This window comes from Oenanthe melanoleuca, chromosome 2 (genome assembly GCF_029582105.1).
Source record: "Oenanthe melanoleuca isolate GR-GAL-2019-014 chromosome 2, OMel1.0, whole genome shotgun sequence".
NCBI classification, from domain to species: domain Eukaryota; kingdom Metazoa; phylum Chordata; class Aves; order Passeriformes; family Muscicapidae; genus Oenanthe; species Oenanthe melanoleuca.
The window spans coordinates 55,051,439-55,296,602 of NC_079335.1; the positions used below are offsets into that span (position 1 = coordinate 55,051,439).

Genomic DNA, 245,164 nt, shown 5'->3' on the forward strand with positions numbered 1-245,164 from the left:
GCTCTTTCTGAATGATAAACAGACCAATCTTTTTAAAAAATTGCATTAGTTCTATCTCTGTTTGAGAATACATATAATTTTTCTCAGATTCTACAAGTCCATTTTTGTGTAGCTGAGAGGTGGTGAGGAGGGCACAGGGACTGCATGTGAAACCAATTCTACAAACTTACAAATCATTCAGGGTTAATCTGTAAGGAAAATGTATTTTTGTCAGTTAATTGAATAGGATTATGTACTTTTCTGGTTGGCAATTGAAAGGAAATATTCCTCTCCTCTTTGATCCTTCAAGAGCTTTCTGTACTTTAAACAATCACTAGTCTCATCTTGAACAAAGCTTTTGTTTAATATGTGGTAAGGTGTCTTGAAAGAGTTATCTTTTCTCCCTAAAATCACTGAATATTCTGATTTAATATATCTTTAAAATAGAAATTAAGGAGGAAGTAATATTCTGCCCAAAAGCAGGAGTTCAGACTCATCCTTTTGACATTTCACTAGAAATATCAAGGAAGCCACAATTATATATAGGCTAAATATTTTTCTCTATTCCTTAGATGACCATATCTTTTATTAAAAAATGCATAATTATATAGAAGTTTTTGTTTGTATAAAAAGAATGTAGAATCTCTCTTCCTAGCAGTTATTCCAAAATTTGTATAACTGGGAACTGAGTTGCTAGAAAATAAGTGGATAGGTAAACTTCCATGTGCTTCACTAATTGCCATGCAATTAAGGAAAAAAGATTGGAAACAAATAATAAGGGCTATTCTTGGGAAAGGGAATTCTCTTGGCATAGTCTTGTCATTTTCACACTCATTAGACTTGAATGCAAAGCTAAAAGCAGTCAATGAAGATGCAAGATCATAATGCTAGGATTCTATTTTGTTTTGCCCTACCTAGTTGATAGTGGACTAACAAAAATAATTTTATACCCAGCAGTACCCTTTAGGTACTGGAAGATTACTACAAGGTCATCCTGAAGCCTTCTTTTCTCCAGGCTGAACAGCCCCAGCTCTCTCAGCCTTTTCTCATAGGAGATATTTCCCATCCCTCTGAGCATGTTCATGGTCCTCTTCTGGACCCTCTCCAACAGCTCCATATCTAGTCTATGCTAAGGGCTCCAGAGCTGGATGCACTGCTCCAGGGAGTTTCATAAAGTTAAAGTTTTTCCTTATAATTCCATCACCCAAGCACTGTAATAATTTATCTAGATTGCATCTTTCCTATTTGCTGCAAGGCTAATCTCTAATGTTGTCTATTGATTTTGAAAATAAGAAAGAAATCTAACAAACTTTCAACTATAGAATTATGTTCCATCACCCCAGCCTAAAGTACACGGCATACAGCAAATTCTTAGTTCAGAAAACTTCAGGGCAGTGGTGCAGTAGAATGTAGATGTCTTGCAAAAGAGCACACGAAGATTTTGTTAAGCTTATCATACCAATCAAACTTTGCCCACTGAAAGCGTTTATTGAGTACAACTTTATGTAACAGTAGTCATACACTATCTTGTCAATCCCATGTATCTGTAGCTTTTCTTTCTCAAGCAGCTTAGGTGCATTCTTGTCCATCCCTATTTTACACGTAACTAAATCAAACACAATTTTTTCGGGTTTTTTCTCCCCCTTCCTAATGTCTCCTAAACATTACTTTTCTTCAGAAGTCATTCTTCAGCTAGGCTCACCTCAGTGAGCAGTCATTAAACACATGGTCAACACTGTGGACAACACAAAAAGTCTGTGTGTGACAGCTCATTTTTCAACTTCAGATGGTCTTGTGCTTTTTTTTTTTTTTTTTTTTCCCTTCACTTCTGTAGCTTAGACATTTGTTTCATTAAGTTTGCTGTACTGACACAACAGCTCCGCGTTTGCTGCTAGGTGTCTAGGCGGCTTCCCGAACGCACGAGGCGAAAGATGCGCTCCCGGGCCGTGCTTCCGAAGGGATCCGCCACCGGAGCCATCCGCCAGCCTGGAGAAAAGCGGGCAAAGCCGGGGCGGCCGAGGAGAGCACCAGCCCTGCGCTCCGCGCGGTGCCCGGGCTCGGCCGGGCCGAGGCGCCCCTGGCCCCCTCCCCGGGCCCCGGCGGCGCTGGGGGCGGCGGGCAGGGCCAGTGTTGGGGCGGCGGGCAGGGCTAGCAGTGTTGGGGCGGCGGGCAGTGCCGGTATTGGGGCGGCGGGCAGTGCGAGCAGTGCCGGTATTGGGGCGGCGGGCAGCGCCGGTGCTGGGGCGGCGGGCAGTGCCGGTATTGGGGCGGCGGGCAGTGCGGGTATTGGGGCGGCAGGCAGTGCGGGCAGTGCCGGTTTTGGGGCGGCGGGCAGTGCGGGCAGTGCCGGTGCTGGGGCGGCGGGCAGTGCGGGCAGTGCCGGTATTGGGGCGGCGGGCAGTGCGAGCAATGCCGGTGCTGGGGACGGCGGGCAGGGCTGGCAGTGCCGGTTTTGGGGCGGCGGGCAGGGCCAGCAGTGCCAGCAGTGCCGGCGCTGGGGGCGGCGGGCAGGGCCGGCGCTGGGGGCGGGCTCCGCGGCCGCGGCGCCGGGGGCGGTGTCCCCGCTCCGCCCCGCCCCGCCCGCTCCCCGCCCGCTCCCGCCGGAGGCGCGGGCAGCCGCGAAGGCAGCGCCGGGCGGAGCGGGGCCGGGCGTGGGGCGGCGGCGGAGCGGGGCAGCGAGGGGCCGGCGGAGGAGCGGAGCGGAGCGGGGCGGAGCGGAGCGGAGCGGAGCGGGAGGAGCGGGGCGCGGGCGGAGCGGAGCGGCTGCCGCCGCTGCCTGGATGCCAGAAGCGCCTCTGGAGCCAGCGGCCGGCGGCACCCGGGAGGGCCCGGGAGAGGAGGAGGAGAAGGCGACGGCGGCGGCGGAGTAGGACTCCGGGCGCGGAGGGGAGGAAGCAGGCAGCGCTTGCCATGGCCTCCAACTTTAACGATATAGTCAAGCAGGGCTACGTAAAAATCCGCAGCAGGAAGCTGGGGGTGAGTTCTTTCTCCCTTCGCCGGCCCTGCCCGGGGTGGGGGCGAGGCGCTGGGTGTCGCCTCGTCGGCCTGGGGGGCGGTGGTGCCCCGGGCCGGGGCCGCCAGCGTGGGGCGCGGCGACCTGCTGCTGCTGCTGCCGCCGCTGGGGCTGGGGCTGATGCTGCTTCTGCTGGAGCTCCTGCTGCTGCTGCTGGGGCTCCTGCTGCTGCTGCCGCTGCTGCTGGGGCTGCCGCCGGTGCTGCTACCGCTGGTGCCGCTGCCGGGGCTTGATTGCAGCTCCGGAGGGTCGGTGGGGATGCGCTGCCATTGCGCCTCGGGCAGAGCCGGCTGCTCCCCTCCCCGGCAAGGCGACGCTCCCCCGTCTGCCTCAGCCATCGCCCGCCAGGGTCACTGTCCGCGGAAAGCTGCCCCGTGCCCCTCCGCCTCGAGTCCCCAGGCCGGGGCTGGCACTCCCCTTCGGCCGTCCCTGGCTCCCCTGTCCCTTCCTTGCTGCCGCCGGCAAGGGCTCGGGTGGGGAGAGGAAGGCGCGGGCAGGAGCTGTAAACTTTGTGTACAGATTCTCCCTCTCCATCCCGTTTCGGAGAGGGATGTTTTCAGTCGGGGCAGGGTCAGAAAACGCTGCTGGTACCGGAGTGACAGAGTAGCGGAGTGAAGCGGCGTGGAGGTGTGGCGGGTGATGGTGTGATGGTGCTCTGCCCTAGGGAACCAGGGAACCGGGGACTGGGAGCCTGCGGCACGCCGGGGATGGGCAGGGAGGCGGCGGGGTGCCAGCCTCCTGAGCCTAAAGGCAGGTGCAGAGGCTGGCAGTGAGAAAAACTGTGAGGGCGGCTGTTGGAAGTGCCCACCGGGATGCTCAGCGACACCGCGTGTGCTGTCAGGTTGACCATGGGCACTTTCCCTGAAGGGGTGCAGCAAATCTTGAAAAGGCAGTGAACTTGGAGCAGAGTGTGTGCAGAGGTCAGGATTTTCTAAACTTCAGTCGGTCCCGGGAATCATCGGTTTGGGTGTCTCCTATCCTTTGTGAGAGAACAGGAATGCTTGCTTGCACAGCTGCTGATGTTGCCAATACTCCCGAAAGGTCCAAGTCTCTGTTGGCCAGGGGCTGGGAGAAGGTCTGAGGTTCTTTGTTTTCACGCTTTCAGTTTTTCTTCAGGTGTGCAGAAAAGTGCAGGGTCTCTACCAGCTCTCCCTTCCAGGGAGGTGGTCCCTCTTCCCCTGAAACCTGACAGCAGGGACCATGTGAAATCTGCCCTCCTCCAAGTTGTGCTCCCTGAGCTTATCACAGTGCTAATATTTATCTCCTCCTCCCCTCTCTCCCTTCCCCCCAGATCTTGTGCATTGCTTGCAGACAGTTTGCAGAATGGTGGGACACTAATCATAAATTGACCTTTGGAGCACTTCGGTGACTTGACAGGGCTGTTAATTCCAAAAGAGCACAGGAAAGTTTGGTCCAAACCCTTTATAGCCTCAACTACAAATGTGTGAGAGATGGTGTAAATCCAAAGAGAATGGATGCACTTATTAATGATTTTGCAACCCTAAAGTCACTCTGTGCATCAGTCAAGCATTAATCTCATCTGAAGAAGCAATTTCTAAGCTTTAGTTTGTTTCTGGCAGTCCTCTGCTTAACCTTTGCTCATCAGATTTTCCCCTGCTCATCAGTGTTGCTGTATGGGCCCAACACAAAGCAGAGAGATGATGGTATCCTGTCACCTTGATGTTAGCAGTTGGAAGCAGAGTTAATCTATTTGGTTTGCAAATCTGGTTTTGAAGCCATCTCAAGTGTCCTTTAAGTGTGAAATTATGTATATGCATGTCTCTATGTATGCATATACTTTTATATACCTATGCCTGTGGCGTATGTGCAACAAATCTAGAGTTCATATCACAATTATCTTGGATGACTTGCTGACCTGCGTGAAAAAATTGTGAAGAGAGTGATATTTCATTGCAGAATGTCCTATGTAGCTTGAATATTTTCTTTTGAAGATGTTAATCTGATTTTTTTAAGGGAGACACATAAAACTGTTTTTTTGCATGGATATTTTCCATGGTCGTAATGATTATCATACCTCTACACTAAGCATAAGGGAAATAGTTCATACAGTGTCTGTGGAGGATTTTCTCCTACTGGAGTGTGAGGGTGACAATTCAGACTATACAGCCTCAGGCAGGTGGTAGTATAAGCTTAAATATGACATATGGAAATGCACATCTGAATAAATCTATTAAATAGAATTTAAAAGGGATTATATTTTATAGAAAATAGCATCAAAATTCAAATGAGTTTGATGGTTGAAAGCTATGAATATGTGTGTATATATCCATAGCTAATTGGATTCTTTTGACTGAATATCTAAATTAATGCAATTTTTATTCACCAAGTGAAACATTAAAGATTTGTCTTTTTTTCTTTATGTCTGTCTCCAAGTTCTAATCTTAATAACTTGCACTGGAGCCATCATAATGTAGGTGAATACATAAGTTTTCAGGGATGTAAATGTCTGCTAGCAAATGAATATTTTTAATCTTCAAAATGCTGAAAAGAGGGAAGAAAGCTATGGGTTTTGGAAACTAAGGCTAAGATAATTTTTAAATATGGCAATAGAATTTTATCTCTTGCTAGGTATGTTTCATTGTTGCACACTGGAAGTTACTGGCATAGATTTTTTTGGTCGTAATAGTCTACATTATTTGAATATTTCAAAGTCTCCTGAAAAGCAGATTGATTAAAACTTGGAGAGCTGAGGTGTCTAATACCAATTTTAGTGCTTGACTTGGGCTATAAAACTAATTCTAACCTTTAGGCTGGTATCCAATCCGTTATGGAAATTCTTCCAATTCAGCTATTATTTTGTTTTATTTTGTGACTGAGAGAGCCCTGGCTAGGAATCAAATGGAAGATACTTCAATAGTATATTTTCATTTTATTGAACCCACAACAATAAGCTTTCGTTTGGGGAGAACATTCTGGTAGAATTTACTTTTTTTTATGATTTTTTTTTTTTTTTGGCAAGGTAAAATGTTTACTTCTGACGTTTTACACGTATACCTTGCTTTAAGTACTTGTTACCCCATCTGCCTACTCCCCACATACCTTCAAATTCTATTAATAGCATTCATGAAGTCAGGACTCGAGCTGTTTTACCAGCATAATTGATTCTGTTCTGAAAAGTGATTTTAAGACAAAAGCGATGCCTAAGTCTTGATGGAAATACATGGCCGGATGAACTGCGAGAATTTGACCTTACTTTTTTGTTTAGTGATGCTTGATCATTAACTTTTATTTTCCCTGTTTTTCACTGTAATCCTTAAGTGCTTGTTTACAGAAATTCATTAATAAATAAATAAATAAAATGGTATATTCCGCTTGACAGTCTGGTATTTTCAACTAGACCTCATTTGTTCTGGTACCTTTACCATGTTGAAGTTGCTTTTGTTGTAAAGTTGGATAGTCAGCTGAGGAGGTTTGCCAGCCTCTCTCTTGTTTTCTGACTGGGAATATCATGGTTTCTACCATGGAGATACCAGGCCACAAAGAATCCACCCAGTCTGACCACTTAGCTTGTCTCCTTATTTTGGTTAGGCATGAACTGTACATGGAACTTCTCTCTGGTGCCTTGAAATGTCAAGTATATGTTAAAGGCTATGTAGTAGGCAAACTCATGTGTATACGTCACATCATCAAGGTATCACAGTGTTTTTGAAACTTAGAAACTGTAGTGGTTGAGGATGACTGTAATTAAAACATCTTTATAAAATCTGTTTCACTGCAGCCTAAATATGCCTTTCTTTTCAGTGCCCTGGCGTTCCTGCATTGTTTGATATTTTGCTTTTCTCTAATACTACATAAAGAAAATACTCATTCTTGCAGCCATTACATTTGACCTGTGTGACCCTTCTTTGAAATAAATTTGATTGTAATGTGGTGTGCTGTTCAGATCAGAATAGGCCATTTGTGTAGTGTGGAACAGGACTGTGCTGCCTTTGTTCTTTTGGAATCTTTCATACTTGTGTCACATTAAAATTCATATGACACAATTTTATACTGCACTGGCTGTGCTTATAGGCTGAAACTTTCTTGTAGCAGATTGGAATCCCTTTGTTCCTCCTAATAAACTAAACTGTGAGGATTTCATGCCTTGCTGAAGTGCTGTTTCTTCGAAGAAAAACAATTTGATGTCACATTAGGAAGCCTAATTAAAAATGAACATTGTGTCACTTTGATAGTCTTGTTTTGACCCATGTCAGCCTTCGAAGTTATAATCTTATTGTTTGTTTGTTTTTGTCTTTTTGTTTGCCATGTCTTGGCCATAGAATGAAAGAATCCTATCTCTTGGAAATTTCCACTGCGTTTGTTAATAATTACGAATTTTTCAGTGTTTCCACATACTAAATGGAATTATTTTCTGAGTGCTTCAGTTTATACTCCAATACAACGATCCAAAGAGAAAATTGTACTTGCCAGTCAGTCTTGATTGAGAAGTAAGTAGTAGGTTGCTCTTAGTCACCAAATTAGAAGTTTTACCATATAACCTCCCCCTATTTTTAACCACGCTTTTAGATCATTACCTTTTCTGTAAATGAACACAGTGTTTCTCCTTCTGCAGTTAACCCCGTCCTCAATCAATCAGGACTAACAGTGCTATGAATACTGAACCACTGATTGCAGCTTGGTTCCTCTGGAAATAATGCAGCATGTGTCTTACGAAATTGTAACATTCAGTTGATATCGTGTATATTTTGGGTGAAGAAAGCAAAGGGACCTGCAAAATTTCTTGGGTTTGAGATGACATTGATCATACTGGCTCTGCAAGTGGGTCATGATGGATACAGAGGGTAAAGTAAAGGTTCTCCTGTGTCTTTGAGTTGCCACAGCATATACTAAGAAACAAGAAAACACTTGAAAAGGTACAGACAAGTAGTGCACCTGGAGTGGATATTCCTTCCATGGATTATTTTATATTATTATCTATGGGAAAGATGCTCAGCTTGATTGTAAGCACCAAGATTGCCTTTTATGTAACTGCATCCTCACCAGTGATATAAACTGTGAGTTACATCTTGAAGTATGAAGATAATTCAAATAAAACTATAAAACCTCAATTCCTATTTATAATATATTCATTTTGCTTTTTATAAAGCTCCAGATGGACAGGATTTAGAGTGCAGATTCCTTCTTTGTAAAGGAGTTTCTTTTTCATGATAGTTCAAGGCAACCTGAGATATGGAATTGAAAGGATTTCACTGTAATCTATTAAAGAAGCTAGTCACATTCACTACTTAATGCTGAAAGTGTCATTTAAAATACCAATAATTACTCCTTTCAGTCTTCTTGTTACTGTAATGTGAATGGATTTGAAGAATTAAAAGGAAAATACATGGATTTCCAATTCAGTCATTATGGAAAGAACAAACATCTTAAGCTTCTGACCAGTTTTTATTGATTAAGCATATTGTACAGGAAATTGAAAGAAATGTCTTGCAGCCACAGTAAACAAGGGCAAAAAGTCCCACAACTTTTTATGCAAATGCTTGTGTTAAAGCAACTTGTGAGTCAGGCTTGTGGTAAGCACTTTGAGGCTGCTGTGCTTCCCAGTTATTTTCATGATGTGCTTTTCCACCTCTTAATTCCCAAGAGGTGTGATAGCTGAAGGTCTAGTAATATTGTAATGGATGGCACTTACTTAAAGTCAAATAGTTCTTTTGTAGATAGCATATCACATCTATGTTATCAGTGGATTATAGATGCTGCTATTTTTACTCGTGTGTAATAGCATTTGCCTCAGTGAGATTGCACCTCAGCTGTATGAAGATTACACAAAGAAGTGTTTGTACAGACTCTCTCTCTTTTACTTGCATATTGTGAGATGGTAAAATTTTATTGAGAATTTGTTGTATCTTATGTAAGGCCTTTTGTTTTTTATTTAGAAGTCTGTCATTTTTGTCCTATAATGGACATTAAAATCTGATGAAAAGATCCAGTGAAAAGACCCTGAACTCAATTTAAGGAACCCATTAACTTTGGTGGCTTTGGTTCAATGTCCATGTGGGAAAATTAGCCACATGCATAGAACATGAATTTCCTTGTTGTAAAATGCCTTTCAAATCCTACTCAAAGGAATTGTCCTTTCTGAAATTGGTAATTATGGAAGGAACATGCTCTATGAGTCCTTGAAATTTACAAGGAATTATTCATGTAATTCCAGTAGTGAGTTTTCTTCCTAGTTTTTTAGAAATAATCTCTCTTCGAATCATTCATTCAGATTTTTGCAAGCAGTGCAAAATGCTTTATAGCTGTTGCCTGGCAACAACATATTCAGGCAACAGCATATGTGAGTCAGTTGTTATATGTTTATATATGTGGCTGTGTATAGAGCATATATTTTAGGTAGATACTAAGGAGACATTTTTTAAAAAGCATGCTATGAAATGCTCTTTAAAAAAAAATAAAATTCAAATAAAGGTTTTGGGGTCTACATTACTCTGGAAAGTTTGTCTTTTGTTTCAGGTTATGTGAAAGATCAGCTAGCTGAACAGCTTTTCACAAATGTCATGATGTAGTTAATACACTTCCATTCAGTCTGAGCGAGCAGTGTAAAATACTCTCTTTGTTGAAGACAAGCAATATTTTATATGTATGGTTGTTAAATTATATTCCTCACTGTTCTTTAATAATGTGTTATTGAACCAAAATTTGGGTGTTTTACTGTGTACTGTAGCCTTTCATATATATTTGAAATAATAATTGTAAATTTTACACTGCAATTTTTGTTTTTAATCTTTGCAACTTGCAGTGCAACTCTTAAGATTCAGAATGACTGTGGTGTATTTATTGTAATGACTCATAGTTTGGTTGAAATTTTTTTCCAGAAAAAATACAGACTTCAACTCTAAATACTAGGAAATTTCTTGAAGAAAATCAGTAAAGAAAAATAGGGGAACCTTTTGCTACTGTGGGAAAAGTTTTTATGTAGTAGGACAAAATTACAAACTTATAAAAGATTTTAGTGAGAGTAGAGTGTGCAGTATCTTGACACTTGTGCAGATAAATGCTTACTTCCAGTTAATGTTTTTTTTTAGTATTCAGAAAACATGTTCACACATCATGTCTAAGGAAAAAAAATCTGTGATTGATAAATACAGCTCATGAACCACTATATATGAAAACTTTGTACACAAGAGTTCCAAACAGTGAGATTTGCAGCTGGCATCAGAATTGAACCTGCTGTCTTCAGGAGTACTCTTACTGACTAGGATAGGGTAGGGTATCTTTCTTGGAAAGAGTTTTGAAGGTGAATGCTAATTTTGAAGTCTACTTAGAAATTAAGGGGCGGGGGGGAAGCATCTGTGAGCTGGTAGTGAAATATGTTTCTTTTAAAAAATGATCTCTGCTGTAAAATAAGTCTTCCAGATTCTGATGGTTTTTAAGAATTGAAACGTGTGAAACATTGCATTGCTGTCATACTGAGAGGTTACAAGCCCATGCAAATGGAGCCTCACAGGAATTACTGTTCACTTAAGATGCACATAAATTAGGAAGATAATTAAGGGAAGTGTGTAAATCTTTTAAAAGATTGATCTTCTTTCTCTCTGTTGTTCAGTTGCCAAAATGTCCCTCATCATCTCTGACTTATCTGGGCTGAACTTTGGAAAGGTTGTATTCATTAACATGTCAGTGAGGAATTAGAAGCACACAGCATTGAGGAGAACCTGGAGAAAAAAGTTGCACTGTGTCTGCTGGAGGAAGGGCTCTTTGGCACATTTCCCCTGCCTGTTCATTGCAAAAAGAATTAATAGCAAAGTTTAATATCGAAGGGCTGTCACCACTGTAGAACCAAATTACAACCATATTTGAGAAGGAAGCCCTTGATACTTCCAATGCTCTTTGTTTGTCCCTGGATTTTGTCTTTATTTGAGACAGTCTTGCTCCAAGTGGATTGTGTATTCTCATTCCTCATGCAAACACTATTTTTCCTGTAAAGAGAAAAGAGTGCATGAAGTCTTACAAAATAATAATACAAGAGTTTTCTGAATGAATGGTCATAATTATTGGTTTTGTACAGTGCCTAAAAAGAAGAGGAAGCTTCATTTTAACTGGAGTTAACATGTTCAATTATTAATCGGTAGATTAGTATGATAATAATGTGTATGATATATAGAATACATCTAAAATAGTCTGACAATAAGCACCCTAACAGCAAAGGGTGGAGGTTAATTTTTCATGACTCTAGCAAGGTAATGAAAATAAAATATATTTTCCTGAGTTTTATTTTCTGTAGTTCTAGTATCTTAAGCTACAGAATGAATTCTGGAGTTTTTTTGCACTGTGGATGAAATAACCTCTTTTGAGAGACAAAAATCTTTGTACTGACATGTTGGACTCAATATTAGAAAAGTTAAATTTTAATCTTTTGCAGAAATGTAATTTGTAATCTTGAGCACTTTGATCCATTCCAGCTTTACTCTCAATTATTCAAAGCCCACTCTACACTATATAAATTAAATCTAAAGCTGTGTTAAGACCCCTTATACCAGCATTGTGTAAGTGGGAAACAGGCTTTCTGATCTTAACTTTTCTGTTTGTAAAATTAGTATAATCTCTTTTTAGCTGTGATTGCTTTATTTTGTCTGTCTCAACTATAAACTCATGTTCAGTTTTCCTTTAAAATGGGTAGGTTGGCTAATGCTGACTGTGGTCAAAATATTATTAGGTGCTACAACACTATAGAAAACATTGTAATAATTAATATTCTATTTTTAGTAATTTGAACTTCATAACTATGGAATGGCTGAGGTTGAAAAGGACCTCTGGAGGTCACCTGATCCAGCCTCTCTCTCAGGAAGGGTTGCTGTCTATTTTAATGTTGTATGAAGACTTTTGATTGAAAAGAAACTTTTGGTTGTGTTTCATTGAATTCTGCCATGGATTTTTTTTTATTTTTTTTTTTTTACAGTAAGGATTTGTGCTGTAATTTATTTTATATTTTTGTATATAAAGAAGGAAAATATTGCGTGTTTTCCACCCAGATCTTACTGATAGATATGTTTGCTCATCAGTTTTCAGTTTTCTTATTAGAAACAAGTGTCAGGAATAGGAATGCCAGAAGTCTGAAGATGATAACTTTGATAATCATTATGTCTCTTTTTCCCTGAGACAGAAGTATAGCACAGAATCTAAAGTGTTAGAGAATTTCACTTTTAAAAGTAGGTATTGAAATGTTTAAGGTAGAATTGTTCACATCTTACTGGACACAACAATCCTGAAAGCTGAATACAGTGCATGAGACAATTTCATAACTGCTTGAATTGCTGGTCTGCAGTTGTGGGTGTAAATTTCTGACCTCAGCCATGCAGAAAAGCTTAATTTGTCAAATATATGGCACATAAAGTAATAACCTTATTTTAAAGGAGGGGGAAGTGTTAAAGACTTTACTGCAACATCTTTTTCCTTTCCTAGTGCAGTGTGTCACTGATCAGATTTGGAGAAGACATCAGTTGTCTCATCTCCAAATTTTATAAAAGGCATATTCTTCCACCAAAAAAATTGGAAGCCCCTTACTCTGTAGGCTTATGTGAAGCATTCTGCTAAGCAATGCTAGTACTTAGCCTTAAGTTGTCTGTTTTACCCATAATATCTTGGAGCCCAGCATGGGGAACATGTATTTGCATGATCCTATAGAGGAAGCTCTGTGAGAATTTGTGAAGGTTGTAGGGTGAATCAGTCATTATAATAATACTAGTGTGAACACTTCCAGAAGATTTGTAGCAATCAATATTGTCAGGGTACTGGTTTGCCTGTAACAAGGAAAAAAGGGTGCTTGCTTTGTTTTTTTCTGCAAAAAAGGAATAATTTTGAGATATCTGAATCATTGGTATCTTCTTCATTGTGTCATAGCTCAAAGAAAAAGGTTGAAGATGTACTGGGTAGCCTTTGCTAATAAGAATATTGGCTGAATCTTTTTCATTATTAACACACTTAGGTGGTAATGTATTTAATGAAGTTGAGTTCCCTCATCATGTTGCGTTTTTCCAATTATTGAATAATCTGGATGTCTGGGGTTTTTTTGATAATGAGAATTCTAATGTAGAAACATCCAAAAGAAAAATAGGAGAAAGGAAACTACTTTTGGCTTTAAGTTTGAACATGTAGATAAATTAGATCATCTGTTTCAGGTGTAGGAAATAGTTACCTTGATTAGATCTCACTGCTTAGTGTAGGCACATCTTTAATTTCTTCTGACGAGTTGTAAGATCAAACGTTTGTACAGAGAAAGCTGTGAAACAGACAAAAAGTTTCTCAGCATTAAATCTGCATTTGTACATAAACTTTGACTGGTGAGAATTCATTAAAATTACATGTGCAAAATGCAGTGAAAAATTCTGAGACTGTCTTCTGCCATGGAGCAGAATTTCTGACAGCTGTTATTCCCAATAATGTCATGTGATGTAGAAAATAGATAAATATTAAAAAATGTAGCAGAAGGAATAAGGAGTGAAAGAAAGGCAGCAGTCTGCTGTAGTGTGATGTTGTTGCAGAAAACAAGAATGGAATTATTTTTATGGTCCCAGAGGACTTAATAAGGAAGAGCAGTGCAGTTTTTTAAAGGTAAAGTAGATACACTAATGCAAAGGCTCTATTTCTAGAATATAAGCTATTACACATTATAAGACTTGTCCAATACCCAAGGGCCAGATGGAATATTTCAGAGTCACGGCCATTTCAGAAGGTTCAGGTTATTTTGAAGAATTAGGTCTGAATGCCTGTAGTGTATCATTAGAGATGACTCTTTTCAGACACTTCCTGATCATTTGGGATGAAGATAATGCTTACAAATCGTGAAAGGGAGCTGTAACTAATGGTAACAGCTTAGCAGCTGGCAGAGAACATTGGCTAAACTATTGGAAATAGGAATCTGAGGTACATTGAGAATGGAAACCTCACAGTGAGATGTAGGAAGGAATCTCTAGAGCAGCCATGGAATAGATTTACATGAGATTTATGGGCAATGAGAGGAAAATTTATGCTGGTGGACCTCATACGGTATTTATTTGAGGATAAACGTTGCTCTAGCAGCTTTTATACAATAATATACCTATAGTGTTTAGATGTATTGCTTTGGGATTTTTTGAACTGAAGGAGAAACTAGAAAAGTAAATGCTACTTGTAAATATTTTTGACATGATTTTGACATGATTATAACATAATGCAGTGTATGTCCCAAGAGAACCCAGAGGTTAAATACATTTCAAAATGGTTTTGGAGGTGTATTTTTCAGAATTATTGATGTCAGAAAATAATTTTTGCCTGGATTTTTTTTTCTCTCTTCTCTGAAATGGAAAATCAGTGATTTCTGCTATGTTTCTGTATAATGTTATTTTACGGCTTACAGTCATTTCACTTAAAAAAAAGAATATTCAAGGTGAATTTATCCTATGCTGCTATCTAAACAGAATGGAATTTAAAACTATTGAGGTGGTGCCTCTTGTTCAATTCTTCAGAATCTTTTCTTTTTTCCACCCCTGATTTACCTGAAACATTTCCTAGACCATCATAACTAGTTGATCTTCTGATAGCAAAACTAAGTTTCCTCACGGTAATTTGGAAGTAACTTGAAAGAATATATGCCCATTCTCATTTAAACAAGGAATACTTGATTTAGTTGTACTGATGAAAAGGGACTGAGCTAATGGGCCAAATATCTGCTTGTGGGTAGAAAAGCATATGAAGGATTACAGACTCCTTCTGCACATGCCAGGCTTTTAAGTTTAGGGAAATGCAAGATGTAAATTATATTGATGTTGTTGACCTGAGCAAGCCTGCAGTGGTGGCACAGTGGCACTGTTGCTGGTGCTCAGGGCTGAGCTCAACACACAATAGATGAAATGAGTTAGACAGGAGATCTGAAGTGGGTAATGCTGCTAGCCACCCTTTGAAGTCAACTTTAGAGAGCTATAAACAAAGCATAGCTGACTGCATGGCCATTAAGATGATCGTGACTGAAATAGTGAAAATGGAAGCTCAACTAGCAATGCATAACTACCAAGAGATGCTTGATTTTTGTCACTACTGTTTAAGTTAGGCTCGCAGTGAGTAAATGAACAAAAACAGAGGAAAGACCTCTGGTAAGAGGGCCAAATCTGCCCTTGGTTGTGCTAGTGTCTCTGAAAGTGTTTGCAGGTATCACACACCAGCCACAGGGCTCACCCGAGTACAGCTCACCCTGCTTTGACCAAGTTTCATTTGTCAGTCCTTTTTGTTACAGCAATTTCATAAAATTATATCAATCCCAGCAAATGCTATTAAAACCTAAGCCAGGCAGAGCAGTTCCTCATCTTCAAAATTATTTTTCTAGGTAGGAAGGTAGTTTCAGGATTGCATCCCATGTAAATGGGATTTGTTCAGATTTCATGCCTCAGTTTTTCTTCAGTCAGAAGGGTTAAAAAACTTAATTTCTGAACCCAAAAATTGAAATGCTTGTGTAATATTTTGTCCTTAGGACCAGATGCCTTGGGTATAGGCCTTTAATCCCTGTGCCCTAGTTACAGCAATTAAGGTTCATGAAATATAAATTTTGTTACATATGCATCTTGGTTTCTTCTTTTTTCTTCAGTTTCAAAATCAGTCTGAAATATTAATGATTATATTCAATGGACTCCATTATGTGAATTACTGTTAATATTGCATTCTAGTTATCCTAACAGATGCAGTGAATGACATTTTCTAACATTTAGACTTAAATGCATGTTCTCTTGCTGACGAAAATCTTGACTTTAATAAACCATGTTCTCGTAGGTGTGCCTCTTTATCTGCATTTAAGTAAAAAAGTTGCTGAAGGTAAGCTGCACATTGGAAAACCACAGCTTATAATTGTTCATGATTTCTAGTGCTGCAGTGCAAATTAATCATTGTTGAAATGTTCTGGAGAGAATAGAAATGCCTAACAGCATTGTGGTCCTTGCCTGAAAGAACTTACACTCCAACATCTGAGATGGTAAACCTGTCCTTCAAAGACTCAGGGTGTTATTTTTTTTTACTGAAGGATTTCTCTCAACCCAAATCTATCATCCATTTCTGCCATTCTGTCTATGCAAATGGATTTTTGAAGCTTGGTTATAACAGTTCCTTTCTCCTCCCACACTGATGGAGAAATGGTCTCTCATGTGAATGAAGTCCCCATCAGTGAAGGGTTTTTTGGGATCAAGGAATGCACTGATAAGGAAGGAGGGTACAGAGATGGAAAAACAATTTCATTTAGATGGTTCAATAAAAGAAGTGCTGTCTGCATAGCAACAGGTATAGTCATGCTAGATTATATTTCACTTATAGAGATATGAGTCCCTTCGGTATGGGTATGAGAGCTCTCAAATGAAAAATTCACAGCCTTCTGGGGGGTTTGTTTTTGTTTTTGAAGGCAGAGGCGTATGTCACTGTAAAACAGCTATATGTACTTTAATGTGGCCAGAAAAGAGGCACTTAGCTGTTCCACTGCAAAAAGAATGAGTTAATAAACGTGGCACACAATCTGTCTCTGCTGTAGCTCTTGGCACACAGCAGCTCTAATTGGTGGAAGCTATTGAGGCTTTAATTGCTGATTTTGCAGTACTGCCATGTTTACTGATAAGGTTTAATGCAAGCTAAAATTTGTTAACTAGAGAGAAACAGTCACACTTGTGTGAAGAGTGTGAGGACAAACAGCAGGCTTCTCTGAAGCACCAAGTGACAGAGGTATTTCAGCACGTGGCACCATTAGATTTCTCCTTTGAGACTATTGAAAGGCCTTTCTTTGAGCAGAAGAGCAAGAAAAACTTTTCTGTGTTATGCATCTACTGCTGAAATAAGCCTGTAGTTGAAGTGATAGTGTTCACTTCCCTGGTTTTCGTGATGTTGCCCTGCTGAATGGATGGAGGACCATTGTATTTAAATATTAAGGCCTTTAGTTCTTGAACTGAGATATCCTCACATTTTATTTTTAACATTATTATTGCACTATAATACAATAGCCTTTTGAGCTACTAACCTGCTGTTTCATTTCTAACTATTAAGTTAAAAATCATTGTTACTTGTTTAGTTTATAAAGTAGTAATAAAAATACCAAGTAATGATGTTGTATGGCTATTCATATCCAAAAAGCTAAAAAGGAAAATAAATGGACATGTGTTTTGTACTTAACACTCTGGAAGTGCCATTATTTTGTGTCTTAGCATGTTTTTTGTATACTGCATGCATAGGTTAGAGGAGAGGAAAATGTAAGATGCTAGCTGAGTGAAAAACAGATGCTGCTGTGAGCTCATAATGAGTTTTTTTCTTCATGTCTGAAAAATGTAACAGTATTCAGTGATTTTGTGCTTGCATATGATTAAAATCTATTTAATATTGTTACTGGACATAGTGTATCTGAAGTATATTCTCCAAGCATCTCACATAGTTCATAAAATGTGCATCTGCATGTGTATAAAAGAGCAGGTACTTGAAGTACCTTAACACAGTGCTTTAATCCAATATTTATTAATGTTCAGGAGATGAGAAATGTCATTTCATCAAGTGTACTGAGAAAACTAATAGTAATTAGCATTCTACTATTTTTTCTGCTGCTGAAATGGAAATTATGTCAGACATACATTAATTATGATTGTAAATTTTCTCTGCTCCCTAGACCAATTTTGTTCCAAACCGTATTCAGTTAAGTAAGTTGTAACTCTGTGTGGATCTATGACAGTATAAAATATTAAAACTTGTGTTACATATTGCTTTAGATACATAACAGGACAGCTTTACAGACAAGTGGTTGGTTTTGAGTTTCCTCTGGGCTTTGCACTTCTGTAGCAGTCCTTGCTGTTCAGTAGTTTCAGCCTTGAAAGGCTGGTAGAGAAAACACACCTATCATCAGTCCAAGCCAACAAGGGCTGTATTTTTCTGCTTTTAAAAATCTTGGGGGTTAGCAAGTCTGGCTCGCAAGAATGACCTTCTTGCCAGGCTGTTTGGCAGACTTGTGTGGATATCCATGGAATGGGTAGCACTTTGTTCTTTAAGCAATCTGATTCAGAGTCTGCTGATGTCCACTGATGTTCTGTTACCCACAAATGCAGTAAAATGTACCTAAAATCCTGTTCATTTTACTAAAGTTTGAATGTATTTCCAAGAAAAGTTATGGAAAATGCAGAATAATTTGCAGGACCACAGATCCATGGTCTCTTTAACTCCAAAGCTGTATGCTTCCTTGTGGGGTTTAAAAAAAAAAAAAAAAAAAAAAAAAAAAAAAAAAAAAAAAAAAAAAAGAGAGTGAAAAACCAAACAAAAAACCAAAGTGAAAGGAAAAAAGATGTCAGTTACTTTCCTTCCTGTTGCCAAGAAACAGTTACCAAAATATATCTACCTACTCCCTTGACATAGGAAAGGATCTTTTGCCAGATAGCAGTGGCAGCAAATCATGAGCTTTCTTCTGCCTTTTCCTTTCACTTCACTGAAGTGTGAAACAAAAAAAAATATGAGATAGTAAGTTTTTAATAAGATGAAGTGGGAAGTAAACTAATACATTCCTGAATTAGGTAACTTTTTCAGAAAGTATTTAGAAAGTTTAGAAAGTTTTAGAAATATTAACTCTTGCATCTAATCTGGATGTGAGTGTTCACAATATTATGTTATAATTTTATTTTAAATTTTCTAACATCAATCTTGAAATCAAATTTCCTGCATGAACTTTATGAAGCAAATCACACTTGTGCTAACTCCTGTGTAGTGCTTAATTGTTAATGGTCTTGTAAGTTTTTGTCTTGTCTTCTATTCCAATTCTTTTCCTGGATACCTTCTTCCCCTTATAAATTGTGATGCAGAATTAAAGTGTGGAGGACAAAGTTTTAGAAGGACAAAATGAGGCTTGTTTTTATCTTTCTATTGTATATATTAGCACAAACATGATGATGTTTTTTCTACCTGCTGCTATGCTGACAGAAATGGTAATTCTAATATTCTCTGTAAATAGCAAATCAAAGTTATGAAACATAAAGTTTGTAGTTTAATTCACATTGAAATTGTGTGTTAATGCACATTATTATTTGCTTTATATTCTACAATAATAATTCCACAATTTGGTCTGTTATTGAGCTTTACTGTCCAGAATTTTATTTGCTTTACCAGAAGTAAACAAATTTCAAATAGAAAATTGCCTTTGTCAGTAATTATATGATACTTATATATTTACCTAATCTGAAATCAATGGTGAAATAAACAGTTTGTTATTATTCCTTTCCTCCCTGTAATCAATAGAGGGCTTTACCAAGCCAGCCAGATTTTGGTCATGGTGATTGCATTTCATTGAGGGCATTTGAGTGATTTGAGTAAATAGTTAAAATGTTTGCATATGAAGGAGGTTCTTGATAGTTTTTCAGTGGGTTTTTTTGTGGTTGGTTTTTTTTTTTTTTTTTTTTTTTTTTCCCTGGAGAGGGGGTGTTTGTTTTTTGTTTTGTATTTTGGTTTTTAAAAAATTAATTTCCATACAAACTAAGAAGAAAGATCATGGATAACACATACAATATAGATATTTCAGGTGTTAATTGCACTTAAATGTTGCACTCCTGTGGTTGACAAAGTCATATCTTGGGGCATCTTGTACTCATTTACTTTGAATATGTTTCAGCAAAATCCCTTGAACTAAGGAGAATTTCCTACTTTAAAAAAACAGTAGACTAAATATTTAATTTGAATAATATAATAATAACAACAACAGCAACAACAATAATAATAATAATAATAATAATAATAGATTTGGGAATAATGAAATAATTTATATTTTCATGCCTGTAATCCAGTCGGATTCCTCAATTCCTTTAAAAAATGTTCCTGTGAGTTCTTGTCCACTGTATTCTATTTGCTATTGTCATTTGTATAAGGCAAATGGGATCAATAATAACTTATATTCTTTTCTATCATGTCTGGTTTTAGGGCAGACATCTTATCTGATTTAAGTAAAAATTTCTCCAAAGAGAATCTCTCCAAACTTTCTGTGGATAAAGGCATGCAGTCCAGGAAGAAAACAAAAATTAAAAAAGAGACAGAAAAAAGGCTGAAATGCAGAATCAGTTTGTTTCCATAGTTGCATTTTCCCCTTACAACTCTTGGATGCATCATAAATGTAGCAAGCAGGGCTATTAACTTGATTCACTCCCTTTCAGTATACAACATCACTGCTCTGGAGAGAGATTTCAGACTGTGCTGGACAAGCAGAAAATAGATGTGGTGAAACAGAAGTAAGCTGTTGGAATGAGAAAATGAAGGAAACTTCAAAAACAGTCAATATAATGTATGAAAAAACATTTTCTAAATGAGGAATAAAGGAATATAAGCTAAAATTGCAGCTTATAGTTTCTAGCATTGCTACACTTGTTATAATGGGGCTTTTAGCCTGCAGTACTTGGTAGTCTTGTGTAGGAGGGATTTTGCTGCAGGAGACAAGGTCCTACCTGATTCCTTACCGTGGGGCTGGTTTAACTGCACATTAATATAATGGCATGTACTAACATGATAATATATAAGATGCATACATGTTGCAATACAGTCATAAAATTTTAAATGTTTGGCTAGATTTGCCTTTTGAATTTACTTTCTTGCAACTGCAGTAGTTAATAATGTATTATTGATGTAACTGGAAAAAAACCCTTTAGGCACTTGGCTGGTCACATTTGAAAACAGAGGTAAATACATAATGTCAGATATTGTTTTCAAAGAGGATAAAGCAAGCCTGGGATCATCCAGTTCAGTGATGCTAATCATATATGGTGGGGATACACATAAAAGGGAAAGATTAGGGAAGATAGGTTCATGTTTTAGTTCCAGGCTTCACTTGGCCCTTTACCTACATTAAGGCAATTCAACAGTCATCTGCAATGAATAATAGAGAATGAGCAGCTACAATTTGTTTTTTACTCTCTCAAACTCTATGAACCTTTTTCTTTTATGCATCTGCTGCCAGTGCTGTTGAGTCAGCAGCTTATTTCAATTCCAGTAATCAAAACTCTGAAAAATTTCTTCCCTGCTTTTGTTTGCCCCACAAAAGCAGCTTCTGTCAAGATCATCTCCTTTCATTTTATAGAATCATAGAATCATTAAGATTGGAAAAGACATACAAGATCATCAAGTCCAGCCTTTTACTAAACACCAAAATGTGAACTAACCCGTAGCAACAAGTGCCACTTCCAGTTGGTTCTTTAACACTCACAGGAATGGTGGCTCTACTTCCCTGCACAGCCCATTCCAGTGCTTGACAATGCTTTCTATGGAGAAATTCTCCCTTACGTCCCACCTGAATCTTTCCTGGCACAGCTTGAGTCACACAGCTTTGTCAGTGTTGTAAATTCCCTTTTTGTATTAGAAGTAGTAGGTGAGGTGATGCACAAATCACAACCAGTGTTGCTTAGGACACCTTTTTTTCATCAAGGCAGCGTGGCTGTGTAGTGTCCACCCAAAAACAGGGGACTGTGCAGGTGTGCCTGGAGGTGCTTCTAGATAGGTACTGTGGAAGAGCTGCTCATTACCAGGTCTGCAAATGATGCCACAGCCTCTGTCTGTACCAAAGCTGCTCTCTGTACAGCATCTTGTTTGTGTGTGCCCATGCCTTGTCCTTCTAGCAAGCCCCATCACGTCACGAGTGCAGCAGCTCTTGCAGTCTCAGTGGGACAGTGGGTCTCCAGAGCTTATCAGTCCTTGGGAGACTTTCACATGCTGCTTTCTCAGCAGTGTTAGAGTTCAAACGTGTTTCCTATCTTTGGACAGTTTTTGCTAGTTTCTCCAATCAGGCATTTAAGAGCCTTGATGGCACTAGGAAGTCTCATGGTTTGATTTGCTGCTATGTGATTTTTGTCTCATCACTGATGACAGTAATCTTTTTCAAGCTCTGTGTTCATATTTCACACTCCCTTTTCTGCCTGTTGTCTTGGTAATAATCATCAGTATTAGATTAAATCTGAATAAGAAGCTTCCAGCATGTGGAACTGATGCAAAACTAAGTGCTGAGTGAGAAGACAACCCATACAGAGTGAAAGAATGCCAAGGTCTTTATTTGTAAAGGGCAGAAACATGTGATAAGAGTAACAGTCTTATTTATGGAATGGAGAATCAGTGTCCTCTCATGTAGCTAATGTGGCTGCTCAGCAAAATTCACTCTCCTTTTTTTTTATTTTTGTTTGATTGTGTGTTTATGCAATGATGCTACAGTGATGGAAGAGCAAGCAGGAGGTTGATTGAACACAGCATTAAAAACTCAGCTTGTTTTGAGAAAGTTTGTAAGTGCAGACATCCTCAAAACATACACTATTTTTTACAAGAGTTCAAACACACTAAATCTGTTTATCTTTGTAGTCCTCCCTCTTAAGTTGCTAGACAGATTTCATGATACCTTAATTCAGGGTAAATTAGCTGAGTATTTCTCTTTATTGGTAACGTTGTTGGAAAGGTTGTTGCATAAATGAACATGCATTTACACTAGTGAACATGAAAGTAATTTTATCCTTTTACCTTGTAGTCTGTGGGCTTTCATACCTGAATGAAATGCTGATTTATTAAATTAATACTTCTTTTGATTGTTTTATGTAATTTCTAACAAAAGCATAAATAATTGTAGTAATTAAAGAGCGGTGTTTGACATTTACAACTCCTTGTTGCAGTTGAGTTAAACAAAAATAGTAATTTCTTGTTGCAAAAATAAACAAAAGAGAAATTACCTGTGTGAATAATACTTTCATTACAAAGAGTTGTTACCTGACATTACTGTCTGAACTCTAAAGTTGCTTACTATAATAGCTGTGCATCTAGATCATGAAAGAGATGACAAAGAGCAGGAATCAAGTAAAGGAATATATTTAATTTCGCCAAAATTACTTTAGACAAATTGTTGAATGCCATTTAATTGATTTGAAAAATTCTCTGAGGTGTGCAACTCTGCTTAGAAGGCCATGCATAAGCCACATAGTGAGAAATTCACTTATCTGAAGCATTTCTGAATTGTCAGTCAGCAAATAGCAAGGTATAGTACTGATTTGAAGTTATTATAATATGTATTATGACAGAAGCTTCTTTCCCCATGCGTTTTTCTGTAGTGTTTCTCTGGAATTCTATTGAAGGACCTCTGGAATGACAGGAATGACAGTATTGGTAACTTAGAGTCAGATCCCAATACAAAAGAAAAATCTTGATTTCAGTCTGTGGGATTTTAAGCTATTTTTATCTTACATAAGATAGGATTTTCCTTCCTAGTGTTATGCTGCCTTTAATCTTCCCATCAAAAGTGGGAACATGTGTGGTTATCTTCTTATGGAAACATGAATCTAAGAACTTATGAAATAACACTGTGAGAAATTGAATTATGTGGTTTAAGACTGTCTGAAGTGTGTTAATATGTGCTGTACACTTGTAGGTCTGGATTCAATATTTTCCTGCATTTACTTGAGGAGTATTGAGACCTCAGGCATTTCCTGGCCTTTAGATAAACCAGCTTCCCAATTTTATGTCTGAAAGGCCTTTGATCAATTTCTATGCAGTATTGGCCTGCAACTCTCTTGTATTATCAATGTTTTAAACTCTTAGAAGGCAAGTGCTCCTGAAATCTGTCTCCTATATGCAGTTGTTTTGGGGATATTTTCATTGAAGCTTATGAAATAATGCCGTACAATCTTATGTCAGGCTCTGTACACTATTGCTGGTTCTGTGTACTATTTCACTATTCTTTTCTTATAAATACATCAGTCTAACATACTGAAATTAAAGGAGAGCTGAGCTGACTTCAGTATGTATCCAAGCACATAGGTAGCAAAGCACTGAGAGGACAAAGGTATGCTGTGTTTTACATATGATGTAAAATGGTTGGATCTCAGTGTAGAATTCTAAGCCACTGTTAGTGGTCCTGCAGAAACTGTGCAGGAAGGGATAGAGGTTGTTATTCCTGTACAATGGATTTGGTGACCATGAGGCTGCAAGAAGGATTTTGAATTTTTTTTTAAAGTTTTCCTGCTTTGAGAGAGCTTGACCATCCCTTCTTTTCCAGCTCTGATAGACATTTAAAGATCTATGCAGTGGCATTCAAAGACTACTTGCACAAGCTGTTATGCTGGAAAATGTTTTACATTTTGGTTATATGTGTTGTGTGCAATACAGTGTGGCTCAGTGACAAGTCTTGCAGTAAATAACCTCCTTGTGTGTCTGTATGTTGGGAGCTTTGCCTTAGCACCAAGCAGGTCATCCTGCAAGGAGAATGGCAGTCAGATGGGGACAGCCCATTTTTGGGAGGAGTTCTTGTCTGTGTGTTTGTTGTTGCACCATCACTGCCATAAAGCTCTGGGTGCGTCGTTTCACATTCCCACATCCCTGAGAGTGCAGGGAGTGACCCCCATTCTCCTCATGGCATCAGGCTGTGAATTGGGCAGGGAAGTCTGTGCTGAGGGTACCCATGGATGCTGGATGTAATGATGTGCTTGTCTGCCAGACAAATTTCCAAGCCTGTGTATTTCATGTTTCAAATGACTGGCAATCCTCTGCACTGCTTTCAACAAGGGTGACTGAGCCTAGACATACAAAGTTATTGAGACTTCATGTTCTTTTGGGTTAAATCTCACTTTTTCTTTGGGTTTTTCAAGAGGATCTAACCCAAATCCTGAGATCTATAGGATATGTTTGCTCAGAATCTTTTTAAACGTGTTTTTATGTAAAAAGCACAGCTGTATGAAACAAGTCTTCGAGTGTTGCAACTCTTTTCCTTCCTTCACACCCATAATGAAATGCCCTGTCATTTCCTGAGATCTTTTAGAGCAGAGAAACCAATTTGTATAATATAAATTGGTTTCATTTTGTGATGGCTTGTTGCTATTCAATAACAAGATTAAAATAATTTAGCACCTATTTTTAGCTTGGTTAGCATTCATAGGGCTGTTTTAATCAACCTGACTTCAGAAAGATTCCATTATGTTAAGCTTATCCCTGGCTGCAGATGAAATAATTCTGGATTAATGTCATCAAGGTGTGCTTTGAAGGTGGGAGAGTAGGCCTTGCCTTGATAGCAACTGTATTAATAACTGAACATATAATTTTTCTTGCAAAAATGGGAGAAATTTTTCTTTGGTTATGCATTCACATGAGACTGAATCTTTTTTTAGGATGGATAAGGTGCCCTGAGAAGAGTAACGATGCTGACAGAAGAACAGGAATCAAACTATCACACACTAGAGATTGGATTTAATATATTACTATTTTGTATGAAATTAGTTGCCTCAATACTAATAAAAGAGTGTTACTTTAAGGGTGACTTTTTATGAGAGTGGTGTAAAACTTTCCTAGCAAGTCTGACTGATTTCCTCACTCTTTTCTTCATTTTATCCTGACTTCTCAGTGATGCTTTAACTATTTCATACCTCCTTTTTGTCTCTGTTTTCCTGTGTAATTACTCCAGAAGTTATCCAGAAGTCCATGTGGTCCACTTTATGCCTTGCTCACAATGTTTAAAATCACCAGAGTTCACTTTTCCATTTTACTTTTTCATCAGTAAAATGGAGATGATGTCAGCTAATCAAGACATAACATGCCTTTTGTCTTTAACAAAATTAGGACCTGTACTTACAGTATGAACCTTCTGTCAAAAATCTTGAGTGCCTGCCTCCCTTAAACCCTCTGCAGATCTTTAAGCAGAAATGTAGATTTTTGTGTCTAAACGTAAGCACATAAAATTCAGTGAATAAATGTACTATAATAGGGCAAACTCAATCCCTTTTAATGAACAGGTGCATATGCTAATCTGTAATACAATATGTTGGATTTTTTAAATTGTGAAATGAAATTCTTTCTTCCATGACTTCCAAAGAGTCTGGCTCACTAGTCACATTTGAGAATGGACATCTTCTGCCAGTCTCTTGTGTTTTTGTAACTACAAACTGTTTTCCATAACTTTTTTGTACTGACAAAAAAATGCAATTAAAATTTATCCTCCTAGGGAGAAAAATCTTCTTAGGGGATTATGCCACTTGTGTCATGGTTAGACAAAGTATTTTAGCCCTGTTTAATGATTTATTCTAGTCATTATTAGGACAGTACAATTTCAGGTGTGTTAAGTACTAAGTATTTATACATTTTCACATTATAAATGTATCTTCCCCTTTAGAGAATACAATCTAGGTTCTTTACAAAGCTTAGGTTTACATTCTGCTTTTCTGTAGAATGATGAAATCCAGCTATGCATAGAGTGATAAAAGTGTAGAATTATAGCATTATGACTCCAATTATTTTATGTCAGTTATTTTATGATCTAATTATTTCATGGTGTAATATCTTATATATAAGCCCAAAGCAGAATTCCAGTTTTAAACTCCTGGAGTTTAGGAATTGCTCATCATTTGTAATTTGTTCTGGACAATAAATATGTTACTCAACAAAACAAACTTTTCCATGTTATTTGCTTCATTGTTGGAGGGCAACTGAGAAATAGTAGCAGAAATATGTTTGCAGAAGGCAGAGATTACAAAAAGACAATACCTGATACTAAAAAAAATTATTTAATGATAGTATTGATGAAAGGCTTTAAATACAAGTCTATGATAGGCTACAAAGTTCACAGTTGAAATATTAGACCTATCTTGTGGATTTTTCTCCCTAGTTTTTAGAAGCTAGAGTGAATAAACTACGAGGAAGGCACTGAATGTATATGGAAAAGGAAAATGCTGTTTACCTAAGGAGGGAGAATGCTGCCATTAATTTTGTAATAAAAAGTTACCCAAAAAATTAAAAAAAAAAAGAAAATTCTGACGTTGTGCTTGGAAACAGTTTGTGCTTTTCTGCTGAATTCTATGCAGTTAGATTATAAAATTACTTTTGTGGCAATGTTTTTGTTGTTCCACATCTCTTTTAAGATAGCATAAAAATAACAAGCTTCTGGTGTAGGGAAAAAAACAAACACAAAAATAAGATTTCTAGGATAAAATAAGATTAAAAGTAAATTATTTTAACAGAAATCTCTAATATTGGTTTGATTAACTGCAACACATCAGAGAAAGTAAAAATTAAAGCTAGGAATAAAAGCATCTGTCTAACATCTAGGCACAAACTTCAGACAAATCCATCATTTTAAACAGCATACAAATATAATTACCTTATTTATGATAATTTGTATTGGTGGAAGGAGCTTCAGTCAGATTTTTTTTTTCTGCTTTTAACTGGACACCCATCTTACACTGTGTCTCAAAAAAGTTTGCAATTAATTACAAAGTAAAAAAACTAAAAAAAACAAACTAACAAACATTAGTTTAACACCTATTCAACCTTGATAACAACTGGTTTCTGTGATATTGTGACTATATTCTACCTCAAATTAATGTTTCCAAATAAAGTTCTGTGGTCAGAAAACCAAGACCCTTGATTTGAATGCAAATGACAATTAAACACAGTCCTAAAATTCTTATTGTTCTGAATTAGAGTGAAAATAAAATAATTTGTTTTAAAGTGTGTGGTTAGCTTTCATGTTTATCAGATGGATGTCTGTAAAAGTAGAAACCTGAAAGATTTCATTTTGAGAGAAAAATATGTTGGAATTGGAGAATTTAAACAATGCAGACAAACATTTGAATAATTGCAAGATTTGATTCAGTAAGTTCACTTGCATGTGCCAGGGAAACATGTTATTCAACAAATACTCTTTTTACTCAGACTGCTTTTTAGATAACTGCCTTAAATTCACAAAATAAGGAAGAACAGTTATGAAATATTAAGATGTCATCGTGACAGTTGAAATGCAGTGCTACAGGGCTCGCTGCATAAAAATTATATCATTCTCTGCCTTTGAAATGTTTTATGAGGATTCTTGAGGGCCTCGCAACATTAATTTTAAATCAAAAAATTATTCCAAAAATAAGTGGAATAGCATGTCTTTGCAAGTGGCAAAATGAGCTGTTAGAAAAGGGATGGAGCCATAAAAATCCAAATCCTTTCAATTCTCTGGTGTAGTCAATAATGCTTATCAATATACTACTATCAGAGTGTAAGGTTCTTCTTCATTTTAAACCAGGGTTTCCTTTACAGAAGAAATTATGAATGCCATTGCAGCTCAATATTAATAAGTATTTCCCATTCTTAATGATCAATGAAAAGTACTTAGACAGAAGTCTTTCAAGATCAAATGCTGTCACGTTTCCCAATTCCTTTTCTCTCTGCCATTTATTTTCTTCAAAAGCATCTCTCCTGAAACAAATTGCTGGGGAAAAGATGTGGCACAGTAACAATGGGTGTCTGAGAGTGCTTTTAAAAAGCACAGAATTGATGGGCTTGTTATGAATCAGGGGATGACTGTAAGATAAACTAATTTTTTCTTTTTTTTTTCTGAAGCATAGCTTGCCTTTTCATTATGATTCATAGATACAAGGATAATGTCTTCTTTCAGTTGATGGAGGATTTGAATGATACTTCCTGTATAGGGGACTGGTCTTAATGTGACCATCATGTTCTTGAGAAAGATAGCACCAGCATTGCTTCTCTTTTAGCACCACCGTGTCAGGGATGAATCGTAGCATTCCTTATCCTTCCTTTGCACAGGTAAGTACAGTGATCATTCATTTCTGATCTTCACTTAACTCAGGACTGTAAAGCTGGGCAGAGAGAAAGCAAGCTGTCATCATTAGGAAAACAGCAGGTTCTTGAGTAAAAACAATTCTTTCTGATTTGGAAGCGAGGGAGAATTGTTGTCTCTTAGGCGAGGTTAAGGAGATTTCTTGCCCCTTGGATGAAGGTTGCACACTCAATTTCATACTGAAAAAGATTGATCCTAGCTCCTCAGAAATCAATGATTTTTAAAATTTTTCCTGCCTTAATGGACATTTTCTTGTGTCATAACTTTACGTCTTGAAAAATTTGATCAATATTTTTAGGCACTTTCAGTAAGTCTATAATCCTTCCTTCCTCATTTACCATAATACATCAGGCAGATTTGAGACAGGGGATATATCTTGGTTTCAATCATAAAATAACTTCTTATTTTGCTTCATAGAAGCCTTATTCTGATATCTGTGTGGAGTAGATCCCACAACTGCTTACTTCATGGGTAGTGACTGTGCAACCACTTGTGTGGGATTCTGTGTAATGTCACAGGGTTGTCCTAAATCCCACTCTGCTGACACTGTTTGTTGGGGCTGCAGCCACCACTTATTTCACAATTCACTTATTTACCATGCAGCAAATGGCAAATGTAAAGAGTTCACACAGAAGGAGTGCAGGACTTCGAGTTTGGGTGCTGTGCTATCGTACACAGCATTTTTCTGCTGCTGACGTTTTGTATGAGATTTGGATATATAATTGTGAGAATGCTTAGGTGAGAATTTAGAGTCTGTACTGCTCAAGAACATTTTTATAAAACTAGTGCCTGCTTTAATACTTGCTACTTATGCCAAAGATATTTTTTAAAGTGTTTATTTAGTGTATTAGCTTAAATGATGGAAAGTCTTTCCTCCTCACAGCCTTGTTCAGTCTTGTTTTTTATTCAAACACTCCATGAATTGTCATGCCTCTGTTTCAATATATTTGTTGAACGTTTTATGCTGGGTATTAAGTGATTAATCCCCAAAGATTATGAAGACCTCAAATCTGTGTATAATTCAACAAATCCAGATTAAAAAGCTTTTAGGCATTGAAAATCATGGATCTCCTGGGGACCTGAACAATTTCATTTTTTTTGCCAAGGAAACCAAGCCATTAAAATCCTGTGCTGTAAGTGCTCTGACCCAGAGAGTTGAGTGACACTATTGCCTATTGTTCATTTGCTTCATCATTTATTTCTTTCCAGCAGGCTCCTTAGAAGCTGATTTTGAAGAGCTCTTCCCACACCAAACATACTCATTCATACAAGAAGTATTCAGCCAGTTTGCACAGATACCTAAACTTTGTGAACAACAGAATAATTTATCTTTTGTTTGATTGCAACCCTTCCCTTCTCATATTTTTTAAAAAACATCTGTTAGAATTAAAAATGTAGTTTACAACTTTAGCCAATTATTTGGAGCTTAGCAACTGAAAAATGAGTTGTAAAAATTATGTTTGGCCTAATGCAGAGATGACAATTTTCTGTTTTGAAATATGAATTCTGAATTATGGTAATTCTGATTAGGAAGGCCTCCGAACTATGGGAAGTTTCTAAAATTCAACTCACACTTATTTATCTAATTTGGTATATGAGTTTTGTGCAAGTTAGATTCTTGTTACCCAGTTACTGACTGGTCCAAATTTTTTTTTTAATCATTCCAGTTCTATCTGAGTTTGCAAATTGATTATTTCTCTCAATTAATCTGTCTCTGTTTTAGAGGAGGCTTTTTGGGTTGGTGTTTTGTTTTGTCTTTTTTCATTTTGAAAGGGGTATCTTCAAAATGGCTTACAGTAAGAATTGTGTTTAATATCAATTGACCTGGACCATGATTTAGTAATGGCTTGGAATGATAAGCTGCTGTCTTTTGCAGGCCACTTAAAAGCCTTCCAAAGGAAGGGAAGGGACATTTTGATTATAAATCAGTGGTTTATCACAGGTGGTATGTCATATGTATATATGGTCACTGAAAATATTTGGAATTCTACTAACATACTAAAGTGTTGGGGTTTTTTTCTGGTGGTTTTTTTTTTGTTTTGTTTTGTTTTTGTTTGTTTTTTTAAGGCAGACACATTTGTGTTGGCTGTTTGTTGCCATAAGAGTTTCTTGCAAAATGCAAAATTGCAAGTTCTATTCCTGGAGACATAGAATGATATATGGTTGGCCAGGTTTAGGCTGAACAGCTCTGAATATTCAGTCCTTTGTTCTTCTCCCTGAGCTACTTGCATATATTTGAGGTGGGTTAATCACCTGTCAGGAAATTGAGTAAATTTGGAAATCTGCAATCAAGAGCTAGAGTTCTACTAAAGCAGGACATCCCAGATCCCATAGAGATGAGAGTGACAGTTCTGAGATGCTCCTCTGCAGGTATTGCATAGGGAATCCCAGGCAGAAGTCAAAGATGTAGGTGATACTGAGTGATCATGAAATCCTAGATGAAGTATTGTTAATAAGACTGTAAGACAGAAAGTAAACATAGTAGAGAAAGAAAAAGTATTATTTAAAGCTTCTGCTTTTTAGAACTTGTGCTTCTCTAACACATAAGAATGTGATACTTCCTTACTTCTCTTCTGAATGTTTCTTGTTACAGTAATAATTAAAGGTTGTTCATTCCCCACATTATCAGGAATTCTAATGGTTGTACCAAGGAGAAAATTTACCAAGAACAATACCCTTTGAATCACTTAAAAGTAATTAGCCTTTTTCCCCCATTCTCTTCTTATGACTTTTTTTTTTTTTTTTTTTTTTTTAACAATGTACCCACTTAAAGGAATAAAGGATTTTTGGCATTAAAGGACTAAAGGACTTTTTAGGATAAATTCAACAGAGGACTAAGATAGTATTTCTTGTGAAATTTTGTACTTATTTAAGTATATAGCACAGTATATGTCCTTCTGTCTGCAGGATTTCAAACTAAAAATAAATATAATAATAATAGTAATAGTAATAGTAATAGTAATAGTAATAGTAATAGTAATAGTAATAGTAATAGTAATAGTAATAATAATAATAATGCTGCAAAGTTTATAATTTTTCCACTCAGATATGATGCCTGACCATAAGGACATCACTGTTTACTTCTTCATCACAAATGTATTTCAGCAGCAGGAGGCAGCAGAAATGGCAGAAATATTAATTACTCGCTTAGAAGACAGAAAACATATTGAAAATTTTTTCAAACCATTGTGGACATTTTTTTGGACCACATATACTGACTATATTTTCGATATTATCATTTCATCTATTCTTTCATCTTGTCCCAGTTGATTTGTTCTTACATTTCTCCAAGACTCCTGAAGATTTATTGCATGGAATTGAAATATGCTTTTAAAAAAAGCTAAAATCCTCCTGAGATTTTAGGTTTATACTAGCTCTACTTTTTGTGTGGTAATTGTATAAAGAATTTAGAGGCTGACTGAGTCCAGGGTTGCTGCTTTGCTTACACATGTTCTCTGCTGGAACGCTCATGAGGATGGCAGCACAGGCATGTGAGCAGGTTTAAGTCAGTAGGTTAAGTACTAACAGAGGGATGTTCTCATTACAAGTATTAACCAATTCCAGGAAGGAATGTAGTAATTTATATCATAGAAACAAAGCAGCAAATAAAAATACTCATTTTTCTTGCACAATTAAATTGAATTCAATTAAATTGAATTCATAATGAAGGTCATTGTTGATGGCTGAGTGAAAGGCCACTCCAATCACAATGCAATGTCAGGATAAGAGGAAACTTAATTCAGGAAGATTTAATGTCTCTTCTTTCTCTAGTATTTCTCTTGGAAAGGAGCTATGGAAGTTTCTTAGTCTGTATTAGATGGCAACCAAAGTACAACAATAGTGGCAAGATTGTGGCAAAAGATGGCAATCAAGATGTTGTCAATTTTCTGATGTCTGCAGTGTATTCTGCTTTTGCTCATTTTAGTTACTATGCTCTGTGATTTCTGTACTCTTAAGACAACCACATAATATGAAAAGGTTAAAAATTTAAGTTAAACATGTTAAAAGCCATTCCTGGAAGTTTATTCATCATTCTTTACCTATTCCAAAGTGTGTTCTGACTCATGGGCAGCCTGGAAAACTCTCTCTCTTGGTCCAGCAGAACATGCAGCTGCTTTTTGGGTTTGAAAGGGAAACTTTGATGAGACTACCTACCACACTTTTTTCCTGAGTTGACTTCTGCCTGCTTGAAAAGGACGTGGTTGTACTTTCTGCAAATTCTAGCAGAAAATTCTTTACTTATTCTACGAGTGTGTTGAATTAGTGAATGAAGGGAGAAGAAAACTCAGTGATTGGCTCAGTCATTCCTGACCACGTGTCAGACTGATTCCTGAGGATGAAGTTCAGTGCTGTGGGGTTTTGAGGTGTAGAATGCTGCAGAAAACTGCAGCTTCTCTTGCTGTGTGTCTGGCTACTCTCCTTGTGAATTTCCTTTATCTGAGGCCATTCCCATCCCCAGGTATTTCATGCATATTCTTTCTTTGGTGGCTTAGCTGGTTTGGCATTGCTATTTGCAGTTTATCTGTTCGTGGGTGACTAGAAATCTGTAGGAATTTTGTGCAAGAATGCTGATTTGACTTTCTGTTTATGTGACTGATCTGTTAATAGCAAGTCTACTGACTTCAAACACACAAATAGAGAACTAGTCACTAAAATTTGACCATATAAAGTTTTCTAGATAGTTAATTTTATTTCTTTAAGGAAAGTGGGATGCCTTTGTTAAGTACTTTAAATACATCTAGCCTTTTCTTTAAAGGGCCTGCATTCTCACAAGGGAGCCACTCAGTGCTGTGATTGGATTAATGCAAATTGAATGGGAAGATTGGGCTGGGGTAGGAGCAATTGAATTTGGAAAGTTTATGAGAGCTGCTAGTTCAGGGTGAATAATAAAATAAAGACAGCAGTTTTGCAATTTTGAAAAGCTCTGTGCTATGTAATAGTCTATAATTTAATTCTGAGAGACTTTTTTATTAGATTTTTTCCCAAGTAAAATCACAATTCCTATTGTTCCTTATCATATGTCTCATTACTGCTGCAAGTATTATCCTCTTTATATGATTAGAGTGATTCATACTTAGCTCTCTTTGTTGTTCTGTACTCAATTGCAGGTAAATAATGGAAGGGATTTGATGCTTCTGAATAGACCAAAAGGTACTTTGGGGTTTTTTCTAAACAGGGATGTGTATTTTAGCAAAGGAGTGATGATAAACCGTACATCAAGATCATCCACAGATGCATACCTCATAAAATGCCTCAGCATTGGTCAGAGTAATAGGCCTGTGCCAAGCAGTGGTTCTGAGGTTCACAATAAACATGTATGAAGTTTGTCATCATTTACACCCATTATCCTTTGTAGATACTTCTGGAAAATATATTATTATCATTATCACATATCATTTATCATATTATCATATATGATTTATCATATTATCATATATCATTTATCATATTATCATATATCATTAAAATATGTTATTATCACGTAAAACTGTCATAACAATGTACCTAACAAACAAAATAATCACTCTTTGAGGGAAGCTGGCTCTGTGAGAAAAGGAACACTTTTCATGTTCTGGTGAGTACTTCCAAAACCAGACAAAGCCAAAGAGAATTGGAACAGTGAGGTTTCAGTCCACTACAGTGTGAAATGGAAGGGGCTTCATTGGTTGGGCAGAAAAAACACTCAGTTCCAGTTCCTGGAGAAGCAATGGCTTAAGAAATCTAAAACCAGGGCAGGGATGACTTAAGAAAAAAAATGTGTTATTGGTGAAACTGTATGATGAATTGAGACTTCATTCTTACTCCTGCTCAGAGTTGTGTGCAGCTATAAATTCAGCAGGGTGGTGGCAGTGTCTGAAGTCATCTTAGTGTTGATTGCCTAGTTTTTTTGTACTTCGAAAATTTTAATTAATGCTTACCTGGGGTAAGAGAACTTACATTTTGGCTACTGGATTTTACTTGTGGATCAGAGCACAAGTTTAAATTCTGCTCAAAAAATATAGTTAAACTTTCAGAAAATGCATCAAAGGATATTGGGTATTACTCTTTTGCCTGCCTTAGGGCATCTCGGGAAATTTGGTTTCCTTACTGCATACCCACATTAATTATTGTGTGGTAGTGCAAGAACATTTTTTATTTATTAGCTTTTCTACCTCTTGAATTTTCAATTTTGAACTGATGATTAAAACTTTACTAGAGCTACTGACTCATATTTTTACATTTCCCTCCCTATTCGCCTACTCCTTTTCCCCTGTGGATTCAGATATTAATTAACATAGTAGATGTCAGTCAAACTAAAAGGAAAATCAGTTAAAAGTATAATACTGAGAAATGTTCTAGACTCAGTTATAAACAGTATAATTAAAGTATTGACAAATAAATGAGAAACTGAGTTTTAAAATAAAAAAACAAATCCTACGTCTATTTTTTTTTGTGAAAATACTCATTTTAGTTTTTGGGGAATGTAAACAATATTAAATGATTCATTGGTCTAAATATCTTGAGAAACCAGTATTAAATTTGTTTTGTAGAAGTCAGTGTCCCCTGCTTCATCGTGAAGTGATCCAAATGACTGAATCTGCCAGACAGGTTTTCACTGTTAGATCTATTCACTAGGTCCTGAAATAGGCCCACCAATTCAGCATCAGTAATTTGTTGAAGTGATGAGCTCTGTTAAAGAGCTGATCCTCCTTCACCTTGGATTGTTAATATTTTTTTTTACTGTTATTAGACATGTAGTCAATCAACAACATGTACAAATGCACAAGCAGATATATATATATCTCCTACTTTTTCTGAAAAGTTTAGATACTATTTGTAAATTTAAAATATTAACTACTTTCCAAGATAGAGATAGAACAAGGTAAATTTTTTTCATGCTTTGTGAAGCATGAGACTCAGACGCTGTTGCTGTTTGTGACAGTTTTTCTCCGTATCTGCAAATATATGTTATAAAATTCAAAACACAAACTACGGTGAAATAAAAGTAGACTGAAACAAAGGGAAGATGATAATTACAGTGAGAGGAGCAAGAGTTTAAGAATCTATACATATGTGTGTAGGTTCAAGGTTCTCTTCATTGGACTGCAAATAATGTATGAAAAATGCATTACTCTCTAACTATCGTTTTTAATTTATTGTATTATGTTAATTTGACTTCATTTCTTATGAAGAGCCTTCATCTTCTTATGAAGGGACATTTTTCAGAATATATTATCATAATTTTTAGATTTTATTATTGCTTTATATTTAAAAAATATTAATTATTTTATTAACCTGAGAAATAAATGGTAATAGCAATAATAGGCTCTAATAATGGAAATAATACCTGTCAGAAACTTAGGGATCACCCTTTAACATTTGTGTAGTGTCAGTTAAATGAATGTGAAAACCGTGGGTTGCTAAGAATGGAGTGACACTTCTCCAAGTGGAAGTAATTTTTAAGAGCTTGTCCAAAAATTGTTACAGATGTTTTAAGTGGCATTTAATTATTTTAGCAGGTTTTATTGATGTTTCTTTAGGTTTTATTAGCATTTCCACTTCTGGACTGTGGCTTTTATTCAAACCCAAGATGTCATGATTTCAAGATGTTATGAGACTGCCACATGTTGCTGTGGAGATCATTAGAAAGTCATAAATAGAAGGCCTACTTCTGTATGAGGCTTTGCTCTCTTTGCTTTTCCTTATTTATAAATTGATTTACCTATACAGCTACTATGAATATTCAGTATTATTCAGGCTACAGTTATGGAAGTATCAGTGCCAAATGTGGAAGATCAGATGTTTTAAGGAAAGACTGAAATAATCAGTAGGAATTGGGTATCCCTTTTCTACATGAATCCTGATGTTAAAAACAGTTGGGTTAATATATTAATTCCAAATGTCTTTGGGTTTGTAGTAGTTATATTACTTTTGCTTGTAAGTGCTTTTCATCTGGCGGTTTCTAAGCTTTCTTTCCCCAAAACGTTAATTAAATTAAAATTAATGTTCTGATGTGCAGTAGGTTAATACAATTTTAGTTTTACAGATGAAGAAGCTATATCTAAAAAGGTCACATCTCATGTCAGTGACAGATAGAGGTACACAGTACGCTTCTGCATTCGCCACTGAGAAAAAAGAAATCTTTCCTCAATCTGCATTTGCAACTATTACCAAAACCAAATATAATTGCACAGAAATTGAACTTTTCACTCCAAGACCACATATTTCCATCAGATGAAGAAGGGCAGGAGGTAATGAAAGCTTTAGGAGGTAGCCAAAGCAGAGAATAATCCATCATTCAGGTGGATCAGTCACTAGACTTTGGATAAAAATGTGTACATAACATTTGTGTTTCTGTGAATAGATGTGAGTGTATGTGTTTATGAATTTACATATACTTAATGTATTTTTAAGCTAATTTTCAAAGAGCTGTGGAAAATATTTCAGGAGATTTGCAGTCTGATTTTATCTTGAAGGATATATCAGAAAGGATCATACTTTCCAAAATTGTCTATTTCCCCTGAGTTTGAAAGAAGCGATGCTCAGTGCTCCAAACCAGAAGCTAATAGGAAGAAAAAAAAAATCTGTAGTGAAAGGAGTAGCTGCCATTTTCTGAAGAATTGTAGGTAATCATAGGAAACCTGAGATTTTCAACAACAGCTTTAGAGGCATTAATATATATATTTAATATTTGTGTGTCCTTTTATAGCTGGAGTTTAATTTGTAGAGTGGTGAACTCCTGGAACAGTTGCTTTTCCCCCAAAAGTATTTCATTCATAAAATTAATGGTATTTTTTGGTGAACTTGCTTGATGAAACTTTATTGGTATAAAAGCAGTGATCTGTAATACTCTATTGGCTAAACTGAGCTACATTTCAAGACAAGTAGTTCAAGCTCCTTTTGGAAAACTATATTGAAATCTACAATGCCTCCCCCGCCTTCCCCTCAAAGTGACTTTTGTATTTTATTAATTAAAAAAAAATGCAGAAAAGTAACAGTAGAGAGATTTTTAGTGTTAGATAAACAGTTGTTAATGAGAGATATATAAGGGGACATGTGCCTCAGACATGTCCATTATTGAGAGCTTTGTTTTGGTTTAGATATTAATGTTTACTGATTTTCTAGAGTTAGAACTATATCATGCCTCACTGGTTTTTGTGATGTTTCTTCTCTTTGGAGATTAGGAATTCATTTTTCATTTTCTTTTGAATTTCTCTTAACCAATTTCTATTGATGTTCTTATTAATGTGTATTTCATTTTATGTTGTCTTCTTGTATTGCAGTTTTCTTCAGGAGCATTTTGTTTGTCAGGGTAAAATGTAACCTGTTGTACTAGGTTCACCCTTGCAGAGCTGTAAAGTCTTGCCTGTTTCCAAATGATGCAGGCATTCCAAATATATGGTAACGAAACCTTTGTGTCTTATGATACTGAAATTTTGTCTGTTTTCTCTGAATTCATGTACAAGAGTAATTATAGTGTCAGATGAGATGGTAGGGTAGAAAAAATCCCACACAACAAACAAACACAAAAGAACATCTGATAATCATCTGGCTACTGCAAACTTCAATTTTGTGACACTTACTGAACAGCTAATGCCATTCACTGATGTGTTTTTAAAAGATGTGGTGTTTATCTTGTCCATATAATGTGCTACTGAGAGAAAGAACTGATATGCTTTAATGATATCATTGAGGGAAGGAGAGGTGACAGAGTTCTTGAGAAATGATTTTGCAGTCAAGTTACTAATATCCTTGGATATGAAAAGCGCAGTGTTGTTGGTGCATGGAAATTTGTGTTGTACAATTGTTATGTGATTTTCATCTCTGTTCTGCAAAGTATGGCAAGAGCTATGTAATACAGTAGAGCATGCCACTGTGGGCTGTGTGGAGTTGCATAAGGTTCTCTTAAAAAAAGTTCTGATATTTTACATTAAGTATATAAATCCTTTTTAATTGAAAGCTACATTTACATAGCCTTGTGTATTGAGCTGGCCCTAACCAGCAGCCACTCACTCAGTCTCCCCATCCAGCAGGTTGGGGAAAGAATAAGAAAAATGAAACTGAAAAATACATTCCTTGGATAAAGACAAATTAACAGATGAAGGAAAGAAGGAGGAAACCAATTCAAAGCAATCACCTCCTACAATCAGGCTGTTGTCCAGCTGTTGACCAAGCAGCAGCCACATTTGGAGGCAATCTCTCACATCCTTCTTTCTCTATCTCAGTTCTTATTGCTGAACATAATGTTACATGGTATGGCTAATTTGGGTCAGCTGTTCCAGGCTGTTTTCCCTCCCAGCTTCTTGCCATCCCATGCTGGGGGCAGAGTCAAAGTAGTAAGAAGAGAAAACCTTGATTCTGTTCAAAGAATTGCCAAAACATTGCAGTGTTACTAATGCATTTGGCTACAAATCCAGAACACAGCACCATGCAGGCTGCAGTGAGGAAAATTAACTTCATCCCAGATAGACAAAGCACACCTTGCTAGAAGAACTAATAAATGGAATATCATGTACCATTTTTAGAATCATATCTGAAATGATTTACAGCAGTAGGATGTTTGGATGGTGTGAACAGAGATGTACATTAGGTAGAAGTGATAGTGGTTAGAGGTATATGAAAAAGTTGCAGCCCTGCTTTATTTTTTTTATTTTTTATTTTCTTTGCTCATTCTGCACTGTTTTCCATTATTTCTGTTTGAAGTATTTGCTATCATTTGTTCATGGCAGCTTACAATGAATGGTTTCATTTGTTTCTTAGTACAGTCAGGCATTAGATCTTGCTGACCTTCAACAATGCAGTGTTAGTCAGCACAGTCATGTTTTTAAGTCTGGGTTGAGTAAGGCCAAAAGTAACTGGCTTATATGTTCTTTTTTTTTTTTTTTCCTAATTCATGCCTAATCTCTTTGAAAATGTATAATTCACTGTGTTAGATCTGTTCATTCTTTAGCTTACAAAGGCAGATAAAAATGCAAAGATAAAGGAAAGGAAAAATGAAATACATAGTGAATATGAGAGAATTGTGCAACAGAGAGGGAAAAAATTAATTTTATTGTAAAGATTTGAGCTCTGTATTTTATTTTATTTCCATCTGCATTGTTATAATAATTTTTCTCTTTTGCCCAGCACATTGCTGGAGCAGTATTTAAGCAGTAATTATTTTGTACATAAGCATACTTGAGATTTGAAGAAGTCCATTGTATTCCTGATATAACAAGTTTTATAAGTCATTAAAAATTGAACTTTTTATAAATCACCTCCCAAAAACTTCAAGAGCACAAGAAATGAGATCTAACACCTAAATTTCAACATTTACCACAATTAAAAAGAGAACTGCCAATAAATGTTCATGTCTAAGAACATGAAGTAACTGAGGACATACATTGTGTATTTTCAGTATGACTGGTAAATTGGAAGGAGATTAAGGTAAACTAAATCCTGAGGAACTGGCAAGGCATACTGCAGCTCTGGGTGGATCTTCCTGTATGTTTGCAAAAATTAGCTTCACTGAAGTATTTGCTTGGTGATATCTTCAGTTACAGATACTTTGTTAATCCTTAAAATGTAGCCTGAAAAATTCCAGTCCTCCTTTTGGATTTTTATTTTACCTTCCTGTTGGATATTTTCTCTAAATGCAATCCTTTTTTTTTTTTCTACCAAAAGTCTTACATAAATACACATTTTTAAGAAGATATTCAAATGTCCATCTGTTCCCTGAAACTAATTCTATAAAAAACTGGCAGTAGACACGTTTTTAAACAATTTTCAGATTCAATTCAGAATTTATATTTAAAACTGATTTAATGGGAAGGTTAAAGAAGTCCACTTGAGATTTCATAATATTATCCATACTATATTCTAAAAAGTTTTTCTTAAAATAAAAGTTTATGTTTATCTGTTAATAAGAGAAATGTGTTTTCTGATACCTTTGGCTTCTAGGGTGGATTCAGCTCTGTGAAAAATAACTGGTTTACTAGTGGACAAAAGAGAAGGGAGTTACCAACTTGTAATGTAAAAACTGAGTAAAAATTTATTTACTTCCTTGTGAGACATCTGCTGGACTTAACCCAATTACTTGACTCGTATGTGTAGTTAATTATTTATAATAACATATATAGAGAGAGTCTGAATCAGAACTAAATTCTAACTTCACAGTGAGGCTTAGCTTTATTTCAGTTATTAGATTTTTTTCTGGTAATATATGCAAATATGTTAAATTATACTGTTGCTGTGTTAGAAAGGTACACTGTGTTGCTGTTGATGCATTCTTAGCATGTAATAACACATACTATCAAGTTCAGTACTAGAAAAATTGAAAAAAATGTAGTTGTTTGAGTAGCACAGTAAAGAAAGTGTTGTTTTCTAAGTAACCAATCTTGTTCAAAACTACTATCTGTTCTTCAAAATGTCTTGGACATATGGACTAAATAGTTGATAGCAATGAAAGAATCTTTGTGTATGAGTGTGTAGGAGTTTAGGAGAAGGAAGGAGAAGTAGGTGTTAAACATGACAGTAAGGTGGGAACAAGTGACAATGGGGGAATGAGAAATTTAATGCAGAAATGTATCTTGTGCAAGTAATCATTGGCACTTACATAATTTTGTGTATGGCTGATTCAATACCTCTGTGTTCTTACTCTGCTGTGTGAGGCAGGTTATTCCTATTTATTTGATTTTTATACATAATTTTTAATGCATATTCTTTCAAAGAAAATAATCTTGGTTACTGTCTTATGTGTTTTACCAGGATGCTGGTAGCCATTGGAATACATTGCTTTTTGTGCAAGGCACATAAGACTCTTCAGTTGTGGTTTGGAGGTCCTTGAGTAATTGTAATGAAAATTTGATGTCATAAAGTGTATCTTTACTTGACAGAATTCACAGATACTGAAAAGGTGACAGACTTTTTAGTTGTAAGGAAAAAAATATATTTATCATGTACCTGATACTTTATCTTTTCAGATTACATTCCAATCAGATGTTCATACAGTAATTGAAAAGAGTAATTTTTTCTATATTGAAATAAAATAAATTTATTTATAATGTATATAGAATGTAGAATATAAGAAAGAAATTGTTTACTCTGCTTAGGTTTTGGGGAAAGTTTTCTAACCTTTAACTGCTAATTAATTTAGTTGCTGAGTGATTAAAAGAGCAGTGGATTATATTAAGAAGTTAACAACTCTCAGTAATGACCTGTTCCCCATTGGTATGCCTCTAACTTTATTACCTCTTGTGATAATTAAATAAAAACAGACCTGTGTAAGCTCCCAGGAAACACAACAAAAGCTAAATTATCATATATCGTCCTTGTGTCATGCTGATTTTTGTTGCATATTTTATGGTTTTGTTTTCCCTCTGATTGATCACAACAGGTTTTCTTCATTACAAGTGTCTGTTCTAGCATGTGGTATGGGTTTGCATATGGAAGAACTAAAGATGAAAGATTAGAAAGACTGTGTCAGAAGCTCATTGTTGTAAAATAAGCTTGACAGGGGATTAAGTTTAGTTTTATCAATAACATAAGATTTTAAAAAATAACTTGTGGCTTATTGACAGTTTGGATTGTTCAGATCAATGTTTTCTCTCCATCGTATTAACGAAAAAGGGCAACTAAAATGATCAAGCTCAAACTTGTGTATAGATAAGAAAGGATATTTTCAGTGTTTCATAGGAAATGCAGGTTGTCTTAATCTAAAAACATGTCTCTTCTTTAAAACTCTTATTTCTTCAGGCCAGTCTTTAAAATGTGACATTTTCAGTTGCCCTGGCACATTCCTTGTGTTGATAACCATATACAGGAACAGCAGTAGTGAGGGACTCCACCATCTGACTCATAAAGAGTAACCTCATAAAGTGAGCTCACAAACCTGAAAGAGCTGGGGGAACCTGTCACCAAGAGCACCAAAGCATCCTGTGGAGGTTCCTAGATCCTTTTATTCAGGGTGTATGCATCCTCCCATAGTTCATTCAATTATCTGACAACCACACAAAAATAATTTAGACTTTTTAATGTATTAATGTTTTTTCAGTTGTTTTTAGAAGTTCTTCCAGAAGAAGCATGGATAAAGAATTACAGTGTTTAGAAGAGAAAATGGTGACAAGTTCATTCCTTTTTGTATCCCACAGTTATTTCCAGGCTTGTATCAAACATGTTCTGATTAAGCTCTTCTTTCAGTAAGTTGTAAGTAAGAACAGTAAGTTCAGTAACTACATAGAATATCCATTATGTGTGAGAGATAAAACTTGACCTTGGTCCTTTGTCCCACTGCTTTATATATTTCCTTGGTGTCCAAGACCTAAGCATTTGAGAACTTGTAGATGAGAAAAAAGACTTTGTGTCCTGTAAGCAGGCAGTGTAGGGATGTGGTGTATTTTCAGTTCCTTGTAGTTCTGAGTATGCTCCTTGCTCTCTTGTGAAACTGTTCTATATTCCTGAGGGTTGGTGGCTTCATGCCCAGGTGTGTTGCTTTTCTGGAGCTAGGAGGCAGGAAAATTTACATTATTCTCTCAGTCTGTAATCTGCCAGGATAAAAGTCTCTGTCTCAGCCAGCTATAGATACTAGAACACTTTTTTTACATAAACTATCATCATTCAATATCTTAAATTCAGGAGCAGTTCTACATTCTAGTCTGTGTCAAACACTTTATACACATAAGTTTTTAAACAAAGGAGATAACATTGTAGATAAAATTATAAATATATTTTCCTTAGCCAAATACAAGCATATAAACTTTTTCCCAAGTTATTATCAGCCAAATATTATTCATCCAGCCAAAATATTTAACTGTGGTGGAGGTTGTTTTGGGTCAATTTGTTTATGCAAAGAGGTTCTGCAATCAGGATATGCATAACTTGAATATGTAAATCAGTGCTTTCTCACCTGAAACACAAGAGAGAGGTAGGACCTATTGAGCTCTTAGTTTAAGCACCAGAGTGCTCACCACACCTATGTCTTTGTTCACCAGTCAGGGAGCATTTTGGAGAGGAATGGTTGGTACCTGCAAATCTCTGGAAAGCATCTTTATGGCTCCTATGTGTCTCTATACTTCAGCACTGATGTGGATGGCACAAAGTATAAAACCCTCCTGTGCTGGCATTTACTTCCTTAAGCCCTTGACCTACTAATAATTAATAACCCTACTTCAGTCTGTAATTGCAGCTAAATTTAGTCAGCTATTTTGTGTTTGCATCCCTGGTACACAACCAGGGGTTTGGAGTGAGGGTTGGCTAGGGTGAGGGAGAACTGGAGCTGGGACTGGAGAAAGAAAAGGTGACAAGTTATGGATTGTGGTTAGTTATCCTTTGTGTATATTTTTTGTACATCATGCAAGTGTAATTTTTCAGACCTTACAGCTCCCTTCACACCTTCCTCTGTATGTGAAGTAAAATAAGGGTGATTGCTTTAGGAAGTTGAAGAAATTTTAGCCTAGGTGATGATCCCTAGCAGAAAATTTCTGGCTTTTTGCTCAGAGCATTTATATACATTGAGTAAATTGCTCTGCCACCGTCACCAGTTGGAGTAAGAGTCACAGAGCAGCACAGGACAATTAAAATTAATGGATTCCCACCAACCAGTGACAGCAAAGGACCACTAAAAGTCATCCAGTTCTGCAGACTGCCCTGAACCTGCATTATGCCCATCTAAAACTGTGAGCAGGCCTGAAGAACAGAAAGCCATCTGCATCCCGGGCTGCATCAGCAGCAGCGTGATCAGCAGGGGGACAGAGGGGGTTCTGCCCTCTGCTCTGGTGAGACCCACCTGGAGAGCTGCATCCAGCTCTGCACCCCAAACACAGGGACACTGAACAGCTGGAGCACGTCCAGAGAGCCAGAAAGACAGCTGAGGGGATTGTAGACCTGTCCTGTAAAAAACAACCTGACAGAGCTGGAGTTCTTCAGTCTGAAGAGGAAAAGCTTCAGGAAGACATCATAGCAGCCTTTTCATACTTAAAAGGAGATTGCAGTAGGAATTCATGCAACATAACGTGTTTATTTTACATCACGTGTCTCTATGTGTGTTAATTCTTCACTAAGGACTAATAGAGAGGCAAAGAATAGTTAGTCTGTGTTTCCTAGGACTCAGCTGACCAGAAAAATAATTACTGTTGAGAAAATGGTTTAATGTTTAGGGTGAAGTTCATCTATTTTTGTTTTATGGAATCTGACCCTAGATATTTAGGGAAGAATTTGAAAGTCTGTGAAGAATTCCAGTGTGCCTCCAGCAATAAATATGAAATAGCAATATCTCAATAGTAAATCTGAAAATATATATTTTTATATGTCTAAAAAAAATATAGTAGATTTTAGAGGCAATGAAAAGATAACATAAAATGTATAGTGGCCTTTGGGGATATTGTTTCCTCTGTTGTAAGCATATTAAAATAAACTGGTATCTGCTATTCATCTTTTCTGGCTTCAGCAGAAAAGGCAAAACTATCATGTTTCTACAATTCTAATGTCTTCTCATTGTTTTAAACTTTTATTTCTCAATTATTATTTACATTGTAAGTTTTCTAGTTTATTATTCATACAAAAATGAACTTTCAGTAATAACCTGGTCTTTTCTACTATTACAGTCAATATACTGATTTATGTTACCAATGGCAATGAAGTGGTGTTGCAGCAAACTAGGCTTGAGTTCAGTTAGAAAGTGTGATTTTAGCTAAGTCCATATCCCAAACTCAAGTGAAAAGATAAAAGTGCTCTCATGTGGATGGATAGGTTATTTTGCTTCCCAGAAGAAATGTATCATCTACTCATTAAGAGCTACTTTAGCCTTTAAGGAGTGTATTAGAATATTGTTTTACCTCAGGTACTGCTACAGAAGCACAAATAAACAATATGTGTTATTCAGCTTGAGTTTAATACAAGTCTCTGCTCCTTCATAAAAGGAAAATATAGTATCATTCTCTGGAAGTTCTGCAGTTTGTGGTCTATGGAAGGTCAAATGAAATGAGATCCTTCTCAAAATCTAAACATTTAGAAAAGTAGTTTCAAGGACAATGCCTAAGACATTGAACAGAGTTTCTGCTTTTGCATGGTTATGTTTATACAGTAAGATAATATTTTTTACTTCAAAAGGATCAGTTCCTTTCAAACCTTTTTTTCTTTTTTTTTTTTTGTTAGAATTTCACTACCTATAAATAGAAGCTCTTGACATTTTGTATCATTCTCTACCCTTGCTCTTTATATAGAACTCTCATTGATTTCAACTCTGTATATTGAATTAGACTAGGGTGGATAGCTTTTCATTTGTAAAAGGTGGGGACAATATTAACCTCTGTGCTCACGGAAAGTCTGTTAAATCTCCTTTAATTACGAAATGCTTTAAATAACACCTCAGGATTAAATTTTACAATTTCTAGGCCATCACAAATTGGGATGCTGTGAATTTATGAAGGGGAGTACAATGAGTTCTGAAGATCTTCATTTAAAATTCACTGTTCCAAAAGTTGTGTTAAATTCTGGTTGTTTCTGCAATGGGCATTTGGAGTCATGGTGTCATCCATTGTCTGTGTAAGAGTATTTCAAATTACTAAAGTATTGTAACAATCACCTTCTATAGGCTCACAAGGACATGTTTGCATTGACTTCCCTCAGAAGTTTTCCCACAGTATTATCTCAGAGAGGAAAAAAATTGTCCATGCAGTTTTGTCTGTCACAGAAAGGGTCAATGAATTTTTGTCAAAACAAAATTTCTGCTGCTGATCTCTTTTCTAGACTGATTTAAAGATGAGTTGAACTCTGAAGTCTTCCTAGGCATTGATGTTCCCTGAGATCTGTCTTAAGAGGAAGGTGACAGTGAAGGAAAAAAAAGATATGGAAATATTTAATATTTTTAACTGTAATATTGTTCCTTTTTTGTTTACTTCTCTTTAAACAGCTTTTTCATAGTCTAAGTAAAACTGTTCATGATACTGTTAGATTGCTGCAAACATGATCCTTGAATATCTGAAAGTTCAAGAGGATGGCATTTTTGACTTGAGAAATGAAGGATAAGTGTGGAGTGAGAAAAACCCTATGAAATTCCAATGAAATTAGTTAATTGTTGAGAAATGAAAGGGTTTAATTTCTCCAATACCCATTACTTCTCCGTAAACTAAATCTCAGAAGATATCAAGGCAATATGTTTTATGGCCAAGCTATTTGATATATCCAAGTTGAAAAGATAATTTAATTCCCCTAACATAAGAAAGCTAAGTCCTTACGATGCCTCAGTGGACAAATACCATGTTTATAAATACAGAGACACTACAGAGGGTGGTTTTTATTACATATAGAACTTCTGGTAAAAAAAGGTATTAAATTGCTCTTGTGTTGTTTGAGTGGATGCTGGATGTGCCACACGGACTCTACAAACAGTAAAGAGGGTATGTGAGTCAAAATAACTTATACACAGACCACAAAAATTGGCATTTCCATTATGTTTGACTCTCCAAGTTCTGCAAAAGGCAAAGTGGCTTAAATACAACCCTTCTCCAGTATGGAAAAAAATACCCAGCTTTAAAACAAAGCATAACATCATTTTTACTATTTTGCTGTTGATTTTCCTGTTTTATATTTGGCAAGAGGAAAGATATAGCTAGCATCTCTGAAAGCATTGTCTTGAAAGGAGTGCTTGTGGTTTTAAATGAAGCATTCTCTAGTAAAAAAAGAAGCTGTTGTGAATGTGTTTGAGGGAAAATGCACGGTACTCCTGAATATTTATTTAGTGTCCCAAGCCTTGATTTTAAAGCTCTAAGTAGCTACAAAATGCTGAAGACCTCTTCTGCTTTAAAACCTATTCTTTAGGAACAGCTCAGTTTTTAGAAACTCTGTTCTTTAGCTACAAACAAAAATGTGTTTTCCCTACAGGAGTAATTCAGAATTTTAAAGGGCAAAAGTAAAAAATATTGCAAACCAGATACTCAGAAAATGAGGGCCTATATTTGATGTATATGTGTTCCTTTTTGAAAGGCTGATTTATTCTTAAACTAGAAAACTTTAAAGTTTCTGTATTTGTTCTTTGTTTTAATAGTTTTTTTTTAAACACTGCCTTGAGAGCTTAGCATCTTCTAAAGTTTCTTTCTTCAGATATTTCTGTAAAGCAAAGAGATTTATTCCTTCTTACAGGAAAACCAAAGTGAGAGAATTGTGCATGAAAATAGTAATTGGGATTAGCATTACAACAAGGAGGAAATCTAACAAGCATATTGTTTAGTAGAGAGATGTCTTTATTAATTGCACATGCTGTTCAGTTTTTCTTTGATATATTTTTCAAAGAGTTTCACGATTAAAATTCTGGTAGTAAAAGGTATTGTAAAAGGAACGCCTTAGGTAGGTTAGGATTTTTTTCTGTTATTCCTGTGAAAAGAAATTATGCAAAAAAGAACAAACAAGGAAATTAATAAAGGTCCTTATTAAAATAATTTAACCTTATACTCAAAGTGATTTAAAAATTTGTGGCAGATAATTAGTCTCTAATACTTTGTGTTTACAGTTTAAGAGATCAGGAATTCTGGCTACTCCATTTCCTCTGCATTGTGGTTAAACAGATAAGGAGGCAGAATGAAATTTGGGGTTTGTATTGGTGGAAAAGGAAAGATGTGCTATATCTTTCCACGCAGGGAGAAGGGATGTCAAGATAGCATTTAATTTAGAAAAGTAGGAAATACTGATCTCTAGTACATAACACTTGAATTCATAAACTTTCATCATTCATTATTTTATCCAGACTTTTCCTTCAGGCTTAAGATATATTTGTTCCATTTTGTCAAGAGAGCAGAGTGGCACCTGACTGCCTACTATCTGATGTGTGAATATATATTTTTGGGAAGCAGTTGAGGCTGTCTTGAGCATGGGGCCATATGAAACATTGGCCAAACAAAGCAAAACAATCCAGAATTGTAGGGTCCATCTGTTAAAAATGTATTACAAAGCTGTTTTCTCCACTGAAGGAAAGTAATCTAGCCCAGTGTGTAGTTTATATATTTATACTTGCTTCAATTTATTATAATTTCTTGAATGCTTGCTTTAGCCTTGGGAAGGAAACATAAATTGTTTAGTTTAATCAAAGACTTATGAAGAAATTCAGAAGAGATTGCATGTGTTTGGAATTAAATCTGTTGTTAAAGGGCAGATATAAATATTAATTCAATTTTTTTATAATTTAGCTAGGCCTATGGTAAGAATTCTCTTTAAAGAGAAATGAACCTTTCAAACCCCTACAAATACAAATATGCAGACAAGTGATTATGAAATTAAGAACAGCAAAGCAGTTGTGTTGGCTCTGACTAAGTGAAGCAACCATTTGCCCAACATTTTTAGCAGAATCAAAAGCTGGGGACAAATGTGAGACTTTTTTTTCAAGCAAAGACTTCCTTGCAGTCAGTGGTGGAATACTTCAAAAAGGAACAATTAGGTCCAAATAGCTGAAGAGAGGACACTGAAAAATAAATAAAGTTTAGGAATCAATAATTAAGTCAATTAGCACCTGCAAAGAAGTATCAGAACATTTTATTATATAAACATGATTTTTCATTGGTTTTATTTTACTTTATTAGCACTTGCTATATTTTCTGACATTTCTCATTACAAAAATTGGTTTTAAATATTTATAGCTTATAGTATTTTTTCATATATTTTTGTAATACCAGTCAATCTAGAATTTAGCTCTTATTTTGAATTTCTTTTTCCAACATTTTTGTTGGAAAAAGTTTCAGCCTTTTGGAAATCATTGTTCAGCCCCATTAAAACAAAGAAACTGTCATAGATTACTGAGTTTAAGAATATGTGTCCGACGCTAATAATATGAGAAATTCTTTTTGCTTTATATTTTTAGGTGTAAATTTGCTATTGGGAGCATTTCTGACAGAAGTACAGAGTTCATAAGTAGACAATCTGAAGTATATAGAAGACCTTGAAACAAGGAGCTGGAGTGATGAAACAGGAGGATGAAGAGAAATATGAGCAAAAGAGGTTCTGGGGAGAAGAAGGATAACAAACAGAAAGAAATTGCAGAAAAAAGGAAAAGACCAGGATGCTTTCCCAATTTAGAGATTAGCACTGATGTATAGTGAGCCTTGCTTTTTACTTTGAAGGCTTTAGGAATAGGTTAGATAGACAAGAAGAATGCTAGTGAGACAAAAACCAGGGAGGCTGAAAGTTTGAGTAGAACACAAAGCAGTGCAAATGTTTTTTTATAATATGTGTGCACAAGAATAAAAGTTTAAGATTGAACATGCAGCTTTATTTCTACATAATTACCTAATTTTTTGTTTGTTTGTTTGTTTGTTTTTTGAGGGTGGGGCAGAATGCCTAAAAGAACTATAGGAGTTTAAAGCAACAGGAAAAAGAAAATGGTTTTCTTCTGCATGGTGTCATACAGATGCCCACTTTGTTGATCAGAGAGATTAAAAATTATGGATTCATGTCATGGGGTGCTGCTATTCTAGATATAATTTCATTAATGACAATAGTTAATTGGCATTTACTCATGATGGACTCACTTTTCTGCCAAAATTTAGAAAGCAAGTGTGGATTTAAGGAGCCATAAGTTATCTTTTGTGTTTTCAAGGCCATATTTTGTATCTGAAAAGACCATGTGGTATTTATTTGGATGGTTTTCTTTCTTTATTTGTCTTTTATTTCCTTTCTTGAGGTTGGAAAATTTCTAGTAGCACAAACATTCTATGTAGCCTTTTTTATTGAGATAACTATTGCTATGAATGCATATATTAAAAGAAGAAGCAGTCTAAAAATGTATGGAATACCTAATATTGCAATACTCCTAATTGGCAGACATCAATTTGTTGGATAATTTTATCTCAGTCCTGGGGATATGGTATTTTATGGAAAAGAAAGAAATTCAAGAACTGTTCAGAAATGTATGACAGGCTTCAGAAAAATCATGGGGGAAAAAAATATAGTATGATTTGCATATTTTAAGAAGATTAACAAGATTTTCTATGCGTGGTTATTTTCTAAAGTTTAGATAGTTTCAACAATATAAGTGAATTTTAATGTCCATAAAACTGTTGATCTTAACTGGTATTTGTGAAAAAATAATCATAATACTTCTTCCTTTCACCATTCAGTATTTAAAGCTGGGGGGCCCTTGGCAGAGTTTGAGCTGAGCATCCTTTCATTGTGGTGTGAATATTCTTTCACATACTGTGTATTAAATACAAAAACTCCATTTTATCTGGAGTGTTTGAGCTCTCTTGCATAAACAGTTCTATTTTTATTATAACTCGTGTTATAGTCATCTTTGAAAACTGAATCACATTTGAATAATACCTCAAAGCCCAGAATTTTCTCTGAATTATAGTTGAAAAGTATGCATAATAGTGATACTCATCTGAACATACTTTTTTCTTCTTCATTGTAATATCCTACACTTTGATTATGAAAGGCTGAGGTTATGAGACAAACGTTTCATTGGCTCTGCTTTTATCTTTTCAAAGCTAAGGTGGTCTTACTATCAGACTTTAGGTTGATTTGGTGTACTGTTCTCACTAGCTACTCTGTCAGAATTAATAAAATATGAGTAAAATAAAATGTGTTTCGAAATGAAATTGGAATTGCCAGAAATGCAACAGGAGAACTGCTGATATGGAAGAAGTACTCAGTTAATTCATTTTATTATATAAATAAGTTGTGCTTTCTGAGAGAAATCTAGCTATGTTTGCTGCTGTAGCTGCATGATACTGCAGATCATTAGCATATTTTCAGAAGAAGCTTTCTCTCCCTTCACCATTTTAAATATTTATGAATTATATTCTGATTTGTTTTGGAATATATTTTTATGAAACATATTTGGCTATAAATAAGTGTATTGCATCCAAGTTCCAACCAAGGTTGGGATACCAGACACGAACAAATAATTATATGCAGATATATATAATGATTAAAGGTTAAAACTTTCTGTACCTGTGTATCAATTCAGGATGTTAGAGTGATCAGTTCTCTAGAACTGATTCTGAAGCTTCCTTTGTAACTAGAGGGGTTTTTTTTTAGCTTTATGCAATCTAGAGACATTTCTGTCAATCATGAGCAGCTGCACTCGTTTGTTACTCGCTTCTGTACATGCTTTAGCTATACCTTAAATAACCTTTCTTTGCACTTCTCAGTAACTCATCTTTTATAATTTGCATTGATGCTGTTAGACATTATGCTTTCAAGGTTTCTCCTATCTTGTGTTACTAGTTTTTGTCTTTTGATACCATTTATCTTTTTTTCTTTCTTTCTATTTCTTTTTTTTCTTCTGTGAGATGTAGCTTCCTGATAGCATTATATTTATTATTACTGTGCCATTATAGTATTTCCTTATTATTCTAAAGTTACTCTTGGGTAATTCAGTCTACAAATATAATAGGATCATTATGAGGCTTCTCATAGATGGAGACAAAGCACATTCATAACTACTTGTTACTAATATTGATTTGTTATCACAATATCTGTAGTCATTTATCAAAATTGTGCTGTTTCAGTGATGGAGTGATACAGTTCTTGTGTTGGTGGGTGCTGCTGTTGTACAAGAAGTAGCTGATATCTTGTTTAGACTTTAATAATGCGTTTGATACTGTCTTGTGAGATAAACTTACAGAATCTACAATCATAAAATGCCAAATCCACCTCAAAAACACATCCCTGAGCACATCTAGTTGTCCTTTAAATACCTTCAGGGATGATGACTGCTGCTTCACTGGGCAACTGTTTCCAGTGCTTCACAACCCTTTTGCTGAAGAATTTTTTCCCTATATCCAATTTAAATCTTACCTGACATAACTTGGGGCCATCTCATTTTCTCCTATTACTTATTACTTGGGAAAAGAGGCTGATCCCCACATTGCTTTTAGGCAGTTGTAGAGTGATAAGGTCTCCCCTGATCTCCTTTTCTCCAGGCTAAATAACCCCAACTTCCCCTGCTGTTCTGCACAGGACTTGTGCTGCAGACCCTTGCCCAGCCCCACTGCCCTCCTCTGGATACATTCCAGCCCCTCAATGTCCTTCTTGTAGGAAGGGGCCCAAAGCTGAGCACAGGATTCAAACTGCAAATGAAGGCAAAATAGTTCAGGGAACTAAATTATTAAAACAGTGTTTCAGGGAATTTGTAACAAATGAGAAGTCCTTGGAATTGTTATAGATCCAAACTCCCAAAGAAATTCATTGGTGAGCTAAATGAAGTAGAAAACATGCATATTAAACTTGTAATGCAGTGTGCTGCTGTAAATACCTTGATATGTATGATTAGAAATTGATAAACTGACGAAGTATTTTAAACAAATATGAAGGACCATAATAGGGTCATGTATACAAAAAAAAAAATCAAGTGTACAAACTTACTTTTAAAGAATTGAAGAAAGGAAATATGGTTTGATGGCCCTTAACAAAGGTTTGAAATGTAGTATTTTTAAATTATTGTGAAATTTATGATATAGTGTGAATGTACATTCTGGCATGAACCTGAATGGGAACTTCCTTACTGACCTGGGTTGCTAAAGCAGGGTGATGACTGAAAAACTTTACAGCAGTAAATTTTGTTGTCAGTTCATAGTATCTTAGGGATTTTGAGAGTAAACCACATATTTTATCAAGAAATTTTTTTTACATATTTTATACTATAAAGATTTGATAAAATTTTAAAATTGCAGTAACATAGAGCTGAGACTCTTTGGAGTGGGACAGCACAAAAAGCCTTTAGGTCATTTGGAAAGTGTGTATTGAGGAATGATGCATCTTTACTATATTTAACAAAACCTTATTTGAATAGATATGTGTGAAAGCTGAATTCTAGCTACCTAGAGTGGTTTCTGATCTTGTGAAATTGCCCATATGCAGGAAGACAGCAGATATCTGTTCTTCAAGCAGATAGATTTTTGAAGAGGGTGGTGACACTTCATGTAATTAAACCTTTAGCTGTTTGCCCGAGGGCTAAGAATGTGGATGCTCAGCAAAAATATATGGCAATATACAAGAGCTGGAACACCACTTGAAAAACAAAGGGAGGAGGGGATTTGTCACTAAATGGATCTGGCTTTCTTTCTCTACATTTCAGTGTTGAAATTTGTACCTCAGCAGACATTCAACCAGTGGGCTGAAGTAGGGTGACTCTGAAGTATTAGATGAATATTGGCTCTAGCCAACTTGGAAAGGTCCCAGAACACTCTCTGTCTGGCCTACTGTTCTGGCTTCAAGAGTGTTTTATTTGCATAGTTTTGGTGCACAGTACAAAGACAACAACAGTCCAACTTTTCAGTATCACAGAAAACTGCATACATAGATTACTTTTCAATAAAGAGTCCAAATTTGGACTGTACTTTGATAATTTCTAAACAATATAATTCTTCCTTTTTAGCATAAAAATTACTGAATTGAGGAAAAGAATTTAAGACAGAGAGACTGATATAGTGTGTACTGCCAGCACATCTGGAAGACAGTTATTCTGTAATTACCCAGGAGACAGAAGAGAAAACTGGCAGCTTTGCTGCTGTTATAAATCCCATCACTTCTAAAGGAGTTAATGGCTGCCCAGCTAATCAGTCTTTGTTATCTTGTAACATTCAGAGACAAAATAAAGGCCATAAAAATAAAAAGCAAAGAAAACTCACTGGTCTGTTGCATTAAAATGTGTGGTTTTGTCTTTCCAATGCAATCCCAACATATCTGTCTTACAGTGTTTAATTTGGTCTTAAAATGTGCAAGCATTTAGTTGTTGGGATGAAAATTGGTTCTGTAGATGGAATGGTTGTTGTAGTTACTAACTCACCATCTTTCATCTCATCTTTTGAGCCGTGTGCCTGACCTGTGCTTAAAATGGCTCTATCAATTTTACCACCAGCTGCAGAGTAGGTCTGCCTGCAACAAGCTTGTTACTTTCATTCTAAATTTGACTGTAAAAGAAAAGAGAACATCACGTGTGAAACCCCAGAGTATTTGTCTCCCTTTTCTTTGAAGGCAAGAGCTGAAAATTACTTACCTGTCAGCAGAACAAAATGAAAAAAAAACCAAATTCTATTAGTGTACAGTACTCTCACTGGAACAGCTGAAAGATAAATTTGCTTAATGATGTAAATAACAACCCAATTTTGAAAGGGTCCTGATTATCGTGGGGGACATTTTAACATTGCCAGAATGTTGCCAAAGTTCACTAACAGAGTAAGGAGAGAACTTCATATCCCACAAAAAATTTCTGCTTATATCACTTTCTCAGTCATAGAGTGCTTGGAAAATAAAAAAATGTATGGTACTTACAGCACATTCCTCTCTTACTGAGGGATGGAGTGAAAAATAATGTTAGATGATCTGTGGGATTCCCTTCTGAAGTTGGTAAAACTGAATTGTGTCTCACCAGATCTGAGACACATTACATTATCCCATACTTCATAAAAAGACCACTAGTTCTCTTCAGTGAATAGCTGAATAGCTTTCTTCAGGGGTCGCTATGTCCTTAGCAGTAGTTGGTCACAGTACAGTTCTACTGTCTATCTGAGTTTTTTTATGTATGAAAAGGATCTGATGTAAGTAGATGCAGTCACATATGCAGAGTTTAAGGAGAAGCAGCTGGTTATCAGTTGGTAAACTTCAGTGCCGCACCATTAGCTGCAAACTCATCTTCCCTTGGAGACTGGGATTTTGGACACCCGGCTCCAAGCACATCCATTTCAAGTTGTAAGGCAGTAATGTCATCTTTTATTATGTATAGAATCTCCTGCTCTGAATTTCACATTCTCAGAGTTCATGGGTGAGTGCAGCCCTGTGCTGAAGAATTCCCAATTCCTGCTATAGTTCTTATATTGGGATTTAGGGTTTTTTTCCCAAACATATTTTAGCTGACATATAGGAGTTGCCTGATTTAAGATGACAGCCATAGCTAGCTTGGACTAAGAACCCCCATCCTACAGCCAGACACGTAGTAATAGATTTTCTCTGCTCAGATACAGCAATGTATCTCTCTTCTGAGTGGCCTTGCTGCTCTGTTCTGGTGTTTTCATGGGAAGGTGGGACTGTCAGAGCACAGTGGAGCAAAGCAGCATGCCTGGGACCATAACAGATCTGCAGGTGCAGCTGAGGTTTGTCTCCCCTGTTTGCTCCTCACAGGAGTGGGATGTGAGTAATAGCCTCACTCTGCTCTGAGTCATAGCAGGAAACTTCATCAAAACAGAAAACTGCCAGCGTGTACCTTGTCATCCCACCTTGTTCTGTCTCCTGGGAAAGGTGGTCTGAGAATGGATGCTTTTTGCTTGTAGCCTAAAGTGGTAGGAAACAGCTCTAGAAGACTCTTCCAAAACAGCTGACTGACTTTCAGTTGATCATAAACATAAAATCAGTTGATACTACCCATCCCCACTCAAAAATAGCTAGGCAAAATAGTCCAGTTGTATTTCTCTCTGCTCTGCTGTTGTGTCAACTTTTTTGTTGAATTGTTTCAGAGAACCACATGGGGAGGTTTGTCAAACTGCCATTTAGTGACTGTGGCCAGACTGACTTTGGATGTTCTGTTTTCCATTCTGCAGTATTTTTGAAGTCTCCAAATCAGATGTTTTTTAACAAGCATTATTTATGGCCAACACATGACAAAAAGAAAGGCTTATGCTATTTGAGTTTGTAATAGAAAGCAACTTGAGAAGAAAACAAAAGATCTAACTTTTTTTTTTGCCTCATCCTTAGATCAGGGACTAGCTGGGTAGTTACTTGAAGTCTTAATTCATGCTAAACATGCTCAGAGCCAAAAAGAATTAGAAACTTGTCTTTGGGTTGCATTAATTGACTTAGTTCAAGAATGATTTTCCTAGATTTGTCTGTCTTAAAAATTCAGAAGTCTCCCCTCACATCCTGGTTTACTAATCTGGGATATTATAGCCATTGAATTCTTAAAGGCCTTCAGAAGGAGAAATGGAAAGAGTTGCAATTATTTTTTTTCTTTTTCTTAATCCACATGGTGTTCCTGTAAGGGTTTTGCATGACAGACAGTACACCGAAAAAATACTGCAAAAGAACAGATAATTTTTACATATAATCTAGAATACCCTTGAGAATTTCAGTTTCTCTCTGTCCTATTTGTACTGCTATGATCATTAAAATCAACATCGTAACACTATCCCTGTTTTTCTCAATTATATACAAAATCAGAGGTTAGACTGATCACAGTGAAAGAGGTATCTATGAACTTTACAAAGTTCCTGCTTGTGCATCTGAATCATGTCCTTTCTTCATTTTCTACAGATTTCTAAAAGAACCATTTCTTTATAGTGTCTTCCTTTTGAGCTTTTTGTTTTGTGGTTTAGTATTATGCAAATACACTCTGAACTATTTTCACACATTTCTTCAGTAAAAAAAATAATAGTTCATTTTAGCAGTAGTAAGTATTTTCTTTTAGATGGTCATCCACATACATATTTTTGAATTCTAAAACAGCAGAATAGACACATTTGTTAGTAAGACCCCTGTATTCTATACCACTATGAAATAGCCTTCAATACTATGCAAAAGGAAGGGAGATGACTGGGAGAGAATTGATCCAGTTGGTAATTAAATGGCTGTGCAGGATTCTGTGGCTGTGGACTGATGATAGAAATGGGTCAGTACCTTGTTGATTTTGGTCAGAAAGCCTCCCTGATTTTTATACCTTCCCTGTGTTTTCCTTGTCAGGAAGCAGTAGAGCAGGCATTTAGTTGTGCCCCCTGAGAGATGGCTTGAGGGGAACTAATCTTGCTTTAGCAATACATAAATAATAAATAAGTACAGTAGCCCTCCATTTCTTCTTACCAGCCAAAATGATTTATTATAAGGCCTTAAATCTGGTTCCACAAACAAATATTCTTGTGTTCTGGCACCAGCTGTGCACTGAGGTAGAGGTCACAAATAAATGGTTGAAGGCAGGGGCATCGAAAACTAGTTTTGTTGCCAAGGGCATCTTAACATGAAAACAGCCTTAGAATAATATTAGGAACAGAAATATTTATACTCCCTGCAGGGAGCTGGATCTGTTTTCTCTTGTGTTTGGTTAAAGTAAATTTAAAAATAGAAAAATGTATGAAACCATCAATGATTGTCTCCATTTGAAACTAATGAGAGAGAAAACACAATTTCATCACAGTTTTTGCAGATTTGAGGCTTGAATCCCAAAGCTATTTTTTTTCCTTATCCCTAATGTTTATTAGGGCTTTTTATTTGAATATTTTAGGTTTTAACATCTGAAGTAACTATTTGCTTTGTTAAGACTTTTGTGCTTCACACCCATTCCAAAGTGACCACTGGCCATACTAGAACTGTGGAGCAAGAGCAAGTGAACGTACTTTCTTGAAAGTAAATTTCTTTTCTATAAGAAGGTCAGAGCATCCAATTTTTGGGACACTAAGTATTATGTTATTATTTTTGACACCTGCTGTGAGAGTAGAGAAGAACCTTTTATCAGGTCTCATCTCTAGGAATTACAGCATTATCAAATCTGACCAGATTCTTAAAAACAAAACAAAAAAAAAACCAAAAAAAAAAAAAAAAAAAAAAAAAAAAAAGTGCTGCACTGATGTGATTATTTCAGTTAGTTTCTTATGGAAGATTTACTTCTTGCCAGCATAGATGCTTAAGGATTCAAAATATTTTCCTCAGAGATACCAATTTAATCCACAGATGTTTATACTCAGGCTACATAAAAGGTGCATTATTGATCAGTCAAAGGAATCAAATCATAACTTTTTTCTTCATATATTCCATGAGGAAAGAAAAGAGCTTCCAATGAAATGCTAGGTCATGCTTTGTAGAAGTGCTTCTTTGTCTAGCTGTCTTGCACCTCATGAAGGCTTCAAAAGGGACAGAGAGTGAATCTCACTCAGTGCTTGAAATGAAGCTCAAGTTTCTCATCCACATTGTGAGACTGAGTCCTCATTCAGAATTTATCCTTTCTGGCTGTGTTTCTGGATTCATGAGTATTACCTCTGGTTTCCAGCAGGACACTTGTGAAGGCTAACTGATCTCCTTTATTCTTATGATCCAACAGTTGCATGTAGGAAAATGTTGGCAGAAAATTTCAGTGTAGACATTAGAGTATGAGATTAATAGAAGAAGCTTCCATTATTTCTTTTTACTCAGGTTTTCTGCTCAAAATTTCATATAAGAGCACTGTTAGATTCCAGACTCAAAATCCTTAAGGAGTCAATGAAGACATTTAAAATTAATATATTGTATTAATGCATTGGAAATGGCTAAATAAAGACCAGAAATGGCAAAGGAAAGGAATATTGGGGAGGAGGGTGGGGAGTGGGGGGAGGTGTTATGAAATGTGCTTTCTGTAATGGCCATTCTATCTCTCCAACTCAAGTGTCCAGTGAAACTAGTACAGAACTTCTATCTTATTAGCAGTAAAACACTGGAGCAAATTCAGAGTGATGCTTCTTTCCTTAGGTTGTAATATTTAATGTTTTCTGACCTAAGGAATTAATTAGTAGCATCATAAGTGCTACTCCCTTGTAAGTTTTTCCCTTCTGGATTTGTTTGCATTTACATGTGGTACTTATTGCTAGAGCAGTAAGTTCCACAGAACTGTTTTTAAGGGTATAGAGTACTTCCTTTATTATTTTATTTACTGAAAAAGTTTCCTCTCATGCCACTAATTTTTTGCATCATGAAACAGTGAGCACTTATTCTCTGTCCATTATGGCAGTCATGATTATATGTGCTTGCACAATCTCCTCAGGCATGCCTTTTCAGACTGAGGCATTTCCATTGTTTTAGTCAACCCCATATATAACAGAATCTGTTATATATTTTGGTATCTATTCTTTCCCTTCTCCACACATTTCTACTGCACCATGTCTTTCCTGAGAAGCAGTAGCCCTGGTTCCAAAAGCTACATTGACATTTCACAATTTTACAGCACTTATTCCTTTCCTATTCAGTCTGGTTTTTCTTTTGTTTTTGACTAATTTGAGTGATATTACTGCTCTGTATTTTCACAGTCCATATCCAGTGTCTTGGAAAAACATTTTTTTGGTCACATTTCCTACTTGTTGCACTAGTAATAGGGCCAGTTTAAAGTGTTCACTTTACTTAATCTTTGGAATTTGCATTTGAGCTGTTCAGCTCTGTATAACTGCTGTTGTGTTGTAGTAGTCTTTTTTTTTATTCATTTTATTGATTATGTTCCAAAGTCTCTTTAATAATGCTTTCACTGAGACAGCCACTTAGTTGATGCCAGGGAAAACCCAACCTAAACCAAAACAGTGGTTTGGATGTCACTCAAGCTCCTTGGTAGATTGATGCAAAGAATTAATTTAATTGCTTGTTTTACTTTTTCTCTTACAGCCTTAAGTTCTTTGAGCATTTCTTTTACATGCTGATAATCTTTTGGCACTGCAGGCCCCTACTAGCACCAGATATCCTTATTTGTCAAGATTTTTATGTCTCAAAATGTTCTTTGGCCTGACTTTGCATTTAACATGTTAAAATTTATGCTCATCTCTGTTTTCTTTAATTGTATACAGCTTTTTTAAAGAATGCATTGTAAAAATTACTTCTTCCAGTTTCTGATTGTTAAAAAGTCAGCTTTCTTTTGGTCCTTCATGTGTCATATATATTCAAACTTATGTTTTATTATAGTGTCTATGAAAATGTAAATCATGTTTGAAAAGACTTTAAACATCTTCATTTAATTTCAGTTTACTAATTTAGATACATATATAGCTGATCTCTTTGAAGTGGATGATACTGCATTAATGTTTTAATTTATTAACATCAATTATCTTGTTTTTACATTAAAACACCATAGTATCACCTCCAATGTAGATTTTTTCATTTCTGTACTGGAATGCATTCAACTAATTATTTTTAAAACAATTTCCAAGTTGCTTAACATGCCAGTGTCCTCATTTGTAATGACTTAATTAATTTGAATTATTTTTTAATGCTTTCACCTCAGAGGTGTCATGTTGAAAGTCTTCGTTTCCTTAAAAAAAGGTCATTATTTTTTACCAAGAAGAGAGATTGCCTGTGATAGGTGAATGTTTCTTTTCCTCTTTCCACTGGGACATTGAAAACCCATCAGATATAATTGCTCAAATACCTCCTTTTCTGGTAGCTTGTGATACTGTTTGCTCGCAGGAAGAGTTCCAGTTCCTTAAAACCCAAACAGATTCACTGTCCTTTTCCTTCTCTCTTTTTGCTTTTTAGTGGGCACCTAGATCCCACATCTATGTTTCTGCTTTTATTTCTATTACCATTAATGCACCCTTAAAAGAAATACAAATTCCTGCTCATAGAAAATGCAGATTGAATACACGGAGATTTCCAAACCTGGACACACTAAGATTGAAGGAGAAACCAAGTTCCTGATTTTATTCTGGCTTTTATATATCATCCAATCTATTACCTCAATGTCATTAAGCTAAAACTACAGCAAATAGGAGTTTTGGGAAGGTAAGAGACTAATTTGGAGCAAAGCAAATGAATTCCTCCACAGGCATGAATTCCTCTCTTCAGATGTGGAATAAGGAATTTTTGAAAAATAAAGATATATAAATACTAATGAAATGATTCAGCACTAAATAAGCATGCAAATACATGCTTAGTTTCTGAACTGTTTCAAAGAATGCCAAAGGACACTGACACATTTTTGGCATTTAATCTTCCTCTTTTGTATCCTGTGAAAATTAGTTAAGGTTTGCTGGCCAAGCCAAGCCAAAGCAAGCCAAGTTGTCTCCCCCATTGTTGCTGTACTTTCTGTGTCTCATAAACAGCTAAAACTTGCAACATTTGGTTAACAAACACATTGTGATGTAGAATTTTGTTATATTAATATATATTCATTTATCTTACTGGATAATTTCAGCAAACTCATCAAAAGGTAACATGTTGCTTTCATTAGCTGAGAGAAACTATACATAGCATCTCTTATAATCTCTTATAGTTTGGAACAGTTGTGATATTTTCTCCTTTTTTTTTTCCCCTCCCCAAAAAAAGATTTTTGTCATTTCTAATCACTTTGTTATTGTGTTTTTATTTGTTTCAGATGTCTTTTTTTTTTTTTATGCACTGAATTGTAACATTCTCAACCTAGGAGAAACAAATAGCAAATGTCAGCTTCCTTGCATGAACATTCCCTCATAATATATGTGTTGCATACAAAATCTCCTTTTTCAAAAGTCTTGAACTTTTGAATTTGCATGAATCAAGACAATGTTTTGCTTTCCAGATGATGAAAAACACATTATAAAGGATTGAAAGTGTAATTTTGCTGGGTTTTTTAACACTGTGTGTGTTTTCTAGGTTAATTGTTGGCAATTTGTATTTTAAGAAGATGCACAATGGTTTTTTTCTGTAATTTTCTCCCTAACTTTAAAGTAGTCACATTTCTAGTCACAACTTTTATGTGTCAGCACTATCATTGTACAAATAATCTGCATCAGTTATAATTATATATATTAATATGCACACACATGTATTCATATCTCTATATATATTTATATATATGCACTATCTGCACTTGGGATGTGAAGTTAGGAAAATATCCATGAAAATTATTCTTGGATTAAAAAAAAAAAAAAAAAGCCACCAAAAAAACCAAAACTAAAAACAAAAAACCTCTTACCTTACTGTTTTCCAATCTGGTTTTTATCACCTCCATTTCATTGGAAAGAGGTTTAAACAATCTAGAGGATTCTCTTTCAGGTTATTTTGCATATAACCAACGTATGAACACCAACTTTCTCCATTAAATACAGTAACAGTAATGAGGTACTGTTTTACTGTTTTCTCATGTGCTCTCAGCTCACAAATGTTTTATTTCGTGCGTTATTACTGATATTTTTCAGGTTAGTATTGTTAATAGAAATTTGTGACTTGTGACTCATGCTTGTCCTTAACTTTAGCTGTTGGTAATGAAAACTTTCTCAATCAATTCAGAAACTGCAGTTTTGCTGATGCTGCTCATTTCGTGCTGTGAATTTCTGCCAATGCTAAGCTTGTGAAGCCCTATGCTAATTGACTTTCCAATTTCACAATTGAAGTAATATTGTGCCAAATTTCTTGGAACATTATTTTATAGGAGTTCGTGCACGAAATTGACCCACATGAGTTGTTTGCCATCTGTTAAATAAAACCAGAGCAAACAAACCACAAACCAGAAGTAAAAGAAATTTACAATATCCTTCATGCAGAAGTTGACAAGTTGGCGTGCAAAAACACCATTGCATGTTACATTCAGAATTACACTTTTAATGACACTCTTGGCTAACAAAGAAAGAAAAATCTGTAGTAATGGTTATAGAATGAAATATAATAGGATATTCTTCCTGCTGGACACCTTTTCTTGTCTCCTCACCAAATTATATCCTGGGCTTTCATGGAAAACATTGTACACATCCACAAAGGTTACAGTGGGTGTAGCAAAGTTATATAAACAATATTTCCAGCTGGAATAAGAATAGAGGATGCAGAGATATAACATTTTATTTGTGAGAAGCATAAATGCCAGTTTTGGTAGGTTTTTTTTTTTATTTAAGTGGTACAGTCTGCTGAAGAACAGTTTGCCACACAGGCAGGCTTATAATTTGGATGTGCATAATAACGTCTACAATACAGTGATGATTAATAGCAAAAATGAGAATCAGATTATTTGCTTTGTTTGCCTATTAGAAATATCCCGTAGATTCAGTTTTACTTTGTCCTTTTTCCTTTGACATTTCCAACAAGCACTTAAGACTGTTTTTCTTTTTCTTATTTACAAGGAGATTTTAAAATGTGCCTTACATCAGATTCTAGCAAGTCTGCATATTTGAATTTGTGAATTAAGGTAAAAACTACTATTTTATCATGATTTTAGAGGCTAGGTCAGGAATTTTTCTAAACAATGGAAAAGTAGCATTTCAGCTCTGGCTTCTGTAGTGTAATGCCAAATTTTAGAGTTAGTTTCATTGGCTTTCCCTTGAGAGGCTTGGATTGCTCAGACTGAGTTCCAAAACATGCTGACTTAGGAGTGGCATTAAGGTCTCAGAAAAGAAAATTGTAGCATAAGAATAGTCCTTGTCAATTGGAGGGTTATTCAGAAACATAGCTTAACTATTTTTAGTTGGAAAACATATTCTAAATTCTTTCAAAACAAAACTCAGCCTTTTCTTATTTAAAAAAGCCTATAGCTAGAATTTCTGTTACAGTAGCCTGAAGAAAACATTTCTTTGAAGATCCAGCCATGGATCTCCTGTATCATAGGTGTCCCAACATCTACACAATCAAATATAAAAATAGGAAAGATTTTTTGCTCTTCCTTAATTATAAGCAAGAAAAAGGTGTAGTTCTGTCCATGGAATTGTTACTTTTTATTTCCTTTGGAAACTGGAATGGGCCTTGAGGATTTGTCCTGCCCATATCCAGTGACTCTGTAGGATCAGGTGTTCCAAGGAATTCCCTAAAGTTTCTTTAGCTTGTTTAGAAACAGGCTTTTAGTAACTGTAATTTAGTACTTTATGATCAGTTTATTTTTTTTAGGGCTGGGAGGCTTACAGGATTTTTTTAGGTGTGGATGTATGCATTCATTGCATTCAAGTTTTTTGGTTGAAGACTAAGTACTTACTTGGATCTGCTTTTAATAATATTTATTTTCAAATTGTATGTTTTTGTTCACTTACATTTATGTTGCTGATGGTGTTTTGTTTGTTACAGTGTGATGTTACCTTTTATTTGCTATGCCTTCCATCTTGTTTTTAAAAAATATATGAATAGATTTGTAAGATGAGGCAGTGTCAGGAATGGTATTTTATTTTTTGATGTCAGAAGAATTTCTAAACAAAGCCATTTACCTACAGGAAAATGACAAAGGGTTGTCACCAACTTTTGGTGCAGCATGCACAGTGGTATTCCTCAGCAACTTTAAAAACAGAGGCTAGTCAGTAGAGAAATATATTTCTGCATGTTTGCATTCTCTCCTTTTGATGTCATTGCCTTCAGTCTTGTCAAATTCTGCAAAAGGTAACATTTAGCACGAGGGGGCACTTGAAGAAAAAAATAAATGACTGCAGAAATGGGATGTTGCTTCTTTTGAATTGTCATGGAAAGAAAACCCAGACACCATTTTGTCAGAAGTTGTGCTACAAATCTTGATTAAATACAAAGCCTGAAGTTTTCATTTTGTTCTAATGTCCCTTTCAAGACTTGCACCAAGATCAGAGAAGCAACTGCTTCAGAATGACCCAGTTTATCACCAGAAGGTGTGTTATGGGTCATAAGAATAAAAAGTGCATCTAGCTCAGTTGTTTTTCTCCATCAGTGCCCATAAGCTGATATGCAGTGAGCAGTAAAAACAAAACAAATGTATATGTTTTTCACAACCAGTTTCCCAACTTCCAGTGTTTCTCACCCATGAGCTTTCCGTGCTTTCTCTGCTTGGTGATTCTTTAGATCCCTCCTCCAGCACCTGTCCAGCCTTTCCTTGAGCCCAATGCATCTGCAATACTCTTTGCCAAAAATACATCCATGGCTTCCTACCCAGTGCCAAACAAACCATCTCCTGTGACTGATTTGAATCTGCTCTCTTCATTTCATACCCTGAGTTCCTCTGTTGGAAGGGTTGGTCAATAATTTAAAGTTCTCCCCAGGTCTCCCACACCACATTACTTTGTGATCGAGGTCATCTGTACTTTATTCACCTTTTCTGCTGACCTCACACCACTTCTCCAGGCTGAAGAGGCCTTTTTGCTCCTCTGACATGAGCTGCTTCATACTTTTTCCTCTCTGACCCTTGCCATTCTCCCTCTTTGAGAGGATTGAAAGGTGAGTGAGCTCAAGTGTGGGTAAATCATGGTCATAATGGCACAAAAATGCTCTCCATTTTTCTCTGTTGGTTTGGTGACTAACCTTAGCACTTGATTTACTCTTCTGACAGCTACTGAGGACCTTGCTATACTGTGCTGAGGCTTGAAGCCCCTCTTTTCCTAAAATAGATGGTCCTGGTTTCCAGACCTGTGTTAGCTGATGTGTTTCAATGCTGCAATTCTCCTCTGTTTCCTTAATAACAGCATCAACAGTCTTTTGGAAACCCAAATATGTATTAAACATAATTTAGTGTGGACAATTATACTTAGTTATATCACACTTGTAGTTTAGTGTGTGTGTTTTCTCCTGGTACCATAATGTGAAGTAGCAGTAAATGTTCTTTAGTCATGCACCTCGTTTCTTCTGAAATGTAGCATCATTACAGGGACATTAAAATGCATTAATGGCATGAGCTATATACCTCTATCAAAGTTCAAACTTCTTATCTCAATTAGAACTGGGAAAAAATGGCAGAAAACTTAACAATTCAGATAAATTTCTGTTCTTTTAAAGAGAATGGGTTGCTACTTTCATCCTCTAAGATCAATGAATTAAATATGAGTTCAGTATAAATTTTTTGCCCTCCTAATCTCATGATATTCATCCATTGCATAAGAAATTAATGCAAATTCAGTGTCTCAGGTAAAGATAGTAACCATAAATCTGTGGTTTAGATAGGTAGAATATTCTTACTTTCTCTAAATGATGATACAATGAATTAATACTCAGCAATAAAAAATGTTACTGTTGAGTGTTGAGAGAGTTTATTTCTGCTAAACAGTAGCAAGACTTCTAAAAGTTATTTTAAAAATTTCAGTGATGATACACATATGCAGTTTCTGATAAAGTATTAATTTTCTTTCATTAAGCTGTTCTTGCAAAACTCAGTGTTGGAATTTAGCCTCCCTGTTTTTGGAGCATCCAGATTTACTAATGAGAGCCTTGGTCCATAGTAAACTACAGCTATAAGCAGCTAAATTACATAATTAATTTTTAAACATAAACCTTATGAAACACATGATGCAGAACTTCTTTTATTCTGTTTTATATCTACAGAAAGATTTGTGATTACATTAAAAAATGACACTTTTTTGTAAGTTCTTTGGGGTTTTTGTTTTGTTTTTTTTTGAACAAACATTTAAATGTGGAAACAGTTTAAAAATAAAAAAGGTCCTAGATGTCAGTACTGAAAATACCAGTTTGGACATTTGGACATTGTAGAAGACTTGAGATGCAGAATAGATACCTCCCCTGAAGAAAATATGGAGGAATGAGTCATTTGGCTTGTCTCTCTTGGAATTCAGAGTGTTTCTTCCTTATTAGCTCAGAATTTAACTCAGCAAATACTGCAGTAGTTTCCTTAAATCAAATCCTCAAAAAAAGGATTTTTCTCTGTGGAAGTGTTTACATGGCCCGGGTTTGGAATAGAAAAAAGGAGAGAAAGCCATTCTACACATAGAGGAAAGAGCAACAGAACAGGGGGATGGCAGGGTAGCTGAAAAATTTATGTTTTTATATTGGTCTATTGAGTACTCTTTTCTTCAAAAAAATAATATTCCCTGAAATAGAAATTGTTTTGATAAGAGAAACACATGTGCATGTTCAGCCAGCTAATAATTGTTATATGAAATATCTATGTAATTCCATTAAAAATTACCTATTGCAGTTCAAAATTCAAATTCAGGTGCTGATGCCTACACGTGAGAATAAATTTTATGTATAAATAAAGTAATTGCAACAGACTGCTCAAAAGACAGGAATTTTGTCCCTGTTTCTGTTGTTCAGTGAAGCAATAAGCAGCAGCAATCATGCTCTCAAGAAAGATAAAACTAGTAAAATCCTGTGTACCTTTAAATAATTGGCTTTGTGTTTGTGCATGCACAGCAGCCAAGGACTTAATGAAAACTTTTAAATCCTTCATTCATACAGCCTCATGGAGTGTAAACAGCCAGGTAGAAGACTTTGATAGACTGCCTCATTATAATGGTGCCTGTGCCATTTAATCACAAAGCAAACTGCAAGCCAGTGGCCTCTTACAATGTAGAATGTAATTTTTCTATTTGAAAACTATTTTGCACAAGCCAAACTCAATTGCTTTAAAAATAAAAGCTGAGGTACCTAGTCCAACCTACTTATATTGACCTATATATATTTTCCTTACAACTCAGGATGGGTATGCCTGGATGATATTCAGAGCTGTTAAAATATTAGTATACAACCCTAAGTTTATTTATAAAAGATTAGCTTTGACTATGGAAGTTCTTCATAATTTCTCTCTCTTTCCTTTTCTCTTTTATCATAATGAGCATAAACAAAACCTGCATCTTTGGTGTAGCTGTTGGGATTTCTTTGTAGATTTTCTATAACTCTGTATTTTTTTTCAAAATACAGGCCAAAATTCAAGTAAAAATGTTTTAGAATCAGATACAATTTAAAATTCCATATTAAAAGTATTTGGGTTTTGATACAAACTGTTTTATCATTTGCATTTAAAGAATGAAGTCTAATTGAAGATGTTTGTCAAATTAATTGTGTAATTCTGTCTTGTCATAAACTTTTTTCTTTTCAATCTTCATTTGAAAGTACCTTGTTTATAGCAATATTTGAATATTTGCTAACTACTAAATAATTTGTGTCTTCTTAATCATGAATGTGCTCTATCTTAATTATAATATTTCCTCTTACCAGTATAATTAAACTGTAAGAAAATATGTAATTAAACCTTCCCTGATGGAATACAATTTATAATTGTCCTGGTTTAGCACCAGCCAGCAGCTAAGCCACACACAACCACACACACACCTTCCCCAGTGGGACAAGGGGGAGAATCAGCAGGGTAAAAGTGCATGAGATTGAGATAAAAATACTTTATTAGGCAAAGCAAAAGCTATGAGGGCAAGCAAACCAAAACAAGGAACCCCAGCTGCCTCACTGGCTGAGGAGCAGAGGCCATGACTCTGTGTAAGTGATGCTCAACAGGAATCAGGGCAGCCCTGGGGTATCAACTCTTTGCAGCACAAATCCAAAACAGAGCCCCATGCCAGCAACTGTGAAGAAAATTAGCTCTGTCCCAGTCAAAACCAGCACAGTAATATGATACTCAGCAGATAAAACTCATTAAGTTACACACTACAATATTGTTAGTAGTATAAGTGAGTGTCTTCTATATATTTTGTTATCTTTCATTTTTTGAGTTTTTTTTTTTTAAAGAAGGATGTAAATACTGGACTACAACATCTACAAAACCTGTTAAGCATAAATAAATATACAAATGTATACAGTTCTTCAGACCAAGAGTGGAAGTCTGTCCTGTGAAGGACTGTAATGAAAGTCTGTGCAAGAACTTACATTCCAAGCAGGTTGTCAAAGTGAGGCCAAAGAGTCTTGAACTGTCAGCTTTCTGCACAGAGCTGGATTCTGCCCTACAGTTACAGCAGGTGAAGGATGAATTACTTCTGCCATTATATTTTCTCACATTTTAGGTGAAAGTTTGAATCAGCAGATATTTGCACAGCTCTAGCTGCTTTTTGCAGTCAATCTCACTAAAGCTAAATGGAGCCTGGTTATGTCTGTCAAGAGATTCTGTATGCAAATGTATGTATATGAGGAGGATGAGGTAGCTAGACAGACTGGGTGATCATATTGACAGGGACCTTCTCTATGGCTTCCCAAGTTCATTGTTTGAGGTGAAATAGGAAATACAGACACTTTTTCAGGTATTGAACCTGTTCAACGTTATTAGCTTGATACTTAATATATTGCTAACCATGTGTCAAAGGGAAGCAGAAGAATACACAGCACAGTCCTTAATGCAGTTACAGCAGGAGAAAGAGCATCTGTGAACACAGAGTGCTGTTGGTGAGATCAACCTTCTGCTGTGGAGGTGACATGTAAAATATGCAGAAGCTCCCTCAGGTCAGAGTAAATCAAATTGCTAAAGTAATCAGGTTGCCATCCCTACTTTTCATTTTGACTAATTAGATGGCTAACTAAAGACCACTACAATTTACGTAGTCATTTCTCCTTGATGTTTTCTTTGTTTTGCTGATTCTTTAAAAAAGATGCCCAGTGAGCTATAAATTCTATAGTTATAGGCTTGTCTGTTGTGAAATAGATAGTCAATTTTTTTGTTTCATCTGGACCTAAGCTTGTAGGACAAAGTAAGTAATTTCAGATCCAGGAAGTCAACAGCTCCTTTGCTGTATTTTACTTTCTACATATATACATCACTGTTTTTTATTTAGTGCATTTTGTTTTATTATTAATTACATTTTAAATATATGTAGGAAACATGGTGCCAGTTTCTGGAGTGCACTGTCACAGAACTTGGCACAGTCATTCTTTGTCTTGTCCTGAAAAATCTGCATTTTTCACTTTTCAGTGAAGAGATTTGTGGCTTGTGTCATGATAAACCAGATTCCTAAGAGTAGTCATTTATCATCCAGAGAGGGACATGGATCTGAAGAGCAAGATGATTCCCATTAATGCTTCAGAAAATTGAAGCTTGGCTTTTCCTTCTTTTTTTTTTAAGAAAGCCCACTCATAAACTCTGTAGACTAAAACTCTTGGAGGGTCAACCTTACTTAGAAGGTTTCAGGGTATCTCTGCCTACAAACAATAAGATTGTGTTCTTCTGGAATAATTGGAAGGTTTTCCATTGATTTAAATGCAGATCATGCAAAAATAAAAATGGCATCCTTATGCAAGAGATTAAAGGAAAACCACTGAATAATTTGAATGTTTAAAACCTATATGAAAACCCAAGAAGAGCTTCAAATTTAGTGCTTGGAAAAAAAATTAGATTTCAAATATGGCTGGTTTTGCTTGCTTATTTACCTTAAAAAAGACTACTGCAATTAAGTGCTTAAATGGAGACATTTATGGAACTAACAGATACAACAATTAGAGTTCAGTTGGAAAGTTTCTCCTAATATTAGTTTTAAAGCAATACAGTCTTTATAGAAATTATGTTCATATAAGGAATTAAAGAATTAAATTTAGGTTTATATTTAAAAATTTGAACATTTTTTAAAATATTGTTTTGTTGGACATGGAAAGAAATATTTAATTTAGTTCAGTTTCACCTATTTGTAGGGGAGTCATGCAGTAGGCAGTGTAAGATTCTGACCTTTGAAGAAAATGGTAGCAGCCTGAAATGCAACTGAAATTCAGCAGAAGCAGCTCATCACCACTGAGAATTAATTCTAAATCTCTGCATTTGGAAAGTGAGAGATTTCCAGTTGCTTATTTCAAAACTATCTTTATATAACTTTAAAAAAAATCCAGTTTTTATCTATTTTGAAACTAAAACACTTTGCTAGTTTGCTCTTTGCACGAGTTAGTGCTTAATTCACAAAACAAATGTGTATCTGCAATAACTGCTATAACCAAGGGAAGCAGGGCTGTCCATCCAAAGGTTAATAGTAAGAAATCTGGATAATTTAATCTGTAACTCTCTTTGTTATTGTCTTCCTTCTTATAGTGGTTACCTGCACAGCTGCTCTGGGCATTATAGAAACTGCAATAATTTTTTGTACAAACCAAAATGGTTCTCTCAGATTCTGAGTACAGCCATGCTAATTATAGTAACTATATTTCAATTGTTAAAATCCTGCTATAAGATAAGAAAGCATAAGCTTTCAGAGTTAAAACATGATATTGCCATTTTACTTCCTTGGGATTTTTAGATCTAGTGAAAGTAGATATTTAAAGTTTTGTGCAGGCATGTAATCGTCTATATTCAGTGGTTTGGCAGAAGCACAGTGAAAATAGAGGAAATTCCACCATTCTGCCTCCTCTCAAAGCATGGCTTGGGTGGACTGCTTGTACCAAATTACATAAGCATCTTTGTTGTGTTTTTTAAATCTGCATCTTTGCTGAGATTGCTTAAAGGTGTGCTAATTACTGTCACTTGCTGTAATACTGGACACCTGTGGGCTTGGAATGAGGCAAAGACAACCAATTCATTTTATGTAGGACACTGAACAGGGAGCAGATGGTAATAAGCTTCAGTCAACATCAAGCTGGGGAGGATTCACACCACCAAGCTAGATGTGGAAAACTCAAAATCCCTTGGCTAATCCCATGAGCCAGCCATTCTCCCTAATTGTGTCTTTCCATAAGAAGATGTACTTTACGTGTTCCAGTCTCAGCTGAATGAACAAACATGATTTAATGTACTGGCTGTAGGATTTTACTAATCTATTTATTAGTTCCCCTTTCAAGGGAAGTTATAATGATGTGTTTTCACTTAAAGCAATTAGAATGTATTTTTAACAGGGGAAATTACTTAGATTATAATTACAGAGCATCATGCTGCACTTTTAATGATTTTGCTCTTTAGAAAAATGAACAGTGAGAATCATTTTGCATAAAGTTATTACCTTGCTCTAAAAACCTAATACTAACTTCCTTCTCAGGCTGTTGGGTGGCCACAAGTCTTGGATCAGGGGTCTATGTCTTAGACTGAAATAAAAAATAAGAAAATAAATTAACATTTACAATTGCATCTGTAGGAGCTGAAGTATTTGAGCCTTTGTATCGTTTTGAGGGCACAACCAAAGCTAATTTGTGAAGGTTTTACTGCTGGTTTTTTACATTTATAGTTCCCAATGCTGAATGTTTTAAAATAGAAAATTAAATCTACTGTTAAAGCAGCAACAAATCTATGAGATAGTAAAAGCAAGCATGCCTTGGCCTATATGTTTAACAGACAGCAAAGATAAAAGAAAGGACAAATGCAATTCTACACGTTTCCCAGGAAGAAATTATGTGACACATGGGCTTGGCAAAGAGTTGGTTTAGTCTCATGAGAAAAGTGGGCAATCACTAAATAGTAGGTAAGCAGGGTGGCAGGTGGGTCTTCAGCTTTCTGCATCCAGAGGTTTGCATGCATTGTGTGGTGGGGAAGTGGCAGCTGCTGTGGAGTGTGGACCAGCATCACAAGAAATTTCATCCCTTTTCCTCTCAGCTGCAGTGTAGACTTTTCTCTAAGAAGGCTATTTGGCTGAGCAGTTTTTGCAATGTTTTTTTCTCAAAGTGCATTAAGGAAGCTATATATTTTTTTCCTAACCCTGAGTCTTTCAGCTGACATAGAAATTACTAAAATAATTGATAGTCAATAAAAGAAAAGTCTCACATTAGTGAGGTTATCTCAATCAATCCTCTGTACAGAGACCTTACTGAAAAGTGAACTATTATTCTTTTCTTTAATTCTCTGAAATTACCTCACATCAACAAACCTTGCTAGATCCCTTCTGTGGAAGGTAATTTTCTAAAAGTATGCAAATAAAAAGCAGAAATTACACTGTGTTATAAAAGTGAGAGAGAATACAAAAAGGTTAGAGCTTATGGATTTACATCAAATGGTTGGAAACATTAGTCCTTTGACAGTATTGGTGCAATCTCTTAGGTGAAGATTTACACTTTTTAGAAATTTCACTGCACAGTGTGCATTAATAAAGAGTGGTTTGGGCAGTCTGAAAGGAGGGAGGTTCTAAGGTCTAGGTTTTCAATTAAGAAAGTAGAGACAGCTGCTCGTTGCTTTCCTAGACAGGAAATGCTTGAGCTAGTAAAGTTTGGACCTTGAATGCATGCCTGAAATATGGGCCTGAGTCCAATGAGAACAATAATGTGATTGAATGAGTTCTTAGTGCACTGAAACTAGAAGAAATAGGAGGCTGAGATGGTGGGGAGAAGGCAGCAGATAAGGGGAGTAGGAAGGGTGCAATAAACATTCATAATACAACTCAAATATCTTGCAGACGTGCTTCTGATAAGTTAAAAGTAATGTTTAGCTTCACATACTGTTTTTTATTGAGGTTTCATCACTGTCAAATAAAACATGAGTTAGAAATTATGACCTACCTGCATCTCAAAATGCTTTCAGCCATCGTATCAGTTCTCTTTTTTCTGCACACAGGTATTTCTTTTTTAACATACCAGACACTGAATCAAAGAATTAATCAGGAGTTTGTGTGATACATAATACTGGAAGATGATCCAAGTTGTTCTTTAAAGCTCCTCTGACTGACAGAAGTATCTTAATTTGGTTATAGACCCATCTTATGATGTAGGCCTTTCCTTTAGTCACAGCAGTTTATTAAATCTTCTAGGTGTGGGATGGCTGTTTAAGATGAACTTGCTGGGTGCCACTGGAAGCATTTGGCTGCTGTAAAAGTCTATCAAGGCTCAACATTTTTGTGTTTAACCCCTGAAAGGGTTAAAGAATTTGAGAAAAAACCCTGATGCTGGCTCTTGGGGTATGTGAATGAGCTGGAATTTTAAGGATGTGAGTGAAGAATGAGGAAAAGCATGGAGGTTTGATTCAGAGCAGTTCTGTCAAAGATAGGGAGACTCTGGAAGACAGAGCATGTGTTCAATGTGTTATTAAATTTTCCTCCTTTTGCTTTTTGCTTTCCTATCACAGGGCTGATGTTGTCTAGGCAGCTTGATAATATACAATATATTTGAAATTCTCTGATAAGAACAGAATAATTGGCTTGACTGTATAGAAGATGTAACAGTTTGTAGTCAAATGATTTTTTTGGTCAGCTTTAAAATCTGTTCTGAGAAATATACTCTATGGAGCAATTGTGGAAAAAGACATTCTAAAATTTCATCAGAGTTCTGATTTCTTGCTAAAAAGGGCTCTATGAAGTGGTTTTTTTTGTTTTCTCTTCATGAATTATGATCATTATTAATGTGGTAGCTTTTTTCCAGAGCTTTTTTGTTTGCTAACCCATAGTGATGCCTTGCTTTAAATGATTCCTCTTCTGTGCCTAAAGAGCTGTTCATGATAATCATATTTTTCTTTGGATAATACCCATCTTTAGAAGACATTACTACTGTTAGATATTTATTACTGTTCATTATTGTTTATTATTATTATTGCTATTTTTATTTAATTTCTGTTAGATACTTATGTATTATTAATTTATTGTCAGATATGTACTGTTATTATATACTTATGCGTGGTTAGATATTTATTTACTATTAGATATCTGTTGTTAGCTACTTACTATTGTTAGATACTTTTCTGTTAGTAAATACTTATTATTATTAGATATTTAGAAGAGAGATAAAGGTCTTGTCAAGCCTCTCAAGTGGGGAAATGATGCCTTGGGTTTTAGCTTTTATATTTTTCAGATTCTCTGCTGCTTGGTGTGTAAGTCTGAAACTTCATACTAGGTGTTAGTAAGTTCTCTTCACAGGGTAGTTAGACAAAGCAATCACTTCCCAGCTAAGAATCCAAGACAACTGGTACCCAAAAAGCATAAACAATGTGGAAGGGAAGGGGGCAAGCCAGAGGGCTGAGGGTTCATGGCCTGGGGCTGTGGTTGGACAATTGACCCCAATATGCAGATGAACCAAAACATAAAAGTGTAGAGACTCATGACCAGGATCCACCTTGGATCGATTCTGGGTGCAGCCCCAGCCAGGCTCTTCACTGCCCAGGGTGTATCCTTTAAAGGCTTTTCCATAAATACCTATTGTATTCCTTTTGCTCTGTCTAGTCTCTGTTCCAGGTCAGGCTTTACAGGCATCAGTAGTGAAACCTAGACTATTGTGAATATCAATTTACTGTTAGTGTTTTTTTCATAAATAATGAATTGTGGCAGTAGGCGAAAAAATTTAAATCAACTTCATATCTAAAACCTAGTGTACATTGTATTCTTCTGTCCTCTAAGGGGTTTGTATTGAGTACTGCTGCAGTAAAGCACATGTGGGCCTCATCATTTATTTAAATAAATGTTATGGTTTTGTAAAAATGGTATAAGGAATGGGAGTGGACACTAAAATCAAGTGTCTGTTTTGACGTATACATCCACTGGATGTTGGAGATTTATTGGAACTAAGAATCTTTGATGTTATAATTGATTTTAAAAAACAACACAAACCACAACAAAACACCCAAGGATTTGTTGGTTTGTTTGTAAGTGTCTGTGTTAGTATTCTAGCTGGAGATAGTTTGATCCACTTTAAGAGGATACTTGAAGCTAGCTCCATGTTTGAATGCTTGACTAACATTTCCTCAGCCTTGCTTTTCCCTCAGCTTTCAGTAAGAGTAGGAGCCATGACAGTGATTGGGAAATTGGTGTGTTGCTATGGAAATAGATGTGATACCACCAGTTTATGCTTCATTGCCAGATCCAATGTGAAGATATAAATGAGAGAGAAGTATCTAGGATACTGTTTCTATATGGGGAAAAAATTAAAACACACCAAATATTAATTATGAGTTAATTGAGGTGCTTTTAATACACCATGATGTTCAGATTTTTTTGTTTTCTGTAGCTGATCCATAAAGCACTTGTCTAAATTTTGACACAGTCAAAAGTTCTGTGCCTGATTCAAGCTGGTTGGACACAAACCTATTTCAGCCCAGGAATTAGGGTGCTCTACCTAGATATCAAATTACAGCAGACCTCACATAAATACTCTGTTGTTCTACTGTCCTGGTTTCGTCTGGGATAGAGTTAACTTTCTTCCTAGTAGCTGGTACAGTGCTGCATTTTGGATTTAAAATGAGAACAATGTTAATAGCACAGGGATGTTTTGGATTTTGCTAGGCAGTGTTTATACAATGTTAAGGCCTGTGCTCCTCATCCCACCCCACCAGCCAGGAGGTTGGGGATGCACAAGAATTTGTGAAGGGCACAACCAGGAGAGCTGACCCCAACTGACCAGAGGGATGTTCCATATTTTATGGCATTATGCTGAGTATATAAGCCAGGGATACAGCTGGGGCTGGGGACCACTGCTTGGGAGCAGGCTGGGTATCAGCTGATGGGCGTGGGTGAGAAATTACATTGTGCATCACTTGTTTAGTGTTTTAACTAATCGCTCAAATTGTTGCTCCTGTTGTTTTCTCTTCCATTTCTACCCCTTTAAACTGTTGTTATCTAAAATCACAAATTTTACTTTTTTCCCCCCAATTTTCTCTCCCATCCTGCTGGCAGGGGGAGCAAGCAAGCAGCTGTGGGGTGTTTAGCTGCCTGCTGGGTTAAACTGTGGCACCTACATTTTCAGTTCCCATGGAACAGGATAATTGTTCTCTAGTAAGCTGAAAGTCTTTTATACTGAATTCAAGAATTTAACAAGTTAATTGATGAAGAAACTGCCAGCAATCATGTTGGAGTTTTGGGTTGGGTATGTGTATGTACGTGCAGGGGAAAAGGATCTGTCAGACATTTATTTTGCTTGGTTTGAAGGATTAAGTAAAGAAATTTGCAGTGGGGTAGGGGAAATCCAGAATGGTCATTTCTGAGACTTTCACACTCTGCTTGTTTTACTGCAAAACAGGAAATATCTGTCCTGAGGGTCTGAACAGGATCATTCATGTATGAGATGAGTGATTTTTTAGAGGTTGTCCTTTCTTGGACCTCTCTTTCTCTTCCATGTTTTAGTCGTTGCTGCTTGAAGAGGTGCAAAGTTTAAGTTGCAGAGGTGAAATTCTTGCTCATAAATAAGACAACTGAAGTGTCACCTTTCAAGTCATAGTTGCCATTTTCACTGGTAAAATTCCCTTTTTTTTTTTTTTTTTGATTTTGACTATGCAGGAGTCTTCTCTGGAGATAAAATGCTAATTATTTAATTATATCTGAAACATGGTTCTTCAGTGATATGAGATAGAAATTACTTCTCATTTCCATCTAATTCTCAGAGATCAAATTATTTTCTCCAGTTTGTGTTTAGTTGTGAATAGTCGCTTCCCTGGGCTGTGATGTACACCACAGCATGAGAAAAGAAGCAGGGTAACATGGAAAGAAGGATAGTAAATTTCAGTTTATTTATATGTTTACTACTATGATACTTTCTTCAAGAAATCTACTACCAGGATTTGAAAATGGAAAATTTTTTAAAGTATTTTATTGTTTCTGGTGTATCTGACAGTCAGATACATCTCAGTAGGTTGAAGCAACTTGTTCTGCCTGTCTTCAGCAGTGCTTGTAGTTGTTTAGATGAGAAGTGAAAGACATAAAGTATAGTTATTCATCCTATGTGTCATCACAAAGAAGTTTTTGCCCTATTCATTCAGCCAGCATTAATTGCAGATGACGTGCAGAAATCAGATTTTTGGAATGCTTAGGAGTAAATTCTATTTTCTATTTAACCAGTAATTTACATCTGTGGGATTACTACTGTCTCAGACACTTAGGACTCCTGGATTGGTAATAAAAATGTCTAAAATATAACAGAGGAAGGTTTAAGATCGATGAAATTTCAGCAATCTCCCTTGTAGTTTGCAGAGGTGTTTTTGAAATTATCTGCAAGCAGTTGATTTGAGCCTGTGGTCCCTCTAGCCTAGGCTGTGATGTCATTTCATGATAGATGCTGCCATCAAAACCACTGCTACAGCAATGGCAGGACTGCAAACCTGATGTGGAAAAGAGGAGCCAGGTGCCATTACAGGAAAAAAAAAAACCCTTAATTTAAAATCCCATGTGTTTGCCATATACTATTTCTTCTCTAAAATTTAATAAAATGGTCATACTTAATCTGTGCAGGATACTGGTTATCCTAGACTGGTAGTAAAAGGTACAAATTCTGAACTTTCCCAAAAACGTCTTGGTACAAATGTCTTGATGATGTGATCAAAACTTAAAAAACTTGTGAACAGAGTACATGGTGTAATGGAAAGTAAAAGCACACATTTTTATAATAGTGTGACCCCAGATACAGAGTTATTTCTGTCCCTTCATAATTTCAGAATGGAAACCACCATTCCAGTCTTTGCTGTCTAGTTTCTATTCAGCTTTGTTCAGAGCCTGACATCTGCATGCATCTTTTGATCTGTGCTATGTTTCAGCTGAAGAGATGAGGGCAGAAAATTATGCAACTCAGAGGCAAAAAGCCTGATGGATTAAAAGAAAATGCATATTCTTACTCTAGACAAAGCAACACTAAACTTTTCTCTAGAAATTACTGATCCTTAGTTCTGAGGCATTGTAATCATATTTTACCTCTATATAGTGGGCCAAAACCATTGTTAAAAGACATTTGCTTTCTCTAAAGTTAACAATACATAACCTTTTTAGGAAAATACATGAGCTTTATTTGGAAGGATGCAGCCTGGGAGGAGAGAGAGCTCCCATCCTAAATTACTTTTTCAAAAATGTGAATAGAAGTTTTGTTGCTGAGAAGAAGGTAGCAATATAAAAAGTTGGGAGGGGCAATGGGAAGAGAAGACTGAGGAAGTGGAAAGAGAAAATTAAGGGAAAAGCACAGTGTATTAATGCTTTCTAGGGTTTCAGAAGTTGTCCTTGACAGACAATTGCCTTTGCTTGAGAAACCTGCTTTCAGGGTGTGCAAGTGGAAAAATCCTCTTGTAGACTCTGTGGACCAATTTTGCTTCAGCTCATTGAATTCCAGTTTTAAAGATAGCAGAGGGCAGAACTGAGAAGAATAAAAAGGCTGCATGTTTAGAGAAAGAGATCTCCAGGTTTTTTCTCTCAGAAATTCCTCACAGAGAAAATTATAACTTTCAGAGAAAATCTGAGCATTTAAGGCTGAATTTAGTCATTAATTCACTTACTCACAGGGTCATGGAGGTCAGCTAGTCCCACATCCCAGGCTGGACTGTTAACTACTGGTATGTGATTTTGAAATAATCTCAGCCCTCATATCAAGGTTTTGCTGTTCACAGTTTGCAGGAATTCTCTGCAGCAGTAATGAAAAGGATACTAAAATAGATTTCTTAATGTAAGCGCTCTCTTAGAACACATGCACCATCTCTTATGACAGCTCTAAGAAATTCTAATCACCTGTAGCAAAACTGGGGAATACTGCTCTAGAAATTAAGAACTTCAGCCAGCAATGCTTGCAAGTGTTTATATTTTTCAATAACATATACTTGGTTTAAGTTCTCTGAACTAATTAATTTTCCTCTTGAAGTGCCTATAAATGAGTTAAATTAGTTGAATTTTGACATCCTCTGTGCTTTCATTTTAAGGATATACATTCCCCTCAGTAAAGCTTCTGAGTAGAGGTAAGCACACACACACACTGAGACATTTAATCGTGGGTGTATTTTTAGAACAAACACCCACTTATATAATTGACTTGCATCTCTGGAGAAGTGGTGTAGTATTGTTAAAAAGATCAGTGACAAGTAGAATGACACAACATGCACAACCTTAAAGGAATTAAATATGTGTTGTATTGTGTTGTATAGTGTTACTAAATTAGCTTATGGTCACTGAGGAATTTTTTTTTTTTTTATGGTTTGCCTTGCTTTTCCTGAAAAAAAAAATCAAAGACTTATACTTCAATAAATTAAACTATTCTATTCTTTTTATAGGCATGGGGGAAGGGGAGAGAACTTATAACTTCTTTTATAAAATAATCCCCTTTTTTCTCAAAACAAAGCATTATCCTGAGTTTGTGCTAGACAAGAAAAATTAATATAACCAATTAAAATATTCTAGTTAGTCCTAGACAAAATATTTAGCTAGTCCTAGGCAGAATTATATAGTTTCAATTTTAATTGAAAGTGTTTTAAAGTCGTCTAGAACTAAAGGTTAAAATATAAAATATGTGGTCTTCTCACAATTTCTGGATACTGAAGACCACAGAAAGGCAAGCTGAATATAAGTGTACTACTTGGTGTAAATTCTGTCAGGGCAATTCTAATTCTAAAATATTAATAATACTGTGCCTATAGAAAGAATTTGTCCCAAAGATCAGTTCTGGTATTGATATGTGTAGGTGCATCTTGTAAAAACATTTTTCCCTAATTTTCTACTATATTTTGATTGTGAATTTTTTGTTAGCAGTGATCAAAAAAGAAAAATCTGATAAGAAACCAGGAAAATATTTACATATATACCTGTTAAGGCTTATTCTGACCACCCAACTTAATGACAGTACTTTGAAGCCAAGCTTGGGTCAGTTTTGTGAAATAGACTATTTCTCTATTTTCTTCTGGTTTCTGCCTGTGGTCACTGGGAATATTGCTCTCACTCCCTTCTGAGCAAGCCCTTCATCTGCAAAAGATGTCTGGAAAAGTTTCATATAAATAAGACATGAAAACCATGCAGTGAACTTTGCTATTACTTTCCACAAAAACCACGTTTTGAAAAAATGAAAACCCCCATAGACCTCACATCTTCCAATGCTTGTACCATTGAAAAATACATTTTAGTTTCTGCAGCCTTCATAGACAAGGATAGGAACATCAAAAAGATTTACAAAGTATTTTAAAGTACATTACACTAAAGCAAGTATTGTAGGATGATGTTTGGTAACAATTAAGAACTGGAAACTTCAGCTGTGTGCATAGAAAGGATCAGACAGACTCCTCTGTGGCATTGCACAGTGTATCTGGTGGAACATATCCTGTGAGACAATTACTAATGCTAATAATATTCTTCAGTTTCTATGCTGCTAATAATAAAAGACTGGGGACAATTCAGAGAAGAAAGGAATTCCTGTTGCATGTAACAATAGAAATAGCAGCAGAAACGTAACCGTAGAGAGAGGTAGAATTCTGTGAGCAAGTTAAAAAAATCACTGTAAATAGAGCTGAACTTCTGCTATAAGCCTTCTCCATTTATGTAATATTTTATTAATTTATGAAGTCTTAGAACTTAAATCTATCATAAAACAAGACTGAACTAATTTAAAGTGATTATTGAAAGATATTTAAAAGTCCAGCAGGGCAGACTTAAGGAGACCATAGGGAAAACAGTAGGAACCAGGGACTTGTTAATTTGAAAGGTAGATGAGCCAAAGGAGGAATTATTTATTGTGTGCTGAGAAGAATAGGACTAGATCCTCCTAAAGAAAATAGAACAAAAGCCTCTGCCATCAAAAAGTAAGATGGTGCAGCATCTTCAGCTGCTGAGTGTCACAGTGGCTGTGACACTGTGACCTGCTGCTGTGAATTCAGTGGTGAATGCTGCACTGAGCTTCATGTCTTCACCTGAACAGCCCTCTGCTGATAGATTCCTTATAATATATGCTAAAAACACAAAAGACAGTAGTGGAATGTACTATAACAAGTTATTTCAAATAAAAAGCAAAAAATCCTTTCATGAAGATGCTAGCTGCAAGAATTAGAATTTGTTCTGGGACAAGGCTCATGAATTAAATCACAATAAAAACTCTCCAAGGCACAGTGGCTACATATTAGCCACTGAGCATGTATTAAAAAAAACATGAGCATGAAATGTCCAGTATTTTCTCCCCCTGTGACTCTTCAGAAAGGAAATTATTTTGATCCTAATAAGCCAGTACCGTAAGGACAAGAAGAAAACCTGTCCCACTTCAAATATCTCCTTAGATATAAATTGTGTGATGAGTACAGAAGGAGTAGCAGGCACCTATTGCATGGCTCTGTGCAGCTGAAGGAGGCAAGGCTCAGTGACTTGCACATTTTCTCTCATTCATCTATGCCCAGCTCTTACCTAACTCTCTTTTGGTTCATATGCAAGCTGGGTCATTTAAATGCACACTTTAAAGCAAAAAGGAATGTGTAGCAATTGCTGCTCTGCAGTGCTGGACTTAGACCTGTCTGTATTGTGGCAAGAGCTTTAATGACCACATACAAAGAGTTGCTTGGGTTAATTTCTGAAGTACTGGAAATATAGTGATTTTAGAAACCTAATTATGATATCCATCTATTGGGGAATGGCCCTAGTATCTGTTGATTAACATACAGAGACAGAATTTATCTGCTGCTTTCAGCATATATTATCTGATATATAGATAATGTAAATAAATACCCAGTATAAAATGCCTCTCAAACTTGGAATTATTCAGTGAGGACAACTGAGATTTCTGGTCTTCTTTTATTCCGTTTTACACCAAAAACTTCCTTGTCTCTTCTCCCTACACCACCTCCAAATCAGAAACTTTAATTCTAAGGTATTAAAAATAATTTGAGAATTCTCACCATGACTTTTTTCTAGATAAAATCTGTCAAGAAGGTGCACTTTCTGTGGACTCTTGATATGTAAGACAGCAACTGTGATGACCTAGTCAAAATCAACCATAGACATAAATTCTTGAAGTTGCTAAGGGTTGGTCATAATACTTTGCTTATTTAGGCATTCTAAAAAATATAATAAATTTGTTAGTCCAGTCTCTCAGAGTATCTCAATTTACAGAATTATGTATCATACAGTATTTGGCAAATTTTTTTTGTAGTTCATGATTCATAGCGTGTTCTTGCTTAGAATGGTGATTAATAAAGGTAATCATTCTATTAAACCTACTGGGAATTTCCCATAAAATCTGCATATTTTGTATTGTAACCGTGGTTTTCTGCTGACTTTTTAAATGGAAAGGTGGCCTAACAAGAAGCTGACTTCTGTGGTTTGGGAGTTTCCCCAGTGCTGTTGCTATATAATAAAGCTGTACCTATAACAAGCTACCTGTACTTTCAGTCTTAAACTCCTAATAAGACTTCACAACTAAGACAGAAATTACAGAAAACCAGATGTTTCTTCTGGTAGAATTAATACTAGTGAGCACACAGCATTACCACCCTGCTTCTCTCTTACATTAGACTGCACATTATACAGCTTCATATCTTATATCTGAGACCATCTCAGCAGTCAGAAGTGAGAAGGGAGCAACACAACTTCCTGCTCTTGTCCTATATGCACTTTTAATACTGCAAGCAAGTGAGAAAAGTAGTGTTAGCTACTCTTAAACCAACATGTTTGTACTCTGTTAAATTTGACCAGAAATGCGGCAACTTTTTTTTTTCTTTCTCTTCTTCCACCATCAGGTGGTCCCCAGAGCACAGAAAATCAATGTGCTTTCTATTTCTAAGCCGCTGATGAGACTGTAAAAATAAATAGCATCAGTTGGGTAGACAAATAATTTTCTTCTGTCCATGGGAAATAGTTGTAGAAGGACAATCTTAGCTCCTGAAAGTTCTGGAATGCTGGTGATAATCAGTGAAAGTAGGGGGAGGGGGTGGGAAAATAATTTTGAGGGTGTTTTTTCCTCTTAGATAATAATATTAGCTTAGTGGGATGACCATAATTCCATTAACAAAGAAATTAATGTTTGATTTATGAGGCCTTGAGTGCTACCAGTTTGGGTCTGAGCCAAAGCACACTAAAGCATGGCTTCTGTGCATTCTCCTGAATACAACAATTCACGGCAAATTTTTTGAGACCTGTCACAGGTACAGAGCAGGGAATTCAGAGTGATCTTAGGAAGTCTGAGTTTGGAAACCATCTGCTTTTCCTCTGCTTTATTTCCCTGGGGTCATAAGAACGTGGCTCCTAATCCCCTGTAGTAGCTATTTCCCCACAGGACAGACTGTCTGGGAATGTAACATTCCAGCTGCATCTGTGTTCTGAGGGAAGCTATTTCATGCTATTTTTCTCTGAGTAAAAGCTGTCTTTAGCTGTTAAAAATTTGCTGTTGCAACAAAAGCTGAACAGAACTGGTGTTGGTAGTTACAAGAGCTAAGGGCTATAGCTTTTTCTTCCAAATCCTCTTAGTTGTGTGTAAAAGCATTTGTTTCCTCATCCTTTTCTTGCTTTGGATTACATCTTTATTAGTTACAATATTGATGCATTGAAATAGCAGACTGGTAACATCTTTAAGCAGAGATTTCCTGGAAGTGCAGTAAAATCAGTAGCACAAGTGGCAGAAAGCAAATCACTTATACAAATGAGGCAGAGTTTGAAATATGTCTGCATTCATCTGAAAGTTACAACACCCAGAGCAAGTGCTGGTTGGGGATTTTGGGTGTTTGGTTTGATTTATGTTTGTTCTGTTTCGTTTTTTACTTCAAGGTAATTCTGTGCATAAATATTGCAGGAAACTTCAATGAATTATTTCATTTTAGTATCCATTTAATTTCTATGGCGGGGGATTCTAACTAACTCTAAGCTTTTAACTCTTTCCACTTACCACAAGATGTGAATTCATCTTCCTCCCCTTCAGTTAATTTAAAGTAAGAAGTAATGAAGGTCCTTGGGGCATCTCTTACAACTATGGTTCTTTGTCAGGAGGAGATTTAACCTACAGGTTGCAGTAATGCAGGTGATCAAATGCCAGAAAAACAGCACTGAAATTAGACATCCTCTTGAACATTACTTATTTATATTGTCCTGCTCAAACCCTTCTGCAGCCTTCATTTCACAGAACACCTTATTTCCTTGTAAGATTAATTTCTCCATGTCATAGTACTTAAAGGGGATTCAAAGTGGAACATCTAACTACATTAAAAAAAAAAATTAATTTGGTTTGTAGGAAACCAAGACAATTGAGTCATGCAACCTGATATTTCAGAGATTTATTGAATATGCCATAGATAAATGCCATTTTAAAAATCTCTTCCTGTTCTGTGGTACAGTGAATCAAAACATGTTTGAAGAGCTTTTCTTCTAGACTGGCATTCATATATTCTTTAGACTCACTGTATAAACATGCTGCACACACTTCATGCATGCCTGTGTGCCAGGGGGAGTGACAAGGCATTAAATAGAGTGATTTACAGATTACAGTGGGCTTTCACCCATTTGCATCAATGTGTCTGGGTTTGCAAGGTTTTCTAAATATATGCTGAAAGGACAAAATGTGTCAAAGAATAAAAAGCTCTAACTTTCTCATTCTACTCTGAGGATCAATTGCTGTTAAAAATTATACTCCTACATAAACATACAGTGGCACTTACAGTCAGCTCTCATTTTTTTTTTCTTTACCAAAAGTGCTTTAGACTTACTGCTGTGCTCAGAGCTATGCTAAATCCCATGCAAAGCAAACTTTTCACAACAGCATCCTGAGGACTTTGATGCCTCATCTGCTAAGATGAGCCAGAGAGGGCTCTGGGGAGACCTTAGAGAGCCTTCCAGTACCTAAAGTGGGCAAGAGGGTCTTCAAGAGAGATGGAGCAGGACTTTTTACCAGGACATGTAATGACAAGAAAAGGGGCAGTGGTTTTAAACTGAGAGCAGGTTTAGATTAGATATGAGGAAGAAATTCTTTACTGTGAGGATGGTGAGGCACAGGGACAGAAAAAGTTGTGGGTGACCCATCCCTGGAAGCGTTCAAGGCCAGGTTGGATGGTGCTTTGAGAAAGCTGGTCTGGTCAGAGGGGTCCCTGCCCCCATGGGTTGGAACTAGATGATCTTTAGGGTCCCTTCCAACCCAAACTGCTCTATGATTCCATGTTATGTTAGAAGATCCAACTGATGTAAACCTGAGGAATAATTTTGGAATCTGAAGATAAATTTGAGCTTGTAACGCACAAATTGGAGCTGTAAAAACTATTTTAATTTTTCCCGCTTGGTAGAATAGAACAGATGTCTGTGATTACTGTTTTGTTCTGAAGCTCTGCTTCATTTTAAGGTGCTCTGTTGCATGTGTTTGATTTTTTAACACTTACTTTCACAAATCCCTTCCTTACTAACATAAAGTACTAAGGATCTGAGCTGATCAATACAATGTTTCAGTGTGTGTTATTTCAGCTTGTGTGAAATAGTCTGAATTTAGTTTTCTAGAGACATAAATAAGAATTCTATCTCAATAACTTGTTTCTTTCCCAGCATTAGGTTCCCTTATAGGTACAATAAATACCTTAATTTTTTCAAGAAGTGATGACTGTCTACAAAATATGAGTAAAAGATACCATATTTCAGCTTAATAAGCTCATCTGTGGAACAAACATAAAGCTATTTCCATTATTTGTATGTGTATTCATAGTATTAAAAATAAAGGAGTCCTAGTTTTCTTTTCTAAATATTGCTTTCCATTGCAGTATATCAAACCATCCTTTGTAGTTTTTCAAATTCAAGAGGACTATGTTTACTTGTAACTCATTAGGCAAAACATTTTTTAAAAAGTGGGATTGCCACTAAAAAAGCCCCTTCAGGTGAGTTAAGTAAGGTAGCTACTGCACTTCAGCTTGAAAACTTACTCAATTTTAATATTAAAATATTGCACAACCATAACTTTCTCTGCTGGTATTTTTTTTTTTTTTTATGATTGCATTGAGAAAAGTACGTGTAGGAGGAGATATCAACATACATGGGAACATAATTATTCTCAAGTAGGTGCTGCACATTCAGCTTAGGCTCAGTGAAATGCTTGAGATTTCTTGAGCATAATAATTTCTTTTCAAAATATTGCAAGCTCTGGGATTTTTTCTGCTGGATGTGTGCTACAACTGTTGAAGCCAAATTTTTCTTCTGGTTTTGAGGGTGTTTTTTTGTCATCAACTCTGAGGCCAGGCAGGAAGTGAGCAGTATTAGTTTTCCTCCAGAAGGATCACTGCAGTGAGCCTTGCCAAAACTGAGACACAGAAAGCCAAAAGAAGTGGCTACTGGAACTGATTTTTTGAATAACCATAGGATCAATTCAGATGTAAGTTATAAATTCTGCTGTCCTGCAGACTGCTGTGGAGTCAGAGTGTCTTATTTCTGTAGGCTGTGCTTCTGCCTGATGAACTGTCCTGTTGGTACTTCAAAACAAAGCAGCAGTGGTGAGGTTTTAAACTTTGGGTGCTCAAGGATTGATGAAGCCGTAAAACACTTTTCACAGGAATACAAGGTACAGATTGTATCCTCCACTCTCTTTTAAACATATAAAAATAAAAAGTCTTTAGATTCCATAACTAAAGTGTTTGCATGATGCACAGAGTAGTTTAGCTGGTAGAGGAATAGTTGGAAAATTGCTATGGTGTACTTTGATTTCACATAAATCTCTAATAATAAAATAAATCCTTTTATGGATTACATGTATAGCCTATGACTATAACACCATAAATTATAGTATATTATAAGCATCTATATGAATCTGTAATGGCATGTTATGGCAGCAAAAAGATGACGTGTGTATACTATAACTGGGTGAATTGTCCCTAATCATCTCTCTCTAACCATCCTAATTGTCAGACTGCAATCAAGCCCACAAGGATTGAGCTAATCTTAGATGAAACAGTTTCTAGCAGATGTTTCTTTATTTCTTCAAATCCTAACTTTAAATGGCAGCAGATTTGCAATGTGCAAAATATTAGTAATAAAAAAATGCTGTTAGAAATTTTAGGATTTGAGCTATGATACTAAAATTATCTAACACCAAATTGTAAGCTCTGTAAACTAGAAGTTTAACCTTGCTCCCTAATTTGGATGATGAAATGAAGCTCAAGGGTATATGCAAGGTTAATATATATGAGGAATGTTTCCCTGCTGGAAGGCATTCATAGCATACTTTCAGACAATGTTTCTCATTAAAGACATTATTAGTCCTTTTTTTTTGGTATATATTTGTGGGATTTCTTTAGTCCGGACTTTACAGCTGACTTTACAGCTTTTGCTTTTATTGTCATTGCTTTGTGGTAGATAGTTTGGTAGCATTTGAAGAAAATGTATTGAAATAGGCAAGAGCAGGTGGTGAGCTAGACACAATTGGAAAAAAAAAAAAAAAAAAAAAAGAAGCAAAAAAAGCTACCCAGGCTTATTGCATTTTGTGGTAAAGTCTCAGCCCCACATCCCAGAGCTGCTGACAGGAGCAGGTATGCTCTTGCTTCTGAGCAGGGCTGTGGATTCATTTCATCTCTCCTGTTTGGGTACTGGGTATCAGATGGCTGTGGGCTATCTCTGCCCTGCTGCTGGGACATAGGTGAGTTCCCAGCAGTGTAAAGGAGCAGGAGCTGGCCTCCATTCCCTGCCACTCTGCACCCTCTGTGCTAATTTGGGAGCTCAGTGCTGTGCAGCAGTGCTCTGCCTCTCTTGCTGCTTCATAGGAACCCAGATTTGCCAGCCACAGTGCACCCAATTAGTGCAGAGGGAGCTGCATTTCATTTTTATTGTCAAAAAGGTAGACAGCAAAATCAGAGCTGTTGAAGGGTTGGTAGCTGAGGAAAGTGGATTGCAAGGGGAGGTGTTTTGGTTTGCAGTTCAGGCTTTCTTTTTCCCTGCTGAATTCAGCAGAAGCTCAGATCCTGTAACTTGCTCTTTAGGCTGTGGTATGGATCCCCATTTTCCTCCTGGGCCTTTTTACAGATAATAACTGTGTTTCAATTTCTCCCAAGTTTTACTTGAATGTGTGACAAGTGTTGTTTCATTGAAACAGTAAGGTGTCACCTCTTGTCTCTTCTCCCTTAGCCAAATTATGCACAGAATCAAAAAATGGTGGGTGTCAAAACAATGGTTAAATATGACTTTACTGTGACAACTGTTTTTATTTTTCTCACTATGAACACTATATTTTTAAGTTGCAGCCACAATTTTTAATCTCACAACAAACTGCATGCCTCTCACATACCCCATAGAAATATCCATTTTTAATGGAGATAGCTAGTGAGGTAAACTGGAACACATTCATATTTTAATGTTTTTAATGCATATACTGCAGATGTCTTGTCAAACAGGAGAGCAATGCACATGGCATGTCAGGGATGAGAAACCAACTAGCCTTTCCTGCAGATAATGAGATGTAAATGCAGAACTGAATATTATTATGTCGTTGTCTTCCTGGGAGAAAATTTGATGGGTTATGCTAGCAAAAAGCTCCATGAGTGATGCTTCAGTGCCTGTCCTGGTCAGTGATGGTTTCTGTTAGTAATTAGGAGCTGACTCATTGCTATTTCTCTCAAGAGACAAATGTTTCTACAGCTAGTGGCAGAAAATTAGATGGTTTTCCAATATACCCGAGAAAGCTGCCATTTGTACTGTCTTTTGGATAGGTGCAGGGAGATTTCAGAGCATCTAAAGTGGTTTGGGAAAAAAGCTTATAGTGTTGTAACTTTATTTTGAAAAAAGCATGGGGGATTTAATTTTTTGTTTCTGATTTCTTTTGGGTTGTTTGAGTGTGAAATTTCTGGAGTTATGTGTAGAAACTTGTCAATAAAGATCTCTAAATATTAGCGATGACTGAGAAAGCTTTATTTGCTACAGCTGTGGATAAAAAGAAATGTGAATTTCAAAAGCATTTATTGTAAATGACTAGGAAAAGGCCTTAAATATCTCTGGAAAGTGGAAAATCATGCATAAGATTTCCACTGTAAATTATTTTAGAAAAGGGGGAAAATATTTTCTTCTTTCTGAAAAAAAAATCTAACTGATGGATTTCCTGCAATATGTGTTTTAATGGATTTGTTATGAACAGCCATGACAACAATAAAACAGAATTGTATGTTGTGAGCATGAAAAGTATTGACCCATTCAGAGGCCAAATTTTTGCATATATTAGTCAAGAATATTTAAAAATATGATCATGCTGGAAATGTGAGCTGAGAATGTACTATATTAAGAAGAAGAAAAAAGTAACAAAATAAGACTATGTGGAGATTTCGTAATTAATTGATCTTTTGCAGTGTTTTTAAGTAAAATATAAAAGAAAGGATCTCTGAAAATTAATAGAAATGTAGCAGCATTAGAAGTCAAATTTCTGACTGGAAAGATTTCAGAAATAATTTTTGGGGGGTGATGAGGATATATTATTGCAGGAACCCTGTCAGTAGCAGTATGAGTCTGCTCAGGGTCCGTCTGGAGGAAAGAGGCTTCTCCCCCCCACAAGCTCCTACATTGTGATCAAAATCATTCCCATATGCAAGGGGCAACCTAATCAGTTCTCACCAGACCACAAGTGTGCTGAGTTATTGCCGTGGCTTACTGGTACATAATTGCACAACATCCTGGGTAATGGAATCTGGAGGAATATTTTTTTTTTGTGTGCTTTGCCCATCTTGTAAAACTGAGATAGGAGGGCTGTTGTTTGAAGATGTTCTGCTATGCCTAAGGCTCTGCAGGTAATTTCAATAGAACCCTTCTCAAGGTTGTAATGAACAAGTTTTTGTCTTTCTAATTGATACAGTAATAAAAGAAAACTTTAACCCAGCATGTACTTAATGCCATCTTCCTGAATTTCTCCAGTAAAAAATGCAGTGGCATGGGGTAGACTTTGTGCTGTTTGCCCTTGATACAAAATTTTAAAATCGTATTTGTTGAACAGCGAGTGCTCACCCAAGGATGTAATCCTGATTAAATGATCAAATATTTGGCATTTCTTCAACTAAGCACATGTGGAAAACAGTCTCACAGGAAATACTAAATATTATGGAGACAGCACAGTGAGTGTTCTAATTCACTCAGTTCTGAAAGGACTGATGCTGATTTCTCTCACACTGGCTTCCCCAATTATCTGAGGACTTTAGAAGTCTTTCAGAAGTTTTGATTACAGCCAATGGCATCCTAAAGTAGGCCAGGGATAAAAGAGTATCTCACAGTTCGTGAATAATTGAGTAGGCTTCTGTATAACAATGAGGTGCCTTATGAAAGGCAAATGTTTGTTTGCTGTGTGCTCACATCTGCACCTATTTATTCATATTTATAGGTAAATTCATATGCTAATGCTTTTTCAAACACTAAGATACAAAGTGTCTGTTGGCCTAATAAGGTAAAATGCTGCTGAAATGCAATGGAACTGCATGTGTTTATACCAGATTTAAAATTAGGTTGCAAAAAATAAAATCCAAATGCAAGGATGTATCTTGGCATATGTACACAGAATATCTGAAGTCCTCTTTGGGCCATTTCATTCTTCAGATCTCTTCTTAAAAGTCTGGAAACAACAGATGCCAATAAATTGAAGCAGTTACAGTCTAAAGGATGAACTTATGTTTCTCTCCTCTTGCTATTCAGTGCTCTTTAAAAGCAAAAGCTGTTCATTCCTGCAAGCCTTTGATTGATCTAGGTTCTGAAATGTGTGAGAAGGCTTGATGAGGAGCATCCATGGAGATAACTAGCATTGAGCCCTGCTATTTGATGGCAATTCCCAGCAATAAGGAGGTCAAACCCTTCCTCTAGAATTTCATCAGCTTACCTGCAAAACCTCAAACTCACTTTCACACTGTTCCAAATTGACACCCAGTGAAGAAAATACTGAAGCCATTATTTGTCTGAACCTGCTCCTTTGTCACTAAAGGAAGTGCTTTGGAGTATTCATTAGATGACCTTTAATCTAGGAAATGTTCTCATCTTCACAGGGGCAGATCTGACTCCATGACTATAATGTCTAGTTTGCCTTTTTTGGGGAATATTTCTGATGTACTGGATCTAACTGATACTTCTCATTGCAACAAAATATGACTCTCCCATATATACATATATGCACATTTAAAAATATATTTTAAAAGCCACAAACAAATTTAAAAATAACAAAACAAGACAAAAGAAACCCTCCACCAATCTTTGAAGAAGTTCTGTTAATCAGCACAAATTATTGGTTTCATTGTCACCAGCTGTCAAAAATTCAGGTCATCTGTAAAATGCAGATCCCCTGGCTATGCTAAAACCCACCACGATAGATGATGACTTGGGTTGGTCTGGCTTTTCTAAAGAGAACTGTAAGACATTAAAGGTACATAATAAAAACAAGGAAATTGAGAAAACATTTGAAATTAGGATAGTGGTTTTTACCTTAATAAAGAACTTCCTAGGAAAATACTTTCCTCAGAGGAAGAGAAATGAACTGAAACTACACAAAGACTATAAAAGCCACCCAAGATCCCAGAAGAGTCAGAAGTATTATTAAAAGTGACACTTTTATTAAATGAATAAATATGTTTCTTTTGGACAGTTGGTGCTGCTGTTTTTTATTAAGGTCAAAATAGTGTGAATATTCTTTGTGGAGCTTTTCATGCTACGAAACTGTGTAGAGTTAATATGTTTAATCAAGAAATATCTGTGAGAGCAGTGCTCTAGTTTTGGTAAAGTCAAGTTGCAACACTGCCAAGACGAGATTTGAAGAAAGATCTAATAAAGATGGTTTATGATGTCCCAAAGTGTAATGTCATTTTTTTTCAGGAAATATGATATTGTCTTTGCTTTCCCTCAGGATAGGTGAAGTAATTTCTGAGATAGAAAGTATGGTTGTACAGTTGCCACTTTACAGCCTTAGTAGAAAAAGCCTATAAGTTGTATGCTTTGTAAGAAGTATACTTGCAGAGGATTTAATTACATACCATGTTTTCTTCTAAAAATCTTCATTATTAAACATACTGATGTAGCCCAATGGTAGAGCTTTAAAAGAAAACACTTATTTTGACTGATAACATTCATCTTAGTGGCAACAGGATAGTGTCAGTAGTATTATATCATAATGTCGTTAATTAAGCTTAATTATTTTAATTACATTATATTTTCTTCTTGTTCTCAGTTTAGACAGCAGATTGAGGGGAAAACTCTGCCTGCTCTGATTTCCTTGGGGTTTTTATTATTTAGTTTTTTTGTAGTGGGAGGTATGGTTGATCCAAAATTAATAGTACTGTATTTCTTGTGCTGTGTCATTAAATTTTGTAGAATTTGTACTGAATTAAGGCTCTTATTGTATAGCCAGTGGAATCATTAAGTAGTGTTGAGTTTTGGACTTTCTTCAATGTGGTCTTGAATTAATAACATCAAATTATATCCATTATTGTTTATAGAGCTGTCCAAGTACTGGAGAGAAGAATGAAATAAACTGCTGTCATAGATTATAAAACTAGATTGATATCTAATCTCTTACTTGCATAATATAGTCTAGAGGATTTTCATTAATCAGCTTCTCTTTGAACTGCAAGTGTTTGATTATTTGTTAGTTTAAATATTTTTTTTAAAATTCTGGTTGCGACAATATGATCAGAATGCTTGATAGGTGGTGTAATAAAGTCCTCTGGTTTAAAGATGCTTTTAAAGCAAAGTCTAGTGTTTTTCTCGTTAAAAAAAGTTTGGGAGGATTTTAGTTTTTACTATGTGCTCCCAAAGTTTACTAATCTGAATAGTTTTTCTTAGAATGTTTGCCGTTGAACTGAGAGAACTAGATATTGTTGCCCAGAAATAGTCACATTAGTTCTTACTTCTGCCTTGTTTTCTCTTCTATGTACACAATGATGCTAAAGGTGATTACAGTGCTCTGTTAAAAGCTGCAATGAATGTTTCTCAATGGTATTAATCCTGTCATAGAAAAAGAGGACAGAAAAATGTGAAAGCTAGAAATGTGTGGAGTGATTTCTGAAAGAGTTTTCTCTAATGACAGTCTTACAATGCTTCATATTCAAAGTTCATTAATTTACTTGTATCTCAGGTATTGCAAATTTTGATAGTAATGGCAGAAATTGAAGCAAAAAAGTTTACAAAGGATTGGAAATCAATATGTATAAATTGACAAACTGGTATACTTTTATAGAAATAATTGATGCTCCCAGTATTTTCCAGACTCTTAAAGTAAAATACTGTCATTTTAAAATTTCTTCCTAAGCCAATTCTGTAACTGAATACATCTATAATACTGTCCACCTTTAAAGAAAAACTAATAGAATCCATTGATTATGTTCACAGATTTTTAGGCGTTGTTGGTTGGTTTTCAAGAAGGCTTCCAGTAAAGGACCCAGGAGGCTAGAAAAATTTCCAGATGAGAAGGCAGCATATTTCAGGAACTTTCACAAGGTAAGTCATGCCTTCCTCATTAACTGAAGCATTGCCTGTTTACCACTTTTCCTTGGGAAGAGCGTGTTCTTGCTATGTCTGATTTGCAAATCATACAGTGAAAGGCTTGTTAAAAACCTAATCCTGGCAGTGAAAGCAGAGTAAAACATCCATAAGTCTCAGTGATGCAGGAGAGATTTCACACTTTTTTTACCCAGATGAGCACAAGACCCTCAATATATGTGAAGCAACAGAATGGTGTTTTTTTTAATTAAACACTCGTAGTTTGGAAATGTGTGAAATTGGCTGTCTGTTCAAATTTTTAATCAGTAGTTGTTAGCTAAGTATTAAACAAATTCTGAAAATGCTAAATGCTCCAGTTGTAATGGTGACATTCTTCAAATGTGTAAGGTTTTTTCCCAGAACTCAAGATTCACAAGCCCTGTCAACAAAAAGTAGTTTTAGCAATAAAAATCAGGATTTATTGAATGAGATTCTCTCTGCTTCCTCTATCACTCACACTTCAGTGATGGGAAACAAGGTATTTGAGCATTTCTTCTTCTTTCTGTCTCATAAGTTACTGTTATCAGCCCCCCCCCCCAAGTCTGTCACTAGACTTCATGTTCCTAATCCTAAAACAGTCAGGGATCTGTGCTTGTACTACTGTCTTCTATCAAGTCAGCTTTATGACATATCAATATTACATATTCCATTACACCTGTCAAGTTGAAACACAAAGGTGACTTAACCAAGGGCCACACAGCAAGCAGTGGAAAAGTGTGAAGGTAAGCATTGGTCTCTTGAAAGCAGGTGAGGTGTTTTCACCATAAAACTACAAATTGGCCTTCAGGTTCCAAACAGTTCCAGTAGCCAGACTGCCCTAGCATGGGTTCCCCTGTGGGGACACAAGTCCTGCCAGCTCCTCTCTCCATGGATCCACAGGCCAGGAGCCTGCTCCAATGTGGGCTTCTGATGTGGCCACAGTCCTTTTGCAAGGGAAGAGCTTTGGGGAAGTTTTTGTGTTGTTTTGTTTTAATTGTTTTTTGAGCCTGTTATGCCTGTAGCATACTTAATGTGTTAAAGGACTCTAAAAGACTTCACATGTCACTTGTAAACTGCCATAATTGTAGAAAAATAATATGAAATGCAGGGATTTTTTGGGAAACTAAGAAAGTAACATAGATACCAATGCAGCTGCATGTTATAGTATTGATGGAAGAGTCCTTATTTGCAAATGGAAAGGATGGGTGTTACTCTTCATCATCTGTTTTTTCCCCTCTTATGCCCAATAGGATAGGAAGGAAAGTAAAAGAAATGGATACTCTTTTCTATTTAAAAGGATAATGTGTTTCTGGCTGAAAAAAAATTGTATCTGTTCACTTGGATTATATCTATTTTTCAAATAAAGCCATGAAATAATTTCTGAAGGTATATTAATACAAAATAGAAACCCAGAATCTTATTCTCTGGCTTGATTTTTTCCCAAGGATATTTTATTATTTCAGAGTTATTATTCTCCTCAATTGCCTCCATTCTGATAAATAAAATAGTGGTGAAGTAGATGTGCATGAGTTATGAATAATCATCAAGCATGGCTATTGAGGGAACAGTGCAGGTTGTTATAGGATCAAATGCAGTTATTTGATTGCTGGTGTATGAAAATACTCTGATTTTCTTTCTTTCTTTCTTTCTTTCTTTCTTTCTTTCTTTCTTTCTTTCTTTCTTTCTTTCTTTCTTTCTTTCTTTCTTTCTCTCCTTCCTTCCTTCCTTCCTTCCTTCCTAGAGCTCTTTATTGATTTCTTATATTTCAAAAAAAGTTGTTCAAAATGAATATTTATCTCTAGTCAGTGCAAACTCTTAGCTCTTTAGAAATTCTCCATTTCCTTTCTCACTCACAGAATACAAAGAGGGCATATGGTACAAGAAGTTGAAGATTAACTCTGAACAGTGAGAATCAATGAAAAAAAGTATTATATATTAAAGAACTGAGATTTCGTGCTTTTAAAAACAAAAAATTAAAATATAAGTTGCAAGCCTGACTCCTTATGAAAGGGCAACATGCATAAAGGTACTAAAGGCTCTGTTTACTTGCTAATATTTATATAAGACTCTCTCTGTATCTTCACCCTGAGATCCTTTTTGCTATACAACTTTCTTTACAAGTATTAGAAGAGGTTGGTGTAGAGGACTACTCAGAATGCACTGTGTTTTTCTGGCAATTTATATCCTTCAGACTTTCAGATCAGTTACCTTGGGAGAAGGCCTAGGAGTAGCACAGAATTAGATGGTGTTGTGCAATTGTTTGAGCTTTGTTATGCAGAGATATGGAAGAATATTATACATATCAACTGGAAATATACCCAAAATTAATACCTTTGATTTATCTGTGCTCAAATAAATATTCAGGATCACAAACAGTATCCTGACATAAGTAAATCATCAAGCTATCCACTTTTCCATGTTTGAGCTTGAAATGAGGCTCAGATGAAATTCCTCTTTAAAGGAGTTTACAAAGATGACTATATTTCCCATATTTATGTAATAAACTTGTGTACTGGGCAATAAGACTTATAGAAGAGGCTAAACAAAGGAAAAAACCCAGAACTGGTAACACAAAGCTAAGATAATTAAAAATAGAGACATTTACATATGCTAAATAAATAGTCATTAATGAGTAAAAAAACTGTTCTCTTTAGAAAATTGATTCCCTTCCCTCCAGTATCCAGACTATGTAGGTGTTTATTTGTTATTCCATAATTCTGTAAATTGCTTTTGTGCATTGCTTTGGTGTTGAGTTTTTTTTACTAGTAATTTTCTTACTATAAATAACAGTAATGGCATTAGTCCTAGACAAGTGCCTCCTGACAGCAATAGTGCATATTACATTCATTAGCCAAAATGTGACCTCATCTGTTCCTTGCAGTTTCTGGTATCAAATTAAAACTTCTCATTACTGTAAATTTAGACATTGCACTCTTGCTCAGGTAAGTTTATGGCTTAGCTGTTCTGTTTTCCCTTGAACATTCATCAGGGAGGTTGTGCAGTACAGCTGTGTTGACTCTCATTGCTCCCTCCAAAGAGAGAATAAAATAGCAATAGCTCTGCACCCATGCCAGGGGTGGGTATGTTCTTGGTTGACACCCCTGCACTGTCAGAATAGACCAAAAACAGACATCACAGCTTTTCCAACTTAAAAGAGAGTAAAAATTAAAAAGATTTCTTATTTCAGTTATAGAATATATAAAATATATAAAAAAGTGAATTTTTCATGCTTTGGAGATGTACTGATGAGGCAGTACCAGTGCCTGTAACCCATTAGGAGAGGCTTTCAGGAGCATCACAGAATGTCAACATGGTTAAATGACAACATGAAGATTACTAGAAATAGAGATCAAATGTCCAAACCTAGACTGTATCCAAATGACCTAGAAAAAGCATTACACTGTTGGCCTATTAATTGTTAAGGCAGAATTAGAAAGAGCAAAGTAGAGCTTGAAGAGCAACTAACCAGAATAGATTCTGTCCCATCAGGATCAAAAGCCTTGCCAAAGACCCCAGAGCATGAAGCAAATGTGCAAGGAGAGTAGAAATAAACACTTTCTTGTTGGGGTTTACTGTAGAGAAAAGTGCTGTGCTCTGGTGAGGGTTCTGTGGACAGATCTTTGTGTTATAAACTCAACCATAGGTACTTCAGGGCCAGCTACACAGAGAGCAGCTACTCCAGAGCCCAAATGCCACTTAAGGGTGACATAGCTGAAATACTAATGCTAGAACATAAATACCAACATGGGAATCAACAAATAAGGATTCTTCCATTCCTTGTAAATTGTCCAGCTCCATTCTTCTTCACTTATAAGCTAAATAGCCTTCACATGAAGTGAAGGTGCTGGGAGTTGGTCTGTCCCTGACAAGACCTTGGAGCAAGACAAGCTTGAGTCTGTTGGTGCTAGTGTGCTTACCCTTCAAATAAATAGCTGACATCTGGCATAGAGATCAAGACTTACTGATTTAATCCCACCAATATCAGAGATTTTTCTGTTAAGATTGTGTAAACAGCAGCTATCTCTAAGGTTTTGAGTTTTATGTTAGCAAGATTAAAGTAGGATAAAATTTTTAGATTTATGTTGTTTTTCCTGTCATTATGTTTGATTATGATGTGCTTTATATAAATCTGCAAATGAAAAAGGAAATAAATTGCAAAACATTTTAGCAATGACTTCTGATAGTGAAAAATGTATATGGGACAGATGGTGTTAAGCACATTATATAATATGTGTCCACAAAAATAGATAATAATCAAGAAAAAGAACAGCAGTAGCCTTCTAACTGTAGTTTACTGGATTAAATTTGTGACCAGGGCCACACAATGGTAGATACCTTAGAATTTTATTTCATGGCTTGCTTGTCCTGAAGAAATTTGTGGAATGGAATCCCAGTGACTTATGGCAAGTTCTTGTATCAGCTGCAGCAGCTTCCTGAGCACTTCTTGTCAGGGTCTCCTGTGCATGTGTGTGCACAAGTGCACACCCAGATAGTCCTGTTTGGTTAGAGGGAGAAGGGGACAGGTTCTCTTTGTGCAGAAACAATAAGATATTTATTTTTCCACAGCACAACTCCCAGACTCTAATTGAGATGGCCTTAAACCATGAGGTGCTTATTCAGGATAAGTGAATTCCTGGTAACTTTGAAAACCACTGGATTTTGCCACAGTTGTATATGTGCTAGCTCCCAAAATTCTCAAATGTAATTACAGCCCTGACATGAAAAATAAAAATACTTATATATGGTAGCATTATCATAATCATAATCATAATAAGTTCTCTCTTATTGTTTCCACTTAGTTGCCTTTGGGTAGTTCTGGTTTGTTGTTTTCCTTCATGTTCTCTAGCCGTTTCCAAGTTGCCTAAATAAAGATTCTTATTGCTAAAGAAATGTGAAGTATCCTACTGCTTATTCTAGTTTAGTCCTAGCATTCTGCTTTATTGGAGGGTATTTCAGATTCTTATGTTTCTCATGTTCACTACAAAGCAGAAATTGTGCAAGTTTCCTTATAGACTTCTGTAATCTGGCATGTTACTATTATTTCCCATGATATTTCATTGTTTCTCAGCTGCAAAGGTGTTCTTAGAAGGGTGGACAGCCACCAAAATAAATATTTTAGGCCTAATTCTTGTGCTTTTTGTGATGAGACATTAAAACACTCAATTTGCCTCTAAATTTAAATATTATTTGAATTTCCCTTCTGCAGTTTTTTTTTTTTTTCTTGGTATAATTGTTATGCTGTCTGTTTTTCAAAATCTCAAATTAAAACCTTCCTGTTTTTGCTCTGTTGACCATTCTGCTTCTACTATTTGTTAGTTGATCTATGGTTCATCAATAAGTCTTTATTTTCTCATCTGGTTAAATTCACTCAAAAATTCATATTTCATATTTGATGAAAGCTAAATAGGAATACCTTATGAAGATCTGGTCACATTCACAGATTTTGTTTGCTTTGAAAACCATCCTGGATTTAGAACACTTTTTCCTTTCCTTCTTCTCTGGTAATTTTTTTCCCCAGAACTTCTTTCAAAAAAATTCAAAATAGTGATCTCAATGTATTATTTTCTAATGAACCCAATGTCTGTATGTGTGTGTGTGACTATGTTAGTTTTGAATAATATATTTTGAGTTTTTATCTGCAAATAATTAGGAATTTAACATATTTTTGTAATTATTTGCACTCTGTGATTGGAAGAGGTGCCCAAATGTACTTTGTGTGGTTTTTACATCCCTATTTTACCAAGTGTTCCAGAGCAGAGATGACTAAATATTCCTGAAAACTATATCCTTATTTTTCCCCATTTTGACATGTAATTATCTTCAAATATTTGTTTACAGCATTTTCAAGTAATATCTTGTAGCAAAATCATGTGGCTGGTATGGGAAGGTTGTGAAGGACATTGGTTCCATAGGCTGCTATTACTCAGCCAATGAAATTAAAATGAACCCTATTTAAATGAATAACTGTTAGCAAAATAGCTACAGTTCTGTCACCAAACAAAAAGATTTGCAGTAATTATCAGATATAAAATATAGGAGTATTTGAACAACATGGTTGTTCAAAGCATGCATTCCATGTACCAGAAGGCAAATTGCAGGAATAATTGGAGCTGTGCTGGTAATAAAGCTGTTAATAGAGTCTGAGCACATCAAAGGGCAGCATACAGACTAATGAAACAAAATCTTTTTTGAGAAAGATTGTATCAAGGCAATAACGTCTTCTTTCCTTAACAATGTAATGAAGAAATTCACAAGTTGAGCATGCTGAGAAATATGAAATATAGAAATATGGACCTAAAGTGCATAAGTGATCCTATGAGTCCCTTCCTGTAGCTATTCATCCATCTAAACCTTTAAGTCACAATGTATTAATTTGAAGTGTAAATTCATGGGTTAAATAATGAAGCAGTGTCAGTGTATAATGTTGGATTCCTCAAAAGTGCATCAGTGGTTGAATCTAAGTACCAAGGAGGGAAATAACAGTAGGAAAAACTAAAGATAATCTTTGCTTGTGACACAAAGCAACACCCAGACCTGTTAGTGGTGATTCATGAATATCCATGTACACTTTAGTACTGTAAATTTGTAGTAGCAGTTGAGTGTGTGTGTACAGTTTGGCAGCATAAGGGACACTCTGCTCTTACATATCAACTGTTTAAATAGAACAATATATTCCCATTATATTAGGTATTAAAAGAAGCTGGAAGACAAAATCTTTTTATTGGGAAAAATAATGCTGGATAGGGGAGCAATGTTTAAACATTTCAGCAGGAGGAGAAAAAGAAATATAATGCAAAAGTTCCAAAATGTCATTGAACCACAGAACAATTCAGGACCTCTGGAGCCCATCTAGTTCAATCCCCTGCTCAAAGCAGCATCAGTCAGATCACACTGCTCATGGCCATGCCCAGTTGTGTTTTGAGTATCTCCAGCTCTGGAGGCTCCGTGACCTCTAGAAGGCAAAACAAGAAGTCCCACACCTGCAGCCTGATTCCAAAGCAGTAGAAGAGGCTGGGAACAAATTGTCTGGAGTGCAGCTCTGCTGTAAAGACCCCGAGGATCCCTCTGGGGAGGGAGCTGAGCTAAGCCCAGCAATGAAGGCAAACATGTCCTGGAAAACCTCATGTGGAGTATGGGCAGCAGCGTGAGCATTCAGCCTGGAACGCTTCTCCACACTGAGCCAACCCTATGATATTGTGTCTAGTTCTGCTCCCCTCACTGCTCTATTCAAGACTGGGAAAAACTCCAGAGAGTGTCAGTGAGGAAGCTGGAGGCTGGAGAACCTGTGGCAAGACTGAAGGAACTCGATTTGCATTAGTGAGGAAGGAAGTCATGGGGCAGCTAATCACAGCCTTCCAATTTTGATAAGGTGGCTGAGTTGTTCTCAGGGATCCTCAGGAGAGGGACAAGAGGCAATGGGCAGAGGTGCTTCAGGGGAAATTAGCTTGATATAAGGAATAAAAAGAGCATAACCAATTGATGTTAAGGACAACTAAACGTGAGAGCAGGCTAAGCAGAGAGGTCAGTGTTTCTCCCTGGAAATCTTGAAGACCTAGCATGGCAAGGCTCTTTGTGACCTAATTGAGGAGCCTGCTTTCAAGGTGGACCAGATGATCCCAAGGGTTTCCATCCAACACACACTTTTCTGTGAGCTGTGAAGTTTATGTCACTGTCGTTGCTACTATAGCTCTTGGTATATCTCTGTGCTGCATGTATTGTGTCAAACTGGTCTTGCCCTCTCCTGAGTATATTTCAGTGGTGGAGAAAATATCCTTAATCTTCCTAGTGTCTCTTAAAACAGTCTCAGGAGAATTTTTTGTTGAACTGCTCTAGTGTTACTGCTTTACAGTAGAGGATATGATGGTCCATGTGTCAATTATGTATATTCTGCTTTTGCCATGAAAATCTAGCCATGTTTTATCAAAGTTCAAAGCCTTTCAAACCTGTATTTTGTGCATGTTTTTGGAAGCACTTCTGACTTTGACAGCTAAAATGTTTCAAGTCATCTGTAAAGCTTTGAATATGATGGAAATTCAGAAGATTTTCTCTCTTGAGTAATGGAATATGTTTCCCCAGTTCATTCAGGGCTAAAGACTGGTATTCATTGTAAGAACTGAACATTTTTATAGACCAGTACAGGGACGAGGTGAGATCATGGAACTATTCTCTATATGTACATCCCCTGGCACTTGGTCACATGGAAAGGAAAATTGGTGAGTTAAAACTTAAGAGAAGAAATAGACCACATGTTAGAGCATGGGAGAAAAATAAAGGAATAAATATTCTGGCACTCTATGAAGCACCTTATCCTTTGGATAGCTGTGAGAAACACCAAGGTCAATGGAAAGCTGGCTGCTCAAATAATTGCCATGAGAAATGCTGAAATGAAGAATAGGATGGTGCAATTTTGAAGAAAATATATATTATTAAAGGTAATAAATCTGTTTTAATTGACTGCACAAAGCCAGGGAGACTTGTGCAGAGATAACAACCCCAACAATGAATGGGAGGTGACCAAGCAAGTAAAGAGCATGGACACAGTCTGTCACTTCAGCTTGGCTATACCTGGTAAAAAAAAGTCTGTGCAGAAGGACAGGTGCACAGTAAAGAAAGCAAGGAGAGATTGCTCAGGTTTTTACACCCTAGTAAATTGCTCTCCAATAACACTACCTCATTTGTTCCAGCAGCTGGCAGATATTCAGACATGGCCCAGGAGAGACCAGTTCCAAAATAAGAAGAGCATGTGTTTGGAAGAGAGGGTTTCAGTATCAGGGACCCTGATGAAGCTGGGGGAGAGGCACTTAGGAGGGGAGAGACTGGAATTGAGGTCTCTGAAGCAGGTCCTTATTGGTCCTTGGGGGGGGAATCAAGAAGAATTGAGCTATATATAAAACAGCTGGGCTTGCTGTGGAGACTTGCACTAACCAAACTTGGCTTTTTAATCCAAGTGAAAAACAAAATCTGGGTATCTTAAATTCAAAACGAAAGTTTTAAGGACATTTTTTTTACTTTCTTTTGTTGCAATGCAATTCCTTGTTTCTTTCCTGCCAATATAATCCACATGTTTCAGAAGCGAGGAAGGTGTAAAAGAAAATTAATATTTGTGAAACCATCTGTGTGAAATATTCTTGTGTGATGAACATTACAGAAGAACCTTGAGAAGTCAGGTTGTACCATTAAGTCAGAAAAACATTATGAATTTATGACAGTCAAACAAATTTATAAAGCCTCTACTTAGCTGAATGGCATTCATCATTTATTCTGGCTGTGGTGAAAAATAGTTATGGAAAATCAAATGCAATCATATATTTATGACAATGTGTATCATAATACATGTAGAATAGGTGCCAATAAGCATAAAGGTATTTATTTGTCATAAGATACAGGCTAGGAAGGCCATAAATCAGATCCAGTGGGGCCCACTGCCATAAACAACAGAAAATGGCAAACTACACCTATGGAGCTACCAGTCAAAGTAATATTGAGGTCTTCTTTTCTTAGCCTTCAGCCCTTGGCTCTGCATTTGTATTTTTTCCAATATTTTGTGCCTCTATTTTCCCTATTCAAGTGTAAAAAGTAGGTATACTACATAAATAATAAAAGTTCATGATGGAAGTTAAAGACCTAATTATCTAGACTGCAGTTTATAACACTAGTAAAAAAAATATGTTACGTGAGGATTTTTTTTTTTTCCTAATGACAACATTTTCCCTTGAAACTGCTTTGAATTATGTGTCTGTGTTGCTGGGGAATGTTTACCATATTGCTGTGGAAATGGGAAGAGACTTGGACCCTTCTGCAGTTGCTATAAAAGGAAGAAGACAGGTACAAACAGCAGGTTATGGTGTATGAGGAAGGGCCAACAGGTTTGTCTCTGTAATTTGTTTTTTCTTAATAAAGGGAGATGAAATATAATAAGTCTTATGAGTACTAAGTTTCATTTAAGGTTTTGGTTTACTTGGAGTAAGGGAGGCTTTGCAATGTAAATAAAGAGCAATTTATTATGAAAATTAGCACAAAACTATCTAATTTTTACTTCTTCATAGAGGGAAATTTGAAATTCAAATCACTGGCTGATGAAGGTTATTAAAAATGCATTAGAGTTGAAAATGTAGCTGTATGTAATTGTCATAATAGATACTCAAAATTAATTTATCCCCAATGACAATTAAGCTAAAAGAATTTTCAAATTAGCTAACAAACTTCAGTTAATTTTAGAAACAAATAAAATGAAAACATTTCAAAAAGTTTTTAAAAAATCAGAACTATTTTAAAATAATTCTTAAAAAAGGGTTGTATTTCTGTTTAGAATAATTCCTTTTCTTCTCTTGCAAATTACTTCACTCTTTCAATTTTATTTTACCTCACTTTCTCTCTATGGCATTTTTCTCTCTTTCACCTTTTTCTCCCAGAGAAGTCTGAGTGTACACACACATGCACAAGCATGGGGTGAATTTAGATTAAACTAAATTCATTCATTTTCCCTCTGTACCTGGTAGTTTTTCATCTAGTTGATGAATTTTTCTGATGAGCATCCAGAGATCTCACATGTAGTCTGGTGCTATTAATACTTCCTCAAGAATTTCTGAAATGCCTATACTATATATGTTTATATTTAAGAACAGCACCAAAATGCCCATTTTGTCACTGATGGATTGGGATGGGAGTTATTTTTAAATAAACTGAGGCATATTGACAGCTTTTAAAAATCAACAGAGGGGAAAGTTTTTCGAAATAATACTACTTTTGTGGTGTAAGTATTAATGTTTTCTAAAAGCAAGACAAACCAGAAGCTGTCAGCTAGAGGATGTGTCTGTGGCTGTGTTGTGGATGTGCTGTTGTCCATGGACCCCAGCTGAGTCTGTGCTTGTGAGTGTATTCCTCCCCTTTGGCATAAGGTGAGAAAAACAAGAATAAGGAATGCAAAGACAAAGACATCTCTTCTCTATTCCTGGCTAATGTAAATTATTTTTTTCTGAATATACCTCTTGATAGTTCAGCAGATACTCAGCATCTGAGAGGTCCTTAAAATCTTCACCATGAGTTTGTTCTCAGCTGTGATGTTTTTCCCCTGTGGGTGTTATGTTAGAGGTAAGCCAGCCTGTGTCACCTGCTCCTGACCCCCGTCTCTCCCATGATTTCAAGATCTGGCTAAAGGGAGCTACTGCTGAAATTAAAGGTTTTCACAGATTGAAACAGATAGGAAGAGGAATTATACCTGGGGCTTGGCCACTGGCATCATGTACAGCATAGATACAGGCAAAATGATTTCTGTGCATTGAAAGCCTACGGGTACTTGGATTCTCCAACACTCCTGACCCAGTTTGTCAATGCACTGAGAGATTTCATGGTGAGGGTTTTAGCTTCCAGTTTAGCAGGAAGAATTATATATACACATCACTTACTGCATGCAAGTAATCACTGCATGTAAGTGATTTGTTTTCAAATTTAGTCTATGTTAATAAACACTTATTTTTAATTGAGCTGATCTAACAAGATAATTTTGGAAACTAATGCAAGTCAGCTGATTTAAGTAAATAGAGAAGAAAATTTAAAGGAAGTTTTGGAAATGTATTTCTCCTTTTCTTTCTACTCAAAGACCAGTAACATATTCATTTTAATTAACCAATACCTTTGGATGACATAATGTACTTTAGGAATGTTAAAAGTGGAAACTCTGAAAACCAAAAATTATTTCTAACTGTCCAGTGTATTTTAGTCACCTCACAAGGATATTTTTTTTCATAGTGAAATATTGTATAAGTATTGTTTCCATGCCTATTAACTCTAGCAGGAAGTTTGCTATTGAAAGTTGGGTTTTTTTATTTTTTTTTTAATTGCAGCTGAAATTTGAAAGGATAATTGTGAAACTTATTTTATTTTAGTTGTGAATCATCTTCCCCCTCTGCCATCTCTCTCTAGCATGCTATTTTTCAAGTGTGCACCTGGGTTGGAAATTAGAAAATTTTCCCTGTTTTAGTATTAAGGCATTAGTTTAAATTTTGTTAACACTCACTTTTACAGAAGACTGTATTTTCCCCCTTTTATTTTAATGCATACACAGTAGCCTGGTATTCAGATTACACTTCAAAATGAAAGGTTAGATTGGAATATATATTTCAAAGGATCTTTAGAATAGCAAGGAAATGGGATTGAGGAGAACTGGGATTTTTGTTCTGCAAATAAACTGGGATATTTGTCTGTATAAATACCCCGTGAAGTATGAATGCATTTTTTTCAGTGTGTATTTAAAAATTCTAATTAAAATGTTTGTTAAGGGAATAATTCCATGTGCACATGAACTGATCAGGTTTTAACTATCACTTTCAAACACCAGGCTACCAGCCAGAACCAGAATAATCCCAGTGGGTTGGTTGATTTTATGGGTTAGGCAGCAGCTCAATCCTGACAGTATTACAGCAGCATGGCTTGAGAGAAAGTGGCTTGGCTTGGAAAAATCCTCACATCTTTGCCTAGTAAAGGCAGCTGATAATGACTTTAATATGCTTACTCTGCCCTGGTAGGTTTGATTTACTAGCTAATTTAAAAATGCTACTTCAAAGTAGTATAACAAAAGCTAGTTGGGAAAGATTGTTTTCCATCCTTAATTTTTTTAGATTTAATTGAGACAATATTAGGAGTTTATAACTGCTTATGTGGTAAGTGATCAATGACCATGAAGCTGGGTACCCAGCTTGTAGCCCATATGAAAGCCAGATGTTCATATACTTAGAAATAGTAAAGATTTAAAGAATGGAGAGAAACCCTCTCAAAATTTTGAGCCTGTTTTGGCCTTTTTCTAATCCTAATCTCAACCCTATGAGTTTTATTTTAGCTGGATTTTTCCCCTCCTCTGCTCCAATTATAGCAGAGGAAGATGAGTAGATGATTTTCATGAGTGCACTGGCATTTGGCCAGTGGTCAACCCACTACAGTTAAATAGTAATAATTTTTCTTTCACTTCCATTTATTTAAATTTTAAGTAATTAAAATCATTATTTTATTTTGTATTCAGTCTAAATTTGCATAATGTCATCTAGGTTTTCTCAAAATGCTGAAAAATTCAAACATTATTTTTTTTAAATCTCAGTTTTATCTGGAGGATAAGAAGGAATTATTAATTATCCTTCTACTATCAGATCTACACATATTTCTTCCCATCAAAGTTTTCTTTTTTGCTCACAATTACTGCCTTATACTTAGCCTGATTTAGTTTAAATATATTCATTAATTCTGCCCGGTTTTGTTTTTTTATTTTTATGATGTACTTTTCCAGTTAACTTTTCCAGGATTTTTACTGTTGTTATAGGCGTGGTTTCCTTTTAGTACTTAGAGGAATGAACATGTACTTGGTAGAAGTTTTTTAAACACTTACTCCTCTGAAATAGCAGCTGGAGACCTGCCCTAGAGGCATAATGTGGAGGTTGGTATGCCACTCCTTGGCAAAAGTTCTGGAGAGTGTTGTTACCATAACAACTCATTTTCCAAGGGCAAATCCACATGCAGAGATGGGGAAAACTCTTCTGTTCTCTTTCTGAATAGTTTTTGCTCTTTTATGATTCATTCTTTCACTTCTCTGATCTTGGGATTTCTTTTTTCCCTTATTATGTTCCTCTTATAATCTTGTGATTTAAGATTTGCTATTCTTTCATTAAATCTGTTTTCTTTCCCTTTTTTTATATTTCTCTTAGTACATTTTAACCTTAAGTCCTGTTCTCTGCTCTCTTGCACCTCCTTGTCCTATTGCTGCTTTTGTGCAATATATGCTGATGTCATGGAAATGTGTTTCATCTTAAATACTCTGAATGACCTAATCCCATAAGGGTTTGCCCAAACCCACAAAGGTCCAAATATCCTTGCAGGTCTGTTAGCATCCCTTTCTTAGATTTAGCAACTATTTCTTATGAGGAGCTCTCTTGCCCAGCTCCTGCTCACAGCAGAGCCATCTCTGAGGTCCAAGGTCTGAGCAAACATGGTTGTGCAGGGCAATGTCCAGCTGAGTCTCCAGGGATGCAGATTGCAGAGCCACCCTGGGCTGCCTGTCCATGCTGGGCTGTCTTTCTGCTGGAAACATTGCTTCTCATATGCAGCCTGGGCATCTCCTGTCTCAGTTTATGCCCATTATCCATCCTCCTCTCCCCAGGCACAGCTGTGAAGAGCCTGGCTCCTGCTCCTGGATAACCTCCCTGCAGGCACTGAGGGGACTGCAGCTGGATGTCCCCAAAGCCATCCCTGCTGCAGGATGGAGCAGCTACTGCCTTCAGCCTCTCCACCCCACCGGCAAGTGGTCCAGCTCTGGCAGTCCTGGGGACCCTCTGCTGAACTCCCTTTGTCATATCAATTTCCTTGGAGTTCTAAAACCGGGCAGAGTATTATAGATGTGATCTAATGAAATAAAAAAAAATCACTTCTCTTGATTTATGGCCTGTGCTTCTGTTAATGCAGCCATTTCCTCAGTCCAAAAGGTCTTTATGCTTTTCAGGCAGCACAGTGCCTTTTCTTAAGAGCTCAAATCACATCCAGCTCTGTCCAAAGCTGTAACAAAACTTCTTCTCTGTGGCAATTGGATTTGGCAGTGTTGAAGGAGCCACTGCTAGCTGCAGATAGGATGACTGAAAGCTGAGCTGGAGGCAGGTGCTTAGATGCTTTGAGACCCTGACTGTGGTCCTTTGATCTGTAATGAGCCAACATCTCCTGTTCTCCTTTTGCAGATTGGAAGCAGCATATTGGTACTTCCTTTGTCCTTTTCTTATTGTGATAGTTGACACGGCCCTTGCTTTTTATATCACTTTCTTATTGTTCCTATGCTGTTTCTGATTTAGGGTGGTTTTTTACTGTCTGGGTGTCACTCACTGGAGTCCCTGCTCCTTGCCCCTGTGTTGGCTTTTGCTCTGTCACATTGCTGCTTGTGTGGTGTTATAAAACAGATGGTCATATGTGGGCCATTATTAAGAAATAAGAGGATAAATGATTGCATTTTATAGCTCTCTCTTCTGCTTCTATTTTTTCTAGATAGAACTTAAATGACAGGAAGGTAGTGTGCGATGCAAAACAGAAACCCATTTATGTAAATTCAGACCTTTTCCTCTGCCCAGGCAATTTCCAGGACTGTGCACAGTGGAAATAACATTCAGTAGATGGAATTGCAGAATCATTTTCCTCTCAGTTTCAAAGGGGAGGCACATGTTTGGAAGAATTCAAATAAGTTATAACCCAGAACAGGGCACTATCGATTTTATTCATTATTTCTGTGGTTTTCATCTCTTTTGGACCTCCTTTCTTATTTACCGTAGAATTGTAATTTTTGTAGTGATGCAGATATAATAAGTGATTTGGAAGTAATATTTCTGTAATTATGGAAGAGTTATCTCATTTATTTAAATGTACAAATAGAGCACCAGACCCCACTATGTACAGTCTTTGCATTTCCATGTAATACAAAAGGAAATCCTAGATCTTCAGCTGCATGACTAGATTTTTAGTACAAGAAGCAAACAAAAAATGTCCAGTGTATGTCAATAATGAAGTGTTGTAGGTTAAAGAGAAAGTGTTGAATTTTTGAATTGAATTTTTGTTCCTAAAATCCTTCCCCTTTGAAAGAAGTAGATATAGTTCCAAATAAAGTAATCAGAAAAGAGGAAAATTATATTTACTGTTAAGAAGCAATGCACCTCGTTAATATAAGCCTTTGTTTATATTAAATGTCTTTTGGAATTTAATAGCTTTTCACATTTAATAATATAACTAGGATACTGAAATGATAATGAAACACCCAAGTATTTTTAAGGATAGGTGTTTTAAAATGCATTGACAGTAACAGTTTCATAATATAAAATATTTTTCTAGTATAATGAAACTGTGATCTTGTAATTATTTCCTGTTATTTATCTAGGTAACAAATGCTCACTCAAAAAGACTTAGGTTGATAGACAGGCAAGGGCTAAAGTGTTTTAAGAGAGACCAGATGTTTGTTGCTAGAAATCTATTATCTGAACTTTTCTGGCTAGATAGAGGCAACTGACTACTTCAAAGCCTCTGTGTGCTGTTCAGAGATTTTATTTTCCTTATAGCAATCCTAAATAATTTCCTTGATCATCAGCCTGTACCTGTGTATCCTGCTTGGATTGAGGACTGCCTGCCACCAAAGGCTTTCTTATATTAGTAGTTTTCCTGCGCTCGAATTATTTGCTAGAAATCTGCAGTGTGACTATTGAAATTAAATTACAGTTGGTGTAGCTGGAGACAAGTGGAGTTAGACTACTGAAATCTGTCAGGATTTCTTTTGGATGGTTTTCTAGTCTCTTGGCACAGACATGCATTAAAACTAATACAGACCAATCATTCAGTGTTTCTTGTAACTCAGTCCCCTGGCATCTGACAATGCTTGCACATTCTGGCACAGAGTAGGGAGTTGAAGGAATTTGGTATTAGAGTCAGATTTACAATCTTCATGCAGAAAGATTACTTCAAGTTTCTATGAACCCCTCAGATTAAAAATTACTATCATAAGGCTTCAAAGAAATGAATATATTTTTTTTTTTCAAAGTGAGGGCATAAGCTAAGTGCTTCCTCTGATTCTCTTGCCTTTTGGACCAACATAGCATGAAATTTGTTAATTGTTGGTTCCTTCAGAGGAGTCCTTCTTGGTATCTTCTCTTGGTTTTAAGGTTGATGCATTGATATATATTTTATTAATTTATTTTTTGTTGGTTTATTCACCCAGATGTGGCTAGAAAGTATTTACAAGATGTTGATAATTATGGACTTTATTATTTCCATGTAACATTTACTAAAGGAAGGAAGTGGAAGCTCTGAATGTGGTGTTCTTTTAGATGAGATCTTGCACCAATACAAAACAAAGTTTGGGTTTATCTCCAGACCAAGATAAAGAAAACAATGAGGATGATCATCATATTTAGATGGATCATGAGTGATCAAGATATATGAGCAATAGTGTCAGAAAACTTGTTATAGGATCTTTCACATTCTTGTTCAGTGCTTGATATATCTGTAAAAATGCATTATATTAGTGAACAATCTAAACATCCTAAAAAATTTTGTTCCAAATCAAGTGCATTTCTTTTCATCTGTGCTTATAAGGAATCTTTGAGGTGAACCAAATTCCTGACTGTGAGAGGAACCAAGTTACAGTAACCAACACTGATGTGTAGCCTGAGACCCTGATGCAAGCCTAGCCTAGTATAATTTTGCAGGAGTGAGATGATGACGTTACCAATCCTAAAAGTTATCCTACCTAGCAGCCTGTCAAGGCTATGTCCTGTTATCAAATATCAATGAGAAGTAAAGAACTTGGATGTCTCTGATAAAGCTATGTCAAGCCACATCTCCCTTCCTCCAAGAAAGAAAGAAAAACAGTATAACATTTGAAAGAGAGAAAGAAAGAAAGAAAGAAAGAAAAGAAAGAAAGAAAGAAAGAAAGAAAGAAAGAAAGAAAGAAAGAAAGAAAGAAAAGAAAGAAAGAAAGAAAGAAAAAGAAAGAAAGAAAGAAAGAAAGAAAGAAAGAAAGAAAGAAAGAAAGAAAGAAAGAAAGAAAGAAAGAAAGAAAGAAAGAAAGAAACCTTGGCAAATTTTGGTAGCATGTAAACTTAGTAACTCTTACATCTTTTCATCAATCACTGTTAAATTGTCTTTCTAGAGAAAAAGCAAAAGTGGTTTTAAAGACTGATAAAAAACATTAAGAAACCAAACAGAAAAAAAAAACCAAGCTAAGAAATGTATGTGTGGGCTGCTGAGTGATGGACACATGAAGCAGGAGTTATTGATGAGGAGTGGGAGAACTGAGAAATGGTCCAGGTGCTAAGAGTCCCTAGCACCAACCACACTGAGCTACATATGGAGGATGGCACCAAACGATAGCACTAATGTCTAGTAGAGAAAAGAAAGTCTCAGTTAACATGCTGATGGTAATGGAAAGTTGTATACTACATAATCATAGTATTGGAAAACTATTTGTTTCACCAAATTTGAAAAAAAAAAAAAAATCAAAGGATAAAAAAAATCGGAAAAAATCTATTTGCAACTTCGCTCACAGAACAGGCAATATTAGGGATTTTATTCATTGCTGAAGTTAACTTTTTGGGGGAAATAGGAAAACTGATTTTCAAAGTTTTTGTTGCTTTGGGTTATTTTCAACGTGAACAAAGTCTTAGGTGAAGTATAATCCCACAATGGGAAAATGTTTTGGTTTTTTTTTTTTTTTCTTTTTTTTTCTTTTTTGGTAGAAAGTGTAGGTAACACTCTTACATCTGTAATGGCACAGAAAATTTTCCCTTTTTTATGTTTCTCTTACTGATACAAGGTTATCAATGGTCTAGGTAGTTTCAGAATGATATTTTGTTGTTGTGGAGAAAAAGAATATTTTTAATGTATTAGACTGAATTTTGTCAACAAGTCTATTATAATACCACAGGGAGCAAATTTTGGTATATTGTTCCTTGTTTTAAAAAGTAGATTTACCTAATGTACTATGCATAAAAACCAGGGACTTTTTAATATTTTTTTTCAATTCTATTAGTCTTCTAAACCTTCTTAAAATCTGCAAAATGATGTTTTAAATTATTTCAAAGGATTATGATTTTATAAGTTTTCTTTTTGCCTTTTCATTGCTTTGATACTTTTCCCCTCTTAAAAATGCTTTCTTATTTTTGTGGAGTTTTATAAAATAATTGATAAAATTTAAGTCACAGTTTCAAAAATCCCAGAGATAAAGCAATGGTTGCCAAGGCAAAGTTCATTTTTTCCTTCATACAAGACAATATACTCTCTAGTGTTTATTTTTCAATTGCACATGTTCAGCAAGGAGAGAAATGACTCATGCTTAATTGGCATTAAATCCAGAATTCAGAATTTCATTAACTTAATTCTCTATCAATGGGAGGATAGACTTCCACAGTTTTGCCTTTATCTTTCTACTCTGACCATGAAGGGAAGCATACAGTACAACTTGAAAAGATGAACATTGAAGCAAATATTCATCTCTATTTGATATTGAAAATTACATAAACAATAGGAATACTGAGGGGTTTATTTAATAATATAGCCTTTCTAGTTGTGAGTATCAATTTGTGTTCCCAAAGTGTTCTCACTTCTTTTTCTGTTAGCTTGCCAGTAAAATTATACTTCCTAAAATCTTTATAAATTTCCTATATCCTCAAAATGTTATGGCTAAAATTATTTCCCTCAGTTCTTGTAAAGCAAAGCATTCCAAGGAAAAAAATATGATTTTTGAAAAAAACCTTTGCTGGCAGAAATGCTTTTGCCTCCCATGTTAAACCACTCTAGTATTTGACTAAGGAAATAAGTGTCTCACAATATCTCATAGTAGTTTCAAATAGGTCCATTTTTAATGCAAAGATCTACACAAGAGGGATACAATTCCTGTGTGATACTACAAAAAAAAGTCTCAAAAAAGCTTTGTCTTAGCAAAAGAAGGTAAAAGTCAGGAAGTTTGGAAGAGGCAATTCATGTTACTTTGTCATATTGGAGTTATGAGAAGTTTTGTGCTGTCTGGGGAGGTCCTATGATTCCAGAGACATGGGAAAATCAAAATATGTTTAAATTAAATCCCCTTTTTTCCTGCATGGAGACTATTTTTCTTCACCTGCCTTGCATGTTGATCAACCTAATCTCTCACGTGGGTACCAAAAAGCAGGACATAAGAATTGGAGATGTTTTCATTGTCTCTTTCAGACATTAAATTCCCACCAGCAAATAAAAAGAATTCTGTTGTATGTACATTTTGTGCTGACCATATTTGTGTGTGATGGATGTTGCATATGTAACTATATTAAGCAAGGCAGTATTAACGTACTGATCAGTAAGATGACTCAAAAAAACATCTTTACAGATGGTCATGTGTGTGTACTCAAGTATGTCTATATTTATGTTTCAAACAAAAATTGCTATCAAAATTTTGTGGCACCAGGAATGTAAGATTTTTTGCTCTATTATCATTATTATCTTATAAGCATGGCAGGATCTTTCAGTAATCTGTATCACTCAAGTCTTAAGAAAAAAGAATAGATCTCTTCTCTATGAGAGACTAGAAAAGGCTTAATATGCCTTGTTGCCACTACTAAAAGCAATTCTATTTCCTTTTCTGTTGTTCCAGAAAGAGAAATTTTCCCTTTTAAGTACAACAAGATTTGAGGCACCTTTTTCTGCACGGGTTGCACTGTCACACATGCACATACATGTGAAAATATCACTTTCTGTGCCAATTGCTTGTGTAAGAATCACTGGAGCTTTTTCCTTCTATTAGTGTTTTCCCTTTCCTGTTGCACTGCCAGCCATATTTTTAATTCTTTTTAATAATAACTGAACAGCTTTGTCTCCCAAATCCTCTTAAATGTTTTGCTCTTGTATCTTCTTATTTAGCAAGACTGATAGATCTGTACCCTGTCTATGACTTTGGGGCCTTCTGTGTCCTCAAAATTCATTAATGACTTATGGATTTGGTATTGTTCCCTCAGGTTTTGAATTCTAGAGTCTGCTCTCTCCTCTGCCTACTAATGTTTTCTTTCCTTTTTTGGGGGATTTCCTTGAGATTAGTGCTCTGGGTGAGTCATAAGAGCCCTCTCACACATTAGTTCATTTACCATGCATAGATAAGGAAATTCAACACATATTTCAGTAACTTCTTTAATGGGACAGAGTTATTTGTGGTATTCAGCCCTTCTCTTTTCCCCAAGCCAAAAAGTAGTGAAATGTATGTATTCTTAAAAAGCCCTGAACATGCATGAAAAAAGTTACACTTATAAGGGATTAGGAACCAAATGGTTAGGCAAACATTGCTCCTGTGTCCAAAAAAAGGCCAAAAGGTCAACCTGGAGAATACAGAGAATTCTGGCAGTCAACCAGGAGAATTTCTGGCAGCCTTCATCCTATGGAAAGAACTGTGAAATGAATAATATCAAAATATATTTCTGTGTTTCAGAAGTCCCCAAAATATATTTCCAGACATGTGAAGGAAAAGGTAGTATTTGGGAAAGGCATCATGGATTTACCAAGGGTAAATCATGCCTGACCAGTATGATCTCCATCTGTGATATGTGATGAGAAGGGCTTTAGCAAGGCTTTTCACATTTTCTCCCATGATATCCACAAACTGAAGTTGGGCTGTTATTATTTATGCAGGTGGATGTATAGATGATGTAAAGCTGGTCAGCTGGTTGGACCCAAGAAGTCATGGTTAATGGGTTGTAACCTACTTGGAGGTGTGGAACTGCTGTGGTGTGTACTGGGACCTCTCTTGATATTGTTATCAGGGTCCTGGAGGAAATAAGGGAGCTGCAAATTGGGAAGGATCAGTTAATATGCTTTTGTTAGTCAGCAGCCTGTACAGGTTGGACAAAGGGGCTGGCATGGGCTTTGTTAAACTGAATAAGGGCAAAGCCCAGGTGCCAGCCTGGGGATAGAAGAGCCCTGCAATGGCACAGGTTTGGCATTGGCAAGCTGGGAGCTGGACTGCAGGCAGGGCCCTGGATCTTGGTGCCTCAGCAAAGCTCCATGGGCTGGATGGACAGAGCCATGGCCAGTCAGCACACAGAATGATTATTCTCCTCAGCTTCACACACATTAGACTGTATTTACAGTACCATGTCCATTTTTGGCCCACCTGTTACAACAATACACCTGTTACAACAATATTGACAAACTGGAGTGAGTTTTGCTGAAGGCTGTCAAGACAGACTAGAGCAGTCTTCAGTTCTGGTCTCAAGTTCATCAGCACATAACACATTCCACTTCATGCTTTGTCTCAGTTTCTTTTGTATCCTTGATGCCTCTCACTGCTCATGTGCTATCAATATTTTATTGAAATATCTTTGCCCCAGCGTTTTCCGTTTTTTTACTGCACCACATACAATCTCTTCTGCTTTAAAAACATTATTTTCAGCATGAGAGAAGAAATGCTGGAACTGTACACTAGGAGCATGACAATTACAAAGCAAAACATTTAAAAAAAAAACAAACACCTGCATTCAGTCAATCTTTTTCTGTAGTCATAACTGTCCGAACTCATGGATGACATTTTCCTAGAAATTAATTCTGCCTGAGGCAAATGTCCTGCCTGAAAATAAACTAACTCTAAACAGATAAAGTTTGCCCAGAGTTCCAAGAAACTGAGTAAAAGATTTTATAATATGAACTGTTAGTCAGTTTAATATAGACTGGGCCACCAGCTCTGGTTGGAATAACATATTTTTCTTCCACTTTTGGTAATTATAGTTATATACTAGCATCAAAAGAAAATGGAAATAGATTGGATTTTTTTGTAAATTTGCTGCAAGAATATTGTATTGTTGATAAGGTTTTCAAATATTTAGAAAATAAAAGTTTGAGTTCCTTTGAGATGACAAATACATTTTAAAGACATATGAGGATGTATCCTTACAAGTGTAGTGATACTATTTGACATATTGAGTTATCTCTCTTAACTAATGAAACACTGTTCTTCCAACATTAGGTTTTGTATTTGATGCAGATTCTGAAACTTATCCAAGTTGTATGAGTATAGAAACTGAAAAGTAGGCTGAGTTGATGTCATTTTAAACTGTTTTCACATAGGACTTTATTAAAGAAACGGAATTTTGTGGAAATTTATTAGAGAAATAGAGTTATTAGAGTTAAGTTTTGCAACTTAAGACTCTACCTATGTGTTTTTTAATCAATTACAAAGCTTATAAATATAAATAACCATGGGGGGTTAGGGATAGTACTCCCCAGTTTAGTTCTCCCACAAAACCACACTGCTGCTCATTCTCCCCCCTTCCCCTCCCCTTCCCACTCCGTTGGGATGGAGTTGAGAATTGGAGGCACAAAAGCTGAAAATCATGGGTTGAGATAAGAATGATTTACTAAAAACAGCAGTGAGACAAGAAAATAAACTGTAACAGCAGCAATATAAACAGCATAAGACAAAGAAACAATTTCCGTGGAAAAGCCTGCAACAATACCTGGCTCTTCCCCACCATGCTTTCTCCCCACTGGAAGAAGAGAGAATTCCTTACTCCCACCCCTGGCAATGAGTGAGGTGGATGGGAATAAGATCTGGGACTTGCCACACACCTCTCCTGCTTACTGTAAAAACTTAACCCTGTCCTGGCTGAAACTAGGACAGGGGAAAAACAGTTCATAGTAAAAATCCAGTGGCTAAGGTTAATATTTTTATTTGTACTATTTATACACTGATCTAAAATACTTTTCTTCATTTTAAGGTAACTGAGCTGCACAATATCAAAAACATAACCAGATTGCCTCGAGAGACAAAGAAGCATGCAGTGGCAATTATCTTTCACGATGAGACATCAAAGACATTCGCCTGTGAGTCAGGTAAGCAATTGGTGCTTCATCTCCGGCTTGAAGAAATCAAGGTACACATCAAAGTCGGGCTCAGAAGAATTAACTCACAATGCCAGATAGAAATTCTTAGCTAAAAGAAATTTGTGGCAAACAGGAAACCTTGGAGTTTGGGGTTCATGTCTTTTGGGGTTTGGTTAGGGGGTTTTTTGATAAGTGATGAGAGGTGTTAGAGGTGTTGCAGAGCTCTTTTTTAATTATTTTTCTTTGCATGCAGATGGTCTAAAGATTGGAGGTTTCCAGCTAAACTTGTAAATCCTAGTAAAAAATAACCTGTAAGATGTTATTAAGTCAAGATGTGAAACATTCTTTTTTTAACAAGCTTTGCTATAGGCACTTACTAAACTAATAATTATCATGCCATTGCAAATAAGTGGCAAATACCAGCTAAAACCTCAGGATATTTTAAAGCAGGGTGTCAAGCAGTCTGTGGTTTGAATGACTCCATAACATAATGACTAGCCTAGCACAGAACAAGACTTGGGCATTATGGTACATAATGGCAGGTAGTTACTTGTGAGGCACTGAACACTGCACAATTAGAGTGCAGAATTTTCTGGTTTGCAGGTACAGTTGTACACATCTGTGTTCTAGGGTATATTTTAACAGAAAAAAAAAGTTTTTTTTAAATAGTATGAAAGTCTTTAATGATAAAGTTTGTGCTTTTTTAGTGGCATATTTGAAACAGTGCATTTTAAAAGTTTTGATAGATGATACTATATATATGTTGTTTGGGGTTTTTTTAAATGTATATAACATTATGAATCTATGGTGAAGGGCCTAGAGAAAAAGCCGTATGAGGAGTGACTGAAGTTACTTGGTCTGGAGAAGAGGAAACTGAGGGAAGATCTCATCAGAGTCTACAACCTCCTTTATAGAGGAGGAGGATGGGCAGGCACTGATCTCTTTTCTGTGGTGACCAGTGACAGGACCCAAAGGAATGACCTGAAGCTGTGTCAGGGGAGGTTTAGGTTGGAATTAGGAAAAGATTCTTCATCCTGAGGGTGACTGAGCTCTGGAAAAGGCTCTGCAGGGAAATGATGACAGCACCAGCCTGACAGAGTTCAGGAAGCATTTGGAAAACACTTTTGGGCACATGGTGTGACTCTTGGCACTGTCCTGCACAGGGCAGGAGTTGGACTCAATGATCCTTGTAGATCCCTTCCAACTCTGGATATTCTGTTATTCCATATCAATATTATCATATAAACATTGCATCATGTACAGTCTAAATAATAAATTAAATACAGTGAAACAAAATCTGAGAAATGTGGAGGAAGTTAAAAGTGTGCAATGTCATGAATTATGTAGGTTTTAGATCAAATATTGCAAACAGTTGTAACTAAAAGGCACAGGTAGCTTAAGGTACTAACAGGGTGTCAGTATGAGATGCTCTCCCTCTGGCTCTATACAAAGGTGTGTTTTGAGTGGGCTGAACCCTGGGTGAAGTGGCAAACAAGTGGAGAGCTTGTGGACAGAGATCAAAGCTCAGACCAAGACAGGTGATGTAGTAGGTGCCTGCTCTAGACCTTCTCATCAACAAGAGAAGGCAGATGAAGCAGTCTTAGGGCAGCTAGAAAAAGCCTCATATTCCCAGGCATTAGAATTCTTGGGTGATTTTAACCTCAGCAGCAACTGGAAGGCCAATAAGGCTGAACACAGTCTGAAGCAGATTGAACATAATTTCTTGATACAGATGATCAATATTGTGATGAGGGGCAATGTTTGTTCAGGGACATGCTCAGCAGGATCCTGTGGATCCTTGAAGGGCAAAGGAGCCCAGGAGAGTTATCCAGTCTGCAAGGACAGCATCCTCTAAGCACAAGAACTGTTCATCCCATTCTCAGAAGAGAAGCTTTACAGAAGACAAGTATGAACGGGCATGGAGCTGCTGACTCAGCTCAAAGACAAAAAACCCCTGCAATGAAGCAGAGGCAGACTGCTTTGGAGGGATACTTAGGCATTGTCTGTTTTTATAGGAATGGAGCTGAGCAAGCTCCTGCTCAGGGAAGTGCAAGATAAAAAGGGTTTTTTAAAGTACATCAGGAGTAAAATAAAGGCTGAGTGAGCATGGCCCTATTGCTTGCTGGAACAGTCAACATAGTGACAGGGGTCATGAGACAGGCTAAGGTACCTTTTATACTGTGGTTTTCACTTGCAAGGCTTGACCTTGGGCCTTCCAAGTCCCTGAGCCCCTGAACATGATGCAGTATCCCCAGCAGAGGAAGGCATAGTCAGGCATCACCTAAATCACTTGATTTCTTACAGAAGTTAGTGGAACTTGATTGTCAAGAATGACAAATAGAAGGATCCAGATAACTGTACTCCAGTCATCTTCACCTCAGTCCCTGCAAACACTGTTGGAGCAAATCATGTGTAAACACATGGAGGACAGCAAGGTGAAAGGGAGTAGAAAACACCATTTCCCATATGTAAATCATGTTTGCCATGATGAGGTGTCTGACAAAAGAAAGACAGTAGTTCTTATATACCTTGATTTTAATGGTCTTTGATGCCCTCTGTAGCTTCCTCCATAGCCCCCAAAGTTAGTTGGGCATGGGATGGATAAAGACTCTATAAAGTGGACAGGAAATAGGCTGGACTTACAAAAACAAGGCTGTGAAGCCAAACTTGCAGCCAAGGGGTAGTGGATCCCTCAGGAATCAGTGCTGGGACCAACACTCTCAGCTGGTTTGCATGTGACACCAGGTGGGGTGACCCAGTCTGGGAAGGCAGGGCTGCTGTCAGAGGACCTGGCAGGCTGGAGAAATGTGCTTACATAAACCTTATGACTCAGCACACTATTGACATACAGGAGGGAATCCAGGGGAAGGCACCAAGAGCCAGGAGGGCGTGACATATGAAGAGAGGCTGAGGGCTTGTTCAGCCTGGAGAAAAAATAGTTCAGGGGATCTTATTGCTTATCTGATCTGAAAATACAGAGAAGATGGAGCTAAAAAGTATCAGATACCTTGCTGTTTCTGAAACACTACAAATCTTAGCTGTGAGTGCAGTGGAGTTTCAATCAGTTTGCCTTTCTACATTCCTTCAGTCTATGTAAGCAATATAGATTGCATCACACCTATCAGATGAGAAAGATAAACTTTTTTGTTTCACTAAAATCTCTTTAACACCAAATCTTTTGTGTTTTCTGAACTAGGAAGATGTGGACCAAAAAAAAAATTTATTTCCCAAGTCATTTCCACAGTGAATTCTGTCTTCTCACAAGGAACTGTTATCATTTTTACTGCTGTTGAAATGTGCCAAGTGCTTGGCTTTCCTGTATGAAACAACAAAATTTAAGGAATATTCAGAGAGCTTGCTTCTTATTTAAGACGGATTCCTTTTCTTCTCTTGTTTAGTGGCACTGGTTTGTATGGGAAGATACAGATACTTTTAACAGCCTCACAGTGTATAGTGATGTACACACAGTGGTGTTTATTTTGGCAATTCTTCTTGCCACTTCTTTGGTTAACACAATAACTTTACTAATCCCTCTTTTTTCCCCATGGCTTCAGTGTCAAAAAAACACTCAAGTGGTTTTGACTCAAGGCAAAATTTTCTAGAATCATAACTGATTGATCTTGAACTTTTAAGGACCACAGAGTTTCAAAAATGTCCAAAATAATGTGGGCATTTTTCTACCGTGAAGCCTGTGCATATACAGAAGCAGATACCTTGTTTCTTATCATCTTGACTTCCAGAGACAGATGAAGGATTGTAACACTAAACCCACTGCAAAAGGTCTGCTGAGCATATAGTCAACAATTTTTTGGAGACAAGAAGAAAAAAATACTTCAAGCTGAGTTGATTTTAGGGACTGAACTGTAGGGATTTTATCAGTATTATGTAAGAAAATGATTTTACATAATGGTATCGCTTTGGTTTTGATATTATGAGCTGATGTCTTCTCCTCTGTGCCGTCTTAAAGTGCCAAAAAGCAGCATATTTTTTTGGCACACAGCTTTCTTAATTGTGGAATTAAGCACAATAAAATCCTATTCTGTTCTAAAATCGGTCTCTAAAGATGCAGAACACTTTGGTTCTCCCCAGAAAGCCTGAGAGCTGTGATACCAGCCCACTGGGTGTGCTGGCTCAGAGCCTGTGGTTTTTTCCTAAGCTCCTGCAGCTTCTAGTGCCTCATCTTGCTTATTGTCTTCAAGGCAGCTACTGGCAAGTCTGAGCTCTGGGTGGGCTGTAACCCCTATATTTCCATTAGAATTTCAGCAAATTAGTAATCTGACAGGCTTCTAATTGTTGGTAATCTTCATTTGCTAATGAAAGCATTCTATAGAAAAACAAATCAGTCCTCCATATGCTTTTGCTATCACCTACCCATCACTACCACCAGTGCTCCCAACATCTGCAACAGCTGTAGAAATGAGTTCCATTCTGAAGCCCTGTTGAAATATTTTGAAGAGTACAGTTCCTTGAATAAAAGCATGGGATAGCAAGTCATTAAAGAAGAACTAACCCTCTTTAGGAAGAAAGGGAAACTTCTTGCTGTCACTATATCTGTTTCTGACATCTTCTCTAGTGGACTTCAGTGATTAGCAATTTTAAAATTCTCTGTTACCATAAGAATAGTTTCAGTGTTAGTAAACTAATGAGAAGTCAGGGCTGATTAACTAACATGAAAAGTAGTCTATAACTAAGTGAACCTACAACAGATTTTTGAGCATGGGAATTCTTCTTCAAACCATGGGAAATTGCTGCTGCCCTAACAAGGAACATGCTATGATCTCAATTTGAGCCTTCCTGAAAATTGTGTGAAAGTTATTGCCATTAAGGGAATTTTTGTGATTTTTTTTAAAATTAAGAATTATGAAATTCTGTTGTTTTTTTTTTTTTTTTAATTCTAGAATGTATAATCAGGCAAGTGGTCTTTTAGCTCTGGATTCCTGCTGCTGGGTTTGACATATTGATTTTCCCTGATACCTTTGCTAAAAAAATTGTTGGGATGAGACTTGTTTGGTTGGGGACTTCTTGTTACTGTTGTTGAGTTTTTTTCTTCAGGTAGGTGTGCTGTCACTTTTTGTGTAGTTACAGCTGTGCCTGGATGTGTGTATCTGTTAAGATGCTCTTCTTTCTGCAAGCCTGATATCTGTAATATGACTGTAAGACAGGTGTCTGAACTGAGACAGGTGTTCTGAAATGCCCTTTAAACTCTCACAGAACTTGTAGATGTGATGCAGTGAGCGATGCTGGCTGTACAGGACCAGCAATAAAATGAAATTGGAGAGCATGAGTAGTGATTTAATCTAGAATTTTATGGTGCTGTTCTGGAAGTTGCTAGCTTGACAAGGATTGTGCCTGAATAATAGCTAGCTTTCAAAGAATGCTGTTCCTGATTTGCACTAGTCAGGGACAGACCATATGGGGGCTTGATTTTTCTTTTAGTGATGACAGCAAAATACTAAGTGATACCAATCCCTGGGCACTTTATGCTTAGTGGCCCCTCCAGCAGAGGTTTGTGTAAAATCTATTTTGGTTTCTAAATGACAGAATGTGATGAAAACTGATGAACTTTTAAACCTAGTGCTAAAAGGAAAAAAAATATATAATTAGAGGAGTTGAAAATACTATGGAGACAGAGAAAAGAGAGACAACTTGGAGCCAAGAGGTGATTTTGGTGATTTGAGAATAGAATGAGTTATAACATAAGGGGCAAAACCACATGTGTAACATAAGGGGCAAAATTAAGAGAAATCTTAACACTGCCACTGTTAAACAAATGCAGGCACCCCTGGGATACTGACATTTTTCTGTGTTCTCTTCAGTACAATGTCCCACTCTGTATACAAGTATAGGAATTGAAGGGGTTTATTTCTTTCCAGGCATGCATGAACTGCAGCTCTGGAATCATTACAACCCAGAAATATCTTCATTATTTTTAGGTGGTTGTGCTTTGACTTTCCCTTAAAACTTTCTCTATTCAAGTCCTGGGGAAAATAGATTTGGTTTATTACAAAGTGTCTACCAGTTACTCTATTTGAAACTTCTGGTTTAGGGGTTTATCAACTTTTGTGGTTGTTTTGGCTCAATTCATCATTTAAATTTCTTGAATGTCATGCTTTGGTGATGGTTACCTTGATAAAACTCTTTTATACATCTGTAGCATAAACAGGCTTTTTCTTCTGTATTCTTGTGTTTCAGCTTCTTTTGAGTGCAGTCAAACTGTGATAATCAAGTTTTGTCATAACTATCCAAAAAGAAGTATTACTTTGTTGAAATTGAAAGTCTGTTGGTGCCAAGTGGCAATGTGGGCTTCTTCTAGATTCATTCTTTTTTTATTTTAAATCTGTTTTCACCATTTGTTGGTCTTAAAAAACAATTACAGTGGTGGTATCATTTGAAAAGGCACAAGTTCATTTCATGTTTGCACTGAAAAAGCTTTTAGGCTGTAGCAAATTACTACTGATCATGAGTTGGGCTTTTTCTCCTTGATAGTTTTCACAAGCAAAACTACTATGTTCAGAAAGAGTTAGACAGATCTCAGTGGAGTAGTAGGTGTAATTCATACTACTGTATCCTTTGACAGTTAAGAAGCCTAGAGGTTTTGCATTAAAATTACTGTGAAACTTTGAGGCTTTAAGATGAAGCATCAGTGCTCATACTTGCTGCTGTGACTAACAATACAAATGGCTATATAAGCTTTAAAAATAAAGCTTAAAAATATTAATATTAATATTTTAAAATAACCAGGTTGAAGTTCCCATTTTTTCTGTTATTTTTGCAACTTTAAAGCTCCAGGATCATGGAGGTGGTGAAAATGAAGAACAGCTTCCTATATACGGTTTGGGCACTGAAAAGAGGAATACAAAGTTCACATTTTGGATGCAGAAAAATAAACCTAAGTAGCTGAAACTATTCTGGAACATAGTATATTTCACTGTTAAGGTGTCAGGGATTTTATATGAAAATTTATGACTCCTGCTATTCTATTTTCTGGTTTTGTTTGTTTATATGTAGAGAGAAAGGAACCTGCTCTCTCCATAAAGCATTTGGTTCATTGGAGATTAGATGCGTGCTCTCACTTCTGTATGTAACAACTGAAATTTAACAAAGAGTGAAAAGACAGGCATTACATGAAGATAAATATGTTGTTCTGGTTCCTTACATTCTCCCTTTTTTATCACAATTTTTGAAACACTGTCCGCTTTCAGGAAAAAGTTCAGTCTGAGTAATGGTAATGTTAAAATTTACTTCAAATGCATGTTCTTTTGTTCTGGACAAATAGTTTCCTTATTAATAATGACTTTTAGTTTCTTTTTTAGTTTCTTTTTTTTTTTTTTTTTTTTTTTAATTTTGCCTATAAATAAGCATCTCTGTTCTGACTTTAATATATATAAGTATTTGTATTCTTCCTCTCATTGCTCTTGGTTGCCAGTTGATCCTTATTTTTCTTGGTTATGTGTCTGAACTACAGTGTTACAATTTTCTTACACTGTTACATTTTCTGACACACTTGTATTCCTGGCAAATGGAATGAATGCAGAAAACTATTCTCCATCTTCAGGACATAGCTGTTGATGGAACAGGTTCTACACTGTTGCTTTCCATCTTTTTCAGTCACTTCTAAGTTATTAATTGATTGCAGACTTAGTTCTAAAATTATTCAGCATATAAACAGTATTGTGGGAAGACAAACACTTTTTTTTTTTTTTTTTTTTTTTTTTTCCCCTAATAATAGAATGCTAAATTTGAAAACAGTAGACACACAAAATGATCACCATCTCTTCAGCACTTCTTCCTGGCAGGTGCCTGAGCTAGGAATGCTGCTGCATTCTCAGTTTATAGGGAAAATGTGGGACAGGAAGGAAATAAGGTTAACTTCCAGCAGGAGCATGCACAGGTGCTGTGACAAAATAAGTAGGAAAGCTGTAACATTTCTAAATGGAGGAGTTGGGAAAGGCAAACTTTCTCTAAGACTGCAGTATGGGAAACCCTAAAGTTTAGACTTTGGGTTAATTCCCTAAATTTTGATTATGGCGTGATAAGGATTCAGTTGCTGTTGCTGTTCACATACTGTAAACTTGTCTGGAGACTCTTTAATAATGTCCAACATAGTGGCTCTAGATAAGTGCTCTCCACAATATTTGGAAAGTCGTGACAGTTGAGTCAAGTCCTAGACTTGGGAGAGAGGAAGACTGGGGGGAAAAAAAAAAACATAGTATGGATTTTTCAAAAAGGTAAAAATGAGGATCCTGGTAACTACTGACCATCCAAGCTATTCTATGATCCTAAGTAGAGAAGTATTATTCTTTTGTCCTGGACAAATATATTGAAGTGTAGACACTATCAGTGCTTTCCTTATCACATTTTTACTTGAAGGTATTGAAATTTATATGAAATATAAACTGTTCCCATAGGAACAGAAGCCAAAGAAGATAGCTAAGATAATGGTGAATTATCTATTTTAGAGTGCATGTAGAACTTCTCGAGAGTAAAATATTAGAAAAGACATCTTCCTGTCTGAAGAAACTGAGCAAGTTCAGAAGACAAAGAGAAGAGAGCAAGAAGATTTCAGCTTCATCTGGTAGATGGTGCAAGGTCAGCACCATCTTCAGTAGTGAATTTAGAGTCACTAGGAGAAATGCCTTAATTCTCCAAGCCTCTGCCCTAGAATTTCAATGTACAGCTGCCTGTCCAAGTAAGCGTGGAGAGGAGGTGGGTTAGTGAGGCTGAAGTCTGGGATGTCAGGCATGTAAAGTTATGGAATTGTTTGGTGGACTTTAATAGAAAAGTGTCTTAGTTGCTCACTTGTTGGTTTGGATTTTGGTACTAGGGGTGTAAGCTGTTTAAAAGTATGTATTAGTGAGATGACAGAAGTCCATAAAAATGCAGAACTAACATGGTCTAAGATTCACCTAAAAAAAAAAAAAAAAGAGGTTTTCCTTAGCCTCTGGCTGTTTACCTTAAACTGAAATCTGAAATTGCTAATATGTTGTGCATCTCTGTACAGCAGGATCTCTTTCTGATCTCATTTTGAGATTTTTAGTGGTTTTGATAAAAGTACTGTGCCATAAATAGCTTCTAGTCCTATGAAACAAAGATATGGAGATCCTTCTGTATAATTCATGCCATAAATTAAGTTAGAATAATTTTTAATCATATTGTAAGTGTGAAAGTCTAAATGTACTTCCTCTCTTGTAAACACATTTTATTATAAGGTAAAGCAATAAGACACGACCTATTTTAACATGCCTTCGTGCTACCTACATCTGGTTTTTAAAAATATTGGCCTGCTCTACACTGCCAAAAGGCATTCACATGCAATAATTAAGGGATTACAGAAAACAGTCAGAGAATCTTGATGAGTTCTGTGCATAAAATTTCCTCATATTCTAGTTGTAATTGGTAGTTTGCAGATGGAGGACTGGGATAACTTCATTAACTAGATGACAAATGCATGTGTCAAAGCCTGGAAAAAAATCTCAGGCAGAGGACTTTTCTGTATATTAAACATTGACTATCTATCTATCTATCTATCTATCTATATATATATATATATATATATATTTATATGTGTGTGTGTGAATACAGAATCTAATTTTACTGAAATATCCATGTATGGGGTTGTGATACAGTCATGCCATGAAACCACCCATGCTTGAAAAGGATGAAATTTACATGCAAATTTTATGTCTTCATTTTAAAATTAGTTTTTAAACATCCATGTTACTGAACACTCTGATGTTTGTAGAACAGACCACAGAATTTGTTTCTGTACACTAAGCAAGGTAATTTCTTACTTGCTTTCCACAACATAAAAGGCTGTGGGATTTTCTAAAAGACATTTTGCCATCATCTTTGTACTTAAAGTTGCCATTTCCACATGCTGTTCAGGTTTTTAGGTATCTTAACCTGATTTTATTAGGCTGATTATAGAAGTCAGTTCTTAACAAACAGCACATTTGAATTTCCAGGGATGGTGATTCCACCATTTCCCTGGGCTGCCTATTCTACTGCCTGAATACCATTTCAGTGAAGAAATGTTTCCTAATATCTAATCTAAACCTCCCATGGTGCAATTTGAGCCCATTTCCTGGTGGATTGCATCTTGCCTCTTTAGGGGTTTTTAACATAATTAACAGAAACAAAAGTATATCAGGAGTTCTATATCAGGTTGAAAAGAGAATGGCATAGTTTATATAGTTGAAGCTAGAACAAAAGCCTGTCTCTTCCATCTTGGTTTGTCTATCCCATGCATTATGCATGTGGTGTTCTTTAATTGAGTAATTTGTTATAAGGGCCTCTGCTGTGATAGGCACTTGGGGAAAAAAAGTGAATGAGACTTAGTATTTTAAGTAGGGTTCTTTTGTAAAACCAGGAGGAATGGATTCAATTTCTTTCCTAGACTGATACTTTTTAGCACCCAGCACTACAAATGTAATAGTGTATATTTGTATGCTTTCAAGTCTATAACTTCCTGTGTTCTAAAGACTGAAATTTAAAAATAGATTTTTAAAATATTCTTGTAGAAGGGAAATTCAAACAAGATGTTTTCCTTCAAAATTCAGGCAAGAATACAGAGCTTGATCATCAGGGTAGTTATTCTTCCCCAGTCTTGAGGCATCTGACCCTCACCAACATGATACAACTGCTCCTGATGCTGAAGCTGAGGGTTCTTCAGCAGCCTGCCATGCAGACAGGCAGGTAGTTTTCCTACAGTGCATTTAGTTCTTGATGCATCTGGATTTACTCAGAAAACTCTCAACCAGTTCTAAGAATAACACATTTTAGAGCAAACCATCACTTGTCTTGATCCCTTAAATCTGTCAAGAAATGTTAGCACCTTGTTAAGGTGTGTCAGCTGCAAAGGGTTGTAGTGTTCATTGCCTGATGATGATAAGAGTCAATAAATAATTTTTTTTTTGTTTATGTCTTCATGCCAAGATATAACCAGTCTTGGCTGCAAGCCGCCTCTAGTCTGCAAATAGTGCAGCTTTATGTTAGGAAAGCATTATATCTTTGCAAATCCCCCATGATTCTCATCTGGTTTGCTGTAGAGTCAATATAAAAACATGATCACCTGCTCTTAGTGGGAAACATGATGACAGACCTGCAAGGAGGCAGGGCATGTTCAGTGGCAGTATCCAGGCTGTATTGCTGGGTAAAAGGAATCTGCACTACCTCTGTTTCCAATATTCATATCTAGAACACAGAGAGGATGTGGTTATGTTGTAGTGATTTGACCTTGGCTGGCTGAGAGGTGCCACTAAGCTGCTCTCTCACTTCCACTACTCAGCAGGACAGGAGGACAAGACACAATAAAAAGTTCTTCCTTCCTTCCTTCCTTCCTTCCTTCCTTCCTTCCTTCCTTCCTTCCTTCCTTCCTTCCTTCCTTCCTTCCTTCCTTCCTTCCTTCCTTCCTTCCTTCCTTCCTTCCTTCCTTCTCTTTTCCTCTTTCTTTCCCTCTCTTTCTTTCTTCTTCCTGCCTTCCATCTTTCCTTCTTGTTTTTTTTTTTATTTGGGCTAGCAGTACTAAGGCTATCAGGTTTTTAGCATATCTCTACTTTGGTTGTCACTCACTGAAACTTCTAATCCTTTCAATCTTGTCTTCTGGAAAGTACTGGTATGAGACATTATTGAATTGGTACTAATATGCCAGTGGAGATGTACATAGGTAGTGAAATTCTAGACTGTTTCCTTTTTTCCACTTTAAAAATTTCTCTAAAGATAATAGAAGATATGATTACTTAACTCATAGCTGTTGTGTTTGGGCATATTTCTACTTCCTTTCCCTCTGGGATTAGTGTTTAATATCCACAAGTTTGCTAACACTGGAGTGCAATCCAGGTATCAGCTGAGATAAAAAGCTTCTGATCATCTATGAATATAGGTCAGATCTCCTGGGATTTGTGAATATGTATCACCTCATAAAATTAGATGATTTCTGCAGTTCCTGACCTCTCCTGAGAACAGCATACATTTAGTGGCAGCACAAAAATCATGACATTAATTTATAGATTGAATTTGGAGTATTGACAAATGATGTATGGTTGGCTGAGCCTGGGGAGAGTTCAGTGAAAAACATGATAATTTACTGCTCCAAACCTAAAACACACAATCTATTTTTCATTCTCCATCACTATTCAGCTTGCATTACATTTGGCTACTTATGGTGGGTAAGGTATATGGGACTGTTGGCAAGTTAACTGTTTCAGGTCTTTTGAAACACTTTTGTCACTGAATGAATGCAACCTGGGAAGACTAGTGTGTGTAAAAGACCACAGAAGTCTTTGTGTATTCAGCATTGGATATGTAGTCTCTAGGCATGGAAACCTTGGGCAAATTTGTGCACATTTAAAAAAATCAAACCAGACCATAACAAAACAAACTAAAGGTAAGCATTTGGTGTTCACTGTCCATCCATCTTTGTAAGATTTTGAGAGGTTGCCACAAGCTCTCGTGGTACCAGCATTAGCACAGCCCCATGGGCTGTTGAGCAATCAGAATGGATTGCAGTGCTGCAGAATGCACCACTGCAGCCAGGGTGATCAGTAAAGCTGCTACACTGGCATTTCACTGCTGCCTGGTGTTGAGAGCTAAAGCAATTTTAAGACTGAGTGTTGGATTGCTGCAGCTAATGTAGTGATAGGCAAAGACAAGGGTTTACGTGACTCTTGTAAGATTTTTCTAGAGCTGTCCCAGATTTTATACCTGCAGAGCAAAGCTGCTTAATGCATTGTCACAGCCCATTCAGTTTTGTAATCTCTCTGCCAATATTTCAGGGGAAAACATATTAAACTATGGCTTACCTTTAAGAACATAAGTAAATAAATTTTAGGTAGAAATAACTCTGAATTTCAATAATTCAAGTTGTTCACTTTTCCTGTGTATTTTAAAGGACTGCCACAGATAATGGTAGATACTCAAATGAATCACTAGTACAACAATTGCTGATATTCCAGTTACCAACTAGTGTATTCCCAGACAGCTGAGATTCCTCTGTTTACAGTAATTTATGATCTTGGGTGTAAGTTCCAAGAAAAGCAGCAATAAATTTCTCAGTCAGGAGTTGTCCTTTTCCCTGGTAAATAAATAAAAATTATTTCCTGAATTAATTTTACTGTATGTGTCAATTTGGGACGTTCAGCCTTAAATTCCTGGAATTATTATTTTTAATAAGGAAATTCAGTCTAAGCTAATAAGCTAATTGTGCTTCAGATGTCTGAAAAAGCTTAATTTAAAAAATCCCAATTTATCAGTCATAATCATTGCTTAATGTAGTTTTAAAGTAGTGTGGTTTTAAAAAGTGCCCCAAAATATGTTGCTTTTCTTCAAATCAGTATGACATTTGGTGCAATTCAGTCTTCTCTATATGAAGATTGCAATGAAGGAGGAAAATATTAATGTATTTTCTGTAATTGCAGTTCAAGTACATTCATACAATGTTCTCACAATCCATACAGATAAATTATCCCATTTGCTCTAAAAAAGCTTTTATTTTTTCCAATACCTTTCCTAAAGCATGTCTACTTTTAAAGTCTTGTTTTAAACAATTTCAACTGCTTCAAACATGCTTTTAAGTTTTCCTTGCAAAATCTAAGCTAAAAACTGAAGTTATTCAATGGAAAAGAACCACAGAGAAGCTGTTGTTGCCTTTTAGCTTTTAGTCATTTAGTTAGATCTGTTTCTCATTTTGTTTTCAAACTTATAAAATAGTGTATTAATGGGAAAATAAGGTAAGTAAGGTGTTAATGATGACAAATATATTAATTTCCCCCTCCCACTGAACCAACTGCAATTGGTACAAAAAAAATTTATATAAAAGTAGAGAAAATTTATGTTCTGATTTGAGAACTGTTTTGCATTTTGCTTTAGATTCAGTTTTTATCAATTTGTAACTGTTCCAGAAGACAGAATAAATATCATATTGGGTTTGAATTTTTCGGGTGTTTGGTGGATCAAACTTGCAGTGCTATTGTGACAGTTTCTACTGCAAATCAAGCAGGTTTAGGGTTGCTTCCTATTAGATGGAGGTTTTTCTTAATTCAAATCGACTGATTACTCATTTCATGCCATAGTGAAGTCATAATCAACAATTCTGTTCACAAAAGTAAGGCAAATGCTTCAAAATATGTCCAAGTATATTAATAACACATTTATAAAGCATTCTGGCCCACATTTAAGGGTTTAAGATTCATATTTAATAAAATTCATAGGACATGTACCAGTCTTCTGATGTCTAATGAAGATTAGAGCCTTACTTTGAAGCAAAATCTCCATATTAACTGGAATTAGGAGGTCTGCTTCTAAAGGACAGAACATTAGATCCATTTACTTTCAGGAAAGCTGCACATTTTGAAAATGTGGGAGATTTCTTATTTTTTCAAGAATAAAAGGATCTGTATTTTGACTTAATTTTGCAATTAATTTTTTTTTTTTTAAATCCAGCAGCGTAAAATTACTTGTAACTCTTGTGAGACTATCATTTTATTGGGGATCATTAAGAACTGTTTAGCCTGCATTTTCATGATCATGTAAGACAAAGTTGAAAAACTAATCTAAAGTTCCTTGTTTTTAAACCCAAACCTTTCCTTAAAAATGTGTGTAATTTTAAAGTCAAAATACATAGATATTATTGGTACTTTCCTAATAATATTAAATGGTCCATTGTAAATAATTATTTGTTTGTGAACTAGACATATTTCAAAATATTCCTGTATTTAGTATAAAGTCATAACCCTATCTGGCTAGCAGAAAAATTATGCAAGCTTAGAATTAGTGGTGTGGGAAAGGACATTAAGACCATTTACTCACCCTCCAAATAGGAACAATGGCTCACTAAAATAAATTTTCTCTGTTTCATAAATGGGAAGTACTTTATGAAGTGTTCCCCAAAGGTAGCCCTTTGGAGTGCTGTTGGAAAACAGTCAATTTCATTTCAGAGTTCATTCACACTTGCTCAGTGACAGTGTGAATTTGGCTGTTTACAAAGTTCTTCACTGGCCAAACCTCTCAGTAATGTAGCTTTTGGTTTCAGTTTCAAGGGGAAAAAACAAATGAATCCTGTATCTGAAGTTTATATTCCATAAACAAAACATAAAGTCAATATTACATCTGTTACTAATAATTTTGACTGGACATAGAAATTGAAATAATCAAATCAGAGAATTTGCTGTGGACATATAAAATAAATGTCTGAAAAATATAAAATTAAAGATCATTTGAATGTGCTAATAGACAAGCCTCTAGATAATTAAGTAAACCTGTCTAGGAAAGACAGATATATGTTAAGTATGTTCCTATAAAAATGAATACAGTGAGAATGGCAAAATATCTTGCTGTGTCGCTTCTGCTTTATATTTTAAACATCAACAATATTACCATGATAAGTTTGTTTAAATGTTTAAGGAGGTTAGCCTAAACCTTGCTATAGCTTACAATCACCTTGCTGAAAAAATAAGAAGGGAATTACATAGACAGCCTGACATTTATCTCTGCTTTTCCCTCTAGTGATGGGAATGAATTAATGCAGGAAACTCAAAAAGCCAATGCAATTTCAAAATGTTTCTGCTCAGTGACAGTGTGAATCTTTTCCAAGTTGAGTACAGCGTCCATGACATCTGTGTGATGTGAGAAGCAGTGCTCCCAGCATATGTCACTGCATATAGCAGCACTGTCCTGCTAATAAATGCTGTCCTGGCTGCTGGTACTCATCAGCAATAAAGCGGAAATCAGCAATATTCACACATGTATGTAACCTCTACCTTATGTTTGTCCTACAATATTTCAGTGTGTGCTGGGTATAAATAGTTTCCTTCTCATATGGCATTTCCTATTGACAATCATATTTGCTTTTGTTTGTTTTTTTCTGGGAAGAGTTTATTTTTCTGGCAAGTGTTTATTATTTGTCTATACAAATATGATTTAGATGAAGATATAGTTTACTATGGTTAAGAACCAACTGAAAAGAAACTCTAAAAATCATATGTCACATTAACTAGTCCTTCAAATGCAATGCCCTGCTATGCATTTCTTGATGTCTGGATATATCCTTGGGTTCATATCCTATCAATATGTGAAATTTTAATTAAAATGTAGACATGATTATAATAAGAATTAGTATTGTAAGATAGCAATCTAAGGCTTGATAAAAGGCTTAGTATCTTAATTTCTAAAGGCTTATTTATAAAACCTATGGTCACAGCTGGAGAAGTGTGAGGAGAAAGAAGCTGGAAGGAGAGTTGTATGTTTCTGCATGTGATTATGTCAATCTACTTTATAGGCTGTTTATGACTGCATGCCTGCTAAGTTAAGAAAATACTGGTAGTCCATGAATTATGAGATTTTAAGTAGTTTTATTTTTTTTTAAGTTGTCACAGCTATAATTTTAATCTTCTTTGTGAGTCAAATAGCTGACAGCATGTAAAAAATTGTATGTATGCTGATGGAAGCTATTATAAATTCTAATGGGTATTATGAATGCTTTCTTTAATGGAGGTCATGATGAAAACCTACAGATTTATAACCTAAGTAGCATATTTGTAAAAATCTTCATTCAGATTTGGGAGTTTGTACTTAAAAGCATTATACATGTGTTTGTTTATATAAACTTTGGACTTCATGAGAGATCAAATCAAGGGAGTAAATGAAGTTGCCAATTTTTTCTGACATAAAAATGAAAGGTTTCTCTCTTTTTAGCTCAGTAAAGCATTACTTCTCCAAAATGTCACTAACATTTGTATAACAAGTTTTTTTTTTCAATCAGGCTTCAATCTATTATATTGCAATACTAGTTTTGGGCATGGAAAATGATTCCTTAATTATATATGTTATCACAATTCTGTGCAGAGGAATATGTTAGGGTTTATTGTGAAAATGTAAAGAATAATAATTGTCTGCCTACCCTTATCCAATTCCAGGGGAAAAAAAAAAAAGAAAGAGTTATGTGTGTAGTTGCTCTATATTACTTGCTTGCTATTTTGATCTCATTGTAATACTGTGATCCAGGGAAAAAACCCTAGTGTCATCCTTATTTGTTCATGTCTAAATTAATAAATCCCTGCTTACCCTCACTTAGCACAAAATTACAAGAGGCTTTTTTTTTTCATTCATGTTTTAAGGCAGTGGAACTTAGGAGGAGGCCACTCCAAGTAGAAGGAAGGCAAACATTTAAGTCAGTCATTTTTTCATTTAAAATCATTAATGCAGAAAATAGGACAGGCATATGGCAGCATAAGGTTTGTACTTTTGCCCATTAGTTGAGTGTGCTGATGGTGCTGAAAAACTCCTTTTTAAATGACAGTGATTAATTTTCTCATCCCTACTGTTAAAACTCATTTCTCTGTAGAATTTTTTTTCTAGATTGCTTTCTCCACTAAAAGGTATCAGACATGGATTTGAATTTAGCTTAAGTCATGAGAAATTGGGATCTTTTGCCTAGTCTCAGTGAGCAGCACAGAAGACCAGTCTTTGCCAGTGTGACTTCAACTTCTCCATAAAGAGAAGGATATCCTTCCCCTCCCCTCCACTTCCATGTGTGCCTAAAGTTCCCTTCACAAGTAAGCTGTTAGTGGGCAATTGATCTCCAGTGTGCATTAATTACAGCTACATCTTCTGTAGATACTGTTTCTCACTGTAATCAGCCCCTCTGATTTACAGACCTAAATCCTAATCTTTTGCTGCAGTTCTTGCCTTATATGGTTCAAAATTTTAAATTTAAACATTATACTTTCATGGTGAGTTGTTTACCCTTAAATAAAGATGAAAGGTTTGAAATAAAGCAATCTTTCATCAGTGAGCCTCCAATTAACATGCCATAAAACCATTTAAACCATTTCAGCAGAGCTCTTGAAGTTTCCAATCATTTAATCTTGATATGTTCTGTAAGATTACATTCATCACGACTTATTTTCTTGGAGGAAAATGACACATAATTGAAGATGGATCTATTTACTGTTTTCCTGGTTCAGCAAAGGACATAGCTTTACTGTTCTGAGTCTTAGAAGTCTACTGAGTTAAAAAAGAAAAAGAAAAAATGTCATATTAACCTAATGATAACTATGGATTATGAGTTTCAGCTTCAAAAAACTGTATCTTCTCAGGTAGTCATGTGTGTCTCTTACTTATTAATCATAATGTAGAGATCTCAGTGGTGTATAGTCAAAAAACAGGAACCTAAAATTTCATATTTTAGACTCATTTTTTTAGAGGACTTATTTACAGGAGGATTTTTCTGGTTGGAAAGTATCTGCTTTCAGAGACATTCAAAGGATGTCTCTTTTCATAAAATATTTTCTAATTTAAATAATGTTTATGTGTATCAAATGTAGAAATCCACTTTATACTGGGAATAAAAGATACAAGTTTGAAATGAGAGTAAGAAATTGATAATGAAAAAGTAATCCCCCTTTGGGTTTAAATTCTGTAGATGTGAAATTTGAGAAAGACTTTTCTAATTATATTTCCTTTGATACTAACTCTAGACTATGAACTTTCAGGATTTCTTTCTTTATGGTAGCACCACATTAAAAACCCCCAAAAATAAAGTGGAAGACACAGAGTCATTTTGAGCTAATACTTTGTTCTGCCTCAGAGTGAAGTTTTATGCAACTGAGAACAAAGTAGAGCACATACTGCATTATGATCTTACAGATGGTTTCAGTCAGAAGTTCTCTGTAATTGCTTTGAATGAGTTTCTCTACACTTCCAATGCCATAAAAACCTTCTTAACTCTCATAGAAGCAAGGACTCACATCTTCAAAACAACAGCCTTAGAATTTGGGGGGAAAGTTTGCATTTACTGGACAATGGAAACAGAGAAAGAAAAAATTGTATTATTTCAGGAGGTTTGTTCTTATGAAAGTCATGTATAGTACCATGCAGGAAAAAATTCCTAGGCTCTTTACCTCAGAAGAGGGCAACAATAGCACTGCCCTCTGTGCTCACACAAAATTGCACAACTTTTAATAAATCTTCAGTGTTCATAGCTTGAAGTCTTGCTTTCATTAGGCACGTTTAGCCAAAGAAAAGACGGGAGATTGCAAAAACATCCGAGTGTGTTAGTTACTGTCTGCTCCTGCTGATTTAATGCAGAAGATATTCAGATGGCTGGAGTGAAAGTCTCATGTTCAAAGGCATAAGGGCAATGAAGCATATAGTGGCAATAGTATGCAGCTTTTCTTCTTGAAACTAATTTTTTTCACCTTGGTTTTGTAAAGGAAACTAATACTTTTAAAATTATTTATCTTATCTAACAATATTTCTGATCTTCAAGTAACAAGATTTGTCAATACTTAAGGTAAGATAAACCTGAATATTTAACATATTGAAAAAGAAAAGTGAAATTAACCCTAGGATTTGTACCAGTTTATTTGGGTGTTGGGTTCTCTTACTAGACCATAACTTCAACACTTGAAAATGGAAAGGAGATGCACTTTACATTTCCAGAGAAGGCATTAAATTTCCCATACTTTTAAAAAGCAGCACTATAATTTTCCCAAGAGGAATAAAAATGTTGTAGGAATAGACTAAATCTGAAATACTACCAATTTTTAAGATAGAAAAATGCTATTGCTGACTGCCAGTCATGGGGTAGCAGCAAAGTTGATGTGAAAGCATCCTCTGTGTGTTATGTTCATGGTGACAAACCTTTTTTGGACACTTGACTGATGGTGTTTATGCCATTCCCACTACAGACATGCTGCCTGAGGTTATTTTACTTTCATGCCATTGCACTTTAACATTAATAACAATTGAAACAGGTAGGAATTGACAGTCCTGGGGAACTGTATAATTCCCATGTCAGATTCCTGTTACTGACCCATTAGTTTCAGAAAAAATGTAAATGTTTATTCTATGTTTAGGCAGGTTTTCATAATTCTTTCTTTGCACTTTAAAGAAAGTTTGAATGGATAGTAAAATTTTGCTGGGCATATTTTTGGGTAATGATGTCTGCTCACTGTTGATCTATTGAACACACTAAGACATGACAAATATTTGTGATATAATGAGAGCTGCTAGTCCCTGCCTGATGTAGAATGCATAATTGTTAGGAATACCTATAAATCCACCCTCAAGGACTAATTTATCCACTAAATCGCATTTTCTTCCTGGAATGGCATCGCTCATTTCTGTAGGACTAATCACAGACTAAGGTGATATACACTTCTTTTTAATAGCAGAAATTGCCATTTTCATAAAGAAAAAAGGATGACAGGTAAGTGTCCTATAGTGACATTAGTAGTAGTATCGAGCAAAGGAAATTACTTCCTTGTAGGCTATTCATTTTTCCATACACTCTCCATTTTTCAAACAAGTCATCTGAGCTCTGTTTCTGTATGAAAACTACATTCTCAAGCAGCATTGCATATGGGGAACTTTTCTTCTTGCTGCTTTTGTGGACAAGAGTTTAATGGACAGTAACATTAATATGATAAATCTTTAAAAATACTTTTCTTGCCTACAAAATGATTGGATTAACGTTGTACATGTTTATATTATAGACAGGACAATAGACAGACTAGTAGCTGGGTGCTGGTTATTCAAGCTGAAACTTCTTATCAGACTTGCAGCAAAAAATGGGGTATTTTTATGAAAATGTCAGCTTTGATATATCTCAATAAATACAGACATATATAGTTGGCTATTTGCAAACACAGGTACATAATTAGATAAATCTTGCATCTCCAGATAAGTGTGGCAGCAATAACAGTTTTAAAGGCTAATGAATTTGATAATGATTGCAATTAACTGTACTGTCCTTATGTCAATTCAAGTTTAAAATAACAAATAATTGGGAAATGAAAGTTTCTTTTTATATGTATATATAATACTTAGACTATATCTTCCCACATTAAAAAAAAAAAAAAAAAAAAAAAAAAAAGCATTAGCAAAATATACCAACAGATAAAGTATAAAGTTACTGAGTATGTGTTAATATTCTGTAATTTTTCAGTTCTCTTGATTACTGCATTATTCAGTATTTGTTTAAGGAAAAGAAATAATGCTCAAATGAAAGGTGTGTATGCCTTTAAACTGATGGTATAGTCAAAAATATGCATGAATTTTAATAGCTGTTATTAGTTCAATAATAAGAGTGTTATTGTATTAAAAAGTGGCAATGACAAGTTTTTGAGCAACTTGACTCACCAACAGTTTTTTCAAGAATATTTTCAGGTTTCCTTTAACACATTTTGCCACTGCTAGAATATGTAGCATTTTCAGTAAATTATTATGACTTACAAGTATATGTGGTTTTCCATCATGACTTTCTTTTGTCTTTTGACTCAATGATTTACACTTCAATAATAGCACAACACTTTGCTCCAGGTGAAATATCCAAAAGCCACCACTCAAGAAAAATACTAGAAAGTTTCCTTAGACACAGTATTATTTGAAACAAAAGGAAAAATTCTATATATGAGTCCCACATGTCATAAAATACCTTCAAATATAGTTAATCAATAAAAAAAAAAATTTTAATAAATCAGTTGCTGTCAGAGTTGCAGCCCATTATCTCTGTTCCTTTCTACTTGAAAGCAAGTTTTGGTCAACATACAGACTGATTTTCTGTTTTTTTACAATAGAATGTGTGTCCCCTTCATTGCTTGCCAGCTATCACTTAATGAAAATTTGCCAAATTCATGTGTAGGTACTGTTAATCAATAATACATTATTATACAAAATAAGCTCTATCCCTCTGTTCTTCTGAGCAAAATATGAAATAGTCACATTGCTTTTGATTTGTATCTGTGTTTGTGTGCGTGATGTGCTCTAGTAAAAGCACCCTAAGCAACAGAGACATGGTTAGATAACATATTTTAAATATTTATAAAATCAAATTATTTTCAAATCATCAAAGAATGATATATATCCTGATAAGGATAGATGTTTTTAAGGTATTATTGATTTTCGTAAGAAATTACATGCCTGCAGGCAATAGTGGAAGAAAAAAAGGATTAAGGTGCTTCATATATTTTATGTGATGCATATAATAGCACATCAATCCTGTGGGAATTCTATAATATTTTTTCTTATTAAGTTCTAATTAAGCCTGAGTGATTTTTAGAAGAGATAAACTGGCACATTTTCCAGTATCATCTTTCTTTCTTGGTAGAGAATATCAGGCCTAAATCCTACTAATCTGAACAGGAAAGATCCATTCAGGGTAACAATATTTAGTTGGGTTTGTGCCTCTTGTAGACATCATTTAGAAGGAAGAAGAGCTAAACAATTTGTACAGGAAATACATAAAAATGTTTCAGAAATTAAGAAACTACCATTTCAGATTTATACAATTTAACATCAGGTAAAGTACAAAGTGAGGTTTTTTGATTCACACAAGGGCAATGTTTGTTATCCCCTTCTAATATTGTACACATGCTATTTCCGAGCTAAATTCTTAACCACATCACTTTATGTGGGCTGCATGAGAAGGGGAAGAGGCCTGTCTTTAGGAAGTGCATATAAATTGGGTCCTTTTATTTACAAATTCAATAAGCTGCTGCTCATGGTGATGGAATGGATCTCCCTAAATGGAGGGCCCTGGGCTGAGCAGGAGGGGTCAGAACTGCAGGGCTTTATCTCAGCCTAGAGGCATCCAGCTGTGCTGGCATCCAGCTGTGCTGTGGTGGGAGATGGAATGCCACTGTAGGGTTGTGCCATGTGGACACAGAAGGAAGATGTGGAAGTGAAGCTATCAGGATTCAGAAGGTGTTTGGTTAAGTCCACACATAAAATGCTTCCTAAGTAAGGAGTCTGCAAACAATCCCTCCTCTAGCCTTAGAGATCTAGAGGATCTAGAGGCCAGATAGAAAGATATCTAGGGGATTTCTGTGGAGAGAGAGTTGAAATGTGTCCATATATTTTTCATTGCCCCTCACCCCACTCTCTGTAGAGAATGTTGTGTATAATGATTTCTTTCAAAATGCAAGTAGCAGAAGAACACTTTTGCTATGACAAATTCCTATCTAACACAATTTGCCAATATTGTTTCATCATTGTTATTATATCAATAAACCCACATCATCCTGTGGTATCACCTGTGTCCAACAGAGTGGTCAGACTAGGTACAGCACCACTGTAATCACTAAACTAAAAGCAAAGCTAAAGCAGAAATGACATCTAACCTCAGGCATGACCTAAAACTCAGATCAGCTGCAGGAAAACATTGCCAGTAGTAAAGCAAGTTGAGTAACAAGTTTACAAATTTCTTCCCAGTAATATTTCTTATGCAATAAACAGTGCCTATTTAGGGTCTCTCATCTCATTGCATTTTATCTCACCTCATGAGATTTGAATTGTAGCATTTTATAATTAAATAACAGTAAAGATAAAAATGCAAGTATTTTGATTTTATTTATAGCTGTGAAAGCATGCTTTACAATTTATCATTCAGTCCAGGAATTCAGTTATCTTAAAAGGAAAATAAATTGTCCAATGACAAGTACCAGTTATGACTAAAAACTTTGCATTTACCACTAATAAATCTAATCTACATTCATTAAAGAGGACAATTTTGCTGACACATTTTTATTACTTGGTTCCACTGTAATATTTCATCTGTTTCAGTATATGCATGTAATCAAAATAAAAAAGTAACTGAGATATCCCTGTTTTCTGACGTGATACTTGGCATTCTTAAATATTGCTGCCATGACACATTTATGTACCGTAAAGTATAATAAATAATTTTTTGTATCATAAGCAATATTTGATTTGTTCCCCAGAAACAAGACATTCTGTAGACATTTTACAAAAGAATGGTGAATTGCTTTATTGATGCACATGGTGAAAGGAGAACCAAGGCTTTGGTTCTGAAAAGTAATTCACCTGCTTCTAAAAAAAAAGGTTTCACATGTCCATCAAGGAAAATGTTGAAGGCAAATCTCTGTAAGTAAGCAATAGCTATCAGAATGCATTAGGCAAGACTAACTCATACACTGCCTTCATACCCTTGACCTTCCAGACACATTTGTAGATAATGTTGATTCTTCTGACAGAAGACACAAATCCTCACAGGTCTGTGGGAAGATATTTCAGCTCTGCATTGAAGCTGTATTTCCCATAGCATGAAGTCAATCATTTTAGAAGATTGACAAGATAGAAATTTTGCGTTATACAGCAGTACAATGCATGCTCTAGCCTACACTTTGCAAAATATAGCCATGATCTTATAACGCTCATACTAAGATAAGTTTCTTCTGTATGGCAGTTGGAGAATAGTCTAATCTGGGCCTAATCATCAGTGTCTGGCAGCAATAAGGCAGCAGCTTAAAATAAACTGCCAGTTGAACACTCTGAAAGGGGTTTTCTGCATCCAAACTCTCAAGATCTAGATGTTCCTGTAAAAGAGAGAAGCAAGTAGATTGAGGAGACAAAACAAGGACACATGGAAGAAACAGCTTCCTAGAACACTTCAGTTGTTTGTTTGTTTCCAAAAACATCTACTGGAGACTTGGTGTGAGAATGCATATAAGTTGAATTTGTTGCTTTTATATGAGTCCTCTTTTGAATATATATTGATACTAAGATGGATTTATGGAATTACCAGTGTGTTTCACTTTCTTCTCAGTTATTTGTAATATTAGAAAGGTTAGGTTAGTGTTTGTTTACCATCATCTCATTCTGAATTTTCAGTACAAGCTCTTCAGTCTGGGTGCAAGCACAATGAAAAAAAGTAATAAAATGCAGATTTTGTAAAATACATAAAATGTTATATCCTGGCCACACTCCAGGAAAAATTGCAGGCTTTATATAGAGCTATGCATTCTGTCAGCATATATATTGTTCTGTGACACAGTTTAGGCAGAAAAGAAGCAAAAACAACGATGGGAGCACTTGCCTAGATTTGCACTGTCACCTTTGTCCTACCAGCTTTGCCCACTGGTTATCCTGTCTTTATCTGTAACTGTAAGCAGATGTTGGGTAACTCAATGGCACCTCAGTTCTCTTACCTGTGTGCCCTGCTCCCTTGTCCCATCCAAATGCTGCCAGGATAGGGAAGCATGTCTTGGGGTCCAGTTCCATCATCCATCTCCCTGGCATGAAACCCTGTCCACAGGAAAGCAGGATTTATAAGGCATGGCTTAGATTCAAAGGACCTCACAAGTATCCAAGGAAATGGCAAATGCTAAAGGAGAGGAAGAGAAAATATACAGGAAATTTCTTAATAATTCTTTTTCATAATTTTGGAAGTAGGCACTTAAACAAATTCATCTTGATTCTTTTAAAAGCTGTAAATTTTTACTGCTGTCCAGGTATAAACCTATTCTCTCCTTACTTCTATGAGGGAGGTTGCATCTGTAGCAGTGTTTAAAAAAACAGTGTGCTGTTACCTCAATATTTTTTCTCTTACAAAGTTAAATATCATGTGTATGTTACTGACACAATATTCTGTCTCTTACCACTAGAAGGTGAGGATGTTATAAGAAGACCAACTTTGGGAATCTGTGTCCTGAGACAAAGACTGCAAAAAAGCAGGAAGGGTTAAGGGACACCACGTTCCTCAAAACACTCTGAAGAAGCACCCCCAAATTCTTGTGATGACAACCTTATTTGACTCTCAAAAATCCCAAAACAGGCTCCGTTATTTCAGCTGTTTGTCTGGAAACTTCATCAGCTGATAGCCAGAATAACTCAGGAGTGGTATGGATCCATTCCTGGATTATTCAAGACACTGAACAAAGGGAGGTATCCAAAGGTTCCTGGAGACCTGGAACTGCATGCCTGTCTCCCTTCCTTGTCCAGCAAACGTTTCTATGACATCTGTGTCTAACCAGGCAAGAATTTGAGGACTGTACCAATTAGGCTTAGAGGAGTTTTTCTCAAATAAAAAATTTCACTAATTCCAATGATTCATCATCACTAAATGCTTTGGGGCTTGCATGCAGTATTTTTCTCTCTCAAAGTTTCAGCAGCACATTGGAGAGATTGTAAAAGAATTATTTTCCCAATGTCCCAAAAAAAGGACTGAAAAAACTGGCAGTTTAATGCCAGCATTTCTAGATCACTAGAGTCTCTCACTGTTAAAGATGATCACACAGAGACTGGCTGTGACCATGGATGTCAGTGAGTGCATGGTACTGAGCCTGCTCTCCAGGAACTTTCCCTTGGGTGAAGTCTTTCCTGCAAATAAAAGACAGGGTAGTTGCATGGTTTTTCTTAGTTGTAGTTGCACACTGTGTTAGCTCTGACTTGAGATGATGTGTGTTTAGTCTCTCACTATAGCAGAGAGGGAAGTTTGGCATTTGAAGAGCGTTTTATTACTGTTTTTTCTTTGCTTTTAGAATAATGCTCCAGCACCTTTAGAAAAAGAAAGTTACCTTAAGAGTTCAGACTTGCCTAAAAAGCTGTAAAGAATATTTCAATTATTATATATGAAGTTTTTCTAAATTGCATTTTTTCTTTCAGAAGGCCCACTAAAAATATACTGCCTCAAAAATTCATTATTCATCTTCTTTGTTAACTCCACCTCCTATCCTCAAGTTTGAGGATGGAAGATGCAGTCCTAATAGTGGAACCCTTTTTAGAAGTTGATAAATTGAGGCAAAGAAGTTGACGTGGGATTTTTGCTACTAACTCATGTTTCAACACAAGCATATTGTGATAAACCTTGTCAGTAAGAAAGTATTGATTTAACTTCACACCTTCTTTTTTTTTTTTTTTTTAATATGTCAACATGAATGGATTTTTTTTTTCTTTCCTCAGAACTAGAGGCAGAGGAGTGGTGCAAGCATCTTTGCATGGAATGTCTAGGGGCCAGGCTCAATGATATAAGTCTTGGGGAACCAGATTTGCTTGCTGCTGGAGTCCAGAGAGAACAAAATGGTAAGTAACTTTTTATTTGCTCCTAGATCAGTTCTTAGGTGACATCCCATGTCATCTTTGCTTGTCCCTGTTGTTGTGAGGATTTTTGCTAGTAGCTGGAAGCACATCATTAGTAGCTAAACATTTGGATACACTTTTGAAGCTCAAGCCTATTTTTTTAACAAATAAAGATGATTAAATTCCATGCCAAATAATACACAGAGTAACTTTGTGTCTTCATTGTGTTCAGACATCCCTATCATGGGAAATGATGGCCATGACCCTTCTGTTTCTGGAAATGATGGCTCCTGTGCAGAGGAATAAAGCAGCAGCTGTTGTTTTGCAGCCTTTTAAGGACAGCAATGAACTTACCAACAGCAATTTGGACTGCAAAACACATATTTGCTTTAAATTCCTACCTGTCTTGAATATTGAAGTCAGGATCATCTAAATGCTGTCAAATATGGGTGAAAAGGGTAGTGACAGATGTTAACCAGCACTAAGCCTGAGTTGTAAGTCTTCATCTAAAGGCTATTTGGATTAGACACATGCACAGGAAGAATGCTGGTGGATGGAACAGGCAATAGCAAAACAAAATCTGTGATTACCCTGTCATTTAATTCCTATTAATGAACACGAGGGCAACACAAAATGTGCTCATTTAGTCCTCCCTAAATTGCAGCTCTCAATGATTATTACTGTCTTGATGCTTTTATAAGATCCAATAGCTTTCAACAAAGTAATAACACACTGCCTCAATGGTCATAAAATATCAAGCCAACTATCATTATAAACAAAATTACGTAATGAAATTCTGGAATGTATGGCACTATATTTATTATCTTATTTCTCTGAACCTAATAGCACAAAGCATGAAATACACAGAAATCTTTAAGGAATTTTGTTCAAAAAGCAGACATGTTGAAATGGGATTTAAAAGAAGTTCAAATGTTCATAAAGTTGTTTTCCTGCTATGAGATACAGAATTCAATTTGTAGTCTCAAACTACTTAACTAAGGGAGAGCTACTAATGTTGTAGGAAAGTGATAATGATCAGACAGCACTCAAAGCACCCCATCTGCTATATGTTCATAGGCTATAGGTATAAAACTCATCTGCATGCTACTGAAGAGAGAACTGTGTGAACAGGTGGAGGTCTTTCACAAATGTGAAAGGAAATGAACCTTGTCAAAAGCCTGGGATGTGAACAGAAAAGTAGCTTGAAATTTGTCAAGCTCTTTCTGCAGTGAATTCATGTACTCTCCAGCAGCTTTTGGACATAGATGACAAATATTACATTTTATCATGCTCCTGGAAGAGATCCAGTTAGACACACATGACCTCCAGGAGACATATATTAGTTCTGTTGTGCGAACTAGTCTTGATTCAATTGCCTTAGTCCAGAAATTAATTGCAGTGTTACCAACCAGCATATATGAACATAATTAGCATCTTTATTGTTCTAAGTAAATAAATGAAAGAAAACAAAGAGGCAAAGCATGTATTTGTTATACAAATCACATGAATAATAATGCATGGAGGGTATCATTAGCTGTATTCTTTTAAAACAAGTGACTGAATACATATAATCCAATATTTGACGAGCATGCTCTGCTAAATCATTAGTTACAGTATCTCAAACAAGTAATTCTGATACCTATCCTCATCCTTCCCTCATCCCCTTGATGCACAACTTTGCATTTTAATAAGCATGTTTGAAATTCAAAGTTATCTTGTTCAGAGGCAAAGCAAATTCTGTTGTGGGTGTCTTTTAATCAACTTGGAAGCCAAAAAAAGTGCAGAGATTCTTGCTACAGGTATGAAATCTGGCATTTTGTTCATTTTTCTATGCTGTGAGAAGCTGCAGTTGCACACAAATTCCTACAGCAGATTTCTTCAGTTGAGTGGAACCATGCCTTCAGTTTACACTGGTTATCTTATTCTATTCTGCAAACCTGGCGGTGCCATTCCCCACATGACAGTGTTGTTGGGAAGGTGACTAGTTTAAGAGTGGAAGCATTTGGTGATTTGGGTGGAATAATTTCAAATTTTTAATTTATTCTCTTGCACATTTTCCCCATATTGCAGCTTTTACACACATGCTATCCAAAAGGCAGTTCAAAAGATACCTCAAAAACTTTTGAAAGTCTACTGGGCTTTTGCTTATAAATATTCCTGTTGAGCTTTTGTTGACCTGAAACTGAAAGGTCAAAGTTAATTTTACAATTGGAAATTCAGGAGCAGTGGCTATGTGTATGAGCATCTAAAATATTGCTCTCTGTGAAAATGGCAGCTGTGTCACTCTCTGGATAATTTTATTTTTTTGTGTTAAATGAAAATTGAATAACAGTATAGTACCTTTGAATGTCATTTCTTCAAAACATATTGCATGTGTCAACTTCATAGAATTCCTCTTGAGTTAGTCAATTTATTAATGCTTACTTGAAACAGAGATGTGAGAATACAGTTTGTAAAACATTGTAATAGAGTCACAGCCTCAGCACCTAATTTTATTCAAGTTCTGTTGCCTGACCCATACAAAGGCTTTCTTTCAGGTCACTGAACAAAAGATGTCTCTTTATTGTTTGAAGAAGACCACAGATTGTAATAAATATTATAGTGTTGATGGTTTTTCAGTTTTGCATATTTTTTTTTGCACTTTTAAAGGCTAAAAGACATTGAATAATGGTGTCATACATTCATATCTCTATGATATAATGTAAATTAATCCCAAAAGAGCAGGTGTATTAAGCATTAATTTCATCCCATTCCACTGAGGTTTTTTCAAATAGTTAATTTTCACTAAAGATTTTATGAAATGTGTAAAATTTGGTAAAGATACTTCTTTGGACTAGAACAACTAGCCTAATAAAGTGGGTTTTTCATGAGCTGCTTTACCTTTTCCAAGAGATAATATTTTTAATATGCATGTTCTTCATGTATTAAACTACTTGCCCATTCTTGTTCTATAAGGACATTCCAATGATGTAAGGGTATTCACCAAACATGTCAGATAAATAAATTGGCTCTCTCTTGAAAAAAAATAAAAAAACAACTTTCTGATGAGTAGATTTGTAGGTTTTTTCCTGTATGTGACCACCAAAGACACTACCCTCAGTTTGCAACATTTGAAATAATTTTCATAATTTTTATTGTATATGCCCTGGGACCACTACAATTTCTACATGCTATTTGTATTTTTATACACAAAAAATTACATTTCAGAAAATACTGGGTAAAGAAAGTGAGTGTGGTTTCTACCACTTGTTTAATACCTCTTTTTATTATTTCTGAGCTTGTTTATCTCCCCAGGATTACTCATGTGGTTCTTCTGAGATGAGCTTTACATTTGAGAAGGGAAGACACCTGACTCTCTGTGGCAGGAATGCAACAACATGGTTTAGAAATTTGCTGTGGAGGCTGTTTGGTGTGCAAAGGTTGTACAATCAGAAGGCACATGGCACATGTGACAGGTTCTGTCACACAGCAATAGAAATTTGAGGTTCCTGAGAGAGGCATTCTTTCATAGCTCTGGGTTGGTCAGTAAGTGCCAGTGAGATCTGTTTCAGCATAGCTGTGCTGTTGTTTGAGCCTCCAGCACCAAGCAGTTCTGCAGTGGTGCCAGCAAAACAGGGCAAACTGTAGAGCTGCTCTGCTTACAGCAGAACTCTGCTGCTGTGTCTTGCAGGAAGGATAAAGACATCTAAGCAGCTCTTGTGCAAAGCACATCAGTAACAGGAAGCTTCTCACTGGATTTCTGCTCCTTTATTGCTTTCCAGAAGTATTACCACAAGTCTTGCTGTGTAAACTCTGCTGCAGAAAATGACTATTAGGTGGTTTTCTTTTTAAATTTAAGGCTCACAACTAATGGCTGCTTAGCTTGGAATGATGCACAAATTCCAATTAAAGTGAGATGTGAAATGAAGCTTTTGTTGCTCTCCAACCATTTTACCTTCTCTCTCCTGCAAATCTAAATGATTTGTTGGTGTACCTCAGCCCTACAGCAGAAACCTTGTTTCTGTTTAAATTTCTTCTCACAATGAACATGGTTTCTAATGTTTATGAATTTCCTTTTAGATTATTTGCTGAAGAATTAAAATACAGTATGAAAGCAAAAGCAGTGGAGGCCTTACTTCAGAATCCTATTTAAGTAATTAATTTAGTATAATGGCAGTGAAGCTTTATATGCAATGATAAGACAAATAATAATACACAGTTTTAACTCCATGAGAGAAAATCTAGACTAAGTTGGATTGCACTGTTGAAAAGTCTTCATCAGTATGCTGTGATTCTTGCATGCACATTTCATAACCCTTAGGTTTCTCAAGCTGCTATCAGATGAAGAAGTTGTGAATGTAGAGTGTTAACTTCATTTGGAAGAATTGGAAGCTTCCTTTCCAGCTCTCAATGCATTTGGAAGCATTTGCAATACACCCCAGAACATAAGGACAAAAGCAAATTTGGGGGTTTTGGGGTTCTCTTGTAATTTTTATCTTTGCAAGTGATGTCATATCTAGAATTTCTCCATTCTCACAATGGACAACGTGTCCAATGTGTCCCTATTTTCATTCTTTGTAAAAGGAAGGAATCTGAAAGCTTTCATCCAAATGGACAAAAAACAATGACAGACTTTATGTGCTGTGAAAAAGAAATCAGAATATTCAAGATAATATTAGTTTTAAAAGCATTTTGTGTAGACTATTAATAATTTCACTTTTTAGGAGCAGGTGCATCTGTTTGGTGAAGACTCTATTCCTGTCAGTTTTGAATACTAAATAATAGCACTAAAATAGCTGAACATTTGTGCTGAGTACTTATACTAAACAGTTTTTTATTAAACTTTACTTGTAAACCTGATATAAAAATTGAAGAAAATAGGCAAATGTTAAAATGCAAATTTTTAAACTGAAGAAAAGGCCAGATCTATCCTTTGCTGCTATATCTTTTTTGCTCCTAACTCATTCCTGTGATATCAATATGAGGATTTTTAATTATATGATTTGAGGCTTTGATTTAAAAAAAGAAAAATTTACTCCATGATAAACCTAATTTTTATTTTCAAAGTTTGAAAGATAATTGAATTGTTGCTTTTCCTCCTTGCCTAATATTTAAATTAGCATTTCATAAAATTACTTCCTTTGTAAGGTTTTTCTTCTTTTATAACATTGATTTTACCTTCCTTTTTTATTTAAAAACCTTCCACAGGAGCTGCAGTCTTGCTTCCTGGATTTTAATTGTGAGAAACTCATTAATTCTTGTTAGTAAAAAAGTAGCTTTTCATAGTGAACAACGTCCTTGAATCCTCAGAAGAGGATTATGAGGCATTTCTTTGTGCTACATATTGAGATTACAAGCTACAGCCAAAGCATAGACACTTTGTAATTACATTCAGAGAGCTGACTTGTTTTAAGCCATTTTCTAGGGTCTAAAAAACCTCTGTAATTTAATACATAAAAGCACTTTGCATAGTTTTTTATTCATCTCCTGTTATCCATAATCTATTTTTTATACAATAGATTTGTTTGTTGGGTTTTTTTTAAATAAATGAAACACAGACAGCTTTATTCAGAAAAATAAGGTGTTTACAGTTTTAAGTTTACAGTTTACAGTTAATCCAATGCAACTTCAGATTCTTCTCTACCTTACTACTTACCAGTGAAACAATTTGAAGCATTTACTTACCTTTATATTTTTATTGAGATGTTTACGTTTTTAATGGAAGCAAAGCACAATATTTATAAGCAAAAGGAAAAAAACAATATTCTGAAATCCTGGTTCCTCACTGCTAACAGCAGAAGGGAAACATTCTAATAACCCTGAATAAACACAAAATGCTGCACCTTCAAGACTTTAAGCTCTCTGTCCACCTTAAAATCAGCCACAGTTGGTCAGCAGCAGAAGTCTCATAGGTGGAGGAGATTAAACTGAATATATGCTTTCAAAGCCTCTGCTTATTTATATAGATGCCACCAACCTGTCTCCTTCTATAAGTAATTTTTTACCCATCATTAAACCCGAAATGAAATCAAGCATCTGGATTGCAAGATTGCAATGTCATCTGGTTGGTTTTCCAGCTGGGATGATTTAACTCAAGGAATCCATTGATAAAATGGCAGAATCAGGATCACTGGGCTCCAGTCATTTTGTTCCCCCAGTACAGCTGGAAGGCTGAGAACATTTTGGGTTTGCTGCCAAGTCTCCATCTCAGTCAATATGCTCATTTTCATAAAGACTCTTATGCTCCTGTGCCCTGGAAAGCATTATTAAATGTGGTGTTCTTGCCAAAGCCCAAATGCTAGACACCTTTGCATGCACTAAGTGTCTGATGAAGCATTGCTCTGCTTATTCAAGGAGATGGGAAAGACCAGTCACATTGAGTGGAATAATAAGTGTAGCAATATATCAGCATTTTTTTCTCATCCTGAGTCCTCCACTCCCTCAATTTTGCTCTCACCACTTTAGGGAAGGGAGGAGGATGGGAATCCTGAATGCTGAGGAACTGTGTTTGTTCAGTCCCAGTCTTATCTTGTCCAACAAGGTTTCTTCCATCTCCCTTCCTTCTAGGTCCCTTATTAACTTCCATTTCTTTAATCTTACTAGCCAATGAACTGTTATTTTTTCATCCTACTCATCTGCAGATGGTATCTGAACCAAAGAGAAGCAAAATAACCTATTCAATGTCATTCAGGAAATTTGGTATCAGAATTCAGCTGGGATTCCCAAATCTGGCCTATGATGAATATTCAGTTTTGCCTCAATAAATGTAAGGGCAAAACATGCCACTAAATATGGAATGACTGTATTACCATTAGCTAGATACCTGCTCAAATGTTTTCTGAAATGGAAAAATTGGACCCTGCCTGATAATTAAAAGAACCATTTAATAGTATCTACACCTTTCCATGTCCTTAGCTGCCCACTATTCAAAAGTGGTTTTTGTTCCAAAACCAAATCTATCCATCCTCAATCTTCTCCAGCACATATGTTTGTACACTTCTTTTTCTTGCCAATTTGATTCAGTTCCAAGGGTGCTACGTTTTGCCCTGCAGCTGATGTTCACTTTAATCAGACATACTTCCTTTAATCCCTGACACCTCACCTTAGACACTGACCTCCCATGCAAAGTCAGCAAATGTCTCCTGACAGTTTGAGGATACCATATGTCCTGAATGCCCTTCGTGCAATAATATCCTCAAACACATCAGGGAAGTTGAGCATTTCATGGCTATCCTGTTAACATCTAAAGCAAGTTGAAATATTTTGTGTCTCCACACAGCAGTTTAATGTTTACTTCAAAAAATAATTGTACCTTTTCGTTTTCTCTGCTGTCTGAGGCATTCTGTCGGTGAAGATGGGGAAAGAGGAAGATTTTCATTCTGGTATAGGAACCCCATCCCCCCATAGATACACTGTGTTATTTCATGTCATGCAAGAGAGAAAGAGCTGACAGGCCAGTTACTGCATCTTTCTTTCAAACAGAGGAGGGAAGCAGCAATAACTGACAGCAAGGAAATGCAAAGCTGGAGTCTAATATATGATAAAAGCACACCTGCACAGTTGTGAGGAATTTCTGCATGATGATCCCAATTACTATGGATACTGAAAGGATGTATATGCATGTACATATACACATATATATGTAACTCCAGGCAAAGTGAAAGCTATCTTGTTCACACCATTCCCTTCCCAATGCTGTCTTTGACCCATTACTCCCAAGTGTGAGTCCTTCCATTTAGTTTAGTGGCCATTACATTAGACCCCTGCCCCATGCACTCCTCTGAGCACCAGGGGAAATTCTCCTCAGTGATCTCAGCATCCTCTGCTAATCTATTTGTGCTCTGTGTCACACGACTTTTACAAAATGCCTGGAGTTTCACACATGGGATCCTAGACATAAAATTAAACTTTTTGGGCTAAAACCCATTAGTGTAACTAATGAGAACTTGGGCCTGGGAGAAGAGATTGTGACTAAATGAGTCAATTGGGGAGTCATTAATAGGACAAAATTAAATTGACTGAAACAGAACAACATTGGAGATGACAAGTTTACTTATAGCTATGCAGCAATTTTTATTGCTCAGCCAGCAGTTCCTTGCTTTCTCTAATTCCTCAAACTTTCTCTACTTTATTCACATACACACAAACTCATGCACACTTATAACATATTTTATATTCACTTACTTGCAATATTTTAATTGTTTTGGCAAAAGCATATATATATATATCAAATGTTTAGAAATTAGAGACATGATGTCTATGATACTGAATTTCAATGCTGATTTTGAGTGTTGCAATAAATTTCTCTCACTTAAATTTAAATTCCTTCCTAATTTTTATGAGGACATGAGAAAATTCAATTCCAATGGTGGATTAAAAATATTCCACTCCAAACCCTTTTTACTTTATCATGTAATTGGAGGCAGTTTTCCTATCAGTTGTCTCTCTAAAGAACATTTTCCTAATATTGTTATTGAATAAGCATTGCTCATGCTCATACTTTAAAGGGTTCTTACCTTTTTGTTGTCAACACCCTTCAGGCAGTAGAATTGACATTTTGCATTTTACCCATTTCAAAGATGAAAAAAAAACTGGGAGAGGAAATTTGTGAATGTACTGCACTCTCTCATATGATACTATTAAGCCCTAGTAATCCCATGCATGTAGCATTAAAATACAGGCTGGCACTTCCAACTGTACCACCAGAAATTTAACTGAGTTTTTCATTCTTTATAGAAGCAACTCATAGAAACATTAGTTATTCTTCAAAGAAAATCACATTTTTATTTAAATGTATCTTCCTAATAATGTTTACTTCCTTCATATAAGTTAATGGTATTTTACATCATCTTGGTTTTCCTCTTTTTTTCTTTCTTTTTTCCTTTTTTTATGATTTCTTTTTTATTGCTTATTAAACCAGATGCAATTCAGGCACTTCAGAAAATTATTAATGCCCTTGACCTCCTACTGCAATAAGTGCACTTTGCAAGCAAAGTGCAGCTGATAGTGATTGATGTCATGACCATAATAATATATCATATTGAATCAGATGTTTCAAGAAAGCAACAAAGGACTGAAATTGCTATTAATTTTGCAAATAAGAATGACTTTGGCAAATAAACAGAAACTGAATGCAAGAAATGTAGTTATTAACAAGCTTCAATAAGTAAACCTGGATTTGCAATTTTAAAGGCAGCTTTTCCAAGAGGCAATGGTTGCACATACATATTTTGCCAGGATACCTTTAGTTCTGTTCTTTGAGAGAGGAGGCTCTGTCAGAGTTCTCATACTCGTGAATTTGGATTTGTAAAGAGTCTTGGACCTTAATGTGAGGGTAAAAAAAGACTTAAATAAGGGTGCTGGGAACATATATCCAAGAAGACTATGCAGGTCATCTGTGAAAGATGTTTCAGACTGCTGCATTGTTTATAAGGAAAATGAAATGATGATTCTCCTCTTACTCCTCTCTTATGCCCTAGCAGGACTGCTTCAGCATCAGTGGATCCTCACCTCTGTTAAAGCCAGAAATTTGGCTTTGATTTCTGGATCATCTAAAGAACTAAAGACTTTATTTCAATTTTTTTTCACCAGTATACAATCTTGCTTTAACCTGTGCTGTCTTACTTTGTTGGTTTTTTTTTTTTTTCCAGAACGATTCAATGTATACCTTATGCCTACACCAAATTTAGATATCTATGGGGAATGTACAATGCAGATCACACATGAAAACATCTATCTCTGGGACATCCACAATGCCAAGGTCAAGCTGGTCATGTGGCCTCTGAGCTCTTTGAGGAGATATGGACGTGACTCAACGTGGTTTACATTTGAGTCTGGAAGGTAAGAGCTAAGGAGATAAAAAAAAGAATGAATAAGCATTGGGCTTTTTTTGAATAAGCAGTCTGATATGTTAGAAAAGCCTCTCCTTATAAAGCAAGACAGAATTCATGCCCTCTCCATAGACTTCCCTTTGCTGAATATTACTTTTCAGTATATCCAGGCCAGTGTTTGAAATAAACATTAATATGTCTTACTAAAAATGAGCTTAAGCTCCCTCTGACTTTCATTTAACTGTGATTGAAATGTCTTTCTTAAGGTTTATGAGTCTCACTGTGCTTAAACACTAGTGTGGTATGACTTGAGTACTTTTGATGTAGAAGAAATTAATTCCAGATCATGGGAAAGGCTCATCACACAAGCATGAATGGAATAACTGCCATTACAGTGGATATTACTCTTTTTGGATGTTTCTGATGACTGATTGCCACTCTAGAGTATAATTGCAAGCAGGAGTACAGAGAACATTGTGAACCTATAAAAAGGCTAGCTCTTTTTCCTGCCTGCAGTTTTAATCCTCATTGTCATTTCCATCTTCAGATCAGTTTTACATTTCCATAGAGCTGTTTTGCCCCTCTTTCATATCTTTTTAATGCATTTCATATCTTGCTATAAGGTTCACTGCCTTTTCTGCATTTCTGCACAAAAATGATCATGCATTTAAGTCTCCCTCTGGTGGTGTTTCAACTTGTATTTTGTGGTTCTAGACTTGTTTTTTATGGTTTTGTTTGGGTTTTTTATGGCTCATCATACTCCTTTATGAGGAGCCTGAATTTTCTGAAGCAATCTGTGAAATTACATGTGTCTCTACATTCTTGGGTTAGACACACTGTCTTGTTTAAAAAAAAAATCTTCAGATGCCTTTTGATGTTTACTCATTCAATACTATTAATAAATATTCAGAAAAGTTCAGATTGTGATCAGAAACAAAACCATGGATCAAAATCATGGCCCCTGCTGTCTAGGGGGATAATGGCCAAAATTCCTCTACCATTTCTGTAGCTTGGAGTTACCATTTTACCAGTAATTTGTATATGCAGGCTGCTGTCACTAGACCATTTTGGTTCTCTGTTAGTTTTCTGTGATGAGTTCACATGAAGACATCAGTGGCGTTCTTTATTTAATTTTTTTTTAGTAAAAATAAGCAAAGCTGACCCATGTTTCAACTTGATTTCAGTGATTAAGCTGAGGGGCTTATTCAAATATACAATTATAGCATTAATTAGCATTTCAAGCCTCCTACAGTATTTTAATTCCATTTCAAGCCTCCTACAGTATTTTAATTCCATGCTATTCCATTCTGAATATCATCTGTTCCCACAGTCCATGAACCATATAACCTGATGAAAAGTGGATTGTTTTCCTATGTTTTATTATTATGAGATAGCTCTGCCTTTATCTGTCATTGTCATGCTTTATTGTCTTTGATCTGATTCCTCCCTTTTTGCTTGCTTGGGAGTACTTTATCTATCTGATTTGGAAATGCATAGAGGTAAAAAGACAGGGTCAGAGAAAAGTTGGTATCTTCAATAACATCTGAAGGCTATATAGGGCAATAATAACACTCATTTTAAAAACTGTTGTTCATTTGCTTGGGGTTTTACTTTTATTTTTTAAACAACAAATCATCTTTCTGAACATGATTTCCTTTGTCCCCTGATCTGCTAGTACCTTAATACAATAAATCCCTGATGCATGTTGTTTTATCAGAAGTGAGGCATTCATCCATGTTTTATGAGAATGTTATGCTGTAAAAGTGTTGTTGCTTTAATTTTTCCCTAAGGCTTAAATATTAAATGTAGGCAATTGCTTTAAAGGAAATATTTTTAAATAGGTTATTATGTTTTAGTGTGTTTTAGCAGATATCCAGTATATGTGTATGAGGTTTGCATGAACATTAGAAGCTCAGTTTTATATATTTCTTTTACATCCAGAGTTTTCATATTACTTTGTTTGAGAAAATAAATCCCTTCAATAACATAAATGGACATATTCACAAATAGATACTGTGTTAAATAAATTGATCAAATTTAAGCTTTTTGACAAATTTATCTTTCAATAAATATTTTTCATTTAAAACTTTTCATTTAAATGGAATGTGAACTTGGATGTATAAAACTGAAGTGCTCACTTGTCTAATGAAATGCAATAATTACACCATTTGAAGAATGTCTAAAATATGGGAGGAATGAACTCAGATTCTTTTAATCTACCAGATTTTTCTGTTTAGTTTTGCACTGAATTTGAGTTTGTAAATATGTATCTTTGCACTATGTATGAAGTTAGACTTATCCTTATTCTTTTATTATTTATTGAACCAATGAAAGTAAGTATTCCTTGCTCAGTCATTTCCTTAATCTGTCTTCTTGTGTATCAAAACCCTGCTGAGATGTGGGGAAAGAACAGTTTTATGTGGCTTTGTTCAATGCTGGATGGAGAGATTCTCATTACCTAAAGTACCTGATTAGGGCTAATCCCATGCAATCTCTTCACCTATCAGAAAACAGTCATTCATAGCTCCATTAGGCACTACAATAGCTTTGTGTGGATTAATGCTGTTTATCCAACACAGTGAATGGATCAGAGCACATGAGGTAAGAGCACAGCATTTATGGTTTTAACATCTAGGCTTCCCAACTAACCAGTCTTGGACTGGACTGGGGAGTCCTGCTGGATTTGGAAGGGTTAATTTTCTTCACAGCAGCTGGTATGAGGCTGAGTTTGGGATGTGTGCTGAGCACAGGGTTAATAAATAACCCAGGGATGTTTCTGTCATTGTTGAGCAGAGCTTGCACAGACTTAAGGACTTTTCTGCTCCGCAGCTCACCCCAGCCCACTGGCAAACAGGCTGGGGATGCAGGAGGAGTTGGGAGGGGACAGAGCTGGGACAGCTGACCCGACTGACCCGAGGAACTGTCCTATACTGCAATGGCATCATGATGGGCATATAAAGCAGGGGGAAGGAGAAGGAATGGGGGAACATTTGGAGTGATGGTGTTTGTCTTCCTAAGTCGTTGTTATGTGTGGTTGAGAGTGGTTGGATGGTTGGGAATGACTGGACACCTGTCTGCCCCTGGGCAGGGGTGAATTAATTCCTTGTGGCATTTTGCATGTGCACACAGCTTTTACTTTACCTATTCCACTGTCTTTCATCACTTTTACCCTTCTGATTCTCTCTCCCATCCCAGCAGGAGAGTGAGAAAATGGCAGTGTAATACTTTCTTGCCAGCTGGGATTAAACCACAAACCGGAGTGTTAGTGTTTAATCAATGATTCACAGGATTTCCTTAACTCATGGATATATATAATATGTTCAGACACCTCATTATCCAGTTATTTTGGATAGTGGAGGCACTGGGGTGTTGACCTGCATAGGTGCACTTCCTTCTCTTCAGACTTTTGGAAGTGCTGTTCCACATACAAGGGCTAAATTAGTCCTTGATTGTCTCAGATTTTAAGCCTTTGAAGCAGGAAGGGTGTCCAGATGAAGTTGCTTTTAATTTGCAGGGGATTTCAGTAAGTACATGCAATTTCAGAAACATGCCAAAAAGTAATAAAACAGCTACAGGTGAAACATTTCATAGTCCTGATCAGGTGTGAAGATATCCTTTCAGTCTGTCCAAGTTACAGGGCTCATTTTGATGATGTTGTGAACCAAACAATCCATAGTGAAGGCCATAAACAATGTTTAAACTCCACTCTCTGGTAACTGCAAAAGGCAGTTGTCCAAGCTTTCCTTTAAGCAAAACAATCTCTGAGGCATTTTTTAGGAGTATAAGAGGAGACTCCTAAATATTCAGAATTGAGACACAGAGAAAATTGAGCACATATGGACTCCTTGTTCATTTTGAAATGGTTTTTCTTTTGCTTTACTGTAATTTTGCCTTTTATTTTATTTTCTCTGTGTGGAAGCTGTCTGGTCAAGTGCAATAACTGGCCAGAAGTATATATATATAAAAGAAAAAAAGCTTAAGTCAGACATAGTGAGAAAATAGGGGATGGGCTGTGGAAGCTCCAGCTAAAATTTGTCAAATTTTATGAGTTTCCAGTACAGTAGAGAGTTTAAGGCAGAAGGGAGTTTTTTGGATTTTTGAAAGCAGAAGGAGTCACAAATCTATTACACACTCCTTTTTCTGAAATATATTTGCTTTTACTTTGTAGAAAATATGTTGAAATTTAAGCAATTTCAAGTATTTCCAAGTTAATTCATGCTGTGCATTCAAAGAGACTCATTGAACCACACGAAACTATTCCTTCATTATTTGCCTTTGATTTGGGTTTTTTTGTTCATCAGAGAAAATTTAATGAAATATGGTCTTCTCTATCACTTCTAAGATCTGGAATCTGTTCCTTTGGTTAAGAAAAATATTAAGCTCAAGCGTTACACAGTGGTGACATGAGAATTTCTCAGATTTTTTTTCCCAAGACTGATATACTCATTTTCTCTGTGGTAGATACACAGATGCTAGGGTTATCTGAAGCAGAAAGTTCACTGTTTGCTTCAGGCACTACATCTGACTGAAATGTTTCATTTGTCTGTCAGTCCTCTGTGGTGATTTTTGGTGTTAATATGAAATGTATTAGTCAATTAACCCTTAAAGCTCAGTCACAGGAAACTTGCTCTTTTTTGCTTATGTGGGAAGAGGCCCCTTATGCATGTGCCTCATGAGACAGCTGTCATGGGACTTCATGCACTGTTGTAAAGGTCTACACTTCCCTGAAGAGAAGCCTGCAGTTCCTCATTGCTGGTGGATTATCTAAATAATGGATTAAATTTATCTATCATGACTTTACGATAGAATTATAAATCATGTATTATAAATCATTCTAAATATCATTATAAATCATAAGCTTGTGATAGAATTTGTGAGTCACTTTGGGTTGAGTAGCACTATAAGCACATGTGCAGCTTCAATAAATAATCTATCATTTCACATAAACATTAGCTCAGAGCTCAGTATCCCACATTTTAAATAGTTAAGTTTGCTAGGATCTTTTCCTTCTTTTACACCTTTGTGATATTTTCAAAAGGCAGATTACCCATTATATAAATTTTCTGTGTTTTTATGTTTACTCATGGTCCTTTCACTTCTTTCTCACATCCTTTCCACAAGCAGCATATATTGCTAAAATCTGAAAATAAAAGACTTTCTGGAAAAGGAAACATTAATCTCTTTTATGTGTCCTACCCTGGCTTTTTCTCTCAGTAATGACGCAGCTCTAATTTTAGGGAAAGTGGCATTTCTTAGCACTGAAAAGGTTTCATTAGTCCTTGCTATTTAGCAGTGCCAAGGTTATACTGTAATATGTTGTAATTGTAGTTCCATTCCTACTTTTTTCCATTCCAACTTTAGTTTGCCTCTTGCCAAATTCTTGACCTGGAATAAGTTCTATGTTAGTCATTTGATTCACTTAAACCCTGCTTAAAAAGGAGTTGTGTGTTTAACTCATCTACAGGACTCTTACTCTGGTTTTGATCATGGTGCCTAATCTAAGAACTTTTACTAGCAGAAGCTAATACAGCTCATTGTAAGTGATTTATAAAGTGCTCATTGCATTTTCTCTCTGCCAAGGCTCCTCTCAGACTGCTCTAGCATTGATAAGTCAGAGCAAGTGCCACCAAAACTCACATAGCAATGAAATTCTTCATCATATAATTGACTATGGGAAGCAGAGAGAAGATTGGGTTGCATTGTACCTTCTAATGCATTCTGCTTTTTTTAACCCTGTTTTGAAAGTTCACTCATGATGTACAAACCTACAAAAGATATTCCACAACTGACAAAGAATGCCTGACCATTTCACTTCACTGTGAAAGCTAATTTTTATGAGAAAACCACTGACATCTTCAAAAGGACAATATATGACAATAAAATCACCTTTATTAATTTTAACAGAAATAGATTGAGAAGTCAGTGATTCTTAGGACAGAGCACCAAGCTTCACAGATGAAGTTGTGTAGCATAATAATGAATAAATTTATAAATTGTTAATTGATAGTAATGAGCACATCACTAGTTCATTAATTCAGCATTGCCCAAGCAGTAAATTTTCTTATGAATTTGTACTGAATGAAAGACAGGCAGTTAGGAAAAAAAGTCACCTGAAGTTTCTCCAGTGAACACAGCAGATGCACAGCTCAGATAGAAAGCCATCATCTCTGAGGTGTCTGTAGAAGTGGCTTATATTTGCAGATCACAGAGGGATCAGTTGTCAACTGATCACCAGCTGTCCAACATAATTTGTTTATTTGAAATGTTGCAAAGCTGTTTTAATGAAATCGATAAGAATGCTATTGTGTTTGACTAATGTATTAGCATACAGCAAGTTCCCCCTGATGATACTGACATCACATGAATTGTACCTTTCAGCTGAAATGCCTCATTTGCTTTCTCCATTCATAACACAAAACCTCACAGTCAAATTAGGGCTTGTTTGAAGATATTTTGAGATCAGCCACCATTTCAGAAAGTTTTGCGTCCATGTGTGAGCCCAAAAGATTTATTTACTGACCATATTCTAATTGTCTTTTTTTCATACCTATGCTCTCCTGTAGGCATGCATTGTTGGATTAATGTTCCTGAAGCTGAATATGGCTAACAAGGTTATTGCTGTGTAATGTGTGAGTGCAGAAGAAGCAGACAAAATAATTCATACAGTCTTAATCACATTAGGATTCACTTATTGTTTCAATTCTGCATTTTAACCTTTGAATTACACAGTCAGCAGCAGCAATAATTAATCTCATATGGCAGGTCTGGATAACTCAAGATGCCCCAGCAGCAGGCTGGGCATCTTTTATCTCCAAGAGGCATAATAACCTTTAACTTACTATTGCAAAATACAAGAGGACTAAAATAACTCACATTTGAAACCCAAAACAATTTAGTTAAAAAAAAAAAATATGTCAAAACTCAAAAGCTTTTAAATACAAAATACTAATAGATTTTGCAATGTTCTTCATTTAATATATAGATACCATTTACAATAACAATGTCTATTTTAGCAGTGAAATACTGTTGCATCCCCCAGCAAGGCTATTTGCATGAGCTAATTAAAAATGCTGAAACTTGACACCTAATTATCTATATAGACAGTGGGAGAGTGTTAAATGCTTCACAAAGGGCAATCCAGAAGACCACGTTTTGCAGTGAGAACCATGGAGCCAGCAAGAATGCTAAGCACTAATAAATCCTTCTTTTCTCCAAAGCTTATGAATGTAGGATCATCAGCTGAGGAGGAGGTTTGAAATATCCTTTATGCTAGGGCTGTGTACTGTACAAACAGAGAAGGAAGTAATCAAAATGCAAAGGCTGGAATTTGCACAACAAAAGAGCCTTGTTCATGAATATGTAGGAACCTGTGCAAACCCCTGCCTGCACATGCATGCATGGAGCATTGCAGAAGCATAAAGGGGCACCATTTTATACATTTGTGGTTGTCAGGAACTCTGGTTCCTCTGTTGGCACATAGGTTTATTCTAAAGGTCATTTTAGTGTTGAATAGCTGTCTCTTGCATGTCAGTTGCAAAAGCAATTGCAATGGAAGTTTTATTCTTCTCTCAGGCTTGAGTCTTCATTACAGTGAAATCAAGTTGAGTATAGGTTGACAGTTGTTCACTACTCTTGAACTGAGAAAGCTGCTTTAGCAGGCTGGTATTGGAAGGTTTTCACTAATATCTGCCTAGCTCCCCCTGCTCTTTCAGGCAGTCTTGATTCATTGTTCTCAGAAATAATAAACTCACTTATAAGTAGCAGCTGAGGCCATTTGGTCTGTTCAGCCTTGAGGAAACAGGGGAGACTTCCTTGCAGTCTTCAACATCCTCACAATGGGAAGAGAAGGGACAGGTACTGATCTCTTCACTCTCATGACCAGTGACAGGACTCAAAGAAACAGGATGAAACCAAGTCAGGGGAGGATTAGGCTAGATATCAGGAAAAGGATTTTCACCTTGAGGTGCTGGAACAGAATCCCCAGGGAAGTGGTCACAGCACCAAACCTGACAGAGTTCAAGAAGAGTTTGGGCAATGCTCTCAGGCACATGGTGTGTCCAGTGCAGGGTCAGGAGCCGGACTCTGGGATCCTGATGGATCCCTCCCTACTCAGCATATTCAATTATTCTATAAAATACCTATAGGCATCTTTCTGTTTTATTTTTTTTAAGATGTATTTCTGAAAAATGTGGGTCCCCAACTTCTTTTCTTCCAAAAGAGGTCAGTAGAGTGTTATTGGCCATCATTGTCAGTCACAGATGGAGAGCAGTTCCAAAAATACTTCTGTGTTCTGGACATAGTAATAGTGTGAGAGCAGAAATTCTAGCATAGAAATTTCCATGGTGATCCTTTTTTTTCAGTAACTGTATGCTAACTTTTCATTAGTAAGTTGAATATCCGTACCAACAGAGCTTTATATGTATGTGAGTTATATATACACACATTTCCCAACATACTTATGTTATATGTGATCTCATGTCTCCCAAGACTGCATTGGAATGTGTGAGTAATTGTCGAGGTTACTAACTTTTTTTTTAATTGGTGCAGTCTTTTTGCAATGTTTGCTTTTAAAACTCAATCAATAATCATGAAAATAATTTTCCATCTATTGATTAATTAATTATTAATTTCATTCATTTATGTCATTGATTAGAAAAAATCTGCTCTTCTGTAAAAAGCTATTGATATTCAATGACAAGACAATAATTTTGAAAAAAAAAAAAACACTAATGGAGACATTACTTTGCAAACCAGACAATTTTCTAAAACTGGTGAATAACTAGGATGTTTTACTTAAAACCTTTAACACATGGTAAATAACTCTGATAATATATATTCTTCATCACTTCTCAACAGCTGCACCCTTAGTGAAATCCAAGTTACCTTTTGTGAACTTTCACTACTAAGACAAATACACACACACAGAGAAGTATTTTAATAATGTGTGTAAAATAGCATAAATGTTTTCTTCCCAAAATATATCTATCTATATCATCTATATCTATATCTATATCTATATCTATATCTATATCTATATCTATATCTATATCTATCTATATGTAACATATACATATACATATACATATACATATACATATACATATACATATACATATACATATACATATACATATACATATGAAAACCTGAAAGGACTATCCAATTGGCCATTCATGATTAATTGTTTTAATTTTTGAAGTAGTGCCTGAATACAAATCCGTGTGTTAAATTTCAAGGGGTTTTTTTACACAGCACTTTGCTAAGGAGAAACAAGGCTAATAACTGAAAACCATGTCAGAGCCCTCCTAGCATTACCATACATTAAATCCCTCTCAAGTCTTTTGTTGCAAAAAAGTATCCTCTCACTCTAATTTAAATTAACTAAAGAACTATTAAAATATTGTCACATAGGGGAGATGGAGAGCACTTTACAGGCAGTGCCTACTCAGTGGCATTCTGGAAAAGTCAGGCTATTAGGTCCCACTGGCTCCTTTAATCTTCCACTTATAAATAAGGTACCAAAGGAAGGTTTGCCCCTTAGCCCCTATAGAGGAAAATGCTATTAGCTACTGTGTCCCTCCTAATGGTACTTCTTTGCTATCACAGTAAGTTATTACTATTATTGCACTATTAATAATGCTGTACCGTGTGGTGTGTGATTTATTTCTGCTGTGAGTGGTCATTTGTCACATATTTTCTAAAAAGCTTCCATCTTATTAGAAAGAGGGGAGGGAGAAGTAGCATCTAATGGAATCTCTCAATCTCAGCTGCTCCAAACATCGTTTGATCTTTCTGACTTTTGGGAAGAAAACTCAGTCAGTGCTATAATTCACTCAAATCCTTCATCTACTTGATTATCCTGTCAGTGGCCAAAAAGTCAAATATAGCATTGTATTCACATGGCTTGCTTGCACCAGTATATCTAAGGAGATTTTTCACATATTTTTACTATTTTTTAAATAATTCTCTGTCCAACTTGAAAAATATCCCTCTTTAAAATGATACTTTAAATGGTTCCTGATACACTTTCTGGAAACAACATTTTGAGATGAATGACAGGAGGGATTATATTTACCTGAAATGGCTGAAATTTCATCAGGTTGATTATAAGGGTAAATAGAAGTTGCTATCATCATTTATTGCATTTATTACTATGCAATACTTAAAAACTCAAAAGCATTTGAAACGGAACCATTAAGTATCATTTACAGTCAGGAATGGGATTGAGGGCAGAAAACTGTATAGTCTTGGGGATGACTCAATGGAAAACCCTGTAGTTCTTTCAGATGAGGGTGTCAACCATTTATTTAATAATATAACCCTTTATTTAATGATAGAAAGTCTGGTTCACAAGTATCTCTGCTCCTCTAAGAGTGCTGCCACTGCCACCAGAGAGCAAAGAGCATTAGCAGCAATAAAAGCCAACATCTGAAGATGACCCTTTTGCAGTGAAAAACAGCAAGTGGAACAGCTTTCTGGGACTAAGAGAAACTGAAGAGATTGGGGAAAACAAGAGGGAAAGTTTGTGGGGGTTGGTGGGGGCTGAGCATGTGGAATAGAAAATAGGAATGTGGTAAGTAAATAAATATGGGCTGGTAAAATGGAACTTGATAGGGAGAGACTTTCTTAAAAAACAAATGAATGAACAAAAAAATAGAAGGTGGCTGGGTTTGGAAATGTGTATCATTTAGGGAGCAATATGTAATCAGGAAGTGTGGAAAATATGAGCAAAAGTAGCAAGAAGACATTGTCCAGGATAAGTGTTTGTCATTAGTAGAATGTCAATAACACAACCTCAAATACTTCAATTCAAAGGTGCTTTGCCTTTTTTACTGGATGCTTCTTTAAGGCCCATGAGACCAATTTCTCAGAGAGGGGGGTAGAAAAAAGAAAAAAACAGTATGATTAGCTCTCAGCTTTAGAAGCATAGATGAAATGGAAGACAGCCAAGAAAAAGTGTTCTGTGCACGTGGAAGAAATGTCAAAAGCTGGTAAAAGGGACCATCAAAGAAATAAAAGCAGAAATAGCAATATACAGAAATGAAAACGTATAATAGCATTCATCTGGAGACTAAATTCTGTCTATTATATAAAGAATCCCTATAATATAAATGTTCCAGATTGGCAAAGTGGGGAAATACTGTAAAAGACTTTTTCCAATGTTACCAAGGATATTCAAAGTGGTTTTAATGGCGTCTGTGAAATAGCCACAAACATGGCTTAGCTATTTTGTGTAAATGTCCAGGAAAGGCAAGGTCACCTTTTGCTACATAAGAACCACAAATATACATTATGTATCATTCTGCACATAAGGGATTCATACCAAGGGATTTATAGCCCTTCTCTTTTGCCACCAATTCTGCTTTCTTTTTGGGTAGCTGTATATAAATTTTTTGTTGAAAAGAATTGTAGGTATTGCATCTATAGTTCATGAGGTTTTTCTGGCATACAGAGTCATGGACAATAAGAGATTGGCACATTCCAGTGTTCTGAGCAGTTCCATGCCTGTTATAAATTTCTTATAAAAGTATTGCTAAGTCAGTGTAGAACAGTAGAAGCCTAAACTCTGGAATATTGAACTAGACAAGTAAACTCCAGTGTAAAAGAAGCTTGTTAGTATTTCTTTTCACAGCAAAGGATGATTGCTTTTCTTATTTTGCTTTCAAACAATGCCCCAAGTTCCCTGGGCAGAGAGCAGGCATGCTGTGCTTAAAAATTTTATGCATTAGACAAGATGGATTTCATACTTTTAGATTATACTACCCCAAATTTGTTTTGCAGTCTTTGTTTTTCCCCTTTTCTGGCAGACTTAAAGGTGCATTTCTTGTCAATTAATAGTATCTCAGTGCTCTGCAGAGAACTGATCTGAGGGAATATTAAATGGTGGCATGTCAACACAATGACCACAGTTCTCACTATTCTTGCTTAAACCTCTTCAATTTAAGCAAAGTCCTCACTAAAGATAGCATAAAATGTGTCTTTAGCTACTACAGCAACAGTAGTTTCACACAGGACTCACAGCAGATGCTCAACAAAAAGAAGCTTATCAGCATAACTGATTGATATTAATCAGAGGTGTAAATGCACATTTATCAAAACATCAGAAAATGGCCATTTCATCCCATGACATTTTAGACAGGAGATATTATATGTGGTACTATAGGAAAACATGTAGGGAGCCCAAGTATGTGACTATAAGTAATGCTTTCTGCTTTTTTTTTCATCCTTTTACACTCTTTTTCTGTCCTTTTCAGTATGATCTAAACTGTGTGATTATTTGCGATGATTTTCTCTTGTAGGACTCTCTACTTCAATTTCTTTGTTTCTATACTTCTTTTATCCACTTACAGCTTTTCCTTTCCACTTATTTGTGTAATTGTAAGAAGTGCCTGTTTTTATGTAACGAAATTTTAGGCAACTGTTTTGAGGATATGAAATATTTTGAGGATTCTGAAGATGTTATCAAGCTGCCACTTACCTGAACACAAACTAAAATTGGTTTTAGCTATCAGGCTAATGAGAAAACCTTACAGAGAGTTTTTCCACCACTGGAAAGGACTAGCACAAGAATGTCTTATACACAATCAAACTTTGGAGTCAGAGATGCCAGGTGAATGCAGTGGGAGCTGTTTGAGCCATAACAGAATTGCTGGTGTTTGCAATTGACAGAACAGGGAAAATCTGTCCACTACACTTCTGCCTGGCTTGTGTCAAAGAGGAAAAGTTAAAGCAAGTGGGAGTGAAGTCATGTTTCCTCACTAAATTAAATACCACACGTAGCAAGTCAGTGCAAGTTCAATGAATTTTTAATGCTTGTGGTGGGGGTTGTAGGTTTTCTGTGATTACATTTTGATGTTATTGCACACTCAGTCTGCCACTGAAGGCATTATTTGACCACTGGTGTCAGCATACATGTCTAGCTAAAGTTCAGGCCAGATCCACAGCCTTCAGCCAAGATCTTCAATTCTAATTCATGGCTGACAGATACAGCTTTGGGATTTTTAAACAAATCCCTGCCCTGTCTCATCCCTGGTGCTATTGCCTATCCCTGGGGTCATGCTGTGGCAGGATGCTTCCAAACTGGAGGTGACAGCCCACCACTTCTGAGATTAGTGATGATGAGTCCTTGGATGTCATTAGCATATGTTAATTACTCATTAGTGTATGTACATAGCATGGTGAGTGGACAGCCGTGTGTGCCCATAATATTTGCATATGACTTTCTGAAAATTCCTCTGTGGCCACAATGGTCAAAACAGCATCTCTAATTCCTTGAAGGTGGACTTTTAAGCAGTGCTTAAATTCCCACCACAACAAAATCACAATGTAGTGAAAGCTTCAGAGAAATGGCTGACCATAAATGCTTTAATGGCTGAAATCACTCTTGATGGAGCATTTAAATGGGGAAGTGGTGGGAGAAACACTTGAAATGCTTATTTTGAAGTAGTCAAAAAACTCAGCATAGAATGCTCAGGGTGCTCCTTTCATCATTTCTTCACACTTTTTGTGCCCCAGTTTTGAAATGAGAGAATGCAGCATTCACTCTTCATAAACTGGGAAAATTGACCTTTTGGATGCATCTTAAAATTATGCCTGTAACTACTTCACCTTTTTTTCCTGTTTCTATGGCTCTAAATGTGGCTCCATATTAATTCCTTCATAATTTTTACTTCTGTTTTTCTGCTATTGTTCATGAATCAAAAATATTAATTGCATTAGTTCATTCCTGTTCAGCCCTCCAGAAATTTTTCTTTCTCTCCTTATGTGGATATACTTTGATCAAAACACAGGAAATACCTACTTTGCATGCCAGCTGTCAAAATAAAATGGCACAAACACAGCATCTGCCTGCATCACAAAAGGCACTGTTTGTTTCCAGTAGTATTCAATCCCCAAATAAGAGGTCAGTGACACATTATAGAACAAATACACTTGTAGGTGACTTCAAATGTTAAATTCTTGGTATCCTATTTATAGGCATGTGCAGATGCAAAACTAGGGACTATTACACAATTGGAATCCCAGGATCTCAGAATGACTAAAGCTGTAGGTGACCAATTTTTTTAACTCTAAGTTGAGCATGATCAGCATAATACTATAATACTCCATAATATAAATATTATGTGCAGAGTCACAGTTTCTAAGCATCTCAAGTTTCTCAATGATGAGATAAAATTAACAGATATACCTATGCAAATTTGATCCTTGGCTGTTAGTGTTCTAACACTTATAAACTGGCAAATGTCTTCTTAAAACAACAGTTCCTTCCTGAGAGAGGATTGAGTTAACTTCAGAATTTTGTCTAATTGTATTTGGAATTAATGCAGACTCTAGGGAGTATCATCTGACAGAATTTCTATGCCAAACACCCTGGGTGAGGAATAGTCCTGAAGATAACAGTATTGGAGGGCTCCAAAAGAAAAAAATTAAAAGGGAGAAAATAAAGACCTTGGGTCACTAAGTTTTATTCCTTTTCTTATAGCAAGTAGTGATGTGCTGCCACTGGGCTCCTGTACTATTACACTATAACTTATTTTAACCAGTAATGGCCTTATTTGGGTTTCATACTTAACATTTTTATATTTGTCAAAGTCAACAATAGTCATGTAGATTAAATGCTGTTTCCCCTCTGTACTGCTCCTAAAGACACCAAAAGAAACTAAATGCTATTGTTGTGGGATATTTGTCTTTGTTGGGGAATAATAGCCCTTAACAGGATTGCAGAAGTCCTGTTGAAAAATCTGTGTTTGCATATGATTCCAGATTCCAGGATTTGGAACTTTCTCATTCAAAAGTGAAATGAAAAATAAGAGCCAAACCATGATCACTGAAAAGGTTTAGTAGGACAAATTTAGCTTAGTAATCTTGGCAAACTCTTTATCTGACCAGCGTTTTTCTTTGGTGTGTTGTAAAGCCAATGATAACTGCTCCTTCTGTACTAACATGACCATAGCAATGTAGGAGTTCTTGGTTTATCTTTCACAAAGCTGGGAAGAGTAGATGCTTGTCCAGTAGAACAGTATTAATTGTGTTAAATAGTATTTCATCATTATCAACAAAACCTAAGCTCTTTGAATTAGCAGAACTAACAGCATTCTCATGTCTGTTCTATTACATAAACTGTCAAAAATGCAAATGTGTTGTGTGTTTAAGAACCTGTCAACAGTTGGCTTTATTACCCTCTCTCTTTTTTTTATAAATGCGACTTTTCCTTTAAAGAAAATCTTACAGTGTCAAAAGTCTCCATAAAGTGGGTTGTTTAGTATATACATATGCATTAATTACCTGCACTGATTTCTTAAATAATGTGAGCTGAATACTAATGCAAGAATGTAATTGCGTGTGCAGCTTGGAATATTTCTTACTTAGAGGTAATGCAGCACAAACAGCATAGTTCAGTTGCCCCCATCAAAATGTCTAGGTCATATTTTGTGAAAGTAGTCTATAAAGCAGGAAGAGACAAATAATGTATTTATGGTATGATGTTTGGATTCTACTTCTTAGACTCCAAAGTACTGCTTCTAGTAGTGAGAAACAATGTCTTGGGCATGGGGTGTGTTGGGTTTGTGTGACAAGGCTTTGGTAGCAGGGGGACTGCAGAAGTGGCTGCCAGAAGCTTCCCCCATGTCTGACAGAGCCAGTGCCATGCAGTTCCAAGACAGACCTGCTCCTGGCCAAGGGCAAGCCCACCAGTGCCAGTGGTAGCCCTCTGGGATAATGTATTTACGAAGAGAGGAAAAAAACTCTGAAGAGCAGCAACTGCAGCCAGAGAGAGTGGTTAGAATACATGAGATAGAGCCCTGCAGACACCAAGGCCAGTGGAGAAGGAGAGGCAGGAGGTGCTGCAGGCACTGGAGCTGGAATTCCCCTGCACTGGTATAGACTGTGGTGAGGCAGCTGTGCCCCTGCAATCTGTGAAAGTCCATGATGGAGCAGAGATCCACCTGCAGCCCATGGAGCATCCCACAGTGGAGTGGGTAGCTGCCAAAGGAGGCTGTGACCCTGTGGGAAGCCTGGACTGGAGCAGGCTCTTTACAGGGACCTGTGTCCTTATGGAGAGGAGCCCATGCTGGAGCAGATTGCCTGGAAGGACCTTTGACCCTACTGGGAGCAGTCACACTGGAACAGTCTGCTCCTGAAGGATACCTGTGGAAGGGATCTATGCCAGAGCAGTGAAGGGCTCAGCCTGTGGGACAGACTTATGTAGTGTAAGTTCATGGAGGGCTGTCTCCTGTGGGAGGGATCCAATACTGGAGCAGGGAAAGTGTGAGGAGTCCTCCCACTGAGGGAGTGGCAGAAACAATGAATGGACAGTGGCCTCCTTTCCCCATCCCCCTGTGCCACTGGAGGGAAGGAGCTAAAGAGTCAGGAAGAAAATTAAGCCCAAGAAAGCAGAAGGAGAGGGTGGAAAATATTTTTAAGATTTGGGTTTACTTCTTATTAGCCTATTCTGATTTGATTGCCAATAAATTCAATTACTCTCCCCAAGCTGTCTGCTTTGCCTGTGACAGAAACTGGTGACTGATTTCTCCCTATCCTTATCTCAGCTCAGACACCTTTCCTTATATTTTCTCTCTCCTGTCCAGCTAAGGAGTGAGGAGCAGGTGTCCGAAGGTGGATACCTAGCTTCACACCATAGCTTAGCTTATAGGATCTAGGAAATAGAAAACAGAGTCTCTGCACAGCATGTTTGCTATTACCTATGGACATATTTCATAAAGCATGTCAATCTCCACATTCCACCTTTTATGCATGACTTCGAGTCCAATTTGCTGCTTTTTATATTGTAACCAGCATTGAGAATTATTTGCTATCTTTCACTCTTCAGCACTAGCTAATTTTATTCTGATATATCAATGTAATGAATATAGAAAAGAACATTTTAATGATAAAAGTCAGGATGGTTTGGTTGCAACCAAATAAAAGTGTTCTGAAATAAGTCCCATATAGAATCCTCCTTCTTGTCAAAACTGAACCTCAGGAAAAAAGTCTAAAGTATACCTTTTTCCACTGTGTCCTATGATAGTCAGGAGTAAGCCCTGTGGGAATGAAATAGAGGATTATAGTGCTAGTGGGCAATCATTGATGTAGTCTAGACAAAGCCACAGTCCATTTTATGCACTGCCATTATGCAAAAAGTGGAAAGCATGCAGAAATGGGTTGGTGTCTCTTGTATGGCCCAGTGGTCTAAATGGGCTGTCACAGAGGGCATCACAGGGACAGTGGCTGCAGAGGCAGCACAGTCAATGACAAAAAAAAGGAGTATCCCAATAGGCATAATTACCACCAGTACTGAAATGTGTCCTATTGGGCAAAACAAAGAAAAATATGTTTTCATGAGAAAATTTTTGTTTCTGGTACATTATACTACTTAAGTTGTTTCTGGTTTAGGCAGGAAAAGAAATAATCTCATAATGAAAAAATAGTATTCACTCACAAAGTGAGTCACCCTTTAAGTCTCCCTGTAAGAGGGAAAATTTTTAGGGTATCACATCTGTGCTCAGAAAGACTAGCAGAGTATTCATCAGACTAGCACATAAGATTTTTGTTACCATGACTGCATAAAAGGTCTTTAAAAGATTTGCAACTCAGAATGCATTAAGATCCTCTAGGTAATATTAGAGAAGGACTGCTGGATTTCTCTGAGCGGTGGAGTTCCACCTACCTGCCAGCAAATCATTATCAATCATTCCCACTCCATCTGTGAACGTTTTCCTTCTCAGAATTGCAAAATGTTTCTATAAATGGCCTTAGTAGGAAAGCTACACTGATAGCATGGAGATCCTTTCGTGAATTTAGTTGAAAACACTGAGGATGACTCAAAAAGCACGAGATCTGACCTTGAACAAATCTTTACGGCTAAGCTCCATGATCAAGTTACTGAGCCATATCAGAGATGTGATAATATTTAAAGTTGTTTCTTCATATATATTTTTGATATATATATTTTTGATAATATTTAAAATTCCCTGTATTGTCAGGCCAAATTTGAGGATATTCCACAATCTATATCCCATAAGTATATTCAAGAGCAGTATAAAGGTTCCCACCTCAGCTTAAGTGCAAAAATATGACAATAAGTGTCATGGAGGAATGTCTATGGCAGGCAATTAGTAGATAGCATGTGTAATTGTTTTTTCTTGTTGTATATTCTTGCCAGTAAATAACCATGATTAAGGGGGGCAGGCAGACTCCCCATATATCAGAACATTTTCATTATTTGCTTCTCAGATCATGAAAATTTCAGGATATCCTTTTGACACTCCAGATAAAACTCTAAAATGCTGACAGTGAGGCATGGCAGTTTAAGTCATTATTCCCATGGGGAATATGTTACATACCACACTCAGATTCTCTGTTTTCTCCTTCTGGATGGTGCACTTTGTGTCAATGCTGTGCTTCACTGTGGTGATGTTCATTTCCCAAACACAAATTTTTCACAGGACTTTTTTCCTGTTTTCACCAAAGCTTGTCCCAGCTTTGGGTCTTTCTGACCATGTCTGTTGCCAAATTGCATGCCTGAATGGTTTACACTTTGTGCACATTTTCTATTAATTGTCTTCTCTTTGCTTCACCCATGGAACTTTCCTAGGTCCCATACATATCCTGCCTATGAAATTACCTTATTTCCTTATGGATTCCTCCTACAAAGTATACTAGTTTGAAAGCAAACCAGTGGGAGATACCAAGGCAGAGCTACAGTTTAATAGGAAAATTAAGATAAAGGCAATAGTACAGAAACATTGATTTTAACAGCTTATGGAGATGGTAATAGAATATATACTTTTGGCTACATCTTACATTGCAACTTAAGACATAAAGTATCCCTTTTTTCCCTGTTCTACAGTTAGTAGAAATTCTTAAAACTATTTCTTTTCTCCGCCTTTGTTTTTCTATCCTTTCAACATAGAAGTTGATTCACAATTTCATAAAAACATGCATAGTTTATTTTTCAGTTGTCTTGATAAGTATTCCTAGGCAGAAAGGAAGCCTTTTATCTAGATGTGCTCCTGCCACAAAGAGTTTATTTGCTTTCCTTATTTTTTTGTTGTTTTGTTTTGTTTTGGTTTGTTTTTTTGTTTTTCTCAGAAAAGAAAACTTTGGCAGGAAGCAGGCTAGCATGTGTTGAAGGCTGAAATGAGCAAAGAATTTGGACCCTCAGGGAAGATTTACATTTATTTTATAGTGAGGTCTGCTGCTTAGCTGGGTTGCCTTTAGTGTGTGCTGTGTGTATCGCCCTTGCACACAAAGAACAAACAGGATTTCTGTCAAAATGGCTTAGCTCGAGTTAAGATAACAACAAACAAGGAAAGAACAAAAGTTAGATATCCACAAGAGAGATAATGTTTGTGTGTCTCCACTGATAATCTAATTAAATTGGAGGCAAAATTGCTAGTTTCCACCACTTTTTAAAAAATCAGAGCTGTAGCAACACAATAAATAAATGTCTCAGTTCAAAGTTAGATAGTGCATACCAATTAGTTGGTTGGGGTTTTTTTGTCATGACTGACAGCCACAGCTTCAAGGCTTTAAAGAAAGGCTGACTTTTAGTTGCTACTCATCTTAGAAGTAACAGACCCTTATGTGGCATCTGACTGCCTTCTTTGGCATATAGGAAATGAGCATTAGCTAGCTAAGCACTTGTGAGGTGGATCAAGGCAGAGCTCAGAGGTCGTGATCAGAGGAGTAGAATCCAGTTGGAGCTGCAGTCAGTGGCATTCCCCAGGGATCAATACTGGCTCTGGCCTAATTCAGCTGTTTTATCAATGACCTGGATGGAGAGATAGAATGTACCCTCAGCAAGTTTGATTGATGATGATGATGATGATGATGATGATGATGGTACAAAACTGGAGGAGTGGCTGATACAGCTAAAGGCTCATCCAGTGGGGCCTTCACAGGCTGGAGAATTGGATGGAGAGAAACCAAATGAGGTTCAACAAGGGCAAGTGCAGGGTCCTGCCCCTGGGGAGGAATGATCCCAAGCACCAGCACAGGTTGGGGCTGACAGCTGGAGAGCAGCTCTGCAGAGAAGGACCTGGGAGCCCTGGTGGATGACAAGCTGGCCATGAGCCAGCAGTGTGTCCTTGCAGCCAGGAGAGCCAGTGGGATCCTGGGTGCATTGGGAAGAGTGTGGCCAGCAGGTGGAGGGAGGTGATCCCACCCTCTGCTCAGCCCTGCTGAGGCCACACCTGCAGTGCTGTGTCCAGTTCTGGGCTCCCAGTGCAGGAGAGACAAGGAGCTACTGCAGAGGGTTCAGAAAGGGGCACAGAGATGATTTGGGGTCTGGAACATTTCTTTTATGAGGAGAGACTGTGGGAGTGTTTAGTCTGGGGAAGAGAAGACTGAGAGGGGATCCCATCAATACATACAAACATCTCAAAGCTGGGTGTCAAGAGGATGGTGCCAGATGCTTTTCAGTGGTGGCCAGTGGCAGGACAAGGAGCAAATGGCCATGAACTGAAATCAATAAGCTTCACCTCAGCATGAGGAAGAACTTCTTTACATTGAGGGTGGCAGAGAACTGGAACAGGCTGCCCAGGGAGGTGATGGAGTCTCCCTCTCTGGAGACATTGAAAACTCACCTGGACAAGTTCTTGTGTTACCTGCTGTAGATGAGCCTGCCTTGAAAAGGTGAGTGGGACTAGGTGATTTCCAGAGGTCCCTTCCAGCTCTAACAATTCTGTGATTCTGTGATTTTATGAACCTAATTTTTGGGCCTCGAAGTCTCTGAGTAAACAGCTCTTTTACTGAAACCACATTTCAAACTCTAGCTGTGGAGTATGCAACAGCAATTACATCCAGTTTGGTGCCGGTTACTGGACATTACGTACTCATGATCTGTTTTCATTTAAGAATTTAAAGTCTATTTCTATTTCAAGAACTAGAAATGTTAAAGTAAGATAGTTATTTATTACCTATTAGTTATTAATATCTATAGTTATTAGTAGAAATTAATTATTAATAGTAACATTTTAATGATTTTTTCAGTTTCTATTTGAGAATGTTTACCTCTTTTTAGCTATTTGTATATAATTTGATACACTTTTGAGTATATAAATCAGCCATTATTTCTTTAATCCTAAACTATTTATTGATAAAAATAAATCAGTCAAATTCATTAAAAAATTAAGCATAGATATATGAAGACCTAAAGTTTTTCTACTTGCTTAAGTTATCCTTTATTTTAAAACAGGGGAAGAATTTTTCTGGGCATTTTAGTTTTTATTCAGCCTTCATTTTTGTGAAAATACAATTTACTCCGAACAGAAATAGTGAAGCTGATACATCAAATTCTTGTCTTCTCATGCAGTTGCTGAATATTGCACTGTTAAACTTTTAAAATATTTCATCCATGACATGACAGTATGAACTTCTGTCTGGGAGAATGGTGTTCAAATCAGCTAATTTTCCTTTTTGAGGGGAATTCTATATGGTTAATATACAGTATTGATTCTTATCTAAAAGGCTGAAGTTAAACACTAAGCAAAATCAGTGGGAAACCATTGTATGAATTTGGGAAATGTTGAAAAATATCTGGCAATAGTAGTGGGAAAATCTGTTTGGCTTGAACAGAAATTCTACCTTCAATAAAAGCTGAATGTTGACCTCTGAATCCACTTTGTCCTAGGCCAAAAGCTGAGCTCTCACAATCTCTCTATTCCTTCTCCTGGTTCTTAAGCCAGATCTGCTAATGGTGACAGTTTTGAAAAGCTTTGCATATTTAAAGAATTTTTAAAATTGCAACTATTTGCTGCACTGTTTATCTGGTGGTGTCACTGTCTGTCCAGTTATTCTGTAATAATATATGAAAAAAAATGCACATTCCTATTTCAGTCAGAGCACTTCATACATTTTAATGCATTGAATCCTTAAATATCTTAAGGCATAGGTTAATGACATCCCCGTTTTAAAGCTGAAAAATGCAGAAATAGATCAGCATTTTTCAATGCACCCGCAGACTGCAAAAATCTCATAAAAAAATTAAAGTATACAAAATCACTGACATTTTTCTGACAGTGAAGGTCATACTGAGTTGGTAGGGCTGCATTGCTTAACTGTGACAATACCAGGAACAAAGAGGCCCAGACCTTTGTCCTGCCTTTTCTCCAAAGTGATTTTAGGGCGTGTAAAAGTTATGAAAATGTTATTAAATTGGCAACTGATCAACCATGTGTGCTTTGAACATAGAGAAATTAACAACATATTAGCTAGGCTAAACCTGAAATTGGAGCTTTATAGGGACAGTTATCTGGCATCTAGAAGGGCCATAGAGATAATAGCTCATTGTTTAGCTGACTTTATTTGGACTATAAATAGAGCAAGACAAGTCCTGTTCCATGGGCTTGTCTGTTCCCATTGGCCAGGTTTTGCTTCTGTGGCAAAACCCTTAAGCTTCAGAGAACACCCTTTCCCTGTCCCCATCTTAGGAGTGCTTCTATTCTAGTCTATGTTTCCTTCTTCTAGAAAGACTGAAACTAACCCTAATGAGGCTACTGATCTTGGTTTATGAATAGAATAGAATAGAATAGAATAGAATAGAATAGAATAGAATAGAATAGAATAGAATAGAATAGAATAGAATAGAATAGAATAGAATAGAATAGAATAGAATAGAATAGAATAGAATAGAATAGAATAGAATAGAATAGAAAAATAGACAGGACTAGACTGGACTAAACTAGACTAAAAGATTTTCACCTGAGTAAAGGAATAATGCTCTGAGGATATGAACAGGAAAACTTTACTATGGCAAAGAGATTAATGTCCTTGGAAAACAGATTATTCCTAAGAAGTTTTAATGGAAGAAGGAAAGTTTTAGGCTAACAATTTTTGCTGCTTTCACCTGGTTCAGATGCACTTCATTCTTTGGGGCTTTAAGTCCTATTAAACCTCAAGTCGAGCTAGGGGAATTCAGCACTTTAAAAAATGATGCCCATAATTCTCCTTCACCTCCAGTTTTGAGCAGCTGTGTGCATACCATCCATCATTAGCCAGGGCAGCCCTCTCGGGGAGGCTGGTGGCGATGGCTTTCCAAGGCTGGTGTGACATGTGCACCCCAGTGAGGCTGGGAAGCAGGGCAGTGTCCTGAGCCCTGGGCATAGCAGGGCAGTGCCACAGCCTGCACCAGTGCCCCCACCAGGCACAGACCCCACTCTGGCAGCAGTGGGGGTGGCTGGGTTTTGCCTGGTGAAAACAGGCAGCTGAGTCCTGGACATTGATCATGCCCCATTGCCTGCCTCCTTGTTTTTCTCTCTGTAGGATTTTTCATCCTCTGAAACCAACAAAAAGATCATATTTTCCTTCAGTTTCTGAAACTCCATCCTTTTTTCCAGACTTTCCATTTCACGCTGTTTGAATTTTATTAAGATCTCTTTACACAAAAGCAGAGAACTGGCTGTATGATGCCCTGAGGGATCTGCAGGGCTGTTGCCATAATGTCACAAAACTCTGGGGACATTTTATTTCCACCAGAAGCTCTTTGGAGGACTGTGTCTAAGGATATAATATATCTTAAAGCAGGGATCTTGATCTCCATTGGAATTCAATACAAAAAGCTCTTTTTTAATCTCTTAATTAGCACATCACATTAACACTGGTTAAATAATACCTATCTATAAAATGGATTTTATTTTATTTATATTTTTCAATGAAGAAAACTGGTATTATTCCAGAATTATGGATAATATTGTTAATCATATAGTCTTAAGACTATGATTTTCTTTCCAATCCTTCAGTTGATCATTACAAAGTATTTTCACCAGGTATTTTCCAGAAGCCTTTCTGTTTACTGTTTCTGCCTCCAATACTTTCTGTTCTTCCCAAACACAGACATGCATAAATTCTTTGTACAAGGCTCTCAGTAGCAGGTCTCCTCCAGTGAACAGGAAAGGATTTTGTAAGTGTTAATAAGGTTTTATTTTCACTGGTCAACCTTGAAATCAGAAGCAACTGCTGAACTCTCAGCAGTCCCTTGTATAGCACAAGAGTCCTGTTCAGATGACTTTTTAAATGAAATTGTTCAGGAAGCCATATTCTAATTTGAAAAAAAAGATAAGTCTCATGAAAAAAAAGTATTGTCTTTTCAAAAAGCTGCAGTACAATTGTGTGTGCGTGTGCATGTAATGTAGTAGGACATATGTTTAAATTATTATTTAATTAAAATAGTATAGATCTGTATGTTCATTTGATAGGAAATTTTTTTGTAGAATTTAATGCATGAATAATCATAAAGAATCTGGGATGCAAATTCTAAAGGTTTTGTTTAAAAACCCATTTGAATATTGAACAGTTTGAGACACATTTTTCTAAAATTTTTTAAATTCTGTGTGTTTTGGGCTTTCTGGGTCCATGCTGAAAGTGCTGGGATGTTAACAAAATTTGATTTTCTTAAAAATATTGTAAAGACCCAAAACATTAAAGGAATGTGACTTTTTAAGGCAAATCAAAATCTCTCTACTGTTGATGCATGTTATGCCTCAGTGACTCAAGTCAACAGTTTTCTGTCACAGATAACTGAAAATCTTTACAGGAGGTATCAGACCAAATAAAAAGGATATTTGAAATTCCATTTCTAAAACTGCAAGTAGTCTATAAAAAATATGTAAATCAGATACTGATAATACAATGGAACTACTAATATAAATACATGGAATTACACCACTGGTTAACAGCATGTATGTCCTCCAAGTAATGGTCACACAACAATCTAACATTATTTCCTACTCCTATTTCCTGCATTTCCCAGACCTTTTTGTCATTGTATTTACTATGTACCACTCTTCTTTCTCAGAATAATGCCACACTGATATCACAGATAAGGATAACAGCAGTTGCTCTCTCAAAAGAAGAATATAAATTTTATTTCTGGAGGATTTTTTTTTTTCATTATTTAATCTTCTTTTACAACAGAAACTTTTCCTATTCTTAAATGGACTGACTGGCTTTTATAATTACCAGCTTTGGATGCTGCCTCATATAAATGTACTGACAGGACTAGTGATTATTTAACCCTTTTAATGCTGTCTTTCAATACATCATCTTTGTAGCGATTAACCATAATGACATTTTCAGTTGGTCAGTATTCTCTTAAAATGTCAGTTTTTCAAAGTCAGAATGAATTACATATTTCTAGTATGAATTGGTTAAAATAATTAAATTTAGCTCCCACTTACTGGTGCAGACATTTGGAAAAAATGATGGAAATAACTGACTATTGCCTCAAGTTTTTATTCAATGCTAAAGCTGCTTTTTCACTATCCAGATGATAACTAAAACTGAATTTAAAAAATATGTTAATGAAGTTCTGCCCATCTCTTGGAATATGTCTCTCTCCAATGGTAAAAATAACTGCTGATGTTTGGTGTTTAGAATTTCTAAATTTGGCATTTGCTACTGTAAGGTGTGCACTTTTTATAATAGTTAGATAAAAAATTACACAATACTTATTTTTTCTTTCTGTTATGCTTAAATCTCCCTGCAGGATGTGTGACACAGGAGAAGGGCTGTTCACCTTTCAAACACGAGAAGGAGAAATGATTTATCAGAAAGTTCATTCTGCAACACTGGCAATAGCTGAGCAGCATGAAAGATTAATGATGGAAATGGAGCAGAAGGCAAGGGTAAGGTCCATTTACCAAAAGTCTTTAAACTTATTAAAATTGGTCATAAACCAAAGTTGGTGGATTCATCTGTAGTGATAGCATCATCTGTGTGGCTGAGACAAAACAAACTTTCAGATTTATGTATTTTCATAGTCAGGGATCCTCAGTGTATTCTTTTGTAGGTGACTTTTTGGGACAGATAGTGACAGTCTTGTCATTAGACAAGAGATCTATGATCACCTTCTCTGAAATTATGGCTCTTTTGCTCAAAGATTAAACCTTTAGCTGTTGAGTTGACTACTGATGAATGAGTTTTAATTGCTCCTCATGGCCTCACAGGTGGGAAAAAACCCCATATAAACAGTTCAAAAGAGCTATTTTATTATTTTGTGTTCAGAATTTCCAGTTTGCACAAGTGGTGTTTAAGTGACTATGATAGAAATACTTGGAGTTCTTTTAAGGCAGCAAGAAAAATGCTTTCCCTGTATGCTTAGAAATAGAGATGGTCTTTAATGATTGTTCAGGAAAGCTGACTTTCAGCCCAGGGAACCTAGTCTGCATGCTTTTCTTCTGAGGTGACCATGATTGTCTGCATATCTTCTTCCCTAGACAGATTTCAGGTTAATTGTGGCATTTCCTTCTTTTCCTCATCCACACTGTTTAGTGCCTCCAGTCATGCAGACATGGTTTATATGGATCTATCCCCCACACTCCACCAGTGTCAAAATACCTTTTCCCCTGTGCTGAGACAAAGGCTCTTGCAAGGACCAACCTTAAACCACAGTGTTCAACTTTTCTTAATTACTCCTCAGATAAGTCAGAGAACCAGTCAGAGAATGTTAAGGGATGGAACTGGACCTTAAAAATCATCTAGTTCCAACTTCCCCCACCATGGGCAGAGACACAATTTTCCTTATTCACTGAAAAATAAGCTAGAAAAATATTTCCATGTGAAAAGTCTGCTGTGTTGAGTGTTCCTCTCAGACTTTGCATGTCTGTTATGAGAACCTGAATTGGAAAATCATAAAAAAGCCCAGTTTTGGTGCCTTATGAAAAAAAAGAAGATGGATTTTTCCATAAAACCAGACAAAATAGGAGCCTTTGCATAATAGTTGAGGTGCACAAACTTTATATAGGAAATGCAGGAAGAGGAGAGTTTACAATCAAGATTAATAAGGAGCAATTACTGCTAAGTCCAACAAAAGGTAGAATAAATGGAAGACTATATGAAGTAGCAGATCTGCTGGCAAAAAAAACACTGCATTCTGCTGAGCAGAAAGTAATTGAATAAGGGGAAAAAAGCAGGAAAAACACATCATTATTTTGTAATGTGCTTGCCTTTAGATTTGAACAGAAATTTGAACATTTTCATGCTGCCGTAATAAATGCTTAGACCAAGATCCCACAAGATTTTCCTTTTACAGAAGGAAACACTTTCAGCTCTTCCACCCATCAATTAGCAGCTTTGCTGCTCTGCAAAGCCATTTCCATTCTGCCATCAGATGACTTCCTCGAAGCCACATTTATGAGGGCTGTGGCCATATGGTACGTAATATCAAACTCTGAACAAGAGAGGCTGAGAAATAGAAATGACTCACCAGCCACACTGTGTGTGATGTACTTGTCTCCTGGATGAGGCTGTGTTGTGATCTGCACAGGGACATCAGGAGAGATTCACATAGGCTGCTGTGGGCTGTGTAAAAGAGGCTGGAAAACCTGTTGATTTTATGCTTCAGCTAATAGACTGATGTTAGTTTGGATTTGGAAACTCTGCTTCTTCTGACTGGTGGGGTGTGTGTCATCCGCTACATTTGAGTTTTTTCATATTAGAAACAAAATCTAAAACATCAAATAGATTAAGTAGGTGTTACATTCCATTTATCAAGTCTTATGGTATCCAATTCCAACAATTTCACCAAATTCCTGTGTGTATTTCTCCATAAGATCTGAAATTGAAATACAAGCAAAAGAGTATTTTAAATCAGGGATTTAGTGGGTCTTCCCAAAGTTTGATCTTTTTATCTGTAGATCTATGCTTGGGAAATTTTGCACTTTCCTGACCCTTTCTGTAATGGACAGCTCAAGTTTAACAGTGTTGAATTAAATCTTTTGTGTGTGTATATACATATATATGTATATGAAAATGAGAGAATTCTTTTTAAAAGTAAAGAAAGGTGAATGCTATATCTGTTCTTGTATAAATCAGAAAAAAGAAAAGATAGGCAACAGTAATCATTACTTCTTCCTTCCAGTCGTTAGAAGTCATTTATTATAAAGGATTCCTGTGAATATTTGTGTTCTGTCCTAAATGCTAATATGTTTTAAGCAATGAATACACTGAAGTTTAATTTAATTTTTATCAGATTATAATAGGGTAGAATCTAGTATAAAAAAATGAATACAGCTTATAAAAGAAATAAAAGTGAATTTTTATACCAGAGCAACCTTAATGAACTATATAGATTATGATTAGCTTTCAAAGTAAATATGCAAATTACATCACCTTGATAATACAAAAATAACGGAAAAAAAAAAATGTAAAAAAAAAATTTAAAAAAATTTTAAAAAGTACAAAACACACCAAGAAATCTACCAAAAATTTAACCAGAAACAAATTCTGGTACAAGAATAAATGTATTTGCAGACACCCACAAGCCACATTTTCTCCATTTATAGAGGGCCCTGCACCCAAAAATTCTGTTTCAGAATGCTAAACAATAAATTTGTTTTTATGCTAAAAAGTCTTTTGCTCAGGCCAAGAACAATGCTGGATAACTGCTAATAAGAGAGAGACATGAGAAGGAAACTAATTCTTCCCATTACCTTTAAAAGTGCATGGGCTGGAAGCAAAACTGTTCTGTGGCAGCTTGTACAGGACCAAATCTGCCTCTTTGCCACCTCTAGCAGGAGAAGCCAAGTCAGTTTAAGCAGGCAGTCATGTGCACACTTTCATCTTCTGCCTATTTTCCTTTCAAGTTGTAACACTGGAAGAAAGACTTGAAATATGAGATCAGTAGTCACTGGCATAGGTGTGGATTTGAGCTGGTTATTGGTTTTACTGAGATCAAAGCAGACTGGATTTTATTCAAAAATTCAGCAAAGTGGACATTGATCTAATTTAGCTCAGGTGGTTTTCTGGATTGAATTTGAAATGTTGCATTGGCAGAGAGACAGTGTTTTATGCTTGCTTTGTTTGGGACAATAAAAAATTTGGGCCAATGAAATTCTTTTCAGGGAAATTTTTACCTGTATATTCACTTATTTCAAACTTTGCTTTTTTTGATGGATCACTGTAATACAGATGATGATTCTTTTTTCTAGTTGTTTTGTGGGAGAGAGGGCAATATTGCAGTGGTTTTTAGTGGTTTCAGTTCCAAGATAACAAATTAAAAGGAACAGTGATGACAGTCTTTCTATTTACATGCTTTTATTTCATGCTGTTGTGCTCCCACATGAGTGTCAGCAACTTCCCTTTTATCACCTGAATAAACCTCTCATTTTTTCCTCTCTCCCTCTCCCTCTCTGCCCTCTGACCCCTTGTTTGTTTGGTTTGCTTTTTTTTTCTCTGTAGCATTTAGAAGCCTGGTTGGATTGCTGGTCTTGAAATTAGTTTGCAAACAAAAGTGTTAGCCTCAGGAATGGCCTGTATCTCCCCCACCAGCTGTAGCCTGATGTTGAACATGGCAGATGCATTTCTGGGTGTCTAAGAGCCAGCTCCATCACCCCTTCCCTGTCCCAGACTGACTGCAGGCTCCTTCCACTTCCTTTTCTCTTAACTTGGGTGCTTATCTGAATGAGACAATTCAGTTTGCTAGTTTGGCCAAAAAAAAACAAAACAAAAAACAAAAGAAAACAAATCAAAACAAAACAAACAAAACAAAACAAAACAAAACAAACAAACAAACAAAAAAGAAAAAACAAACAAACAAACAAACAAACAAACAAACAAACAAACAAACAAAAAGACTACCTAAAAGGAGCAGGGTTCTTCAGATTACCAAACTGAATTGGTTTAGAGGTAGCAGCAGACCATTAGATCTTCTCAGTTGTCCTATCCTGAGGAGAGAGAGGAAAAGAACAATTCATCCTCCATGAATGCTTAGTCTAAAAGAAGGCTGAGTATCCCCCTCTTTGCCATCAGGAGATGATATTGGTGATCTTTATTTAAAGAATCATCATTCAGATAGTTTTTACACAAGAGATATGAACAGTTGTTCTCAGCAGCACTTGTCTATCTAACCTCCACACCAGGATGACAACATGGCATTGGAATCTTAATCTCTGATTTTCCTTTCTAATGCCAGCTTTGATCTTCTGCCATTTAACTTCCACTAAAAACACTTCTGATGTAGCTTCTGCCCTCACTGTAATTGAAGGGTAGAAAATGGGAGGTTAAGAGCTCTAGATTTCCTATGTTATGACTACACATATGAGGCAGGAATTCTAAGGAAATACTTATACCTTTGTAGCTCTATAAATTACTTCTTTCAAGAGCTGCCAGTAAAAACTTACTATGTAATCTCAAAAGAATAAAAATTTACAATGTATAAAACAATAAGCCTAAATAAGATGGCACTAAAGTGGATGTTAGCCAGCTGAACTTAATCAAACATCAGTAAGACTGAAGTATAAATGCAGGAATAAATGATAATGGCCCAAGTTTCATAACTTATTATCTGTGGAAGTTTTCTATAACATTTGTTTTACTTTAGACAGCAGAGCTAAAAGCCATTTTAGATTGTGATCTTTTTAACCTTTCCCAGAAGATAAATACCTTTATGAAACACTGCATCTGTACGTTTCTATTCTCAGTATTTACAAGTCTTGTCCTTAGAATTCAACTTAGTATAAGTGAGTCATCACAATAGATTTATCTTATTTAAAATAAATTAAAAAAAAAAAAAAGGCAATATCAAGGAGTTTATGTATTATTTCTTTAAAATACATTATTAGAGTGGAAATAATGAATGTACCAAAGAAGGCAAATATCAGGCAATTAAACTGGGCTTAAAGAGATTTGAAGAGGAAGGTAGTTAAGAAATAAGATTGAGAGAAATTTTATTTTTCTTATAAGGAACAGGATGAGGAAGGTATTTCACTGTTCTGATAAATATAAATTACAGTTTGTCAGTCTTAATACAGTATTAATAAAAATGTAAATAGAGTTAAAAGCATTAATGTAAATTGTCTTAGAAGCAGGAAAAAAACAAACTGTGAGGCTGGAGGAAATAACAGCATGAGTTAATTAGTGAACTTTTTATTTTTCTTTGCTCTGTGAGTCTGTACTATCTTTATCTTCACGTGTTTTAAACCTGGTCACAAGCTAAATGCATACTCATCAAACATTACAGGGCCAAATATCAACAAACACATCAAATATTCTAAATTTTAATTTTAACATGATGGCTTCAATTTGAAGTATCCTACTTTTGCCACTGCATCTTCAGAGCTTTGACTGGTTTACAGTTTTTATTGATGTCTTTTTGCAATGGTATGCCTATAACCTGCTATTTCCAGTTCTGAAATAGGGGAGTTTCAGAGAGACATTAGTGGATGCAGCTGACCCAATGAATATATGAAATATAAATACATTTTATATATCTTTTTGGCTTAATTTCACCACTGTAATTTACTTAGTATAAAAAAGCTCTTTTATGTTGTAATTCTGCCTAAGTGTGTTTGAGTTGACCCAATTCCTGAAGGAGAAACAGGAGGAGAAAATTCTACAGCTCATCCAAAGATTATCCCATGTCATGACACATTGGTCTCTTAGTATGTTTGCTTCTCTTTCCAAATTCTGTCTAAGCCAAGTACTGAGGTTCTGAATACACATGATGATTCACTAACTCATGTACTTCATGCAAGTTAAATCATAGCCTCAGGTCAGTTATTCAGGCATACTTAGCTGCATATTGTTCTGTACTTCCTGTCTGAAACTGTGTATGGTGTCTCTGTATAATGTGTGCCTAGAAATTTTATAACCCTGTAAAAACCTGGCTGCCTTGTTGCAATACAGAGCTGGTGAGTTGCTTACTTGATGTTCATGTGTATTGTGAAGCTTATTTCTATAACAGGATAGGATAGGATATAGGATAGGATATAGGACAGGACAGGACAGGATAGGATAGGATAGGATAGGATAGGATAGGATAGGATAGGATAGGATAGGATAGGATAGGATAGGATAGGATAGGATAGGATAGGATAGGATAGGATAGGATAGGATAGGATAGGATAGGATAGGATAGGATAGGATAGGATAGGATAGGATAGGATAGGATAGGATAGGATCTACAGTGGTCATATTCTCCACTTGGCTGATCACTTCAGGGCTGACCAAAACTTAAAGCACAATTTTGAGGGCTTTGTCCAAATGTCTGCTAAAGATTGGCCATTGACTGCCTCTCTAGGAAGCCTGTTCCAATGTTTGACCATCCTCCCAGAAAAGAAATGCTCCAGTCTAAGCCTCCCCTGACACAGCAGAACACTCAGTCAGTCTGTCTGTGACTATCTATAAATTTTGCCAAGATTACCAACATCAAGAATTTTGAATTTGCTTTGGTAAGTTAGAATCTGCGTATTTTTGGTTTTAGTTTTGTAAACCCAGTTCCCACAAGTGGCAGTAATTTTCCATAGTTCATTAGGAATATAATGACATTTTTCCTAACTCTGATTTCCATGAGAATTTTTTTAGAATTTTTCCAGATTTCCATTAGCCTTCAGGCTCAGAAAGATGTGTGCATTCAGATGAAGTAATCCTTAAACTTACATTGCAAATTTATTTTCAACATTCACCACCTCTTAAGAAAGCAGGAAATTTGTGGATAGTTAGACTGTGTGATAGTTAATGATTCTTTCAGCTGGACCTCTTTTATTTTCTGATTTTCAAGAAAATATTGTCTTGTATGTAGACTTACTTCACTGGCATTTTTTTGGGGACTATTAGTCATATCCAAATACTGGAGCATGCAACAACTATGCAGAAGGTGTCATTCACTTTCCAAAAGAAAATACTGCATCCCACTATGAAATTCAAACTTCCATAGCCACGAGTCTCCTATTTATCCTTTCCTTATTGAGTCAAGACTTTTTTTACCCCTTTCCTCTGTGACCTGCAGGGTTTCATTGTGCCCCTGTATGTCACCTTGCAGTCAGCAAGTAAAGATGAGGTGTAAAGTCCAGATTCTCGAGGAGCTCCATAGGTGGTTGGCGTTCCTGGGTCTTTGCTGTGTGTTTGAATGGAAGCAGGGGATAGAGAAAGTCTTTACTATGGCAACAAGGGGTTTGTGCAGCTGCTCCTACAAAGTGATGGGGGTGGCACAGAGCTGCTCCTCATGGCACAAACACTGCAGACAACATAAAAGTTTGTGGGGTGTGTAGGTAAGTGGCGTGGGCAGGTGTGAGCGCAGAGCTGGGAAATCCTTACATAAGAGTGTGTCAAATATTTTGGTAGCTGGTGATGTAATTTAAATGCTGTATTGCCATTTGGAAACTAAACTTGCCCTGGAGTTTTGAATGTTTTCGAAGTGGTAATAGTCATGAGGGTTTTCATTCAGAGTATGGTAGGAAAAATTCAATTCTCCCTTTGTCTGACACAATTTTGAAATTTCTTTTATGCATAGCCAGAGGGCTGGATGATCTTGAGTGCAAAAAAGGTACTCTAAATCTCTCCTATGGACTAAACCCCAAGTATCTGAGCACATATATGGGCATCCTTACTGAGAAATTGCTCTCATTCTTTCTCCTTAAAAATTTTTGGAGTATTTTGTTACCACGTTCGTTTAACTTTTTATCTGTCAAGCCACCTAAGACTCACAATCTGCCTTCCTGCTAATATAAACCATGGGCTAAGCCAAAGTTTGTATTAAAATCTTCACAAAGGCATCTCACAAGTGAGATGATACATGTTTTAATCTGCATGGAGCCTGCTCCATCCTATGAATCCATCCTGAAGCTGCATGAATCCTATGAACACTGTGTTCCTGTTCTGTTCAGCTCAGTTACATGTTTGCATGCAGCTGGGCTCCACTGTGAACGTTTCTATTTAAGTCACCATGGTCTGTTTAGTTTGTGTAAATGCAACAGGGCAAAGATGTTTCCATGGTGTGGTATCCAAAGATGCAAACTCTCCTGAGAATTTAGCATGTGAGCACTTTAATAATCCCTACAGCCACCTATCTACATTTCTGGGTTCTTTTTAAAGAGCTATTTCTTAAAAGTCAGATATCATTTATTTCAATTTTATAAAGTTGCATTTGAATATAAGAGGTTTTGAAAGTTGATGACATGACCAAATTTGTAATCTTTTTTTTTTTCACTTTTCTTGTGCTTTGCAAAATCTTGCATGTTTACAGAGCTAACAAAGTAGTTGGAAAGGCATTGTTGGGCTGAAATTCATATTTGTTTCCAGAAATGAAGAAAATGAAGAGCCAAAGAACTCTTCCCTGAACAAAATTGATGATTTGTTTAGCAGTTTTATTTGCTAAAAGCTGTGGGTGATATGAGCTATAAATTAGGAATGGCTGCTGTAATGATGTGGTGGTTGTTGCATGTCTGACTGGAGTCCAGCCCTCCCCTTAACTAACCCAAGGGAAACATTTAATATGGAAGGGATTTTTCTTTTGTATTGTGTAACTTTAAACAAGCTCACTTGTGTAACAGTGCTGGTAGGCTCACATCACTGAACTCTCTCAACAGAGAAGCAGGTTATGTTGACTTCAGTTTTACTAAAAAATAATCCTCAAACCATCTCACCAGGGGGCTTAATTTAGTATTAATCTCATATCTGCTGTTTTCAGAAAACTGTTTCTTATAAAACGAAGCAACTATAGAGCTTCTATTATTATTAGCAAAAATAATAGCTGATGAAGTTATCCAGTGCTCTCATGAGACAGGTATTATTATGATATTAATAGTAATGAGTAAAATGAGGCACAGAAAGATTAAGGCCAAACTCAGCTGTATGTGAATTGCCCAAGGTCATAGAATAATCAGCTGTATGCTAGGCATAGAACAAAAACAAAACAGTAACAAAACAAATCCTGAATCATAGTCAGTTGCTTATTCACAGAAGAATTAACTTCTGAAAAAGATATTTTTCACATGGTTTTCATCAATCTTCTGAATTATAGCATCATTTTGTGTCTCTTGTCAAGCAAGGCCTTCCTCTGTTGCAGTAACTCTGTTTAGGAGTTCTTTATATCACTCCAGGGAATAGTTAAGGCTTTGTCTCTGATAAATAGAAAACTTCTTTATCAATGATTTACAGAGGGGCACAGTGCTTTTCAGAGAATTGGAGAATTACAAAAAGTAATAATCTGAGAAGGGATCAAAAATTCTCATAACAGCCCTAAAGTTACTTTTTAATTCTCTCCCGTGCTTTTTGTGCTTTGGCTCATCAGGTACTTGTTGGTAGGACAAAAATTAGGTGAAGTTAACCCTATGTCTTCATTTTTTCTCCACTTCTATTGTTGTTTTTTTTTTTAAAGATGACAGGGATTTTAACCTGAAAATTATTTGTAATCTCTCTGATTATATTTTTACTGAAGACAAGAGATACTGAGTATGTCAAAAAGCCATATCTGATATACAGAAACTTTTCTAAGTACATGCAGTCTTTTAATATGTAGTTATCAGAGCCTATCCAGATAGAGATTGGGTATTTTCTTTTTTCTCTCAGCTGTAGGTCATTGTTCTTATGCTACTGATGTCTTATATGATGCCAGCCATGCTAAGAGATTTTATGCAGGAATCTAGTTGAGGAGAATTGTTAGGCAGTAGTAGAGACTATAGACCCTGTACTGTTGGTTTGACATTATTTTACTAACCACACTAGCTGTGCTACACAGAGATGTGCTGCTACTGCAGTCAGCAAAATGTCAGTTTGACTCAATGGCACAGCACATCTCCTTAGCTCTCAAGTTTTCAAACCCATTGAGTATAGCATCAAAAATACTGGCATTGGAAGGGTGGTCAGCTCACCTACTTGTCTGTTCAAAGCAGGTATAGCATCAAAACTAGTCAAGGTTTGAGTATCCCCAGTGATGCAGATTGTGGGCACTCATTCCAGCACTCGGCTGCTCACACTGCAAAGGATTTTTTCCTTAAGTTTGTCTAAATTTTCCTTGGCACAGCCTGTGACCTGTTGACTCTTGTCCTTTCACTGTGCATCTCTGATAACAGTCCTCTTTGCAACATATTTTCAGAAGAAAGAGAAAAAAATGGGTTTAGATTTCTTTTAGCCTTTGCTTTCTCAGGGTGAATAAACATTAGACATTTAATCCAGCATCACTGATCATATTCTGCTTCTTAAAGGTTCTTTGCCAGGCTCTCTCCAGTTTGATATTCCTCTTGTGCCTGGGCCCAGACCTGAAGACTTTTTGAACATAGCTAAACTTCCAAATGTAGTTTCTCAATTGCCAAATAGGGGAGAAATGTGACTTCATGGTTGTAGTGGCCATGCTTTCATTAATGTGGTCCAGTGCCTCCATCACTGTATAAATACACTGGTAATATAATTCACATTAGCACCAGGACAGCTAGTTCCTTTTGGAAAAGTTTTTACCTAGCAAGTCAGTCCCCAGCTTGTGTGCAGTTGCCCTGGCCCAGTTGCAGCATTGGCATCTGTCATTGCTGAACTTCATGACAGTTCTGTCAGCCTTTCCCTCTGCTTTGCTGAAATCCGTCTGAATAGAAGCCTTCCTGTCTTGTTTGACTATTCCCCCTGATTTGATGTCATCCCCAAATTTGCTAAGAGTCAGTTCTGCCCCACTGCCCATGCTGGTGATGAAAATGTTAAATGTAATGAAGTAGTGTTCCATCTCAACTGCAGGAATAGTTTTTTGTTTTTTTAAATATTTCAGTTCTGCAGAATTCAGCAGCAAGGAATTAATGAAGATTTTCCATGCTATGGCAGAAGCATCAATTTCTCTGTTTCTTATGACTGTCTCAGGGTAAAAGCTGCTAGTCTCATAGCATATTCAGTCTGTCAGGATCCATTTCCATAAAGGCAGCTGCCAGGCAAGATTCATGTGGATTCGTATGACTGGCTATTGAATGCACATCTCTACAGTCTTTGTGATTCAAAATTCACTGATAAATCAGCAAAGGTTCTTCTTTTCATTATTCTTAATCATTTCCTTGTAGAATATAGTGGTAAAAGTTGCAATTGCTGTAACTTGAGAGATTTTGTAGAATCCTTTGCAAAATGATGGTATTTCTGTGATGTGCTCCCACATATTGTTTGGTGTTCACTTTTACATACATTTGAAGCAAAAAAGCAATGGAGTTACAGATTTCCATGGCAACAGGAATAATTCTATTTCCTTTGTTTTGCGAAGCTGAAACAAAGCAAAGGATTTTTTCATTAAATAGCAACTATGGGTATGAAAAGGCTTGAGTTACATAGCATGTGGTCATGCATGTACAACTTCTACTGTGCCTAGCAACTTTTGCCAGCAGAGAAAACCACCTTGTTTTTGTCTGAAAATGAAATTAGGTGAAGAAATGATGGTAGGATTTGTTGGGCTGATACAAGTGTATGGAAAGATGAAGCAATCTATGAGCACTTCTATGTCTCCCACCTTTCCAAATTGAATTCCTGATTTGCGGCTACTTCTGCTATATTAGTAAATACAGATCAGTAGGGAAGTAAAAATTTCAGCCCCAAATATTTCCAAATATGCATTATGTATATTTATTTAGGAGTGTATGCATTGCTTTTTAATGATTGCTTGTTTCAATTTTAAAAGAACAATTGTCAAGAATGCTCTGGCTGTATCTATCTATATACATGATCATGGTGTATATAGATAGATATATATGTGAAGACACACAGTGGTAAAGAATAGACCTTTATTTTCAAATATCAGCTTCTCATTTTAAATCTGTAAAAACTCATTTAAGGCTGTGCAGCTACTTAAGTAAACATTTAATTATTAATTAGTAAATTGCCTTAAATTAAATCAATGAGTTTATTTGTGTGTTCATATGTACAGGCATATACCTACCTCACCCCCCCTCCGCCCCCCCAAAAAATACAGGATGTTTGAAAGCTAAAACTTAATAATTTACATTCATGTGCATTGCATATGTATAACTAGCCCCAGTAGGTGTGATTCAGGATACATTTTAAGTGTACTAGTTAAAAGGAAGGAACTGTATTCTTTTGGAAGATATCAAAGAGTCATCTGAGAAGACTTTACTACATAATAGTAATTTTAATATATTCTAGGTTTGCTATTTCTTGTTTTTAATTGAAATGTCTTTGTATGACATATAAAACTAACTTCTGAAAATGTCAGAAGTAGAGGTCAGCCAGACTATGTGTGTCACTGAATACTGGAGTCATGCACTGATAAGCTTAATGAGGAATATTCATGAAAAGTTACTGATGATTACTGTTTCAGACAGTATTCAGAAAATTGTCTTCCTGTCATTTTATTAAAGTTCATTGGTCAGCAATTTCTGTGTACCGAAATGAAGAAGCTAAAAGAAATGTGATTTCCACAAATATGTGTAATTGGAAACTACTGATCTGTTTTAGACAATAGAAGAAAAAACTTCTTGAGAAATCTCATGAGGTCCAAGTCATTTGCTTTATCTGAAATAATGAAAGTCAAATAACTGTGCAGTGAACAGTGAATGTAGATTGTAGCATTTTTTAGAAATCAAATTTTCAGCCCCAAATTTATTCAAGTGGAGTTCTCCCATCTGGGGACAATCTGTGTTTATCCATATTTCACCTTTCTTGCCACATGCTAGAGAGAGGTTTTCAAGTCTGCTCTCCACCAAGAGACATTTTTTCATACCATGGCTTCTACCACACCAGTTCTAAAGCAAACTTCCATGGGGTCAGAAAGGCTGTCCTTATGTCCTCAAGTAAAATACTGAGGCTTCAAGTGTTCCAAATATCTGTTTAGATATGTCATATCTGTGGGCAAGTAATTCCATGGAATAAATCCTACTTTGAAGACTTTGCCAGAGCATTTCAGGTTGATGTCAGACTCTAGCAGCTTTGTAAGAGAGAGGAATACTCAGCAGAGCAAGGAGAGTGAAACACAGAGGAAGGAGGACAAGGCTTGTTTGTCAGCACTGATAGCAAGCCTCTCTATTTTTAGGTCTTGGTGATAAACCTTATGAAAGAGCCCCTTCTGGAACTCTGGAACTCTCAGGCTGAATTAATCACAAAACACTTGCTCCAAATGGAGAAGACGAGTCTTTGTTGATGGTCTCTTTCTTTGATCTCTCTAACTGATGCATTTCAGTCCATTCTCTTCTACCTCAACTTACTTATCCTTACACTGTTCAGAAGACAGACCTGTGACTCTCCCTATTCAGTAGAATCTGCTCTATAATTTTGGAAATGACAATCACAGACTGATTGAGGATTGTCCAATACCCCTAACTCAAGTATTGCCATTGAAGCTGGTTGTCCAGGACCATGTCCTGGATGTCTTTTGAATATCTACAATGTGAGAGACTTCACAACCTTCCTGGGCAATCTGTGCCAATGCTTATTCAACCTCACAGCAAAGGTGTTTCCTAATGTTCAGCAAGAACCTCCTATGTTTCAGTTTGTGCACATTGTCCCTGGTCCTGTCACTGGGCACCTCTGTAAAGACCCTGGTTCTGTCTTCTTTGCACTCTCCCATCAGGTATTTACAAACACTGAAAAGATGAAGCCTTCCCTTCTCCAGGCTGAGCAGCCCCAGCTCTCTCAGCCTGTTTTCATGGGAGAGCTGCTCCTTCCCACTGATCATCTTCATGGCCTCCTCTGGACCTGCTCTAGCAGGTCTGTGTTTTTCTTGAGCTGGGCCCTTAGAGCTGGATGCAGTGCTCCATGTGAGGTCTCACGAGACAGAATAGAGAGGGAGAATCACCTCTCTCAACCTGCTGCTCAGGTGTGGCTGGCATTCTGGGCAAGCATACGTAGCTGGCTCCTGTTGCATGGCAGCAGAATAGACAAACAAAATCTGAAAATAATTTCTGTGCAATAGGGGATTCTATATCATGCATGCATATATATATATATATACATGCATGTGTTTCTTGAAGAAATTAGCTCAGTTGTGTTTGTTTCCACTAAGACCTGCTGTATAGTCAGGCTTGAAATAGTCTCAGCTCAGCTGTTAGCATTATCTCCCATGTTATTAGTGAATGGTTTTATGCAATGAGAAATGGGTAAAGTGTTTCTTATGTATAGTAAAATGGCTCAAACATTTGAAAAATATAAGAATCTGAGCTTCTACCATCACACTAATTATTACAGTTTCCAGAAAACTTTCACAAAAGGAACAAACTCACAATTTTATGACGGAATATGAGTAAAGACACACACCTTACTGACATTCAACAAATATAATCCCAACATGCTGTAAAATGTATCTAATTTTCTTCCAACATTAATCCGTTCTGTCTGGCAGCATTGATCTATTATGAGCTTCTTTTAGACAAAAGAAAAAATAGAAGAAAAAAACCCAACACACTTCCATCAGAAAAGGAGCAAAATCTACCAGTCCTCTATATTGTGGCCAAGAAGAATGTAAAAAAACAATCAGCCCCTTCAGAATTCTTTTCTTCCACCATTGCTTTATTACTAATTCAAAATGTTATTGCACCACCAAAGAATAATTGTCATCCACTCTGACACCACAAAGCGGTGTTACTATTTTGTTGTTTTTTTTTTTTTTTGTCTATAATTGATTAAGTAACTCTCCAAAAGGGAACATCAAGGTTGGAATCACTACTGAAAACCTTAATGCTAGATATAAATTATAAAGGCTGAAATCACTGAAATTACATTTTCAGATAACTTTTCAAGTTTTCAAGTTTTTTTAGAAGACTTGTGAGGTCATACATTGGTGGGTGTTTTGCCAATATTATGTATTCCTTCAGGAACAGCAAGCTGGATAAAAATTTAAAAATAAATATTAAGCACTGCATAGCAAATAAATAGTATGCTGACACCTATAAGTGTTCCTATTAATAGTAGACATATTTAGGTAATGAACACAGTCCAAGTAACATTTATATAAATGAACGTAACTGTGTTCTAAGCAAGCTAAGTGATTGTGTACAAATGGCTCCAGAAAAATTATAACCAAAGAGTATTAGTAACACATCACCAAAGGAAAGAATTTTCTCAGTGGAGTTTCATAGGACTATATCCTGCATTCGGTTTTATTAAGTATTTTCAAAGAAGGATCAAGACTCAGTCTAGTTATTATACTTCCAGTTCTTACATTTATAACAATGTGGAAGTGGATCAATGAAGAGACAGAATTCAAAATGACAAATTGGAAAATTGTTTGGAACAGAAGCATTGATTTCAACAGAAACATGGGCAAACCTCTGCTGAAGAAGGAACAGTCTGCTTTACAGTACTGGATAAGAACTGTTTTTTGTAAAATAAAAAATAGATCTATGTGTCATAATATATTCATGCAAGTTGAATACGGGACAACAGTTGATGCTTTTGCAAAACAGACAAACACTATACCCTTAGTTTGGTCATGATGAGAAAATGATAAAGCTCTCTTTAAAAAACCCAAAAACATTTCTCCCACTTTTTCTCTAATTTGGATGATATCTGAGCTGATGCTGCCTACTAGATTGTGTGACTCTTAAGCTCTAGTAATTTTTTACAGTGAATACAAGTGAAATGAGTCTGTGTCAGCAAATTCACACTTGTGAGGTGAAGTATATTTCTTAAACCCTCCTTCTATTCAAGGCATAACACACAAAGTAAACTTCTTTCAAGCTAGAAAGGAAAAAAAAATCTGAATAATGCTATTGGATTCATATTTCTAGACTACAATTCTCGTTAGTCTTCTGTGACCTAGTTCTCTTGCTATTTGTTTAAAGATACTAATGAGAACTTGAAATGAGACAGAGGGTTTTATCCATAATAAACTAACCTATTTTCACAGCATATCTGTAAAAAGCAAAGTTGTCCCTATTGTAGACTAAAAAAAAATAAAAGGAATGAACTATAAATTGCTCAGTTTGTCTCCTCAAGCTAAATGTATTTTCTGTCACCTTCAGTGTTTTGACTTTTTAATGAAAAAAAAAAGGTGAGAGAATAATATGTTAAAAAGATCAAAGCTCAGAACCCTAATACAGTTAACAGGCTCCATTTTTGGAATTGTCTTCATTATTGATATCAGAGTAACAAATCTATTGAAGTCAGTGGAGATGGCCTATGAGAATTAAAAGAAAATTTACTCTTTAAGACTTTCATGGAAGAACAATAATGAAAAATATTGGAAACTTCTTACAGTGACAGTCTATTAATTGACTTCTTTTCTTTTGTTTCTATTTTAATCAAATAGACCTGTAAGAATAATAAAGTTGTCACTGGTGAAGCAAAGACTTCACATGGCTCAATATTTTGGGTGATTTGGATACAGGAAAGAAATGTAATGTTCACCATGTGAAAGGTATTTTATCAGACAAATTTCAGAGTAAATGGATACAGCCCAACTACTAGGTGTTCCCTACGAGATAACAAAAATGCGTCAGTGGTGTTTGGTTTTTTATATTCCCACCACAAAATTCCCTGAGTTAATATGATTTTGATGTATGCATTTCTACTTTTCACATAAGTTCTAATTCTGTTCTTACTTTCTACCTCATAAACTGGAGGGAAAATGTCTAGATTATGTTTTTATTTCCAGAAATCTCATCAAATTTGAGAAATATTTGTAGCCAAGGCATTCTAGATGAATGTTTAATTTGGTATATTGCTTTTACTTTCCTCTATTAAGACCAGTACATAGATGCAACAGAGCAAAACAACCCTCAGTGAAATTAGGGAATGCTTTGGGTTTGAAGGGACCTTTAATATCCAACCCCCCTACAATGAGAGGGGACATCTTCAGCTAGACCAGTTTGCTCAGAGCCCTGTTCAATCTGGCCTTGAATGTGTCCAGGGATGAGGCATCCACAACTTCTCTGGGCAACTAATGCTAGTGTTTTACCACCCCCATAAAAAAAAATTTCTTCCTCATGTCCAATATAAATTTACCCTCTTTTAATTAAAAACGCTTACTCCTTGTCCTGCTATAAGTCCTGCTACAAAAGTGTCCCATCTTTCTTATAGGCCCCATAAAGCATGGAAAGGTCACAATGAGGTCTCCCTGAAACCTTCTGCCTGAAATTCTCCAGTCTGAACCCCAGGTTTTCAGTTTTTCTTCACAGGAGAGGTGTTTCACCCCTCTGATCATTTTTGAGTCCTGCCTCTGGATTTCCTCCAGCAAATTCCTGTCCTTATACTAAGGACCCCAAAGCTGACACTGTACTCCAGGTGGGATCTTACTTGAGCAAAGTAGAGGAGCAGAATCATCTCAAATTTATTCCCAGATATAAAATTTTATTTCTTCCATGTGTCTTTGCTGTTTTTGTCTGTACAGTTGATGCTAATGCATCTGAGCCTGTTTTGCCAACTCCTGAGAATATGTTGGTGTTGGAAATAACAGCTGAATATTTGCCTGTTATGTCAGAAGAAATCCAGACTCAGAGATGTTGTTTTAATTTTCTGCATGATAAACGGGCTTAATGAGATAGGTGAAATAATTTTTAAATATATTTTTAACTGTTACATTTCTGTTAAATTAAGGACAGTAATAAATCTGTGCAGGATGGTCTACCTGCTTTGAGAAAAGAAGAAAATTTGAAGGGTATTTACTTGATTTTCCATAGTGAAAATTTCTTTGCCCACATTAGCTGCTTCAAAAAAGTGTGGAGGGGAAGCCAGTTGTTTTTTTAATGAGGCATAGTAAAAAGACAAAAGAAAAGGGTATGGAGGACAAAGTCTCTGAACTTCTGAGTGTGATCTCTCATTGGTCTGGAACACCAGAGGTCTTGAACCTGAGTGTCTCATTTTTTTAACAGTTAAACAGTTCTGTAAATCTTCCCTGATTTACAAGTTGTTTGTTTGGTTTCTCTATTTAAACTTTGTTAAGTACCAGAATTTCATGTACAGTTGGGGAAAAGGGATTTTGAAACCATAGATCTCTATAATTAAATATTAGTTTAACTTGTAATTATTAATATAGCAAAGAACTATCTAGTAGTATATGAACAATTGATTATATGGATGTTTTTATGTGTTTTCTTCACGTTGGTTTGAAGTTTTTTATCTGAAATACCCACAGTGTAACATATAGGATGTTCTCTAGAGAAAATGGGTTTCTGTCAATATATTATTCAATTTTCTTTGAACACAGGAATATTTTTATAAACAGCACTTTGTGGAAGTAAGCATTCTGGCATTGTCAATTGCATTTGATCAACAATGTGATTCTTATATGGATAAAAAAAAAAGATTAAAAGAAAAATTATAGCTGATGGCAGTCTTCTATTCAGTAAGAATAACTTCATGGACAAATTAATGTCATCATCCTTTCTATGATATTCAAGGTAATAAGGTCTTCAAATCCATAGGTTTATGCTTCTATTTTAAAATCTCAAATTAAAAACAAAATTGATATTTTATTTTAAAGTTTTGTTTTGTTTTTTTCATGAGGATGATATTCTAATAAATTAGAAATTGCATATTTTTCTCTATGGAGTCCCCAGAGAATCATGGTTCATCTGGTCCTCTTGCAGTTAGCATATGGTGATAATTCTTACCCAAAAGGTGATATCAGAAGTTGTTCTTTAGTTAGAGAATCTGAGGAAACAAAGAATTGTGAATGCTTGCAGTGCAGTCTCCTGCACTAGAGCAGTTCTTACCTTATTTTATAATGAGAATAGTTTTTTTTATTTTTATTTTATTCTCCTAAATCTCTAATGTGTGCAAATTAAGTTCTTCTGCATCACTATTAGTCAGATCAGGCTGCCTCAGATCAAGAATAATGATATGTTTAACCACTTCCATTCAGTCCATCGATTTAGCAGTCAAATAGGTTCTAATTATTGGAATATTTTTTTTCAGAATGCATAATAAGAAAATGTTTTGCCTTTAATTTATCATTTGAGTGAATAAGTTATGAATAAATCATCAGTAAACTGAAATTAGGTAATTTATGTAATTTTCTTCTTCAGCAAAATTACCCTTGTTACCCTTGCTACATAAAGATGGTAACATAATATAGAGGGTTTGTTACTGTCCTGATCTCTACAATAAAGGAAATTCTGTGTATCAATAAGCTTTAAACCCCCAAGTCTCCCTAAAACTGGAATTCTTGTGATAATGCTTTCAAACTTCTTTTTTTATGGACTAAATGCATCTGCAAGCTCTTTGCTTCATATCGAGTAGCTTCTAGTGATGATCTGCACCACTGACAAATGAAATTTAATACTTGTCTATAAATGAGCAGAAAAGACATTAGCTGAAGACAGGGAGTTATTTTGATGACAGTTCTCAAGAAAACAACAGAAGTAATTACAACAGACTGATCTGAAGCAAAATATATTCCATAGATCAGTTTCTGTTAATACTCAAAATTTAAATAATTTTAGATCTTTGGGTAGATACTGTCTCTATGTTTGTTTTTTTTTTTGGGGGGGGGGGGGGTGAGGAGGGCAGAAGAGGTTTAAATTACAGAATGGGTTTGTACACTTAAAAGGGGCTTTTTTTAATTTGTCATTATGATTCTGAATGAGGAATCCCTAGGAACTAATCCTGCAGGAAATGATCCAGACATAGAATACCTTCTGCTCTGTAGCTGAAGTCTCTGCAAATGATTTTCTAGGCCCATCCTCTCACAGTACCATTGTAGTGCCACCTTTAAAACTAAAAAAAACTAACATTCTAAATCTTCAGACATAATTGATCCTTCAGTATTGATCTTTTCAGACATCCCCTGAAAAAATTATGCTTACAATGTTATGGTGGTTTTTTATATTCCAAAAATTATTGATCACGTTTTATAATCTGTAAAACCAGAGATACAAAAAATTTGCAGGTGCATTCTCTTTCCTTCTAGACAAAGAAAGTGTAGCAGAAATATCAAAAGAGGTTGCCAGAATGCCCAATCCTTCATCTTTCTTTCTTCTCTGTAGTGTTGTCTTGTGTTTCACTTACATCAATAGTTTGTTGGAGACAGAGATCTCTTTAATAAAGTTGACATTCCTCCTGTTAGGTTTCTGTGCTGTAGCTCTTGTACCCAGGGACTTACCATGCAATTTACAATTTCAATCACATAAAGTCCCCCAGACCAGGAAAATCTGCTCTTGAAGCTGGAGCCTGCTACTGGTGATGAGATACCTCCCCTTCAAAGGAGGATTAGGAGATTAATGACTCTCCATTGCTAATTCTCTGCTGGTTGTCTCAGATTCTCTCTTAGCATTTTTCTGGGTATTCAATCCAATATACAGGCTAAATGGCCAAAAGGAAATGTGATTGCAGAGGGGTTTTAGAGTTCAGGCATATGTTAATCCATCGTTATCATAAAGAAGAAAATAACAAAACCCTGGCAGCAAGAAGAATAGCTGTAGATAAATAGAGACATATTTTGATGTCCTAGTATTAACCTTTGTTAATGAACCTATAGACCCAGACACACTTCTGCAGCTTTTTCCTGAGCAGTCACAGTGCTGATGCTTGTAACACAGTTAAATGATCATATAAAACCTGACATAATTCAGAAAATGATAAGTTCATGACGACATAGGTTCGATTTACAGTTTTGAGATTATTTATCATTATTATGCCTATTTGTGGTTATTCATGCTTATGTGTGACCTTCCATTTATGTTTTCTTTGTCTTTTAGCTCCAGACCAGTCTGTCTGAACCAATGACTTTATCCAAGTCGATCTCACTTCCTCGTAGTGCATATTGGCATCACATCACCCGGCAGAACAGCGTTGGAGAAATCTACAGTTTACAAGGCAAGTTGCTTATGATTCCATATCCATTATAGCTTCTTTCCATTTGATGCAAATTGCTCTTTATTTGCACTGGTTATTTTCTCTCCATTTCATTTTATCAATTGTCAAGAACCTCAGCAGGATTCCCAAATTTACATAAAACAGGTTTCTTTTAGTCATTTTGTAAACTAATGGTGAAAATTATTTCCAGAATCACCACATAAAGCTGGATAGACAATTTGGCTCAATGCAGCTTCTCAGTGGCTAATGAACATCAGGTTGTTTTAGTATTTTCTACCAATAAGATGGGGCAAGTATTTGGGCAACCTCAGGGTGCCTAATTAAATCTACATAAAGTGACTATATGAGTTGCAAGATTAAAACAAAGTAATTCTAGGAAGAAGAGCTATTCTTGGTAAATTTGCTTAGCAAATCATATATGTGAACTGTTGACTCAACTAACTTGCAGGCCTTCAACAAATCATCTTCTTCTCTCTATGGTTTTCTTTCAGATGTTTAGATTTGCTTAAGCCTTTGAGTGCTATAATTAGCATAACTTGATGATGATGATTCACTGCTCTTAAACTGAAATTGATTTGTGTCTTTTAGGAAACTGAAATTATTGTTACATTTAAAATGCAGACCTTTTAAAAATAGCCTTCCATAAACATATCACTTTGTATTATTTCTAAAGGCCTTAAGGATTTTGTTTTACTTTTCTCTTAATAATCTGTGTGCATAAACAATTTACATTTAGATAGGAGGTTAGAAACTGCTCCCAAACAAGAGTACCCAATGCAAGGTACATTGCATATTTTCATGGAAATAAGTGGAACACAGTATATAGATGAAGGACATTACATGTTTTGTTTTGTAAATTATCACATAAATTAAAACCAGCAGGTGAACTGCACATTCAGTGGGTGAGTCATTAAAGGGGATAGCATTTGTTTCCCATCTTTCTCCATAGAGCAAAGTTATTTTTTAATCATGATGATAGTCTTACATTTAAATACCAGTAATGGAAAAAAGAAAATAATATTCCAGAAGCTGTTTGGGAAAAAGTTATACTTGTACATCACCCCACAAATATTCACCATACCACTGATATTTTTTCATGGACACAATCTGTAGAGATGTTAGATTTCCTCTTCTAATACTCTTGATGTGTCTTCATCAGCAAGATAGTAAATGTGTTATATTCACTCTCTGCAATCTTTTCGTCCTTATAAATGGCCTTCAAAGTAAAGGAAGCAAAACTTTATCTATAAAGTAATAATTAAAATATCTATACCTCCTAGCTGTGCAGGATTTAACATATTGGAACTGTATTACTAAAAATGCAAGAATTTTACTTTCTGGAAGTATGCAGATTTTATTCACGTTTCCACCGAAACATGGGACTAATAAATATTTCAGAACTTAACATTTTCATTTTTCCTACATATAGTATGATGATTGAAGCTTGAGAAAGTGTAGTTGATTTCAGGAGAGACTAATTCAGTCTCACCAGTGGGCTAGGAAGTGCATCCAGAAGACTCTGGCTGCAAAACTTTTCCATGTGAGACTGCCATTCATTATCTGTAATGAAAATCTCTTTGAGCCTTCTGCTGCGATGACTAATTAAAAGCACTGAATTTGCACAGAAAGTGAAATGAGTGCAAAGCACACCTTTCCCTCCTAATACCTTGTCATACCCACAGTCTGCACTGCAGGGTTGTCAAAGCATCAGCCCACAGAAGCTTTGTAGATGTGGGTGGAAGGTGGGTAGGAAGGAAGCAGGTTGCAAGCATCACTTCAGTCCTCAGAAGAGCAGCCAGCTGAGAGGAGCTGGTGCAGAGGGAGGAATCTCCTCTGAGCTCCAAAAGGTGTATTACCTTCAGAGAGGAGACATTTTCTTTAGAGAACCGTAGTTGAACTTAGTTCTGCACTTCATGGGTATTTATGACAAAGCTTTGAACATTCAAGAAACAAATTTGAAAATTCCGCACATACTTCTAAATATCTCACAAACTCCAAAGTGAAATAAACAGAGTGGTATCTACCTATTTCCAGGTGACAATCAATGTTAGTAAAGTAGCAGCCCAGCTCACTGCTAGGTACAAGTGTTTCCACAGTGGCAATTATTTCAAACTTGCTGTCTGAAGTGACTAGAATTTAATTAATAACAGCTGGTGATGTATAAGGAGAAATGAATATGTGCTCATACTACCTTAGATAAATTGGCTCTTTGGGAGTTATTTAGCAGTCAAATTTAACTTAATTAGTAGTGTGTGTTGATCTGATAATGACTATGCTATGGAGTAAGAAGGTAGTGGTTTTGTGATTTTTGGTTTTTTTAAAAACTACATTTCAGGAAAAAAAGGCACTCCAATGAGTGAGTGTTTGGTCTATTATGCTCCATTAGCCCATGAAAATACTTACATATAAAGACCTGTAAAGATTAATAAACAGAATACTAGAGCTTAAGTAACACAGGTTGCACAAAATATCTGAAAATGAGATGGGTTATTTCCTTCAAATATTTCCTTTAATTACAATTCAGAAATTAAACAGTGTCCTTAAATATTTTTTATCAAAGAGTAATTTAACTAACAGAGGAAAAAAGAGCTCTACACCATTTTTGTGCATACAGGAGTATGACATACATGAATTGTGCATTTTCATAAATAATAGACATCTCTTAAAAACTTTGAGCCAAACAGAAGCTAAACATTCATTGATATATTATGCTATCATACATGGAGATCTAAAAAATGATAAAAATGAGAAGCCAAGAGTAACCTTATTATCTGAAATCATGGTTAAGAAGGAAAATATATGAAAGCCATATAATCATGTAAATAAATACCCTGTATGTTCCCTTGTAATTCAGTGTTTATTGTTAATACCTACCATGAAATTTAGCACCATTACACAAGACATTAAAAACTGACTAACAAAACACGTGAGTTTTTATACAACAAAATATATTAAAGGAATTTGGGTTTTTTGTTTGGTTGTTTTCTTTCTATTTTGAATTTGGGGCTTTAAATTTGCTTAAAATGAAAAAAAAAAAAAAAAAAAAAAGATTGCAAACTGAATTTTCAGCTATCTGAACTCTAGTTCTTGACCTTTAGAGTTTGGATGATACAAATGTTAAACACAGTCAGTTTGTATATTATTATATAAATAAGGCCAAATAGAATTTTGGTATTGAAAGATTAATTAGCTTTTTGTATTGCAGTTATTGAAATCCCTGAGGAAATTATGTTCAGGAAATCTAATTACAGCCTGGCCTTTCTCCAAGAAATTCAAAATTAAGAAATGCATTCAGTCAGTCCTGTTGTGTTTGATCTGGTTTCTTCTCATTTTTGGACTTGGGTTTTGCTATCCATACTCAAAATAATGAACACCTGCCCATGAAGGCCATGCTACTCATTCTATGAGGGTACTCATGTGAAGGACCATATATTTATATAAGAATGATATCAGTAGCATCTTAAATGTTTCTTCCAAAAAGAGAACACTAAAGAGTTGTTTTGGGGTTTTTTCCACAGTATTGCTTATCACAATTTGCTTATAATGAATTTTATTTGCTCTATCACAAATTATTATTACAGGTTTGTAAACCTGTATCAAAGTAATCAAATTACATGGAAAAATATTAAGAAGCTCGCTAAGAGTCATGTTTTTAAACTTAGTGAGGAATTTTGAGAAATAAAACTATCATCTTCCATGAAACTGGACTTGTAAGCACATGCCAAAGCCATAACTAGACAGAAATAAAAAATGGTCTCAATGAAGACTGAAGGAGTTTTGCTGTTGATATACAATTACCTTTTGAATGTGACAATAAAGATGCAAGAAACATAAACCTGGTTTTGCAAACCAAAAGTGGTTCCTCTGTGGCCTTGGTAAGCAAGCCTGCAATGCACATTGTCTTTTGTCTTTGTTAGGTGACAACTCACCCTTCCTTTTCTTTTTTTAATCTGTTTTAAGCAGAGTAGCATGTAGTGTTAATCTGATCAGCTAAAAGGTGTTGTGCATAAAAGGGAGAAAAAGTCACATACATTTCACCCATCTACATAGTTTTCCAGCCTTTTCAAAGTAGAAACTCTGATATGTCACTAAAAATAATCAGAGAATATTCAAGTTGCTAAATATTTAGAGGGGTTTGAATCATCCTGTTCAACCCTCCTTAAGATAATCCTGCAGGAAATTCTGATGTAGGCTTCTGCAGCTTTCTGCAAATTAAACTATGTAAAATGAATGGGAGAGCATTCGTCATTTTGGCATTTCCATTGTTTGTTCATATGCCCAGCAATAGAGCACAGAATCCATTTCCCCATCTAATCTTGGTGCCTGAACAATGTGAATAACACAAAATGTTAGAATATATCTGTTATATAAACCTGATCGCTCAGTAATTTCTCAGTAAGTGTCTACCAGCAGCTAAAGCTGAAATGCTTTATAGCCTTCCACATTCCCATTTCCTTTGCTGAATCTCATCAGGACCTTCACATTAGTAAATGAAGCCTATAAAATTTGAGATATGAATAGAGGACACCTGAAACAAGATACTTATTGAGTAGAAACTGTGTAAGAGATACATTATTTAAAATGCCTCTATAACATGGCTTCTCAAATCTTATGCAGAAGATTTCATCCTTTCCTTTTGAGTTTTGAATTTCTGTGCTAAGTAGTGCATCACTGGACTGATTTTAAAATGGCATATTGGAAGTGGAATGTGTCTTACTCAGAAACCAGTAAAGAACTTCATTTTGTTCAGCAGGGATTGCTGCCTCTAACCAAGAGCATTACTGACAAGCTCTAAAGAGTATCTTGACATATTCCCATTCATTCTGATAAATCATTGATGAGTTAAGAGGCTGTTGCAATTATAAGCCATGAAAAATAGAGGAAGGTGAGAAGCCAAAAACGATTAATAAAGCATATTTTGTTGTCAAATTCAGACCTCCTGATTTCATTTAAGGCCAATACTTTTATGCCCTGTCTCTCAGGAGATGCTCATTCAGTGAGATCACTTGTCAATGGGGTTGTTCTGTGCCAGACCAGAAAGCACAGAAGTCATTGTACTCTCTACTTAAAACTGACAGCCCAAATGGTGCAAGGAGAGCAATTAAATATTGGCCAATTGCCTCCTCTCCCCTCCAAAACCCAATAAATGTAAGTTCTTCAGTGCAAACCACACAGATTCTTAGCTATAAATCTCTTCTCTTAGCTTCATGACTTCATAAATGCGTGATGACAATAGCTTCAAACACTATTAGCAAATTAGTGAGAAGCAGATCAAGCTTTGCCCCCAGCTTAATGTGAAACCAGGAGTCTTTACTCTCACTTTCCAAAGACTCACTCGAGTTATGGTGCAGCCATGTGATCTCTCTGCTGTATTGTAAGATCCAGGGACCTGCAGTGTGTCATGAGAGCTGCAGTGCAGTGAAGGAATGTGTGTGCTGGCAGAATTGGCATAACCAGCTCCATGGATGCTTCCAGCTGCTGCTGGATTGTCTGAAGAGGAATGGTTTGCACCATTATATCAAAGAGAAAATTGAAATACTTGTCAAAGATCAATTTTGTGAAAATTACTTTTTTCTATTAAATTGTTTCACCAATAAATCTGGACTGCTTTAGCTATGACTATCTGATTTTGTGTTAAGTATGTTATCACGGTTAGAATCAAAAAGATTGTCAGTTCATTTTTGTAATTTCAAACAAATTGAAATACTTTCATGCTGACAAATCACTCAAATTACTACTCAAACTCATGGATGATTAAACCCCCTTTAAGACAACTTGGGGGGAAGGGAGGCCTGCACACATGTGAAAAAATACCTTGACAAAAAGATGTGTTTTCTTTAGTATTTCTTTGCAGGAACAGTTAATATTTATTTTTCTTTCATTAAATATTTTTATATAAAGCAAAAAAAAAAATTATTGAAATTGACACCTCAATAGAACATGTTCATGAAATGTTTTATAAACCAGAAACAATGTAAACTTGGAAATAGGCTGTGTAACAGGAAGAATGGGGGACTATTAATAATACCAGTTTTGCCAGTTTGCAACAAGGAAAGAATCCAGGCCCAAGCATGTCAAGTGCAATTGATTGTGTTCTACTTTAGAGGAAAAAAGATCCTCCCTTCATGTTCTAAACTTTATGACATAAAGTAGGTTCATATAAATGTATACTTAAGGGATGGTTTAAATTGACACAATGTTGAACTAACTGACTCTTGTTTGGTTATTATGAAGTTTTAAATATATATTTTTATATAAGAGGCATCATAAGCTCTCAAATACATTAACCTTAAGTTTCAAAAAAAAATTTCTTTTACGTGTATTTCATTTTGCTAGCAGACAAAATCGTGTGACAATATTTGTGGCACATGGCATATGGTCTGTTGCTAGTAAAGACCTATTTATTTTCCTGGTAAGGCCAATTTAAGCACTAAGAATGCCCTACTCAGTATGTTCAGTTTAATCAAGCAATAAGAATATGTTCCTTATAACTCCATAGTGCACTTGAGCTGTGCAGAACTGATTAAAAAATCATAGTATTATTCAGTAGAGAGAAAAAAATGTTCAAAAATCTTAGAATGTCTTTCATTCTCTATTTGTTATAAAAAGCCTTTTCATCTTGGTGAATTTTTATATCCTGCCAACTTTTTATTTGATCAAAATGATACATTGTAAGAAACTAAGATAAGTTTCACAGAAGTAAGAATTATGAATAGCAAAGGAAATTTTCTCCCAATGCAGAGTTAGCAAGATTCCACCAAAGTAAAAGTTTATCTTTTCAAGAACTGAAGTCTGCAGCTCCTTGCAGTACTGTTTGAATATTAGAATCAGGTTGGCTCTTTAGCTGCTGGATACTTGTTTATCCTTCAAAATTCTTTGTAAGTTTCCTTATGGGGAATGATTTTAATGACAAGTTCATTTTCCTGCATTTAAGAACAAATTAAATATTCTGTTATAAAGCTACATGGGGGGGAAAAATACAATATCAGATTTAAAGAGAGAAAAGAGCAAAAGGACTTGGTAGAAACCAGAGTTGCATGCTCTGGAATTTACATGATAAATATCAAAACAGAGCGAAGATAAAATTATAGAATTCCTACTACTCTCTTGAATGATTTGATTATTTATATTATTGTTGGTAGGTGAAGTGTACCTGCAGAGGGACATGCCATGGTTGTTTTCTCTGACCTGGTTGCAGTGTGTGTGACACAACACTCCTAGTGTGGCTGTGTTCCCAGCAGTGTCCTGTCTCCTGCTGTGTGCAGTAATGCCAGCCCCAGCCCAGCACAAGGAGATGAAGGGAACCAGCAGCCTGTGGAGATGAGGCACAGCTTGTTGAGAGGCTGCTCTACCCTGGGTGTGCTGATTAAGAGACTAAGGACACATCTTCTGTCACTTGTCCTCCTTGTACTTTCATCCTCACTCAGGATAGGACGCAGGTCTTGTCCAACCCTGGGGATAGGCAGTCCTTGGTAGGGACTTCCACTGCAAGTGCTAAGTTTCTTTTTTTCTCTCCAAATTCTGTTGAGTCTAATACAGCCACAGCAGGATGTTTCAAAGCTACTTGATATGAGCTGAATTGGTGCCACTTCCTTACAGTCACTATAATCATGCACTCAGGGTAAAGCATCTCCTTTATCACTTGAAGATTTAGCTGAGAATTGTGCAATGCCATTTGAAATTGTGTTTTCAACCTGAAAAAGAAACATGGCTAGTTAGTTATAGCTATATCATGTTTTATCTGTCCTGAATTAAATGTAATTAAAATATAATTTTTTCAGCCATTTGGTTTCATCTTCCAAGAAAAATACTCTTCTCCTGGCTTGCAACACTGCTCATTGTTTTTGCTTTTCACTAATTAAGCATTTAAGCTAACAACCTTATTCTTTTCTTCTGAAATTCTGTAAAATCATCATTACTGGGTATGGATCTTCTCCATGGAAGTTAGTGAAAACTGTATGAAGCAAGTTTTCATTTTTACCACTTTTCCCCACATCTTTTTAAATAGATAACAAAATCTTTTCTTCCTAATACTGATACACACATGCCAGAGTAGCACCTGTGTCTCCATACACTTGCCTGCCTTTTTGCTAAAATAAGAATGAGAATTTGGTTTTTTTAGTAAGATTTCTGTATGCTGTATTATGGTTTCTAATGGGAGGTTGTCAGATTTCCTAGTTTCTTGATTGAGGACGGATGGCATCAAACCAGGAATGCAGGTACCCAAATGTGCTTTTTATTTCCTCTTTTAATATGTGGACATCCCAGGCTTTGGGAATAATCACAAGTAATGCTGTTGCTGAAAATTTGTTTCAGAGTCAGCTTGCATGTGTTGAACCTTTTAATTTTGAAAATCCTATTCTCATGGTAAAAGTTATAATTGAAGCATCAATTTAAATGATTAGTTGTTGACAGACTGTGGCCATTAATTTTTATCTGTTGTTGTTATACTGTTCTGGGACATCTCAGCAGGTTTGCAGGGCTTCTGTTTGTGAGGTGAAAGTCCTATCATCACCCAACTTTTGATGTCACAGGCATTTTATGATGGAAAATATAACTTGTTCTGGGTTAGGGAATGGAAATGTGTTTCATTCAGTCTTGTCAACTGTCTCATTATTCCCCATTCATCAGAGCAGGTATTTAATTCTGAGACATAGCTCAGCAGTTTTTCATCCCTTTCGTGCCTCTTATAAAAACACTTGCCTCTGATCAAACATGTGTGTTTTGGTTTAAATGTCAATCTGTTTCTGGAGAGCCTTGTTTTTCTCCTGTCACCATGTTTCAACTAACACAACCCAATTTTAACAAGTAAATAGGGGGAAGGGCTGGGAACAGGGTCACAGGCAGCAAATGCTGGACATTATCTGTACCAGTGTGTCATTCTTCATTCCTAATATGTCCTGGTTTTCATGCACTAGTCATTTTTACTCTCCAGGATACCAATGAGATCTCTTCTCAATGCCTGTGGCTGCAACATTTCTGTAACTTCTAGGCCATAGATCTTCTCTTCATCTAGTGTAAGAATGAGGAAAAGCAATTTTTCTTGAGCTTTTTTATCAATTTGTACCTGATTTCCTGGCCAGCATTTCAAAGCAGAGAACTTCTCCATCTTATGCTCATGGAGTGGACCAGCACCAAGGTGCCTTACAACTGGAGAAATGTAGAGAACACCTCAAGATCCATCTCAACATATTCTTATTACCATAGTTGTACTCCAGATCTTGTATGGAGCTGTGGCAATCAGTCATATTTTTCAATGGTGTTTATCATGCAGTAAAACACTAAAGAGGGAGACACTTTAAGCTTCTGTCTTTGTAGTGTGACTTGTTTTTTGCTTATGTTGCAGTAAGTAGGAATCTTGCCAGGGACATGAATGACATGCTAGTGCATAGCTGCTATCAAATGGGAAAATACAGAGAACTTGAATAGTATCATTGCTATGAATATACGATGCTTACTCATTTTATTTATTTAAATATTCAAACCCATGTGAGATATAAAAGAAACCTTCCTAACTAGACAAGCAAGAGAAGTTAGGTTATTGTTAAGGCATTGGTCCTCAGCTGTTGCAAGTTATTCTTGCTCATGAAAAAAAACCCAGCCAAATTCTGAAGACCTTACAAGTTGAAAACTTTCTGTATAACTCATGTCCACAAGCACTGTAGCATAAACAGAAACCCCAGTTCTGAGCATTTCTTCAGTGGTCCACATAATCACGTAGAGCCTTTTTGATGGAAGTTATGGATCTCCATCCATTTTATGTGATGCAATATCTGCACATTTGCTTTGGCATTAAAAATTATCTTTATGAAAGACATTTCTTTTTCTTACTTTTTTACACCAGTGATGTTAGACCAAAAAAATTGACAATATCATTGCAGCTGTGGAAATGGTTAAATGGTTTAATAAAGCCTTCTCAGTACCATCACACAGCATGAAATTGTCCCAATATATAGCACTGCAGAATAAGTTAATAACTAGAGAATGGGTCTATACCTTTAGACTGTCAGTAAAGCAATATTCAGCCTCAACAGTAGGGGAGTCATGATGCCCTTATCTCCCTGAAAACAGCCCCTAGTCAGTAGGAGCTCTAATGCCAAACTCTGTGAGTTGCTGCTTAAAGCTATTTTTCATCCTGAAGTGATAGATAGAATCAGCTTTGAACCCTGTTTTTGCTGACCTCAGAGGAGTAAATTACCTTCCACTTTGAGGCAGCATGACTCACCGTCTGACTGTTTGCACAGCACTTGCAGTTTTCACCTACCTGGGAAGGGATCATTGAAATCTGGCAATTATTGTGGCATCTCTCAACTAAGATGCTACAGTTTATGTGCCTACCCTTTGAAATTTGTTCTTTCTCTAAGTGGCCACTAAAGCCATCAACCCAGAGGTTTTGTTTTTTCCCAGAGACTTTTTCTGGGACAAAGTTATTCAGAATTAGTTCAAGTCATTTTGTCTGAAATGGAGATACTTATATGCATTTTGCTGACACATATGTACTTATAGGACTTTTTATTTTTCCAGATAGTTACAGTCAGGGTGGGGGGTTGTCTGGAGTTTTACTAACAGAAACTGAATACAAAGCTCATGGATATAAGTGTACCAGTCATTATAGATGTCCCCAAACATCTTATGCAAAAATTTCATACAAAAATGTTAACAAGATTTTTTAAACCTTGAAGACCTTTAAAAGATATTACATAGACCAAAATTAAATACATAATCATAAATAAGATTTGAGTTTCATATATTATTACACTATTTTGGATAAATTATTGTAGCAAAGATGTTATTTCAATGTGAAATCTTTTCTAAACTGTATAGCTGAAATACCTCTAGATGTGCTAAACCCTACATGTGTTCATTATATATCCTGTAAATTATATTCAGTTCTAAATGTCTGCAGACTTAAATAACACACATCCAGGACCTTTTCCTCACAAAAATGTGCATTAGATCAAAAATATTATTCTGTCAAAATTGGACTTAAACAGAAAGCCATGTATCATCACATATGTTTATTTTTGTAGAGTATATGACCATGTACACCATCTCATAAATCTGCTTACACTGTCTGAATATGTGACACATTCATCTTTTTGAGTTGCTCAATGAAGGTTATATTTCTGTTAAAATATTTTGTCAATTCTTGTCTGTGTAACATTGTTTTCATTTCTCATAGATCATACAAGATTATTATTATCTATTATTCAGGTGTCTCTGGTATACAAATAGTTGGCAACAGTTAGGTCCAGTATTCTTGATTGTGTGTCAGAAAAAAAAGCAGTGCCATATCCCAATCTGTTCTACATCAGCATAGCTTTGCCAAAGAGACCTCCAAGTGTTTTTGCTGAAAAAAAAGCATATTTTTATGCCCACCCTACATAACATATCAAAAGTCTTTATTTCACTGCAGTTATTATTCTGTACTTGTAAAATCTGATATCATAAAGCCAGTGGTTCATAGTTACCATTTTAGTGTGCTAAAAGTGGTTTTCATTTGAAGCTTGTTCTTATATTCTGAAGTTTCCTTTGCTTAGCAGATGTTTTGGTTTTTATCCCGAGCTGTGACTTCATATTTTTTATGTTGGCATTATGGCTATGTGCAAAACAATATCACTAGTGTCTACTGTGCATTAAATCTAGTGTCTTCTCAAAGTGCAATAGACATATTTATTGCCACATGATAACTGGAAGCTTCTTTCCTGAGGACAGGCACTTTGGGCACAAAGACATAAAGGAGCAGTTTCTGACCTGGATGGTCACAATGGAAGAATTATGGTTACCACATGATTGCATCATTACACCAACATGTAGATGCCTTTGACAAGTTTTCCAGAAGGTGATAAGAAATTCAGGTGTTTCATATTCACTATGACCATCAGTACAAAAGTGAAGTGAAGGGCAAGAAGAAAGTCTGTCTAGCAGTCCACATTCAGTGGTGTTAATGAGTGTTTTTAAATTGAAAGCCTTCATATCTTCAAGTTCTAATTCAATGAAAGATCTTTGTGTCTGGATTTTTCTACTTGCTGATTTGTTGAAGGAGAAAAATCTCTGCATGGATTTGGATGCACAACTTAGACATATAATTTATTATAAGTAGTAGCTGTCTTGATTAGGATGTTGCTTTGTTTCCTTATGATCATCTTGATGTATGGAGTCGGACAATTGTGATTTGACAAAACAGCAAGTCCAGTCTGAAAGTGCTACTGCTTAGAAAGAAACCTATGGCTCTGTGATTCAGAATGCTGAGCTGGGACATACTCATTGAAATAGTTCACATTTGTTCAAAGTATTTTGATAGGTAGCTTTGTGAAGGCAGACTTGTTGCCAAGTTAGGTATCCTTTGGACATTATAGCACATCAGGCATTGTGTGGTCTCCAGTTGCTGGCATAGTGCTGGGCTAAGGCCAGCATGAACACCCTGCTGTGTGCTCTCACCTGCTCACTGTAAACAAAGCTCATGTTCTGAGGCCTGATCTAGATTCAGTCTGTGTGATCAACTCAGAGCCACCATGGCACCATGACCCAAATCCCCATTTTGGATTTTTCTCCTTGCTGTGGCAGCTGTGGGGCTCGGGTCAGTGTTCAACACCGAGACCTCCAGCAGGGATGCAAGAGCCAACACACAAGTTTTGGAATAAAAATGTAATTGGATCCTGGCTCTGAACCAATCTAACATTTAAATTGGCCTAAATCAGTCAGTCTACCTTCCAAATGCAGATTACTGCTTCCTCAGTATTACAGGGGATATGTTTCCTTGGGACTCTGCAAGGTTTAAGTCCTTAAATAAAGGCAGAACTGATATTGATATGGTTATAGCAGTTCCTGCAAGCTGAAGGTGTGACTCCTGGGAAGCAGATAAGTGCCCTGAATTCGCACCAGCTATGAGAATAGTGTTGGTACAGGAATACTTTAAATATTGCTACAGAGCTCTCACTCCTTCTTGAGACCCTGTGTCTCAGCAAAGGCTTCATAAAACAACGTGAGTAGTTCCAAATACCCATATCTATGGGGTACTTTTAACAGACCATGCCCTTGAAACTCTGAACATTTTAAAAATTTTGTGGGATTTTTTTTTTTCCTTTAATTAGGGGTTTCTATGATAACCTTTCTTTCTCAGTTCTCAAAGCTTATGTTGTGAAGCAGGATCACTGAACTGGCACAGACATAAAACAGTTTCTTGTACTATGGAAGAGAGTGGTATATATGGTCCCATGGAAATTCTTTGGAATAGCTTTTTTATCTCTGAAATTAGTTTTTTTCCTCACTGAGAAACAGGATGATTTGGAAAAATATTATACATAACCACAACTGTATTTTTTTTACATGACTGAGATAAAGGGTGTTATTCATTAAACATAACTAATGTCTGATTCTGAAACCAATCAAATAATTATTATTTAATTTCTTATCACAATTACTTAGAATATGGTTAATATTAATTGTTTTGCAGTTTCATTTTTACTACTAACACTTCTTTCACTAATGTGAAATCTCAGTTTCATCATTTTACTTGAAAACCTATTTCCTTTCAAGAAGCTAGAAATAGAAAATAACAGATACCTTAGGGTAGGAGGGTGGGAGAGAAAGGATGTCATCTGAGATTCTTATCAGAAAAGGTGAATTTTCAAAAAGTGAATAATCAGTATTTTAGCATGTCCCTCCCACTAAAGCTGTGTGCCAGGATTTAAGTTTGTTTTAAATAACTACTGTATATTCATGGCTGGAGATTTTCAGTTTGGTCTTGAGCTTGAGCATTTTAGGAGAAAAAGGAAATTATTAAAGTCTTCCTTTTCCTGATTATCAGCGACTTAAAAACAGTACATTGTACCTACAGCTTATCTTATAGATGCTAACAATGAGCAACTTTACTTTTTGATCATACTGTAGCAGGGCTCTACAGTCTCTTGTTTATTTGACCTAGGGGAGGAAGTTTAATATCATAGACTCTTGCAACCCTATGGAAAATAAAGAGGGAAAAAGATGAGGTTCTATTTTATAGTGGCTCAAAAAAAAAAATGAAGCATCTTGTTCTCTGCCCTGGAATGTTAATAAAAGCACTGTAGTGACAATAACATAGCCTTTTCCAGGATGGAAGGAACAGAAACTTATGTTCTGCCTTCTGGCGAGAACAATGGTGAGGCATTTTATCTGTCAAATCTATCTGTATGTGCAATGCTTCTAGAAGCACGGTATCTGTGTACAGAAATATGGGGAATTTAATTTAACAACTTTACAAACCAAAAATGATGCAAGCAGAAAACATATTCCAGAGTATATGGGTAGATTTTAGGAAAAGGAAGAACATCAGAAATGTTCATTTTATATCCATTATCTAAATATTAAGTAGTTTTTTAATGTGAATATACAATATAGATATTGCCCAAAGAAGAAATTGGCTTTTTTAAGACACTAATTAATGGATCAATTTTGATAGAAGTTTATGCATATTAAAAACTATTATGGGATATATTCCAGCAAATTGGAATTTTAAATACAAATTTTCCAAATTGTTTGGGAAACCTTACTTTATTACCTTGATATGAGATAGTGGCCACAGTAATATCATACTTCCAAATATTTTGAGAAGTACAATCACTGAAATCCAATAATTTAACAAACTGTTGACATATCACTTTTCTAAAATGTTTTATTTCAGAGAAAAAAAAAATCTAGGCAAAGATTTTTTATTAATATCATTTGATTTGTTGACTCAAAATTCATTTATTAATTTTAAAAATAAAATTAATTTAATAAATTGTAAGAAAATTTACTCAAAACTGCTCTTTAGCTTGGGAAACTTTGTGTGATATGTATCTGTTCATAACCTTATTTTCTCACAGTGCATGCATAAACTAACTCAATTCTGCATCTGTTTTTGACTAGACTTATATTGCATCATTCTCTTGTTTGGTAAAATAAGAGAATACATGTATGAGCGGTCTCATGTTTTTACTTTGATTTCATTCACATTTTTTGTCTTGCATTTCTTCTAGCAACAACAATCAAAACCAATTTTGGCCCTCTGTACAGATGGATATACTTATTCTTTTTTTAGCATATTTTCTGGTGATAACTGCTTTGTTATTTTCAGGATTGCATTTAACATGCCAAGGAGATTAAGCACTTTTATCAGACAAGAGCAACTAACTGTGTCTGTGAACAAATTGCCTTATCTGTAATCATTCTTAAAGGATTAGATCACACGCATAGATTTTAGTGAACATCTGGATCATTAATCAGCTTTGGGTTAAATACTTTCATTATTTTATTTTCCGCTTGAAATTTCCAAGCAAAAAGGAGAAAAAGTCATACTGACCTTCAGCATATGTCCTCACTATGAACTGAGACATGTGGTCCACCAATCTATTCTGTAATTTCCTGGTAGTGTAAATATAGTACATTATAGAATTATAATTCTGTTCACTGTGTTAGCAAAGGCCATCACTGTGTATAGCAAAATTCAGGCAAAGACACTGGCATAAAAGTAAAAAAGATACCTCTTAGAACTGTCACAGCACATTCAACCCTTTTAAAGGGGGAAAGAGAAAAATACTCAGATAAAAGGGTGAATGAATGTGGGAAGAGTCATGCTAGTTTATGTGCAAATTTTATCTTAACATTTTGCCTTTTCTTCATGTTGAGTGTACTTTTTTGTTGTCCACATTAAATAGCCATGCAAGAAACAGTTAGTTATTTTACTTTATTCTCATTTCTGTCATAAATAAATAATCTTAAAAATAAGACTACAATGATGATACAATATATTCCTAAATGTCATAAAGTCATAAACTGTCATCAACATCTCTGTGGTTTCAGACAAAACTATAGAGAGTACATATGATGAGAACATCAGGTTTTATCACTAAATATTATTATACTGCTGAATTGGCTGAAACAAGTGGCACATAGATTTTACCCAAAGGACAGGGACATTCTCCACTCACCATGAGACCAGTAGATATGAGTTATTTCTAGGAAAAGGAACATTTTAGCTGAAATTAGCTGAACACCTTCAGGAGGCAGTCTAGTTTCACAGTCCCATGTACAGTAGGTAGCTATGGACTACAATAAAATGACTCTAAGAGCTGTATTTATTGTCATTATTGCCACTGAATTGCAAAAAAGTATGTGTCACTGCAAGGAAATGTTCTTGCCCTCAGGAGACTTCAGATTTTCTGTGAATGGAAAAAGGCCAATATTAGGTCAGACCAGAAATATGCTTACTTTGGGTGGAAATTATTTGATTTTTGATGGGAATAAGAAGGAATAACCTCTATCAGAGGCTGTAGAGAGAAGCATTTGAAAATGCAGGATCAGTATAACTTCTTAGTCTATGGCTTATCATATTACTTTTGCTAGCAATGGGCTAGACTATTCATTCTCATATTTAAGAGGGTTATATTTTTCTCAGAGATTTTATTTTGTTTCTCACCAGCTGAGCTGGTTTCAGTCCTTTACTAGAGCTTTTCATTAAAGATGACTTGAATTAAATAAGTGTTAGCTGTTTCCTTTGCTCCCAACTGCTCATGAGTAAGGCAGGGTCCTAAATAGTGTCAAATATCTTAGCCACCAGAACAATGTATGACACAATTTCTTAAGCCTGACTTGGTAAAAACCACTTGGCTTGTAGAGCAAATGCCATTCTGTGGTCAGAAAGGACAACAGTTACAAGACTGCTTAGGTGCATCCCTAGACACAGCTAGAGAAAAAGGTAAGTGACATAAATACTCTTCCAGATGTGTCTTAGTGCCACTAGGCACCAGGTCTTTAAAAGAAAACAGGATTGGGTAAGTCAGGGGGGAAGTAGCAGATGTGTGTGTGTGTGTGTGTGTGTGTGTAAGTGTCCAGAAATACATTTACTAACCACAAATTAGATCTGTTATGTGGCAGTGGAAATACTGCAGTGCAGAAAGTTCTGCAACTTCTACTTTGATTCCATATTCATCATTATTAATCAGACTAATTCATGAACTTGATTGGATTGGTCTGTCTAGGATACTGAAAAAAATCGTGCTGATGAGTGTGTACAAACTATTTTTCTGTCTGCCCCTTCCCAATGACAACAGGAAACTTCATGGCAATGCTTTAGCACAAGGATACTGCATGAGAGGAGATAGGTTGTTCTTGCTAAAATGTTGTGATGGAAGAGCAGAGGTTTTAGTCTTACTGGTCTAACAAAATTCCATCCAGACCCCTTCAGCTAATTGAAACAAGGGTATCTGTTGAGATGGGCTATGTCTCATGTCTGTACACATTTTGAGTGTTTGCAAGAACTTTTCCATGTGCATCTTTATACTTTTCTTCTTCTCTTTGTCACTGTGATGGTCTAAAGTGCAGCACAAATTCCTTTTTCCTGAAAAAATTATTTACTGTGCATTTTTACATGAAAGTAAGCATTTCTTACTGCAGCCTTATCATAGTTCTCCATGTACTCCTGACAGTTGGTGAACTGTTATTTCCTTGGCAAAATTAAACCTACAGAGCTGGGTTCCTTTTCCATAATTTTAGCATAACAGCAGGGTGGAAGCATTAATTTGCTAGTGAAACCTTCAGAAGTTTAAAAATTTCTTTCTTCTAGAGTTTGCAAGTCTAAATCCAAATGTTTGTTTTGGTTTAAATTCAGGAAAACAGAGCATAAAAGCAATAATTTTAATTTCTTAGCATAATGTTCCTTCTTTTAGTTATGAAGTTGTCACATGAATTGCTAAATGGGGGCTTTGTTTTATTCCCACACTGTTAGCAGACAGTGTCACTGTTGTAGCATTTTGTTTGTATGTGTAGCCATACAGTGATCCTGCTTCAGAGTTATCCTAAGACAAAGTATATAGGGGGAAAAACATCTCTGCTGCCATTCATTACTTTCCATTTACACAACCCATTCTAATTGTTCTTCTTGCTTGTTTAATGGTAAAAAATAAATATTATTATGCTGTCAGTCTGTACTTTTATGCAATATCTGATATCATATGGCCAAATTACTGCTCATGAATAATACTAGAAAATGGTGAGTTTAAATGTCCTCCTTATTAAATACACTTTCAGACTTTTTAACATCTTTCTGGGAGTAAGCATGATGGATGAATCTGCATATGCCTAGATGAGAGAGTGTGTCCTAGAAACATAAACACATTTTAAATTTGAATACTGTGCCGTGTGACAAAAAAAATTAACCATTTCTAGACCTTTTTCTTTTTTTTTAAATGGATCTAACTAAACTCAGCGTGGCTTCAGAGCCATGGAATTAAGATTTGCTGTTCAGTACAATACACAGTGGGAGAATCTGAAAATATCCTTGACATAAGCAGAAGTTGGAGCACAACATCTTCTGTCTTTAAAAACAGTCCTACAGCAAAAAACCATACTCCCATACAATTTCAGTTCATGTGAGTTATGTTTGGTAAATGTAATGCCTCCAAAAGTGGTGATTTGGAATGGGGGAACACAGAAATGAAGGATGCCCATGTCCTTTGTCTTTTTGTCTAGGCAGTGGCCATCATCTTGGGAATTGCCACATGAGCAGTGGCAAACATCCTTTCTGCATGGTTACAAATCTTCCAGCACACTCACTATTTAACCTGTTAGGAAAATGGCAGCTTGAATTGTTGCACTGCCAGTGTACTGTGTCTTCCCTGAACCAGCAGAGCTGGCCAGGAAAGAGTAAAAGGTTCCCTGTTTGTTACTTTTCTGTGTCGAAGGAATCTTCATTAAATTGGATCCCTGGGCAGCTGCCAGCTGCACCAATGCACCACAAGGGTATAGATTCAGTGCGCAGATGTATCATTTTTTTCAGACTATTCTTTTTTCCCTGATGAAATTCTCAGAATTATCTCAAATATACCATTCTCCCTAGCCTAATCCTGATGGAAGGGTAGTATTAAGTCCAGCTGATGCTGTTGTTATAAACACAAACTTTTCTGCACCTACACTAGTCTGAGTATGTAGTAGCTGAGTGAATAAAAGGTGTTCCTTTGCATTCAGTGGGTTGTGTGAAATACAGGTGACTGCTCACCTCAATTTCTGAAATGAAGATTCCCAGAAAATACATCACTGTGAGATATATCTGCACTAGTTGTTCTATATGCTGGAAGTGTGAGCAAATAAATGAACATTTTGAAAAGAGTTTGAAGATATAGTTCAATTTATTTTTAAAAGTCTTCCTGCATTTAAAGAGAGATGCCCTTCAATAGTGGATTTATTCTGTGCTCCTTAGTAACATATCTTTGAGCTTTTCCCAGCTCATAGGGACACTATTGAGGGGGGAAAAAAAAGTAATTTCTATATAATAACACAACTGTTTAATAAGGTGTATACCCCTCTTGGGAAGATATTATTTAATTCCTTGAGTGCATATGACTTGTATGATATATCCAGAAAGGAATCCAAAGTCCAGAGGCTGCCAAGACCTGCCTATACAACTGATCAGTCAAAGCAAATCACTTTGTCAATAACTTATCCATTAAACTCCCTGTAGGTTGTCTGTACATTTATTTGGTATCAAAATAGAAACAAGCTGGGGTTTGGCCTCTTTTGTTTGTATGTTTTAGAATGGCTATAAATATCTTTGCTGAATCTCAAAACAGTGTTTACAATTTTCCTGCAAGCTAAGCTTCTAAAGAAGTATGTTTTCAAGTATTTCCAAAGTGAAAACATTCTTCACTTCTGAATGTGGTCAAGTACATTTAACAATGACCAAAAATGTCAGTACATCTTCCCCGTTTTGATCTGGGATTCATCAAGTTTCACAGTCATATTAGGCAGAAATCTTTTGCAACACTGAGGAAATTGACCAGAACAAATAAGCCAGATATAAAAGAAAAGAAATTATTTCTAGCTGTTTCAGATAGAAGGAAGACTCTTCACTCTTTGATAAGCAAATGATTTTTTTTTCTTTTGCATTTAACCTTTCCAGCTTGCTTTGTTTTCCCCAACAGTCTGCTTTCCTTGACTTTGTAAGCCACAGCACTAAATATGTGGGATAAACAGAGGTGAAATCCTGTGCTGGTTTAAATGTGTGATCAAATTTAAACTTTTGTCAATATGCAGAAATTTAAAAACTTCTTTTCCTACTAACATATTTCCAAAATCATAAATTGGCTGTGATCACAGGATTCCCAGCGAGGAATGTTGGGCAGGAGAGGGGAGAGAGCCTTGTTGGCAGCTTGTTTTGGGACTCAAATAACAGGTCACTTTCCTCTTTTTGCTTCTTTCTGTCAGTAGTGTGGTTGTACCCATCCAGAACTTATCTTGCAGCTACATCATGTAGCTGTCTGTGCTTCAGCCCTTAGAAATTGTGTATCAGCCCCTGAGTGGATTAATGCAAACAGAAGTCTTTGATAAATTCCCTGTCACCTTCCACTCTTTTCCAGAACTAACAGGCTCCACAAAGTATCATTCAAAACCTACAGCTGAAAGGAGAAAACACAGCATGGCTTTAAAATGCACTTATGGATTTTCTGCACATAAAGAAAATAACTATATGATATAAAGAATAACAATAAGCAACTGAGCAGGTGCTGAGCCACATGTAGTGGAAGGAGTACTATGGCAGTTTCACATCCAACTAATCTTCTTGTGACTGAATGCCAGCCCTAATGGACAAGGTTAAAATATCTTCATGTGGTCAGTACTTTAACTCTGTTTTAAAATTTCTGTAGTCTCTTACATTTGTATTTGAAGTGTATTTTTTCAGAAGGAAAGAAGTAACTGTTATGGTTCATGCATTAGATCTGTGGTTAGAGATGAGCCTTCACAGCTAGATTTCCTGAGCTTATGAGATCATTTTTTCTCACTGCTTATATGAATTGTGAGATTTTTTTTCCCTTGTTTTTCGTCAATGAAAACCAAGTTACAAGCTATTTCCTCAATCTGCAAGAACCACTTACTCTTTCTTCTTTCTTATTTTTTCTTTTGAACACAGTATCAGGTATAGTTATTCTTACTGAAACAGGGTAGAGTGCTTCAAACTGCAGGACTGTTATTCCTACAAAATTCCAGCAACCTCTCCAGTGTTGCAAAAGATTTTCACCTGATACAGTTCTGCAGGCCAGGTGGCATATGTCTTGTGACTATGCATTCTCATAAATACAGTACAGCAGAAGCCTAAATGGAAACACATCTTTTTGAAACCATCTGTTCTTACAGATATCTGCAACAATAAAGAAAATAAAGGCTTTAAATGCTGCAATGCTGCTTTAAACCTTGAAGGCATTTCCTATTGGTCTTTCTTTTTATTCTGAGGTGCTCTCAATTTGTTTCACTTGGAAATAGCTTAGCTGCCATGTTTGTTGCTGTTCTGTTTATGAGCTTTGGACAATCTGACTATAGATGGCTTGTATATATATAACTATTTATAAAACAGAACATTTACCATGGTGGAAAGTGTTGGGTTGCCCTCTGGTGAATGTAGCTTGTCTTTGTACATTTTATAGTAGCCTACAGAGTAAAGCCTTTCCCCTTATTTCTTCTTTCTTTATTTGAGGGAAGTTGTATGTGATCTGTTGAAAGACAATACTGCAGCAGCTCCCACAAAGTTGATGCTCCTTAAATGCTACTTATTTATTTAATTTCATCACATCACTCTTATGATGTCTTGACTGTAAAAATGCTCAGTTGGAACAATATATAATAATATAATTTTTTCTTCTGTTGCAGCCAGTGAATGTTCAAAAAAGGAATACTATGACAGGTTCACATCCAACAAATCTTCTTGTGATTGAAATTTAATGTTAAAATAACTTTTAGTGTTTCATATTTTAGCTCTGTTTTCAGAATTTCTGTAGTCCTTTACATTTCTATTTGAATATAGAGATTCTCCTAAAATGAGAGATGAAAATTCTCAGAAATTCACAATATAAACAAATATGTCCCATTCCTCAAGGACTAACAAAGAGCGAAAATGACAAAGGGAGAACCAGCAAACAGAGCTACAATTTCTAATCTAAAAGGTCACTATTATCCACTGGCTTATCTGAAATAGTTAAACCTACAGGCCACGTATTTGGCAAGAAATTCTGCTTAGGCATCAAAATGGGCAGGAAGGAAAGGCACCACAGGCATCATCCCTAATTATCCAACTGGCAGGTTTTTTTCTGCGTGTAACTACCTAACAGCATGAATTTGCAGGAAACACATCCAGTCTCTTTTTCCATCGTGCCTCATTGTCAGCAGGGTGATAGAGAAGGGGAAGGTTGCTCTTGACCAGCCTGGAAAAGGTGTCAGCCTCTGAACCACAAAATATAATTGTCCTTTTTATTCAGGCCGGAGGCACGGGCTGGAAGAGAGAACTTTCTGCCCGAGCGTCTTCTCCCAGAGGGAGAAATGAAATGTCACACCAATTAGCTGGGAAGTGGACAGTGTAAGGAAAACTGTGTGGAGCTGCAGCCAGAGCCCCAGTTCCTGACTGGGCTGAGGATGTTGGCTGTGCAGACCCTGGCACGCCCGGTGCGGCTGCAGCACCGCGGGGCTCTGAGCCTTCCGTGGGCACAGACCAGGCACTCAGGGATAAATCAGCTTTGCTTGCAAACTCAAACTCATCCTGGGGGCATTCAGGACCTGTCCCCCTGAAGGAGGTGGAACTGCATGTCTGCACTGATATCTGAATAGTGATGGAGCTTGGAGTGATGCCTGGGTGCACAAAAAGCTGTGCTGTGCTTCGGTGTTGTTTTGGTGGTGGGATGAAAAAAAGTAACTCAGCACATCAAGAATGTTTAAACAAGAAAGGGATTTGGAAGATTTCTCAGCAAAACTCAGTCTGGCAAAAAGTGCAACTGAATGTGAAATGTAATAGACTATTGTTTTATCAGGAAATTAAATATTTTTGGGGAAAAAAAATCCAGTTTTTAGGTCAGACCAGGTCATTCTCATCCAGATGCTTCATATCCAAATTATACACTTTTCTGGTGCATGAAAAAAATTTGCATTGTGATACAGTGAATTAATATTCACAGTTTTCAGCAGGTGTGCTAGCTTCTCATATGACAGTGGGACATTCTGCTAAGTGCTGTGACATGACAGCAGCTGTGATAAATGGAGCTGAGATATTAAAATCTTTTAAGCAGTAATGGTACTCCAGCTGATTAAGCACTAGTTCAAAAAAATGGATTTATTTAGAGTTTCTAAGGCAGGTAAACAGCCAAAGGAGTCCAGCAAGACACATTACAGGTGATAAAATGGTTAACAGTGTGTCACAGCTTACTATACTTCCATATATTTCTCTTCATTTCCCTCAATAATATTTAGTATATGCTCTATAAAGCATCCTCTTTTATCAAGTCCCCTTTTAAATGTATGGGCTCTTGAGGAGCACATAGTAGAGAAAGAGGGTTTTTTTACCTGAGACAGTCTAGCTGTATGAAATAAATCCAACAAAAAATAAATTCTACCTCCTATGATAAAAAAAAATGAAATAGTAAACTTCAAAAACATTCAGAATCTACTACAATATTTTTAAGATTTGTGACATTATATCTTACATTTTCTGCAAATCACTCTTTAATGCTTAATGAAAAACATTTATGCATTATATTGATGAGGAACTTAAAAACATGATATGGAAATATGAAAATAGGGGTTGTATGAATCCTTAGAAAAGTTATATCCTATCTTCTCATCAAAAAGTTTTCCACCATCTATTGTTTCACAATATTTAAATTGTTAAATTAAAATAATATTTTAATTTAATGTTAAAATTAATATTCTTCAAAATTTTAAAAAGTCAACTATATCTCCTTTTTAGCATTTATCAAATTAAAATTCTTTGTAAAAATAATTTTCATCTGCAAATAATATGTGGGGGGATTGGTTCACTTGTTTTGTTATTTGCTTTTTTTTTTCCTAAAAACAAAACCAACCTTCCTAACTTAATAAATAATATTAAATGTTGTATATAGTGACAAAAATAAATTAAATAGCAGACTTCAGAGAGACACAAGAAACAAAATTCAAATAAATACTTTATATCAGCCATCAGGATTTGAAAAAATGATCATAAAGTCTACCTATATTTGGAAATGCACATTTATTATCATTTAATTTACAGACAAGTCCTACTGTAATGACTCTGCTTTCTAGTTGTTCCCTAGTCAGGCAGGAGTTAGAGCCATTACAAGATGATGCTAATGGCAGGAAAATAAAAGAGGCTCTGTTTGAAGAGGACTATACTCCATCCATGTGCTTTTACCTTTGAGCATCAAGGAGTAAAGCAGGTGGCACAGTAATTGCTGTTTCTACAGAATAATGAAAAGAGTGTTGTACCCTCTACATGGCTTTCCAGGCAGAAAGATTAGAAGGCTGGAATCCTCCCAACCCTGTTCCTACTACATCACAGGTGGATTGAGCAAGGGACAGATCGTCTTAGTGATTTGATATTGATCATAATTTGAGGTTATTCTCACTGGTTTCATAGCTTCTAGTTGGTAAGGTAAAGATATGTGCATATTAGGCCCTTGTTAGGCAAAAAATAGGGCATCAAAAGAACTGGAAAGCATTTTGTGTGAAATCACAGAAGTGACTACAGTAGATATAAAGTCTTTGATCAAAAGGTGATACTCAGTAAATCAAAACCCACATTCTTCTTTGAGGAAAGGAGGAAAAGCTTTCTGTCAGATGGTGCCACTGCTCTTAAACTTAGCAAAGAATGCTATTTGCCTGCTTTACTCAGTTCAAAGTTAAAATACTATGATAATGCTTCCTTCTCCTCCAGCCCACTTCTTGCCAAGGTGCTGTCACATAAAACATCATGTCCTGTGGAGGGTTTCCTCATTTTCTTTTCTTTTCTTTTCTTTTCTTTTCTTTTCTTTTCTTTTCTTTTCTTTTCTTTTCTTTTCTTTTCTTTTCTTTTCTTTTCTTTTCTTTTCTTTTCTTTTCTTTTCTTTTCTTTTCTTTTCTTTTCTTTTCTTTTCTTTTCTTTTCTTTTCTTTTCTTTCTTTTCTTTTTCTTCTCTTCTCTTCTCTTCTCTTCTCTTCTCTTCTCTTCTCTTCTCTTCTCTTCTCTTCTCTTCTCTTCTCTTCTCTTCTCTTCTCTTCTCTTCTCTTCTCTTCTCTTCTCTTTCCCTTTCCCTTTCCCTTTCCTTTCTTTCCTTTCCTTTTTATTCCTTTCCTTTCACGGGAAAGGAAATTTGAGATACACATATTGATACATCTCTGCTGCTTTTTCAAGGCAGTTGATTTTTAAAATGAAGACAAATAATAGCTGGTTGGTAGAAACAGCAACACTGCACTTTATAGTGTGTTCCTTGCTGCTAATGCTTCCTTATTTTTGCTCTTAAAGTAACAATTTAGTAGGGATAGGATGGGCCTGTAATGGATCATGACAGTTCAGTTGCCTGAGTCATTGCTATTTAGTAATTCTACCAAAGACATAAAAATTGGATTTCCTCTTGCTCATTGCTTCTACTGAAATCCCTAGGTATTGTCTGAGAAACACATTTATAGGCACAAAGCATATGGTTCACAGCCCTCAGCAGCAGGTCTGAATACCTTCTAAAATTTAGATAGCTCCCCAGTCACATTTTAAATTCAGTTCCAGATTAGCCTCTAAGGTAAATGGACAGGCAGATTTCACATCCCAGAAAATTTCCTTTTTTACTATATAGTTGCTCTCAAAAAGCAAAAATGTTTGTTTCATTTTGTTTTTTCAGAGTGAATTTATGAGGCCAGGTATTGTTGTATTGACTGGCAGACATTTTGAGGTAAAAACTCAATTTCTGAGCTGCTTTAGAGGCTTCTGTAGCCACTGCTGTATTTCATTAAATATTCATTGCAAGAGACAGAAGTGGAAGTAACTAACTGGATCCTATTCTCCCACTTATGAAGGAAAATATAAAATCTTAAAAGAATGCAAAGATCATGTGAGACACAAAGCTCTCCAAGAATCATGGAATGCTCCCTCTTCTGTGCCTTAGTAGTGCTCATATCTGCAGCTGCAACACTATATAAAGAAAACTATTTTAACTGCAAGTTCTAGCAATGGGATGTAAATATGATGATCTTGTGATGCAGACTCAGTGTCCTGAATAATCAGGATAGTGCAATTCACTGGTGTGAACTATAACAAAGAATATTTTAATTCTTTTTCCAGTTGTTCAATAAATACCCATCTATATTTTGTTGATAGTATACCTGTTCTATAAGTTATCTCACACCTCAGCCTGAGGAATACACATTGCTGCTTTGTTCTGTTAAAAAAAATGATGAGTAAAAGACCTCACAGTTTCTAATTGATAATTACTATTGCTCCAGGGAGGAGTAGGCTATAAAGACATAAATTGGAAAAAGTAATTTGTTTATGAAATTGTTTTTTAGGGGGTTTGGGTTTTTGTTTGTTTTTTTAGTTGTTCCCCGTTAGATTGTCCTCACTGTACCCTTAAAATGGAGAATATAAATGTTTTACTTTGGCTTTACTTTTGCAACCTGAAGCCAGCACCTCATACAGCACAGTTTTGCAAGCTGCCATTTTGCCTTAGTGTAAAAGCATGATATCATGTTTCACCAGATATGGTACCTGCAGAGTTGTCATTTGTGCTGAATTCATACTTTAGCTTCCTTTTAAATCACAGCTGACTTTCAGCTCTCTAAATTCCCATTTTTTTGTCCAGCCAGAAAGCTACTTGTATTATATTATTTACTTCCCTCCTTCTAGAGCTGTACTAGTAAACCTAAAAATTTACATGCAAGGTAATAATTTTTGCAGTGTTCATGGAGAAGTAGTACCATAACTCAGGAATACTGTCACATATTGTATGCTTCCACATTATATGCTGCTCTGCTATAATAGGCACTGAAAGGAAAAATAATAGCACAAAAGGCAGCAAGCCATGGTGGTAGAAGCTGGTTTGAATCACTTTTGTGTCTGAGCTGCAGTTTCTGGATTTCACATGCCACTGTGTGACTGCCAATAGCTGCAAATGACTGGAACACTGGATGGTCTAGTCATCTCTAAGAAATTCCAGAGATTTAATTCAGGAACTGTGCTGTTGGTCCTCTATATTCCTTTTTTTTTCCTTCTGCTGCTGATGGCTCCATGCTATCCATCTTGCTGTTAGCTAAACTGCTGCAATCCACCAATATCTGTAGCATTCAACCCTTCTGGGAGATTAATTCATCTTTGTTCACCTCAGCATCTCTTACCTGTGTGCTACAACTGCAGACATTCATAATGAATTTAAAATCTGTGCTACTGTTCTTTCCAGTTAAAGCCAATGGCAAAATTGCCATCAGTAAAGTGCCTTGCTTTAATGTAACACTCTTCTCTATAAATGTCTCTATGAAGTGTAATTGCTTTGTACATGTCATGTTCTGATATGATTGCTGCTTATTGTCTTCTGCTGTGGGCACTTTTTTTTTGTCATTTCATGGCTTGCTTTAGTAACACTTAACTAACAGGCAGTAAGATTGGGCAGAATGAATGTAATTTAGGAGGTGATAGTTCTCTGCCCCTTCCTGCTTCAGCAGATCAGTCTGTTGGGCTTGTCAGGACTCTCTTCCCAGCAGCTGGAATTAAGGAAATCTTTTGAAGGGACTGCTGCTGTGCTGCTCCAACAGCTTCTGTGATTTGAGAGACCACAAAAAGAATATTAACAAAAAGCCATCCTTAGCTAAGGAATGGAAAAAAGCAAGACACAGGACAGAATATTTACAAGTTCAATAATGAATTTCCAGGGAAGGCACATGGGTGGTAATTTCAGTATTTTTTGCCACTTCCACTGGTTTTCATGTCATGTTTATTTGCTTATTGTGGGGGGAGGTGGGTGTGGAGGGAAGTGCCTTGGCTTAAGCTGTTTGTTCTGTGGTCTGAAAAAGGAAAAGGGGCTCCTCCCATCTCCAGAAACAAGATCAAGCTCTTTGATACCCCTTACCAGATTTACCTCCACTCATTTCCTCTACTGTTACACAAGTCTGATAAAAATGGCACTGTTTGTTCACACTGAATCACAGTGAATTCCCTTCCAGGGAAAAAAAAAAGGAAAAGAACATCACTTGCATCCCTCAGTGAATTAGAGCCATTGTTTTTGATTTCCTGGTGGGTAATTGAAGGCTTTTACAGCTAGAAGAAATTATTTATAGAGTCATGAAAAATGGATTAACTTTCCTGAGAGCTTCATTGATGTTTTAGACATCTACTTTATTCCAATTAAACTTATATAATCTAAAAATCAATAAACTTCTTTATTTTAGAGAATAAATTATAGAGAAAAATAATTTGTTTAGTCTCTGTGAACTGCCTTATTGCCACATATTTTATATATGCAATCTCTGCAGGGAACTAAAGACCTCAGAGTGCTGTTACACTCAGTACAGGCAGAAACCTTTCCTTTATTCCATCCATTTCATAAACTGTTCAACCTCTTGCAAAGGCTGCTCCCAAACACCTCAAAATATACTTCAAATACATGTCATAAAATCCATTTCTGGTTTTTTTTTGTGTACTGTGCCTGCTGTCTCAAATCTTATTAAGAGCAGTCTATAATTTCAAATTGCACTTTAAAAAAAAATCCCTTCTCCTTTAGAATTGGTGGAGAGGTATGTCTTTCTGCCTTCAAGTGTTTCAGGAAACTTTTTAACATTTCCAGACAGCTAATTATCAACTAATACAATATTTCACTTTTACATGGCATATACTATTACTATCTAGTTGCAGCTTGAAATTACATTAAGGTCTTCTTAAGAATACTTCTAAGGACAATTTCATAGAAAATTATTTCATAGAGAGCCTAAATCTGAATAACAAATGGTTTAATAAATGCTTTTAATATATGGGTTAAAAAGTAGATTTTGAATGGTAGAAGTTCTGAAAGCTGTGTTTCACCTCTGCATATATTAATGGGAGATCTCTGAATTTTTCTGATGGGTGGCAGAAAAAAAAAAGAAAATCTTTAGTCAGTTTAAATAACTTATTTTACCAAACTGGGAAGGTATTTTTTATCTCCCACAAACCACCCTCCTCCTTCTTTTCCCAGAAAAACACACACAAGCAAGACTGATTTCCTGTGTTAGAACATAAATACAAAGTTCCTTGAAGGAAAAACACTTTACCAGAGTCCAAGACTTTTTCCTGTTCTTGGATGACATTGTCTGAAGTTTGAACAGCACTTAGTCCTCAGATACTTCTAGGGAAGTGCAGTATGAGTTTTGTAACAGAGGTAGAAGACAATGATCAAAAGCAGATGATGAATTTTGCTGCTTTTTTGCAGTGAGAAGCTCAAACAGGACTGAATCTGCAGTGCAACCATTTGCTGAGGTAGTCTCAGGCAGAGCTGATGCTAAAATATGGTCCTGCTACACCTCAGAACCATTTCCAACAGCCAGGCATTCCTGCTTTTCTGAATAGCCCAGGAGTGGAGCGTATCTGACTGCACACTGGAAACCAAACATGCATAAAACATGTTTTGCAATTTGATTTGCCTGTTTTGTGTTCATTTTTGATAAGGGTTGGTCTTGCTAACATTAATCTCCCTATTTCCCTGGCTCCTCAGGTATGCAAAGAAACTGGCTGGGAGTGCAAAAGGAAGGGCTCAGATGTACCACCTGAATGCCTTAGACTTGATGTTTTATATGTGTTTAGTTCTCACGTTCTACTCACATAATAAAATTGTCTTCTAAATATAATTTTTTAGAATTCATATCCATTTGGGCTGGCATAAATCCTCCTTTATCCCCATTTTCCCCTATGTTAAGCAATGTATGCTACACTGCCTGCCAATTTTTTCACTATTTTAAAATTTGTTTTTTCCAATCAAGGCTGTATTTTATTTACATAAAATGAGGTCAAAAACATATTCACTCCATCCTGTCAGACCAAATTTGCTCTCTGACTTTGCTCTCAGACCTGATGTGCTGAGTTTCATTTTAAGGCAATTGTTTTATAGGCTAGTGATAAATCTTTGTGAATGGAGTGTTTATAATGAAAATACTACCAGGCCAGGAAATACTGGCCACATTAAAGATCAGCAGAATTATAACAGCCATAAGATTAAACAGTACTGATCATTCAGCCCCCAGCAGTACCCTCTTTCCAATGGCAATATACTATCTCCACACTACACACTTTTTATAGATGTAAGTAATTTTTTCCTTCATTTTGCTTTAGATATTCTAATATTAAATTAGAAATTCACTGTTTCACTCCATCTCTGTAGTATCAGTTGAATTTCATCAGGCCTGTATAGTGTTTTCTGGAATATTGTATCCGAGGGGAAATGTCAACATGATTTGAAATGCAATAAATATTTAACAGTGACATATTCCATATCATCAAAGTGATATGCAATGTATAAATTTGCATTTTTACATTTATTTTTTCAGTAAGATGCTTTCTGTTACATCAGTGGTAGATTTAGGTGTTGATTTTTTAACAATCTATCTGATAAAATCTCCCTTTTGACTGGGCATTTAGTTTGACTGTAATAAAAAAACAACATAAACATTTTTAGAAAGGGAAAAGTGAACACTGAGCTAACAAATTTGTAAACCAGGATGATAACACTACATACATACCTTTAAATTATTCTGGTACAAGCACTTTGCAAGGATGTAAAAGAGAAGTGTACTCCAAATCAATTTCTGCCCAGAGATCTACCATCAGTGGGCTGTCATAATGGCTTCATGCTCTACCCAGGAGTCAAAAGCAGATAGCAAAGTATGGAGCTCTACCTACTCAGACACAGCAGAAAATTATTTAAGAAGGAGTAACTCAATCCACACAACTTTATCTATCCTTCACATTTGCTTCTTTTTTCACTAGCTTTATATTCTTCCTGCTTTTCAATTATCCCAGGAGCAGGTTTGTTTTTCTGAGTATTTTCTTTTGTTGTTTTTTTTTTGTCTCCATGCCACAAAATAAACACTAAAATAATTTTCTTGTTGGAGTTTTCCCTAACTGCTGTCTCTTCCCTCCACTTTCCCATATGCACTTAGGATCAGAGCATTCCTTTTTCTTATTTCTTGCATTTTGCAATTGGATCTCATTCAAATGTTCCATGAAGTGAAGGAAATCATCACTTGCAGAAATTTCTCCTCTACCTTTTTTTTTTTTTCCTTACTATTACCAACATGGAATGTCTGCTTTGTGAAGTTTCTGTTTAAAAAGTTCATTGAGTTTTAAGCTTGAATTGGAAAGTGAAACTATATGTATTATGTATTAAAATGCTTAGTCTTTGTTTACTTTTGTGGTGAATGAAATAAATTTACTTGGCACAGGCACAAGTTCAGAAGCAGCTAGTATTCTCATTATAAACCTTGATTTTACAACTTATGTGGAGATGTTTTATATTAGGTTTTATATTAGTTTCTGGTTGACTGAGCCTGTGGTTTAAAGGATAAATTAGGCCAGGGATGCCAGCCACCTTGGACAAAGTACTCAACCTTTTCAGGTAGCTTTGTTAGGGCACTCATTCAAGATTTTATTTGCTGTTAATTAACTTGCTGGCATTTTGATACATTTTAGTATTAAACTGCCCACATTTCCTCTCAAAAGCTTTTCTTCAAGGTCATGATGCCTGTATTTTTCAGTACTAAACAAAATCCTTGACCACAGTCATTTCTCCATGCACATAAATTTTGGATCATCTGTGTAACGGTTCAGCAAAACCTACAACTCTCCTAACTCAGTGTGAGTCAGGAAGAGCAGCTCAATAATTTCTTTAACTGATTTTTTTTTTTTTAATAGAGGATTTTTTTCTCTCACAAGAAAAATGGCTCAAAAGAAAGTATTTCATTGTATTACAGAATAGTATGGGTTGCAGGATGAAGCCCCTCAATGCCAGTTTATCAGGGTTCCCTGAAAGATACTGTTTAAATCAATAAGCTAAAAATTCAAAGTATCACTGCAGAAAATTTCACTTCGATAGAATCCATGAAACCAAACTCAGAAATCCTTTTCTTCATCTGGAAAACGATGTTTGTTTTGTAGCAAATTTGGACCTTAGCCTAATTTTGTCTCAAGTGGGAATATGACTGAACCTCCTTCAGCTGTGTTGGAATAGTTAAAGATCTGGACAGAGGGTGAGAGGAGACTCGTTTGGTACTACAGCATTAGCACAAATGTAGAAATCTGCAAAGACAAAATGAATTAATCTTTGCAAGAAGGAAGACAAAAAAAAAGCTAAGTACAATGCTTACCTGCACATTGGTTCAGAGCACAAAACTACAGAAATTGCTGCTCCACATTCTTTTAGTCAATCTCCTTGAAGTTCAGGCACACAGGCCTACAGTTACAGATAGTAACTAGAAGAGCACAAGTCAAAGAGATAAAATATGCAAAATAGATCAGTTTTTTCAAATATGTCATATTTTGGCTTCAGAAACACAAGCAAATACAGAAAAGGACTATTGGGTAATGTGAGTTGGGTAAATAACTTACTTTTCCCTGCCCTGGGTGGAGATGTTAGGTGGTAGGGATTTACATATATCTTTATAAACACATGTAAATGCATTGTTAGGAAAAAAAAATTCCTAATGAAAACCAATTAAAAGTAGAGAGCAAGATAAACCTACTTATCCTTGAGAAAGATGTGTTTGATGTTCTAATATTTCTACCACAGAAGCTACATCAACTTGTGATAGGCCAAGCAGGTGATTCAGGTTAAGTACAGCAGGACAGCAAGTATTTAAAAACACTTCCCAGAAAAGCACAGCAGCAATTAAGCTGACCTGGCCTTCAGTCAATACATTGCCTTTAATTACATGTTTCAAGATACTGCTTTAAATACCTGCTATTTTAGGTAGGGGTACAGGTGAAATAATGTTGGTTTTTTTCCTGTGCGTAATATTTACAAGCAATTCACATTGTAGGTATTGAAACAATTTTTCTGTGTTTCAAAATATTGACATGTAGACATGCTTTTTGTGAAACTCCAGTATTCTTGTGCCAAAATTAGAATGTTGAAAATCAGCATATTGTAAATTTACTGGTCTTAAAGTGGTAATCCTGCAGTCTCTTCTGCATGCATATATAAAGCTCCTTCTTCTCTAGAGGAGGACTTGATGACAATGCCAAAGGCTTTTAAGTTAAATAATAGTCTTCCACTTCTGGAAAGTGATATGGCTCTGTAACAACTATGTATCTACTCAGGAACTTACTAACAAGAAATAAAGTTATTATTTTTTTTTCAAATGGAAGATGAAAATGTTTTTCAATTAAGAATGGAAAAGAAATATTTTAAAGGGGGTGTGAGAGTTTGTCGTTTACTCTCTTCATATATTTCCTATGTATTTTAGTCTCAATTTAAATTACTTTTATTCAAAAATATTTATAATAAGCAAATTAAACCATTTTCTTAAAAGTCTGTCTCAAAAATTAGATTTCTTGATATTCTTTCTCCCTTCAGAAAGATATATGCATCTGATGAAATTAAATCCAAAATTATTTTAGACTGTATGAAAGTTGGAGCCCAGCTGTGCTCCCTGGAGTTTCTATTCCAACTGCAGTTAAATTCAAAGGGAAATTTGTATTTCTTTATATGGAACTGAAACAGGCCCACAGTTTCACTTTCAATAAGTATATAGAAATCAATATGCTAGAATGCAGTTTACACCATTTTTCAGCTTCCATCTGCTGCCTTCCATTGCATCTTTTTGTGAGTGACAGCATAATAATTGCTGTACCAATTAATGCTCTTCCAATCCAACTGCATCATTACTGCAAAATAAATGTTTTGCTTTGTAGCAGTTTGTCCTACTATGAAACTTTGCTTTAGTTATTCCAATCATCTAAGAGCAGAAAAGGAAAAGCTGCTTTGTCATCAGTAGCTCAATAGAAGACACTGTATATTCAATACAGAAAGTTGGCAGAATTTTAAGCAGTATCAATTTATAAATAGGATAGCAGCAATCATTTATTTTCTGCCTTAAATGAAAGTATCCTCTTTGATGCAATAATAGCCACTTAACTGATTTGAGACCAAAGTACGGGGGTTTACTGGAGAAATGTTTGTTTTTTTTTATCCAGAGTAAAATATGGACTGTCTTTCTTTGCAACACAAGCTGTTAGAGAATAAAAGCTTCCATCTGAAATAAGCAGCCATAAAAATTTAGTTCTTTTCAGTAAGAGTTTAATTTTCCCTAGTGGGATTTCAATGCATAGCTACAGTGCCTTTCCCATTCTGTCCTGTGTCTCTTAGCAAAAATGCTGCAAAGAGTATCAGAGGTTGAAGCACTTTGAGACAAGCTTCCCCATTCAAATGATATCCTCAGTGCAATCTCTGGGCCTCCTCTGGTATAAACAGGAGCTTGCACTGCTGTTGGAAAGTCCTTGGAGAATACAAATCTAGATTAAAGACTGGTACTAGTTTTGGGAACTTTTCTGGCTCAAGAGTTGCATTTATGTTGTCCAGTGAGAATTGTGTGAGGAAACAACATAGAGATAACTCCTTCTTACTATTGTTCCATTCCTGAAACATCTGTTAGCTAATTGGGTTTTTTCCACCTTCTTGCACTATCCTTTTCTGCATGATAAAATATCATCATCTCTGTTTCCCTGCTTCCCAGACTGTTCTGTTTATTGTGAACAACAAAATTTTCCAATTAATATTTCTAGAAAGAAGCTGCTGCTTTACAATGGAACAATTGATTCATTTTATTTATTCTTAGATTGCACTGATTGATTCATAGAAATTTATTTTGAGCCAACATGTTTTTCTATAGCATTTATAGAAATACTTATAGCAATCACAGAACTCTTGCAATCCTAAAGTCTCAGAGACTCCCAAATAAAAAACACTAAAAAGATATCCAATTGGCTTTAATTTAATGACTTCAATTTTGTGCTCATAATCTTGGAAATGGAAATATCAAATTTTATTTTCAAAAATAAATTTATTATTCATACCATGAAAAATAGAAATGCTTGGAAGCACACCCTTCTGTTTGCAAAGTCATCTGTTCAGATTAAATCCCAGATGAAAGCTTGCTGTGCAGCTGCAAATGTCTTTGTTTTTTACCTAATGGCTATCTCATATAAGGTAATTAAAGGCCTGCAACAGAAACTGAAACACAGGAGTCTCTGGTTCTATTAATTTTTAATCACTGTACTGTACTGCAGAAACATAAACTTATATTAGATCTTGTATGGGGAAAGCTTAGCCACAGGGTTTCAAAAGTGCTCCTGCATCAGAGCTGTGAGCAGCCTGGTGGCAGTGGCACTCACCTGCATTTGGTGGCACATTGCTCACAGCTCATCACTCACCAAACAAACCATCTGGCAGGGAAACCAGCCTGAGAAAAAACCTGCCATCCCTTCCCCTTGGCTGCTTGTTCCTGCTCCTCAGCTCTGCCAGTGCAGAGATTTGTAGGGCTCCTGCAAACCAGATGACCAAAGTGCTTCAGTCTACAGAGCAGCTTTTGAGTCTCAATGGCTCAGCTGAGGGACAGTGAACAGCAGTGTCAGTACAGAGCAGAAAGGGAACGTTTTCAGCTGATTTTCCACAGAATGTCTAGTGTTGAGCCTTACCCACAGGCAGAGAGGAATTTTAACACAGGACTTGTACATCAGAGATGAGTGCTTTAACCAAGGAACATCAGATGAGAATCCCTTGAATTCTTGTATTGGAAAAGAGGAGAGTGACCTTTATTTCATTTAGAGAAGAAAAAGAGTTGGCACCTGCCTTCTGGTTAAGAATTTGAATTCGGAGGCTAAAACAGAAACATCTCCCAATAAGCAGAAGTAAGGGAGCTTTTAAAGCTTATCCCTGGATCTCTTCTCCTCTATGTTTTTTTCTTTTCATTTAGCTTATTACTGCAAGTTTTCTCTCAGAAGTTGTGATCGATCTACTTATATGTACATCAGTCACTGCTGTTACTAGGAAACCATTGGGTTTTTCCTCTAAAGAATTGTTATAAATAAGCACCATGCCATGAAATAAGATCCTTGTGTATACTGTCTCTGCTTCCAACATAATTAAGATCAGGAAAAATCTAATTTAATGTAATTTGCTGGGTTACATTAAATTTTCTTGATGGATCATTCATACCTAATTGCTTTGGACTGCAGCTTCACTGCATCCTATAATCCTGAGAGTAAATTTGAATAAAGGATGAAGGAGGCTGAATAATACTTATATTTCCAAGGTCCTGTCCTGGAACAGAAAAAAAAGCAACTCTTCCTCTGTAAGCCATGGTGGAGAAACTTCCCTCAGCTCTATTGGTGTCATTGGGTCATGAAATCTGTGTGAATCAAATTCATCTTATGCTGACTTCTGAAGAACTGTAGGGAAGAGTTAGTTTTGTGTTCTTAAAAGCAGCTATAGTACCAAAGAGCTGCAAAATCCACAACCAATATTCTTCTCCTTCTCCTTCTTTCTCCTTCTCCTTCTCCTTCTCCTTCTCCTTCTCCTTCTCCTTCTCCTTCTCCTTCTCCTTCTCTTTCTTCTGTCTTAACCTTTAAGGTCCAAATATGGCTGAAGCAAGAAATTTAGAAAGCTATGGAGCTGTAATTAACCCTTTATTGCAAAAACTTTACCTGTATCTTTAGTTTCAAAATCCTTACTGCTGACAGTAAGTTCAGCTGTGTGAATCTTAAAATAATATTTAGGCATGAAAATAAAAGGATCCAATATAATATAGAACTTCCAGTATGTGATATGCTGAATTTTAACAGTAACTGAAAAATGTCCTAAGTTTTGGAAATTTACTACTTGAAGTCTTGAGTCAACGTGGAACCTTTGAACTATTTTATTATTTTGCCACCATCATTTTTATACACTTGTTGAAGTATATTAACATAATTAATTGCTTTTTTAAAAATATAAGTTGAAAGTAAATATATTGCCTAGATTCATTCTTTCAAAATTCACCAATTTTATTTTACCTATAGCTTTCTGGTTTCATTTGAACCAATGTCTTCTATTCTTTTTGTTATTATTTTCATAAATTGAAGTCATACTCTTCAGCTTGAGCCTCAACCAGACATCTTAGACCTCTTGGCTCTGTTAAGTGTGCATTAATTTTTCCATCTGTTTGTCTCTCTCTCTTCTCTTTCACCACATATCCTAGAAGCTAGGAGAGAACTTGGCTCCTTAACCCCTTTGGTTACAGAATAGCAAAAACTACCCCTGTTGTGACATTAGCATCTACACATTTTATTTTAAAGAACAGCAAGGGATGGCTTTTGGGGTATATATATACAGGAAATGAACACCCTGAATTTAATTTCCTTTTTAACCCTTATAGGTTCAAATTAATCTTCCACATTTTAAGAGACTGCCTGAATTCCTTAGCTAGAAATTAGTGTATTAGGGGCACTATTCATCACTATATTAAAACTACACTATTCTACAAAAGCAGATTTAAAATTAATTTTATAAGATACAGTACAAGACACAAGTAGGCATGAGTTTAGGGAGCTCTGTGGTTGGTAAATCTCTTTACTCCTGCTCGTTGTCACAGGGATTGTTTTATACTCTTTGGATAAAACACATGAAGAGAATGAAGGAAAGTTATACCTTGACATACTTTATTATCTTTATGAGTAGGAAAGAGACAAATTTTACATAGGAAATCATGTGCCCAGTTTAGCAGTTCCTTATGGCGTTTAAAAGACATATGATTCTAGCTTCTGGGTAAAAGGAAAGCAAGATCTTCCTGAGAAGGAAATGTGGCAGATTTGGAACAGAAAACTAAAATCTAGAATCATTCATTTTCTCATGTTTAGGTTTGCCTTAGATTAAGAAATAAAGCTACAGTAATTGTGATGTAATCCCAAATAAAAGTAAAAAATTAATAAAGGTCATATTTAATATCATGGTTAAAGGTTGGTCAAAGCAATAAAGCCTTTAAGATTATTCACAAACATTATCAACTATTGTGTAGCTCAGAACTCACAGTCACCATAAACTTTAATTCAGTTTGATGCAAAAGCTTCTTGAAGCAGAAAACATTTAAACCTTTCATCTCAGTCAAGTTTTGGTAGCCAATGTCAACCCAATGAATGAATAGTGAACATACACATAAAAATTAATCCTGCTTTCTTGTGCTGTGAAAGGGATTTTTATTAACATGTCACAGGGAATAGAGATTCTGGTTTTATTGTCTTCAGTGCCACTAAGATGTACCTGTTATTCTATTTTTCATTTAGTTGAATGTTTTTCTGTCTTGGTCCCAGCATAGCTCTGATGGCCTCATATTCACGGGGAATCATTGGGGTTTTTTCATGAGGAAGTCAGTAACATGCTATGATCAAACTTTTCCAAATGCAAGTTAGGAAACTAAATCTGGTGAACATTATCCTTGGTTCCAGCACTACTGGGCCAGCTGCTAACTATTTTGAAACATGTCAGCATGAGCTGAATTTTTTAGTATTTGAGCTATACCATTGCAGCTATACTTTAATATCTCTGTGGTTCTCATAAAAATATGATTTTAGATAATAAGTGTATTAAGACATTTTAAAAGCATTATGTAAAAATGTTTTGAATCCAAGCTTCAATATACATTTTTTAAAAATATATATATTGCATGAAGATATGCACTTTGAAAGTTTATTTTTTGTTACTAATTAAATCTCAATTTCAAAAGGAAATATGAGCTAGGAAAACTATCAGGTTATAGAATTGGGTCATCAGGTTTCATCACTGGCTTTTCACATGTGGTTTCCTATCTTACTGATTAAAGCAACGGTTATATGAGATTCACAAGCCCATCTGAAAAAGTGTCTGGCACATCCTCTTCCCAACTAGCATTCTGCCATCTGCACCATATCCCACCTCCAGTTCATTTCGGAATGAAATGGTGCGGTCCTTACCTGACAAACTGGCATCATGTTCAAAGGACAGCAGGTAAATGAAGTGGCATTTGTGGGACTAATCCCTTTCAAACCTCTGGCATTACTTTCACGGGCAGTGCTTCAGGTAAAAAAGAATCGCAGTACTTATGTCAGTCCTAACTGACATAACTAAGACTTATTAAGTAGAAAACACACAAATAGGATGCTTTTTTTGAAAAGTAATTCCAACCCTAAGTTATGCCTGAGGCACTGTCAGCCACTGGTGCCCTCAGCCCCAAGGAATTCCCTCTTCTGCAGCCCCAGAAGGCCCGATGCAGCAAGTCAGTTCTCCAGGCACCGTGGGGCAGTATGAAGTTAATCCTGAGTCTGTCCATGGTCAAGGGCTCCAACGCCCGGTTACATCTCGTGTCCGTGTCTCCCCGCTCAGGTCACAGCCTCGGCTCAGCGAAGGTGTCCCGGGCGCAGACATTTCCCAGCTACCCGTCGGAGCAGGGCGAGGAGCAGCAGCAGCCGCTGTCGCTGGCCAGCAGCTACACCTTCAGCTACGGCTCGGGGCTGGTGCAATGACAGCGGGGACTGCTGGCCAGGATGGACACTTGAGCCTGGAGCCTCCCGCCAGGACCGGGAGCCGCTGGCCCCTCTGCACCCACCATTTGCCATGAAAACTGATGGCTACCAGCTCCAGCCGGGGCACCGCCAATGCGGAAACCTGGAGAGGCGGCTTCCCCGGAGCAGAGGCTAAGTCTTTATTTATTTATTTTGCCGTTCCTTTTGTCAGTATGTTCGGAAAGGAGGGGGTTGGGGGGAGGGAGGAAGGGGGGCCACGTCTGTGTTGTAAGAAAGTGGTGGAAACAAATGAAACTGTGTTGGTTGGTGTAAAGGTTTCTGCATGACCGGAGAGGGTCCCTTCTGGGGCTCCGTTGCAATGGCGCATTTGACACTGGGGCCTTGCTGCCCAACCCCAGCAGTAGGCCAGCCTGTCTTCACCCACAACCTCTGTAGGTCCTTGCCACAGCCTACAATTCCCGCAGGAGTCACTGAAATGTCGCCAACTCAAGATGCAGCATCGGCGCTGCGGGGTCACCTTCAAATCCGAGTGGGTTCACTCACTGCCCTTGAGGGTGGTTGGGTGTTTTTTGAGCCAGACCAACAAATACTGGAGTAACAGGCTGATATGTTTTGTTGGGAATAGCGTTTGATGCATTAAGGTAAGGTTATTGCCTGGTCCAGCTCTAATCGTAAATTCCTGGGGCACAATTCATCCCTTACTAGTGCAATTCTCATGATGCCCCTAAGAGCTGTGAAGATCCCTATCAGCAGCACAGTTTTGTCCTCAGAACTGCTGCAAAGTCTTCTTGCTCGCAAATTATTTAAGTAACCATGCCTGCAAGCATAACTTTAAAAAGCGGGAAAACTGCTCTTCAAACAAAAAAAAAAAAGTGGGCCACTTGCCCAGCTGGCAACCACTTGTGCCATGGCTGGGCCAGACATGGTAGAGCTGAGCTCTGGTCTTGTCTTTCTGGTCAGCGTTGCTTTGATTTTCTGTGTTTCCTTCTCAGATTTCTGTTCTAGTTGAGCATTGTATCTTGTATGATCATGTGTCAAGCACCTGTTTACTTTCAAGAGGAGGATGAGTACCTCTCAATGGAAATTTTCTGTCTTTGGAAGACGTCTTTCAAAAATGAACTGTAGTAGGTGTTTGTAATTGGTAAGGAGAGAATAAGTTGGAAGGCATACCTGTAGGTGGGGAATGAATTTTATCTATCCTGAACATTTAGATTTTTGTAACTGTTATCAAATATTTATGTACTCCTTGTGATGCCCTGAAATGTTTGAAATTGTGAGGAGAAAAATCTGCCCCCTTGTATGATCTGAGGAGCCTTGTGTTCTATTCCCAGTGTGAAACTATTGCCATGATTACCAGAGGGATTCAGCTCATTGGTTGTTTCTTAGGACAGGTTGAGGAAATGTATCAAGGAGGAGACACACAGACTCTTTTCCAATGAAACAATCAGTTTTATGTACTATAATTTAACTGAAAAAGTGCTGTTGGGTTGTTTTATATATGCACATTATATATATATGTATTAAAAGGTATGGAAGAAACTTCTGCTTTGATTAAACATTTACTGATACAGTATAGTCAGCTTTTCTCCAACCATCTTCCCAGCTAATAGACCTTGCATACTTACAGCTTTCTACACCTCAGTGAACGGCTGCTGAATAAAAAAGCTTTGTGATCCACTTGAATGAAGCAGTTCTACCCCACCACAATCACCTTTATTTATTTTTCCCGTTTTTCCTTGTCTCATTCGCTACCTCTTTTCCTTCTCACAGTGCTGCCATACTCAGGAATAGAATGGCTCCCTACAGAGAGTATCTTGATGAGCTAAAATGAAAAACTGCTCTCCCACGCTGTCAGGGCGCTGCACCTATGGTGCTCTCAGAGCTGTACCCATCAAGGAAGCTTCTTCATTCACACTTTCATTTAAGAAAAAGATTCGGTTGACATTTTGCTTAGGGAAAATTTCCAATTTGCAAACGTTAAATGAAAAATGTGATTCAAAAGGATAGATATTCTGCTGGTGTAATCCTGTTACTCAGTGCAGCTTTGCCAAATAATTGGCCTTTTGAGGAAGTGGTCAGTTATTTTTATTCCTTTGCAACTGGGATTCTTTCACTTGCCCTAAAATTATATATATTTTCTTTGAAACTCCTTAGATTAAGTTTTCAATATGTTCTACAGGTTTCAATGCAGTATCCAAATAACTTTTTTCCTCTGTCGCTTAAATATTAGTCATTTAATAATTACATATTCTACATAGTCCAAAAGTGGGTAAAAGGCAAAACAGGAGAATATCATAACTGCTTTATAGTTCCAGGGTCCACATATTTTAAGAACCTTTCTAAATCTTCAACCCAGTAGTTCAATCTCATTTTGATTAAAAGCATAAGGTCTATATAATGTTCTCTTTTTGTTTCCTGGGTAACATTGCTGTCTGTGGCTTTGCCTTCCTATGCAGTACCTAAGTATTGTCAAGTTCATGAAAATGTAGATGCTATTTTCAAAGTCACAAAAAGGGAAGAAAGGGGGCATTATAGCAGTTTTGGCTATATATATGGCCATATAGGGCAGTTTTACTGAATATTTTGCTTTCATTGCAACCATCTTCTCAACTAATACATTTATAAAATACTTGTGAGGTCTCATACAATATACAGAAAATTGGACAAAGCTGCAGAACACAACCAATCTATAGCAAACCTGACCTGTTGGGAACCTATTTCTTGGAGAGACCAAACACGAGCACACTAGAATTTGAAAATGAGGATGCAGCTTTACAATGTACTTTAACACAGTCTAAGGCAACTGGTAACCTGAAGCACAAAAGTATTCAGGAGCCAGTGGATGGTGCCATTAGTGCCAGTCCAGAACAGCAGATGACATCACTGTAGCATTGGTGTATTCACATAGCTTCCACAAATGTTCCTCAGAAAAGCTCCATGAGAACCAGGCAGACACTGTGACAACAGTTTGCCAGAAAAATCTGTTTTCATGGAATTGCTTTAATTCCATGCATATGCATGTTGATAACCTAAGTGACGGCCCACTGAGACTACTTTGTACAGCTCCTAGTGCTTCCATGAGAAGGAAAACTCTCTTTTGGAACACATGGTAGAGCTGCCTGCCTAGAGACTACAGCGACCTTTAAATAGACCCAGGGACCCCCTGGGACCCTGTTCCAGTCTCGGCTTTCTTCCTGTGCAAGGCACACAGATAATACATCTACTCCTGACCCAAGAGTTGCTCTCTGTTTTCAGCTAATGAGCTGTGAAAGGATGGAGGGCAACAAAATGTCTTCAGTGGTAACCAGGTGCAGCTGGTACAAATGGAACTTAGCATTAGTACATGATAAAGTAGAAGAAATAAAATAAAGTTTTCGCTTCTATTTCTGTTTCTGAGGATATGTTATGAATATACAACTGTAACCGTGATTTACATTTTTGAAATCACTCTCTGATAACAATATACTTACCCCTATGAACCAATAATACATGGCATTACTAAATATAGTTACTAATATACCTTAACTGTGAATATTATAGATTGATGCATGCTGGTACTTTTGATTTTGAAGTCACTTGCAGAAAAGGTGAAATTGAAAGAGACTGCTAATAAATCATCAAATGGTGCTAAGGAACTTGAATAGTCCCATTTTTTTAAACAGCTACATGTCATTATTTATAGCTTAAATTGTGAGTATAGTCCTTTGAAACAATTTCATCTGCTTATGTAAAGGAAAAAGAAGGAGAATCTCTTGTAGCTGGGAGTTTGATGTTTTACTGAGTAAATATTTAGACACTCCTTTTTGTGGCAGGCACATGGTCACATGTATCAAGTTCTGTCCTTGGGAGGTTTTGCTGGGTTTGTATTCTTGTTTTTTGTTTAAAAAAAAAAAAAAAAAAGCTACAAGTAAAGCTTGAAAATATATGGACAAACCAACAAACCAAAGAAGTTTGTTGAGACAGTGACAGTAGCTGCTCTCATTTTTTTTTGTCAAAAGTCTAGCATGACATTTCAGGAAAATACTTCATTCCACAATACATGTATAGAAATCCTGTTGGGATGCAGAAAACTATAATCAAGTTTTGTTCTAAGTTAATAAGACTTTGCTGGAAGAGGGGTTGAAATTGAGTATCTGAGGGCAAAAGTGTTTTAAAGTGCTCTCTATAGCAATAATTCAAGTACAAAATACAGCCTTCAGGTACCCATTTATTTAAAAGTTGCTAAGTGCAGGCAATCTATGACGACCCTTAGCTGCTTACGGCAAAGAGAAAAAAAGGTCAATCATTAATCATATCTATGTATTGCATTTATCAGAAAAGGAAAGAACTTCAGGCTTGTTCAGCTTTCCAGTCTAAAAGGCAATGCTATGAGGAATAGAGTTTTGTGAGATATTTGATTTTTAGAAACTTACAAAGACCATCAGCCTGTAGCATATAAACCCTACTCAGACTTAGCTCACCAGCCCCATGTGCTAGTATTCATCTGGTAACCTGGAAACTACAGGGTGCCAACAGCACCAAAAAAATTTTTTTTCCACATCATTCAAATACTTGTGACTCTTTCCGAATGCATTTACTACACAACAGGATATATTAGAATTTTACATTTTTCACCACAGAGAACTAGTCAGAATGGCTGCCAATGTTTTCTAAGTAGAAGATAATGACTGTGCAACATCACTGTAGTGACATAACTTTAAAATCAAAGGGCTGGATGTATGAATTCTGCAGTTATAAAGTCTTGCACTACATTAAGGGTGCTGTGTTTGTCCTTGGTATTATAACTAAATGCTCTTCACTTTTTATTTTAGATAAAAAGATGAGGTATATTGGAAACAAGGATAGGCTGACGGTGCAATGAAAGAAACTGCAAAGAATATTGACTCCCTTGTTGTAAAAAGAAGTTGGTCTCCCTGTCCAGGTTCTTAAAAGACAGTAAAAGGTGATGGGTAAAGGTACTGTGTATTCAGCAATTATTTAAATTGCATTGTGCTTAGAAACCTAAATATTACAATCTGCTGGAGAATTGGTGCTATTGAAGAAAATGGAAGTTTCACTTTGCAAAGACTTTTACATGCTTATGCAGCTCAACAGATTTTTACAGACACAATTAAAACATATATGAAAGTAACTGAGGCTTAAGTATAATTAAATATAATTAAAGCATTTGACAATGTCCATAGTTTTATGATTATTGCAAGCTGTAATGGATACAATATTTTCTTTTTAACTGAATTCAAGCTCAAAATATGCTTTAATATGAAGAAGTTAATCTCTTTAAATATCACATTAAAAGTCCCAAAAAATTATTTTCATTGGATTTTTTGTTGCTTTGATACAGAAATCCTCATGAGGTTCAACAGATTTACTATGTTCTCTTACAATCCTGAGATTGTCAAGGGCATTAAACTATTTTACAATCGATCTTTTCCTGTGAGAATATTTGACATGAATGAAGTTAATTTTTAGTCAGCTGACACATTGTTTTCAGTCATTTTAAAAACTGTATGATAACAAGACAGAGTGGGCATAGAAAATAGCACAAAATTAATTGGCTGGTTTGGAAATTCCATACCAATAACCAATAAAAAGGTTTCAATTAAACATTTATTCTCATCACTGCTCCTATACTTAAAACAGAATAAATTACATAAAATAAATTTATCCTTGTGGATGTTAATGGCCACATTTCCTGAGTTTCCATAGATGCTGTGACGGAGATATGCAGAACCACTTTTTTGAA

General features: G+C 36.2%; 1 protein-coding gene across 1 annotated transcript; it reads left to right on the top strand.

The window, feature by feature from the left end:
- The first annotated feature begins 2,730 nt into the window (after window positions 1-2,730).
- Window positions 2,731-241,477, top strand: DOK6 (docking protein 6). The gene is made up of 8 exons (XM_056484076.1): window positions 2,731-2,955; window positions 93,602-93,709; window positions 116,968-117,082; window positions 143,771-143,890; window positions 153,517-153,706; window positions 179,180-179,318; window positions 200,019-200,136; window positions 239,282-241,477. Exons 1-8 carry the CDS (start codon window positions 2,890-2,892, stop codon window positions 239,419-239,421), a joined length of 996 nt encoding a protein of 331 aa, XP_056340051.1. The 5' UTR covers window positions 2,731-2,889; the 3' UTR covers window positions 239,422-241,477.
- The last annotated feature ends 3,687 nt before the right edge of the window (window positions 241,478-245,164 follow it).

Coding starts and splice junctions, on each gene's coding strand:
- DOK6 (XM_056484076.1), top strand. CDS start 2,890: ATGGCCTCCAACTTTAACGATATAGTCAAGCAGGGCTACGTAAAAATC. Junction 153,707..179,179: donor TTTACATTTGAGTCTGGAAG/GTAAGAGCTAAG, acceptor ATCTCCCTGCAG/GATGTGTGACACAGGAGAAG. Junction 179,319..200,018: donor AAATGGAGCAGAAGGCAAGG/GTAAGGTCCATT, acceptor TTTGTCTTTTAG/CTCCAGACCAGTCTGTCTGA.